This window comes from Silene latifolia, chromosome 4 (genome assembly GCF_048544455.1).
Source record: "Silene latifolia isolate original U9 population chromosome 4, ASM4854445v1, whole genome shotgun sequence".
Taxonomy (NCBI): Eukaryota; Viridiplantae; Streptophyta; class Magnoliopsida; order Caryophyllales; family Caryophyllaceae; genus Silene; species Silene latifolia.
Genome location: NC_133529.1, coordinates 19,281,126 through 19,569,483, shown reverse-complemented (window position 1 = coordinate 19,569,483; position 288,358 = coordinate 19,281,126). Strand labels below are relative to the sequence as shown.

Genomic DNA, 288,358 nt, shown 5'->3' with positions numbered 1-288,358 from the left:
AAGCTCGGATCCTTCTGAGTACCAGCCTCGTTTGCATGACCGACCAATTTGACCAACTCCACCATAATCAACTTAACTAATCTTAATCGTTTTTCTCTTACGAGGGCACTTTCGTTACATTCGAGTCGAGCATCACTAAAACGTTAACTTAGTTCATCTCGTTTCGTCAAACATGTATGCCTGAGGGTGTAAATCCCTATTTTATTATTGTTATTTACTTTTTGTATCATTAATGTAAGATTTATGTCGAAAGTACTTCTAAAACCGATTTGTAAAACCATGCTTAAAACCCTTTTTACGGATTATCAGAAGACAGACGTCAAGAAAGGACGCAGCAACTGCTGCGCCTCTTCGGAGGGACGCAGCACCTGCTACGCCTCTTCGTAAGGCTGCCGCAGTTCCTGCTTCCTTTGTTCTTCCTCCGTCTTCTGTCAATTCGTTCGTTTTGTTATTTTCTTTCGTTTATTGTTCTTTGTTCATATGACGATTTAAACACAATTTAACATATTATTTATCATTGTTAGTATATAATTCATCATTAATTCCCGACTTAAATCCCTTATAACCAATATTTGCGGGTTTTCGTCATTAAAATCAATCCGGGTTGTAGAGATTCGATTCATTTATATTGAGTCTCTGGAATTCGATCTTTGGTATATTTCCATCTGTCTATTGTCGTATCCGTCATTAATTCGTCATTAATTCGTTATATTTCCCCTATTTAGTTCACCGATGTCACTAATGAATCTTTCAATCATGTAATTAATTCGTTCACACTCGTTTCATCCATGTTTTATCGCTTTTATGACTCATTCACATGTAATTAATGTATTAAATCACTTTCATCCGAGTTGAATATCATAATCACTCATTAAATTCGCCCAAGAATATTAACGATTTGCAGTTCCGACTTCACAGCCAGAACTCACCCTTGGAACAGACGCAGCAACTGTTGCGCCTCTTCCAGAGGGCGCAGCTCTGCTGCGCCTGTTCCAGGTTGACTTCTGTCTCTGAAATTCTATTCTGCCTTGACTTTGTTTAATTAGTTTACGTATTTAATTAACTATTATTCGTACTATCGCCTAATTCCTGTTCGTTTATTCCTTTATTCTTTTTTTTTCTCAAATTATCCGTTTTGAAAGTATTTTCGACATAAATCATTGAATCCGATGTAATTATTGTAACTTTCATTATTGTATTTATTGTATTTCTTTTATTGTCCCATTTGTATGCCTTCACATGTAATTGAACTTAAATTCCTACTTTAACATTTATTGTTTGCTAAATTAATTGTCCACCGACTTAGTTAATTTCTCACATGCTAGGATTAAAACTTGGATGTTGCATTGCATGCATATAATCGACGATATATCAAGTACGAATAATTTCTCTAATCATTAGGAGAGGCCGCTATCGAGGCGGGCGGGATTAGGTGTTCGATCAAAAGAGCTTCCTAATACGTACCCTCACCCCTTACTCCAGATCTCTGTGAACATCCGTGTTCATTGGCATCCACGAGAATCATTTTAGACATAGAATGCTAAGGGTAACGAGTTCTTGGTGTTCATGTCACTACTTTGTGTCTTGACATGACACAAGGTATTCGAACGGTTTCCAATTTTCCACAATAAATTGGTGGCGACTCCACAAATGCAAACGCTTGTTCTCCTCCCAAGCGCCCCCGTGGGCCCGCGTCCATAGTTTGGCGACTCTGCTGGGGATAATACACTTACGTGTAGCCAAGGGTGAAACTTGAACAAGGTTAGGAAATAGTTTGTACAAGACAATTGTCGGTTTTTCATAACTCGGTCTTCCTAGATCGTTTCATTCGGCCTTCCTAGGCCCAACCTAACCCATTCGACCAATCGTCCCGTCTAAACGGTCCTAATTCTTATTTGGGCGTAAGGATGGATAGCGATTGACGTCATCCATACCATGGTACTTACTCTTGTTTGTATCAAGGACTTTCACTACTTGAGGAAATGGACTAGGAATCGGCCTTACTCTTGTTTGGTACGAGCCTCTCCGCAGACTTCGGGTTTGATTGTTCGGTATGGCAACCCACCCTTTAAACCAAAACCTTTTAAATGCACTCAGCATCCCGTTATAATGCTTGTATGAATGTTTGTACCTTACGTGATCACCATTTCTAAACGAAACCATGACGATTTTTGTAAAATCAAAATCCCTTTAAAATTTAAATTTCGAAAAGGCCAATGATTAGCGCAAAACCGAGTCAAAACTTTGCCCATTTGTCGAGTCAAAATTTCGGGCCCAACCCCATTTCAAAACCTCAGTTCGAGTCCACTCCTACAACTACACCAAAGTTGACTAGGACCAACATTTTTCAAATCTTGTCATTTCTTCAAAAGCTCACTGACACAAGTGGCACACACCCACTTCACGAGTCAAAACATTTCTTTCTTAGTAAGTGTGTTAGAATGGTCGATCGTGTTTTGATTCGTCGTCGATCTCTTATCCAGTTTCCAAGATGCCTGAAACAAGCGACGTAAACTTCAATAAACTCCAAGATAGTAATGATCGAATCCTAACCGCGCTAGCTCAACTCCAAGTTACTCAAGACCAAGTGTATGATCGCCTTGACACCATCGAGGGCCGGATCTATACCGTAGAAACGAGGTCGCCTCCTCGGGAAAGTGAAGTCGTTGATGACTTTGTGAATGAGTTCAGGGACGAAAACCCTCCCATGGGTATGACTGCAGCTGAGAAACGACTTGAATACTTAGAGGAGCAATTGATGTTTCTTAAAGGGGATGACATTTATAGGGAGAATAATCGCAAGTATGAGGCCGTGAGTTCCAAGTTTCCAACCAACTTCAACATGACGGATATCCCTAAGTTCAAGGGGCATGAAAACCCTTTGAACCATATCCGTGCCTTCAAGGATTACATCTCTATCAAAGGCATCAAACCCGAGATGTTCTTAAGGATCTTTCCTTCATCTTTTGACACCATCCTAAAGCAATGGTTCTACTCTCTAGAACACAAGAAAATCGCTACTTGGGAAGATGCCGCGATCGAGTTTGCTAAGCAATATGCAGATAATGCTGAGATCCAAGTTAACATGCGCACTTTGGAGGTTATTACCCAAAATGACAAAGAAGGTTTTGCCGACTTCCTAAGTAGGTGGAGGAAGACTAGTACACAACTAGTTGAACGCCCGGATGAGGCTACCCTCGTGGAGAAATTCGTGGACAACCTAAAGCCCATCTATCCAAAACATTTGAGATACCAAAACATCAAAACTTTCAAAGAGTTAACCGTACTAGGAACGAGGATCGAAGATGACATCCGTAAAGGGCTCTAGTCCAAAACGGTAGGCCGAGGATATCAAGGCTCAACAAGTAGTTCTTATGGCTCCACTAGCAAGACCTAGTAAGTTAACCTCCTCAAGCCATCCAAGAAGAGTACCCCACCAAGGAAATTTACAAATATTGGGGACACTTACTCCAATGCTCTAAAAAGGTTAATGAAACAAGGCAAACTCAAACCCATAGGCCCTACACCCGAACCTGAAAAGAAATCCAAGTTCTGGGACGAGAACGCATACTGCGAATATCATAGGGGTAAGGGGCATTACACAGAAAAATGCTACAAATTGAAAAATGTGCTTCAAGACATGATTGAGGATGGTCGACTACCAATACCGCCGGGAGGTAAGCCCAAAAACACTCAGAATCCTCTTGGGAATTCTAGTGATCACGAGTGAAGAATCTACCTTAGATTTTTCACACCTCATTTCTCCAGTCGAAGATGACATCCACGCGATCGAGAATGAAGGGTTCTACTCTACCATTTCCCCTACCATGGCCGACTTCATCGCATGGGCAAGGAGTGTGGATAGGCAAGTCTCGGAATTGGAAAATGTGGTGATAACTTTACATGACCCCAATGCAACACCTAAAGAACATGCGCCACTAATCTTTTCCCAAAATGCTACTATGCAAAAAATAGTCGCCGTGGTTGATAAACTAGTCGACCAAATTACACAATTAGAGGACGAGATCATGAGAATGAGGGAACTAGCTACAGTCAATAGAGTATAGGCCGATGACGATGAGGACGAGTATCTCATTGAACACTCCCTAATCAAGAAAATAGTCCAAAATGGTGAAGACCAAGATGTGGACCACCTAACTCGTTCGGGACGTCCATATCAAAGTACTACTCAAAATGGTCCAACCAACGTTATCACACCAAATGATAACGAAGATGACTCTACTGATCATTTGCTCAAGCAATTACAGAAGACAAAGGCTGATCTTTCAGTCTGGCAACTAATAACAAGCTCATTCCCACATTGCCAAGCTTTACTGCAAGCTTTGGCCAAACTAAATGTAGCACATAACTCCACGCCCGACGATGTAGTCAACTTGGTCTTCCAAGAATCACCGAAGCTAAGTACTCCTATTACTTTCTCAGATGAAGATTTGCCACCCTTTGGCGGTAGTCACAACTTGGCTCTTTACATCACTGTCATTTGCATAAAGAAGAATGTGCCAATGACCTTAGTAGATGATGGCTCCGCGGTCAACGTCATACCCCTGAAAACGGCATACAAACTAAGCATGAAAGAGTCGGATTAGACCCCTACCAATCAAGGTGTTCGCGCATATGATGGTACACGACGAAAGGTATGTCGGACTCGTTAACCTAACCATAGCCACAGGGCCAATTGAGCGAAAGGTTAACTTCCAAATAGTGGACATTAAAGCCTCCTTCAAAAGACCTTGGATTCACGCTTCCAAAGCGGTAACATCCACCCTTCACCAAAAGATCAAAATCCCACTAAATGACAAAGTGGTGACGATCACTTCGTCGCCCATTAAGGCAATAATCGAAAAGAAGTCAAATAATCAAGTCCTTGCGGATCCAGTACATGAACTTGGGGGCTTTCAAAGCATAAGTGTCGTAGAAAGCGAGTTGGCACCCCTATACTACGATCCCTACTCCAACTTGGTGGTCAACCACATTTTCAAATCCCAGGGATACTTCCCTGGAATGCCTTTGAACCCTGTCCGAAGAAACACCTTCGCACCCTACAAGGAAGGCAACTAAAAAAGGATACCACTTGGCCTAAGATACAAACCCACTAAAGAGGAAGTTCTCGAGATGCTCGCTCAAGTTCAAAGCCGTAAGCACGTAGGAGTCCAAATGCGACCCTATCTCCCTACCCTAAATGGATACTTCGTTAGGGAAGGAAGTCAAGAACTCTTTCACGGATTTCCCGAACCTTGGCACTATCTTGGAAGGAAGCTAGCCGGAATCGAGATCTTTCACGATTGCTACTTCATTCCTCCAGAAACGATTCCTACCGTCAAAGCTCGTCAAGCACCTTGGTTGGACGAATAAGCTGTTAGTCTACTATTAGGAGACGATCGATTTGTTAGAGCCGCGCAGGATGAGATCATTACTATGATACTTCAAGACAACCACTTCAACCCTACCGCGTTAATCACAGAAACAAACGCGGACCAGCAGAAAGGATGGAGAAAATCAATCAAGTGGACCAACAATCAAGGAAGACTCTTCAAGCTCACCACTGGAGAAGGAGAGATGTTCGGGGGAGAACCAGAAGACGATGAATTCGAGTCAGAGTCAGTGTCGGAGTCAGAGTCGGAGTCTAGAGAAGTCACTAAGGAGTCTCCTCCTGTCGTCGTCCCCACTCCCTTTATTTCTCCTAGCTTAGCCTCAAATAGTAACAGTAGTTCGGGAAATGTCCCAACAACTGTCCCTTTACCGCCGCTAACCACAGATCAGATGGCTTCCTTGTTTTAACTTTTCTCAAACTTTAATATGAATAAATCAGGTTCTTCTTACTCTTTGTGTTATCTTGAATGCAATTCTGTTTACGATGATACTGAGGATGACCCAGATCCGGACTCAATTGAGATACCTCCCTACATAGCCAAGGAAATACTACAAGAGGGTGAAGGGAGACTCGTAATAGAGAACACCGAACCCATCAATGTAGGAACCGAACTAGAACCCCAAGAACTTCGGATAGGGAGTACCTTAAGCTCTGCCGAAAGGGCCAGCTTCATAGAACTCCTACACGAGTTCAAAGATGTTTTCGCTTGGTTCTACAAAGATATGCCAGGGATCGACAGGGACATCGCCGAACATAGAAGCCCAATTAAGCCAGGTTTCAAGCCCGTGAAACAGAAGCTTCGTCGAATGAGGACAGAATGGGCTCTCAAGATTAAGGAAGAAGTCGATAAACAATTCAAAGCCGGGTTCATCAAAGTTTCCGAGTACTCTGAATGGGTAGCCAACATAGTACCCGTACCCAAAAAGGATGGGAGAATCCGTGTTTGTGTTGATTTTAGAGATTTAAACAAAGCAAGATGACTTTCCTCTACCACATATCGACATATTGGTGGACAATACCGCAGATCACGCGTTACTATCCTTCATGGATGGGTACGCAGGTTATAACCAAATCAAGATGGCCATAAAAGACATGCATAAGACCGCCTTTGTCACTCAATGGGGAACCTATTGCTATACGGTCCTGCCGTTTGGGTTAATCAACGCCGGAGCTACATATCAACGCACCGCAGCTACACTCCTACATGACATGATGCACAAAGAAGTTGAGGTATACGTAGACGACATGATTATCAAGTCCAAGGATAGAGAGGGGCATATTGCGAAGCTTCGCAAATTCTTCTCAAGGCTACGAAAGTACAACATGAGGCTCAATCCTCAGAAATGCGCATTCGGAGTAACATCTGGCAAACTCCTGGGATACGTCGTTAGCCAACGAGGTATAGAAATAGACCCTTCCAAGATCAAAGCCTTGATCGAAATGCCACAACCTCAAACGGAAAAAGAAGTCAGAGGATTCCTGGGAAAGATGCAATATATAAGTCGATCCATATCGAAACTCACCATGATCTGTGAACCTATCTTCAAAAAGCTCAAGAAAACAGACCACACCATGTGGGATAATTACTGTCAGAAGGCATTCGACCGAATCAAGGAGATATTAGCTAAACCACCCGTACTCATGCCACCTCAACGAGATCAACCTCTTGGTTTATATCTCACAGTAACCGAAATAGCCATGGGCGCCATGCTAGCTCAAACCGTAGGAAAGGAAGAAAGGGCTATCTACTACCTTAGTAAGAAGTTCTTGGAGTACGAGTGTAAATACTCACAACTCGAAAAGACATGCCTCGCTCTTGTGTGGGCAACGAAGAAGCTACGTCATTACATGCTTAGCTACTCCGTCAAAATATACTCCAAAATGGATCCAGTCAAATACCTCTTCGAGAAACCCGTCCTCAACGGACGACTAGCAAGATGAACTTTGATGCTCTCAGAGTTCGATCTCAAATACGTACCTCTGAAAGTTATAAAAGGGCGCGCCGTTGCCGAATTCTTTGCAGAAAATCCCATCAATGATGCGTAAACAATAGATACTTGGTCATTTCTAGACGAGGATATACTCCAAACCGATGTAGACTCCTGGGAGTGTTGCTCATTTCTCCTGAAGGCGAGCATACACCGATCTCTGTCAAACTCGACTTCGAGGTGACAAATAACGCTGCAGAATACGAAGCCTGTCTCATTGGACTACAGGCGGCAGTGAGCTTAGGCATTAAAAACCTCCGAGTGCATAGGGATTTGTCCCTGATCATCAATCAAGTTACGGGATCTTGGAAAATCCGAAGCGAAAGCCTAGCACCTTACCAAGCCAGAATAGACCAAGTTGCTCAATTCTTTGATCACGTGACCTATCTACACCTACCTCGGGAAGAAAATCAATTTGCAGATGCTCTTGCAAAACTTGCATCTTTGATTAATATGCCAGATGACGTGGCGGAAATGCCTTTATGTAGCGAACGACGATCAAAGCCAGCTTATGTCCACCAAATCACCGATGAAGAGGAAGTCACAGAGGAACCTTGGTTCCAAGCAATCCTAAATTTCTAACTCAACGGTACCTATCCACCGGATATGGACAAAAGGGGACAACGTTCTATACGCTTACTAGCTTCCCAATACGTTCTCATACAAGGAGAGCTATATAAAATAACACCTCTTGGTGTAGTCCTACGTTGCCTTGATCATTCACAGGCACGGAAAGTCATGGAAGAAGTTCATGATGGAGAATGCGGTCCTCACATGAGTGGGCCCATGATGGCAAAGAAAATCACACGTTTGGGGTATTATTGGACCATAATAGAATCCGATTGCATCAAATACGTAAGACATTGCCACAACTGCCAAATCTTCGGGAATGTACAACATGTACCTCCTTCATTACTCTATACGATGACATCTCCTTGGCCATTTTATGCCTGGGGAATTGATATAATCGGGAAGATAACTCCAGCCGGAACAGGAGGTCACTGTTTCATCCTCGTGGAAATTGACTATTTCACCAAATGGGTAGAAGCGGCTTCTTACACTAGTCTCACGGCTAAAAATGTGGCAAAGCTCATACAAAACAACATCATCTGTCGATACGGTTGCCCACATGAGATCATTAGTGATAATGGATCGCATTTCCAAGCTGAGACTGAGCAATTGCTAGCCAAGTACAAAATTAGGCATCACCACTCTTCGCCATATAGACCACAGACTAATGGCGCGGTAGAGGCGGCAAACAAGAACGTTGTCACAATTCTCAAGAAAATGATTGACAACTATCGAGATTGGCCAAGAAAAATACCCTTTGCTTTGTGGGGATATCGTACATCTGTAAGGACGCCCACTGGCGCCACCCCTTTCTATTTGACCTATGGCATGGAAGCTGTACAGCCAGTCTAGTTAGAAATACCATCATTGCGTATCTTACTCGAAAGTCAAATCCCGGAAGCCGATTGGAAGAGAGATAGATATGAAGAACTCATCCTCCTGGATGAATATAGGCTACGCGGATTAGATAATGTCCAAACATATCAAGCACGTATCAAACGGGCCTTCAACAAAAGGGTCAAGCCAAGGAACATCAAGGAAGGAGACTTAGTACTCAAGTCGGTTAGAGCTCTTTTACCTGTCGATCCACGGGGAAAAGTCAAACCTAATTGGGCCGGGCCATTTCTAGCCAAGTCGGCCTCCCTCTCAGCCTTAGAAGGCTCCCTAAACATCATCCTAGGAGGATCGATGGGAACCGTCAAGACATCCCGAGAGCACTGACGAGCCAAGCGCTCGCCCAAGTACCACACAGGACCCATCGACGTCCTCAGCAGCAACCGGCTCGAGCTCCTAGGTCGAAGGACCTCAGCCACGAAAGGAGGAGCGCCAGCGTACTCCACCCAAGGCCTGGGCACCCACTGGGAAAAGACAAACAAGAAATCATTCTTATGATCGGTAAAAAGTAATGAAGAAGTAAAACGAATATAAGTGAGATGCTCACGCTGTCCAGCTGAAGAGTGTTCACGTCCCGCCGGTAGACACCGTGAGAGGAACGCTTGCTCCTCGTGCGACACATCACCCAATCCCTCACGACGGGATAGACTCTCTCTAGCGACTCTGTCCTCTTGGGCGAGAGCCTCGGAAAGTAGGAGTACACCCACGCCTGTGAAGCAAGATAGTCAATAACGATCTTTCGTAATTCGATAAAGAAAAGAAGTGATTATTAGTCCAAATGAAGGTTCATACCTCCAACAGTAGTCCAGGGCCGACAGCACCAGAAGAAGTCCCCTTCTCCATCAACTCCGGACGAACCATGGCCCTCATGAAGCGGATGAGGACCGCAAAACCAGCAGTGACCCAGTCCCAACGCCCTAGGGAGCTCAGGTCAGAAAGAAAGGGAAGAAGCTTCGTCGACAGCCTCTCTCCCTTGTCTCCGAGGTAGATCGAAAACAGAAACCACCAAAGCCACAAACGGACCCTCTAATCAGCTGTACAGGGAGGAGGGGCCCTCTCTCTCCCGTCAATCACCACCCGCGCCGGGGTCTTCCCCGCAAAGTAGTCTCGGACATAAGAACTAGGCACCAAACCAGGCACTGTAACAGCCTTCGGCGCCACGTTCCAGCCGATCAACCTCCTAGCCTCGGCTGAGTCCACCCTTATGGCAGTCTCCGGCCACTCCACCTCCTCGGTCCCACACGGTAGACCATAGATCATGCCGTAGTCCTCCAACGTGACTGAAGCAAAAATATTCACATTGGGCATGTTTGTACTCGGTTTTGGTCCCTTGACCGAAATAGGGTCTAATTAGCAATCCGTCTAAGAATAATGGAGCTTTTTCGGCTTAGAAGTCTTCCATGAAGAGTCAAGAGCATTTTTGTCTAAGGGTTGGTGTCTTGGGAAGGTGATTGTCATAGGGTAAGGCTAAGAAACAAACCGGGTGGTCCCTTTTACACGGTTTGCAACACCAAGGACAAGGGTCGCTTTTAAGTTTCCCAATTCGTCCAAGACAACCTCTTAAGCCTCTCTTACATGTTCTAGCTCTTATACCCTTTGATGGATGGACCATTTGAAGCTTCGAAGGAGTCCTAATTATCATTGTCTTCATTAGTTTACTTTCTTGCTTTCTTTTAAGATTTTTAACTTGTGTAAGAACTTTATGTAAGGCTTAGGGCCACCTTTTGAAACCGGTTTTCTAGGGTCTTTTGGACCGTTAGATGCTAGGTTGGATGGATGGATAGGATTGCTTGGCTTGGCCGATAAAAGCAAGGCATTCCTTAGTGTAAAAATCAGATTTTGATGAATGAACAAACACAAGTTAGAAACATTGATTTCTACTAAACTCCTTTGCTTAGTGCTGGGAAATCCTCTTTTGCTTAGTGCTTAGAGTCGGGTATTTTCTTTTCTTAGTGCTTGAAATTATCCTTAGGCTTAGTCTAGTGGCTTAGTGCTTGGATTAAGTCATATCCCAATCACATCCCCTACTCTATTCGATTGTAGAGTTCTGGAACCGTGGTTATAATTAGTTCTGTCGACTGTTCAATTGCAGTCCTCGGAGTTTCTGTTAAGTTTTTAGTCATTTTTATCACAATTAAACAGTCCATATCACTGTCCAAATCGAGTTCTTTTCAGTCAAAATCCGAGTCTTGAGAGTTTTACTTCAAATTGGTTATCAGAGCAAAGGTTTAACACAATTCCATTGTTGTGTTAGTCTTGGGAAGAAGCTTTTCTTGTGAGTTCACTAAACCTTAACCACATCCAAAAATACAAAAAACAACCATGAGTGAAGAAAGACTACTTGGAATTGAGACTCAAGTAACATAACTCTCCGAGAAATGCGACCTAATGATAGACTCCTTCAATGCTATCATGGCTAACATTCCAACACCGCCAAGGGACCAAGGAATACATCCACCTCGCCGTGGTAGAGGACGTGGCCGAGGGTTTAGAGCAAGAAACCACGAAGCCGGCCATGAAGAGGAGGACTTGCACTCGGAGGAAGAGGGTTCTTTTATGGAGGCCGAGCATGAAGAGCATCCTAAAGACCTAAAGGTAGAAATTCCGGACTTTCATGGTAGTTTAAATCCCGATGACTTACTAGATTGGTTTAGGTCAATTGAAAGAGTCTTTGAATTTAAATCATACTCGGATGCCAAGTCTTTCAAGGTTGCTATTTTAAAGTTTAAAGGTTATGCATCTCTTTGGTATGAAAACATGAAAAACCAAAGGAAGAGGGATGGTAAAGAACCCATAAAATCTTGGTCAAAATTGAAAAAGAAGCTTAGTGACAAGTTTATTCCCAAAGAGTATACTCAAGACATGTTCATTAAACTTACTCAACTAAAACAAGATCAACAACCACTTGAGTCTTACATTAGGGATTTTGAACAACTCACTTTGCAATGTGAAATCAATGAGAAACCGGAATAAAAAATTGCTAGATTTGTTGAAGGGTTGGATGATAGAATTGCTACTTTAGTCCGAATGCAACCATTGTGGTCTTTTAATGAAGCCGTGAACTTGGCTTTAAGGGTGGAAAAATTGGGCAAGGGGAAACCTTCAAACTCAAAATTGCCGACCAAAACAACCACCAAGACTACCTATGCCGAGACCAAACCCAAAGAAACCCACACCCCAACCGTGAACCCCACACTTGACAAAGGAAAAGGCATTGAATCCTCACAAAGAAAGACCTTACCCCTAAAGAAATGTTTCAAATGTCAAGGTTATGGTCACTTTGCCAAAGAGTGTCCAACTCAAAGAGCCCTTAGTAGCTTTGAAGTGGTTCATTGGGGAGAGGATGAAATTATTGTGTGTGATGAGGATGAGGAAACCGAGGGGGCTAAGGATGAGGAGTTATTATTGCCGGATTCCAGAATGAGTCTAGTCACTTGGAGAGTGTTAAGTGCTTAACCATCGGAAATGGGTCAAAGACAACAACTTTTTAGGTCTAGGTGTACCATTGGAGGGAAAGTTTGCAACCTAATCATTGATGGAGGTAGTTGTACTAATGTGGCCTCTAGTGTCCTTGTTGAGAAGCTTTCCTTGACCACCCAAAACCATCCATGTCCTTACAAATTGAGGTGGCTTGACAAGGGGGCCGAATTGAAGGTTGAAAAACAATGCCTAGTATCCTTCTCCATTGACAAAAATTATGTTGATAAGGCCCTTTGTGATGTTCTACCTATGGATGCTTGCCATCTCCTACTTGGTAGACCTTGGGAGTTTGATAAGAGTGTGGTGCATCATGGAAAGGATAACACTTATTCCTTTGAGTTTGACAAGAGGAAAATCACTCTAGCACCTCTTCCCCTATCCTCCATGCTTGAACCTTACAAAGAAGTGATGCTAATCAAGGAGGCCGAAATGGTCCCCAAAAAGAGTAATGAGAAAGGTGTTCATGTTCACTTTGCTGAGGGTGTATCCAAGGAACAAGACGAAACATTCCCTAGCATGGTTCAAAATTTGAACAAGTTCTTTCAAGATGATCCACCTAATATCAAGCATGTGTCCAAGGAACAAGATGAGCCGTTCACTAACACGGTTCGAACAAGGGTCGAGGACCATGAAAATGTTCCTCCAATTGCTAATCCAAGAATGAAAGCCGAGGTCCCTAAAAATCCTTGGTTCGACTATGATGTCCATAATTTCAAAGACAAACTAGGGGAATGTTCAAATGTGAAGGAAGAATCCAAGTGGAGTAATACCAATGATCAAGTCCAAGATGAGCTCTTTGTCAAGATTGGAGCCGAAAGTGCCATTGGTAGGGTGCAAGTTCATCATCCCATCTCTCCCACCACTAATCCAATTGGGGATGAAAGCAAGGACATGTCAAGTTCCTACTTGAGCAATCAAGGAACTAGGGTCAAGAAGCGGGTTCAAGAGGGGATCCTTAACAATGTCCAAACCGTAGGTGCCCATATTGGTGTGCATTGTGACAACTCCGTACACTCTACTCCAAGCTTAAATGAAGATGAGCACAAGACCAATGGCACGGGTGGTATGATCAGAACAGTCAATGAGAGTGTTCACCCGAGTAAGCAAGGAAATGGTGTCAGGAAACGGGTTGAACAAGGGCTCATTCGTCATGTTCAAGTCATCGCCAATGAGGAAGGGTCCATAAACTCCAAGCAAGGGCCGAAACTCAGAATTGGGGATCAAGTTTGGTTTCATTTACACAAGTTAGGAGTCCTTACAAAAGGGGATAAACTCATGCCAAGAGAAGAAGGTCCGTTCAAGGTCACTAGTCAAGTTGGGCGTGACAAGTATAAGGTCGATCTATTGGGAACCCATGCCACAATCCATGTTAGTAATTTAAGTCTTTGTGATGAAGAGCCTAGTGATGAAAATGCCGAGGATTTGAGGACAAATCCTTTTCAAGAGAAGGAGTTTGAAGCAAAAATATTCACATTGGGCATGTTTGTACCCGGTTTTGGTCCCTTGACCGAAATAGGGTCCAATTAGCAATCCGTCTAAGAATAATGGAGCTTTTCGGCTTAGAAGTCTTCCATGAAGAGTCAAGAGAATTTTTGTCTAAGGGTTGGTGTCTTGGGAAGGTGATTGTCATAGGGTAAGGCTAAGGAACAAACCGGGTGGTCCCTTTTACACGGTTTGCAACACCAAGGACAAGGGTCGCTTTCAAGTTTCCCAATTCGTCCAAGACAGCCTCTTAAGCCTCTCTTACATGCTCTAGCTCTTATACCCTTTGATGGCCGGACCATTTGAAGCTTCCAAGGAGTCCTAATTATCATTGTCTTCATTAGTTTACTTTCTTGCTTTCTTTTAAGATTTTTAACAAGTGTAAGAACTTTATTTAAGGCTTAGGGCCACCTTTTGAAACCGGTTTTCTAGGGTCTTTTCGACCGTTAGATGCTAGGTTAGATGGATGGATAGGATTGCTTGGCTTGGCCTATAAAGGCAAGGCATTCCTTAGTGTAAAAATCAGATTTTGATGAATGAACAAACACAAGTTAGAAACATTGATTTCTACTAATCTCCTTTGCTTAGTACTGGGAAATCCTCTTTTGCTTAGTGCTTAGAGTCGGGTATTTTCTTTGCTTAGTGCTTGAAATTATCCTTAGTCTTAGTCTAGTGGCTTAGTGCTTGGATTAAGTCATATCCCAATCACATCCCCTACTCTATTCGATTGTAAAGTTCTGGAACCGTGGTTATAAACAGTTTTGTCGACTGTTCGATTGCAGTCCTCGGAGTTTCTGTTAAGTTTTTAGTCGTTTTTATCACAATTAAACAGACCATATCACTGTCCAAATCGAGTCCTTTTCAGTCAAAATCCGAGTCTTGAGAGTTTTACTTCAGTGACTCCCACCTCACCAAAAGGCATGTAAAAAGTGGAAGTCGTATCCCAGAATCGGTCCAAGAAAGCGCGGACCAGGCTGAGGTTAGCCCGCAGCTTCCTCCTCGCGATATCCCTCCAAGCCTGCACCAAGGCGCCGAATGCCCCCCGCTCGATCATGGCTCGCTCTTCCGCCGACAGCCTCTTGTAGCACTTCATCGCCGTCGTGTAGCCCGAGAACGATCTGATGTTCCCGGCCTCCTATTGTGATTTAAAACAAAAGCTATCTTTAGTTTGAATGAAATTGGAAAAGATATGAGGAAATGAAATGAAAGAAGGTGAGTGATGGGTAATGAATTCAAGATTACCAAGCTCTTCACCATCCTATAGGACAGGTGACCCTCCACAGTCCAAAGCAAGTGCCTGCTGTCCCAGGTCTCAGCCCACGCAGGTGCTCCCCTCAGGTGACGACTGCCTCGCCCAACGTTGGCCCGCCTCGGGGCCTCCTCCTCCTTCTCCTCGAGGATCTCGTCCTCAGCAACCTCACCAGCTGCCCTAGCCGCAGCAAAAGCCTTCTCGAGAGCACGAGAAGCGTCAACGGCTGTGTCTATGTCCATGGGAGTTCTCCCAGAAGTAGAAGCCTCGTCATCTGCAACGTTAAAGTAATTTTAGGCCGCGTCAAGTGACGACGAACCTTGATTAGGGGATTTTCGAGTTTTAGAAGCCCCGAAGACGCTCTTTTCTCGCCATCTTTGGCCATATTCCCACAAACCCGATCACACATGTGGTAATTTGGGTTATGTCAAACCTAAGTTGAAGCCTAGTCATGGGTTCGAGTCGAAATTTCGGCAGCATTTCGTTATAACGGCGATTATGCCCTAGAAAAGTGTCCTGAAAAAGCCGTCACAAACCAAAATTCCGAGATGGTAGGAAGTTTACGCATCATTCTAGGATTCCAAATATCAAGTTTCATCGCAAATGGGCAATCCTAAGGCCATTTTCGAAGCAATTTACAGTTTAGCTGTGAAACCGTCTCAATTTCACTCAAATGCCCAAAACTCAACGAAAATTCGAAACAAACATGGTTATGATCCTTATACTACCAATTAGCTACTTACAAGGTCAATTTTACAAGGCAAGATCATTTGGGGGAAAAGCCCCAAATTTTCGACATTTTAGAGTTGAAAACCCTAAGTTTTGTCGATCCAATTCGTCCATTATAGAAGATTAATGCAAGATAGATATACATACCTCGATTAGTCATGGCGAATACAAGCTTTTGGATCAAATTTTGGCGGAAATGGTTGAAATTTGAGAGAGAAATTGAGGAATTGTGTTTCGAAACAAATGAAATGAATCCCTGTTTCATCGCGCTTTTACGCAGGAAAGACACCCTCAGGAACAGACGCAGCAGGTGTTGCGCCTCTTCTAAGAGACGCAGCACTTGCTGCGCCTCTTCCTAAGCTTCCCTTCATACGAATTTTCAAAAATTAGTTATGAGTTAGTTATTTGTGGGCCCATATTTGGTGCGCCTCTTCCCCGATGCCATTTATCTTTTTTGGTCCGTTTGACGATTATTCTTCACTCAGACCCGCGTTTCTAAGCCAACTGCAGACTATCATACATTATTTATCGCTTCCAAGACCTTGCTTGTCATAACGAGCAAGTATTCTCTAACAGGTGTTTTGACACGCCTTCATTATATTCCCCAGCGAGATTAAGCGGATAGACAATCCCTCTCGAGACATGGAGATAAGTTCCTGATAAGGTTTCCCCAATGAGAGTTCACGACATACAATCGTCCTTCTCGAGTTCTTCTGAAGTTTGTTTGAAGAAGACCCAAGCAGATTTCTCCCAGCAGTTCCCGCCTGTGTTCTGCTACTCACAATATTTCTTGTTTCCCCGCGGAGTGCGATAAAGGTGTCGTTCTTCAGAGGTTCCTAGACCGGTAGAGTTCTTACACTCAAGCCTTAGTTGCCCCTCAGGTTGAAATTATATTTGGGCCTCCTTCCCATTGATGCTTTCCTTTGGGATCCCACACCCTAGCACAATCCTTACTTATCTTTTAGGTCTTATCCTTTAGCTCTTACGCTTATCCCTTAGCTCCTACGCTTACCCTTAGCTCCTATGCACCTCCGAAAGCGTCTCGAGAAAGAAGTCTCAGGTATGATTTCTTCTTATGGCTGGCGAGCCTCCTTACGTAGTCTAATGGACTTTAAACGACCCTCCCCGATAGTCGACAGACTCTAAAATGTTCCCGACGACAGGTCCTTGGTTCAGACCCCTTGAGCCGCCTCGCATCGCCGTAGTCGTCAGGTTGTAATCTTTGATTGACCTGATGGCTAAACTTTGACTTTCGCCTTGTCCAAGCCTCGGTCAAAGTGGGGGCTCTGTAGATACCTCATTTCTACACTTCCCGCAAACCACCCGGTGATGATTGGGCCGCATGTTTGGTACGCGGAACGATTTGTGACAGTTCGTAAGTTTATCGTCAAGTGATTGCTCAAACATTTATTTCTACCTCTTAATTGTCATCTACGTGCCGATACAGTCGTTTTGACAGTAATTAGAGTACATTTGGAGTCCGGGCCTAAAACCGTCTTCATTTTCTGATAACCGCTAAAACCCGAGTCAGAATGTTCTGGAATGTTCCGGATATTTCTATTCCATATTTCACAATCTTTTAATCTTTGGTAAAGAATTTCCCGTAATATTCACACAAAATATTAAGGAAAATAGGATTAATCCATTATTCCATAAACTAAACACGGAAATCTTTCTTCCGCAGGAGCAAACCACCTGGGAACAGACGCAGCAGGTTCTGCGCCTCTTCCAAGAGACGCGTGCCTGCTGCGCCTCTTCCCAGGTCCTTTTCTGCGTATTTTTCGTATCTTTTCATATCTTTTCGAGATTCACTTCCAAAGTCTCTCCGAAAACCCTAATTCCTCCACGTGATTATTATAAATAAGAGCCTTCGCTCCTCATATTTCTCACGCGAGTGTCCGCCCTTCTCTTCTCCCTTTGCATTCTAGACCACGTTCTTACTTTTTGGCGTCTACGTGCTTGAACATTCGACCACGTAAGCTCGGATCCTTCTGAGTACCAGCCTCGTTTGCATGACCGACCAATTTGGCCAACTCCACCATAATCAACTTAACTAATCTTAATCGTTTTCTTCTTACGAGGGCACTTTCGTTACATTCGAGTCGAGCATCACTAAAACGTTAACTTGGTTAATCTCATTTCATCAAACATGTAAGTCTGAGGGTGTAAATCCCTATTTTATTATTGTTATTTACTTTTCGTATCATTAATGTAAGATTTATGTCGAAAGTACTTCTAAAACCGATTTGTAAAACCATGTTTAAAACCCTTTTTACGGATTATCAGAAGACAGACGTCGAGAAAGGACAAAGCAACTGCTGCGCCTCTTCGAAGGGACGCAGCACCTGCTGCGCCTCTTCGTAAGGATGCCGCAGTTGCTGCCTCCTTTCTTCTTCCTTCGTCTTCTGTCAATTCGTTCGTTTTGTTATTTTCTTTCGTTTATTGTTCTTTGTTCATATGATGAGTTAAACACAATTTAACATATTATTTATCATTGTTAGTATATAATTCATCATTAATTCCCGACTTAAATCCCTTATAACCAATATTTGCGGGTTTTCGTCATTAAAATCAATCCGGGTTGTACAGATTCAATTCAGTCATATTGAGTCTCTGGAATTCGATCTTTGGTATATTTCCATCTTTCTGTTGTCGTATCCGTCATTAATTCGTCATTAATTCGTTATATTTCCCCTATTTAGTTCACCGATGTCACTAATCAATCTTTCATTCATGTAATTAATACATTCACACTCGTTTCATCCATCTTTTATCGCTTTTATGACTCATTCACATGTAATTAATGTATTAAATCACTTTCATCCTAGTCGAATATCATAATCACTCATTAAATTCGCCCAAGAATATTAATGATTTGCGATTCGCTTTACGAGAGAACTCGATCCTTGCTTTGAACAGACGCAAAGAATCGCTGCGCCTCTTCCAGAGGGCGCAGCTCTGCTGCGCCTGTTCCAGATTGACTTCTGTCTCTGAACTTCCGTTCTGCCTTGACTTAGTTTAATTATTTTACGTATTTAATTAACTATTATTCGTACTATCGCCTAATTCCTGTTCGTTTATTCCTTTATTCTTTTCTTTCTCAAATTATCCGTTTTGAAAGTACTTTCGACATAAATCATTGAATCCGATGTAATTATTGTAACTTTCATTATTGTATTTATTGTATTTCTTTTATTGTCCCATTTGTATGCCTTCACATGTAATTGAACTTAAATTCCTACTTTGACATTTATTGTTTGCTAAATTAATTGTTCACCGACCTAGTTAATTTCTCACATGCTAGGATTAAAACTTGGATGTTGCATTGCATGCATATAATCGACGATATATCAAGTACGAATAACTTCCCTAATCATTAGGAGAGGCCGCTATCGAGGCGGGCGGGATTAGGTGTTCGATCAAAAGAGCTTCCTAATACGTACCCTCACCCCTTACTCCAGATCTCTGTGAACATCCGTGTTCATTGGCATCCACGAGAGTCATTCTAGACATAGAATGCTAAGGGTAACGAGTTCTTGGTGTTCATGTCACTACTTTGTGTCTTGACATGACACGAGGTATTCGAACGGTTTCCAATTTCCCACAACAAATTGGTGGCGACTCCACAAATGCAAACGCTTATTCTTCTCCCAAGCGCACCCGTGGGCCCGCGTCCACATAAGGGCGAGACCCGGTTGAGGTGGATCCCTGGTAGCCTCTGCCAGTAGTCTTGGCGAAGACACCCTTCCGGAGGTCATCTTCAATGTGTGTCCCCAGAATTTGCAGATCTTGGAAGGTCTTAATATTTTGATACCTCAGTAAGTTGGCATACACTGGGCGGAGATTGTTGACGAACTTTTTCAACAAAGTTTATTCACTCGGCTTACTGACCAGTTGAGTACTCACCCTCCTCCAACGGGTTAAGAACTCGGTGAACCCTTCCTTATCGTTCTGGGTTAGAACCTCCAGAGTACGGGTATTGGCTTGGATTTCAACATTGTCGGCACATTGTTTGGCAAATTAAACTGCGACCTCATCCCAAGTAGTAAGGTTTATCGGATCTAGGGAGTAGTACCACTGGCGAGGGATCGGTTCCAAAGAGGACGGAAAGATCCGGATGAAAAGTTCCTGTTTGACCCCTTTAATGGCCATGTAGTCTTTGAAGGCACGGATATGATTGAGCGGGTCCTCCACTCCTTTGAACTTAGGTACATCAGTTAGGGTAAAGTTGTCAGGTAATTGATCCCCAACAGGTTCGAACCTTCGGTTGTTCTCAAGATGGATATTGTTACCCCGGGCTAGGAGCTGTTCTTCCAAGAGCTTTAGCCTCTTCTCAGTTTCAGCCAGAGGTGGAGTATTATGTTCTCCAATTTCCTTGTTCTCCAGGGCGTCGATACGGGTCTCGACGCGATCCAGGGTGACCTTAAGAGCGGTAAGCAGGCTGGCTAGCTGATCAGTCGTGACATCTCTGTTGTTATCATTGTTGTTGTGGTTGACAGACGAACTTGAAGACGGGGCCATGGCTCTAACGCAGAAAAACGGCTCACATTACAACTTAATCCGACACGGTTCAGAGACTGAACACAGACAACACAAAGGGCGAGATAAAGATCAGACTCAACAAGACGAGGGTGACCGTGTGTGGTTCCTCGGTGTTGACTCGATTTATGACGTGACGGTGTTAACCGAACTTTTGACACGAATCCAACATAACGGCGCGACGCAATTGGACGGGTCTCGTGGTGAGACGACTCATAAGTAAAGACCCATAAGTACGTTTGCTTTGACTCGATAGACACGAGGCGGAATTGGAATGGTGGACTGAAATTTTCGAAAATAGAAATTTTCAAAAAAGATTCATTTGTCGCTTTATGGACGGCTTCCGAAGATAGAGATCTCCGAAAGTCGGTCAGTTGAAAGGGTTGTCTTGAGTTTATTTGCAAAAGACGGTTTTGTGTTTGAATCGGCTCGGAAAACAGTGTATTGTCTCCCAAGACGGTTTTGAAATTCAAAATTGTATGTTTTGAAAATCGGGTTTGAAATGTTTGAAGAGGTCTCGGGGACGGTGTAGGGTCCTCGGGATCTTGGAAGTGTCTCGAGAAAAGGGTGTGTGCTTTTCTCGGGTTTTGAAAGAGCCATTGTCGGCGCGAAACGGGTTAAAATCCGTGTCTAGACGCGGCGATTATAACGGCGTGAAAAGGTGATTTGAAATGGTTGTGGAAAACCGAGTTTGAAAATCGTCATTACGACGGCCTAGAAAGGCGTGTTGAAATGGTTATAAAACCGGATTTGAAAATCGTCATTACAACGGCCTAGAAAGGCGTGTTGAAATGGTTATAAAAAACCGGGTTTTAAAATCGTCATTACGACGGCCTAGAAAGGCGTGTTGAAATGGTTGTAAAGAACTGAGTTTGAAAATCGTCATTACGACGGCCTAGAAAGGCGTGTTGAAATGGTTGTAAAAACCGGGTTTGAAAAAATCGTCATTACGACGGCCTAGAAAGGCGTGTTGAAATGGTTATAAAAAACCGGGTTTGAAAATCGTCATTACGATAGCCTAGAAAGGCGTGTTGAAATGGTTATAAAAAACCGGGTTTGAAAATCGTCATTACGACGGCCTAGAAAGGCGTGTAACGGTCGGCGAAAGACCGAGTTTTGAAACGGCCATTATAACGGCGCAAAAAGGTGTTTTTGAAAGTTTGAAAATGACACGGAAGGACTTATGATCAAGTAGCACATAAGCACTCACAGTCCATTATATTATGCATTATGCTGACACGGGTTTTGGCTTAGAAGGGTGGGTTACACACCAAGCAATCAAACCCCGATTTGCGAGAGGGATACCAATCCAAACAAAATGTGTAAGGAGGGTGCCCTAGCCTCGTGCTCAAAAGTAATGAAAGCTCTTTGACGAAACAGAAATGTATAACGTCAATGGTGTGCTTGACTCAATCGGGATTCGAAACGCGGGGATGAGAAAACTCACGCCGACGAGACGAGCCAATTGGTCGAAAAGGGTTAGGTTGTGGGCCCGGATAAGGAACCCGACCGTGACCGTAATATCAATTAATGCATTCCAACCAAGACCTCGTTCGAGTCTCACCATCTAAGGATCACAAAGACGTAAGTGTCCTAGTTTTCCCCAGCGGAGTCGCCAATCTGTGGACACAGCCACCTACACACCAAGCCGATATGTTGGACGTATAGCGGTCTTTTGAAAGCCACGCTCGGCGGCGTAAAAATGCTTTCGACCGGATCGTTTTAGATTAGTCGGTTTCGTCTCGGTAAGGGTCTCGAAACGATAAGAGATGTTCGGAGTCGCCACCAAGCATTTGTGGGATGCTTAGAACCCGTTCGAATCCACTTTATACCTCGGTCAAACGAAGCATAAAGCAGGGTTTGACATAGGTACTAAAGATAAGGAATCGTCCCTCTTTAGCATCATATCTCTAGAATGACTCTCGTACGCCCTGGATAAGGTCGTCCACTATCCAAAGTTTCTGAGTAAGAGATGAAGGTACGTATTGGGAAGCCCTTTAATCAGACACCCAATCCCGCCCGCGGTAGCGGCCTCTACTGATCGATCTTGGTTGGTTGAATGCAAAAGTTAAGAAAACGGTTTAAATGCATGAATGCACATCCAATAATTTAAACCTAACATGTGAGAGCTTTCTAAGTCTGTTGATTTAATCCAAGTATCAAGTACAAAATGTCGAGTTGGATTTATGGTTGATTTGCATGCAAGACGGAAATTAAACATCCATTTACCGTATTAGGTTTATGGTGCATAACGTGATCCATTTGTCTTAGTAAAGCATTTTACAAATGTGATTTTGAATAAGCAAATAGTCATCTGATCCGTCTTATATCCGGGCTAGTCGGAGTCGGGATCGTACCAGACGGCTACATGAGGCGCGAGCCAGCCGGCGGTACAAGGGGACCCTCCCTGGTTTTTGGAAATGAGAAATAAAGGGCATGTTTAGGCGCGAGTCACCCAACGGTCATATGCCGTATTCTGACTATTTGAAAAACGTTATAAAACGTATAAAAAACTGGGTGTTTGAACCCGATTTGATTTGAAAGGGTCGTTTAGACCGCATTTGTTTATTTGAAGAACTAGACTCGATTAATCATCATTATTTTGATAATATTCGATGCCGGTTTCAACTTGACAAGCTTGACATGAATAGTTTTGAAAATAATTATGAACTAATTGTTTTATGTTCACTTGAATATCATTAGTCGATACTCATCATCGTACCCGGGTTGAAATCCGACATGGCATGTAGAACCAAGGATGACTTTGTGTTGGTGACTAATATGTTTATTTGAAAATGTAAAGAAATGATGAAAGTCTTTAAAATACCTCCCAAAATGTAAAGAAATGAAATAAAAGGTTTTAAAATACCTTTTAAATGTCATTAACCAAATATTATCACCGAAACACAGATTTAACCGCCATGGTATGAGAAACCAAGGGTGAAAAATGTTTTATGGTTAAAACAAATAAAATAAAATAAAAAAAGGTTCGAAAATATTTGAAATGGTAAAAACCGATTACAAATATGAAAATGAACTAAAGGGGAAAAACGAGAACAAACACGGTTGATCTTTGGCCTGAACACCCCATTTAGGCGCGGGTAAGCCTGCAACCTAAGGGGCTTCTGTCTCAGGCCAAAAATCAGTTGTGGCTCGTTTATCCCATGTTTTGGTTCATGTTATGCACGTTTTAGCATGTTATAGTCATGAAACAAATGAAAACATGATAGAAGGAGGATTTTTACACCCTCATACTTACATGTTTGGTTATGGCGAGGTACTGACGTAAGTGTTACAACTCGTTTGGTCGGAAAAAACTCGGTTTAAAACCGTTTCGGTAAGTAAAAAGAGTGTTTTAAGATTAGTGACGGTGTAGTGGTCGAAGTGGTCGGTCAAGTGATTTAATGCACGATGACGGTACCAAACAATGTGTAAGGCTTGTATTTATGATCGGTAGATCGTAAATACGCGTCGGATTGTGACTTAAGAAGTCGAGTCGAGAATTTTAAGGGAGAAAAGAGGGGGCGGACACTCGCGTAACTCTCAAATGGGGGCATTTGAGGGGTATTTATAGGGAAATGAATGGTTGTGTGAATTTTGAGCGACGTGGCCACTTGGGCTGCTCAAAGAGGCGCGAGCCACGTCGCGGTTCTTCGAGGTGTCTTGTCGCTTTCACACAAGTGCAATCATGATTTGTTCTATCCTAGGTTTTGTAGTCACATGTTTGGTACTTGACCATTCATGAATCCGGGAAAACTTAAGGTAGAAGGTTTGAAATATTTTGTTTTTGGTGGTTGACTTGGTTTGACTCGTTGTTGGAGTCGGGATTTGAATTTTTGAGTCGGTTTTTGGTCCGGTGTCGATTTTGACTCTAGTTAGTGTCATTGCGACCCCGTCGTCGTGCATTAAACACTCTAGGTATTTTTGAAATGTTTTGAAATGTTTTATTTTCGAAATCGTTTTAAGTCTTCCGACGTAAAGTTGTACACAAACTGTCGATCAAACGCCGCGATTCCAAAGCATGTTATAGTCCGATAATCATCGGGTGTTTGTTGGAGTCTAAGTAGATATTGGGTATCTACAATAAGAAGTTGAAGGAGGAATTTAAGGATAGGTTTTTTTAGTATTGCGTCTCATTGTTACTAGGTACAATAAAATGTACGCTAGATACACGAAAATATATTCTAAGTACACGTTTAGTCATATCGTGTTTTCTATGGATTCTAAGTCTTGTTTTTCCTAGCTAAAATGTACTCTAGGTACACGTTTAGTCATATCGTGTTTTCTATGGATTCTAAGTCGTGTTTTTCCTAGTTAAAATGAATTCTAGGTACACGTTTAGACGTATTGGGTTTTTTATAAGTTTCGTGTTTTGTACTTCCTAGTTTAAGTTTTAATTGCATCAAGTTTTAGTACTGCGTAAGTATTGTTTTGTCCGTCCTTATTTAAGTCTTACTACTGTTAATTTTTTCGGAGCAACTTATACAAGGGTATAAATACAAGCAATATTTAAATCCTTGTGTTTATACGTACATAATGAACAAATGAGAATTCCTACCAAATAATATTGAAAACTATGAAAACATTAATGAGTAAAATTGCTTTTAATGACCAAGTAGCATAGCATTAATCTTATACGTATAACTTTGTAACTAATGAGTTGGTAATAACAAAATTTAGTCAGTAGTATTGAAAGCTCTCTGAAAGTCATTTATTTTAACACATTTTTGTAAAGTAGCATTGAAAGCCCTCCAAAATAAATGAGCAATATAATTCAGTTAAGTTTGGTAAAAGTTACATTTAATTTTGTACAATAACATATTGCTTATAAATTGTGAAGTTTACTCCAGGAAAAAACACTTCACTCTTTTTCTTTAATCTGTCACTCAATATTAAGTGTGATAAATTAATCAATCACAAAATGAATATTAGTTATGATTCAAATTCTTCTAATTCAAGTGAAGAATTATATGATTATATGTTAATGGATTATGTCGAGGAAAGTCGGAGTATGCAAGTGATGGAAGAAGTCCTTCTATCTGATATTGCAACAATCGCTCAAGAAGATGAGAGTTCACGTAAGAAGCATCGTAGGGCAGTAATAACGAGGGATCGCGAAGGAGCAAATGATCGGTTGATTATGGACTACTTTAGTAGTCAACCAATATATAATGAACACATGTTTAGACGGAGGTTTCGCATGCGACGACGTGTTTTCATGTGTATTGTGAGTGTCTTAAGTGCAAATTACAGATACTTCCAACAAAACCCGAATGCACCGGGACGACTAGGTGCTTCAAGTGTGCAAAAATACACAGCGGCAATAAGAATGTTAGCTTATGGCACCGCGGCTGATCAAACTGACGAATATCTTAAGTTGGGCATTACTACCGTACGAGATTCTCTTTCACATTTTGTCGAAGGAATTATATCTCAATTTTCTAGTGAGTACTTAAGAACACTACAAGAAAAACGCGGCATAGCGACGGACAAACCGACGGAAAAAACAAGCCGTCAGAAAACTCGGGATACTGACGGATTTTTGACGGAATTTCCGTCGGTATCAATTACTGACGAATTTCCCGTCACGAGTAATTGGCGCGTTGACAAAGTCAATGGCGCTAAAAAACATGTGACGGAAATTCCGTCAGTTTTTGTGTTTTACTGACGGAAATTCCGTCATTGGCTGCCACACCCAACAGTGCATAACAGCTGTATGGCAATTGGGAAAACTGACGGAAATTCCATCAGTAAAACACAAAAACTAACGGAATTTCCATCACATGTTTTATTTTTTTGAAAACCAATGCATTACAGGTTGTCACAATAATTGAGGCAGTGACGGATATTCCGTCAGGAATTAGAAAAAACTGACGGAATTTCCGTCAGTTTTCCATATTATGTGACGTGTCCACTTTATGTATTATTGGTCTGATAAAGTTGTTCAGTGACGGAATATCCGTCGGTTTTTTGAAATATTGACGGAATTTCCGTCAAGATTCCTATTTAACTGACGGGATTTCCGTCAGTCCTTCCTTTTTATCTCAAACACGGGGTTCATTCATATCACTTTACCAATTTTCCCCCAAAATCAAAATCGCCAAACCCTCCTCCACCACCTTAAAACCCGACACCACCACCACCCACCTCCACTTCCGGCGCCGCCACCACCACCAACAACACCACCACGCCGTCGCCATCACTATAAGGTAATTTTATTTGTTTTTCTTCTTTTCTCCTTTCTCTTTTTCCTTTTCCTTTAATTGTTTTTTTTTTCTCCATAGCCTCCCGCCGCCACCTTTTACTGCCGCCTCCTGTCGCCGTCACCTTTCCTCTTTCTCATCCTTCTTTTTCATTTTTTTTCTTTGTGGAGCTAATTAGGTATTTCTCTTATAATTTTTTTTTTGTTTAATTATCTTAATTGAATTAGAATATTAGTTATTGTTTTAATTATTGTTGAATTATTGTTGATGTTGATGCATGTTGACTTAGGATAGAAGCCAATTTTGTTTAAATGTATGTTGTGACGGTTTTAATGTATGCATCTAATTTTTTTGTTAATTAGATTGTTGTTAAATTTTGTGAAATGTTAATGTTTTTAAAATGATAATTAGACTAGATATGTAAATTGAAAAATTATTCATGTTAGTTTTTAAAATGATAATTAGACTAGATATGTAAAATGAAAAATAAATCATGTTAGTTTATGTTAATTGAAAAAGTAGTCATTGTTGTATGTTTTGTTTTTAATATTGTTAAAATTATTATTCATATTGACCTAGTACCCGTTCAAAAATTACTCACTAGGAGTAATTTTTGAATAGTCCCTGTTTTGGGACTGTCTTTGTACGTTTTAAGTCACTTAGGTAGTAAACATGTGCTTGTGATTTGTTAATGAGAAAAGAGTTTGGTGACAATTCCTTTAATGTTCTCTAAATGCATATGGAGAGTAATTATTTATTCTACATTGTGTATTTGGAGAACGGATGGGAATTGCTGCCGAATTTTTTTTCCTCATTAATAAATCACAAGTACATGTTTGCTAGTGACTTGAAACGTACATTGATGGGTTTAGGTTGGAGTGATAAGGACCCAATTCAAAGAAATACAATATTTATATTGGTTAAAATGTTAAATTATTGTGTATTGTTCTAGGTTGCTTTTTTCAGAGGATGAACCTGTTTTGATTTATAGTGACAGTGATAGTGAGGAGGACTAGTTGTAATTGTAGAATTATTAATACATTTGTAAAAAAGTTTAAAGTTTAAACATTCAATAAAATTTGCCCTCCATTTTTTATTACTTGTCGTTCTAGCCTATTTGGTTTTTTGTTTTATACATGTCGTTTTAGCTTAACATCAATAGTGTGTTTCAATTTCCAAGGTTTGGTTATAAGAAACCTCTCAATTCAACCAATAAAATGCACTAAAGAAGAGGCAAGTGGTAATTAGTTCACAGTTTTCCATTGGACACATGAACACCAAATAAAACAATAATGGGAAAAAGTAGTATAGTTGCAAATCTTAATTTGTCAGAATCAAGTTAAAACGACATATACCCTGTTTTCCATAGTTAGTGTTTGTTTCAATTGTTTATATATACCCTGCAGAAATGGTTGATTTGAACTAACGATTTTTTCTTTGAACTAACAATTTGAATTGTTTTCATGCAGTGATTATGCCGAACATTTTTCGCCGTTATTTTGGGAGCAATAGTAATGCAACTCAACATGATCGGGAGGACGAGGAGGTTGAGGATGAGGAAGATCCTAAGTCTCCAACAACAAGATAGGAGAAAATGCAGGTGACTCTGTCATCGGCCCGTGCTCGGCCAGATCATTTTTGGTAAGTTTATATTAATTTTTTTATTTTTAAAACTTAACATTTACGTTTTAATTTCAAATATTTATGTGTTTTTCAGGTGGGATGACGAACCAATCAAGAAATATGTTACTTGGTCGTTCACCCATAACACTGGAGATGAGTACTTCACTAGGTGGCGTGAAGCGAGTAACGCACAGCGTCAGAAGATGTGGAATTACTCTGTGGTAATTATGTTTTTCAATAATAATTTTCTTACGTTTATAATAATTTTCTTAAATTTATAAGAATTTTCATAAGTTTTATATAACTAATTTCACAATTGTTTTTGAAACAGGCTCATGTAAGATCCATCGATCCTGGCTATGATCCTGTGCCTGAGTGGCAGGTGAGGGTAACGAGGCGGATTACCACTCTTATTAATGGACTAAAATATAATAAGAAAAAGCCAAAGTGGGTGCCTATTACTTGGTTGGAGAACCTTACGAATAGGCCAAATGATCCTACTTTTGCCAAACATTCGAAAATCAACACGACAAATAGGAAGTCGGGTGGTAAAGATGGGAAAGCATTGGGCACCGACACTCTTGGTCGGAAGAGTTGCTCCGATGCTTTCAAGGAATTGGTAAGTATTGTTTATATTGCTTTTAAAAAGTGGTTAATATATATGATTGACAAATATATACTTGATTTTACTTGTTTCCATACTAATTTCAGGGTCAAGAGGCCACCCCCCCCTCCACAAGTTGTTCACAAAGACGAAGAAAAATAAGAAGGGCGAGTGGGTTAACCCTCGAGCGTCTAATATTGACGTAAGTTTTTGTATTCAATTTAATAGTTATTTTTATTACAAAGAACGATAATATCTTTCTTATAAAGATAGGTATATATATATCATTTCTGACGATTTTCTCTTTTTTCAGCGTGATTTCCATGCGGAGATGAGTCAACCATTGCCACCTGGACAGTCTCCCGACGAGATTCGGGCGTACTACAAGGCTGTAGGATGCTTTGACGTGAAGAACCGGATGTTTGGGATCGGAGATAAAGGGGCCGAAATATGGTATGATCTTCCTCCTAACAAAGCTTGCCGACGGTCTTTCTCTTATGCTCCTAGCATGATTTCACAGCTTTCCAACCAAATGAATGATGAGCGAGCTGCTCGAATTGCTCTTGAAAGACAGGTTCGTGAACAGGCTGAACAAATGGCGGCAATGCAAAAGGCTTGGGCTGATATGCAAGCATCTCAACCCCCAAACACGTGTTCACAATTTCCTCCACATAGGCGGGATGACTTTGGAGGTGGTGATGACGGGTTTGGAGGTAGTGGTAGTTTTATTGAGCCTGTAAGTTTGAGCCTTTAGGTTAAAACCTTTAGTTTGGTTAGTATTGTCGTCTAGTAGGGAGTATGAAAAACATGGTAAGACAATTCTCTTTCGTGTTTAATTAGTAAGACAATGTACGAATTTGACTATCTTTTTATGTAAAACATTTTGCGTTCAATTCTCTTTTGTTGTCTATTGATTCCCACATTAGCGTTCGACGTGAAAATTGATTCCCGCTTGGCGGTCGACGATTGTATGTGTTTTGCAGGTTTTAGTTATATTGGAAATGATGCAAATAGGCATCGTGGTTGTATTTGAAACGATGCAAAAAACGCATCGTGGCTGGGCAGCAGGCTGCTGTTTCCAGGCCTAGTTTTTATTAAAACCGACGGAATTTCCGTCAGTATTTTGTAAAAACTGACGGATTTTCCGTCACTACCTGTTTTCCCCATTTTTTCCAGAATTAACATGAAAAAGCCACGTGTCAACAAAAACCGAAGGAATTTCCGTCAGCAACGCAAAAAAACTGACGGACATTCCGTCAATTCCATTCTTTTATTATGATTTCAGAAAAATCAAGTAAATGCCACGTGTCAGGGAATACCGACGGAATTTCCGTCAGTAATAATAAAAAACTAACGGGAAATCCGTCACTTTTAAGCTAGAAATAAAGACGAAATTCCTGTCAGTGATCCGTCAGTGTTTTCCAATACCGACGGAAATTCCGTCAGGATAGGTTTTTTACTGACGAAATAAGCTGAACCTGTTTCCTGACCGAATTTTCGTCAGAAAATGGAAATACCGACGGAAAAGCCGTTAGTATGGCCTTAATTTTTCCGTCGGTATCCCGCGTTTCCGTTGTAGTGGAAGGCCAACAACTGAAGACATTAATCGTCTCCTTCGTGACGGAGAACGTCGTGGTTTTCCCGGCTTAATGGGCAGTATTGATTGTATGCATTGGGAGTGGAAAAATTGTCCACGTGCATGGTAAGGGATGTATCAAGGAAGATCACGAACCGCCACTATAATCTTAGAAGCTGTTACTTCTAGGGACCTATGGATCTGGCATACATTTTTCGGGACACCCGGGTCAAATAATGATATCAACGTACTTCAGCGGTCCCCTGTATTTGATGATGTGTTAAATGGTCAAGCTCTAAAAGTTACCAACGCGGTGAATGGAAATACGTACCATACAGGGTATTATTTAACAGATGAAATATATCCAAAATGGGCAACATTTATCGATGCGATAACTGCTCCCCAAACCCCTGAACAAAAATTGTTCACTAAATTTCAAAAGAGTGCTAGAAAAGACGTTGAGCGCACCTTCGGGGTACTACAAGCTCGATGGGAAATTATACATCATCCAGCTTTAGCACGGAGTGTTGATTTATTGTGGAAAATAATGATGGCATGTATTATTATGCACAACATGATCGTGGAAGATGAACGAGATGAGTATCTAAATTATATAGACCCACGAGAATATGTTCAAGAGTTACCTGAAAATGATGTTGACTCATCTACCACTGTTTCCGAGTCATTTGTTGTTACTCCTGGAATGTACGCGGAGAGAAATTTACACAACTTTATGGCTAGGAGGGAAGAATTACATGACAAACAAATACATATGTCTTTAAAGAACGATTTGGTCGAGCATATATGGACTAAGTTTCAAGGCTCGAACATAGATTAAAAATATGTATCTCAATTTAATTTTAAGTTTCATGTATTTTCCTTTAATGTATTTTGTTATGAATTTTATATGTTACTTGTTTTAATTTTATTAGCACCGTTTTTATTTTTAAGTTAACTTTAGTTAATTGTAAATTATGAAAATAATATAAAGGTGAGTCAATATTAATTATACAATAATGAAAATAATAAGAAAAGTAATGTAAGAGGATCCTCTTTATTGTGGGAGAAAAATAGAAGAAGGGAAGAGGAAGAGGATGTAGTGGAAGAAAGAGAGGATGAGGTGTCAAAAAATTAGAGAGAGATAAGAAATAAGAGGATGCAACTCTCCTCTCTATAGCACATACTCTAAGAGCATGTACAATAGAGAGGATTTACCTTCCTCTTAGCACACTCTTTCATCTAAGAGGGGGTCCTCTCTATTGTGGAGTATCCATAAAGGATCCTCTTAGAAGGAGGATGTTCTCCACTTCCTCTAGTTTTAGAGAAAGTGGAACATTGGCCCTTGTGCCAACTATCCAATTATATTTGTACATATTTAGTATTTGCTTTTTATTTATTTTCTTTTAGTATAAGTTGAAATGGAATTAAAATGTTAGAGGATAAAAAAGAGGATCCTCTCTATTGTAGGGCAAAATAAATAAGAAGAGGATGAAAATAGTGGGGATGGAAGTGGATGATAGAGAAAGTGAGGTGTCCAAAAAAGAGAGGGAGAAAGAAAAAATAAGAGGATGACCCCTTAATTGCGGCATAAATTTCGGCCTATATTAACAGGCTAATAAAAAATTAATCAGTTTATTATTATAAAAAAAGAATTTTAATTCTCTCTCTAGTTTTCTCTTCCCCTTCTCTCTAAAAAAAACCAAACCCTAAATCCTCCCCCTTTGATGCCGCCGTTCTTCTCCTTCCTCCCACCGCCACCCATCAACCCCCTACCATGTCGCCGGGGATGGCATCTCTCAAGACTTTTCTCCGGCGACCCGTCTCCTCTCTTCTGATTAACCTTCATCCCCTTTCTTACCCACACCCGGTTCTGGATCGTACGGGTCTGCCCGTTCCTCTCGGTCTGCGTGGTGTATGTGGGTTGTTCGGGTCTTATCAGATGAGTTTGTTGAGGTGGTGTGGCAGGGTGGTGCTTGGATCTGGCAGTGTTGTGGGTTGGTAGGGAGGCGGTGGCTTCCGTTTTTTTCCTGTGTTCCGCTTTATTTCCTTTATGTTTTTGTTTAATTTCCGCTTTCGTTTTTGTTTCGTCTCTCTTTCTGAGGACTCTGTCCCCGTCTATCGGTGGTGTCCTTCTCTCAGTTTGAGAGCTTTCGTTTTCTGGTTCGTTTGTAGTTTTCTAATAAGTCAGCAGAAGATCAGCGTTGTTATAGATCGTTATATGGTTTTACATATTTTGTCCGATTCATGGCTACAATCAATCACGTCAGAAGAAATGGATACTCGTCAAGGAAGATTCGGAGACCCTCTTATGGATGAAAGCCTTTTGCGGCGAATCGATGATAGAGACTCTGTTGCAGTGTTTCATTCTTTGAACAAGAATTTATTTCCTATGGTTGTAATCGATTTGTATTCGATTGAGCTTGGCATATGTTGTAGATGTCGTATGACTTTTTATTAATGATAATGATCTTTTCTCAAAAAAAAAAAAATTAATCAGTTTAACTCGGCTCCATAAATTTCAGTTCCTCCTGTTCTTCTTTTTTTAATGACATAAACTAATAATTAACCTATTGACTTTAATTTAGGTCGGGTTATATTTCGGCCTATATTAACCGGCTAATCATATCGCAGGCTAAGATTAATGAGTTTTGACCATGGAAAAATGGCTCGGTTGTATGAAACAGGTCGGGTTATGATATATGCGTCTAACCGAAATAAAGTAATGCTAGAGCCTAGAAGACACGACCCCTTAATTGCGGCAAATTTTAGTCTATTATTAACGTATGTAGTATGTACCATATTAGGAAAGTAATAATAAAAAATAATTTTGGAAAATAACAATAGAAAATAATTTTGTTTTATAAGATATTAGGAAAGTAATATTAATATGACTAAATTAGATAATACTACGTATGTATTTGATAAAATTGCGTTTTCTAGTCTGTAATTGTAGGACTCTACCTTAGAATTTAGATTATTATATGTTGGACCATATAGCTTATATGTTTATGTTTTGATGATGTCAAGGTGTTTTACATTTTATATACTTGTTGCGTGTAATCGTTTGTTAAGTGTTTTAACATTAACCTGTTACGAGCAACAAAGGGGATTGTGACGATTACATGAGAAGTTCAAGTCCTTGTTCAAGATCACACAATTCAAAGATTCATTCAAGTATTATGTGAAGACGAAGTTCGTCTAGAAGATTAATCAAGCTTGGATGATGATGTAGCCTATACTCGAAGATCTCCTTGAAGATTAGAATAGTATAGGTGATTATCTCATAATGGTAATCAAAGAATGAGTTTCTTAATTAGTAAAGTTATAGCTTTGCAGCTATAACATTACTAGTAAAAGAGCTCAATGTTATAGCTCTTCTACTATAACATTGAAATGCTGAGTTTTTATACACGACTTTTAAATGGTTCGAAAATTGTTTTGCAATTTCTTAAAGTTTGTTTTATATGTTTTAATGAAAGTATTTATTTTATAAAGCCCGATTTAGTGAGGAGTCCGGTTATATTGTTAGCGTTAATTGATGGTTATTGGGTCAACTTATGAGTTGGACTTTACTATCAATTAGGGTTTTCATCTAGCCTCTCCTAAAACCTAAATTCTAATTATATACTAAGATTAGCGTTTGCATGGTTCACGAGCCTATGAGCCGTGTTGTGCCGTGTTGCCTATGAGATATTAGGTAAAGATTTTATTCTATAATAATATCTTTACATATCTTATATCTTAGTTAATATATTTGTTTATGGTAAAAGATATTCTTGTTTTAGGAAATCTTATCATAATCTTAGAATTTATAGTAAAGATAATATTTGGAAAGATTATATTCTATCTTTTAGAATATTCTTTATTATCTTTCATGGCTTTTAGGTAAGATATAATAAGAAGATATAATTTGTAATTATATCTTATTATTTCGGCTATTAGGGTTCTTATAGAAACCGTGTAGCCTTCCTCTTCCTTGCCTATAAATACTTTGTTATTTACAACATCTAAAATAGAGACCTTAAGCATAAAAAATTGTTTTCATATTTTAAAGAGCAAACCGTGTGTTTTTAACGAAAACCGATTTGCTAATTTTGAAAGGTCGTGTGTTTACAAAACTCGCATACTTGTTCTTCATTTATCGTTATAAGATAATAGTGCTATAATTGATTTCTTACTTGTTCATTAATGTGAACTATTAGAAGAATCATTAGTGTTTTCTTATTAGCGTAAGTTAGTCACTCGAGTATTTAACGGTACTCATTGAGTTACAGCTAGAGTTAGTTGTACGAGTTGGGTTAGTAAATTTGTAATCCGTAGAAAGGTACTAAATTTATTAATCGAGAATAGTGGACGTAGGTTTCGACTTGTGAAACTGAACCACTTCAAAAATCCGTGTGTCTCTTCTTGTTTCGTTCTTTCATTTACTTTGCTTACAATCGTTAGTTGATTAGTTAAAGTTTAATCAATAAACTTTAAATAATCAATTGCACACACACAATCGAAAAAGTTTTAAAAAGTTTTAAATCCTCAATTCACCCCCCCCCCCCCCCCTCTTGAGTATTTTGGATCAATAGACTCTTCATTATATATATATATATATATATATATATATATATATATATATATATATGGATTATAAATAGGGATTTAATCGTATAACTCCGTATATTACTTCCATCTCAATTTGGCAGAGGTAGGTAGTATACGAGCTATGGGAAAGAGGAAACAAAGGTCGATCATGGCGGCGGAGATGAGAGAAGATTGACTGAGTTCCCTCCCCGACGCTCTTCTTCTCGAAATGCTCTCCCTCGTTCCTCTCAAATCCGCCATTATAACCGACGCTCTATCGCAAAGATGGCGTCATCTCTGGACTCACATAAACTCCATCTGCGTCGACAATTTTATCATTGGTTCGTTAACTAGTTTTGATGAAATCATGGACAAACTTGACTCACCATTCATTCATACTTTCACTCGGTCGCTGGATTCGCCAAATTTGTGTACGAAAGGTTCATCACCTTAATTTAGCATTTCCCTATAGGTTTAGTCTCCACGCATACAGGGCGGTGGCTTGTATTTTTCAAACGACTTCGTTGGTGTCGATCAAATTGAGGGACGAGTTTTATAATGTTGGAGATCCAATTGAGCTTCCAAATTTGAAGAAGTTGGACATATATATAGTTCCATCGCAATGCGAATGGTTTAGTAAATTGATTAAGGTTTGTCCGTTGCTCGAGGAATTGTCTTTCATGGTTAGGCTTGCTGAGTATGAAACCATTTTTGTGAATTGTTCGAGCCCTAATTTGAAACAATTGTCAATGAATTTAAACTCATATAATCCTAGTAAAATGGTTATTAGTGCCCCCAAGTTAGAGTACTTGTTTGCTCGCGTACCAATCTCATCGACAATTTCCTTTTGTGATAAATCGGTTAGCTTACAAGAAGCGGATATTGAATTTCAGGGTGAACGTCTTAGTTCAAATTATGAGAACAGGTTAAGCTCAGAATTCTCTGAAGGAATATCCAATGTTTTTGTCGATTCATGGATTCGACAAATTTGTGAACGAAACGTCCGTCACCTTAATTTAAAATATCCCAACAGTTTTAGTAAGCATGCATTCAGGGGGTTTGCTTGTATTTTTGAAACGACTTCGTTGGTGTCGATCAAATTGAGGTGCGGGTTTTGTACCAATAACCTTCAATTAATTCCACTACCTCATTTGAACAAGTTAGACATACATATCCTTCCATGGCAATGCGAATGGTTGAGTAAATTAATTGAGGTTTGTCCTTTGCTCGAGGAATTGTCTTTCATGGTTAAGTTTACTACGAATGATACCGTTATTGTTCATTGTTCGAGCCCTAATTTGAAACGATTGTCCATGGATTTTTTTAATGCACATAATCCTAGTAATAAAGTGGTTATTGATACCCCAAATTTAGAGTACTTGTTTGCTCGTGTTCCAAAGTCATCGACATTTTCCCTCTGTGATAAACCGGTTAGCTTACAAGAAGCGAATATTGAATTTCAGAGTGAACGTGTTATTTCAAATAACGGAGACATGTTAAACTCAAAATTGTATGAAGAAATATCCAATGTTATGATTCTGACGGATCTCAACCTACGATTTAATGTACTCGACACATTCAATGCCTTTCCGAATTTGAGTCGTCTTATATTGAAGATGAAACCGTTTGATAATTGTAATAGTCTTTTGGAATTCTTGGCACTCTGTCCAGTATTAGATGCTCTGATCTTAGACTTTGGGTATATGAATATGATGGGTACTATACATGATGATGAGAGGTGGGTCCTTCCAAAGCGTGCATCGGGCACCACGTTGAGACAAGTCAAGAGGGTTGAAATAGACACAAGTGACATCCTCTATAGTCTTGAAGGTCATTATAAAACGTACCAGTATTTTTCGAAACTCGTAGAGTACATGTTAGGAAGTGCCTCAAGTTTGGAGCATTTTCATTTTACTTTAAATGGTGGAAAGAAGTGGAGAAAGGGGAATGACGCAGGTGGTAAAATGGAATATATGTTGTGTGATTCGATCTATACATGTCGGGCTTTAAGAAAGTGCGAGGTTCTATTTACAGGGAACTATATTGCAATGTCTCGAAAGGCCGGTGCCAGGCGTGCCTTTATACGTCACTGTTGGGTTCTTATGATTGATGATAAGTTGCCCATTTGATGTGTGCTTTCTTAGTTTACCTTTTCACGATTTATGATCAAATCAAGCATAGATTAAGAAGTGTTGAGTTGTTGATCATCCCTTTGTATTGAGTCTTAGGTGTCATCTAATGTACTAGTTAGAAAGTTAAGTATTTTAGAGTAATAGAAACAGTCAAGACGACTGTTACTTTTACAAGTAACAGCTGCCTGGACTGTTGCCTTAATTCGTAACACTTGAATTCTTTTTATCTTTTTATCTTTCGAAAGTCTTCTTCGTGTCTCTTATTTTTGAAAGATAAACTTCATATTTTTATAAGGATTTGGCCTTCAATAAAAAGTGGTTTGAATAATTATCATTTTCAAAATGTTTCCTCTTTGTGCAAATTTGACCCTTTGTTCTTTTATAAAACAAGAAATGTTTTTTGCCATATTTGTGTAAACTTGTCATCATGTGACTTGTTTTTCCTTCTTTGTTTTCTGAATTTGCATGAGCTTTTATGGATAACTTTCAAACACTCTTTCTCTCTTTTTGCCTTTGCATAAGAACCTTCTTTGGTGCAAGTTTGGAAGGTTGTTGAGACTCATCACATGTGAGGTCTTTGACCCTTCAAAACCCTAGCAACTCCCGTACTCATCCCCTCTATAAAAGGCGTGTCATTCCCTCTAAAAAATCCCAAGACTTTTTCTGAAATTTATTTCAGGTTTGCAAATTGTTTTTCAAAGCTCAAAACCGTGTTTCCTTTGCAAAATTTTTAAGAGTCTTCAAGTTGTTACAATCTTGGCTACTGTTACTTTAACTTACTAAACTCTCTCACTAAAGATTGTGGAAGCTTGATCCTTAAAACATTCTTAGTGTGTGTGTATAGTTAGGACGGGGTAGTCTTCAACTCTTTGGCAACCGGAGTAAGTTGCGAGTTGGCTTGTCATAAGAACGGAGTAGTTCTTGGACTCACATTACAACCGGAGTAGGTTGGTGTTTTTATTGTACGGGTCTTTTAGTTGTCGGAGTAGATCACTAAAAGAAATCAATAAAAAGTATATTGGACGTAGGCACTTGAGTTTTTTGCCGAACCAATTCAAAAATCTCGTGTTTAATCTTCTTACTTTATTCCGCTGCTATTTATCTTGCTTGTTTGTTTTGCTTTGCTTAACCTTCGAAGTAGCTGATGCGTGTCTTTTATATGATGTTTTACATCCCATTTTACACGCATTTCAGAGCTCATTCTTGTAGTTTATGCTACATTTCTCCCTATTTCCGTCTACTTCCGTATTTTGTACATTATTGCAGAAATGTGAAGAATTCAACGGGAAATCAAGCCAAATCCGTTCCCGAGTAATCTGCATTGCAAATGACGTAAAGGAACTGCTTAAGGAACGAGCTTGGTGCGCAATCCAAGGCCCAAAAGACAAGTCCACGTGTTTTGAGAAGTCAAATAGCAGCTCAGCCAGTCGATCGACTACCACCTTGATCGATCGACCAACTATCGGGATCCGAAGCTCTTGTTTCTTTGAGGAAGCGATCGATCGAAAGCATTATCGATCGATCGACGATTTCTATTCCAGACGTGAATTGAAAGACCGTGAATCTTGAAGCCCGTGAAGTTTAGGTTTAGGAAATAAGATGTTGCGTTGATTGCTATATAACGTAACATAAAACCATCAGTTTAGCATTCAAGTTGGGATCGAAGTTTGTACCTAAGTTTCTATCACAAACACAGTACTTTAAGTTTTATTCATTCGGGTAGTTAGGGTTTGGAACATCGATTGGCATTGGATTTTCCTGTTCTTATTCTTAATCGTTCCGCTGAATCTCGGTATTCCTTCTGCCCTAATTCCAATTTTATTGTTTTACTTTCATTATTAGTATAGAATTGATAGCTAGTGTCCCGAAAGCCAATTATCGTTTGTCATTGTTGTTATTTACTTTAAGCATGAATTCAGTAATCGTTATGAGTTTTATTGTTGTTTTCATCTTTAGCATGAGTAGCTAATTCTTTAGTGCTAGGATGTAGGCGATTTATGGCATAGGCGGCATTAGATTAGGGAGAACTGTCTCGCGTGTTGGTCGATCGACTGACATACCCAGTCGATCGACTGGCCTCGTAGGGTTCATATTCGTTTTGATTGAATTTAATCTTGTATTTAACGAATCGAATGCATGCGACCAGTTAGATACCTATTTCGTGACTGACCCATTAGATCGAAAGATAGGGAAGGTTATTTGACCATCAATTAAATCGACTAAACTGTGCTAAGATCGAAAGATAGGTATAGTTTGGACCATTAGTCACTTTTCAGGACGAAAGTTAGTATTAGTGACATTAGGGACCTATAGCGAGATCGAGAGATGCTATTTGTTAAGAGTGGACCGAGAGGACCTCTTTATTTCCCGCCTTACCTGAGTTTGATTCAGACCGACTTAGTTTGCTGCCGCCGAAGCTATAATGACCCGACCATCCTAGTACCCTTCTTTTATCTGTTTAAATCATTCATTTAGTTTACTGTTTTTATTTACTATTAGCTGTAGACCGATTCAACCCAACCCCCACATTTGTTACCTTAGACTAAATATAGAGCAACTAGAATTTACAACTGCCTCCTTGTGGTTCGACCCTGTTACCACTAGCCTAGGTTAGTCTTAATAGGAGATTATAAATTTTATCTTTGGTACTCACAACGACGGGTATCAAATTTTGGCGCCGTTGCCGGGGAGGCAATAGTCCTAATTTTAGTTGTTTTTATTTTTAGTCTTTCTTAGTTTAAGGGACATCCGTTCCTTAAACTTGTCTTATATTCTTTTGTAGTTTCTTCTTATGCGCAGGTCACAGGGTGGAGAATTAGTACCGTTGAACCCTGAGCTTGAGAGATCCTTGCGCGAGTTGAGGCGAACACAAAGAGTATTACCGACAGAGGAAGAGCTGAGTACTCTGTCAAGCTATCACGAGAACAATCTGTTCGAAGAAGACCCACAGTCTTCACCCGTTTCCACCTCTTCAGCCGAGACAGTTACTTCTCCGGAAATTCCAGTCATGGCCGAGGAAGCAAGTATAGCTAGTTATTCCGAGCCGACAGCCGACAATTTATACAAGGGGTTCGAGTTACCGGGAGATGCCAGGAAATTCGAACCAAAGCCTGCCTACATCACTATGGTTGAGAGAAACCAGTTTGGGGGAGCTGCAAATGAAGATGCAGCTAAACATATGGAGACCTTTATTGACTCATGTTGCTCCATTCCCCCACCGGTGGCGTGACCAGGATCAAATCAAAGAGACCATGTTCATCTTCTCCTTCGTGATCTTTGCAAGGGAGTGGTATAGAGATTTGGACCGGACCGCTCAGGAGATCACTGATTGGAATACATTGGCATTGGCGTTCTACAAGAAGTACTTTTCTGCTTCAAGGACGATCGCTATTAGAGCTCAAATCACGGGCTTTAAACAAGGGCCAGATGAGAATTTCCACGAGGCATGGGTCCGATTCAAGAAGTTAGTGCGAACCATACCGCATCATGGGTTCGAAAAGTGGAGTTTGTGCAATCATTTCTACAATGGGTTGTACGACGATCAGAGGGCCATTTTGGATCTGCCGTGACCAACGGGAGATTTCTTGAAAATTTGGGAGCAACCAAGGGGTGGAAGATCATTGACGATCTAGCTACCCACAAGGCCGAGTATGGGAATTCGAGGGGAAACCAGAGAAGAGTCGCTTGAATCCTCTTCTGTTCTTTGCACTTGAGGCTCTCACCGCGAGATTTGACAAGTATGAGCTAGGAGGAGCCTCTAAGGGTGGGATGTACCAAGTCAACGCTGTGTCGGACGGTCCCTTCGTCTGTGAAAGGTGTGGAGTTGAGGGCCATGTCTCGAAAAACTGCCCTAGTCCCTTTGAATCTTGTCTTTGCCTTTCAACACTATGGCGGACAAACACCTACTACGAGCCAAGCCACCCAAACTTGAGTTGGAGGAGCCAAAATGTCCAAAATCCAACCCAACATCCGCCGCAGCAACAACCCTATGTGCCTCCTCATCAAAAGCAACAGCAATATCAAAAGCCTCCTTATATGCCGCAACAACAATCACAGAATTCTGAATTCTCCGAGCTCAAGAATATGTTGCTAAAGGAGTCCCAAGCAAGAGAGGCAGGGATGAAGCTACTAGAGAGCCAAATTGCTCAATTGGCTAGCAAAAATAACACTCGAGCTCCCGGACACTTACCCACTCAACCCGAACAAAAGGAGACCCTAAATGCCATCACTTTGAGGAGCGGGTCCACCCTTGATGGTCCTGCCATGGTTGAGGATCTTTGTTGGAAAAGGTGAGCGGAAACGAGTCAAGAGAAAGCTTCAACGAGCAAATCAAAGAAAAAGACGTCGCCAGGTATTTGGTCGATCGATCGATATACCCGATCGATCGATCAAACAAGTTACAGGAGCTTAGGAATCAGACATCTCGGTCGATCGACCGAGGAGAGTGGTCGATCGACCGAGATCGCTGTTGATCTTGAAGAATTTCGTCCTTTAATGCCAAATAACCTACGAGACCACTTGTTTCGGGGTACCACGATCCGAAGACTTTAGGGGCACCGAGTCTTTGATGGGTCGATCCGGCTCGAAGTTCGATCCAATGACGGTCAATGGTTCTCATTTGAGACGGTCCGAGGAGGGGTCTAGCTTCAACAAAGAGAAGGTGACGGACTTTCAGCCTAAGTCCAAGGATACCAAGACACGCGACTTAGAAGAGAGGGCTAAGGTGCTCCTTCATGACCCCATATCCGGAGAGACTCGTGCCGACCAAAGAACAGGTATCTTTCAGTAAGTTTGAGAAAGTTATCCGTAGTCTAAATGTGCAAGTCCCCTTCCTTGAGTTAGTTAACCAAGTACCCGCTTACACTAAATTTATGAAACAACTGTTGTCCAAAAAGCGGTCACTTGAAACAAAGTGCACTTATCGTCGCACTTACTAAGGAGTCTTGTTCTTATCTATCTCACACTGCGCCCCATAAGTTAGAGGATCCGGGTAGTTTTTCCGTTCCTTGCAAAATAGGTACCTTCTCAATTAAGAAGGCATTGTGTGACTTAGGGGCCAGTATAAGTGTCATGCCCTTGAGTTTAGCTAGGAAACTCAAGTTGGCCCGATTTGCTATCCCAGACATGACAGTTCAGATGGCTGACCGATCTGCGGTCGAGCCTATAGGAGTCGTAGAGGACATACCCGTCCAAATAGGGAAGTTTTTCTTCCCTGTTGACTTTGTTGTCCTTGACATGCCTGAGGATGCCCATATACCGATCATCTTAGGTAGGCCGTTTCTACACACTGCTGGTGCGGTTATTGACGTCGGTTTAGGAACCTTGACCTTCAAGGTTGGGAAACATTCTATCATTTTTGCCCAACCTGCCAAAAAGAAGGACGCCATGTGGCCTGTTACTTGTAATACGGTCTCTGAAAAGAGATCGTACTTTGTGCTTCCCGAATCGTTGTCCCTATTACTCTTTGTGTTAACCCCTCCGCCCGGATTGGGAGCAAGAAGGAGGAAGAATCTGTTATTTTAGATAATGCAGAATTTGGTTTGGGGAAGGAAGAGCCGTTGGATGCTCCGATTGCGACAAAGCCTATCATTCAAAGAGGAGGTCTTGGATGCCTAAGCTATGGGACCGATGAGGAAGTGGAAGCCGAGCCAGCCCAAGGTGAGATGGGCGATCTGGATTCCGACGATTCCGAGGGAGTCCTTGATTGGGGAGATGACGAAGTTGATTCATTGAGCTCTCCGACCGTCGACGCTAAGAAGGGTGCAACCGATAAGATGAGCACCATTGAGGCTACCTCTAGTAGCCAGAAGCCGACGAAGTGGGCCATACAGTGGTCCTTCTTGATCAACTATTAGTTGATCAAGCTCGTTATAAACTTCTCTTTATTTGCTTTTTTTTAAGACAATTTTATTGCTTTTGTGTGCGCGAAAACTTCGCTTTTATTTTATTTTGCTTAGGATTTTTAAGTACTTTAGACTTCGTTCTGGGTTTTGCGCAATTTTGGCGCGTACTATTGTGCATTTGCAGGTATTTAGAGCTTGTTAGCTCAAATCATTAAGCAATTACGAAGAGATAAGACGCCATGCTTGGCGGTGATGTTTTGATCGATCGATGGCACCATTGGTCGATCGTCTGAATTGCGGTTTTCGGGAGCTCATTCACGCCCACCTGGTCGATCGACTGGTATTCTTAGTCGATCGACCACGGCTGCTGCTATATTCGTTCACGACCTCTCCCCTGCTGTGTTTGGTCGATATGCGGAACTAAGGGAGTCTTCTACTCCACTTTATTTTCCGTCGAATTATCTATTTCTTCTATTGTCTCATTTGTGCACAATTTTTACGCTTCAAAATTATTTTCTTCGGTCTTATGCGTGGTTTTTCATTGTCTTTTCAGGTCCTTATTGGTAGCATGCTGCTCTTGAAACCTCCTAGCTCATTTGGTTTGGGAGGTTTCCTTTCTTTGCGCTTCTGTCTTGTGAGTTCCATATTTTTCCTTTGTGTCTTGCTTATTTATTTCTCGTAAATTCCCATTTCTCTTTTCTTTCACTATATGATTTTGCACAATGGGGACATTGTGTGATTTGGTTTGGGGAAGGGTTTTGCGTCGCATAACATTTGCTTGCATTCACGTTTACTTTCTCGCCTTGCATTGTTTATTTCATTGCCTTGCATTGTTTATTTCATTTCTCATATACACAGAAAATTCCAAAAAAATTGATAAAATTTCAAAAATTTCCATAAAATGCACGTTTATTTTAGCATATAGGTCGAGTCGGAACGGTAGTATTTCTATGATGATTTTGCATTTGCAACTGTTTTGCCTGAGCCTTGCTAAGATTAACATGTTATTAGTAGAATCGTATAAGTGTATACCTACGAGTTTTCGTTACATTCCTGCTGAACTTGAGACTTGACTTTGAAAATTGGCAACCTACATCATATTTCTGAGTATTAGAGCCTATAACTGGTGACATTCATGACCAGTGCATTTAGGAATGTGAGTAGTACTCCTTATGAGACATGTTTCCTTAATTTGCATGAATATGAATTTGATCTACTTAATACCTGTATGCATTCGGTCTGTGGTTTGTTGACACATGTGGAAGAGGTTTCCTTTTCTCATTTTACCCATAAGCTTCACACTGCCAAAAATACCCCTTTTTGTCCCATTACTACATCCTACATTTAGCCTGTCCCTTGTCAAGCTAGTAGACTGTGTTTTCGGGATTGTTACTCATTTTTGGTGGCGTTTGCTCTGTTGAGACGATGGTTGGGAAATGAAAAGAAAGAAATAGAAACAAAAGAAAAAGAAAAAAATTGAAAAAGAAACGAAAAAGAAAAAAAAAAGAGGTTCTGTACTGTTCAAATGGGTCGATCGACTGAGATTCGAGAAAAGAGATCAATCGCATAGTTTAATCCTTATCTTTTGGCGATTTTTGCTCCCACGTTTCATTTACATCTTATGGGGAGTTTTATTGATTTGATAGTTTGGATATTGTGAGTTTTGTGCTTGCTATAGCACCTTTTCATTTGTTTATGAGAAAGAAGTTGGATGTTGTCCTTTGGTTCCGTTTTGGTACTAGCTTGATCACCTGTACCTCCACTTTACCATAAAATGTTTTGCCTCTTCTTACCCATACCTCACATATCCCATATATATCTCGGCATGTGTCATTGGTAATCTGTTCGGTTGGAATGCGTATGTACGGTCGTAGAGGTCACTTTTATATTTTATTGCTGGCATGTTTTCATAGGTCGTAGTTAGGTGAGAGTCACTACAAAATTACTTCTTTCTATCTTACATATATATCACCTGTGCTTATTGAGTGATTTGAGCGACCCGCGAGAGTCCAATTTGATAAGTCTCCATAGTCAAAGGTGCAGCAGTTTTTGACGACTTTATAATTCGTTTGCGTGATTCACATTACTAATTGATTGTTGGTTGTGCATTAATTCGGTTTAGGCTTAACAGTTTGCATTTCGCTCTGAGATCGAACTCGTTCCATTAGGTCATTAGATCGAGTCTAGTTCTTGCTTGGGGACAAGCAAGGGTTTGGTTTGGGGAAGTTTGATGCGTGTCTTTTATATGATGTTTTACATCCCATTTTACACGCATTTCAGAGCTCATTCTTGTAGTTTATGCTACATTTCTCCCTATTTCCGTCTACTTCCATATTTTGTACATTATTGCAGAAATGTGAAGAATTCAACGGGAAATCAAGCCAAATCTGTTCCCGAGTAATCTGCATTGCAAATGACGTAAAGGAACTGCTTAAGGAACGAGCTTGGTGCGCAATCCAAGGCCCAAAAGACAAGTCCACGTGTTTTGAGAAGTCAAATAGCAGCTCAGCCAGTCGATCGACTACCACTTCAGTCGATCGACCAACTATCGAGATCCAGAAGCTACTGTTTGCTGAGGAGCAGTCGATCGACCAGCATTATCAGTCGATCGACCAGATTTCTATTCCAGACGTGAATTGAAAGACCGTGAATCTTGAAGCCCGTGAAGTTTAGGTTTAGGAAATAAGATGTTGCGTTGATTGCTATATAACGTAACATAAAACCATCAGTTTAGCATTCAAGTTGGGATCGAAGTTTGTACCTAAGTTTCTATCACAAACACAGTACTTTAAGTTTTATTCATTCGGGTAGTTAGGGTTTGGAACATCGATTGGCATTGGATTTTCCTGTTCTTATTCTTAATCGTTCCGCTGAATCTCGGTATTCTTCCGCCTAATTCCAATTTTATTGTTTTACATTCATTATTAGTATAGAATTGATAGCTAGTGTCCCGAAAGCCAATTATCGTTTGTCATTGTTGTTATTTACTTTAAGCATGAATTCAGTAATCGTTATGAGTTTTATTGTTGTTTTCATCTTTAGCATGAGTAGCTAATTCTTTAGTGCTAGGATGTAGGCGATTTATGGCATAGGCGGCATTAGATTAGGGAGAACTGTCTCGCGTGTTGGTCGATCGACGTGACATACCGGTCGATCGATCGGCCTCGTAGGGTTCATATTCGTTTTGATTGAATTTAATCTTGTATTTAACGAATCGAATGCATGCGACGATTAGATACCTATTTTCGTGGATGACCCATTAGATCGAAAGATAGGGAAGGTTATTTGACCATCAATTAAATCGACTAAACTGTGCTAAGATCGAAAGATAGGTATAGTTTGGACCATTAGTCACTTTTCAGGACGAAAGTTAGTATTAGTGACATTAGGGACCTATAGCGAGATCGAGAGATGCTATTTGTTAAGAGTGGACCGAGAGGACCTCTTTATTTCCGCCTTACCCGAGTTTGATTGACCGACTTAGTTTCTTTGCGCCGAAGCTATAATGACCCGACCATCCTAGTACCCTTCTTTTATCTGTTTAAATCATTCATTTAGTTTACTGTTTTTATTTACTATTAGCTGTAGACTGATTCAACCCAACCCCCACATTTGTTACCTTAGACTAAATATAGAGCAACTAGAATTTACAACTGCCTCCTTGTGGTTCGACCCTGTTACCACTAGCCTAGGTTAGTCTTAATAGGAGATTATAAATTTTATCTTTGGTACTCACAACGACGGGTATCAGTAGCAGTTCATCATACTGTCACATTTTGTCTGCAGTTCGTAGTCAGAACAGTTGTTACTTTCATACTTCAGCAAACATTCATCTTAATACTCGTTTAGTCTTTCAATATTATTCGAAGTATTCTCTCATTTCTTTTGTTCTTATAACTCACTTTAAATCAATAAAGTTGAAGTTAAATTTTTAAATAGTACCTAATTCACCCCCTCCCCCTCTTAGGTACTTGAATCCATAAACTCAACAATTGGTATCAGAGCCTCGTGCTCTTGATCGAGGCTAATCGCCTTAGAGTTTGATTCGTGGGTAATGGATTCCGAGAAACACTCCAAGATCCCGGTCTTTACCGGTTCAAATTTTGGATGGTGGAAACTCAAAATGGAACATTACATCAAAAGTATCGATTATCAATGTTGGAACATCATGTAAAATGGACCTCTTGCCATTGAGGAAACCGATATCCTAAACGGTTTCACCAAGACAAAAGAGGAAAGAAATTACAATGAAAATGACTTTAAACTTGCCGAAAAGAATTCCAAAGCAATGTCGATTCTTCAACGTTGTGTTGGTGAGGGGGAAGTTAGTCGAATCTCCGGATGTCCTATGGCAAAATCTTTTTGGGATTCCCTTGTACTTGCCTATGAAGAGACATCCCAAGTAAGAAAACACCGTGTTGACCTTCTCATGCAACAATATGAGATGTTTAGAATGTCAAAGGACGAGTCCATAAATAGTTTATCTTCACGTTTTTCTTGTATTATTAATGAGCTTAAGAGTCTAGGAAGGAACTTCGAGTCCGAGGACATCATTCGAAAAATCCTTCGTAGTCTAACCTCTAAGTGGCAACCCATGGTCACCGCCATAGAAGAAGCTAAAGACTTGTCAACCCTATCTCTTCATGAACTAATGGGATCACTAATGGCTCACGAGTTTAATCTCGACAAGCATTCTAGTGAGTCCTCAAAGGGAAAGAGTCTCGCCCTCACATCCTCTCCAAGTGATGGAGAAGATGACGAGGAAGACGAGTTTGCTATGTTTTCAAGAAACCTAGCCGGGTTAGTCAATGGTCAAGGAAACAAGAGGTTCACTAATAATTACTCGAAAAAATGCTTTCCTAAGAGACGACCTAACTCCACCGTGGGATGCTTTAAATGTGGTGATAAAACTCACCAAATTAAAGAATGTCCCAAGTGGGATGATATCAAGTCAAAGGAAAGAAGAGAAAAGGTTAAAAAGGACTATAAACATAGAGTCATGAGTGCCATTTGGGGAATGTCTGACTCCGAGGAAAATGAGGAACTCATCGAGGAGGAACTAGAGGCTAATATGTGTCTTACAAATCATTTTAAAGAAAAAGTCTCAAAAACCGAAAAAATTGAACATTTAAGATGTCTCATGGCTAATCCCGACGATTCCGAATCCGATTCCGACAACGAGGTAAATCATCTAAAGGCCAAGGCTAGAACTTACTCCAAGGAGAAAGTATGTAAGCTTCTTGATCAAATTTTTGATAAGTGTCGGTTTCAAAATGACAAGCTTGAGGTAATGCAAAATGAAATTGAGGAAATTGCTCAAGATAACTTTAACCTTAAAAATGAGCTGAAAGCAACAGACGGCGTCACTGTCATCTCTGAGGCTTATGATGAAGTTAAAAGAGTCAACAAGTTAAACAAACATTTGACTAAAGACCTAGAGTGTCTTAAGATGACCCCCACGGACGTCTCTGACCTTGAAAATGTCAACACTGCCTTGGTAATGCAAGTTTCCTCACTAACCAAGGAACGTGATGATCTTTTGAGGGACAAAGATGCTCTTGAAAATGAAGTCAATGACTTTGTAGTTGAGGTTGTAGACCTAAGAGAAACAGTGTCTAAGACTGTTGCTTCTGACAAAGATTAGACAAGTCAAATGAAAATATTGAATGTTTGGTAAATGAAAACAAGTGTCTAAAAGGTGAGGTTGTTTGTCTCAAGAATGAAATAGAAGTCCTTCATGATAGGCTTACTTTTTTTCAAAAAGGTATGCCCGAATGTAGCACTTCTCCTCATCATAGATCCGATGAAATCGTTGATCTAAACAAAAGTCTTGACGAGATGACGTCTAAATATGAAGAGTCCAAAGAACGAATCATGTATCTCGTGTCTAAACTCAACAACCACACCCATGACTTCATAGTTGAGAAAAGGTTGTCTATTGAAAGTGTTAACAATGATGAACTCAAGAGAGAAAAAGAAAAGAATTTGCATCTCCTCTCTAGAGTCAATGACTTGACCAATGAACTTGTGAGTGCCAAAAACATCACTGAAAAATGGGAAGGAAGTCAAACCGTGTTAAACTTCCTCACGAATCAAACCGAGAGATGTAACAAAGTTACTGGTTTGGGCTTCAAATGGAACAGTCAGACTGACTGTTGCATCCAGAAGCCTAAAACTGATTTTAGAAGAAGGAAATACGTGGGTCTTCCCGAGTACATTATTTGCAATTATTGTGGTAATAATGGTCATGTATTCAATGGGTGTACAAAAAGATTTGATGACATTAAAAAGAATATCAAAATAATAAAGCAAATATGGATTAGGAAAGACACCATAAGATATGTTGATCACAAAAGGGGATCCAAATTCGTTTGGGTTCCTAAACTCAAAGTCTAATTTTATGTAGGGCTTGATGAGAGGCGGCCGCAATTGGTACTTGGATAGTGGATTCTCTCGTCACATGACGGGTGATAGAAGCCAATTCCTCTCACTTAAAGCATACAATGGTGGCACGGTAAGGTTTGGTGACAACAAGAAAGGTGAAGTAATTGGCATTGGAAAGGTTGGTAAGTCACCATTACTTTGTGTCGACAACGTGCGGCTTGTCAAAGGTTTGAAGCATAATCTCCTTAGCATTTCTCAACTTTGTGATAAGGGTAATATTGTAGAATTTAGTGCTAATATGTGTCGAATAATTGATGCCACTACTAATGAACTAATACTCGAAGGAAGACGTGTCAAAGACGTATACTTAACTAATTTGAACACTCTATCCGGTCACACCATGTCTTGCATGAGTGTAATGAACAATGATCCTTGGTTATGGCATAAAAGGTTTGGTCATGTTAGTACAAAAACTCTTAATACTCTTGAAAGACTTAACTTAGTTGAAGGTATTCCCAACATGAAGTTTGATTTTGATAAAGTATGTGATGAATGTGCTAGAGGAAAACATGTTAGAAGTTCCTTTAAATCCAAAAGAATTGTGAGTACATCTCAACCTTTGCAACTTTTACATATCGACTTGTGTGGACCAATGAGAACTAGAAGTAGAGGTGGTAGTCGTAATGTGTGTGTCATTGTTGATGATTACTCTAGGTTTGTTTGGGCACTCTTCTTAAGCTCTAAGGATGAGACATTTGATGAGTTTCTAATTTGGTTAAGAAAGATTCAAAATAAACTTGATTTAAAACTTGTTTCAATGAGAACCAATCACGGAACCGAATTCGAAAACTCATCATTTGGTGCTTATTGTGATGACAATGGTGTAGACCATAACTTCTCGGCTCCTAGAACACCACAACAAAATGGTGTGGTTGAAAGGATGAATAGAACCCTTGAAGGAATGGCTAGAACAATGTTATTATCTAGTAAGTTGCCTAAGAACTTTTGGGCCGAAGCGGTAAATACCGCTTGCTACATTCATAATCGTGTCATGATAAGGAGTATATTGAATAAAACTCCCTATGAATTGCTACGTGGAAGAAAACCCCAACATTTCATATTTTAGATGTTTTGGAAGCAAATGTTTTGTTCATAACAATGGTAAAAACAACTTGGGTAAGTTCGATCGACGTAGTGATGAAGGAGTATTTATTGGGTACTCCGATCATAGCAAGGCCTATAAAGTTTACAATAAACGAACCTTGTTAATTTAAGAAAGCATCCATGTCATTTTTGATGAATCTAGCGTGCTTGGACAGGTACAAACCGTGGATGATGATGACGATGATGACGATGATGACGATGAGTTTGAGATTGGTCTTGTTCTAAAGGACTTCGTGTTCGAGGATGAAGAAGCTCCCAACGCTGACTTGCAACAGACACAGGGACTGTCACCTTCAAAGGAAATCAGCAGCTTAGGGGGAACACGTAGCACATCTGCTACTGTTTCTTCTCTGAAAGCAACAGACCCAACGACTGTTGCCTCCACCTCCAGAACTGAAACAACCCAAAACAGTGATGATGAAGACCACTCCAGGCCAAAAGAAACAGTCACTGTGACTGATGCTGCTGAGGGGGAACAAGAAACCATTGTTCCAAAGAAGTGGAAACATCAAAGCTCTCATCCACTCTCTAATCTCACAAGCGATCTCAACTCGGGAATTCGAACAAGATCATCCCTCAACAATCTCGCTCATCTCAATGAATTTTGTGCCCACAATGCCTTCCTTTCTCAAATTGAACCTTCAAATGTAACAGTCGCCTTGACTAATGCAGACTGGTTGCTTGCTATGCAAGAAGAACTCAATCAATTTAAAAGAAACGAGGTATGTCACTTAGTCTCTAGGCCGCCTAATTGTACCTTCATTGGTACTAGGTGGGTCTTTCACAATAAGCTTGATGACTCGGGAGAAATTGTAAGGAACAAGGCTAGGCTAGTGGTGCAAGGTTATAACCAACAAGAGGGTATTGACTACGATGAAACCTATGCACCGGTAGCTAGACTTGAGGCCATACGATTGCTCATAGCTTTTGCGGCTCACAAAGGTATTAAACTCTTCCAAATGGATGTTAAAACCGCTTTCTTAAATGGATATTTGGAAGAAGATGTCTTTGTAGAGCAACCACCGGGTTTTGAGAACAATGACTTGCGTAACCATGTTTTCAAACTAGACAAAGCTCTTTATGGTTTAAAACAAGCACCTAGGTGTTGGTATGATAGATTGTCTAAGTTTCTTATTGAAAATGGTTTTAAAAGAGGCTCCGTTGACAAAACATTGTTCTTAAAGTCACAGTCAGACGAACTATTGGTTGTGCAAGTATATGTTGATGACATTATATTTGGTGCAACAAATGAACTCCTTTATTTATACTTTTTGGAACTAATGAAATCGGAGTTTGAAATGAGCATGATGGGTGAGCTAGGATTCTTCCTTGGGCTCCAAATTAAACAATCAAAGGAAGGAATCATGATCCATCAACAAAAGTACATTAAGGAAATGCTTAAGAAATTTGGAATGACAAATGGTAAGTCACACGATACACCCATGGTAGCCGGGTCCAAATTGGACAAAGATGAACTCGGTAAGAATGTTAGTGATAAGGTGTATAGAGGTATGATAGGCACACTTCTCTACTTGACAGTAAGTCGTCCCGACATTCTCTTTAGTGTTTGTTTATGTGCTAGGTTCCAAGCAAATCCGAAAAAAGCACATTTTAAAGTCGTTAAACGAATTCTTCGGTATTTGATTGGAACACAAAATCTATACTTATGGTATCCCTTACATTGTCCTTTTGATCTCATAGGCTTTTCTGATGCGGACTATGCGGGGTGCACGGTTGATAGAAAGAGCACCTCCGAAATTGCAACATTCTTGGGTCCTTGCTTGATCTCTTGGGGCTCAAAGAAACAAAACACGGTAGCTCTTTCAACGGCCGAAAGTGAGTACGTTAGTGCCGCACATTGTTGTTCTCAATTACTTTGGGTAAGACAACAACTCTTGGATTTTGGTATTATTTTTGACTCCGTTCCCATAATGTGTGATAATACGAGTGCAATAAATATTTCCAAAAATCCCATTCAACACTCTAAAACCAAACATATTGATATCCGTCACCATTTTATTCGTGATCATGTGAAAAAAGGACATGTTAAGCTTATCTTTTGCAAAACCGAAAATCAAATTGCCGATATTTTCACTAAGCCACTTGCAAGAGAACATTTTGAGAAATTTAGACTAGAAATGGGGTTAATTAATTGCTTGTGATTTTTAGTGTGAGTTTTACAAATTTCCTTAATTGATTAAATTAAAATGGACATATGTTATTAAGTATTCTAAGTGCATTCATATCATTTTTAGACCAAAAATTGACACCGTATTCGTGAGTCGGTAATCACTCAACCTCATATCTAAATTTACGTTTATAATATACTACCTTGCGTTTTTATTTCGAGCTTTAAAATTGATTAGTTGGGCCAACTACCTCACCTCCCTCATTTATTGGGCCATTTACTTCCTCAACCCACCTTCTATCCCTAACCTACCGTCCAAACTCCATAACCCAAAAATCCTTCACCTCCTAACCTCCTAAACTTCCCTCATCTCACCTACCCTTTAAACCCCCTTTTTACCTACCATGGTCAAAACATCGTTTAACACCCCTATACCCATCAAACCCGTGAAAATGACCTCTCCACCTGTCACATCTGACCCACCAACGACATCTCAAACCATGCCTTCTCAAAAAATCTCCCATGCCTTTCCTCCACAAAACACAGCCACGACTCCTTCACCATCACCTAACCCAGAACCACCAAACCCTCATCCAACACCTCTCTCCACTGTCCCACCAACCTCGGTCCCATCTGACGACATCCCCATCTCCACCATGGTCGGGCGTCGTACTCGAGGAGGTCGGAAAAAGAGTGCTACTGTCCCAAGCTCCTCCTCCGAGACTGTGACTGTGAATGTCGATGAAATTGAAGAAACTCCAATTGATTTGAATGAGGATCCGACTAAGTCTACTGAGTCAGATCCGGCTCCGGCAAAGAATGGTAACAAAAGAAAGGATAAAGCCTCTTCATCCCAATTACCCCCTATCTCTGAAAGTGTCGAGCAAAGTGACATTGAAACCCCCACAATCAATCCCCCTGTTGAAACACCCAGTGAACCTCCCTCGAAAAAATCAAAACCATCAAAGAAAAAATTAGTGTACCTTTCACCCTCTGATTCGGTATCCCTAATATCTAAATGGGATGTGGCTCATGTTTGGGAACAACTTGAAAGTTTAGACCTTCCCACCTCCATCTACAAAAATTGTGAGCGGTTGATGAACCCCAAAGCCATCCATTCTCCTCGGGTATACAAACAGTCTTGGTTCGAGTCTCCCGCCTTTCACAATGTCCGTGATATGATTTTGGCTCAAGGTTGGGAAAAGTTGTTGGAATTGCGTGAACCGGTATTTGTAAGTGAAGTGATTCAATTCTTTGCATCCGTCCGAGTGGATAAATCGGGTGATTTCCTCACGGCTAAGGTGAATGGTAAGCCCCTTAAACTGACTCAATCTGATTTTGCTACCGCCCTTAATATCCCAACCGGAGGTTATGATAATCTCCCCTCTGAAACTTGGGTTGCCTTACCTTACGCCTCACCCCCAGGTGTCGCTCAAGTTGTGTGTCCTAAAATAGTCACTTGTGGTCCAGTTAACAACACCCAAATACCCCCTCCTCTTCGAATTATCTTTAACATGCTTTGTCGTTCCATTTACCCTTCGGGTGACCGGGGCAAGCTATGCATAGCCAACAATACCTAATTTATCACATTGCAACTCATAAAAAGGTTAATTTGATTGGGTTAATGTTTAAGCGATTTCATCTCATTTCGACCAAACTCCGTAAACCCTCCTCTAGAATGCTACACTTACCCTATGGAATGTGGTTGTCAATTGTGCTCAAGGCACACGGGGTATTAGTGAGTTCTAGTTTGGGTTCGTTGGACATGTGCGACATTATGAGTGATGGTCAAATAGGGAAAATGCTTATCAAAGTGGATAATGATGAATTGATTTCTGTGAAAATTAAGACGGATCCTGAGGGTGGGTCGTCTAGTCAAGCTGGTACGGGTAATTGGCGGGAAGTTCTTCAAGCTGTGGCTGATTTGAGTGCTTGGATTAAGCACGATGCTAGCCAAAAGGACATGGCCATCTCGGCTCTTGCCTCCACCGTGGACCTGTTTCGTGGTGAAGTGGACATCATCTCCACTCTCGTCTCAACAAAGGAACATGGTGATGATGCTCATGTTAATCAATTGGATGATGATCCTTTGGGTAGTGACTCCGATGGTGACCAAGCTTCCTCTCCTTAGCCTATCCTACCCATTTCAATCTCTTGCCTTCATCCTTGCCTACTTATTTTGTCCCACCTTGTTGTGCCTTTCTAAGACTATTTTTTACACTCGTTGTTTTTATGCTTGGTGGTGTATGATAAACTCCTTTTAGCTATAGTGAACTATGTTATCTTGTCACGGTTATATGTGTCTTTTTGTGTTTTCTTATGGTTATTTGCACTAGAATGCCGTTGACATCCGTACCCTTTTTGATGATGTCAAGAGGGGGAAAAGGTAAAATCATGCTCTTAATCTCTTTGCATATTGATTAAATAATGTCTAGGCCTAACCTTCTTAGCTTTTACTCTTGTTTTCGGGCAATGTAAAATTGTCATGGTAAGTATGATCTAAGTTCTTGCTCTATAAGGTAATATAGTCCCTCTCTCTTATGATCTTGCTTGATTAAAATCTTGAATTAAGGTGTTTACATTGCTTATACATTCGTTTGGGGCTTGTCATCATCAAAGGGGGAATTTGTTGGGTTCCTATGATTGATGATAACATGCCCATTTGATGTGTGCTTTCTTAGTTTACCTTTTCAGGATTTATGATCAAATCAAGCATGGATTAAGAAGTGTTGAGTTGTTGATCATCCCTTTGTATTGAGTCTTAGGTGTCATCTAATGTACTAGTTAGAAAGTTAAGTATTTTAGAGTAATAGAAACAGTCAAGACGACTGTTACTTTTACAAGTAACAGCTGCCTGGACTGTTGCCTTAATTCGTAACACTTGAATTCTTTTTATCTTTTTATCTTTCGAAAGTCTTCTTTGTGTCTCTTATTTTTGAAAGATAAACTTCAGATTTTTATAAGGATTTGGCCTTCAATAAAAAGTGGTTTGAATAATTATCATTTTCAAAATGTTTCCTCTTTGTGCAAATTTGAACCTTTGGTCTTTTATAAAACAAGAAATGCTTTTTGCCATATTTGTGTAAACTTGTCATCATGTGACTTGTTTTTCCTTCTTTGTTTTCTGAATTTGCATGAGCTTTTATGGATAATTTTCAAACACTCTTTCTCTCTTTTTGCCTTTGCATAAGAACCTTCTTTGGTGCAAGTTTGGGAGGTTGTTGAGACTCATCACATGTGAGGTCTTTGACCCTTCAAAACCCTAGCAACTCCCTTACTCATCCCCTCTATAAAAGGCGTGCCATTCCCTCTAAAAAATCCCAAGACTTTTTCTGAAATTTATTTTAAGTTTGCAAATTGTTTTTCAAAGCTCAAAACCGTGTTTCCTTTGCAAAACTTTTAAGAGTCTTCAAGTTGTTACAATCTTGGCTACTGTTACTTTAACTTACTAAACTCTCTCACTAAAGATTGTTGATCTTGTAAAAGTTGTCCACCTCAATTCTTTGTTAAGAATAAGATAGTGGAAGCTTGATCCTTAAAACATTCTTAGTGTGTGTGTAGAGTTAGGACAGAGTAGTCTTCGACTCTTTGGCAACCGGAGTAGGTTGCGAGTTGGCTTGTCATAAGAACGGAGTAGTTCTTGAACTCGCATTACAACCGGAGTAGGTTGGTGTTTTTATTGTACGGGTCTTTTAGTTGTCGGAGTAGATCACTAAAAGAAATCAATAAAAAGTAGATTGGACGTAGGCACTTGAGTTTCTTGCCGAACCAATTCAAAAATCTCGTGTTTAATCTTCTTACTTTATTCCGCTGCTATTTATCTTGCTTGTTTGTTTTGCTTTTCTTAACCTTCAAAGTAACAATTCATCATACTGTCACATTTGGTCTGCAGTCCGTATTCCATAAACTGAGACAAATAGCTACAGTCAAAACAGTTGTTACTTTCATACTTCAGCAAACATTTATCTTAATACTCGTTTAGTCTTTCAATATTATTCGAAGTATTCTCTCATTTCTTTTGTTCTTATAACTCACTTTAAATCAATAAAGTTGAAGTTAAATTTTTAAATAGTACCTAATTCACCCCCTCCCCCTCTTAGGTACTTGAATCCATAAACTCAACAGTCACGATTAGCCTTCTTTGGTATTCAAAGTAGTAATAACTAATAGTCTGCTGGGTCCTGTAGCAACGTAAATGGTCTCGACTCTTGCGAGTGTTATACGCAACTGAAATCTACATAAAACTGAAATAGTCTAGCAATTTCAGTATCCGTTTATGTTTCGCGTAGGGTGATATAATTATTGTCCGTTATACGGCAGCTTATTGGCAAAACTTGAATGCGCTTGGGTTCGAACTGTCAGAACATACTCCAATAGGCAAGATGTGAATATACTACCGCCTTATCGTTTTAATTTGATAATTTTCTGAATTAATTTAAAAACTCAAGGCTTTGAGAAGGAAATTTGTGTTTTATGTGGATCGATAGTGGTGTAGAATTGGCGTTTATTTAACGTGTTATTTTATTTTTACTAACTATGGAATTATATCAATTACATACTTTATATGTTTTAAAATGATTACTGAATAGTGTATTAATCGTTGACAATATACAAATTAATACTAAAATTTACTTAAAATTCATGTATACCAATTCTCCAAGTGGTTTGGTGGTTATATTACAATGTGAGCCCCGCAATAACAGTAAGAAAAATACAATAATAAAATGCCGAATTTTGAGAAATATTTGAAACTTTTAAGATTTAAAGCACGAGTTCATTAAAATCTAAAATATAAATAAAGAATGCGGAAATAAAGTTAAATTTATACAAACGTGTGATAGTCAAAGCTGAGAGAAAATATATCCCTCGAATGACAAAATGATAAATGGTGAGTCTAAGCAATCCTAATAAACCGACTACTAGTCCAAGGCTTAGTTCTCGCTAGCCCACACGTCTTCCCCACGTAAGCATCATCGCAACCTGTCATTCATGTAAACATGAACGCCACAGTCAGTGGGGAGTAACTCAAGTTTCTCCCAGTCAGAAAATGTCAAAACACAGATAAACAGGAACATATTAGAACATGATAAATATAACTATTTGATGCAAGCACTGAGACATGAGACTAACATTCAAAACATGCGTAGTCAATCAAAGATAAGGCATATGATACATACATGAGACAATACAACCAAACCGTCATAACTGATGATACAACAATAAACATGTTAGAATATCACATGTCAAGGATAAACAAGATTAACATCATAATACATGTGAATGGAAACCTTAGCCATGAACTTTGAAAGCCAATAACATACAATACACAAAATGGGATTACTAACATCACACATAAAGTAAAGCATCCGACTCAGAGGCTACATTTAAAGCATGTCCGAGACACAAATCTTTAAGTACCTTGGCTCAGCGGTTACATTTAAAACATGTCCAAGGCACGACCTCTAAAGTATATGGCTCAGTGGTTACCTTTAAAACATGTCCAAAGACTACAAACAAGTTTCCGACTCAAAGGTTACCTTTAAAACATGTCCGAGGCACAACAAATAAAGTATCTGGCTCGGCGGTTACCTTTAAAACATGTCCAAATACTACAAACAAGTGCCCGACTCAGAGGTTACCTTTAAAACATGTCTAAGGCACAACAAATAAAGTATATGGCTCAGCGGTTACCTTTAAAACATGGTCAATTACTACAAACCGACTCAGAGGCTACCTTTAAAGCATGTCCAAGACACGACACACAAGTATCCGGGACGTGATTACTAATGTCACATTCATACTTATGGCTTGCATCTCACCATAAGTACGGATGGGAACATCAATCGCGACGATCATATCGCAACTAGAGGGCTTATAACTCACCCCTAGTATCCGATAGGACCAAGACTCTCACAACCGAACAATACTAGACCTTATCCAGAATATGACTCACTACAAGTAAATATTTGTAATACGATTCATATCGCAACGATAATGAATAATTTACGTTAGGCGAAATTTACGGAATAAAATGTGACTAACAACAATGGGTCATTCGTAATTCTATACCATGATGATGGGTTGGCCAAAAAAACATGAAGCATCCAAGCCCAACTAACAAAATAAGACAAATCCAATTTATCAAACATATATAACTATCTAGCCCCCATTTACCAAGTATAACTAGCATAATTCATCAAACCTAACTAGCCCAATTTATCAAACATGACTAGCCCAATTTATCAAGTATAACTAGCCCAATTACCAAAACATAACAAACATGAACCAGGGAGAATGAAACAAGGGGGTGCGACCTTACACCCAAACCCGTGACCACCTAACCACGGCCAAGCCGTGGCCAAGCCGCCAACCCACGACCAGCCACCAGCCGTGTCCACTGCCAGCCCATAACAGTCCTACACGACCCTCTTATCAACCACGCGAATCAGCAAAACATGTGAACATAAAACGGATATACACATGCTAACTTTACCTAACATATTAACCATGAGATGAAATTACGAGCAAGCTTAAGACGGATATTTACATGAAGGAAATAAGCAAGAAACAGGTTCGAGGGACTGTTTTACCCGTCCCAAAACAGCGAGCAAAACAGTACCAGTCATGGTACCCAAACAAATCCTATCAGGCCGTATAACCCAGTTTTAGACGGAAATGAAAAGGGGAAGTTGAGACGGACCAAGCATGACACAAACGAGACTAGTTACCACAATATCCACTCTAATCATGCTCAATAAAAATCAGAAAGAGTAGGCATAGCAGTTGACGTTTTCAAACGAAAACAAAAGGGGCAGAGTTGAGACGGAAATGGTACGGCCACAACATGGAAAAACAACCACAACTTTTACCATAACCAAGCTCAGAAAACCAGCAAGAAAGACACCTATTTACTCGTAAAACAAAAGAAACCAACATATTCACATTACTAGATTGTGAAATATGAATCATGCTCAATCTACTGTTTTTCAATATGCTGCTCTACTATTTTAAGTGCTTGGTAAAAGGCATATTGAAAGGGTCAATCTACTGTTTTTCAATATACTGCTCTACCCAACATATTCACATTAGTAGATTGTGAAATATGAATCCGTCAACAATCTATATATAAATACAACAATCTATTAACCAAAATCTGTTAATTACCAAACACTTCTACTAAATTTGTTAATTGAAATATACTAGTAAAACATGTTAATCCAATCTGTCATTTATAATCTGCCTGACCAATCTGTTTTGGTTAATATCAATCTGCTGACCTGATCCGAAATCGAACCAAATGACTTATTGTCGGGTCTAGACCGATCATTATCTTTGGAAAATAACAATATAATATAATTTTATACGGAGTACAAGATATTTGGAAAGGAATATTAACTAATTTGACTAAATTAGATATACTCCTATGTACTCCGTATTTGATAAGATTGCGTTTTCTAGTTTGTTAAATGTAGGACTGTACCTTGGATTATTAAAGAAAGATTATATATAAGGATTATAAATCGTATAACTCCATATATTATTTATTAATTACACCCTTCCTTCCTTCCTTCATCTCAATCGTTTGTTGGCGGAGGTAGTATATCAATACAAGAATTATGAGAAAAAAGAAACAAAGGTTGATTATGGCAAACACGAGAGAACAAGAAACAAGAAACAAAGACAGACTGAGTTCCCTCCCCGACGCCATTCTCATCGAAATCCTCTCCCTCCCTCCTTTCAAATCCACCATTAAAACAGGCACTTTATCGCGAAGATGGCGTCATATCTAGACCCACTTAAACTCCATCTGCGTCGACAATCTTACCATTGGTTCGTTAACTACTTTTGATCAAATTATGCACAAACTTGCCTCACCCTTCATTCATACTTTCACTCTCCAATTCCATGATGATTTTAAATCTTCATTACTTGCACGCTGGATTCGCCTAAGAGCATCTCCAATAGTTTCCTTTAGGGACTTGCTTGCAATATTTATAAAATTGCAAGCAAGTAGCTTACCATTGGAGTATGAAATAATTGATGTAGCTTATGAGAATTGTAGCTCTACCAAGCATGTAGCTTGGTTTAAAAAAAATAAAAAGTAAAATTTTTCATTGGTGGAAATTTTATTGTGGGACCCATAAAGTTAGAAAATGTTGTAGTAAACCATTGGAGCGGTATGTAGTTGAAGAGCAAAATAGCTTAAAAACCCGACTTGCAAAATCAAGCTACAATGCGTTGTAGCTGTCCACTGAAGATGCTCTAATTTGTGAACGAAACGTTCGTCACCTTAATTTAGCATTTCCTAATTACTTTAGGCCCCTCCCATATCGGGTGGTGGTTTGTATTTTTCAAACGACATCCTTGGTGTCGATCAAATTGAGGCGCGGGTTTTGTACCAATAACCTTAAATTAATTGCGCTACCTCATTTGAACAAGTTGGACATATATATCGATCCTTCGCAATGCGGATGGTTAAGTAGATTAATTGAGGTTTGTCCGTTGCTCGAGGACTTGTCTTTCACGGTTAGGTTTACTACGGATTATGATACCATTTTTGTTAATTGTTCTAGCTCTAATTTGAAACAATTGTCGATGGATTTAACATCATATAATTCTAGTAAAGTGGTTATTGATGCCCCGAAATTAGAGTACTTGTTTGCTCGCGCTCAAAAGTCATCCACATTTTCCTTTTGTGATAAACCGGTTAGCCTACAAGAAGCAAATATTGAATTTCAGAGTGATCGTGTTATTTCAAATAACGGAGACATTTTAAACTCAAAATTGTACGAAGAAATATCCAATGTTAGGATTCTGACGGATCTCAACCTACGATTTAATGTACTCGACACTTTCAATGCCTTTCCGAATTTGACTCGTCTTACATTGAAGATGAAACCGTTTGATAATTGTAACAACCTTTTGCAATTCTTGGCAATCTGTCCTGTATTAGATGCTCTGATCTTAGACTTTGTGTATATGGGCTATATGTGTCAAATACATGATGATGAGAGGTGGATCCTTCCAAAGCGTGCATCCAGCACCATGTTGAGACGAGTCAAGAGGATCGAGATAAACGCGCGTCTTGAAGATGATTATAAAAGTTACCAGTTTTTTCAAAACTGGTGGAGTACATGTTAGGAAGAGCCTCAAGTTTGGAGCATTTTTATTTTACTTTAAATGACCTATACGGTGATCTGGAATATTTGTTATGTGATTCGATCTATAAATGTCGGGCTTCAAGAAAGTGTGAGGTTCTATTTACAGGGAAACATCTCGTAAAGTCTCGAAAGGTCGGTGCCAGGCGCGCCTTCTTTATATGTCACGGTTAGTTTTCTTTGTTATTCAAGGTAGTAACAAATATGGAGTTATCTGTTGGGCCCTATACGCAACCTAAATGATCTAGCGAGTATTACACGCAACTTCAATTTCCTAAGAACCGGTTAAAATATGTTTTACGTCAAGCAATACGTGGAGTAACTGCGAATAGGTTTTGCACGAAACGGGAAAGGTGAAAAGAACCCTATTTAGGGAGTGGCAACAGTCACATTAGCTCTTTGACTTCTGTATTTTTTTTCTCTCTTTTTTTTAATTGACTTGCTTGCTTTTTTTTATACGAAGTCACATTTTATTTACGCTGCTTATTTTTATTAGTTTGCAACCAAGTACCTTATCTTTCTAGGAAAATAAAATAATGGAATACAGTTTATTACTTATCCCTTTGTCTGGTTAATTGTTATCATTTGCCTTTTATTTGTTTGTTATAATTATTGTCCGTTATAGGGCAGCTTATTGGCAAAACTTGAATGCGCTTGGGTTCGAACTGTCAGAACATAATCCAATAGGCAATATATGAATATACTACAACATTATCGTTTTAATTTAACAACTTACTGAATTAGGCCTTATTTGATTGCCACTCTAAATGTAGGGGAATTGGAAAATCCCATGAATTGGTAAATATAGTGTTGTTTGGTTGCCCAAATTCCCATGATTTCTTTTTTCCTAGGAGTTGTCAACTCCTCCATTATGGGGGAGTTTAATTACCTAGCCTCCCCTAGGTAGTTGGAAACTCCTGTGTCCATTTAATTCCGCCATATCAACCAAATGAGTTTTAAGCAATTCACATGAATTCTTCAATTCACGTGTTTTTAAAACTAACGGGAGATTAATTCCCATGGCAACCAAACGACACCTTAATTTAAAAAATCAGGACTTTGAGAAGGAAATTTGTATTTTATGTGGATCGATAGTCGTGTAAGATCGGCGTTTGTAGGCGAGCTAGATGGAAGGATCATCATCATCAATGTATAGTTGAGTTTTTTACTAAAGTAACAATATTATCAACGAGATTAGTGAAAGAGGTAGAAACAACGGGAGTAGTGAAATAATCAATATTAATGCGGCAATAGTGAAAGTAACGATAATTACGGCGGGAGTAGTGAAATTATAAATATTAATGCAGCAGTAGTGATAGTAACAATAATTACGGCGGGAGTAGTGAAACAATTATTATGGGCAAGTAGTGAAATTTTATTACTATTATTTCATTAATAAGAGTAAAATATTAATAGAGGGAGTAATGAATTTCTCTCAAAATTTATTTCACCATAATTTTTGGATATTAATGATAAATTTATGGTTTATGCAACTTTAAGTAATTTTATTTAATGAAAAAAAAAATTAATGCTAAGTAGAGGTAGTCCGGGCGAAGCCGGGCACCAGTACTGGTTAATTTAGAAACTCAAGGCTTTGAGAAGGAAATTTGTATTTTATGTGGATCGATAGTGGTGTAAGATCGGCGTTTGTAGGCGAGCTATACGGCAGGATCATCATCGTCAATGGATAGTCGAGTTTTGACTCAAGTAACGCGTTAATTAGAGTGTGGGTCAAGATTATAGAGTTTTGACCTTGGAAAAATGTGTCGAACTTATAAATCAGGTCAAGTTTTAATGCGTCTAACTCAACTTTAAATAATGTCGGGAGGCATGAGGATGCCTTAATTATTGCATCTAATATACTCCCTCTGCCCCTGTCATTTGTTGTCCTATTTCATTTGGGGATGTCTGAATTATATGTTGTCCTTTTTATTTTAAGAATGAATTTGAAGATCAATTTGATCATTCACACTCAATTTAGTCCAATTCTCATTTAGTAATTGGTCTACCCCTCTTTTCTTGATCTTTGTGCCTACACAAAAGGACAATAATTGACCGGGACGGAGGGAGTATATAATAATGAGTATTGGCGCCTAACCCTATCCGGGCTACCTCTGTTTAACATTAAAATTTATTATTTTATATTAAATAAAACTATTTTAAAGTTGCATAGCTCATGAATTTATCAATCGCATCTTAAAATTACGATGAAATAAATTAGGAGACAAATTCACTACTCCCGCTATTAATATTTTACTTAAATCGATTGGTTAACTAATTGTTCATATATACTTTCGTTATTTTGTTGTTAGTATTGTTAATTTTATTACATTCGTTATTACTATTGTAACTTTCATGACTCCCGCCGTAATTATTGTTACGTTCACTACTGCCTTATTATTATTCATAATTTCACTACTCCTCCTGTTGTTACTTCCATTGTTTTCACTACTCCGCTCGCTGCTAATATTATTAGTCTTTGAAGAAACCCAATTTGATTAAGCTAGTGTTGATGATGCCTTAAGACAAATTAATCTCATTGTTATTTAATTGTGTGCCTCTTAAGTTTAACCATGTAGCATGAAGCTCCAATTGTCAATTCAAGGTTATCAAGAATGTCATCATGAAGATCAAAGATGAAGATTGTCATTAGTGCTAAAGTCATGTGTTGTAAGGAGATCGTTTAACACGAATTTACGTTTAGGTGCAAAAACAACAGTTGAGTCAACAGTTAATTAAGGCTCGTCTTTGAAAGAAATATTTCGAAAATATTTGAATCTTTCTTAAAGTGCTTTCAATGTTCACAAATGTTTTCTGGAAATATTTTGAAGTCTTTTAAAGAAAATTGAGCTTTCAATGACTTGCTAAGGAGTTTGCTTGCACAATAAGACACTTACTATAAATGAGTTGTTTGCTTTTACATTTATGGAAATGTTTATGGTTCCCAGAAACACAACCATTTATGCTTGTTTCTTGTGAAAAACCCAGCCTATTTTTGTGTGTGTGCCCAATTTGATTTCTTGCAATCTTAGGCACCGATTTCTTGAGGAAGAATACTCGATTGCTTGTAGAGGAATTCGGATGGTTTGTGCATGTTGCCCAAGCAAACTACTTACATTATTTTAATCACTTGTGCTTATGAGTGTAAAATATTTTAATGTAAAGTATACTACTTGAACATTATAAATAGCTTGATTAATTCATTTTTACAAGTGTGCAACAAACAAGTTTTAAACTGAAAAAGACTTAAGCTTTCAATCGAGTAAATTAACTTTGCAAAACCGTTTATCATTTCAAAATCTTTGAATCTTTTGCAAGTTTGTTTATTTATCTTTTGAGTCTTTTACTTGAGTTTGTTGTTGCATCTAGTCGTTTTAGTCGTGTTCAAGGATCCCGTGTTTTGTACTTAAACTTTATCTCCTCCGTTCAATTGAGTGAACAACATTGAGATAAGTGGTCTTGTAACAAATGGGTAGAACCAAAAAGTCATAGGATAGAGTTATCCTTAAGCATGAAGTCTTCGAAACGGAGTAGCTTTTGAACATGAAGTCTTTCGGCGGAGTAGCCCAAAGCAAAAGTCTTATTGCGGAGTAGCTTTAAGCAAGGAGTCTTTCGGCGGAGTCTCCCAAAGCAAAAGTCTTGGAAGCGGAGTAGCTTTTAAGCACTAGCTGTAATACCCGCCCTTTTAGAGACCCTTTGACCAGCGTTGACTGACCTTGGGACCGGTAATAGTCCTTAGAAGTGCGTGCCAAAGTTATCTTGGGTTGTGAGTTTCGGGTGGTACTCGATAGAGTAGAGGCTACTCGATCGAGTAGCTTGGATACTCGATCGAGTAGGGTGTCACTCGATCGAGTATGTGGGATACTCGATCGAATATCGGGTTTTCAGCGAGGGTTTTTAATCGCGTTTTGTTAAATCCGCAAATCATTTCCGCCTCATTTCTTCAATCCTTTAGTCGCCTCTTTCCCTTACCTTCACCATAAAACCTCCATGGAAGCCTTTGAAGGTTCTTGTGCCTTAGGAGAGCGTAACTCGAGTCGGGTAGCGGTCTTTTGCCGGGTTTCTCCTTGTAGGTATGTCGTCATCATCATCCGTATCCTTGTCTTTGCAGTTAGGGTTTGCTTGGTAGTAATAGATGATTGTGTTGTGGTTATAGGCATTGCTTGATTGCTGGATATGTCGTATGTTGGCATGGATGGGTTGCAGTTGCTTAAAGGTAGGTTCGCCTACTCAGTTTCTGTAGATGGTCTAGTGTGTCGGTTGTTGTGTCGTGTGGGTGTATTGTGGTTGTTGTACATTATCGTATTTGTGATTTGACGGTTGTTGATTGTGATTGTTTGTCTCTGGTTCTCGAGATGCGTTCTCGGCTGAGTGGAGTCACTTGCGGGAGTGGCTTCACGCCCTAGTTTCGCCCTCAGTAGAACCCGCCACGGGAGGGGATGTGCAAATTAATGGGACAGGGTTATCGCTCGGTATGATGAGCGGGGCTTAGGTGGGAACGGATGCGGTCCCCCACTGGCAGGGCTGGTCCAGTGGACAGTCGATGACGGAGATTGATTGGAGTGGGTGTGATTGTGTGTGTGACTGATCGTGTTGTGTTGTATTGCTAGATGTCGTTGGTTTTGCCATGTCTTATCTCAGTACTGACCTTGTGTGGTTGTCTTGTTGTTTTATGTGTCTATCGTGATCCCTTATGGTGAGTAGTCTGTCCTAGCAGGTGTGGATGCCGTTGATAGTTGGAGTCCGGGCAGGGATGAGTCTTCACGAGATTTGATAGTAGTAGCGAGTAGCCTTTGAGTTGTAACTTTTATAATGTCAGTTGGTTTTAAATCACTTGTAATATAACATAATCGTTCTTTTATCGACATTTGATTATTACTGTCCTCGGGTAACCGAGATGGTAACGCCTTTATATACTAAGGAAGGCCTAGTTAAGGCTCCTCTGGATATGGGGGTGTTACAAAGTGGTATCAGAGAGATGATTTTGGAACCTGTAACCAACGAAAATAATGAACGTAGTGAGTCTAATAAAATGAACCTGGTGTATGTATAATGGGAGCCCCGCTGATGCTAGATTTTGGGTGAGTAGGCGCCCTCATTTCAAAATCTTGGCCCCATAGTACTTAAGCCAGTCACAGGGTATGGGAATGTGGAGTCCGTGTGTATATAAGTGATGTATATGTTAATTGTGTCGGGGTTATTTGTGGTTGAGTCTTTGCTAACGTAGAGATGGGTATAGTAGTTGCGTTTGGATGGTATATAGTGAAGTTTTGGCATGATTAGTGAGCTTGTACGATGATTATGAGAAACATGACAAGAGTTTATTTGATATAAATGCATGAAAATGTGAAAGTGTATGCCGTGATATGAAGGTGATCATGCTAGTGTTTGCTTCAGGTTGTTAATAACGGTAATCATATATGAGTTTATAATTCCTACTGTAGCTATAAAGATGATAGTTAAAGAAGTGTTGAGTTATAATATGAGACATAGCATATAGTAATGTGTATATGCCTTGTTTATTGGTCGAAACTTTCCGCTGCGTGACGATCGATTTATGTGGAATAATTTGCTTATAATTGAATTTGGAACATGATAGGCATTAATTTGCTATGTAGAGTATGCATTTATATGACATATGAAAGAATGAATTATCGTTAATTATATGTTTCATGTTGATGTGAACACGAGTTTGGTAGTAGTGTGGTAAGATAAGTTTAAGTATGGTAGGATGACGTGATTATGCTTATGAATGACTTGGTAGCAGGTAAACCGAGTTGAGTAATTTGTTGTAGCGTATTATGACATAAAACTTATTTTTTGAGACGATATGGTATGCTTGAGTAATAATGGTAATGCGTGAACGAGCATGATAACTAGTGACGAATCCGAACTTAGTTTGGAATCGACACGCGATATTGTTTTTGCAGGAATCTTCAATTTACTTCGTATTTCTGACCGTGTACCTAACTTTACTTGACCGAGTTCGAGTGCTTACTAGACCGAGTAGACCTCACTCGATCTCGTTAGGAAGCTATGGCGTCGGGATGTGGAAATTTTCTGCAGATACTCGACGAAATAGCGCCTACTCGATCGAGTAGAGGGCACTCGATCGAGTACCCTAGACACTCGATCGAGTTGGTTACTGTACAGTGATTCTGCGGGTTTCTTAAAACCCTTATTTCCTCTTATTCTTCTCATTCTTTCTTCTTGATTTCGAAACCTAAAGCTCTTGGAACCCTCAAAAGCTCTCATAATTTTGTAGTATGGTGACTGATTTGGGTTGTTTCTTCTTATTTGTTTGCATTCTTCTACTTTCCTACTTAATCAAGGTATGATTTCTTCCCTATTTACATGTTTTTATCACTTTGAACTTGTTAGAATGGTAGGATTGACTGAAATTTCGATTCATATGGACAAATTATTGCTTTTAATTGTTGTAATATGATTCACATGCTTCCCTTTCATGAATGTTGGTGATTAATTGCTGTAAAATAGGCTAGAAATTGCCGATTTAGGGGCCGAAATTTTCTAGGGTTACAAAATCAAAATTTGGTTTGATTGTTTTCTACATGTTGGATGATGAAATTGAGTACTACATGTTGTATATACCTTGTTGAAAGTTGGATTTTGGTGATTTTCGTCTTAAAACTTGCCTTAAAACTCCGTCTTAAAAGTGCCCCAAATTGAAATTCGTTTTCTATATCTGAAATTTGGTGTTGAATATGATTGTTTAAGCAAGGGTTAAACTTCAATATGGTAATGGTGATGTTAGTTGATGGTGAATATGTCCAAATAGTTACAGCTGTAGAGACCGTCTGACAAGTCTAATTGAGTTGTTTTGTTTCTAATATTGAAGGTTGATGATTATATGTTTTAAATTACTTTTCTATGAACATGTACAAATACCTCACATGTTATTAGGTGTGTGTATAGAGTAGCATTTGAATCATGCTAGGATGTTAGAATTGGTTGGGTATGTTGTGTTTACCATGCTCAACTTTTCACAACTAAAGAATATGAGTCGCTACAAACTGAATTTGCATATCAAAATTGGGAACTTGTTGGTGACGTGTGTACCTAGCTTCGCATTCAAAGTCCAATTATATGAATTATGTGCTTTACATGTCTATACAAGTTTGGTTTAAGTTATATCTTGAAAAACAGATCCGAGACCGAACATAGGGACTCGACAAAGCAAAAGGGGAGGGCTTCACCGAGACCGGGGAAGGGAGTGGACCCGTGGTACCCACGATACCGGAGTACCCTTCGGTAGTGTTTGTAGATTTTAAACAGAGAGAGCGTTTTGTGGTTTTGCAAAAACGCAAAATGAGGCCAACTCGGTGTGTGGATACCACACTTTTGGAGGATTTGGGAATAGAGACGGATGTCCGTCACATATTTGAGACCTTGGGCTTTACGGGGTTGTATCGGCTGAGGAAACATTCCTACCCTTTCCTTACTTTGGAGTTTATGAGCTCCTTTAGTTATGACCCAGCTGCCCAAACCGTTGAGTTTCGGTTGATGAACACAAGTTTCTTGCTTACCATGGACCTTTTCGCGTCTCACCTTGGGTTGGCCAAGCCTCCCAAGGATTCCATCACTGATATTCCTGCTGAGTGCGGTGTCTGCCGCCTAATGCCTTGTCTTACTGGAAAGCCAACTCCCACCTTAAGCAACATGTTGATTAATGATGTTCAGCATGTTACCTTGAGGATCTTTCTTCGTTCTCTTTCGAACCTCCTTTATGATAGACCGGATATCAGTAAACTGAACAATCATGAGGTGTTGCTTCTGATGTCTTACCTCAACCCGGAGCGGACCGAGAGGGTGGTCTTTAATGCTCCTGCCATCGTCTGCGCTAGCCTTGCTTTGATGGCTACGGCCACTTCCCGGTACTTGAGTTGTGGCGCTATCGCCACTCGGTTAGCTGAGAAGCTAACCACCTTTGAGGCTTCTTCCGAGTATGTTCCTCTGGCCACACCGGTGCCTAGTATGGACCGTGACTACTACCTCGACCTGAAATGGTTGAGAACTTTAGCTGATGGCAGCCTAGCTTGGAGGGTGTTGGGCATGAGCTGGATGAAGATTCCGGCTCCTGAGCACCTCCCACCGACAGAGCCGTTAGACCCGGCGGTTATAGCAGTGAACTCCGATGAAGAGGAGGCGGAGGGTGATGGTGAACCTCGACAGTTGCGGACGTACCTCATCGATGATACGATCCTCCAGGTGATGCCCGAGCCGAAGAAGGGAGAGAATGCAGCAGTAGTGGAGGAGAGGCCCAGGTTGGGGAGAGGACCCCGTCGAGTGAGGGAGAGGACCGCTGAGACTAGACCACGGCCGGTAGCACCACCGCAACAGCACCCTTTTCCGTGCTACCCCTACCTCGACACCCCGGAGACGCGATCGAGTTACTTGGCAGAGAGAGTGTCATCTACTTTGACACTCAGGAATATGCACGAGATGGCGTACACTCAGGGGATTGGGACAGAGGGACCGCATCCGGTACGGTGGAGTGGAGTTGGGGACTATAGTGGGGTTTTCCACTCTTACGGGGTGGATCAGTCAGCTTGGGGGACACCGCAGTCCTTTGCCTTTGGCGGCTTGACCCCATGGTACGTGAGTCCTGGAGCTGGAGCGGGAGTTGATGCGGGTATTGGGTCATCGGGGGTGGGCACATCGGGAGGTGATGGCGGTGGAGATGAGGTGATGAAGGAGGAGGAGCAGCAGCAGCAGGAGTGATACTCCTATTCTTTACCTTTGTGTTTGGTTGACGGTAGTCGTCGTTAGTTTATGGTAGTTGTTGGTTGTTAGAACCTTTATTTTCGGATTTGTATGCTTGGCCATATGGCCGGATTTGCTAGTTTGACTTTGTTGCAGGATTTTGTGAGTCGGGAAGTCACCCCGACTCAAGTTATGGGACGATTATATATATATACATGTGGGTTATGACAGGTTTTCCAAGGTATTTGACCTATAGGTACTCGACATAGTACCCCATACTCGGTCGAGTAGCTGCATGTATGACAGAATTGAGGCATTCTGATCTCAGAGCTACTCGATCGAGTAGCCAAGACACTCGATCGAGTAGCACTGTTACAGGAACTTTTCAAAAATTAAATTCGTTTAATGGTTACATAATTACATGTGTGATGATTAGCATGGGTATTGATGCCTAATAACACCTTTGAACCGTTAATTTCATATGTTCGAAGTCGCGCTTGGGTTTTATATGCATATTTGTAACAAATAGTGAAGTAGTGATTGTTTCTTGTTGCTTTAATCTTACATCCGCCATATTTACTATCTATTCATCGGAGTTACATCTTTTCATACACTTGTACATATGCTATTAACATGCTTTCTCGACGGCGGCTAGTTATTCGGGTGGGTTGTGTATGTTTTCTAGTTTAATGAGTATATGATTAGTGAGTAATGTCCATAATAAATAATATGGTTTCGATTTATGTTACGATGCAAGTAATAGGTAATATGTGTGGTAATTTGGTGGTGAACTTCGGGGACGAAGTTCCTTTTAGAGGGGAAGAGTAATGTCGCAAAATAAAAAGGCTGATTTTGAGATTATGTTGTTGTTCGTTTAAAATGTTTTGTTGTTTATTTATAAAGTTTTCTACTACTTTGATCACATTGCTTGTATGAAGTTGTAATTGGTTACTTTAGTTCGTTGAGTAATTCATGCGTCGAAGTGAAAGTTGATAGTATGTTTTACAAGACGGCCATAAAGAGATAGTTGTGGTGTCATGTGTCGTAATAGAATCGCGTTGTTGAGTAACATGGTGGTATAGTCATGCGGCATGTTGATATGAGATATGTTTCGTGTTGATAGCTGTTACTAGTGAGTGGGGTAATCTCATATATGACGGGTGATCGTTGATGGTGCTGGTTCGTATTGCGAGATTGGTGTTTTATATGATAGTTGTAAGAGCTTTATATATATATATATATATATATATATATATATATATATATATATATATATATATATATATATATATATATATATATATATATATATATATATATAGAGAGAGAGAGAGAGAGAGAGAGAGAGAGAGTGTTAGACAGTGATGATGATGACATAGGGGATGGCATTTCAGGGGAATAGTGACCTGTGTCGAAAGAGTAGTGATGTCGTTGTGTTCCCGTGTCTTGTGCTTTGAGTTAGGTGAGTTGAACTTCGGGGACGAAGTTCTTTTTAAGGGGGGAAGACTGTAATACCCGCCCTTTAAGAGACCCTTTGACCAGCGTTGACTGACCTTGGGAGCGGTAATAGTCCTTAGAAGTGCGTGCCAAAGTTATCTTGGGTTGTAAGTTTCGGGTGGTACTCGATAGAGTAGAGGCTACTCGATCGAGTAGCTTGGATACTCGATCGAGTATGTGGGATACACGATCGAGTATCGGGTTTTCAGCGAGTGTTTTTAATCGCGTTTTGTTAAATCCGCAAATCATTTCCGCCTCATTTCTTCAATCCTTTAGTCGCTTCTTTCCCTTCCCTTCACCATAAAACCTTCATGGAAGCCTTTGAAGGTTCTTGTGCCTTAGGAGAGCGTAACTCGAGTCGGGTAGCGGTCTTTTGTCGGGTTTCTCCTTGTAGGTATGTCGTCATCATCATCCGTATCCTTGTCTTTGCAGTTAAGGTTTGCTTGGTAATAATAGATTATTGTGTTGTGGTTATAGGCATTGCTTGATTGTTGGATATGTCGTATGTTGGCATGGATGGGTTGCAGTTGCTTAAAGGTAGGTTCGCCTACTCAGTTTCTGTAGATGGTCTAGTGTGTCGGTTGTTGTGTCGTGTGGGTGTATTGTGGTTATTGTACATTATCGTATTTTTGATGTGACGGTTGTTGATTGTGATTGTTTGTCTCTGGTTCTCGAGATGCGTTCTCGGCTGAGTGGATTCACTTGCGGGCGTGGCTTCACGCCCTAGTTTCGCCCTACGTGGAACCCGCCACGGGAGGGGATGTGCACATTAATGGGACAGGGTTATCGCTCGGTATGATGAGCGGGGCTTAGGTGGGAACGGCTGCGGTCCCCCACTGGCAGGGCTGGTCCAGTGGACAATCGGTGACGAAGATTGATTGGAGTGGGTGTGATTGTGTGTGTGACTGATCGTGTTGTGTTGTATTGCTAGATGTCGTTGGTTTTGCCATGTCTTATCTCAGTACTGACCTTGTATGGTTGTCTTGTTGTTTTATGTGTCTGCCGTGATCCCTTATGGTGAGCAGTCTGTCCTAGCAGGTGTGGATGTCGTTGATAGTTAGAGTCCGGGCATGGATGAGTTTTCACGAGATTTGATAGTAGTAGCAAGTAGCCTTTGAGTTGTAACTTTTATAATGTCAGTTGGTTTTAAATCACTTGTAATATAACATAATCGTTCTTTTATCGACATTTGATTATTACTGTCCTCGGGTAACCGAGATGGTAACGCCTTTATATACTAAGGAAGGCCTAGTTAAGGCTCCTCTGGATATGGGGGTGTTACACTAGCAACCGGAGAAGGTTGGGGAGTTGTTTTATTATTCGGGGTGGTCTTAGTTTGTATGAGTTTACTTCTGAGACGTTTAATAAAATAGCGTTGGACGTAGGTCGCGGAGTAGTGACCGAACCAGTTTTTAAAAACCTTGTTTGTCGTGTCTATTTCGTTTTATTTCCGCTGCACACTCTACTCACGTTTTTATCTACAGAATCAACTGTTGAGTACACTGTAACTTCTGATTGCTGAATCGTTGTTGAATACTTCTAACTCTCTAGTTCTAAGTATCGACTTCTCCTTTCATCTAAGCATTGTTTAAAGTGTTTAAGAGTTTTTTAAAGAAGCTTTCATTAAGCTTAAATTTTAAATAGACACCTACTTCACCTCCTCCCCCTCTTAGGTGCCCTCGTCCGTGACTCTTCAGTCTTACAATACCAAAGTTGAGAACTTTGAATGAAATTACACTAAGAGGAGAAGGATTTAGTCTTCCATAATCTTGTTCAAACCAACAAATTGAGGAATGATTAACATAAACTAAGGAAGATTTAGTCTTAAATTATTACAAGATTAAGAGCAAAGCCTAAGATATTTTGGATCTAAGATGGTAAGGAGGTTGTCTCTAAGATCTCATAATGTGGGTATTTATACCCTTGGCTCTTGGCTTTAGGTTAAGGCAAAATTGGGTTTTCAAATTAGAGAATCACGAGGCTTGAAACAGTACAAAGTGCAGGCTCCGGTTTTGAGCGCAGAATGCACATTTCAGCCTTGCAGCGCGTTTTTGCAAGAGCCATATCTCCCTCATTTCTTGGACAAATAAGACGTGTGAAAGCTAAGATCACAAGCTTTTACCTCCATTTGGTCTTGAATCAATACGAGGTCTAGAACTCGAGATATATCCATTTGAAGTTGACCCTTGTGAAACCGAGTTTTCAATTCTTCATTTGGCTCTTGTTTGTGCATGTCAAGGTTTTAAGTCTTCCTCTTACTTGCTTCTCTTGACTTTGCACTTATTCCCTTGGCTTACCGTTAGCTCTTCTTCTTCACCCTGGCTGACCATGGCTCGAGTGTGACCTCTTCTTGCCTTTGACTTGTCTATATCTCGATCTCTTTAACTTGGCTTTGTCAAAATGATTTCTTCTCCTCAAGTCACCGACATAATACACTTACACAAACCTCAAGACATATAAGTCAATGACAATTATACTTAACCAAAGTTACAATCAAAATGTATCAACCGGCATATACAACATTTCATATTCAAAACCCAAAATTTGATAACAAAAATTAAACTCCCTCCAATTCGCTATAATGTTCCCACTTTCCCGAAACGAATTATTCAAGTAATGTTCCCCTTTCCTTTTTTGGTAACTTTTACTCTTATTTTATTCATCCATCTCTCCTATTACCAAACCCACACAACTCTTTTACTCTTATTTTATTACTTTCCTTAATGTTTTGGTCTCACAACTCCTTATTTAACTCCTAATAATTCATCTCTCTCTCTTATCAACAAACCCCATATTTGTCCTTTATTCATTTTTCTTAAGTATTGTGCCCATGTCAAAGGGGATCATTATGATGAATTGGAGGGAGTACTAAACACACATAATTCAACATTATTTGACTCTATCAGCATGCAATAATTTAAAGGGCCCAATATGACGGGAAAACGCCATATTCCAAACATTGCTCAAAACTTCATGTAGCCACATTATATAACATTTTGTCAGTATTGTGAAAGCAAAATCTTGTCAGATTTAGTGGGACAATTTTAGTTATTAAAACTTATTATAGCTAGCAAATGAAATAACCACTCTCAGCCAAGAGAAAACATAAAAAGTTGCGAAAAAAAAAAAAAAAGTTTTCAATTATTTAGTTAGAGACAATATCTTATACCTATATAAGTATATATGGAGTTAACCATAAAACAAGGACCTATACTATAGTATTTCTTGGACAAATAAGACGTGTGAAAGCTAAGATCACAAGCTTTCACCTCCATTTGGCCTTGAATCAATACGAGGTCTAGAACTCGAGATATATCCATTTGAAGTTGACCCTTGTGAAACCGAGTTTTCAATTCTTCATTTGGCTCTTGTTTGTGCATGTCAAGGTTTCAAGTCTTCCTCTTACTTGCTTCTCTTGACTTTGCACTTATTCCCTTGGCTTACCTTTAGCTCTCCTTCTTCACCCTGGCTGACCATGGCTTTGGTTAAGTATAATTTTGTTGGTTTGTGACTTACATTTATGGTGAGGGTATTTATAATACCTCTCAGATTAACCCTAATTTGGCTATCCCTAATGGTAGCCGGACCTAGTATAGGCTCAATCTCCTAATATCCTCCCGCAATCGTAAAGGTAGTACGTAATACGAACTTTACGATTGGAAAAAATACAGAGAAAAAATATAAAAATGAAAAATAAAATCTTCAATCTTCATCATCTTCATTAATCTTCTTCGTCTTCAAAGGTAGATAAGAAACGAGTATAAGACTCGTTAAAATTTATTCGAACAAGAACGTTAAGTTTTTCAGACTTGTCGAAAATGAGTTAATTTGTAGGGACCCTAATCGAACCTGACAAATATCAATAAAACGGAAAATTATCCGTCAATTTCAAGATCTGGAGAACGTTAATTTTTTCGGACTCCAAATAAACAAGTACCACCTTAAACGACATTGAATGATTTTAATCGGATTTCGAAGAAAAGAGGATTTTTTTTTCTTTTTTTTGTTTTCTCTCGGCTAAAAGGGTGATTTATATTATTAATTATCAAATCCCACGCCATATCCGATAGCCAAAGTATTGATTTTCATGAAACAGAAACTTTAGGAAGTGTCTTAAATCAACACTTTTGTGAATTCATGAAAAAACAACCCATCACGTATAACACGATTAAAATTATTTTGCTAAAAGGGTAAAAAGAAATTTTGACTAAATTGTTTAAGTAGTTTCGTCAAAAAGATCCCACCGGTGGGTGTGTTACATTATCGAATATTGACACCCACCTACGTGAGGCAAATGAAAATTTGTATTTAGGCCTCAAGCGTGAGGCTACGATACCATGGTAAGATTATAGAGGAGAGATTGCATAAGAAGGGAATTGTATTATTGAATTGTGACTTATATTTATGGTGAGGGTATTTATAATACCTCTCAGATTAACCCTAATTAGGCTAACCCTAATGGTAGCCGGGACTAGTATAGGCCCAATCTCCTAATAATATCTCGATCTCTTTAACTTGGCTTTGTCAAAATGATTTCTTCTCCTCAAGTCACCGACATAATACACTTACACAAACCTCAAGACATATAAGTCAATGACAATTATACTTAACCAAAATTACAATCAAAATGTATCAACCGGCATATACAACATTTCATATTCAAAACCCAAAATTTGATAACAAAAATTATACTAAACACACCTAATTCAACATTATTTCACTCTATCAGTATGCAATAATTTAAAGGGTCCAATATGACGGGAAAACGCCACATTTCAAACATTGCTCAAAACTTCATGTAGCCACATTATATAACATTTTGTCAGTATTGTGAAAGCAAAATCTTGTCAGATTTAGTGGGACAATTTTAGTTATTAAAACTTATTATAGCTAGCAAATGAAATAACCACTTTCAGCCAAGAGAAAACATAAAAAGTTGCGGAAAAAAAAAAAAAAAGTTTTCAATTATTTAGTTAGAGACAATATCTTATACCTATATAAGTATATATGGAGTTAAGCATAAAACAAGGACCTATACTATAGTATTTTGTTCGAACAAGGACCTGAACTTCCTAAGATTACAGTTAAGGACCTAATACCCCAACTCCGTTACTTTTACTGTCAATTTGGTGGTTTACCAAAATAAACAATTATTTTTAATTTGCTGTTTATCAAAATGAAACTACTTTTCCTAGAGGAAGAGACTTGGCCACATGTCTTCCATAATAGAAAATCAAAGGATTATGCTTGTGGGAATTGGCAACGTAATAAACTGTAAAAGTAATGGTTGTATAGAGATCGTTAGCCATAATAGAAAAATTTGAAATCTTTTTTTTTTTTTTTTTTTTTTTTTTTTTTTTTTTCATTTTAGGAAAATAAACTCTTTTTAATTGAATCCAGTATGTGTACTCTCACAATAAAGTTAACGGAAAAGTCACACTGAGTCATTAAGTGTATAATTTAGAATTTTAGATCCTTAACCGAAAAAAAATTGATAGTTTAGCCCTTTATCTTACCTTACTCTCTGTATATATGTCATTATTAGGCTTATAGCCACATTATTGGATTGCATTTTACCAACAAAGTTTGTAATAAATTAGTTGGGTTGATATGTAATGTTCTGATTTCATTTAAGAAAAATAATTTTTACTCCTATATAAAACGGTGTTATGAGATCGACTTATCTTAGAATAGTTAGTTGTTTTTTATGTTTTACTTTTTTTTTAATTAGTTTTTAGTCATGCGAATATTACAAGTTAGGTTTTACATTAAGTTTATTTATACCGTCTCTTGAAAAACTTGCTCTGACAAACTTTCCAATGCTAAGGCCTCGTTTGGTTCATGCAGGTGTTGAATTTCCATGTTCATTTACAACTCACTGGAATCCAACTCCCTATAAAATTCACATGAATTGACAAAAACATGTTTGGTTGCCTTGAGGGAATTTGTTTTTCCTATGAATTAAACTCTCATGTATTGTTTGTTGAACTATGTCAATTCACCTTATTTTAATTTCTAATTACCTAATTTCTCTTTTTAAAAGGGCAAATGAAATTTTATTAGGAAATGATGCAAGACTTTTCAATGACCAGGAGGGGGTGGGTAATTAAAGTTCCCCATTATGTAGGAGTTGTAAATTCTAAGGAATTGTAAACTCCTCTATTTTACAAGAAAATTGGTAACCAAACAAGTTTTAAAAAAACACAATACATGGGATTATGAAATTCCCATGAATTAGCAAGGTAACCAATTGGTTAATTACAAATAGAGATGCAATATGTGAAGTAGCTACTTTTGCGACAATAATAGAGACCAAAGTTCAAGTACCTACATTAGAGTCCACAAATTGTATAGTAGCTAAACTAGTGACCAATTTAGTTGTAACTCACATTCTAACCATTGAGACAAAGGAGGATTAATGACTATTTCGATGATGAATCATTACTTAAAGTAAAAGTCATTATTACGTATGTGAGTTATAAGTTACTTTTTTTCAAAATAGTTATAATAGTATAAATAGATTATAATAATAATAATTTAAAAGTATATTTCACATTGGCATGAATTTTATATGAAATATAAAAAATACATGATAATGAAAATTAACTTAAGCTACCAACGTATTTTTGTAGCTGAAAACTTAAATTAGATACTAAATTTGCTACTCACTTAGTTTTGTCTCTATAACTTTAGCTACCAACGTAATTCCGTAACTGCAAACTTAAATTAGATACTAAATTTGCTACTCGCATTGTTTTGTCTCTATAATAACTACGAATTTAGCTACTGGCAAATTTCCGTATTTAAAAACTTCAATCCCACTTATACTAAAAGAATAAGAGATCTCCCAAATTTTCCCGCCTAAATGAATTTGGCTATAATTGGGCTTTTCTTATATCATATCTGTAATTGTACTTTCATTATATCATATTTGTAATTGGACTTTCATTATATTATGTCTACAATTGGATTATAGTGAACTTTTCTTTTTCCACCGATTAATACATAACACTAATAATAATAAATTTTACAATTAAATTTTAAATTGAGTTAAATGTAAGTTGTATAATTGTTATTTTCTTTGATATTTCTATCTAAAAAACCGCGTATTTGCGCGGGATCTATACTAGTTAGATACTAAATTTGCTACCTACTTTATTTAGTCTATACAATAGAGACATAATTAGCTACCATTTTAGTTTGCTTTCTAAAGTAGAGACTAATATATTTTTTATCTCAACATTATTCGCTAAATTATATATTTAGAAACTGAGGTTTGGTCTGTTACTAAGTTAGTAACTAAATCATCATACTCTTGTAGTTTGTAAACGAGGCCTAAATATAATAACCAGAACAATTTCCATTTATGGCTCCATGTCTACCAATCAATCAACAATGGATTCAACTTTTAGAATGAAATAATAATATGGCACCACATCAATAAGACCATATCCATGAGTATCTTCATATGCTCCAATTTGAACCCCACAGAAACCACAAGTGGGCAATGTGATACAAAAATTATAAAATACTCTTTTCATATCACACCAATGGTAACATTGACTTTTTCACACTTGTCGAGACACATTTTGTAACGTGAATATCTTTAGTTACACATTATTAAAAATTATAATAATTTGATATTCTTATAACATTCATGACGATAAATCAAACAAGATCTCACAAGACTATATTTTGTCTTATAAATTAAGAATAATATCGAAGATTCCCTACGATCATAAATAGTGCCAAGATTCTCAATGTTAATACGCACAAACAAATGCGTTGTTGCTGGCCCTACATCCAAAGTGTAGGCCACACTCACTCAGATAGTCAGATGTTTTGGACTTTAGCCAATTCGCACGAAGACAACATCGAACTTAAACTGCCCAGTTCCTCCATCCTAGTCTAACCTTATTGGTTGTACAGTGTACACTGCCTAGGAAATCCCTATTTAACATGAAGATGGAAAGTAGAGAAATGTGGGAAATTAAATAGAAAATGTAAGACGAAATTAGATAAGATACATTAATATATCAGTTTTTCTAACCTGTGTTTTTAAAGCACACATTAGAAAAATCGTTATTATACATTCCCTCCTATTTTATATGTTCTCTATTTTTCTTATCCGATTATTCGGGTTTTGTTCTCTATTTTCCTTTTTAGGTTAATTTGTGTAGTCGAAATTTAATGGCATGCGATAGTATGTTTTGTGTGGTTCAAATTCACTTTCTTATTTCTTGTACAAAAAGAAAAAGAGGAGTATATATAAAATAAGAGGAGTATATAGATATATAAAAATAGATATAGAATAAATATAGACATAGATGATTATTTAAAAGATTATTGCTCTTTTATATAAACATTTTAATATTTTATGCACATATTTTTTTCAATCCATCTTCCCTCCTCACTCTTTTATCTCGCAATTCATTAATTAAAAACAAAACTACAATCTTAGGTGAGCCAAATTAAACAAAGTATTCTGGAAAATCTAATGCCTATTTTAATGGGATGACATCCCCTGATAAGAATGAGACTCTAAGTGTTTCAGGTTTCATTGAGAAGCAATTACTTCAGATATTTGGGGGTTCCAATTCAAACCACAAGGTTGAATAAACATGATTACAGATGCCTCATATAAAAGATTATGAACAAGATTAAAAGCATTCGTGCTAGGAAGTTGTCCTCTGCAAGCAGGCTTATCTTGATTCAGTCTGTACTAATTACTCTTTATAAATTATTGGTGTAATACCACGGTTTTTTGAGTCAGTTTACTCGGCCGAATAGGGGGAACTCGGCCGAGTAGTGTGTCGCGTGTTTTCTGGTCAGGTTACTGCCCAAGAACATTCGGCCGAGTAGTGTGATACTCCGCCGAGTAAGGCGTATACTCGGCCGAGTAACCGGTCTGGCGGGTTATTTCCGCGGTTTTGATTAAAATATGATTAGAGAAGTATAAATACTGGGTTGAGCAGTTTCTAATAAGTTTCTAAATCATTATTTAAAAAATCTAACGGCGCTCTAAACTTCTCTAATCATCTTCATCATTTCCTAAGCCAAGGTTGATCGATTGTGAGCTTTTGGATCTCGTTTTCCGTATCGTTCGTGTTAGTAAGTCTCTAGTATTCCTAATCAGTTTATCATTGTTGTTGTTAGAATTTGCGCAAACCCTAATTTGGGTTAATTTGGGATAATTTTTTATAATGATGGTATGTGATTATTGTCTGTAGGTGACGGTGTCATGGAGAATTGCTATTGACTGCTTGTGTGTGCTTGGATTGGAAAAGGTAGGGTTTCCCTACTCAGTTGTCTATTTAATTTATTTAAGACGGATTGATTGTTGTATTGGCATGATTAGTATCATTGTTGGAATTGTCTTTCTTGGTTGTTGTTTGTCTATGTTTGCGAGGTGCGTCCTCGGCTGAGTGAAGTCATCATTCGGGAATGGCTTCACGCCCTTGATTCGCCCCTTGTGGTTCCAATCACGAAGGGGATGTGCACATTAATGGACACGGGTTATTGATCGTTGCGATGAGTGGGGTTTAGGTGGGCAAGGCTGCGGTCCCCCTTTGGCGGTGCGGATTACTTGTTGCGATGGGTAATCGCGGGGCTACACACTTAGGTGTGTAGTCGGATCTCGGATGCTAATGGAGTTGGGAGAATGGTTATACGGTTGAATTGGATTGCTTTGGTTGTTTCCTTGTGATTGTATTATCTTGATTATTGATGAACTGACCCCATTTATGTTTTATAAAACCGTGGTGATCCATTCGCAATGGTGAGCGGTGTGACGGGTGATGAATTCATATTAGCTACGGGCATGTGGATGGGATGTCATCACTTAGAGTCTTAGCTTCCGTTGTCACGAGTTTTAGATACTTGATTTTGTTGTACTCGGATTTATATTCTTCTTACTTTGGTTTTCAGTTTTGAGACGATGTATTCGGTTAACATTATACTTTAATATTTGTTCTTGGATGGTCACTATTGATATACTTACCTCAGGCAATCGAGATGGTAGCATCGTTATATGTTGGGGTGGTCCTTGGTAAGGCCCCTTGGTACATGGGGGTATTACAAAGTGGTATCAGAGCGACAATTTTGGAACTTAAAACAAATGAACCAAATGAATATAGGGTGTCTAAATAAAACGAACATGGGTAGGAATTGTTTGGAGCTACCGCAAAGGTTTGGGGAGACGTCCTAAAACCGCAAATTCCTCTTACAATTTTGAGCCGGTCACTATGGGGATGTCTTGGGATTCGTTATGTGTGATGCGTTGTTGTTGTGTGATTGATGTGATTTTTGGCTTGAAAAGTTTATATGATATGGAAAGGATGAAGGATATGATGTGATAGGGCGCAAAGGCGAACATGACTTATAGCATGCATGTATATTGTGTGTCTTTTTTGATTTACATGTTGGTATGATAAGATCTCATCTAGTATACTTGTTTTAGAGGTATTGAGTTGTTATTGGCTGCGTTGTTGTTGTTTAAGGTGTTTTGTTAAGAAAAAAAATTGATTTGTATGAAGACCGATTATGGAAGGGTTGTCTTAAAACTGTCATAAGTCGAGTTCTAGGAATGATATTGCTTTTATTCCAATTTGAGGTGATAGCTTGTCTTCTTAGGATTCTAACGATAGGTCAACGTCCAAAACGACAAAGTAACGAGTGAGATATGGTTGTTTTACGAACACTGGACGTTGCTGAGAACTGTGAAGGAACTCGGCCGAGTAGGGCCTACTCGGCCGAGAACTTGCGTATTCGGCCGAGTATGTAACACCCACGAATTTTCCGTGTTGGAATTTATAATTTAATTAGCCATTTTATTATTTTATTTATATTTTAAAACCGTTTTTATAAAAATGCGGCTTTACATGTAAAATAATATTAATGTTGATAAGAAAAAATATATCCGTCTTAAGTTTGTAGTAGGTCCGGGTTGTATTTTAGGGCAAAATCGACTTAAAATGATAGTTTGAGCTTAAGATAACTTTGAGCCTTCATCCTACTCTTTTCCCTCCACCCATATAAGAGCTTAAACCCTATCTTCTCCCTCCACCATTAATTTTTCAGCAACAAACACATAACTACAACACCATTGTTACACAACTTCCACCTCTTTCACTAAAATGGCCATAAAACCTTCGTTTCTTATCGGTTTTCAACGATTTTCGCGCCTATATCTTCCTCTTCTCGCCCTCCATCTTCCTAGGTAAGAAAGATCTTGACTTTCCTTCATCCTTGCTTCTGGCCGTGACTTTTATGGCACGATTTTCGAGGTCTTACTTGGGAACTCGGATCTTGAGCTTCCTTTTGGGCAACCGGCATGGTTTTGAGTCGGAATCTTGCATTTTGAAGAAATAATGAGGTAACGGTGATGGGTTACTCGGTATTATGTCATTTGTATGTTTATATGTTATGTTTTGTTGTTATAAGCTAGTAATTGTGATTCTTATGAGATTATATGTGTAGTTGTTTAAGATGGATTTATACAAGGTTTTACTTGCTTAAATTGAGTAAAGATAGTATCTTTGGCTTTCTTATGAGACGGGTAATTAGATGTGGTTGTTGTTATATGTCACTAGTATCATTACTTGTTTAAAGTTTTAGTTTTGAGACGGTCCCATTTAGCTTGCTAAAGTTGCATTTTTTAGACTATTTTGGGTGACCCGTGTTGGCCTGGAACCCGTTGTATCTGATTGGTGCGACTTCCAATGCCACTGAAAATATGACACATGGACCGGCGTCAAAAAATTAGGTGGTTTAGCCACTTGAATCACTCGATTCGGAGTCCGTATGAGTAAATGGCGCCCGTTTTACCGTTTCAAGTTCTATAAATATATATATCCTTTGTGTATGATGGTTGTTTATGCTTTTTATTCGTAACATGACCAAAGTTTTCCCTTGTTGACTCGTATATGCTTATGGGTGGTTTGGATTTTGGTTTGTTTACGTTTTGTCTCGTGTTCCGTATTAATTAATTCATTTGTTATCGGTTATTTATACTTTGTTCAAGTAACATGTAAATGAGAAATGAAACGTTTATTCATTACCGCTCATTATATTTTATAGATTGGGTTCACTATAATTTATATGGGGAATTTACATACTTCCTTCTTTTGAGCTTGTTATGTTTTAAATGTTGGACTTCACATGATTACATGGTTGGACTTTGCATGACTAACTTGATGGATTTCCTGTGACTTCAAGTATTGGGTTTTTATGACTTGTTTGATGGGCTCATAAATGAGTCGCTTGAGTTGGTCACATTTATCCTGTAGATTTCACATAACGTAAATTAGTCATTATCGCTTATTATATTGTATTTAACCGGCATGTTAAATTATAAAATGGAATATTTATTAACATAATGCAAGTATGAGATATTTATTATAAATAGTTACTTGTAGTGAGTTGTATTCTTAATAATGTCTAGTATTGTTCGGTTGTGTGAGTCTTGGTCCTATCGGACACTAGGGGTGAGCCATAGGCCCTCTAGTTGCGATATGATCATCGTCCTACCAGGAGGTTGGAGTCTAGGATGTAGTCTTGTGTGTGGTATCTCGAACATGCTTTCAAGGTAGCCTCTGAGTTGGATACTTCGTCTACACTTTGTGTTGGTCTTAAACTTGTGAGTCGTATTCTTGTAGAAATGCCATAATACCATCGTATGTACTTGACATGCATTTACGCCCTACTTGTGCTGTTCTGGCAAGTACGGGTTTGGCCTACTTGTGCTGTTCTGGCAAGTGTGGTTTTGGGCCACTTGTGCTGTGTTGGCAAGTGAGTCTTATCTTAGTCTTTCCACCACTTTCGTCTTTGTTACGCGATTGGGGTACTCGGTCTCCATGAGTAGCCGAGTCTTGGGTGCGTGCTGTGCTGGCGCACGTCGAATCGGGATGTACACCCGAGAATCTGCAAATTTAGTCTAGGACCGTATCATTATCGTAGTCCTACCCGGTGAAATTATAGACTAAGAGTAGTAAATGTCTTGCATTATTTGGATGGTTACTTTGGTCATATCTCCTTGAAATACGTGCTCGTGGCTAAGTGGTCGTGTCTGTTTCCTTGTCTTTCTTCTCCATTTATTTTATTGTTGCTTATGCCTTACTTACTTGTTTATTCCATCATTTATTTTATCCTTGTTGGTTTAAACACGTATGATCCCATGTTTAGTTATAAGTCGATTCACTCATAACTTATCTAATATGATTATTTGTTCATGTTCTTTATTATGTTCGTTTTGACATAATGTGGCTGGGAGAACCCTGAGTTACTCCCCACTGATTGTGGCTTTCATGTTTACATGAATGACAGGTTTGTGAAGATGCATTTGTGGGGTTTAGACGTGTGAGCTAGCGAGCACCTTGGACTAGTAGTCGGTTTAGTAGAATTGCTTAGACTCACCTTTTATCATTTGTCATTCGAGGGATATATTTTCCCTCACCTTGACTACCATGTTTGTATAATTTAAATATTTATTTCCGCATTCTCTAGTTATGTTTTAGGTTTTAATGAACCCGCGCTTTAAACTTTAAAAGTTTCAAAAAAAATTCCTAATTTTCGCTTAAGTTTATAAGTTATATTTTCCGGGTTATAGCGGGGGTTCACAGAGTAACCCGTATTCGACCGAGTAATCTTTCTGTGACAATTTGGGTCAGCTTCTGGAGTCAAGAACTCGGCCGAGTGGTATAGTTACTCGACCGAGTGTTCTATACTCGATCGAGTGTTCTATACTCGACCGAGTACGCCATGTATTTAACCGAGTACCTCTTAGGGCGGTCGTTTTGAGTCGGTAGCTATGTGCTTACATTTGTTTGGAGTCGTAGGTTATGTGCACACGTATGTTTTGGGTCCTAAAGCATTCTTTTACATATGTGACGGTCTTGATACGAAATTTACCAGATACTATGATGTGGAGAACACCAGCTTATACTGGATATGTGTTTGGTGGGGAGGACATGGGTACACGTGATTGTGATGGATAGTAGAAAGAATAAGCGAAGTTGACGAGCTAATGAGATAAGGAGCTCATTTTGTGAGCTATGGTGTGTGAATTAGTCGTTGGCTTAAGTGGTGGTAATGACTGTATATGGTCGTCTGATGATGAAAGTGGTAATGTAAATTCGAGGAATGTGAGAAATAAAAGTTTCAAATGAGGGATGTGAAAATTATGGTAATTTGGGGTATATAGTGATTTCTGGAAAGATATGATTATGACGATGTTTGGTGAGGAGATGTGTAATGAAAGGTTGTGATTTAAAAAAAAATGGAAAAGATTGGTGTCTAGTAGGCTTAGATCGAGGGATGTCGCAATGAGGGATTTTGTGTAGTAGTCGTTATGGAGATTTGTATTACTAGAAGGTGAGCCTAGTGTATAATCATTTGGGAGGTCACAGAATGAAGTGAATCTTGGTTTTTGTTTGGCCTAAAATTTCACACTACCTACAGGACAAGGTACTACCTTGACCTGGCAGTCAGGGTAGGTCTGGAAGGATAATTCAAGTTTGGCACCAATCATCAAGCCTAGACCCTCACATCATCTTCAGGGTCAAAATCAACCCTGGCCCGACAATCAGGGCAAGATTGTCAGGGTAGCATGAGTCTGGCACCGGGTAGGAGAGGACAGTGGACATATGTAAGGACAACATTTGACTGAGTCAAGGAAACTTATATAATATTATCTGCATATAAAAGCGGTAATTAAGAGGAATATTGCATATTGATGATCAAGCATTAATGTGGGTGATTAAGCATAATAAAGGAGCAATCAAGAGGGTCATTAATGGCAGATATCACGCCTTAATGATCAAGATTATGTAGCCGTTCAGCATGGCTATATAAGAGGCAGCATGAAGAAAAAAGAGGCACAATCAAGCTAATACTTTTTCATACTATACAAAAACTGTTTTGTCTCATCCTTGTGCTAATTACTCGAAATTATAGTGAAATCTCTCCTGGCTTGGTGCCCGTGGTTTTTTCCCATTTAAGGGTTTTCCACGTACACATTCTCTTGTTTTATTATTCACGTTACTTGGATTGCTTTTATATTAATCTACCTTACCCTGCAGTGTATGCATAGATAGAAATCGAGCTAGTTAACCCAACACGAAATATACCCTAAGCCGATTTAGCCTTGTGCAAAATCCATACAAAACAATTGGCGCTCACCATGGAAAATCTAACTCATTAAATATCTTTTTTCCTTTTTTTCACAAAAAATCAAAAAAGAAACTAAAAAAAATGGCCCAACCAACCATAGAAGAACAATTGACTGTTGCACTACAAAAAGTGAAAGATCATAGATCCATATTAGACTCTCTAATAAAAATTAAATTATCTCATAATTTATCATTTTGGTGATCTATGTAACATGCATGCAAATATAAAAGCATAAAAATGAAAGTTTAAGGAAAAACAATTTCCTTACATTGATATTATGGTAATATGGGCACAAACTAGATCACCTATCTAGTTTGTTCTTGAGCTAAAAGGAATGGATGATCCTCCTTGAAAAACCTTCAAAAACAAAGTCTCCTTCAAGTTGCACCCAAGAACAAAACACCCAAAATTTTTACAAGTATTAACTAGATACTAGTAAAATTTAACCCTTGATAATATGTGAATAATACTAACAATCTTAGTTATTATTTTTAGTTTACTAACAACTTAGTAAAAATGATGTTTATTATTTTTAGAGAGAAGATGGATACACACATGCAAAATGTTCAAAGTGTTGTGTGTAAAAATGAACAAATGATGGAGTGTATATGGGGGATGAGGCCGGGTAGGTGGAGGTGGAGTGAGGGAGTGATTTTCTTATTTTTTGTAAATCTTACATCACATGCAAAAATTATTATAAGATAACTTATGGAAGTATATAAAGTAAGGTGAAATGATTATATTCCTAATCATCCACAACACTCTATTTTACACGGTCCAATTGCCCATTTACGGGTCCATATCGGTTCTTATATTTGTCGCACAAATACGTGTAATTTAATTTTAAACATCGTTTCATGTTTAAATACTTCCATAATTAATTCGTTCAAATCACTCCGTAAATATACGTGTACTGCTACACATATTATTTACGTACTAATATTAATCACATTAATCAATTAGTACAACTTTAGTGAATTAACAATTAATTAACTAAAACCCGTCTCCCAAAATTTATTATTCAATTATCGCATAATTAAATAATAACTGCCGTGCCTCGTGTCACAACTCGAAATCTCTCTAAAAATAATCGACTAACCTTTTAGTCTATAAATCAAGGGACTAAATAAATTGTATCTCATACAATTAATTAGTTGTCAATTGGGGTTCGTTCCTTTAGGTGTGACCGAAAGGGGTCAGTTGATCACCGCCGTCTCACGACAATAACGTCAAACTCTAGTCAGCCAACCGTTATCGATTTACGTTAATCAACTGACGAGGATCAAATAATTAAATATCTGATGATATTCCTTTAATGAGATTTATTATGTAAACGCACTATTGTGGAGGACACTAATTCCAACAATCTCTCACTTGTCCGACACAATGTGTGCGCTACCAATTCTCTTGGCCGTTTTAATCTCCCACTCAATGCAAGGTGTCTTTCAGGTCGCACTTGCACATGAACATATCGCGAGTGGTTTTATCAATCGGGAGTGTGACTACCTGACCGTAAAAATGTCTCACAGATTACTTCCGAGCGTGGCCACGCATTTATAGTCATTAACTCCTCGAGTGGCCTTGAGATATAGTTTACCCAACGTGGGTGGACAATTCCTGTATGCCCTATCTATCCTATTGCACAATACAGATCACCATGACCTAGTAAATGCCCTTTTGGCCTCCTTTCACGGCACGACCTAGGACAAAAACCAAAGTCACTCGAAAACTGCACTTGCTCAGATAATAGTCTCCAGTCAAAAGAATCGACTCATTAGAACATCTTAGAGATCTCCGCCACGACCAGGCGTCTATAATAGAACTTAGGGACTCTCTAAATGATCACTGTCCGGTAAAGTGTCATACACTCTGCCTTTGTAATCGACTAGTCATCACGTATGACCGTATGGTGTTGAACAACCATCAATCGACTTACAATCTAGTTACTCCGAGACATCACCTCATTAAGTGACCAGGGACAAAATACAATGTTCATCTTATTCACTTGAATAGTGTTCAACATTGTCTCCACAACTTATTCAGATAAACAAGGTATTTAAAATTTAGTCACACTAAATAAAAGATTCATAAAAGAATAAATGCGAAAACAATGAATGTGATTATCATATATATAATAAGAGATACACTATCCAATTATTACATATCCATAATCTAAAGAAAATCTGGTACTCGTCTCAATCCCATTGCGACGACATGACCATCATGCTTAGCCTTTGATAAAGGCTTGGTTAAAGGATCAGCAATATTATCATCTGTCCCAACCTTACAAATGTCAATTTCCTTTCTTTTCACATAATCTCTAATTACATGGTATTTCCTTTCAATGTGTCTAGATTTGTTACTAGACTTCGGCTCTTTGGCTTGAAAAATAGCTCCACTGTTATCACAATATAGAGTGATCGGATCTTTGGCGGAATGGACTACTCCTAGTCCCTCCATGAATTGCCTAATCCAAACAGCTTCTTTCGTGACCTCGAATCTTTGCAATGTACTAAACACTGTTGTAGAATCCGCGGTAACGCTTTGCTTGAAGCTCTTCCAGCAAACAGCTCCTCCATTTAGCATAAACACATAGTCGGATTGGGATTTCATGTCATCCCGATCGGTTTGGAAACTTGCGTTCGTGTAACCTCTTACACGCAACTCAGTTTCTCCTCCAAACACTAAGAACAAATCCTTAGTCCTTATCAAGTACTTAAGGATATTCTTTACGGCTATCCAGTGACTCTCACCAGGCTTGGCTTGATAACGACTTGTCATGCTCAAGGCATACGCAACGTCAGGACGAGTGCAAATCATAGCATACATGATAGACCCAACAGCGGAAGCATGAAGCACGGTCTTCATGTGTTCAATTTCCTTAGGGGTGGAGGGAGACTGTGACTTGCTCAAAGTGATCCCTTGGCCCATAGGTAGAAATCCTCTATTGGAGTCTTTCATATTGAACCGGTCAAGAATTTTGTCAATATAAGCCTCTTGACTCAATGCTAGTATCCTCTTGGACCTATTCCTATAGATCCGGATACCAAAGATTCGTTGTGCCTCTCCCAAGTCCTTCATTTGGAAGTGTTTCCCTAGCCACTCCTTAACGGAAGTGAGCGATGGAACATCATTCCCAATGAGCAATATGTCATCCACATATAGGACAAGGAATGCAACCTTACTCCCACTAAACTTCATGTATAAACACGTTTCTTCCACACTTCTAGTGAAACCATATTGTTTAATGACATGATCAAAGCGATGATTCCAACTCCTAGATGCTTGCTTAAGACCATAGATGTACTTCTTAAGCTTACACACCTTCTTAGGGTTAGATGTATCCACAAAACCTTCAGGTTGTAACATGTACACCTCTTCTTCTAGAATCCCATTCAAGAAGGCGGTTTTGACATCCATTTGCCAAATCTCATAATCATGAAATGCGGCAACCGCTAAGATTATCCTAATGGACCAAAGCATAGCGACTGGAGCGAAGGTTTCGTCATAGTGTAAACCATGAACGTGGGTGAAACCTCTTGCCACCAATCTAGCTTTGTAAACATCCACATGTTTATCCACGCCAAGCTTAATTTTATATATCCATTTATACTGAAGGGGTCGCACTCCCTCAGGTAAATCCACCAAGTCCCATACTTGGTTCTCGTACATGGAATCCATTTCGGATCGCATGGCTTCTAGCCAAAGCGAGGAGTCGGGACTAGACATGTCCAATTTGTAGGTAGTGGGTTCATCACTTTCCAAAAGTAATAAAACACCATCCTCTTCGATGTTACCAAGGTAGCGATCAGGTGGATTAGAAATCCTACTTGACTTTCTAGGAAAAATTACCGTTTGAGAGGAAGAGGTAATGCTATCCTCCACGTTCTCCTCTACCTCATTCTCGGTTTGTGGCTCTCGAAATTCTTCAAGTTCAAATTTTATTCCACTCTGTCTCCTAGAAATAAACTCCTTTTCTAGGAAGACAGCATCACGAGCCACAAACACTTTGTTCTCGTGTTTATTGTAGAAGTAATTGCCACGTGTTTCCCTTGGATATCCTACAAAAAGACATTTGTCAGACCTGGGTGCAATCTTATTGTCAGACTTAATCTTGACGTACGCCTCACAACCCCAAATACACATGAATGACAAATGAGGGACTTTTCCTGTCCATATCTCATATGGAGTCTTATCAGCCGCTTTAGTCGGGCTTCGATTTAGTGAAAATGTTGCAGACAAGAGGGCAAAACCCCAAAATGAACTAGGAAGCTCAGTTAGACTCATCATAGACCGAACCATGTCTAATAAAGTTCGGTTTCTTCTTTCGGCTACACTATTTAATTGCGGTGTGCCAGGAGGAGTCCATTGTGATACTATACCACAATCTTTTAGGTGTGAATCAAATTCATAATTTAGATATTCACCACCACGATCGGATCGCAGGGTCTTAATCTTTTTATCCAATTGGTTCTCTACTTCATTTTGAAACTCTTTAAACTTGTCAAAAGCTTCACTCTTGTTCTTCATTAATTAGACATACCCATATCTACTTAAGTCATCAGTAAAAGTAATGAAGTAGTGAAAACCTTCTCTAGCGGTGATGGTTAATGGTCCACACACATCCGTATGTATGAGAGCCAAAACCTCACTAGCTCGTGTCCCTTTTCCCGCAAAAGGTGCACGAGTCATCTTGCCTAGAAGGCAAGACTCGCATGTACCATAAGATTCAAAACCAAATGGTTTGAGAACTTTTGATGAAGCAAGTCTCTTTATGCGTCTTTCGTTTATGTGGCCTAAACGATAATGCCAAAGGTAGGATTCGTTTGGATCACCCGTTTTGAGCTTTTTTGTTTCCACATGATAAATATCATTAACATCATTTAAAACATAAATGTCTCCAATTGAAATGGCCTTGCCATAAACCACATCATTTAAAGAAAAAGTACAACACTTGTCCTTAATCATAAAACAAAAGCCTTCCGCGTCTAACGCGGAAATGGAGATGATGTTCTTGGTTAAAGTTGGTACAAAATAACACTTATTTAAATTCAACTCTAGACCACTAGCTAAAGTGAGCACATAGGTCCCCACGGAAACGACGGCTACTCTAGCTCCATTTCCCATGCGGAGATCCACATCACCTTTTGCTAGTGCTCGCACGTCCCTTAAACCCTGCAAATGATTACAAAGGTGAGAGCCACATCCGATATCAAGTACCCAAGTGGAAGTGCAAGCATAATTAACGTCTATCACATAGAGAGAGGAAATCATACCAATAAGCGTCACACGCCCTTCCTTGAGATCCTCCAAGTATTTGGGACAACTCCTCCTATAATGCCCCTTCCCATTACAATGGAAACATTCGGCCTCGGAGAGTTTGACACTTTTTGCCTTAGGATTGCCATTCACAACGGCCTTCCCCTTTCCCTTATCGTGTTTCTTTGACGATTTCTTGAATTGGGACTTTTCCTTCCATTTTCCTTTCTTAACTCCAAGGGACATGTTCTTTAACTTCATGGTTAAAACATCCCCTTTGCTACTCCCACTAGCTTCCATATCCCTCTCCGCTTGGGTGAGGAGTGCATGAATTTCATGATAACTCTTATCCATGCCATTCATGTTGTAGTTTACCCTAAAGTGGGCAAACTTGGTGGGAAGTGAGTGGAGGATTCGATCCACCACAAGAGGCTTAGGAATGTTACACCCTAGACGCTCTAGGATGTCGACATATTCGACCATTTTGAGTACATGGGGACCAACCTTTTGGCCCCTCTTAAGCTTAGCTTCAAAGAAGCGTGCCGCCGCATTGTATTGACGGACTTTAGATGTTTGTGAAAACATAGTGATCATACGAGTGAATATCTCGTACGCATTTAAAGAAATGCATGATAGCTTGAGCTTTGGGGACATCAACCATATCAACACATTCTTTATATCATTCGACATCCTCACATGGTCATCATAGGCGGTCCGCACCGCCGATGAAGCCCTTGGACCGGGCTCGATGGGAGGAGTTTCGGTCAAGTAAGTGAGCACATTGTCGGACAACGCGACACTTTTGATGTTGGATTCCCATTCAATAAAGTTACTACCATCATCTTTCAAGATACATTTGTCCATTAAGGACCTTAGCCATGAATCTTTGCCTAGTGAAGTAGTCGATGAAGTTGATGAAGTTGCCATTGCGAATTAAAATGCTACAACAAAAAGGAAATATTAGCATTCATTGTTTTAAAACACTTGTGAAGCAAGCTCAGCAGCCTTTGTCACAAGAGAAGACAAGATAGAAACCACTTTAGTAGAAAACTCAAGGGTATTAGCAGATAAAAGCTGGCCGCTCATACTAGCAGAAAATTCATTTATCTGTGCCCGGGCAGCATCCATATCGTCCATCCTAGCAGACACTTGCCTGACACTCCTGATTGGTTGAGCTTGAATAGGCTCTTTCTCTCTCCCTTCCTCTTCAGGGATAACATCTTCCCTCCTCCTTTTGGAAGCCTGAACAACCTTCGGTGATACTAGCCTGGGTGGATCCTGGGGAGGCTGGACATCAGAAACTAAAATGTCAAGCGTCTTATCACTCCCACTAGCCTCCTGGCTCTTGGACTGTTCAGCAATCCTAGCCACTCCAGCCTTTAAATCTTTTGCAGTAAAGCTGGCCAACCTAGCAGAAGACCTGAATACTGAATATATAAAGAATATACATAAATATCAGAAGAGAAGCGATAAGAAGACAACAATTGACATAAAGACATATAGAAGACATACAGGATAGAGCAGTGGAGCTAGGGTTGCCTTTGGGTACTTTGACCACACTCAGCTTGGTCTTCATATACCGGGGCAATAAATCCCAGCCTAGACTGGCAGGCCAAGCCCTCTCTTCCTCAGGAATAGAAAGAAAAGCCTCTATCCTTGAAACACCATCCCTCAAGAGGGTCAAGTTCCAATCGAAGCTACAAATATTACCAAAAATGTACGGGTAAAAATTAAATATCCTAATTTCGTTTAATATAAATTGCAAATTAAGAGTACAGGAAACCTACCACTCTCCAAAGGAGGATATCTCAAATAATCAAAGCCCGACCCCGGGCTCTCGGTCAGGATAACAGAAAGTCTTCACCCAGCTTTTATCATCTCCAGAGTCCAGGTTAGTAATTAATGGAGACATTTTTGACTTAATTCTCAAACTAAAACGACCAGTAGAAGGATTTTTCATATGATATACTGCCTTGATATCATTAATAGTAATTACAATATTATGCTTAGCACATAAATTTTCAATAGAGTGAACAAGTTTCTAAACCATTGGCATGATTTGGAAAGGTGATACTTCCATAGCACGAATAGTATCAATCATTAAAGGAGTAAAAGGTAACTTACAACCTGCTTTGAACGCCCATTCATAAATACAAAACCAACCAGGTGACACCCAATTGGCTCTGACTGGACAAGACTCAGGGATCCAAACCTCGGCCGAATCAGGAATTAATTTTTTCTCCCTTAAAACCCTATCATAGTTCGTTTTCAATAAGTTTTCTTCAGGGAAATAAGGATCCAGAGATTGAAGAGTAGAAAAAATAGAGTCTTGATATTTAAAGGCTATAGCACGAGCAGGAGGATCAATTTCAAGCACCTCTTCCTCATGGATATCTTTGGGTTCAGGCTCAGCAGCAGCTTTCTGGGAAGCAGGACGCTTTTTGGCTCCCATATCCTTCGATGTTTTGTTTATAATGATGAATTTTATGAGAAATTATAAGTTAGCAAACTGGAATTCCTGGGAAATAGGGAAGAATTCTAGAGAAAATTTAGCAAGGAAAGAGGAAGAAATTTGGTGAAAGATAAACTCATCACAAATACCGTATTTATAGAAGAGGAGTAACGGTGCAAAAACCCTAGAAAACGCAAAACTGTCAGCATGACATCATACACTTAGCCGTTGCAGTGTTTAACGGTCACTAGAATTCTAAGAGTCCTTGAATAAATCTGATTCTTTTTATTTTTTTAGCTCGGTAAATTGACATCTCACCCCTGGCCTGATCCAGCACAGGTAAAATGTCAAGGGGCAATTGTTAGGCCCAATTTAGCCTGGTCTGATTATAACCTAGCCTGGCCTTATTAGGCTGATTGGGGCAACCAGAGTCCGGATAAGTATAGTTATTGTTTGACAGGAGAAGAACACCAGAGGATAAATAAGCTGTTAAGGTCAAGGAAGAAAAGCCTGATAATGATACTAGGATAGCTTGATGAAACTTTCCAGTAAGACGGCTGATCAGCAAGCAAGCAAGACAGTTGTACACATGCCTTATTATCACGGAAGACCAAGTCCAACTCTAAGAATAGTATATTTCCACGTACCAGATCGTGCAAAGGAATATAAAGCCAAAGTTTCTTGAAGAAGACTAGGTCAAGCGGATAAATAGGAAATGTGCCCTACTTTCTAGCCAACAACTGAGAACGGTCAAGAAGAACGTTGGGTGGTATCCAACGTTAATTTTTGAAGAATATAAATAGCACTATTTAGCATTTGTGAAAGAGATATGTTTTTTCTCTCATTATTCACTACTGAATACCCGTACTTACATACAAGATTTGTAATCAGCTTATCAAAGAAATACAAGAACACTATCTATATTCAATCTCCATCTATAATTCTTCTATAGTTTTATCCCCAATTTGCAGAACTAGATACCCTAATTACTTTATAATCAAGCTGGATCCGATCAGGGAAAATCCTGCTAAAACATCGGTCAATATAATCATGTTGAAAACCATAGAAAACATGGGATTCAGCGAGAAGGACTTGCAGAAGTAAACCATCCCGCTGGTAGGGTTCAGTGGAGAGACAACTAACTCATTGGGAGAAATCGTGATCCCAACCTATGCAGGAGGAGTCCATAAACAAGTAAGGTACTTGTTCATAGATGGACCATCTACCTACAATGTTATTCTTGGAAGACCATGGTTGCATCTGATGAAAGCATTCCCCTCAACATATCATCAATGTGTAAAGTTCCCCACACCATGGGGAGTATAGACAATACGAGGGGACTAGAAGGAAGCTAAAGGCTGCTACAAGAAGGCGTTAAAGTGAACCGCCAGCCCCCCAGCATAGCAATTACAGAAGCAACATGTCCAGGATAAATACATTGAACCTCCAGCCGAGGAGTTGGACCAGATCAACATGGACAAGCTGCACGCAGAGAGAACCATGCAAATAGGGGCATGATGCACAAGAGACCTCAGACAACACCTAATCAAGTTCCTGCAAGCCAATATGGATTATTTTGCGTGGTCCCATGATGACATGATAGGAATAGACCCATCCATCATAACACACAAACTTAGCGTATATCCAGGATGCAAGCCCATCCAGCAAAGAAGAAGAAAGTTCGCAGTTGAAAGGAATAAAGTGATCAACCAGGAGGTAGATAGCCTGCTAGCGACAAACAAGATAACAGAGGTAAAATATCCAGAGTGGTTATCAAACGTGGTAGTGGTGCCGAAAAAGAATGGAAAATGGAGAGTGTTTTAGCAGGATTTTCCCCAGAAGAATCCGGCTTACTTATTATGTGATCAGGGACATGATCATTCCTCTTTATATAACCGTTATGTTGCTTGACAATTCGATCCGACTTGCTTAATAGCTTTGCCTAACTGTTCTGTGCTTTCCTTCCTTGGCAGCAGACTTTTCTTCAAAGGTTTAACAAGTTACCTGCCCTGGAATATGCTTTCCCTGTCAAACTATAGTCATATTTTCCCAAGCATTGGATGCCCCAATCAGGTTAATTTGGCCAGCCTAGACTAAAGTCTGTCCAGGCTAAATTGGGCTCAACAATTGCCCCTTGACATTTCATCCATGCTGGATCTGGCCACGGGTGAGATGTCAATTTACCGGGCTAAAAAATAAAAAGGATCATGGTTATTTGATGACTCTTGGACTTCTAGTGACCGTTAAACACGGTAACGGCTAGTTTAGTGATGTCATGCTGACAGTTTTGTAATTTCTAGAGTTTTTAAACCGTTGAAACACTTCTTCTTTCCTATAAATACGCAGTTGAGGATGAGTTCAACAATTACTAAAATTCTTCTTCCTTGTTTGCTATATTCTCTCTAAAATTCTTCTCAATTTCTCAGAAACGAACCCTAGTTTATTTCTTGCAATACTTCGTAGAACTTTTATATTTTCACAGGAACATTTATTTAAGAACTTAGAAGAATATGGGATCCAAAAACCATCCTGCTTCTCAGAGGGCTATAGCCACTCCTGAACCGACAGAAGCCCATGAAGATGAGGTAGTTGAGGTAGATCCTTCTGCCCGCGCTATAGCTTTTAGGTACCAAGATTCTTCCTTTACTGCTCTCCGATCACTTGAGTCTTCTTTTTCTGAGGAGAATCAATTAAAGATAAACTATGATGGGATTTTAAGAGAGGAAAAATTGATCCCTGATTCGGCTGAAGTCTGGATTCCTGAATCCTGTCATGTCAGAGCCAACTGGACGTCACCAGGCTGGTTTTGTATCTATGAATGGGCCTTCAAGGCTGGTTGTAAGTTGCCTTTTACCCCTTTAATGATTGACACCATTCGGGCCATGGAAGTATCTCCTTTCCAGATTATGCCAATGGTTTGGAAGATGGTTCACTCTATTTAGAATTTATGTACCAAACATAATCTTATAATCACTATCAATGATATCAAGGCAGTGTATCATCTCAAAAATCATTCTACTGGTCGTTTCAATATACGGATTAGATCTAAGATGTCTCAGTTGATTACCAACCTGGATTCGGGTGATGATAAAGGCTGGGCGAAAACTTACATGTTTGTCCGGACCGAGAGTCTGGGGTCTACCCTGGACTATTTATGATATCCTCCCTTGGAGAGTGGTTAGTTTCCTGCACTTCTTTATTTATGCATATTTTATTTTGTGTAAATATAAAGTATGTAAATTTTACCTGAGTAATTTGGGGGTATTTGCAGCTCTTGATTGGAATTTTGATCCTCTTGATGAGGAGTCTACTGCGAGGATAGAGGCTTTCCTGGCTCTTCCTGAGAAAGAGGGAACTTGGCCTGGTAGTTTGGGTAGGGAATTGCTGCCCCGGTATATGAGGCCTAAGCTAAGTGGTATTAAGGCGCCTAAAGGCAAGCTTACCTCTTCTGCTCTTTCATGTATGTCTTCTTTATTCTCTCATGCTGATGGTTTCCTTTCTCTTGTTGGTTCCCTGAAATTTTTACGTGTTTCTTTTGTTTATCTAGTATATAGATCTTCTGCTAGGCTGGCTAGCTTTAGTGCTGCTGATTTGAAGGCTGAGGTTGCCAAAATTTCCGAGCAGTCTAGGAGTCAGGAGGCTACTGCTAGTGGGAGTGATAAAACTCTCAATATTCTGGTCTCTGATGTTCAGGTTCAAAGAGAGCCGACTCAACTTGTGTCTCCTGAGGTCGTTCAGGCGGCCAAAAGGATAAGAGAGGCTATTTTGGTCTAAAAGGTAGGGGGAGAGGAGGAGCCTATTCAGTCCCAATTAATTAGGAGCGTCAGGGGAGTGTCTACCCAGTTCAGTGACATAGAAGCTGCTCGGGCACGGATAAATGATGTTTCTGCTAACATTGACAACCAGCTGTTACCAGGTGATGCTGTTGAGTCTTCTACCAAGGTTGTGGCTCTCCTGACCTCTCTTATGGCGAGTGCTACTGCCATCGCCTCCCAGGCCAAAGAGGTTGGTTATAACTATATCTCTCTTTGCATTGACTTTTACTCTGGATTTAGTAAATAAGTTTTCCTTCTTTTCAGGGTTCGGATGCTGGGTTGATTTGTGCTTGCCAGCTGAGAGACGCCCGGGCCAAGATTAGCAGCCTGGAAGAAAGGTTGGATATGGTCAACCATGAGTTACATTTGTCCAGGGGTAATGAAACGGTACTTCAGTCCCAGTTTGGGTCAATTAGGGAGGCGTGCAAGGCTGCACAAGTTTGTGAGGTGGCAGCCAAAAAAGCTGAAAAAGCGGCCATGAAAGAGCTCGAAGCAATGAGAGGGGAGCTCGAAGCTGTAAAAGGGGAGTTGGTTGTTGAAAGACAGGCTAGGCAGGATCAGTTGAAGAAAAATGAAGAACTTGGTGCTAAAAAGAAGTTGGTTGAGGCGCGGTTTGCTGATGCTGCCCAATATTTTTTTGGCAAAGGTCGTGTTGATGCCATGAGAGATCTTGAGTCTGATAGGGCTAGGTGGGATCCAGATCGGGACGAGACAACTCTGGACGCCAAATATCCTGATTTTGCTAACTTGGGACAAGAAGGGGAAGTGGACTCTCCTCCTTCCAAGGAGAGGTCTCCTGATCAGGAAATGGTGGAGGGATGTGGGTCAGTTTCTGACTCGAAACCAGTTTAGATTTTTGCTTTTGTTTTGACCCATCCAAGGGGGATGTCCTTGGAATGAATATTTATTTTTTCTTTTTAATGTAGTTTGGTAAGTAGATCTTGTCTAGGGGGAAGTCCATGGTTTGAATATTTTGTTGATTGGTTTTGAATAATTAATGTGTTTGGGTGAGGTCATAATTTTTGTGATGTTTGCATTCATACTGGATTAGGCCAGTTAGTCTACAGGATCGGGCCAGTTTCTACGCGCTGGATCTGGCCAGGCTTTCATGCTGGATCTAGCCAGGCTTTTGTGTTATGGGTAAGGTTTTTGCCTGTCTGGAGGGCTTACAAACCATGCCTGTCTGGAGGGCTTATGACCCATTTATGACAAGCGAGTCAGGGAGAGTATCCCCTAGCCTGTTTATTCGGACTGAGCTCAGTATTTTTAAAGCCTTTTTTGAGAATTTTGCAACTGAGAGTTGGATAATTTTCACATATGTGTAGTGTGAATGCTAGTGGAGTGGCCCTCAATCTTAAAAATTTGTTTAAGTAAAGTGTGTACTAAATGAATGCACTGTGTAAGTGAACAAGTATTTGAGATTCAATAAAAGTTAAAGCGTAAAGAGAATAATCAGGTATATAACAAGAAAAAAGATATGTAGGATGTATTTATTCACGTAACACCAAGTATCATACACGTAGTTGCATGTCCGGCCAGGCAGAAAAGGTAAAATGGAGATTTTTACCTAGGCTGAAGAGTGCATTTTATATGTGAAATAATTTTAAGTGTGCAACGTTCCAGGCTTGGGGAATCATTTCACCATCCAGGGTCTGTAGCCTGTAGGCGCCCTGACCGACAATTGAGTCAATCAGGTAAGAACCTTCCCAGGTTGGAGCTAGTTTGCCTGCGCTTTCCTCTTTAGTGTTTGGGAAAACTGTTCTGAGAAAAAGGTCTCTTATTCTGAATACTATGGCCTTGACACTTTTATTGTAACTTTTGGCCACTATTTGCTGGTAGGCTGCTAATCTGATGTTGGCTGCATCTCTTAATTCTTCAGTTAAATCCAGACTATCCTCCATCAGGGGAGTGTTGTCTGCTACTGTATTCAGGCTACATCTGGCTGATGGAATGTCAATTTCTAATGGGATCATTACTTCACACCTATAGACCAGGGAAAAAGGAGTATGTCCAGTTGCAGTCTTGGGTGTTGTTCTATCAACTTATAGCACATAGGGTAGCTCTTCGGCCAACCTGCCTTTTCTCTGGGTCAGCTTCTTTTTGAGGCAATTTATGATCACTTTGTTGCTTGATTTGGCTTGACCATTTGCTTTGGGATAGCCTGGGGTTGATGTGACAAGTTTGATGTTTGAGGCTTCACAAAATGCTATCGTTCTCCTGCCTATGAATTGGCTTCCGTTGTCACACACTATTTCGGCTGGGATCCCATATCTACAGATGATGTTTCGCCTGATGAATGAAATAACATCTTTCTCTTTGATTTGTCTGAATGAATCTGCCTCAATCCATTTTGAGAAGTAGTTAGTCATTGCGAGCATGAACACGTTTTGGCCTGGAGCCTGGGCTAATTTGCCTACAATATCCATTCCCCATTTCATGAATGGCCAGGGAGCAGAGATTGAATGTAGTTCTTCGGAAGGCTGATGGATGTATGGTGCATGAATTTGACAGGCTTTACATTTAGAGCTGAATTCCAGGCAGTCGGCCCTCAGTGTAGGCCAAAAGTAGCCTGTCCTAAGTACCTTGCTTGCTAGGCTTCTGCCACCTTTATGATTGCCACAATGTCCTTCATGAATTTCTGACAGTATTTCTTCAGCTTCCTGAGGTTCCAGGCATCTGAGGTATGGCCCAACCTGTGATTTATTAAAAAGCACATTATTAATAATGGTGTATGAAGCAGCCTTGATTTTAAGTGCCTTGGCATCCTGCTTGTTCAGAGGTAAAATTCCTTGCTGGAGGCAATCGTAATAAGGTTTTGTCCATGAATTAGCAATATATATTGGAAAGGTTTCATCTTGTTTATTTATTGCATGTTCCAATAAATGTATGATGGGGATCTTATCAAAATTAGGGGGACTGAAATTTGATCCTAGGCCGGCTAGGGCGTTGGCCTGGGTATTCAAGTCCCTGGGTATTTGATCAATATTACAGTTTTGAAATTTACATTTCAAATTTTGCACAACTTCTAGGTAGAGCATCATTTTTGAGTCTTTTGCAGTATAAACTCCATTCACTTGATTTGAGATAAGGAGGGAATCAGTACGTACCTTTAGATTTTATACGCCAAGGTCAATACATACCTTTAATCCGGCTATTAGGGCTTCGTATTCAGCTTCATTATTGCTAGATTCGAATGCACAACTTATAGCCTGTACTATCTTATCCCCCTGTGGCGATTTTAATACTACGCCCAGGCCAGTGCCCCTCATATTAGCTGCACCGTCGACAAACAAGGTCCATTCTAGGCTTGTCTGGTTGTTGGTCAGTCTATTTACTTATTTAATTAGGTGAGGCTCAAGGGTAGGACTAAAATCAGCCACAAAGTCTGCTAATGCCTGTGACTTAATTGATGTCCTGGTTCAAAAGGTATGTTATAGTTTCTAAGCTGAACTGACCATTTTCACATCCGTCCGACAATTCAGGTTTTCTAAGGACAGACTTAATAGGTAGGTTGGTCCTAATTATTATAGGATGGCTTTCAAAATAAGGTCTTAATTTAGTGCAACTCATAATTAAAGCCAGAACATATTTTTCAAGTAAAACATACCTCATTTCTGCATCCATGAGACTTTTACTTACGTAGTAAATGGGATGTTGTTGTCCGTCTATTTCTTTGACCAGGACTGCACTGACCGCAGTCTCAGTGACGGATAGATATATCGTCAGGGGTTCATCCTTGCTAGCTTGGCTAGCAAAGGAGGTGAGGATATATGCTTTCAGGTCTTCAAAGGCTGATTGGTGGTCAGGAGTCCATTGGAAGCCTTTGTTCTTCCGGAGCAGATTATAAAATGACTTTCACCTCTCCGATGATCTAGAAATGAATCTGTTCAGGGCAGCTACACTCCCTGTCAGCTTCTGTATATCTTTGACACTTTTTGGTGGTTCCAGCTCTAGGATTGCTTTGATCTGTTCAGGACTGGCTTCAATTCCTCTTTTTGTCACCATATAGCCTGAGAATTTACCTACTGAGACTCCGAAGTGGCATTTGGACGGATTTAACTTCATGTTGAATTTTCCAGTATTTGGAATGCTACTTCAAGGTCTTTAACATGATCTTCCCCTTTCTTTGATTTAACCACCATGTCATCAATGTAGACTTCCATAGTGTCTCCAATTTTATCTTTAAACATCATGTTGACTAGTCTTTGGTACGTTGCCCCTGCATTTTTCAATCCAAAAGGCATGGCAGTATAGCAATATACCCCTCTTTCAGTAATGAAGGTTGTACTTTTCTGGTCCGGAGGATACATTTTAATTAATTTGATTGAATCCACTGGAGGCATCCATGAATGTTAGCATCTCGTGGCCTGCGGTGGTATCTACCATTGCATCAATATGGGGTAGAGGGAATGGGTCCTTTGGACAAGCTTTGTTCAGGTCGGTGTAGTCCACACATACTCTCCACTTGCCATTCTTCTTCTGGACTACCACATTGGCTAGCCAGTCAGGATACATCACTTCTCTGATCATTCACATGTCTAGTAGCTTGTCAACTTCTTGGTTGATCATTTCATTTCTGAAGCATAGGCTTAAATGATTTGTCATATTTAATTTATGAGTTATAATATCAGCATCTATACTAGTCATGTCAAAATGTGACCAAGCAAAACAAGACATCTTAGTTTTAAGAAAGCTGACCAAATTGGGTCTGACTGAGTCAGGTGCATCGGGCCCCACGAGTACCTTCCTGTCAGGGTATTCTTGGTCTGAGTGACCTCTCCCGTCTCCATCTGTGATTGGGCTATGTATTCACTCATAACAGGGGACTTTAATTGTTATGCAAGGGACTTACCTGATTTTGAAGGTTTCAAAGCCTGAGTGTAACATTCCTGAGCTGCCTTCTGTTCTCCTCTGATGGTGGTTATCCCCCATTCAGTTAGTATTTTTTCGCAGTGGTGATATGTTGATGGGATGGCTTTGACGTTGTGGATCCATGGTCTGCCCAGGATTACGTTGTACGAGGACATGCAATCCATAACTCCAAATTTTTTATAGGAGGCTACCCCTTCTGCATAGGTTGGCAAGTTGATTTCTCCCAGGGTATTCTTTGTTTCTCCACTGAACCCAACCAGACACTGGACTTCTTGATGATTTTCTCTTCATCTATTTTCATGGCTTTAAGGACGTCTAGTATCACTAAGTCAATTTAGCTGCCTCCGTCTATTAGGATTCTTGACACCTTAGCTATACCAATTTGCATGGTGATCACCAGGCTGTCATGGTGCAGATCTGTTACTCCCTGCAAGTTCGAATCATCAAAGGTAACAGCGGGTAATAATTTAGATCTAGACGAAGATTGAAGTTTGGACTCCTTGGCAATTCTCTTAGGGGCTGAACTGGTCAGGCCACAGATTCCTGAGTCTCCGTTTATGAATTTGACTTCATAGATGGGAGGAGGAGGAGGGGGATCCCTACCGTTCACTGGGTCAATTTTTCTTGATCCTTCATCTTTGCCTCTGGGCTGTTGGATCAATTCTTTCAGATATCCTTTCTTTAGGTGGTAAGCCACCTGTTTCCTGAGCTGAATGCATTCTTCTGTGGTGTGTCCAATATTCTGGTGAAAATCACACCATCTTGAAGGATCTTTCCTGGGGTTGTCTGACTTCTTGGGCCATCATTTGTGTCTCCCGGGTTTTCCGGGCGTTTGATCAACCCTGCAGTATTTATAGAGAAGTTATATTCAGGAATAGTTGGTAGGCTAGAAAGGTTACCTTTGGATTCCTGTGCCGTGTTGACTTCAGACCGGTCAGGTCTAGAATAAGGTGATGATCTGGAGTTGTTTCCTTTTTGGTAGGAACTTCTCCTGTTGGTGTGGCCATAGCTCTGCTTTCCTCCGAATGAGTTCATTCTAAAATTGAGGTCTTCTTCCAGTCTGACATGCTCTAGGGCAATGGACTGAACGGTAGGAAGGCTGGACAAGCCTTCTTGGTTAGATCTGCATAGATGTCACTGTCAAGCAATACTCCTTGCTTGAAAGCTTCCACTGCTGTTTCCTCGTCGCATCTGGGGATGGCCACTTTCTCTTTGACGAATCTGGCCAGGAATTCTTTGAGGGGCTCGTCTGGAAGCTGCTTTACTCTGACCAGGTTGCTAGGTCTCTTAGCCATGTCCCTGCTACTTGCAAACTGCTGGTTGAAGGTATTGACGAAGTCTGCGGAGTTCTTGATACTTCCATTTGGGAGTTTGATGAACCACTGCAATGCTGCTCCGGTCAAGGTAGTGCCAAAGCCTTTAAACATGCAAACTTGCCTGAGTTCACTGGGTATCGAGGCTGCTAACATTTTATGTTTGAATATGGCACCATGGTTTTGTGAGTCAGAGGTCCCATCATAAGTTCTCATAGATGGAACGGTGAATTTTTTTGGGGAGATCAATCTTTGCAATTTCATCCGCAAAGGGTGAATCAGCAAAGCTATCAATTTCCACTTTAGCTACAGGATCTGGCACTCCTGATATATTCTCTATCTTGTTGTGTAGTTTATAGATTTCTTGAAGTATGGCCATCATTATTGCTACCTCAGTTTTGCCTTATCCATTGTCAAGGGTGGTGTGTGGATTAGAGGAGGCATCTTTCTCCGAGGTTCCAAAACTAGAGAAATCTATCTATCTGATGATGGATGCAAATGGAGTGCCTGGCTCAAATCTGGTTTTGGAGCCTGAAGCCTGATTCTCCAATTTCTTCTTCAGGCTGGACTCTGATTCTTTGAGCCTAGTGATCTCGGCCTCTGACTGGGCTCTTTTTCTTGTATTGTTTCCAGTTCCTTGATTTTAGCCAAGGCAGCGGCTAATTGTTGTTCTGGGGTGAGTTCCACCATTTTCTTGTGTGAATATTGAATGGAAGATGATAAAGAGTTTTTTGAGGATTAATGAACTAGATGCCCCACGGTGGGCGCCAATTGTTTTAGCAGGATTTTCCCTGGAAGGATCCGGCTTACTTATTATGTGATCAGGATATCTAATTCTATGAATTAGGAGTAAAAATATAGACGAAAAATAGATGGAAATGGAATATAAATAATGTTCTTGTATTTCTTTTGTAGGCTGAGTACAAGTATTGTGTATAAACTTAAATGCTAGAGAGAAAAGTAGAAAGTAATCTGTAAAAGAATAATGAATCATTCGTCCCCCCTTACAATTGTTTGATGATGCTATTTATATTTCTCCAATGCTAACGTTGGATGTGCTCAACGTTTTTTTGGCCGTTGGTACCTGCTTGCTGAAAAATAGGGCACATTCCCTATTAATCCGCTTGACTTAGTCTTCTTCAAAAAACATTCGCTTGTTATCTTTTACATGATCTTTTGTGTGAGAATTATGTGCTTTTAGAGTTGGGCTAGGTCTTCCATGAAAGTAGGACATGATCATTCCCCTTTATATAACCGTTATGTTGCTTGACAATTCGATCCGGCTTGCTTAATAACTTTGCCTGACTGTTCTACGCTTTCCTTCCTTGGCAGCAGACTTTTCTTCCAAGATTTAACAAGTTACCTGCCCTGGAATATGCTTTCCCTGTAAAACTATAGTCAGATTTGCCCGGGCTTTGGATGCCCCAGTCAGCCTAATTTGGCCAGGCTAGACTAAGGTCTGTCCAGGCTAAATTGGGCTCAACAGAGAGTATATGTGGAGTTCACCGATCTTAACAAAGCATGTCCATAGGACCCCTTCCCTCTGCCACACATTGAGGCAATGGTGGATGTAACAACTGGACATGAAATGTTAACGTTCTTAGATGCCTGGAGCGGTTCCAATCAAATTAAATAGATCCAGCAGATTAGGAGAAGACAACATTCATGTCTGAGAGAGGAATATACTGCTACAACATCACGCCCTTCGGCCTGAAAAATGCAGGGTCCATATATCAAAGGCTGGTCAACCGGATATTTAAATAGCAAATAGGAAGAACCATGGAAGTAAACATTGACGACATGGTGGTGAAGTCAGGGAAAGCCGAGGATCACATGCGGCATCTGGCAGAAATATTCAACACCCTCAGAGAATACAAAATGAAGCTGAACCCGTCCAAATGCACCTTTGAAGTTTCGTCCGACAAATTCTTGTGCTACATCGTGGCTCAAAGGGAAATAGAGGCCAGTACGGAGCAGATTAAGGTCGTACTGCAGCTAGAGTCACCAGAAAAACCGAAGGATGTGCAGAGGTTAGCTGGAAAAGTAGTGGCTTTGAGCAGATTCATCTCGAGATTGTCAGACAAGTGCGGGCTATTCTACGATATGTTGAGGAAAAGCCAGAAGTTCGAGTGGATGGTAGACCATGAGCAAGCATTCAGGGAGTTGAAGCACTACCTCAGCACCCCGCCGCTACTATCAAAACCGGAGCATGGAGAACCACTGTTTCTCTATCTAGCTATCACACAGGTAGCAGTGAGTGTGGTCCTAGTCAGAGAGCAGGACAAGGAGAAAAAGCCAGTCTATAATGTAAGCAAGTCTTTGCTACCAACGGAGACCAGGTACACATCTCTTGAAAAATTGGTACTAGCACTTGTTATTGCATCTTACAAACTGCGCCTCTACTTTGAGTCCCACACCATAAATGTCGTGACCAATTATCTATTAAAATCTGTAATGAGCAAGCCTGAGCTGTCAGGCAGAATGTCAAATTGGTCCGTACATCTTAGTATATACGACATCAGGTATGATGCACGAACGACAATAAAGTCGCTTGCGCTATTAGCAGATTTTGTGACAGATTTCAGCCTAGCTATCCAGAATCTGGAAGACGAGGAGATCCTAACCCTCAAAGGAAACAAGTAAGTAGAAGTCTAGTAGATGCACATTGATATAGCCTCCAACCAAAGGGGGGCATGCGTAGGACTAATCGTGCGGCCTCCACATGGAGATATGATAGCACAAGCAGTACGATGTAAATTTAAGGCAACTAACAATGAAACAAAGTATAAAGCCCTAATACTAGGAATGAAGCTAGCTCTGGAGTTAGGAGTCATGACCCTACAGATATTCAGTGACTCCTTACTGATAGTTGACCATGTGAATGACGACTATATAGCCAGAGACTCAAAGATGGTAGCCTATCTAAAAATGGCAAAGAGCTGGAACAAAAATTCAGAGGTTGCTAGCTCAAGTAGATCCCCAGAGACCAGAATGTCGAGGCAGATGCCCTAGCAACTCTGGACAACCTTCAAACCAACCGAGTTGGCTAACATCCCCATCGCGCACATGCTGGAACCGTCTATCCAAAAATTAGAAGAGGCAGATAGAGGTGAACTAGAAGATCAGCAAGAGGGGGCAGCAGTTCTACCAACCATAGATGGCCAGTCAGCTTTCCAGCCAGACGATCAGCCAGCTGGCCAGGCAGATGACTGGGACTGGCAGGTGCCATACCTAGATTGGTTGAGGCACGATAAGCTATCATATAACAAGAAGGAGGTAAGGGGTTTTAAAATGAAAGCCTCCAGATTCATACTAATTGACAATGTGCTTTTTAGAAAGTCGCTGGTAGGACTCTACTTACGGTGCCTGGATAAGCAAAAGGCACAGACTGTGTTGCATGCCCTCCACTGTGGCGAATGTGGAAACCATACAGGGGGCAGGAGTCTGTCAAACAAAACCCTAAGATAAGGCTACTTCTGGCCCACAATGAGGGTAGACTCGGTAGAATATTCCCGAAAGTGTGACGGCTGCCAGCGCTCAGCGCCAATAATCCATCAGCCATTAGAGCCCCTTCATCCTATCATTTTTCCCTGGCCATTCATGACATGGGGAATGGACATAGTGGGCCCTCTCCCTAGAGCCACAGGAAATAGAATATAGATGCTAGCAATGACAGACTATTTTTCCAAATTGATAGAAGCAGAAGCGTTCACATAGGTAAAAGACAAACAGGTCATCTCTTTTATCAAACCTAATATCATCTGCAGGTTTGTTATCCTTTCAGAAATTGTATGTGACAATGGATCACAATTCATCTGAAACGACATGGAAGGATACTGTGCCAGATAGAACATCTCTCTGAAAAAATCAGCACCCAGGACTCCAAAGTCTAATGGGCAAGCTGAATCCAGCAATAAGATCATCATAGATAACTTAAGAAGGAGATTACATGAGTAAGGAGGAAAGTGGGCATATGAGTTGGCACTAGTGCTATGGTCAGACAGAACGACGCCAATGACGGCAACAGGCCAGACACCCTTCAGCTTGGTGTTTGGCGCGAAAGCAGTTATTCCATCAGAGGTTCTAGTTCCAGCTCACAGGTATGGATGTATGACAGGGAAACTAAATAGTGCAGAGATTATCAGGAGCCTGGACATTATAGACGAGCCGCGAGCAAGCGCAAAGATACGGCTGGCTGCTTACAAGCAGTCATCGCTAGAAGTTTTAACAATAACGTAAAAATTAGGCTCCTGGAGGTAAGAGACCTGGTTCTTTGTGAAGTGTTCCAAAACACCAAGAATCGTAAGGCAGGTAAATTCACCTACAAATGGAAATGACCATACAAGGTAGATGGCGTTGTTGGCCATGGGGCGTACAGATTAATGACCATGGACGGTCAAATCGTACAAAAACTAGGGAACATACTTCACCTGAAGAGGTATTAGTTTTGATAATAAATAGAGTTTGGTGTACAAAGTAGTGTATCCAAAAAGCCAAAAAAAAAAAAAACCGGAGTAGGCATACTACCAATTTTGTTCTATTTTCTTTTATTTTATTTTATTTCTTTAAAATTTAAAACTACTGTTGGAGTTGTGTGATCTGTAAGATTTCTGGGACCACAAATGCTCTGGCACCCCATTAGATAGCATCAGGTACTTCACATTGCTCTGGTAGAATTTTATGTTTTTAGGCTTCTTTAAATGCATTACTCTGGACTCTAATATCTATGGTACATTGAAAGTGTTGCTAGCAGGACTGTCAACTGCAAACGCGGGGTGAAAAGGCACATGACACTCCAACATACCTAACCTAAATTCTCTAGTAGGAGCACCCTCATTAGGCGGCTTGTGGAACATACGAAAGGGAGCCTGGCTGACAGCTTAAAGCTCATCCAGTTACCATAATCCTGCAACGTTCCACTGGTCCTAAAATGACGATAAACTTGCGTAAGGTACGCCCCTGTTGGCTTTAAACATGATAAACACACCTTGCGTCACGAACAAGGTTAAGTAGTCAAAATGCAGCATATGCCTAAATCAGTCATTGGACTGACACGACAGCTAGCTAAGTCTAAATCAGCCTCTTCAGGCTGACGCGACTGGTCTAAATCAGCCTCATAGGTTGACACGGCCACTTTACCTAAAATGCGGCATATGCCTAAATCAGTCATTGGACTGACACGACAGCTAGATGAGTTTAAATCAGCCTGTTCAGGCTGACACAACTAGCCTAAATAACCAGTAGGCTGACACGACAGCTCTCTAAGCTAAGTGCATAAAAGAGAAAAACAAAAACACAAGTTATGAAATAAATAAAACTTGCCACTAGGCAAGGGGCATTTCAAAATATGGCCAAGCACGTCACTAAGGCAGGCATGGCCATGAGGTCAGTCAACTGTCACCACGACGGAAAGCAAAAAACAAAATGTTCAAAAATTCTTACAAGTCTGCCCATACAGGGCCAGACCACCATTCAAAGAAAGTTTGAAAATAAAAAACTTTTAACTAGAAGACAAATCAATGACTTCCCTTTCTGGCGCCTCTTCTGCCATCTCCTTCTGACCCCCCGTTTCAGGTACATGACCAGTTTGCACGAACTCAGTACCAGCAGCCTCTTGAGCTCCCACAACAACAACAACTTCTTGGAACGAGCCAGCCTCCTCAGCAGCTGTCTGCTACATTAACGCAGGAGAGTTCACCTCGCCAACCTCAGGCATCAGCACGCTCAAGTCAGGCTGAATAGGGTAAAAGGTCTCCAACTACCTCTCTTCCTCCTCTAAAACCTGCAGGGTTGGAAGCTAGGCAAGCATAAGACGTATCCCGCTGATCTTTCCCCGCCAGGTAGCATAAACAACAATGTTGGTGGCAAGGGAGATCAGCTCACTGGTCTTCTCATCAGAGCGCTTAAGGGAGTCAGAGAAAGTACTACATACTTCTTGAGTACATGCCAACTGATCAGCTCCCTCCTTCAATTTATTCTTGGCAATAGCAAGATCAGCCTTTAGCTCCACCACACGTCTCCTCAAGTCAGAATGTTGCTGCTCCAAGTCAGCAATAGTCATAGAAAGCTCCTGGTTCTTGGCACTAGTAGCCCTGATGGTGGTCTGGACTATATTGATCATCTTCCTGTTCTAGAGGGCTGACTGGAAAGCCTATTGAAAAGCAAGGGGAGTTAGCAGATTTGGCATAAAAGATTCAGAACAGGTAGCAGAAGAGGGGTACTTACCATAAAAGCATTGTACACATCATTCTCCGCCATCTCTTCTGGGGAGAATTCCGAGAAAGCTTCCACCAAGGAAGGGAAGAGGATATGGTCGATCCCAGGCCAGTAAGACACCTTTTCTATATTCCGAAAACCAGCAGTGAAGTGGGCTATGATACCATCACGAGCGACAGCAGTATGACTAGCAGGCGGGGTAGGAGGATGGCGGGACAATGGGGTAACTTCCAGAAGCTCAGGGCGAAAAGTGCTGGAGCGGGCAAGGGGAGACTGAAAGGAGGCATCAGGGGCACTTCTTTTAGACGCAGAAGGTATGTCGGGGATTGCAGCGGCCCTCTTTCTCTTAGCACTCTAAAATATATCCTCTAGAGGATCAACTTTGGAACCTGCAATCAGCTAGACACCAGGTGTTAGGAGTACCAGGTAAAACAAGATGACAAGCATCGGAGATAGTTAGCCGGACAATATAAAGTGACATACCAGAAGACATGCTGTGAGCTGATTGTTGAGGATTGGAAGAGAAGGCAGGTGAGAAACCAGGTAGTAGGTCATGAAACTTCCTGTCAGACTGGGAGATGCAGAACAATTTGTTGCGGGCAGATGCTGAATCACCCAGACGGATCAGATTGCAGGGGCTTGCACAAAAGCAAAAAGTAAGCCGGTAAGCATTGGAGAAGTAAAGCAGGCGCCAGGAAAGCCACTTACTTGAGGTTATGACCTAGTCTTCGAAAATATAGTCGACAGGTGGCTGATCGGAGGCCTTCCTCAGGTAGAAGAAATCCTCAAACCATTTCTCATCCCTCGAATTTTACACGTGCCTGAAGGGAGTCTCACCACGGTCGCGAAAGAAAAATTGGCCTCTTACCAAAGACCAGATCTCATACATATGAGCCAAATCACCCAGGGAGATGGTGCTGCTGGTATTCTGGCTGGCTGATAGAGAGCAAAGGAGAATCTCCAGATGTTGGCCAAAATTTGGGCCATGGCGAAATTGTTGGTTTGAAGGAAATCTTGCATGAGTTTGGGTAAGAGTAAACAATGACCATATCTGAAGGGGTAGAAGTAAAGGCAAACCCACCCTGCACGGAGGGCGTCCGCCTTTTGGCCCGGCTCAGGGATAGCGATATCGACCCCGTCGCCAAGACCAAGCAACTCCTTGATTAAAGGAATATCGGCGGTGGTCAGAGAGGAGTTACAGTTGTGAGGGTGGACAAAAAGGTTGCGGGAAGGAAAAGCGGGATCTGGGTTTTGGTCGGTCGGAGTAGAGGTCGAGGTGGAGTGGCGAGCTTTCCCCATGATCGATGAAAAGAAGGAAAAAGGATTAAAGAAAGATTGCAAGAAAGGAAAAGTGCAATGTAAACCCTATGGATAGGCAACAATGCACTAGATCTTGCAGGACACCTTAAAAATATCAAATGACTTTGAAAAATTCTGAAACTTTGTGATAATTTAAATTGAATATCAATCTGAAACTGAGCCAAATTTCATGAATTTTGAAGGACCTTAAGGCTATGTTTGGCAAGGCATTTTAGGTACCTGATTTGACCAAGCAACCTGATTTGACAAATATTTCAGGTAGTTGTTTTATCTAGTGCTGTTTGGTATTGTAATTTCAGGTACCTGAAATGACTTTTCAGGTACCTGAAATGAAAAGCTACTCCAGGTAGCTTTTTAAAGTTTCAGGTAGCTGAAATATTCTAGTTTACACATTTACCCTTTATTTAAATTAATTTATCATAATTATTAATGTCCTTTTATGTCATTTTACAAAAAATCAGTTACCTTTTCAGTTAGTTTAACCAAACACTTTATAATTAATCAACTGCCTTATCAGTTTCCAATTTTCAGCTAGCTTTTCAGGTACCTTTTTAATTTCAGTCACCTTATCAGGTTTCAGTCACCTTATCAGGTTTCAGGTATCTTTTTAGTCAGTTTTACCAAACAGAGCCTAAGTATTTTTAATGCCAACTGAAACAGCTTGGAATCCTGAGATTGCAGACAGACTGACTCAACTATTTGGGTGACTTGTTTAAGTGACAAAAGGATATAGCTATGACCCTAAATTTCCACAGAAAGCACACAGGAAATACAAGACTTGTTGGGCCTGGAAATCCGCAGATATCCCTGATCAATATCATGCCTTGGCCTGACTGTCAGGGTGTGAGGATGTTAAGGTGTCAGGACACAAGATAGGCGCTAGGCCATTGAGAGGACAACGGTCAAAATATCAGGACGATATTAGACCAGGAAATCATATTATAAGAAGAATACGCGCACAACATTAAATGGAGAAGATTCTGTAATTAAGGCAGTAATTAAGGACATAATAATGAATATAATTGCGGGTAATTAAGGCAGAATATTTTGCATTTATCAAGATAGCTACCAGCCGTTCAGCACATCATTATATAAAAAGCATTTGGAAATCATTTGAAGGGGGCGACATACACAAGACATATACAAACATACGATATTCTCTTACAACACGTATGCTAATTACGATCAATTGTGCTAAATATTCAATATCATAGTGAAATCCTCTCCTGGCTTAGTGCCCGTGATTTTTTCCCATTCAAGGGTTTTCCACATACAAAATTATTTGTTTTATTGTTATTCTTTTATCGTACTTTATTTCTTGCATTATAGCCTGTCAACCTGACTAACAGATTAATCAGAGCTAGTTAACCCTGCCCGGACTTACCCTGACCTGATTTCGCTTTGCACAAAATCCATACAAAACAATTGGCGCCCACCGTGGGGCATCTAGCTCTTTAAATCTTTTTTCCTCATCTTACAAAAATTCAAATATCCTACAAAAATGGCCCAGCCTACCATTGAAGAACAATTGAATGCAGCCCTCCAACAAGTAGCTGAGTTGGAAAGCTTGAAAGAAAAAGTAGCCCAAACTGAGGCTAAAATCCTACAATTAAGAGAATCTGAGTCAGCTCTGAAAAAAATTTGGAAAAAACCCAAGGAGCAGGCTCTAGATTCCAGCCAGGAACTCCATTTGCATCAATTATAAAAAAACATTGATTTTTCCAGCTTTGGGAGCCCAAGTGGTTCCAAATTTTTCAATGCTGATGACGATGGTGAGGCAAAAAATGACGATGAAAAGCCTGATGAATCTGCAGCAGCCATCATGATGGCAATAGTCCATGACATCAAGAAGCTCAATGAAAAATTCGACAAGATACCTGGAGTACCTGCCAGTCTAGAAGAAGCTCCCCCTGACAGCTATGTTGATTCGTCTTTTATAGAAGAAATAATAAAGGTGGACTTGCCCAAAAAGTTTGTGGTCCCATCTATGAAAATCTATGATAGAACTACAGATCTACAAAATCATGTGGCCCTCTAGAAACAGAAAAAGTTAGCAGCATCCATTCCCAGTGAGTTCAGACAAGTTTGCATGTGTAAGGCATTTGGAACAACCCTGAACGGACCTGCTTTACAATGGTACATCAACCTGCCAACTGGGAGCATCCATTCTTTTGCAAACCTGATCAACAACCCCAACCAACAGTTTGCGAGTAGCAGGGAGTTGGAGAAACGATTCAATGATCTTTACAGGATAACACAGAAGCCTGATGAAACTCTTAGGACATTCCTCGCAAGATTTAACAGAGAGAAAGTGTCTATTCCCAAGTATGACGTTAAAATAGCAGTGGAGGCATTTAGGCAGGGGTTGGTACCTCATAGTGACTTATACAATGAGCTCACTAAGTATCCCTACCATACCTTTCGAAGATGCCGAGGCCAAGACCCTTGCTTTTATTAGGCTGGAAGAAGACAAGAGCTACAAACTCGGATCGTCTAGTGGACTAAAGGACTATGAAAAAAGCAATAGGAAAATCAACAAAGGGAACAATTACAAACCTACTCCATATTCCAGGCCAGATCATTCAGAAGTCAACCTGGCACATGAATATCAAGGTAAGGCTAAAATTTTCCCGCCTATTTCTGAACATAACTTCAGTATTGATATTACAGGGTTAATCCAGAGGCTTGACAATATGAGACCAGTAGTCAGATGGCCCAGAAAGGTGGAAAATCCTAACCCTATGAGAGATAACTCCAAATGGTGCGAATTCCACATGGACATTGGACACACAATGGATGATTGCTTCACCCTGAGGAAAGAAGTGGCTTATCTACTGAAATCTGGATAGCTGAAAGACCTGATCAAGATGAAAGGAAGGAATGCAGACCAAGGCAAAGAGAACTAGGAACATAAGAAGGATCGCAGCCTTCCTCCACCACCCCCAATCTATGAAGTAAAATTCATATCTGGTGGGTCAGAAATCTGCGGCCTGACTAGTTCAGCAGCAAAAACGATAGCCAGGACGCCAAGGATTGCATCGCCTTGTAAACCAGATCATCTCCCAACAATCATTTTCAGTGATTGTGACTTGGTAGGTATCCCTGATGTTCATCATGATGGCCTGGTGATTTCTATGCAGATTGGAACATCCACAGTAAGAAGGATCCTAGTAGATGGAGGCAGCTCAGTAAACTTGATCATGCTTGATGTGCTGAAAGCTATAAAAATCAATGAGGATCAAATCACCAAAAAGTCCAGCGTTTTGGTAGGGTTCAGTGGAGAAACAAGAAGCACATTAGGAGAAATCCACCTTCCAACCTACGTTGAAGGAGTCTCATCCTATGAGAAATTTGGAGTCCTAGATTGCTTATCATCCTACAACACAATTCTAGGCAGACCCTGGATTCACAATACCAAGGCCGTACCATCGACCTATCACCAGTGTATCAAGATACCGACGGATTGGGGCATAGCCAAAATCAAAGGGGATCACAAGACAGCCCAAGAATGCTATAGAACAACTTTGAAACCGTCCAAGGCAGGTAAGTCCCTTGCATAGCAATTACAGTACCCTGTCAGGAGCACATATGTAGCACCTCCCAGAATGGAATCATATCAGGTAATCCTAGACCCTGAGTACCCTGATAGGTATGTTAGAGTAGGATCTAACGCCCTAGATAGTGTCAGGCCCGAACTGGTAAAATTCCTTAAAAATAAATCATCTTGGTTTGCTTGGTCTCATTTTAATATGACTGGAATTAGTGCTGATATAATTTCACACAAACATAATATTGACCCATCTTTTAAGCCTGTACAACAGAAAAGACCAAAAATTGCAGCTGAGAGAAATGCCATAATCAACGAAGAAGTGGAAAAACTCCTGGATATGGGAATGATCAGGGAAGTAATGTATCATGACTGGCTGGCTAACGTGGTTGTTGTGCAGAAAAAGAATGGAAAATGGAGAGTCGTGTAGATTACACGATCTCGAACAAAGCTGTCCCCAAGGACCCATTTCCTTTGCCACATATTGATGCCATGGTAGACGCCACAGCAGGGCATGAGATGCTGACATTCATGGATACCTCCAAGGGATTCAATCAAATAAAAATACACCATGCTGACCAGGAAAGTACTGCATTCATTACTGACCGAGGCATATATCACACCGCCATGTCTTTCGCCTGAAGAATGCAGGGGCAACGTACCAGCGCCTAGTCAACATGATGTTCAAAGATCAAATAGGTGATACCATGAAAGTCTACATAGACGACATGGTGGTGAAGTCCAAAAATGCAAAACATCATGTAAAGCATTTGGAAGTAGCATTCAAAATATTGGAAAAATACAACATGAAGCTCAACCCTGCAAAATGCCACTTTGGAGTTTCTGCAGGTAAGTTCCTTGGATACATGCACTACTACAAATCCAGGCAACTACAACGCCCCTTTAACAACGTTTATGCACGAAAATCACAATAGACGTTGTAGAATGTATGGCGCGATTTTTCCTAAACTTAATTACAACGGGTATGGTTATATAACCGTTGTTATAAGTTTTAACAACGGGTCAAATTTGCACAACCGTTGTTAATAATTTGGCGTAAAATTGGCGCAAAGTTAGTGAAAAGTAATCACAACGGGTATTTTTAAACCCGTTGTTAAAACTTATTTGACAACGGTTGTTGATTTACAACCGTTGTTAAAACTTATTTAACAACGGTTGTTGTTTAACAACCGTTGTCAATACTTTCCATACTATAAACCACACAAACACAGATCAACTACAGCCACAAAACACATACATAACCTAACACAAACACAAACACAGACAAACACAAACACAAACACAAACACAAACACAGCAAACACACTTTCTCATCGTCTCTTTCTCTCTTTCTCATCATCGCTTTATCATCGCCATATCTTGTTGGTTTCATCGTCTCTTACTTTCTCTAATTATCAGGTAAATCTCGCCGCATCACTTTCGTTGGTTTCATCGTCTTTCATCGTCATTGTTTTCTTTTTTAAATTATTTCATTTGCATGTATATATGATGGGTTTTTATCGATCATTATTATGTTATTATTCGCTTAATTAGCTCGTAAAACAAATTAAATAAAATAAAACAAAGAAGAAGCAAGATGATAGAGAGGAATGTATGATAAACTTAATTAATAATTCATTAATATATATATATATATATATATATATATATATATATATATATATATATACATAAATTAAAAAAAGAATTACATTTCTAAAAATGCAATTCTTATATTTTCATAGAGAGTCTTATTCTCTTCTATGATATCCCTCCTCTCCTCCTTAGCTATTTGAAGGTTTCGTTCAGCAGTTGCTATATCATCATATAGCTGCAACAACTGCTGCTCTGTCAAGCCATTTCATTTGGTGTCCTTGAGTGCGGCTTGAGCATCCACAAGATAGCTCCTAAAACTGTCCTCGATGTGGAGCAACCGGCGGATGAAGTTGTTGTTGTTCTCGGTCATAGTAAGAGTTTTAAGGATGTAATCGTTCATTTTATTGATGAACTTTGGAGTTGTTTAAAAGATTAATTAGGGTTTGGAGATTGTTTTAGCAGTTAGGGTTTGAAGATAGTGAGATAATGGAATGGTGGTTGAGATAATGTATGTATTTATACTAAGTAATGTGTCCTTTGAGTTGTTTTTTAATTAATAAAATATATGCATGTTTAGGAAGTTGTGCCATAATCATCATATCTCCATGCTTCAAATCTTATGTAAACCCTTCTCATTCCATATATTGTCCATTCATATGCACAGTACAGGGATGGCAGTAATAATGCATGCATCGGAATTATAACGGGCCCCGTAATTATGCATGCATCTAGTAATATTTAATTTAATTTTTTTTATTTTATAAAAACAAACAACAACGGTTATGTAGAAACAACCCGTTGTCTTTAGTTATAACAACGGTTCCTTGTAAAGTAACCGTTGTTATAACTTTCCCACCAAAATTGAGTCACACTTTCCACAACGGGTTTTGATACTTAAAACCGTTGTTAATAGTTTTAACAACGGGTTGCTTAAGAAAACCAACCGTTGTTAAAACCTTTTACAACAGACGCTTTAACAACGTCCGCTATTTTATATAACAACGGTTTTTAGCCGTTGTTATAGCCTGTATCTGTAGTAGTGATGGTTACGAAGAGAGGCATAGAAGCTAGCCCAGAACAGATAAAAGTTATCCTGGAACTTCAGTCACCCAAGTCTGTCAAAGATATTCAGAAATTGGTAGGCAGGGCAGCTGCCCTGAACCGGTTTATATCAAGATCCTCTGAAAGGTGTAAAACATTTTACAACCTGATCAGAAAAAATAAACAGTTTCATTGGACGGATGAACATGAGGCAGCCTTTCAAGACTTAAAATCTTATTTGTCATCTCCACCCTTACTGGCCAAACCAGAGAAGAGAGAACCCCTGTCAGTATACTTATCTTTCACTAACACAACAGTCAGTGCGGTCCTTGTAAAAGAACAGGAAGGCCAACAACATCCGATCTATTATGTAAGTAAGAGCCTGCTGGATGCTGAGATGAGGTATGGATTACTTGAAAAATATGTTTTAGCTTTAATTACACTACAAGAAATCCTGTTTCGGGCGACTATGTTTGGCGACTGAAATCAGTCGCTAAAACGAAAATGGCGACTGAAATTGGTCGCCAGGGCACTGTAGCAACAATTAGTCACCATTTGGAAATCGGGCGACTGAAGTCAGTCGCTAAAATTGGCGACTGACAAAGTAGTCGCCAAATAGCCTGTTTTGTGTGGATTTTACGCAAGGTGAAATCAGGTCAGGGTGATATCGTGCATGGTTAACTAGCTCTAATTAGATTTCTGGTCAGGCTGACAGGGTACGATATTAAGCTGTAAATGAGATAACAAAAATAACAAGACAAACAATTTTGTACGTGGAAAACCCTTGAATGGGAAAAAACCACGGGCACCAAGCCAGGAGAGGATTTCACTATATGATTTGAGAGAATATTCTTATGATAGCAACAATGCTTGTATTTCTATGTAATATGTGTGTATCTTCTTGCGTATGAATGATGTCCTCCTTCAGATCTCTCAAGTGTTCTTTATATAGCTTCCTATCTTGAACGGCTGCATGATCAAGCATTGAAGGCTGAATATTCTCCATAATTGCTGGTAGTAATTGCTGAATATTTCCCTCTTAATTACCGTATTTACTGCACAATCTTCATACTTAATGTTGCGTATTTATTTCCATTAATATACGCGGATATGGTCAAATATTGTCCTGATATTTGGACCATTGTCCTCTCCATGGCCTGGCGCCTAACTTCATGTGCCCTGAGAGCCTGGCACCCTGAGAGCCTGGCAGTCAGGTTTAGATGAGATGCTGATCAGGGTGGTCTGCGGATTTCCAGGCCTAACAATTGCCCCTTATCTCCTCATTGGTAGTGCCAGGACGAAAAAATGAGGAGATAACTTTAATTTTGATAAGATCACCCAACGGTTAATTTTCCCTGATCAGTTTCCTGTAACGGCTCTTTTCACTGCAACTGCTGACGCATGGTCTATTTACTGCAACTTCCTTAATTATTTTGCGGCTGAAACCCTAATCTTCTTTGCTATAAATACTTGGGTGCTTCATTGATTTGAACTCATCAACATAATTTCTTCGTCTTCTTTCTCTTAACTTCCTTTCTCTTCAGTTTTCTTAATTCTCAACTTCCCAAATCTCTTAATCAATCTTTCATAATTCTTCAATCAATGGCTGCAAAGAAAAAATCTACCAGGGCAGCGGTTCCTGCGACTCTTCCTCCTCAGAATCCTGAGGAAGTTTCTTCTGAAACTCTACCTGCTTCTTCCACTGCTCCATCTCCCGTAGTAGATAAGTCAAGTGATCCTCCATTGGAGATGATTTCAATATCTCACGGCGCTTTTCAATTCAAGCCTACCAAGGCTTTTAATGAGGATCATTCTCCTGCAAATCGTTTGAAGCCAGAGTTCGAGAAGATTTTGAAGGATAAGGGGATTATCCCTGCTGATGCTGAAGTCTGGATCCCTGAGAATTCTCCTATCAGGGCTGACTGGGCTTGTCCTGGTTGGTTTTGCATCCACGACTGGGCGTTCAGGGCAGGTTGTAAGGTTCCTTTTTCTCCTCTTTTGGTTGAGGTTATTAAGGAGATTGGTGTTCCTTCTTATCAATTAATGCCGATGGTGTGGAAAGTTGTATGTTCTATTGAGAACCTCTATAAAAAACACAATGTCTCTTTTTCTCTTGATGATTTGAAGACCTGTTATGCTATCAAAACAAACAGTCCTGGCCGTATAAGTTTTAAGGTCAGGCCGTCAACTACTCCTCTTCTGAGCAATTTAGACAGTGGCCACGATAAGGGCCGGGCTCTTGGCTATATGTTTGTCGGACCATTCTGTGGGTCCCTGACCAGCGTATTTGAATCATGAGGCCTGTGTGGCTGGTGAGTCTTTTGATTTCTTTCTTTGACCTGTATGTTTTTCCTATTAGTGAGAAAATGAAATAAAAATAATAAATCATACCTCTTATGTGTGCAGTTGATGACTGGGTTACTGAGACTGAGTACCCTACTCCCAATGTCTCTGCTTTCCTTGCTATTCCTCCTTTGGAGAGATCCTGGCCTCTTTGTTGTGGGGTTGGTCACCTTCCTCGCTGTTTGAAGGCTGACGGGGCTCCCAGGGTGGCTAAAGTGTCGTGGGTCTCTTTGGTGCCGATACCTCAGTCGTAAGTCTATTTTAATTCTTCCTTTCTTTTTACCCGGGCTTCGATAATGTTTTGTTTGTATTCTTTGATATAGTATTTCGTGTTGCAGCTACCTGTGTCGTCTGTTCGTCTTGCCGGGTTTGGTATGATGACCTCTCGGCCAGTGGCTAAGATTAAGGAGGAAGGTCCTTAGGAAGCGGGGTCTTGAACTGTCATTGACTTTGACCGAGTCCGATCGCCAAAGTCACTCGCACTCTTTGTCCTGGCCGGAACAAGTTCAGTTGACCTAGAAAAGGAGAATTGAGGATGTTGATGTTTCGCCCCTGGTCGGGAGGTGAGAGACAGGTTGGATAATATGGAGGTCGCTAGGGTGAAAATCGGGGACTATGCGACTTCTAAATCGATGTCATGTTCACCCTTGACCTGTTGAGGCTACTCGGCGATTGCTTCAGAGGATCATTCATCGACCTCTTGGCGGTGCCCTGTCTCTTTGTGAGGGAGGTATGTTGGAATCATTTCCATGTGTTTTGTTTTTGGTAGTCTCCTATTGTTGATATAAGTTACTCATACTTTTCTTGTCTTTGGTCAGGGTGCCACGACCTGTCTCCATAATGCCTATCAGGCTACTTCTTTGGTAGCCAGGATTGATCGATGAGATCAGATTATGATAGGTTCAAGTCCGAGCTGGAATTTGCAAGGGCTGATTTGGCTGCCAAGACTGCTGATTTGACAAGAGTGCAGGCTGAGAGGGATGCTGCTAAGACTGAGGCAGCTTCAAGCACGCGACTGTTGTGGGAGGCCCTGGATAGGAATGAAGAGCTTACCCAGGAGAGGGATGACTTGGAGTTCAAGTTAGATGATGCCTCCCTCTATTTCTACATCAAGGGAAGGGCGGCTGCCATGTCGGAGACTGTCGAGGCCAGGGCAAAATGGGACCCTGCAGCTGAGATGGCCTTTGCTGCTTCGAAGTATCCTGAACTGCATAATTTGGAGAATGAACAGGAGGTCGACTCTCCAGGGGAGCAGGACGTTACGGGTGAGCCGGCTAAGAGTGGGGAGCAAGTTGTTGGTGCTGCTGCTTATGGGGAGAAGCAGTAATATTTTTTAATTCTCAGTTGGGATTTTGGCCCATCCAGGGGGGATGTCCCTGGACAAACATTATTTTCATTTTCCTGTTTTGGGTCAGGGGGGCTCTCCCTGGCCTTTATGAATATTTTGGCACCTTTGCCCCAGGGGGTAAGGGTTTATTAATATAGACATGATGGCCTTCTTTTGGCTGATTTCACTTTTGTCTTTACTTGATTTGTGAGTTTCATCCTGTTGGACCTGTCAAATATTTTGTTTGCATGATTTGCACATTATTCTGGTTAAATAACCTGCACTTTTTTGTTTCAGTCTTTGTCATGAGTATTTCAACCAAGTATAGTTTTTTGCTATCATGGTTGAAAGGGTGGGAAATCCGGCCTGTCAGGAGGGCTTATATCCCCTGCCTGGCTGGAGGGCTTGGTATTCGGCCTGTCGAGAGGGCATTTTAGACTGATGGTCGGGATAAAACACCCTTGCACCATCTTGATGCGTCCAACCGGTTGTTATCCGTGGCAGTAAACCTAGTCAGTCAGGCAATTATTTCATGCACGATTGGTCGACTTTTTTATCGTATCCGGTGGTGGTTACCAACTCGTCAGCACGATTAAGTGCAAAATTTTTGTTTCAGGAATATATAGTAGAGTAGCCCTCAATCCTGAATATTTATGCGTATAATCTTTTATTATGTATAATTGTTCAGGATTCAAAAAGTAAATAGATGGGTTAGTTGAGCAGGTATAAAATACAGACAAGTCATATAAAGCATGTAGTTTATCACATAGCACATCGGGAGTAGTGATTGAATTTGTACTGATCGTAGCTGATCGATCGATCTTTACATATGGAATAGTTTTAAATGAGTTACATTCCAGGATCTTGGGATCATTTCCCCTTCTAGTGTTTGGAGCCTGTATGCTCCTTGTCCAACAATTGAATCAATTAAGTAAGGGCCTTCCCATGTGGGAGCTAGCTTGCCCGCTGATTTTTCCTTTTTATTTGGAAATACTTTGCGTAGGACAAGGTCTCCTTCTTTGAAGACCCTGACCCTGACGTTTTTATTGTAAGTCCTGGCAACTGCTTGTTGATATGATGCCATCCTGATTTTGGCAGCGTCTCTTAGTTCTTCTGTCAGGACTAAGTTATCTTGCATCAGGTCTTTGTTTGTTTCAACGTTGTTCAGGCTGGATCTAGATGTTGGTACTCGTACTTCTGCAGGATGAGCGACTTTGCGGCTATACACCCGGGAGTAAGGTGTTTGGCCTGCCGCAGATTTTTGGAGTAGTCCTGTCACGCCCATAGTACTAATGGAAGTTCTTCACCCATCTTCCTCGTCTTCTTTTCGACTTCTTTTTTAGGCGACTTATGACTACCTTGTTGCTTGACTCTGCCTGGCCATTAGCTTTTGGGTATCCAGGGGTTGATGTTACCAGGTTGATATTCCATTCTTGGCAGAATGCTTGGATCCTCTTCCCCACGAACTGAGTTCCGTTGTCACATACTATTTCTGATGGGACTCCATATCTGCAAATAATGTTTTTCCTGATGAAGGATATTACTTCTTTTTCGGTTACTTGCCTGTAAGAGTCAGCCTCGATCCACTTAGAGAAGTAATCAGTCATGGCTAACATGAAGACTTTTTGTCCTGGAGCTACAGGCAGTTTTCCCACAATGTCCATGCCTTACTTTATAAATGGCCAGGGCGCGGAAATTGAATGAAGGAGTTCAAATGGCTGATGTATGATTGGTGCATGGATTTGGCAAGCTTCGCATTTCGAAGAGTATTCCAGGCAGTCAGCCCTCAGCGTAGGCCAGTAGTAGCCTGTCCTGAGAACTTTGCTTGCCAGGCTCTTTCCTCCTTTATGATTGCCACAGTGTCCATCATGTATTTTTTGAAGTACTAGCTTGGCTTCGTCAGGTTCCAAGCATCTCAGGTAGGGTCCAGCCTGCGATCTCTTGAACAAGGTGTTATTGATGATAGCATAAGATGAAGCTCTAATTCTAAAGGCCCTTGCCTCATGTCTTCTCTGAGGTAGTATTCCTCGGAGAAACCAATCATAATAAGGTTTAGTCCAAGAGTTACTGTCCTGATTGACAGGGTTGACCTGCTCAGGTTTGCTGATGGTTGGCTCTAATAAGTGCACAATTGGTATTTTATCAAAAATAGCGGGGGTAAAGTTTGAACCTAGGCTGGCCAGAGCATCAGCCTGGGTATTCAGGTCTCTAGGTATTTGATCGATATCAAATGAAGGAATTTTAGCGGTAAGGTTTTTTGCACATTCTAAATACGAAATCATTTTTGCATCCTTAGCCGTATAAATTCCCTTTATTTGATTGGCAATTAAGAGTGAATCAGTTTTTACCTTTAGGTTTTGAACACCGAGGTCTAGACATACCATTAAGCCTGCTATCAGGGCTTCATATTCTGCTTCGTTGTTGGTAGCTTTGAACTCACAGCTTACAGCCTGAGCTATTACATCTCCCTGGGGTGATTTAAGTACTAATCCTAACCCTGTCCCCCTGGCATTGGATGCCCCATCTATGAACAAAGTCCATTCTTGGTCTAGGGTTTTATTTTCTAGTTGGTTGACCTCTTTTATTAGGTCTGGTTCAGTTAAAGTTAGGGTCAAGTCACCACAAAGTCTCGCTAGGCCTGCGACTTGATCGCCTTGGGTTCAAAGGAGATGTCATATGTGCTAATCAGACCGACCATTTGGCCATCCCGCACGAAAGTTCAGGTTTACGAGGGATGATTTTATTGGTAAATTGGTCCCGACTATAATTGGGTGACTTTCAAAATAAGGTCTCAGCTTAGTACATGACATTATCAATGCTAAAACATATTTTTCAAGTAGTCCATACCTCAACTCAAAGATCTAGCGAGGCTTTTACTTACATAGTAGATGGATGTTGCCGCCGTCCCTGTTTTTTCACCAGGATCGCATCGATTGTCTTGTGTCGGTGATGATAGGTATATCGACAAAGGTTCTCCCTTTTCGGTTTAGCCAAGAAGAGTGGAGATGATAAATAGGATTTTAGATCTGGAAAGCCGCCTCATGCTCGTCCGTCCACTTTGGAATTGTTTATTTTTCCTGAGTAAGTTATAGAATGTTTTACATCTTTCAGAAGATCTTGATATAAAGCGGTTCAGTGGCGCTACCCCTGTCTACCAATTTTTGGATATCCTGACAGACTTGGGTGACTGTAGTTCCAGGATGGCCTTTATCTGCATTGTGGCTTGCTTCTATGCCTCTCTTTGTGACCATATATCCAAGAAATTTACTCGCAGAGACCCCAAAGTGGCACTTTGCGGTGGTTCACTTCATGTTATATTTTTCTAATATCTCAAATGCTATTTCTAGGTGCTTGGGATGATCTTCTCGCATTCTTGGATTTCACCGCCATGTCATCTATGTATACTTCCATGATGTCACCTATCTGGTCTTTAAAAATCATGTTGACCGGGCTGATGCGTTGCCCCCGCATTCTTCAGCCGAAAGGCATGGCGGTAAAAGATATGCCTCGATGCGTAATGAATGCAGACTCTCTGGTCGGCGTGGTGCATCTTTATTTGATTGAATCAATTTGGAAGCATCCATGAATGTCAACATTTCGTGACTGTTTATTGCGTCTACCATGGCATCAATATGAGGCGGGGGAATGGATCTTTAGGGCAAGCTTTGTTCAGTCGAGGTGTAGTCTACACAGACTCTCCACTTTCCATTCTTTTTCTGCACAACAACTACGTTAGCCAACCACTCAGGGTACATTACTTCCCTGATCATCCCCATATCCAAGAGTTTTTCTACTTCTTCATTTATTATGGTGTTTCTTTCAGCTGCAAATTTGCGCCTTTTCTGCTGCACGGGCTTAAAAGATGGGTCAACATTGAGCTTATGAGTAATAATATCAGCACTAATTCCAGTCATATCAAAATGTGACCAAGCAAACCAAGATGATTTATTTTTAAGGAATTTTACCAGTTCAGGCCTGACATTATCTGGCGCGTCAGATCCTATTAAAACATACCTGTCAAGGTACTCAGGGTCTAAAATTACCTGATCTGTTTCCATTCTGGGAGGTGCTACATACGTGCTCCTGACAGGGTACTGTAATTGCTATGCCAGGGACTTACCTGCCTTAAAAGGCTTCAAGGCTGCTGTGTAGCACTCCTGGGCTGTCTTGTGATCCCCTTTGATTGTGGCTATGCCCCAGTCTGTTGGTATCTTGATGCACTGGTGATAGGTTGATGTTACGGCTTTGGCATTGTGAATCCAGGGTCTGCCTAGGATGGCGTTGTAGGATGACAACCAGTCAAGGACCCCAAACTTTTCATAGGATGAGACTCCCTCCACATAGGTTGGGAGGTGGATCTCTCCTAGAGTGCTCCTGGTTTCACCACTAAAACCTACTAGGACGCTGAATTTTTTGGTGATTTGATCCTCGTTTATCTTCATGGCTTTCAGTACGTCAAGCATAATCAGGTTTACTGAGCTGCCTCCATCTACCAGGATTCTTCTTACTGTGGCTGTTCCAATCTGCATAGAAATGACCAGGCCATCGTGATGAACATCAGGGATGCCCACCAGGTCGCAATCATTGAAAGTGATTGTTGGAACTGGATCCAGCTTGCAGGGTGACACGGTCCTCGGTGTCCTGGCTATCTTTTTTTTGCGCCGAGCTTGTCGTGCCACAAATCTCTCGAGTCGCCTGATATGAATTTTACTTCATAGAGTGGTGGTGGTGGAGGGAGGTCTGCGATCGCTTGTGCTCTCGATTTTCTTTATCCTGGTTTGCATTCCTGCCTTTTGACTTGATCAGGTCTTTTAAGTATCCTGATTTCAGCAGGTACGCCACTTCTTTCCTCAGAGTGAAACAATCATCTGTGGTGTGTTCAATATCCATGTGGAATTCGCACCATTTTGAATTGTCTCTTATGGGATTTGGATTCTCTACCTTTCTGGGCCATCTAACAGCTGTTCCCATGCTGTCAAGCCTCTGGATCAATCCTGCAGTATCAACACAAAAGTTATGTTCGGAGATAGGTGGATAAACCTTAGCCTTACCTTGATACTCATGAGTCAGGTTGACTTCTGACTGATCTGGCCTGGAATATGGAGTAGGTCTGTAATTGTTCCCTTTGTTGCTTTTCCAATTGCTTTTTTCATGATCCCTTGGTCCACTGGGTGATCCAAGCTTATAACATTTATCTTCTTCCAGCCTGATGAAGGCAATGGTCTTGGCCTGAACATCTTCGAAGGTGTGGCAGGGATACTTAGTGAGTTCACTGTATAAGTCACTATGTGGTAGTAACCTCTGTCTAAATGCCTCCACGGCTGTTCCAATGTCACATCTGGGTATAGATACTTTTTCTTTGTTGAACCTTGCAAGGAATGTCCTGAGAGTTTCATCAGGCTTCTGTGTAACTCGGTAAAGGTCACTGGATCGTTTCTCTAACTCCCTGCTACTTGCGAACTGCTGGTTGAAACTGTTAATCAGGTTGGCAAAGAAGTGGATACTGCCAGTAGGTAGGTTGATGTACCATTGCAGGGCAGGGCCAGTCAGGGTCATTCCAAACCCCTTGCACATGCAAACTTGTCTGAACTCGCTAGGAATGGATGCAGCCAACATCATCTGCTTGTAAAGAGCCACGTGATTTTGTGGATCCGTGGTTCCATCAAAGACCCTCATGGATGGAATTGTGAACTTCTTTGGTAGATCTACTTTGGCTATTTCGTCTATGAAGGGTGAATCAAAGATAGCTGTCGGGCGACTTCTTCCATCTTGGCGGTACTCCGGTATCTTGTCAAATTTTTCATTGAGTTTCTTGATCTCCCGAACTCATCGCCATCATGATAGCCGCTGCAGATTCATCGGGTTTATCATCATTTTTGGCTCTTCATCACCATCTACGTTAGTGATTTTAGGACTATTTGGGCTCCCAAAACTGGAAAAATCAATGTTTTTGATGATTGATGAAAATGGGGTTCCTGGATGGAATCTAGAGCCTGCCCCTTGGGTTTTTTCCAATCTTTGCTTCAGGGCTGACTCAGAATCTTTCAGTTGCAGGATTTTTGCTTCAGTTTGGGCCACTTTTTCTTTCAGGCTTTCCAACTCAGCGATTTTTTGGAGAGCTGCATTCAATTGATCTTCAACGGTGGGTTGGGCCATTTTTGTAGGTTTTTAAGTTTTTGTAAGATAAGAATAAAGGATTAAAGAGCTTGATGCCCCACGGTGGCGCAATTGTTTTGTGTGGATTTTGCAAGGCGAAATCGGGTCGTGGTGATATCGTGCGGGGTTAACTAGCTCTAATTAGATTTCAGTGGGCCGAGTGGTACGATATTAAGCTGTAAATGAGATAACAAAAATAACAAGACAAACAATTTTGTACGTGGAAAACCCTTGAATGGGAAAAAACCACGGGCACCAAGCCAGGAGAAGATTTCACTATATGATTTGAGAGAATATTCTTATGATAGCAACAATGCTTGTATTTCTATGTAATATGTGTGTATCTTCTTGCGTATGAATGATGTCCTCCTTCAGATCTCTCAAGTGTTCTTTATATAGCTTCCTATCTTGAACGGCTGCATGATCAAGCATTGAAGGCTGAATATTCTCCATAATTGCTGGTAGTAATTGCTGAATATTTCCCTCTTAATTACCGTATTTACTGCACAATCTTCATACTTAATGCTGCGTATTTATTTCCATTAATATACGCGGATATGGTCAAATATTGTCCTGATATTTGGACCGTTGTCCTCTCCATGGCCTGGCGCCTAACTTCCTGTGCCCTGAGAGCCTGGCACCCTGATAGCCTGGCAGTCAGGTTTAGATGAGATGCTGATCAGGGTGGTCTGCGGATTTCCAGGCCTAACATAGCCACATTGGCGACTTAAAGTAGTCGCCAAATTGGCGACTGAGAGGCAAAGTAGTCGCCAAATTGGCGACTGAAATCAGTCGCCATTCTTGATAATCAGTCGCCAATTTGGCGACTACTTTGTACTCAGTCGCCAAGTAGTCGCCTTTGGCACTGGCATATCAGGAGGTTTTACTCGGGGTGCTCTGTTTTGGCGACTGAAAGTAGTCGCCAAAACTACATTTCAGTCGCCATTTCCACTGTAATTTTGGTATGAAAATTCGGTTTTTCTTACTACCCAATCCTTTTCATTGCTCGTACCTGCATTTCTATTACTACAACACCAACTTGAGCAAACCAAACTCACAACACAACACAAATGGAACACCAATAACCAAATCTCATATATACAATGAGAATAAACCAAGTTAACAAGTTACCAACAAATCCTCATCAAACCAAACCCGTCACAAGTCTAACTAACACTACCATGTTTTTAAGTTTTGGGAAAGGGGCACATAAGTCAAGCAACAGGAAAAAAGGCACCCGCGCCAAAACCACCTCCTCCGGATGGATCATTAGGATCTTGCCAATGGGGACGGGGACCGGAGTTTCACGAATTGAAGAAGGCTTGCATCTGGTCGAACTTTGCTTTCATTTCCCGCATTTGTTGATCCCTTTCGGCGTTTAGGCGCCTTTCTTCGGCATTTTGGCGCCTTTCTTCATCAAGTTGTGCTTGTAAGACACTTACAATTCCCGGCTCATAAGTTTGTTTGGACTTTGAATAAGTCCTTGCTTTTGGCGCCTTGAAGAAAACTCCATGAGCTTCTCCGGTTCCATACACCGAGCCCTTTTTGTACCCCTCAACCAAGTCAAACCAAATATCATTATCGGGCCTATTGGGGGTGTTCTCTTTTTCATGCAAATAAGCATCCTACAAGTCAAACCGAATATCATTAAAGGTTATTTTTTCATGAAAAATTTACCTATAATATATAATGTTATTAAGGGAAATTGACTAATTAATGAAACTTACATGTAATTCCTTGTCTCTCGCCTTAGCCTAATGCCTAATACCCTTATCATCAACCTTGCTATGCGTGTCTGCAAAGAGCTCGGGAGCCGTCACCTCTACCTTACCTTTTCTCTTCCCCTTCTAAAAACAAACAAAGCATAAATTCATGGTTTTCACGGTTAATTTTTTTTAATAATAATCTAAGGTGTTGTTATGTATACTTACTCCCAAAACACTATCCAAGAAAGAACGAGATCCCCCGTAGTGAGTAGCCTCAACAATGCCTTCTTTCTTTCCTCCTCTTTTGTTGAGTGAACCTCGCTCCGACTTGATCTTATATTCCGGGGTTTCACGTTTCTTCATTAGACCTTCATATGCGTCACCTAAAATTCAAAATAGTGTTAAAAAAAATAAAATTGTCACGTAAATTTGTTATAACTAAATACAAAATAGTGTTAGAAAAAATAAAATGGTCACGTAAATTTATTATAACTAAATACAAGTAATCAAACTAATAAAATAATACACACCTTTCAAATGCTCGGGCTCCTTTTTCCTCCTCACGGTCTTATATATGATATCTCTATATCTTTTAGTACAAATATGATTGTACCTTTCACGTACAATATGCTCCAATCCCGCCGGCCAATCAAAGGATTTCTATAAAAAGTTTTTATTAGTATAAATTACTAATTGAAACTTAGATATAAATTAACAAATTAAATATATACAAAAATATACCCGAAAGATGTTGAACCATTCTTCTTTTTGTTGGGGCGTAGCGTCAGACCAACAAGTAGGAACATCCCCTGTCATCTTCTGTTTCGTACTTGCCGAACAACCACAAACAACCGTTCTGCAGTTAAACCTGAAATACAATATGTTCAATACAAGTACGAGTTTATATTAAACAAAGACTGAATATTGTAACTTTAATGGAGTATATGAAATGAACATATGAGTAACATATATCTTACCAAAGACCAAATTTAGGATCAAGTATCATCTTCCCATCATTAGTCCACTGAATCTCGGGTCCCTGATCTGATGAGTCATCATTGGTCGATTCCTCGACCGACGGCTGCTCAATCTCTGTCTCCTCTTCCTCTAAAGAAGACGTACTACGACGCTGACTACCCCCGCCTCGCTGTCTACCTCGTCCTGCGCGACCTCCTACCATCTACAATTGCAAAAAAAAAATTATTAAACAATGTTGTTAGTAAAATAAAAACATAATTGCAATAAAATATAAAATAAAATTAAACAATGTTGTTAGTAAATTTACCAATATAAGTAACACTAATCCTCATCATCTTCTTCATCAGTTTTATCCTCATCCTCATTTTCATCCTCCTCCTCATCATCATCATCATCAACATCATCATCATCAACTTCATCATCATCATCATTATCATTATCTATTTCCTCCTCCCACTCCTCCCACTCCTCCAACTCTACATCTTCTCCATTCTCTTCCTCCTATTCCTCATCTTCCAACTCTTCACCCTCTTCATTCCCATTCTCGTAACTGATTTCTTCAATTGGAGACAAAATGGTGCTACTTGATACTACTTCTTCTTGGAAAAAAGAGGTATCTATTTTTGATCTTGCCTTTCTCTTAAAGACTGCCCACCATTGCTTTTGATTTCTATCATTCCTCGTGCATGGATAAGAAGAGAAATACACTTGATGAGCTTGATGTGCGAGTATAAAAGGGTCATACTTAGAATATGTTCTAGTATGATTCACTTCTACGAGTTTGTAACGTTCATGTACTCTTGTTCCGGCCATAGAATTGTCCTTTCATTCAACCTTGAATAAGACAGTCTTATAAGCACGGTCACGCCCATTATAGCACATCTCAAATATTTCCTCTACTATACCATAATAGTCATTGCCATCAAGAGAAGAAATAGTGACACCATAATTGCATCTAGCCTTATTTTTACCATAGTTGAATGTATGAAAATTGAATCCATTAACTAGGTATCGATTCCAAGTTCTAACCATTCGTGAAGGACCAGAGGCTAAACTCCTTATCAAATCATCTTCGATATTCAACTCAATAACATGCTTCTTAAACCATGATGGAAATTTCTCCTCGTGTTTATTCCAAACATCATCCCTCCTCACATTAGGATGCTCTTTCATGAAATCAGTCACAAACTGCATTTCATATGGTTCTAAGATTTCACAATTAGATTGAACGTAAAGGTGAGCACGATTATATTCTTTGTCATCCAAATATCTTGTTCCCCCAATTGTTGAGCAACCTTCATCATCATGAGTTTGAAAAACCTCGGGTTTATTGATATTGGTTTCTTACTCTTTCCACCTCTCTTACAACCCTTGTTGCCTTTTTTCCCCTCAAAACAATATCTCCCTCCCTTGTCTCATATCTATCTCTTTGACATTTCTTGCACTTGTCAAGGAAAGCATCATCTTTCCAAAAGAGCATACATCCTTCGGGACATGCATCAATCTTTTGATGCGGAAGTTGAAGACCTTTAACTATTTTTTTGGTATTGTAGAAACTTCGGGTCATGACATTATTTTCGTGGAGAGCATCCTCAAGCAAAGAAGCAATGACATCAACGGCATTAAATGGCATATTAAACTCACATTTCACCGTTACTATCCTAGAGGCGGCTTGTAACAATGACATTTTGCTACCCTTCATATAATGGTTGTTCAGAAGCTTTTAACATGTCAAAAAAGACCTTTGCTTGTGGATTTGGTGGTTCTTCTTCATTCATTGCAAGATGATCGTCATTATTGAAAATATTAGACTCCAAGGCATCAACAACCATATCTCTATATGGGTTTTCATTTTGTTAGATTTGAGGTTGTTCGGGAGAATATGCTTCTCCATGAGAAATCCAATTGTAATAGTTTGGACAAAACCCATTTGTATAAAGATGTTCTTCTACCTCCATGTCATGTAGATATTTCACTTTTTTGCATTTACTACAAGGACATCTAAGTTTATTTTCTACCAAATCATATTCATCATTTTGTTTAGCAAATTCAATAAATCCACGAACCCCCTTTATAAATCTAGCGGTAGGACGTCTCTTCTTATCTACTCTTTCTTCGTACATCCATCCACGTTCCAATCTCTTCATTTTAATCTAAATAATATATAAACCTTAATTTTAATAATAAAACATAGAACCATCTTCAACAATAATCCATACAAACTAATTAACTATGCTAATTAACTAAAATTATACTAATTAACTAATATTATACCAAAATTATACTAATCAACTAAAATTATACTAATTTATACTAATTATACTAAAATTATACTAATTATCTAAAATTATACTAATTAAATAAAATTATACTAACTATATTAATTTATTACTACTTTTAAGAATACTCCTTATCAAACTAATTAAAATAATTTACTACCTTTAAAAAACCAAACTTTATACTAACTTACTACCTTCAACATTACTAACATATAATAATTTCCACCTTACTAACATTATACTAATTCACTAAACAATATAACCAATAAACAAAATCAACAACACTAACAAAACAAATATTAAACAAAATCAACAACACTACTATAACTACAATCATCACAAATTAATCCCAATTTCACCAAAACCTAATTAAATTACATTTAAAAACCTAATAATCAACACAAATGTTTATATAAATATATCAAATCATCCTAATACTAATTACAATAACAAAATAATCTAAAATTAAACAAAAAGTAATTGAAATTTAAAACAAAGAAAGAAATTATACCTTCAAATAGCTTAGGATGAACCGAAATAAGGCACCAACTCTTATTCCCGGTGTCGAGGTGGTCGGTGTGATGGTGGTCGGAGTAGTGGTCGGAGTGGTGGTCGGCTTAGGTGGTCGGAATAGGTGTTGCGGTTGGGACGAATTTTATGTGTTTATGTTTTAGTAAAGTAAGAGAGAGGGGAGAAAGAGTCCCGTGTTGTTGCGTATAATAAGTGACTGGGCGACTGATTGGCGACTGACAAAGGGGTAGTCGCCAATTTGGCGACTGATTTTAGTCGCCCGTTCTGAAAATCAGTCGCCAGGTCCAATTATTTGGAGGAATTTGGTAGTCGCCAAATTAGCGACAGCTAGTAGTCGCCCGAATTTTATTTCAGTCGCCAATTTGGGGACTATTTTTGTCTGTCGCCATTTTTAGTCGCCCGAAACAGGATTTCTTGTAGTGTTATGTCGTGTACTAAACTACGACCTTACTTTAAAAGCCACCCCATTATAGTCAGGACCAACTTAACCATAAAATCTATTCTGCGCAAGCCTGAATTATCAGGTAGGATGGCCAAATGGTCAGTTCAAATTAGCACATATGATATCTTTTTTGAACCCAGGGCAGCGATCAAATCGCAGGCCCTGGCAGACTTTGTGGCTGATTTCCGCCCTAACCTAGAACCTGACCTGAAAAAAGAGGTCAACCAATTAGAAAATAAAACCCCAGACCAAGAATGGATTTTGTTCATAGATAGGGCATCCAATCCCAGGGGGACAGGGTTAGGATTAGTGCTTAAATCACCACAGGGAGATATGATAGCACAGGCTATAAGCCGTGAATTCAAAGCTACTAACAATGAAGCGGAATATGAAGCTCCGATAGCAGGCTTAAAATTATGTCTAGACCTCGGTGTTCAAAATCTAAAGGTAAAAAATGATTCACTTCTAATTGCTAATTAAATAAAGGGAATCTATACGGCTAAGGATGCAAAAATGATTTCGTATTTAGAATATGCAAAAAACTTTACCGCTAAATTTGTCTTATTTGATATAGATCAAATATCAAGAGACCTGAACGCACAGGCTGATGCTTTGGCCAGCCTAGGTTCAAATTTTACCCCCAAAGTTTTCGATAAAATGCCAATTCTTCATTTACTAGAGTCAGCCATCAGCAAGCCTGAACAAGTCAACCCTATCAATCAAGATAGTAATTCTTGGACTAAACCCTATTATGATTAGTTTCTCCGAGGAATACTACCTCAGGGGAGACATGAAGCAAGGGCTTTTAAAATTAGAGATTCAACCTATGCTATTATTAATAACACTTTATTTAAGAGATCGCAGGCTGGACCATACCTGAGATGCTTGGAGCCTGACGAAGCCAAATTAGTACTTCAAGAAATACACGATGGACATTGTGGTAACCATAAAAGGAGGAAAAAGCCTGGCAAGTAAAGTACTCAGGACTGGCTACTACTGACCAACACTGAGGGCTGATTGCCTAGAATACTCTTCAAAGTGTGAAGCCTGTCAAGTTCATGCACCAATCATACATCAGCCATCTGAGCTCCTTCACTCAATTTCTACACCCTAGCCATTCATGAAGTGGGGCATGGATATTGTAGGAAAGCTGCCTGTAGCTCCAGGACAAAAAGTATTCATGTTGGCTATGACTGATTACTTCTCAAAATGGATCGAGGCTGACTCTTTCAGGCAAGTAACTGAAAAAGAAGTAATATCCTTCATTAGAATGAACATTATTTGCAGACATGGAGTCCCATCAGAAATAGTATATGACAATGGAACCCAATTTGTGGGGAAAAAGACCCAAGCATTTTGCCAAGAATGGAATATCAGCCTGGTAACATCCACCTTTGGATATCCAACAGCCAATGGCCAGGCTGAATCCAGTAACAAGGTAGTCATAAGCTGCCTAAAGAACAAACTAAAAAGAAGACGAGGTAGATGGGCTGAAGAACTTCCATTAGTACTATGGGCAGACAGGACAACTCCAAAGCCATCAACAAGCCAAACACCTTATTCTTTGGTGTATGGCTGTGAAGCTGTCATTCCTGCAGAAGTCCGGGTACCGACATCAAGATATAGCCTGAACAATGTTTAAGCAAATAGAGACCAAATGCAAGATAACCTGGTCCTGGCAGAAAAGCTAAGAGACGCTGCCAAAATCAGGATGGCATCATACCAACAAGCAGTAGCTAGGACTTACAATAAAAATGTTAGAATTAGAGTCTTTAGGGAAGGAGACCTCGTCCTATGAAACGTTTTTCCAAACAAAAAAGAAAAATCAGCAGGCAAGCTTGCCCCCACATGGGAAGGCCCCTACTTAATTGATTCAATCGGTTGACAAGGAGTATACAGGCTCCAAACATTAGAAGGAAAAATGATCCCAATATCTTGGAATGTAACTCATTTAAAATTATTCTATGTATAAAAACGACATCATGCCATAATCAGGTACAAAATCATATCTTTACTATCAGTAATTCAACCTGATGTGCTATCTGAAAAATTACGTGTTTTATATGCTCTATATGCAATCCATGTCTATATATTTAACTAACTCAACTTCTCTTATTTTTTGAATCCTAAACAATTATACATGATAAATGTTTATATGCATAAATATTCAGGATTGAGGGCTACTCTACTATACATCAAAATCTAAAACAAAACTTTGCACTTAATCGTGCCTAACGAGTTGGTAACTATCACCGGATACAGTAAATGTCAGGACCAATCAGGCATGAAATAGATGTCTGACCTGACTAGGTTTACTGCACGTGTTTACAAACAACTGGACACAGCAAGACGGTGGAAGGGTGTGCCATCCCAACCGTTAGTCGAAAAAGCCCTCCAGTCAGGCCGAGTACCAAGCCCTCCAGTCAGGCAGGGGACATAAGCCCTCATGTCAGGCCGGTTTTCCCAACCCTTCAACCACTATGGCCTAAACCATACTTGGTTGAATTACTCACGACAGTTCAAATGAAAGGACAAGTTCAAAAAATCTCACAAGTTAACAAAATAGAAATTTTGACAGGTCCACAGGATTGGAAAAACAAAGTTCACAGGTTCAAAGAAATTCAAAAGCAAACTGAATGTCAAGGAAATAAGCAAAATCAGCCAAGGAAGGCCATTACGATCATATTAATAAAGCCCTTACCCCTGGGGCAAAGGCACCAAAATATTCATAAAGGTCAGGGATAGTCTCCCTGACCTGAGCAGAGACAGAGAAAATAAAATTGTTTGTCCAGGGACATCCCCTCTGGATGGGCCAAGTACCAACAAAGAAAAAAATCAAACTACTTGTTGGGCCCAAAATCATCCTGCCTGACCTAACATAGGCCAGGCAACATCCAAAGACAAGATCCAGGCAAAAGACATATGAAACCAGGCATTTATTCAACACGGATAGGCACCAAGCAGGAGTTGATAAAAGACAGGCGAAAGATAACCAGCAGCCTGAAAAGGAAAAGCACCAGGCTACTGCAGGCGACAAACAGGCAGTTTATATATGTTCTCTACAAAAAAGGAAGACCAATTCCAGAAAGCAAAGATATAGGAAGCAGTCAAAGCAACGGCTAATCAAAAGGCAACCACCTCCTGGTAAATAGGGCACATTCCCTGTGTACCAGGAAACCCTAAACGACATAAGAAGGAAGGGGAAATCAACTATAAATAGGAAAGAAGACAAAATCAGAAGGATTATCAGAGAGATACCCTCATTTTTACTTATACTTTTGTATTCTTAAAGCAATACATTCGCCTGTCACACCTGATATAACAATACTCTGTCAGGCTACCTAAAATCATAGTAACAATCACTCCTGGCTTGGTGCCCGTGGTTTTTTTCCCTTATTCCCAGGGTTTTTCCACGTATAAAATCTTTGTGTAATTATTTATTAGTTCATTTTGCACTTAACTATACTAATCAGGCGAGTTGTTTGAGTTAGATCACCCTACATATAAATCCCTAGCAGGACATTCTAGATCAGTGAAAACCCTGTCAAAACAATTGGCGCCCACCGTGGGGCATCTAGCTCAAAAATAATCAAAGCCCATAACAAAACACCACAAAAAACTAAGGAAAAATGGCAGGAGATAGCGTTGAGCAACAACTGGCTGCTGCCAAACAACAGTTGTTGGAAATGGAACAGCTGAAACAAAAAATTGTCCAGGCTAAAGCAGAAGTTGCAAAATTGAAAGAATCAGAATCCATCCTAAAAATACAGCTGGGAGAAAGAGCTTCGGGATCAAAGATGAAAGTCCAGCCTGGCACACCATTCTCCTCAATCATAAGGAATATTGATTTCTCCAATATTGGTACTCCTACTCCATCAAAGTCCAAGGCAGGAGAAGAGACAGACTCAAGAGAACTTCAAAATGAAGAGACCTCATCAGATCAGACTAACACGGCCATTATGATGGCTATGCTCCAGGAAATCCAAAAACGTCATGAAAGATTTGAAAAGATTCCAGGAGTTCCTACCCCAATTGAAGAAGCAAATCCAGAGAGCTATGCTGATTCACCCTTTGTGGTTGAAATAGCAAAAATAGACCTGCCAAAGAAATTTGTGATTCCCTCAATGAGAATCTATGACGGAACCACAGATCCACAAAACCATGTTGCCTATTACAAGCAAAGGATGCTGGCAGCATCAATTCCCAGTGAACTACGTCAAGTCTGCATGTGTAAGGGATTTGGAACAACTCTGAACGGACCTGCCCTGCAATGGTATATAAACCTGCCAAATGGAAGCATCAAATCCTTTGCTGACCTGGTCAATTCTTTCAATCATCAGTTTGCCAGCAACAGGGAACTAGAAAAGAGATCCAGTGACCTATACAGGGTTATACAAAAGCCTGGATAATCAATCAGATCTTACATGACAAGAAAAGAAAAGGTTTCAATCCCCAGATGTGATGTTAGAACAGCCGTTGAGGTTTTCAGGCAAGGGCTACCCCTGGACAGTGATTTCTACGATGCAATGACCATGAAGCCCTGTCATACCTTTGAAGACGTCCAAGCATTAACCATAGGCTATATCAGGCTGGAAGAAGACAAAAGCTACAAGGCAGACAATGTTGACAGCAACTCAGGATATGACAAAGTCAACAGAAAGAGTTCTAACCACAGAGGAAGCAGTTCCAGACCATCTCCTTACACAAGACCTCACAGATCAGAAGTCAACTATACATATTGTTTTGTGTGGATTTTGCGCAAGGAAAAATTAGGTCAGGGTGATATTGTGCAGGGTTAACTAGCTCTAATTAGATTTCCGGTCAGGTCGACAGGGTACGATATTAAGCTGTAAATAAGATAATAAAAATAACAAGACAAACAATTTTGTACGTGGAAAACCCTTGAATGGGAAAAAACCACGGGCACCAAGCCAGGAGAGGATTTCACTATATGAATTGAGAGAATATTCTTATGATAACAACAATGTTTGTATTTCTATGTAATATGTGTATGTCTTCTTGCGTATGAATGATGTTCTTCTTCAGATCCCTGAAGTGTTCTTTATATAGCTTCCTATCTTGAACGGCTGCATGATCAAGCATTGAAGGCTGAATATTCTCCATAATTGCTGGTAATAATTGCTGAATATTTCCCTCTTAATTACCGTATTTACTGCACAATCTTCATACTTAATGTTGCGTATTTATTTCCATTAATATACGCGGATATGGTCAAATATTGTCCTGATATTTGGACCGTTGTCCTCTCCATGGCCTGGCGCCTAACTTCATGTGCCCTGAGAGCCTGGCACCCTGAGAGCCTGGCAGTCAGGTTTAGATGAGATGCTGATCAGGGTGGTCTGCGGATTTCCAGGCCTAACAATTGCCCCTTATCTCCTCATTGGTAGTGCCAGGACGAAAAAATGAGGAGATAACTTTAATTTTGATAAGATCACCCAACGGTTAATTTTCCCTGATCAGTTTCCTGTAACGGCTCTTTTTACTGCAACTGCTGACGCGTGGTCTATTTACTGCAACTTCCTTAATTATTTTGCGGCTGAAACCCTAATCTTCTTTGCTATAAATACTTGGGTGCTTCATTGATTTGAACTCATCAACATAATTTCTTCGTCTTCTTTCTCTTAACTTTCTTCAGTTTTCTTAATTCTCAACTTCTCAAATCTCTTAATCAATCTTTCATAATTCTTCAATCAATGGCTGCAAAGAAAAAATCTACCAGGGCAGCGGTTCCTGCTACTCCTCCTCCTCAGAATCCTGAGGAAGTTTCTTCTGAAACTCTTCCTGCTTCTTCTGCTGGTCCATCTCCCGTAGTGGATAAGTCAAGTGATCCTCCATTGGAGATGATTTCAATATCTCATGGCGCTTTTCAATTCAAGCCTACCAAGGCTTTAAATGAGGATCAGTCTCCTGCAAACCGCTTGAGGCCTGAGTTCGAGAAGATTTTGAAGGATAAGGGAATTATCCTGCGATGTCTTTGAAGTCCGGATTCCTGAGAATTCTCCTATCAGGGCCGACTGGGCTTGTCCTGGTTGGTTTTGTATCCATGACTGGGCCTTCAGGGCAGGTTGTAAGCTTCCTTTTTCCCCTCTTATGGTTAAGGTTATTAAGGAGATTGGTGTTCCCTCTTATCAATTAATGCCGATGGTGTGGAAAGTTGTATGTTCTATTGAGAAACTCTGTAAAAAACACAATGTCTCTTTTTCTCTTGATGATTTGAAGACCTGTTATGCTATTAAAACAAACAGTCCTGGCCGTATAAGTTTTAAGGTCAGACCGTCAACTACTCCCCTCCTTAGCAATTTAGACAGTGGCCATGATAAGGGCTGGGCTGCTGGCTATATGTTTGTCAGGACCAATTCTGTGGGTCCTGACCTGGCGTATTTGAATCATGAGGCATGTGTGGCTGGTGAGTCTTTTGGTTTCTTTCTTTGACCTGCATGTCTTTCTTGTTAGTGAGAAAATGAAATGAAAATAATAAATCATACCTCTTATGTGTGCAGTTGATGACTGGGTTACTGAAACTGAGTACCCTACTCCCAATGTCTCTACTTTCCTTGCTATTCCTCCTTTGGAGAGGTCCTGGCCTCTTTGTTGTGGGGTTGGTCACCTTCCTCGTTGTTTGAAGGCTGACGGTGCTCCCAGGGCTAAAGCGTCAGGGGCTGTTGGTGCCAGTACCTCAGGCTGTAAGTCTATTTTCATTTTTCCCTTCTTTTTACCTGGGCTTCCTGATAATGTTTGGTTTGTGTTGCTGATACAGTATTTCGTGTTGCAGCTACCAGGTCGTCTATTCGTCTTGCCAGGTTTGGTATGGCTGACCTCTCAGCCAGGCTGGCTAAGATTAAGGAGGAAGGTCCTCAGGGAAGCGGGGATCTGAACTGTCATCGATTTGACCGAGCGTGACGATCCGCCAAGGTCACTATCGCACTCTGCTTGTCCCTCTTTGGAACAAGTTTGACCCGACTTTAAAAGGAGGATTGAGGATGTTGATGTTTTCGCCCGGTCGGAGGTGAGAGCCAGGTTGGATTATATGGAGGCGCTAGGGTGAAAATCGGGGACTATGCAGCTTCTAAATCGATGTCATGCTCACCCTTGACCCTGTTGAGACCGCTTACTCAGGCAGTTGCTTGATGGATCATTCGATCGACCTCTTGGCTGGTGCCCTGGTCTGGCCATGAGGGAGGTATGTTGGAATCATTTCCATGTATTTTGTTTTTGGTAGTCTTCTATTGTTGGTACAAGTTACTCATACTTTTCTTGTTTTTGGTCAGGGTGCCGCGACCTGTCTCCATAATGCCTATCAGGCTACTTCTTTGGTAGCCAGGATCGATCCGATGAGATCAGTTATGATAGGTTCAAGTCCGAGCTGGAATTTGCAAGGGCCGACTTGGCCGCCAAGATCTGCTGATTTGACAAGAGTGCAGGTGAGAGGGATCTTGCTAAGACCGAGGCGGCTTCAAGCACGCGGTCATTGCAGGAGGCTCTGGACAGGAATGAAGAGCTTACCCAGGAGAGGGATGACTTGGAGTTCAAGTTAGATGATGCCTCCCTCTATTTCTACATGAAAGGAAGGGCGGCTGCCATGTCGGAGCCTGTCGAGGCCAGGGCAAAATAGGACCCTGCAGCTGAGATGGCTTTTTTTTTCGAAATATCCCGACCGCATAATTTGGAAGTGAACAGGAGGTCGACTCTCCGGGGAGCGAACGTTGAGGCCGGCTAAGAGTGGGGAGCAGGTTGTTGATCTGCGCACACACGAGAGAAGCGAGTACTTTTTAATTCTTGATTGGTATTTTGGCCCATCCAGGGGATGTCCTGGATGAGACATTATTTTTATTTTCTGTTTTGGGTCCTGGGGGCTCTCCTGGCCTTTATGAATATTTTGGCACCTTTGCCCCAGGGGTAAGGGTTTATTAATATAGAGATGATGGCCTTCTTTTGGCTGATTTCACTTTTGTCTTGATTTGTGAATTTCATCTGTTGGTCTGTCAAATATTTTGTTTGCATGATTTGCACATTATTCTGGTTAAATAACCTGCACATTTTTGTTTCAATTTTTGTCATAAGTATTTCAACCAAGTATAGTTTTTTGCTATAATGGTTGAAAGGGTGGGAAATCCGGCCTGTCAGGAGGGCTTATGTCCCCTGCCTGGCTGGAGGGCTTGGTATTCGGCCTGTCGAGAGGGCATTTTAGACTGATGGTCGGGATAAAACACCCTTGCACCGTCTCTTCTCGTCAGTAGGTTGTTATCCGTGGCGAGTAAACCTAGTCGTCGTGCAATTATTTCATGCCGATTGGTCCCGACTTTTTACCGTATCCGGTGATGGTTACCAACTCGTTAGGCACAATTAAGTGCAAAAATTTTGTTTCAGGGAATATATAGTAGAGTAGCCCTCAATCCGAATATTTATGCGTACAATCATTTATCATGTATAATTGTTCAGGATTCAAAAATTAAATAGATGGGTTAGTTGAGCGGGTATAAAATACGGATAAGTCATATAAAGCATGTAGTTCATCATATAGCACATCTGGTTGAGTAGTGATTGAATTTGTACTGATCGTAGCCTCGATCTCGATCTTTACATATGGAATAGTTTTAAATGAGTTACATTCCAGGATCTTGGGATCATTTCCCCTTCTAGTGTTTGGAGCCTGTATGCTCCTTGTCCAACAATTGAATCAATTAAGTAAGGGCCTTCCCATGTGGGAGCTAGCTTGCCCGCTGACTTTTCCTTTTTATTTGGAAATACTTTGCGTAGGACAAGGTCTCCTTCTTTGAAGACCCTGACCCTGACGTTTTTATTGTAAGTATCAAAAATCGCTTGTTGATATGATGCCATTCTCGATTTTGGCGTCTCTTAGTTCTTCTGTCAGGACTAAGTTATCTTGCATCAGGTCTTTGTTTGTTTCAACGTTGTTCAGGCTGGATCTGGATGTTGGTACTCGTACTTCTGCAGGGATGACAGCTTCGCAGCCATACACCAGGGAGTAAGGTGTTTGGCCTGTCGCATTTTTTGGAGTAGTCATGTCTGCCCATAGTACTAATGGAAGTTCTTCAGTCCATCTGCCTCATCTTCTTTTCAGCTTCTTTTTTAGGCAGCTTATGACTACCTTGTTGCTTGACTCTGCCTGGCCATTAGCTTTTGGGTATCCAGGGGTTGATGTTACCAGGTTGATATTCCATTCTTGGCAGAATGCTTGGGTCCTCTTCCCCACGAACTGAGTTCCGTTGTCACATACTATTTCTGATGGGACTCCATATCTGAAAATAATGTTTGTCCTGATGAAGGATATTACTTCTTTTTCGGTTACTTGCCTGTAGGAGTCAGCCTCGATCCACTTAGAGAAGTAATCAGTCATGGCTAACATGAAGACTTTTTGCCCTGGAGCTACAGGTAGTTTTCCCACAATATTCATGCCCCACTTTATAAATGGCCAGGGCACGGAAATTGAATGAAGGAGTTCAGATGGCTGATGTATGATTGGTGCATGGATTTGGCAAGCTTCGCATTTTGAAGAGTATTCCAGCGTGATCGACCCCAACAGAGCGTAGGCAGAGTAGCTGTCCCGAGAACTTTGCTTGCCAGGCTCTTTCCTCCTTTATGATTGCCACAGTGTCCATCATGTATTTCTTGAAGTACTAGCTTGGCCCGTCGGGCTCCAAGCATCTCGGGTAGGGTCCAACTGTGATCTCTTGAACAAGGTGTTATTGATGATAGCATAAGATGAAGCTCTAATTCTAAAGGCCCTTGCCTCATGTCTTCCCTGAGGTAGTATTCCTCGGAGAAACCAATCATAATAAGGTTTAGTCCAAGAGTTCATCTCCGATTGACAGTTGGTTGACTGTTGAGTTTGTTGATGGTCGGCTCTAATAAGTGCACAATTGGTATTTTATCAAAAACAGAGGGGGTAAAGTTTGAACCTAGGCTGGCCAGAGCATCAGCCTGGGTATTCAGGTCTCTAGGTATTTGATCGATATTAAATGAAGGAAATTTAGCGGTAAGGTTTTTTGCATATTCTAAATACGAAATCATTTTTGCATCCTTAGCCGTATAAATTCCCTTTATTTGATTGGCAATTAAGAGTGAATCAGTTTTTACCTTTAGGTTTTGAACACCGAGGTCTAGACATACCTTTAAGCTTGCTATCAGGGCTTCATATTCTCCTTCGTTGTTGGTAGCTTTGAACTCACAGCTTACAGCCAGAGCTATTACATCTCCCTGGGGTGATTTAAGTACTAATCCTAATCCTGTCCCCCTGGCATTGGATGCCCCATCTATGAACAAGGTCTATTCTTGGTCTAGGGTTTTATTTTCTAGTTGGTTGACCTCTTTTATTAGGTCTGGTTCCAGTTAAAAAAGTCACCACAAAAGTCTGCTAGGGCCTGCGATTTGATCGCCGCCGGGTTCAAAGGAGATGTCATATGTGCTAATCTGACCGACCATTTGGCCATCCCGCCCTGAAAGTTCGGGTTTACGCAGATGATTTTATTGGTAAATTGGTCCGACTATAATTGGGTGACTTTCAAAATAAGGTCTCACTTGGTACATGACATTATCAATGCTAAAACATATTTTTCAAGTAGTCCATACCTCAACTCAAAGCATCTAGCGAGGCTTTTACTTACATAGTAGATCGAATGTTTGCTTTGCCGTCTGTTCTTTCACCAGGATCGCACGATTTTTGTGTTGGTGACATGATAGGTATATCGACAAAGGTTCTCCTTTTCTGGTTTATCCCGATAAGGGTGGAGATGATAAATAGGATTTTAGATCCTGGAAAGCTGCCTCATGCTCGTCCGTCCACTGGAATTGTTTATTTTTCCTGAGTAAGTTATAGAATGTTTTGCATCTTTCAGAAGATCTTGATATAAAGCGGTTCAGGGCAGCTACCCGGCCTGTCAATTTTTGGATATCCTTGACAGACTTGGGTGATTGTAGTTCCAAGATGGCCTTTATCTGTTCAGGGCTTGCTTCTATGCCTCTTTTTGTGACCATATATCCAAGAAATTTGCCTGCAGAGACCCCAAAGTGGCACTTTGCGGTGGTTCACTTCATGTTATATTTTCTAATATCTCAAATGCTATTTCTAGGTGCTTCACATGATCTTCTGCATTCTTGGATTTCACCACCATGTCATCTATGTATACTTCCATGATGTCACCTATCTGGTCTTTAAACATCATGTTGACCAGGCGCTGGTACGTTGCCCCTGCATTCTTCAGGCCGAAAGGCATGGCGTAATAACGAAGATATGCCTCGGTCTGTAATGAATGCAGATACTCTCTGGTCGGCGGGGTGCATCTTTATTTGATTGAATCCGCTGAAACATCCATGAATGTCAACATTTCGTGACTGCTCTTTGTTGCATCTACCATGGCATCAATATGAGGGAGGGGAATGGATCTTTAGGGCAAGCTTTGTTGGTCGGTGTAGTCTACACGGACTCTCCACTTTTCATTCTTTTCTGCACAACAACTACGTTGCTTGCCACTCGGGGTACATTACTTCCCCGATCATCCTCATATCCAAGAGTTTTTCTACTTCTTCATTTATTATGGTGTTTCTTTCGTTTGCAAATTTGCGCCTTTTCTGCTGACAGGCTTAAAAGATGGGTCAACATTGAGCTTATGAGTAATAATATCAGCACTAATTCCAGTCATATCAAAATGTGACCAAGCAAACCAAGATGATTTATTTTTTAGGAATTTTACCGATTCGGGCGACATTATATCAAAAGGTGCGTCGATCCTATTAAAACATACCTGTCAGGGTACTCAGGGTCTAGAATTACCTGATCTGTTTCCATTCTGGGAGGTGCTATATATGTGCTCCTAACAGGGTACTGTAATTGATATGCCAGTGACTTACCTGCCTTAGAAGGCTTCAAGGCTGCTGTGTAGCACTCCTGGGCTGTCTTGTGGTCCCCTTTGATTGTGGCTATGCCCCAGTCTGTTGGTATCTTGATGCACTGGTGATAGGTTGATGGTACGGCCTTGATATTGTGAATCCAGGGTCTGCCCAGGATGGCGTTGTAGGATGACAAGCAGTCAAGGACCCCAAACTTTTCATAGGATGAGACTCCCTCCACATAGGTTGGGAGGTGGATCTCTCCTAGAGTGCTCTTGGTTTCACCACTGAAACCTACTAGGACGCTGGATTTTTTGGTGATTTGATCCTCGTTTATCTTCATGGCTTTCAGTACGTCAAGCATGATCAGGTTTACTGAGCTGCCTCCATCTACCAGGATCCTTCTTACTGTGGCTGTTCCAATCTGCATAGAAATGACCAAGCCATCGTGATGAATATCAGGGATGCCCACCAGGTCGCAATCATTGAAAGTGATTGTTGGAACAGGATCCAACTTGCAGGGTGACACGGTCCTTGGTGTCCTGGCTATCTTTTTTGCCGCTGAGCTTGTCAGGCCACAAATCTCTGAACCGCCTGATATGAATTTGACTTCATAGAGTGGTGGTGGTGGAGGGAGGCTGCGATCCTGCTTGTGCTCCTGATTTTCTTTATCCTGGTTTGCATTCCTGCCTTTTGACTTAATCAGGTCTTTTAAGTATCCTGATTTCAGCAGGTAGGCCAATTCCTTCGTTAGAGTGAAACAATTATCCGTGGTGTGTCCAATATCCATGTGGAATTCGCACCATTTTGAATTGTCTCTTCTAGGATTTGGATTTTCTACCTTCCTGGGCCATCTAATAGCTGTTCCCATGTTGTCAAGCCTCTGGATCAATCCTGCAGTATCAACACAAAAGTTATGTTCGGAGATAGGTGGATAAACCTTAGCCTTACCTTGATACTCATGAGTCGAGGTTGACTTCACCGATCCGGCCCGGAATATGGAGTAGGTCTGTAATTGTTCCCTCTGTTGCTTTTCCTATTGCTTTTTTCATGATCCCTTGGTCCACTGGGTGATCCAAGCTTGTAGCTTTTATCTTCTTCTAGTCTGATGAAGGCAAGGGTCTTGGCTTGAACATCTTCGAAGGTGTGGCAGGGATACTTAGTGAGTTCATTGTATAAGTCACTATGTGGTAGTAACCCCTGTCTAAATGCCTCCACTGCTGTTCCAACGTCACATCTGGGTATATATACTTTTTCTTTGTTGAACCTCGCAAGGAATGTCCTGATAGTTTCATCAGGCTTCTGTGTAACTCGGTAAAGGTCACTGGATCGTTTCTCCAACTCCCTGCTACTTGCGAATTGCTGGTTGAAACTGTTAATCAGGTTGGCAAAGGAATGGATATCTTTGCCAAGAGGCGGAGTTGATGTACCATTGCGGGGGGGGCGGTCAGGGTCGTTCCAAACCCCTTGCACATGCAAACTTGTCTGAACTAATTAGGAATGGATGCAGCCAACATCTTCTGCTTGTAAAGAGCCACGTGATTTTGTGGATCCGTGGTTCCATCATAGACCCTCATGGATGAAATTGTGAACTTCTTTGGTAGGTCTACTTTGGCTATTTCGTCTATGAAGGGTGAATCAAAGATATTTATCGGGCGACTTCTTCCATCTTTGGCAGTACTCCTGGTATCTTGTCAAATTTTTCATTGAGTTTCTTTATCTCCTGAACTACTGCCATCATGATAGCTGCTGCAGATTCATCAGGTTTATCATCATTTTTCGGCTCTTCATCACCATCTACGTTAGTGATTTTAGGAGTATTTGGGCTCCCAAAACTGGAAAAATCAATGTTTTTGATGATTGATGAAAATGGGGTTCCTGGTTGGAATCTAGAGCCTGCTCCTTGGGTTTTTTCCAATCTTTGCTTCAGGGCTGACTCAGATTCTTTCAGTTGCAGGATTTCTGCTTCAGTTTGGGCCACTTTTTCTTTCAGGCTTTCCAACTCAGCGATTTTTTGGAGAGCTGCATTCAATTGATCTTCAACGGTGGGTTGGGCCATTTTTGTAGGTTTTTAAGTTTTTGTAAGATAAGAAAAAAGGATTAAAGAGCTAGATGCCCCACGGTGGGCGCCAATTGTTTTGTGTGGATTTTGCGCAAGGCGAAATCAGGTCAGGGTGATATCGTGCAGGGTTAACTAGCTCTAATTAGATTTCTGGTCAGGTCGACAGGGTACGATATTAAGCTGTAAATAAGATAATAAAAATAACAAGACAAACAATTTTGTACGTGGAAAACCCTTGAATGGGAAAAAACCACGGGCACCAAGCCAGGAGAGGATTTCACTATATGAATTGAGAGAATATTCTTATGATAACAACAATGTTTATATTTCTATGTAATATGTGTATGTCTTCTTGCGTATGAATGATGTGCTTCTTCAGATCCCTGAAGTGTTCTTTATATAGCTTCCTATCTTGAACGGCTGCATGATCAAGCATTGAAGGCTGAATATTCTCCATAATTGCTGGTAATAATTGCTGAATATTTCCCTCTTAATTACCGTATTTACTGCACAATCTTCATACTTAATGTTGCGTATTTATTTCCATTAATATACGCGGATATGGTCAAATAATGTCCTGATATTTGGACCGTTGTCCTCTCCATGGCCTGGCGCCTAACTTCATGTGCCCTGAGAGCCTAGCACCCTGAGAGCCTGGCAGTCAGGTTTAGATGAGATGCTGATCAGGGTGGTCTGCGGATTTCCAGGCCTAACACATATAAACAACGAGGTAACTCCTATACTCATCCTTCTATTCAAGAATATAACTTCTCCGTTGACATTGCAGGATTGATCAAAAGACTTGACCATATGGGAGACATTGTCAAGTGGCCAAAGAAGTCAAACAACCCCAACCCAAGGAAGGATACCACCAAATGGTGTGAATTTCACATGGATATAGGGCACACAACAGAAGAATGCCTGGGATTACGCAGACAAGTTGCTTACCTGCTAAAGAAAGGATACCTGAAAGACCTAATGCCAACAAAAAGCAGAGAAGATGATGGAACAAGAAGAAACACAGAAAGGCAACAACGTGATTTGCCCCCTGCGCCACCCATCTATGAAGTCAAATTCATCAATGGAGGATCAGAAATTTGTGGCCTGACCAGCTCAGCTGCAAAGAAAATTGTCAGGGAGTCAAAAATGAAATCTCCTTTTAAACCTAGCAATTTACCTCAAATTACTTTTGACGACACTGATATGCAGGGCATTCTAGACATCCACCATGACAGCCTGGTCATCACCATGCAAATAGGGACTGCACGTGTCATGAGAATCCTGGTAGATGGAGGCGATTCGTTCAAGAAACCTGATCATGCTTGATGTCCTTAAAGCAATGAAGATTGATGAAAGCCAAATCATAAAGAAGTCTAATGTCCTATTAGGATTCAGTGGAGAAACAAGGAACACACTGGGAGAAATACACCTGCCCACATACGTGGAAGGAGTATCTTCATATGAAAGATTCGGAGTCCTAGACAGCCTGTCATCCTACAATGCCATATTGGGAAGACCATGGATCCACAACGTAAGGGCCATACCCTCCACCTATCACCAATGCATCAAAATACCAACAGAATGGGGAGTAGCAACCATAAAAGGTGAACATAAACCGCACACGGGAATGCTATATCTTGAGTCATTGAAGCCTTCAAGGCAGGTAAGTCTCTCGCCTAGCAATTACTGACCCTGTCGGGACAACTCATGTGGCGAAAACCAAAATGGAAATCGATCAAGTAATTTTAGACCCCGAGTACCCAGACGGCACGTCTTTGGTAGGATCTCGATGTCCCGATAACATCAGGCCAGAATTAGTAAGTTTTCTTAAAAGTAAATCTTCATGTTTTGCCTGGTCACATTTTGACATGACCGGTATAGATGCCAATATTATTACGCACAAACTAAATGTAGATGAGTCTTATAAACCCGTCCAGCAGAAAAGAAGAAAGTTTGCCGCTGAAATAAATGCTATCATTAATGAAGAAGTGGACAAACTATTGGACATGAGGATGATAAGAGAAGTCATGTACCCTGACTGGCTAGCCAACGTAGTGGTGGTACAAAAGAAGAATGGCAAGTGGAAGGTTTGTGTAGATTACACGGACCTCAACAAAGCCTGCCCAAAAGACCCATTTCCACTACCACACATAGACGCAATGGTGGATGCCACAGCAGGGCATGAACTCCTGACATTCATGAACGCCTCAAGTGGATTCAACCAAATCAAAATGCACCCATCTGATCAGGAACACACTGCATTCATCACAGAAAGAGGCAGATACTGCTACACAACAACGCCCTTTGGCCTGAAAAATGCAGGGGCAACATATCAATGCCTGGTCAATACAATGTTTAAAGACCAAATAGGAGACACAATGGAAGTCTATATTGATGACATGGTAGTCAAATCAAAGAAGGCTGAAGATCACGTCAGGGACTTGGAGATAGCCTTTAAGATCCTGGAAGAATTTAATATGAAGCTTAACCCATCCAAATGCCACTTTGGAGTCTCTTCAGGCAAATTCCTAGGTTACATGGTGACTAAAAGAGGAATAGAAGCCATCCCAGAACAGATAAAAGCCATACTAGAATTAGAATCTCCCAAGTCAGTCAAAGATATTCAAAAACTGACAGGACGAGTTGCAGCCCTGAATAGATTCATTTCCAGATCATCAGTAAGGTGCAAGGCATTCTATGACCTACTCAGGAACAACAAGGCATTCAAATGGTTGCCTGAACACGAGACAGCCTTCCAGGAGCTCAAAACATACCTGACTACACCTCCACTACTTGCCAAACCAGACAGAGGAGAACCCGTGACGGTCTACCTATCTGTCACAGAAACAGCAGTAAGTGGAGTCCTGACCAAAGAAATTGATGGTCAACAGCATCCAGTTTACTATGTAAGTAAAAGTCTCCCAGACGCAGAAACCAGGTTTGGCTTACTTGAAAAATATGTACTTGCTTTAGTAATGTCCTGCACTAAACTTCGACCTTATTTTAAGAGTCACCCAATTATTGTAAGAACCAACCTACCTATCAAATCTGTCCTGAGAAAGCCTGAGTTGTCAGGCAGAATAGCAAAATGGTCAGTACAAATTAGCACCTATGATATAACCTTTAAACCCAGGACGGTAATTAAATCTCAGGCATTAGCAGACTTCGTGGCTGAATTCAGTCCTACCCTAGAACTAGACCTCATAAAAGAGGTCAATCTCCTTGACACCCAAAAGACAGACCAGGAATGGACTCTCCATGTAGTTGGGGCAACAAATATGAAAGGCACTGGCCTAGGACTAGTCCTAAAGTCACCACAGGGAGACCTAATTGCACAGGCTATTAGTTGTGAATTCAAAGCCACAAATAATGAGGCTGAATATGAAGCCCTGATTGCTGGACTAAAGGTATGTATAGAACTCGGTGTAGCAAACCTCAAGGTAAAAACTGACTCTCTCTTAATTTCCAATCAAGTCAAAGGAGTATATGCTGCAAAAGATTCAAAAATGATACTCTTTGGAATATGTCAAAAACCTTTGCAAAAATAACAAAACCTTTGACATTGACCAAATACCAAGGGATTTAAATACCCAGGCGGATGCCCTACCCAGCCTGGGATCAAACTTCAGCTCTGTTGTGTTTGACGAAATACCCATTGTCCACCTGTTGGAACCAACCATAGAAAGGCCTGAACAAATTTGCCCTATCCAGGAAGACACAACCTCCTGGACTAAACCCTACTATGATTGGTTCTTACAGGGAATACTCCCTACAAATAAAAACGAAGCAAGGGCCCTGAAAATCAAAGCCTCCACTTATACCATTATAAATAACACCCTGTTTAAAAAGTCTCAGGCTGGACCTTACTTACGTTGCCTGGAACCAAATGAAGCCACCCAGGTCATAGAAGACATACATGATGGATACTGCAGAAATCATAAAGGTGGAAGAAGCCTGGCAAGCAAAATTCTCAGGACAGGCTACTTCTGGCCAACCCTGAGAGCTGACTGCATAGCATATAGCTCAAAATGTGAAGCCAGCCAAATCCACTCCCCTTATATCCATCAACCATCAAAGCTACTACATTCCATCTCAGCTCCCTGGCCATTCATGAAATGGGGCATGAACATAGTAGGCAAGCTATCTCAGGCACCAGGACAAAAAGTCTTCATGCTAGTAATGACTGACTACTTTTCCAAATGGATAGAGGCAGACTCTTACAGGCAAGTCAAAGAAAAGGATGTCATATCATTCATCAAAAGGAATATCATATGCAGATATGGAATACTTTCAGAAATAGTCTGTGACAATGGTACACAATTTGTGGGAAAAAGAACAGCAAACTTCTGTGCACAATGGAATATCAACCTAGTCACATCTACACCAGGCTACCCTAAAGCCAACGGCCAAGCAGAATCAAGTAACAAAGTAGTAATCAGCTGCCTGAAGAAAAAACTGAAAAGGAGAAAAGGAAGATGGGTAGAAGAGCTCCCATTAGTCCTGTGGGCTGACAGGACCACACCTAAAACAGCCACAGGCCAGACACCATATTCCCTGGTCTATGGCTGTGAAGCAGTGATACCAGCAGAAATTCATGTGCCAACTACCAGAAGCAGCTTGAACACCATAGAAGAAAACAGGCCCCTATTGCAGGATAATCTGCTCTTCACAGAAGAACTAAGGGATGCAGCCAAAGTCAGGATAGCCGCCTACCAATAGGCAGTAGCCAGAAGTTACAACAAAAATTTCAACATCAGAGTATTCAAAGAAGGAGACCTAGTCCTAAGGAAAGTCTTTCCCAACACTAAAGAAAAGAACGCAAGCAAATTAGCCCCTATATGGGAAGGCCCGTACCTAATCGATTCAATAGTAGGACAAGGAGCTTACAGGCTACAAACTTTGGAAGGAGAAATGATCCCCAGATCCTGGAACATTTCCCACTTGAAACTATTTCGTATTTGAGAAGCAGGTAAAACCACCTACTCTATATACATGTCAATAGAACTTTCTGCTACGTGCTAAACTGCTTGCCTGTTATTCTTAGCTTTATCTGAAACTTTATTCCAATCCTGAAAACTTGTTTTACACCTTCTTTTCACTGGTAATATGCTACATCTTAGGCTCAAACAAATGTTCAGGATTGGGGGCCACTCCACCAAACCTGAATAGCATTTCTAAAATGCTCTAATTTGGCACCTACCTGCCCGCCCTAAAAACTAAACTGAGCTTAGTACATAAAAAGGCAAATACAATGGTGGAATAGACCAGAGTACTTGTCAAAATAAGCCCTCCTGACAGGCTGAGGGCCATAAGCCCTCCTGGCCGACAACCACCCTCATTTTAAAGCCCTCCTAACAGGCAAATAGAACCACCATTCCCTATAAACACAGGAATGAGGGCCATAAGCCCTCCTGACAGGCATTACTCTAACAGAAAAATACCACATAAATGTACAGGTACAAATTTTAGTCAAGCACAACAAGAAAACCAAGAGAAGAAAGGACATTTATATTAATACCTACCCAGGAATATACCCTTCCCAATCAGGAAGAACAACTGTTTATTCAGGAAAAACCAACAAAAACCTAAACAAGTTCTAAACTGTTTGTTCAGGGAACATCCCCCCCCCCCCCCCTGAATAGGCCAAAACAACACAAAATCCCACAAAATAAATAAAAAATAAACTAGCCCGCCTTGGAAACAGTAGCAGAGCCAATTCCCTCATCAGCAGCCTTCTCTTCTTCATCTCCCTCCCCTTCAGCATCACTATTCTTCCCTTTGGATGGTGGAGAATCCACTTCTTCATCAGCATGTAGTTTACAAAGCTCAGGGTAGGTGGTATTGAGATCAGCCAACTCCTGATCAGGATTCAAAAAAGGCCTGACTTCAACAGGCTCCTTCACAGCATCCACACGACCCTTGCCAAAGAAATACAGTGCAACATTTTTATACCTAGCCTGAACCTCATCCCTCTCCACAACCAACTCTTCATTTACCATTAACTGCTCTTGCATAGCCTGCTTTTCAGCCTTCAATTCTTCCTGGGCAATGTCAAATTTGGCTTGAAGAGCTTTCAGAGCATCCTGAGCAGATTTCAGCTTAGAAGACTCCACCAGCAACCGAGCCTTCCCTGCTTCATTATCCTTCTTTAAAGAGTGATTCTCAGCCTTAGACACCTCCAACTCAGCTTTAAACTTGTCAGCATTTTTTTTCAAGATTTGTACCTCCCAATCCAAGGTATTTTTAGGCCGTGGACTGATTCCAGTTGACTGGCGCTCCTCAGCATATCATTAACATTCTAACAAAAGAAAAATGCCTATCTAAGCCACAAAAAAGAAAACACACACAAATACCCATAATAAACAAGCCAAAAACAAAAATATATACCTCCTGAAGCATGGTAATCAGGTTGGCAGCATAGTCCCTGGAACGGTACATAGCAGCCAAAGCACGGGCAGAAGCATCCTCTGCCTGGTACTTGAAATAGGGATCATCAACCATAAAAGCCTGAGCCTGAATTTGTTCCTTGGCAAACTGGACCTCATCCATACGAGCCCTGACCCCCCTGACCTCACGAATTCCTCCTGAAGACTCATCCACTCTCTTCCTCTTCTCAGGACGGTCACTATCATCCACAATCTTTTCAGGCGACGCCAACTGAACCCCCTGCACAGGTTGCTGAATTTGAACAACACTATCACTTCCCGTTGCCTCACTGCTCTTTGACTTCTCCCCTGTAATTTGAGAGACCCCTGCCTTCACCAGAGACAGACCAAAGCTAGCAATCCTGGCAGAAGCCCTAGTGGTTGCACGACGAGTTTCTAAATCAGCAATATAAGCATGAGCCCAATACAGGAAACAGAGTGACAAAAGTAAGCAAAAGAACTTACTCCCTGACGAAGATGCCCCTGGAACCTTAGTGCTCTTCACAGGCTTATATGTACTTAACTTGGCCTTCTTGAAACGAGGCATAGAAGCTTGCCCCAGACAGGCAGGCCACGCTCTCTCCTCTTCAGGCAACGCCATAAATGCTGCTATCCGGTCAGCCGACCCCTCAGCATCAGGATCATTCACCCAATCATTTACTACAAGAAGGCATAGTAAGTAAACTCTCCAAAACATATTATTGCCAAACTAAAAATAATGCAGGAAAGAAAAGTACCTCCTTCAACAGCTGGGTAATTGACATAGTCCAGGTCAGGGGCAATTGAATCACCCTTGATAAACATATAGGTTTGAGCCCATCCTTTGTCATCCCCTGAATAAAAGTTGGTAATCAGGTGAGCCATCTTCGACTTGACTCGAAAATTGAACCTTCCAGTGGAATGACTCTTCAGGTGATAGACATTCTTGAAATCATCCAGGGTAATAACCAACTTATGCTTAGAACATAAATGCTCAACAGAATGGACAATTTTCCAGACCATTGGCATGAGTTGAAATGGAGGAACCCTAATAGCCCTAATCACCTCAGTCATGAAAGGAGAAAGGGGAAGCTGACCGCCACCCCTGAACGCCCACTCAAAAAAACAAAACCAACCTGGGCTACTCCAATTAGCCCTGACCGGACCATTCTCAGGAATCCAAACCTCAGCCCCATGAGGAATAAGACCCCTGCCCTTTATATAATGCTCAAAGGCTGGTCTTAATTGATTGGCTTCATGAAAAGAAGCCGCCAAAGCCCTATTAGGAGAATATTCAACCCCCTTATAAGACATGGACAGAATTTCTGGGGCAGCAACAACCTCCACCACATCATCCTCATGATGATATCAGGGACCTTCTCAACCTCGGCAGAAACCATTTCAACTTCAACTTCTTCAGCTTCAGCAGGAGCTTTGGAGGCTGCTGTCCTTCTCCTACCGCCAGCCATATATTATTTTTCTGGGAAATAAATTTTTGCAAAGGGAGAATTTTTTAGAAAGAGAAAGAAGAGATTTGGAGATGGGAATGTGAAGGAAGACACGGCAGAAGCAGGATATTTATAGCCGCAGACCTATAACGGCTAGGAAAGCAAGTGGTTAAGATCAATCATGACTCTCCTAGGGTTTTGTGAACCTACCCTATTTATGGCGAATAACCGTTACAAGAAGTTGTATCAAATACTAATTTTAAATCCGATAAAAAGTCCCTGCACAAATTACTTGCCTGGCCCAAATTTTTATCTCCTTATTCCTGGCCAGACCCAATATTGGAATAAGAAGATAAGGGGCAATTGTTGGGCCCAAAATCATCCTGCCTGACCTAACATAGGCCAGGCAACATCCAAAGACAAGATCCAGGCAAAAGACATATGAAACCAGGCATTTATTCAACACGGATAGGCACCAAGCAGGAGTTGATAAAAGACAGGCGAAAGATAACCAGCAGCCTGAAAAGGAAAAGCACCAGGCTACTACAGGCGACAAACAGGCAGTTTATATATGTTCTCTACAAAAAAGGAAGACCAATTCCAGAAAGCAAAGATATAGGAAGCAGTCAAAGCAACGGCTAATCAAAAGGCAACCACCTCCGGGTAAATAGGGCACATTCCCTATTTACCAGGAAACCCTAAACGGCATAAGAAGGAAGGGGAAATCAACTATAAATAGGAAAGAAGACAAAATCAGAAGGATTATCAGAGAGATACCCTCATTTTTACTTATACTTTTGTATTCTTAAAGCAATACATTCGCCTGTCACACCTGATATAACAATACTCTGTCAGGCTACCTAAAATCATAGTAACAATCACTCCTGGCTTGGTGCCCGTGGTTTTTTTCCCTTATTCCCAGGGTTTTTCCACGTATAAAATCTTTGTGTCATTATTTATTAGTTCATTTTGCACTTAACTATACTAATCAGGCGAGTTGTTTGAGTTAGATCACCCTACATATAAATCCCTGGCAGGACATTCTAGATCAGTGAAAACCCTGTCAAAACACTACTGTATCTCCTTAGAAACAGCATCAGCACTCCCACTCTTAGCCTAATCAGCCTCAGCATCAACATCCTGCTCCCCTGGAGAATCGACCTCCTATTCATTTCCCATGTTATGCAGGTCAGGATACTTTGAAGCATCAAAAGCCATCTCAGCTTCAGGGTTCCAATTTGCCCTGGCCTCAACAGGCTCCGACATAGTAGCTACCTTCCCCTTAATATAAAAATAAAGGGAGGCATCATCAAGCTTAAACTCCAAATCATCCCTCTCCTGGGTAAGCTCTTCATTTCTGTCCAACGCCTTTTGCAAGAGCTATTTATTTGAATCTGCCTCAGCCTTAGCAACATCCTTCTCAGCCTGCGCCCTCGCCAAGTCAGCAGCTTTAGCTGCCAGGTCAGCCCGTGCAAAGTCCAGTTCAGACGTCAGATTATTATAATATGATCTCATCAAGTCAATCCTAGATACCAGAGAAGTAGCCTGATAAGCATTGTGGAGACAGACCGCGGCACCCTGACCAAAAGCAAAAAGAATAATATGAATATTATGTCATAATAATAAAAACATCCAAATAAAATACACATATTACGAAATACACATAATAATAAAAATGGTGTACCTCCCTTACAGCAGCCAAGGCGCTTGCCAAAAGGCTGACAGAGTGATCCACTGCCTGGGTAGCAGTCTCAACAGGGTCAAGGGTGAGCACGACATCTGACTTGGAAGCAGCATAATCCCTAATCTTCACCTTGGTAGCCTCCACATTATCCACCCTGGCTTTCACCTCCCTGACTGGGGCAGATATATCAACATCTTCAATTTTTCTCTTCTGGACTGCTGAACTTGTTTCAGCAGAGGCAGTAGGAGCGGTAGAAACCTTGGAAGCATCAGGCAATTCAGCTAAATCAATAGCAGGCTCAGCATCTCCGCTTCCCTGGGAGCCTTCCTCCTTGATCTTAGTTAACCTGTATGAGAGGTCAACCATACCAAATCTAACAAGGGGAGTAGATGACCTGGTGGCTATAACACGAAACATTACATTAGCAATATAAACTAAATATCACAGAAGAGCCAAAATAGGGAGAAATGAGAAAACAAAATAGACTTACTGCCTGAAGTGGAAGCACTAACAGCCTTTGAAGGTTTAGACACCCTGGCAGTACCATCAGCCTTTAAGCAGCGAGGAAGATGGCCAGCCTCGCAACAGAGAGGCCAAGACCTCTCCAAAGGAGGAATAGCAAGGAAAGTAGAAATGTTTGCAGTAGGGTACTCAGCTTCAATAACCCAGTCATCAACTGCGCACACAAGAGGTATGATTCAATATAATTTTATATTTTACTAACGAATAAAACATGCAGGATAAGAGAAAAGTTAAAATACTCACCAGCAACACAAGCTTCATGGTTCAAATATGCCAGATCAGGACCCGCAGAATTGGTCCTGATAAATATGTACCCAGCAGCCCAATTCTTGTCATGGCCACTGTCCAGGTTGCTGACAAGGGGAGTAGTGGAAGGCCTGACCTTAAAGCTTATACGGCCAGGACTTTTTGTCTTGACAGCATAACAAGTCTTCAAGTCATCAAGGGAAAACGAAATATTGTGCTTTTTGTAGAGATATTCAAGAGAGCAGACCACTTTCCATACCATAGGCATTAACTGATAAGAAGGGACACCGATTTCTTTAATAACCTCCACCATGAGAGGAGAGAAAGGAAGCTTGAAACCTGCTCTGAAGGCCCAATCATGAATACAGAACCAACCAGGCCAGGACATGCCCAGTCAGCCTTGATTGAAGAATCTTCAGGGATCCAAACTTCGGAATCAGCAGGAATGATTCCCTTATCTTTCAGCACCTTTTCAAATTCAGGCTTCAAGGAATTTGAGAGAGACTGATCATCTTTCAAAGCTTTTGTGGGTTTGAATTGGAAATCACCATGGGAAATTGAAATCATATCAAGAGGAAAATTATTCGTTTTACCAACCACAGAAGGTTGAACAACAGAAGATGAAGGAATGTTTTCAGAAGTAGTTTCTTCAGGGTTTTGAGCAGGTGGAGTTCCAGGAGGCATTACTCTGGTAGATTTCTTTTTTGCGACCATTTTTGAGGGATTATTAAAAACTAGACAAAGATTAAAAACTGGGAATTAAGGAAGTTGAAGAAGAAAATTATAAGAAGAGGGCAAAGCAGATTTTTTGGTGAAGATTAACTTAATGAAGTGAAGGGGTATTTATAGTGGGTGAAACTAGGGTTTCTACCGCAATTTGGATGGATAATCATTGAAGAAGTTGCCGTGATTATAACACGCGGCATAAAGCTGAACAACTAGCCGTTAAATAAGCCAGTTAGTCACAAATCGACCGTTAACCAATTTTCCATCATTAGAAGTTATCTCCTTATTTTTTGTCCTGACACATCGAAAATAAGGAGATAAGGGGCAATTGTTGGGCCTGGAAATCTGCAGATATCCATCATCAATATCTTGCCTTGGCCTGACTGTCAGGGTGTCAGGATGTCAAGGTGTCAGGACACATGAAGATAGGCGCCACGCCATGGAGAGGACAACGGTCAAAATATCAGGACGATATTAGACCAGGAAATTATATTATAAGAAGAATACGGGCACATCATTAAATGGAGAAGATTCTGCAATTACGACAGTAATTAAGGACATAATAATGAATATAATTGTGGGTAATTAAGGCAGAATATTTGGCATTTATGAAGATATCTACCAGCCGTTCAGCACATCGTTATATAAGAAGCATTTGGAAATCATTTGACGGGGGCGACATACACAAGACATATACAAACATACGATATTCTCTTACAACACTTATGCTAATTACGATCAATTTTGCTAAATATTCAATATCATAGTGAAATCCTCTCCTGGCTTGGTGCCCGTGGTTTTTTCCCATTCAAGGGTTTTCCACGTACAAAATTCTTTGTTTTATTGTTATTCTTTTATCGTACTTTAATTCTTGCATTATAGCCTGTCAACCTGACTAACAGATTAATCGGAGCTAGTTAACCCTGCCCAGACTTATCCTGACCTGATTTCACTTTGCGCAAAATCCATACAAAACAAGACTATAACTTAACAAATTTCAAGCTCAAATCCATAGCTGAACACAGGATTCAAGTTGAACTTTGCTCAACACAATTAAACTGAGCCACAGATGAACACAAGTTCAAATTAATGATGCCAAACTGACTTTGATCAATTAACCACAGAGATCACAGGTTAATTATCAGGCCAGGTTTCCAAACTACAGTTTAAACACAAGTTTGAAAGAAATAAGAGAAGTCTCTGTTGGAGTTAGTGTCCTCCACAATAGTGTGTTTACATAATAAATCTCATTAAAGGAATATCATCAGATATTTAATTATTTGATCCTCGTCTGTTGATTAACTTAAATCGATAACGGTTGGCTGACTAGAGTTTGACGTTATTGTCGTGAGACGGCGGCGATCAACTGACCCCTTTCGGTCACACCTAAAGGAACGAACCCCAATTGACAACTAATTAATTGTATGAGATACAATTTATTTAGTCCCTTGATTTATAGACTAAAAGGTTAGTCGATTATTTTAGAGAGATTTTGAGTCGTGAACTCGAGGCGCGATAATTATTATTTAATTATGCGATAATTGAATAATAAATTTTTGAGATGGGAATTAATAATTAAGCAGTTAATTTTTAGAGATATTCTACATGGTACCCCTCAATTTTCCGACTTTCTACATGGTACCCCTACACTTTTTAAAACATACATGGTACCCCTAATTGTTGTCATTATCACTAAGTGTGCCCCTAAACTTTATTTTCCATCAATTAAACTCAGTTTTAGACATTAGGTAATGACTTGGACGCGTAACCAAACTTGTCATTTATTATCCCATGACATAAGGACTCTATTTTGCTCAATATCCATCTCGATCCTAATATTTATTGATATATATGGGCTAAAATGTTTTTGACGGAAAATTTATTGAATACTTGCCAAATTATCACGTCCAAAGATGGATATTGAGCCTAATAGAGTCCTTATGTCATGGGATGATAAATGCCAAGCTTGGTTACGCGTCCAAATAATCACTTAACGCTTAAAACTGAGTTTAATTGACGGAAAATAAAGTTTAGGGGTACACTTAGTGATAATGACAACAATTAGGGGTACCATGTATGTTTTAATAAGTATAGGGGTACCATGTAGAAAGTCAAAAAATTAAGGGGTACCATGTAGAATATATGTGTAGCTGTACACATATATTTACGGAGTGTTTTAGACAATATTAATCGGGAAGCATTTAAACATAAAACGATGTTTAAATAAAATTTACACATATTTGTGCGACAAATATAAGAACCGATATGGACCCGTAAATGGGTCATTTGGACCGTGTAAATAGTAGTGTGATTGTGTGTTGTTAGACACAATTATTATGCACCAACAAATTCTATTGGGTGCTCTTCCCATTACACCATTTGTCTAATCTATGCCTAATCCTATTGGGCACATATAACACAACTTAACTTCCTCTCATATTACTCCCTTCATCCGTCCTCTATACTCTACTAACATAACATTTGTGTTGTCTTAGTTTTCCATTCAATAACTTGAATATTTTTGCATGTGGAAAGCTCTCTCTCTAAAATAATAAAAAACCATTTTATTAAGATTGTTAGTAAACAAAAATAATTACTAAGAGTGTAAGTAATATTTACATATTATCAAGGGAATAATTTTACAAGTATCTAGTTAATATTTGTTAAATTATTGGGTATTTGTTCTTGGGTGCTTCTTGAAGGAGATCTTCTAATTTGGAGATTTGGTAAAGGAGGATCTTCCTTTTTTCTTTAGCACAAGAACAATCAAGGTAGGAGATCTTGATTGTGCTCATATTCATCATATAAATCAATGTAAGGAAATTGTTTTTCCTTAACTTTCATTTTTATGCTTTTATATTTGCATGCATGTTACATAGATCACTAAAATGATAAATTATGAGATAATTTATTTTTATTAGAGAGTCTAATATGGATCTATGATCCTTCAAGTTGTATCAGAGCATAGGCTTGTAATTTCATGTTGATTTTAAGCATATTAATGAATTATGAGATAATTTATAAAAACTCAAAAATTGTGTTAGAAGAGGTTTTAGCACGAAATTTTTGGGGTATGCATACCTACTGATCTTAAAATGTTTGTGGTTAAGTTTGGTGATTTTTGAAGTTATTTTGCTATTTTTAATGATTTTTGGTAGAAAACCGAGTCAAAATGCCGTATTTTAGTTAAAAAATTGACCAAAAATAGTTAAAAGTTGATTCGGGCATGGATGTTTTATGGTATTTCATGCATGGTTTTTACTGATTGTATGCAAAAGGTTGAAGGTTGGTTCGAATTTTTTGCATGTTTATTGATTTTATGAGATAAAAGTCGATAAAAGTGAAATAATATAATCATAATTTCGAAACATTTGATTATGCCCATGATAAATTTATATACATTTAAAAATATTATTTAAATGTTAAAAGTGAATTTTAAAATGTGTTTTCACCTTGTTTTGATGTTTATTGGTTTTAGTGGTTAAAAACCCATAAATATCGATTTTTTTCTTCATAAAATTTATCCGGAATTTTTGGGCAATTTTTCTGAATTTTTGGTGTTCTTGGGAGTGTTCTAGAATACTAAAAAAATTTTGTTTCAATTTTTGGGTAATTTTTCAATTATTTTGGATTTTTACTTAAATATTATGATTTTACCGATTAAATTAGAAAAATATCACCAAATCAAACTAATTATTCATTATAAAATTAGTGAGGACTAATTTTGAGGTTAAAAACAGTTTGGACAATTAGTTTGGACTTAAACAAGATTTAAGAGTTGATTATTGATTTTTACATGTTAAAAATCGATTAAATCCACAAAAACCGAGATGGATACCAACGATTGATAGATAGGGCAATTTTGGCATCATTTTATAGCATTTTAAGCATATTTATTTAAGTTTAATGAATGATTGTCATTTATTTAAAGTATTTATCTTGTTGTACCTAGTATGGCCTAGTTTATTTTAATCGTTATTATCCGAAATGAATGGAAATATCGATTTGTTTGTAATTAAATACGATCTCGTATCGTCGGTTTGTAATTAATTAATAGTTTTATTTATTTTATTAATTAATGTATAATAGGAATAGCTATGTAATTCAATTGTAATAGTTATTCTTACCAGCGTTTCCAAAAGACGGATTACATAGAGACGGAGTCTATTTTTGGAAGGTGTTCCAAATCCCACAAGAAGGAGCCACTTATGGAATGAAGAGGAAAAGGACCAAGGAGTTGGTTTCCGAAATGTAATAGACTAGTTTTTATTAACTAGGTGGCCATACTAGGATTTATTCATATGCTTACTTGTTTCCTTGTTTTATTTTTCGCGCATGCCAAAATCGCCATTCACATGCATTTTATTTTCGCGGTTGTCAATTCACGTCATTTACATTCACCGACTTAGTTCACTTATAGGGAATTTATGACTAAATTGACAAGATCTCTCACATAACTAAAATTGAGATTAGCCTTACCAATTACTAACACCTATGAATCTCTTGTTCATTAGAGCCACGCTCGCCCAAGCGGGGTGTTCTCTTTTTACCTTGAGTAAGTAGGGTGGTAAGCGGTTATCACATGCCAAAATTGGTTGGACTCAACGGGATATAAGACGGTCTTGTGTTCCGGGGCTAGTAGATGGATTTGAGGAAATTCGTCGACCAAGAGTTCTAGAGGTAGAATTAGTCAACGTGACTTATCGAATTTACAAAATTATGGGATGTTTCGCCCAAGCGATGCTCATTTTTGTTTAATATTTGGGTCTTGGAATCATTTATATAATTTAATGGGAGATCATTATATAAATGTTAAAACTTGTTAAAGATGTTTCACAAGTAAAATTAAAACATTGAATGTTAATTTTTCCTATTTTTCGTTCATTCTCATAAATGTATGACATCGCGCACTTCATCCTCTTTTCTCTATTTATTGTTATAACTTGTTTCATTCTTTCATAGAAAGCGGTTTCTTTGAAGGAATTAATGATTGGTAACATAATTTACCAATTCACCTACATAAACTTACAACAATTATTGTGATTATTATACAACTTAACATCCATAAATATTTAAAAGGGGGTTTCATGTTGCAAACTCATATTATGAGTTTAAAAGGAAGTCACATTTTATCAAGAGAGTCTTGATTTCGGAAGTGACACCTTCGTCATAAAGATGACGTATTAGTTTTAATTTCTCAAGAGTAATTCAAAAGTTTAAGAAAAGAGTTTTCAAAAACGCAAAAATACTCCAATATGATACTGTCAAATGGCTCACTTCGAGAAAGGCCAAATCGATTGTTTATGCGCTAAAGAGTTTAGACATATGATGACAATTGAATGGTTAGGTAGTCCAATTTCGCAAGAAGTTGAGATTTTACCACATGTTGCACTCACTTTATAGTAATTCACTCTTACTAAGTGTATAAAATATCACGAATGACTTGAAGAACGGTCTTCATGAGATTCATTTTTGCTTGATTGAAGCAAAAAGGAATGTGAAAGTGAGTGGGAGTTAAGAAGAATCAACCCTAGATGTATGTGATAGAACAAAGTTGAAAGAGACATATACTCAATGGATAGGCTAGTTCCACTATCTTGGTATGAGATACTAAGTATGGGTCATTTCCTTGTAAAGAAGTTTACATGAATTGATAAAACGTAAGACGTCTAGCATAAGACATTTTTGTATCGAAATGGTGCTAGAGTAGAAATGATTTCGATAGGGACAAATGTACCTAAATTTGGTTTTAAAATAATGTAATCATCTATGTTTAAACATAGAAGGCATCACTCATGTGATTTAAAACAAAAGGTTGTACCTACTCCTATGATAACTTGGTGGTTGGTTTAGACCACTCAAGTTAGAGGAATTTTACATTCTTCACGAAAACTAAATATTATACTATCTTGTAGATTTTAATTCGGTGAACCCAAATTGATCAAATCTCAAGTAAATTCGTTTAAACGAATAAACGATAAGCACATTGAACAACCATTTGATTGTGAGTCTTATGGTATGTGTGCATGTATTATGTTTTTCTTATTCAGAAAAGAAACACAATAGTGAGGTGATTGACCATATACATACGGATGTGTAAGGCCGATAGTTGGTTATAAATATACTTCGTTACTTTTACCGTAATATTAAGTAGATATGAAAACCTCGTATCTATTTAATAAGACATAAAAGTGATTTTTGAATCGTGTTATATTTTCAAAATGAAGTATTAAACCAAAAGCACGTCAAGATCAAGATGTTGATCGGATGTTTCAAAGTAATGACTTTGAAGATCAAATGGGTAATATCAAGTAATGACCTTGATAATCACTAAGAAGATTGTGAATCAGTTCACATAATACCTTCTCCTTGGGACACCATAGAGTATGGTGTAGTCAAGTATATAAACCGAACTTTATGAGATATAGTTTGAGGGTTTTCGCAATTTTTGTATGCTATTTTCTCACTAAAAGTTTAAAACCCGACTATAATAGCCTAAATGACTCCATATGAGATATGGATAGGGAGAGTCCCTAATTTGTCATTATTATACATTTGGGACCATAAATGTTTATGTTCAGAACCAATTTATGTATTTGTGAGGGTTATCCAAAATTGAACCACTTGGTTTTTACTCCTCCAAAACGAGAACAAAGAGTTTGTGGCTCATAATACTGTCTTTCCAGAAAGATTTTCATTTTCAGGAAGACAGAGTGGGAGAAATTTTGAACTTGCGGAAGTCCAAGACCCACAAACTGAGTACAATGCAAAAAGACGTTATTTATTGAGGCTCAGTGGTGAGTACAATGCAAGAATATGTTCTTTATTGTGGCTCAGTGGTTATAAGGAGATAATTTTGCGATAATATTGCGTTACTTTTCAAAAGTGACGAATCTTAAACCCATATCAAAGGCTTTTCTATAGTATGAACTCTATGTAATGGCATGTCACCATGCAATTCGAATTGATCTCCTTGCACACAATGTGATAAGGAAGGAAGCACGAGATGTTTTCGAGACTTGATTTAAGGTTAATACTTTGGTTGGTTACCTTGATCTTGTCGTTAAGGTTACATAAGATGTTTAAAATTTGGGCTTGTTATAGAGAGTTTGTGACAACCCAAATGCCTTTATCAATTCGTATGGTCTTAGCAATATAGCCTCTCTTGAGGATGAGTTTAGGCAAAAGGATAACGAAACTTTCTCCTTGAATGTATCTTATGAAGGGAGAAGTTTTGCTGATGTTGTCAATGCTGAGAAGCCTAACATGCTTGGAAGATCCCTTTTGAGATCTATATACGTCAAAGAGTTGGAACCTTGGGTTCAATGATGTAGTCTATTAAAACAGTATTACTCGAATGTCGAGATAAAATGATGATACATGGAGTTTAGTGGGAGCTAAAGTGAGTTTCTTAGTCTAAAATATGTGCTTGACATATTATTGACTAGAAATGTAGCTAAGGTGATATTTCTTAGTCTAAAATATGTGTTTGACATATTAGTGACTAGAAATATTCTAGGGTAAATACTTGAGAGTATTATGGCGCATCTTAAATATCCAGATCTAATGAGATATATCTCCATGGATACTGATACGTGCATTTTATATAGTCTTTTTAGCCTATTTTATGCACGTATTTCTACGCTTTTATCGTAGTTTATCCTACGAAATGCCCCGAATATGCTACTTTGGTTTGTTTTGTCTTATTTGCAGGAATGAACCATAAAGTAGTGAAATCAAGCCTTTTACCGTCCTTTTAGCATGCATTTGGAGGAAGAGTGAATTTGGAGCGGGAATGTAGTTATTTTGAGATGCGCAAAGAAGAAAGGTAGCTAGGCGAGCAAAGGAAGAACTTCAAATTGCTAGTGCCTACTTTGGAGAGAAATATCTCGAGTTATACAACTGATATTCAGGTTATTCTAATTGCAGATGAAAGTTTGTCCTCTTAGCTTTCCAATGCCACCGGAATCACCCTGTTTGACCAAGTAACGAAGAAATGGCAGCCGTTTGAAGTTCAGTGCGCAAAGCAGGAAATTGTTGCTGGAAAGTACTCGATCGAGTACAATTTTGCTTGATCGAGTCCTTTTTCTACTCGATCGAGTGGTTGCATTTTAGGATTTACTCGATCGAGTAGATTTTCTACTCGATCGAGTGGTTTAAGCTTTAGTTTACTCGATCGAGTGGTTTTAAACAACTCGATCGAGTGGTTTCTCTTACGGGCTTGGGCTTTTAGTTTAAATCCGTCATTAGGTTGAATAAAATCCTATTTTTCTTATAAATAGGAAGGGGAGACGTCGATTGTAACTCCTCCACACACATCATACGTTACTTTTACTGCTGCTACTTTATTCTTCTATTAATTAGGATCTATTTTCTCCGTGAACTTCTTTCCTTCTTTTCCCTCTTTATTTTATGTTAATGTTTATTATTATTCTCCTTGTTCTTATTCTTTATTCAATTATGTCTAGCTAAATTCCTCTGCTAGGATTAGGTGATTCAATAGACCAATGTTAATTGCTAATTAGGTTATTAGATCTGTCGTTGTAGTTGTAGTCTATGTTGTTAATCGCTGCTTTAACTGTATCATGCTGGTTGAGTCGACACAATTAGCCTTTTAATTTAGGTAAACCTTGACCTGGACCGAAAGGTTGGAAGGGGTGAGACCTGTAGTGATCAATAGGATGCTTTAGTGAGGGCGAAAGTTAAGCTAATAGCATTTTAGGGCGAATTGAGACCAAAAGGAGATATTCGTTGCCCTTTAGACCGACACATCGACTGATCTGTGACCTTAGCTGTGACTGACTGACGTTTATTGTTGATCCGAAATCCTAGTTCCCTTCTCTTTATTGTTAATTTCCTCTATTTTTATCTCTCTTTCCTTAGTCTCTTAATAGTTTTAGTAAAACAATTTAAACCCCCAATTCTGTGACATCCTGACAGACTGAGTTAAACAGATAATGAGCAAAATAGCCTCCCTGTGGAGATCGACCCTACTTACCGCTGACTTCTGTTAGTAGTACTTAGGTATTTTATTTTTGGTAAATAACGACCGTATCAAATTTTGGAGCCGTTGCCGGGAAGGCGACGCTTTTTATCCGTTTTATTTTGTTTGTCTTTCGCCTCAAGGGTAGGCTAAGTACCTTGAGGCTGTTCTTATCTTTTTCTTTAGTGCTGTTTTGATAGGCCTACAGGTTTATTAGACAGGCTACCGAGGGAGATTATCGAAGGGAAGGCTTTAGTACCTTCGATCCCTTTTGCCAAGATGACATCTGTCTCCCGACTAATCGCTCAGTTTGAAGCCCAATCTGAAAAACCTGCTAGTTGGGAAAGGAAGAAATCTTGGGGATGTGGTAATTACTGCACTTCTCCTACGCCACATCCACCCTATCAATGGCCACCGCAACAAGATCCTCCTGATATACAAGAAGAAGAGATTGCGGAGCTGAAATCTTTGTTAGAGATACTTGCCTCCAAAAGGCAAGAGCATGATAGACGGTTTTTCGCGCACATTGATGAGCTCGAGTCTATAATAGCTCGATTAGCGGTGAGTCGATAGTTGGCAAACGAGAAGAGGTATACTTTACCGAGAGCGGTTTTTCCCATGAAGAACCCGTGTTGCCCAATGCCGAGGATGATCTTTATGACTCGGATGACGAATTTCTATCATATTTCAATAGCATACACGAAGATTTCAGCGCTACCAGACAGAAGAATCACTCGATCGAGTGACTTATATTAGTCGATCGAGTGAATTTCCAGAAGAAAGTTCTCGATCGAGTGAAAATCAGGAAGGAAATGGTCGATCGAGCAACAATTCTACTTGATCGACTGAACTGGCCAGCGAGAGCATTGATTCGTCATGTGGATTTGTTTTGGATGACGATTTTGACGATGATAAAGGATACGGTGAATCTCCCCTATTCAAAGCCGAGTCGGATGCACAAGAGGCTGCGATTTACGGGACGATATCCACCGAGGAGGGTGACGAAGAGGCGGTGAGTCGGTGATTGCTCTAGCGGAAGAGGTAATATCTTCCTTTGTTAATGATTCCGTCAATGAGAGCGACCAACCCGAGGTAGTAAACGATAATTTATTTATTGTTTGTTTAAATAGTAAATTGCCTCGTTTAACTTACGCTGCACATTCTAATGCTTTGTCCCTTCCCAGTAGGTCGAATAATTTAACGATTTTCCGCCGTCCTTATCATTTCAATATTGTTAATCTGAAACGGGACCTTATTTTATCGTCTATTGCTCCCGCGCTCCTATATTTTGTGGATAAATTTAGGAGCTCTCATAGGAAATTTGTTAGACTTAAAACAGTTTAACATTTTTATTTCCTATATTTTTATTCCACTATGGTGTTACTTATGCTTTTTTGTAGCACATGCGCAGATGTATGATTTAATGCTGCGCGCTTTGAGCTGTTTTGATTATAAATGATTAGAGAGGCTCGAAGAAAAGAAGGTCGAGCTGGGACCTGACTGAAGCTAGCGCTACCCGGGAGGCAACCCGGAGATTTATTTTTCATTTTATTTCATTTCAGTTGTAATAAATGGTTTTCATACCATGGACTATATCAGTATGCTTGCTTTGTTAGTTTTGCGGGCTGTTTTTATTGCGTCTTTTGCAGGAATATACTAAGGATCACTCGATCGAGTACTTTTTGTACTCGATCGAGAGCTTTTGCTGCTGAATTCACTCGATCGAGTACTTATTCTACTCGATCGAGTACCTGCAAAAAAAAAAAAAAAAAAAAAAAAAAATTAACTCGATCGACCACAATTTTACTCGATCGACCACTATTCCTCTCGATCGAGCTGTTTTGGACGCCCTTTGCTTGGATTCGCTTCCTATGACCTCCCACGTTGCTGGCTGGTTTGGGGAGGTCCCTTATTTGCGTAATCTTGTGAGCTTTCCGCATTTACTCTCTTTCTCTTTTAGTTTGCGTTTCCTTTCCATGTTTTGGTACAATGGGGGCATTGTACGGTTTGGTTTGGGGAGGTTGTGCATCCATATCTGTGTCTGCATGCTGTTTTTATTGCATTTCTGTTGTCACGTTTAATTTTTGTATGCATTGTTGTTTATTTTCATAAAAATCAAAAATCTCATAAAAATAGAAAAATTACCGAAAAATCAAAAAAAAATTCACGTTTATTTTAGCATATAGGTCGAGTCGGAACGGTCGATTTCCATGATGAAATTGCACTATTATTTGTCTTTTTGCTTAAGCCTTGCAATAAACTAATATATTTAGCCTTGTCTTATTGCATATCTACGAGTTTATGTTGAATTTAGCTGAACGAATAGACTTGACCTGAAATTTTGGCAACCTACTTATAATTTCTAAGATTTAGAGCCTTATAAACTGGTGTCATTTGTGACCAGTTTCATGTAGGATTGTGAGTAGTTACTCCTTGCATATCATGTTCATCAATTTGCACATATTGAAATTCAATTGCTTTTTGCCTACATACATTCGGGTTAGTGGTTGGTGTCACATGCAGGGAGGTGCTTACATTCCCTTTTCTTTCTGTTTTACCCATTTAACTCCACATTAGTCAAATTTGCCTGTTGACCCTTCGCTACATCCAAATTTAGCCTGCCTTGTCAAGCTAGTTTAGATTATCGTTGCGGTACATAATTTATTGTGCCAAGTTTGGTTTGTATTGCATTATTTGGAGTTGGTAGAAATAAAGAAGAAGGAGGATGAATTGAAAAAAGTTAAAAGAAAAGAAAAAAACGTGATGAAAAATGAAAAAAGAAGAAGAAGAAAGAGAAACCGAGAATAGAAAAAGAAAAAAAAAGATGTTGTTTGATGAGACGGTTTCGTTCCTATGCTTTATCTGTATCTTTTGAGGAGTATCTTCAGTTCGGTTTGGTGAGTTTTGTGCCAAATGAAGGTCACATGTGCTTAATTCATAATTGAGTTGGAAATGGATGTTGTCATATGGTTTTGTTTAGGTACTAGCTTGATCACCTATACCTCCACATTCCCATAAATGTTTTGCCTTTTCTTACCCATTGCCTCACTTTACCATATTTTTCTAAGCCCTCTACGTGATGTGAGGACCTTGTTTGGTTGGAATGTGTGTACGGTAGCTAGAATTGTTTATCATATTAGGTGCATGCATGTTTATGTGGGTCGTAGTCTAGGTGAGCGACTATTTTTCTTTCTCTCTTATACATATATTCCTACCCTTTGCTTCATGAGAGAAGAGTGACCCGTGAGAGTCCGATTTTAAAGGTCTTGCAAGGTCGATGGTTCAGCTTTATTATAAACATCTTACAACTTGTTTGCATTTGACTATTTGCTATAAGAGTTAGTTTGCTTGCATTAAATCGGTTTAAGTGGGCATTTGTAGCTAGCTCTGAGTTATCTTTTTCCATTCCATTAGTTTGCATTTGGTTTACTCGAGGACGAGTAAAGGTTTGGTTGATACGTGCATTTTATATAGTCTTTTTAGCCTATTTTATGCACGTATTTCGACGCTTTTATCGTAGTTTATGCTACGAAATGCCCCGAATATGCTACTTTGGTTTGTTTTGTCTTATTTGCAGGAATGAACCATAAAGTGTTGAAATCAAGCCTTTTACCGTCCTTTTAGCATGCATTTAGAGGAAGAGTGAATTTGGAGCGGGAATGTAGCTATTTTGAGATGCGCAAAGAAGAAAGGTAGCTAGGCGAGCAAAGGAAGAACTTCAAATTGCTAGTGCCTACTTTGGAGAGCCATATCTCGCGTTTTACAACTGATATTCAGGTGATTCCAATTGGAGATAAATTTTTTTCCTCTTAGCTTTCCAATGCCACCGGAATCACCCTGTTTGACCAAGTAACGAAGAAATGGCAGCCGTTTGAAGTTCAGTGCGCAAAGCAGGAAATTGTTGCTGGAAAGTACTCGATCGAGTACAATTTTGCTTGATCGAGTCCTTTTTCTACTCAATCGAGTAGTTGCATTTTAGGATTTACTCGATCGAGTAGATTTTCTACTCGATCGAGTGGTTTAAGCTTTAGTTTACTCGATCGAGTGGTTTTAAACAACTCGATCGAGTGGTTTCTCTTACGGGCTTGGGCTTTTAGCTTAAATCCGTCATTAGGTTGAATAAAATCCTATTTTTCTTATAAATAGGAAGGGGAGACGTCGATTGTAACTCCTCCACACACATAATACGTTACTTTTTACTTTGCTACTTTATTCTTCTATTAATTAGGATCTATTTCTCGTAACTTCTTTCCCTTCTTTTCCCTCTTTATTTTATGTTAATGTTTATTATTATTCTCCTTGTTCTTATTCTTTATTCAATTATGTCTAGCTAAATTCCTCTGCTAGGATTAGGTGATTCAATAGACCAATGTTAATTGCTAATTAGGTTATTAGATCTGTCGTTGTAGTTGTAGTCTATGTTGTTAATCGCTGCTTTAATTGTATCTTGCTGGTTGAGTCGACACAATTAGCCTTTTAATTTAGGTAAACCTTGACCTGGACCGAAAGGTTGGATGGGGTGAGACCTGCAGTGATCAATAGGATGCTTTAGTGAGGGCGAAAGTTAAGCTAATAGCATTTTAGGGCGAATTGAGACCGAAAGGAGATATTCGTTGCCCCTTAGACCGACACATCGACTGATCTGTGACCTTAGCTGTGACTGACTGACGTTTATTGTTGACCCGAAATCCAAGTTCCCTTCTCTTTATTGTTAATTTCCTCTATTTTTATCTCTTTCCTTAGTCTCTTAATAGTTTTAGTAAAACAATTTAAACCCCCAATTCTGTGACATCCTGACAGACTGAGTTAAACAGATAATTAGCAAAATAGCCTCGCTGTGGAGATCGACCCTACTTACCGCTGACTTCTGTTAGTAGTACTTAGGTATTTTATTTTTGGTACATAACGACCGTATCAGATACTAGCATCTTAGTCAAGAGACTTATGTGATAAGATTCTTGACCCGTTCAAGTTGTTGAACAATTTAATATGATCTTCTTGCTTCCGCTGCAAGATCTATTAAATATGCTAAAAGCTGCTCTCGTCGGGACTTATCATATTGAGAATATGAGAAGTCATTACCAATCATTTCCTAGAGAGTGTCACTAGATAATTATCAAGAGCAACCTTGAGTACTTGAGAAGCACTGAGGATTTACTCTTGTAGTTTGGAGAAATCTATGAATTTCATGTACAAGGATTACACGGAAACATTCCTATGCTTATAAGATGTTATGGGCCTTGTTAAGGAATGGTTAGCATGTAAGAGTGCTATGTGCATAAAGAATAATATGTATAAGAAGTTATACATACATGTATAATAAGTTATACATGTATAAAACAAACATGCATGAGGAGTCATACATAAAAGATGTCATATGAAGGATATGTATAAGTGTTATACGTACAACTCATGAACGAAAGCTAAGTACATTACAACATCCGATGTTGTAAGAGAGATAGTTGATAACCAGAATTTAATGGGACTAGAGTAGTTCTGTTAGCCGAATATCGTATCCCAAGAGACTTTGAAAACAGTTGGAGTGTTTGACTGGCTTTAGAACCAGAGTCTAAAAACTTGTTTAGACATGTACTTAGAAAGGCTCTATGTGATGAAAAGATTGCATAGAACAAAGGAAAATAGCAATGGAAATTAGAGTGATGCAACTGTTGCTAATCCTCTAACCAAAGTTGTTGGCATAAGGTAGACATGATGGTTATGTCATCTCAATGTGATTGAGTAGTATACCTTAATTGCTGAAGATCGTTATGTAAATATTGGATAGAGTATTGATATTTACATAAGTGATGATCGGATTCATTGTTTGAGTCTCTTAAGAACTCAATTATTCAGTTTGACTGAAAACATGAATACCTTGTTTATCTGAATAAGTTGTGGAGACAATGTTGAACAATATTCAAGTGAAGAAGATGAACATTGTATTTTGTCCCTAGTCACTTAATGAGGTGACGTCTTGGAGTGACTAGATTGTAAGTCGATTGATGGTTGTTCAACACCATAAGGTCATATATGATGACTGGTCGATTACATAGGCAGAGTGTGTGACACTTTGCCGGACAGTGACAATTTAGAGAGTCCCTAAGTTCTATTATAGACGCCTGGTCGTGGCGGGGATCTCTAAGATGTTCTAATGAGTCGATTCTTTTGACTGGAGACTATTATCTGAGCAAGTGCAGTTTCCAAGTGACTTTGGTTTTTGTCCTAGGTCGTGTCGTGTCGTGCCGTGCCGTGACTAGAGTTTGACGTTATTGTCATGAGACGGCGGTGATCAACTGACCCCTTTCGGTCACACCTAAAGGAACGAACCCCAATTGACAACTAATTAATTGTATGAGATACAACTTATTTAGTCCCTTGATTTATAGACTAAAAGGTTAGTCGATTATTTTAGAGAGATTTTGAGTCGTGAACTCGAGGCGCGATAATTATTATTTAATTATGCGATAATTGAATAATAAATTTTCGAGATGGGAATTAATAATTAAGCAGTTAATTTTTAAGATAGGTACTAATTGACTAATGTGATTAGTATTGCTACGTAAAAATATATGTGTAGCTGCACACGTATATTTACGGAGTGTTTTAGAAAATATTAATCGGGAAGCATTTAAACATAAAACGATGTTTAAATAAAATTTACACATATTTGTGCTACAAATATAAGAACCGATATGGACCCGTAAATGGGTCATTTGGACCGTGTAAATGGTAGTGTGATTGTGTGTTGTTAGACACAATTATTATGCACCAACAAATTCTATTGGGTGCTCTTCCCATTACACCATTTGTCTAATCTATGCCTAATCCTATTGGGCACATATAACACAACTCAGCTCCCTCTCATATTACTCCCTCCATCCGTCCTCTACACTCCACTAACACAACATTTGTGTTGTCTAATTTTTCCATTCAATAACTTGAATATTTTTGCATGTGGAAAGCTCTCTCTCTAAAATAATAAAAACCCATTTTACTAAGATTTTTAGTAGACAAAAATAATTACTAAGAGTGTTGGTAATATTTACATATTATCAAGGGAATAATTTAACAAGTATCTAGTTAATATTTGTTAGATTATTGGGTATTTGTTCTTGGGTGCTTCTTGAAGGAGATCTTCTAATTTGGAGATTTGGTAAAGGAGGATCTTCCTTTTTTTATTTAGCACAAGAACAATCAAGGTAGGAGATCTTGATTGTGCCCATATTCATCATATAAATCAATGTAAGGAAATTGTTTTTCCTTAACTTTCATTTTTATGCTTTTATATTTGCATGCATGTTACATGGATCACTAAAATGATAAATTATGAGATAATTTATTTTTATTAGAGAGTCTAATATGGATCTATGATCCTTCAGTCTCAAGGCTAATTTTCATTCAAAACAATCTGCCTCAAACAGATGAGACACAGGTCCTTATATAGGCCTTGTGTTTGCATTACAATTCAAAACCCTAGCATTCAAAGGTCCAGAATTAATCTAAGATGAGTACAAAAAACATAAATTATCTTACAAACTGATAAATAAAGTAAACGAGTGAAAACAAAAGCAAATGGGTAAAACAGACTGAAATAAAGCATGGTTGCAGGATGTCACTGTCAGTTGTCCTCTTGTGCACAGTTTGATGTTCATTTGGTGGCTAGTTGAAGTCAAGGATTCTTGTTGTTATCTATGGTAGGCTTTGTGGAAAAATTTGCAGCAACTCTTTTTAAGGAGCCTCACAAATGCCTCACCAAATAAGGAAATGTTGCTTTATGCTTTAATTTCAACATGTGACTGCCTTGCTTTCCTTTTGCTGGAATTTCTACTGAATTACATTGCATTTTAGGATGCCTGGTAGGATTCTTAGGGAGTTAGCTTGGACTTTTAGTTGAGACCTGCCCCAGCTGGCCATATAGGCAGCTGATAACTGGACCTGGTGAACCTCTTGACTGGTTGAGTTTGGGATGGTTCCATGGGTGTTACTGGGACTTGGACTGTGGCCTGGTCAGGATTGGAAGCCCTTGATTTAGCTCCTGCAGCAGCTTCCCCTTCTTAAAAAGGGCTTGACCTCAAGCCTGGCCCCTCTTCATCATCAGACTCACCATAGTAAGGACTCAAGTCTCCTATATTGAATGTTCCATGTACCCAATACTCACCAGGAAGGTCTATCTTATAAGCATTTTGACCAAATGTCTCAATGACCTCGAAAGGACCCTCAGCTCTAGGCATTAGCTTGTTCTTTCTCTTGGCAGGGAACCTTTCCTTTCTCAAGTGGATCGATACAAGGTCACCTGGCATGAATTCTTTCTTCTGTTTTGGACTCTTGGCCTGTTTCTTGTATCTGTCATTGGCTTTCTCAATTTGTTTCTTGACAGTTTTATGGAGCTTCATCATTTGTTCTACCCTCTTCTTATCATCATAGTTCATCTCTTCCTTGGGTACACTTGAAAGATCTAAGGGCATCAGAGGATTGATCCCATAACCACTTTAAATGGATTGTGACCAGTTGTAGAGGATGGAGCTCTTTTGAAAGCAAACTCAGCTTGTGACAGTTTCAAATCCCAGTCCTTCAAGGACTTGCTAACAATACATCTCAATATTCTTCCCAGGCTTTTGTTAGTGACCTCAGTTTGGCCACCTGTTTGTGGGTGGTGTGATATACTGAATAACAACCTGGTATTGAGCAGCTTCCACAAAGTCTTCCAGAAATAACTCATGAACTTGACATCTCTGTCTGAAACTATGGTCTTACGGACCCCATGTATCTTGACAATATTACTGAAATAAAGTTCAGCAACACTCACAACATCCCCAGTTTTCATACAGACTATGAAATGAGCCATTTTACTGAACCTGTCAACAATAACCATCACTGAATCATTTCCCCTTGAAGTCCTTGGTAAGGCTATGATAAAATCCATGCTCACATCCTCCCATGGTTTGTTTGGCACTGGCAATGGTGTATAAGGGCCTCCCTGAAAGGAGCTCTTAGCTTTCTGGAAGATGGAGCATCTCTTGAGTATCACCTGGAAATCTCCCATCATTCTAGGCTAATAGAACATTTCTGTAAGATATCCAGAGACTTTTGGACCACAAAATGACCTCCTAAACCACTCGAGTGGACTTCTTTGATCAGTAGTTCCATGTATGAGCCTCTTGAAACACACAACTTGTTTCCATGGAACAAGAATCCCTTCTGTAGCTAGAATTTAGTTCCCTGAACCTTAGTTCCTTCTGTTTGAGCCAACCACTCTTCACAGAAATCAGGATTGACTTTATATAGCTCTTTCATGAACTCAAACCCAAGAACTTCTGTTCTATGACTGTCAGCATTAAATACCTCCTAGATAATGCATCAGCAACAATGTTTTTCTTTCCCTCCTTATACTTTCTTGAGAATGTGAAGGATTGTAAGAACTCAACCCATTTAGCATGTATGTGATTTAGCTTGTGCTGGCCATTGATGTACTTTAAAGCTTCATGATATTAATGTAGCATAAAAGGTTTTGGTTTCAGGTAATGGCTCCAATGCATAAGAGCCCTGACAATTGCATAAAACTCTTTGTCATAAGTGGAGTAGCTCAACTTGGCTCCACTCAGCTTCTCACTAAAGTAAGCCACAGGATTTCTTTCCCGAATCAATACAGCTCTTATGCCAACTCCACTGGCATCACATTCTACCTTAAACAAATAGTTGAAATCAGGTAGCCTGAGAACAAGTGCCTCACACAGCATTCTCTTGATCAGGTTGAATGCTTGTTGAGCATTCTCAGTCCATTTGTACTCTCCTTTCTTCATACACTCTGTGATTGGGGCATCAACAACACTGAAGTTCTTAATGAATCTTCTATAAAAGGAAGCAAGACCATGGAAGCCTCTCGCTTCAGTGATGCTCTTAGGGATTGCCCAAGACTTTATAGCATCAATTTTATCTTGATCCACAGAAATTCCCCTCCCAGAGATGATGTATCCTAGGAACTTGATCTCAGAAGCCAAGAAGGTACACTTTTCTAACTTTCCAAATAGTTTGCTGCCTCTCAGGATTTGGAACACTTCCTCAAGGTGGCTCAATCGTTCTCCTGTGGATTTGCTGTAGATTAGGATATCATCATTGTACACCACATCAAATCTTCCCAAACAACGCCTCAACACTTCTGTCATTAACCTCATAAAAGTGCTGGGGGCATTTGATAACCCAAATGGCATAACCAACCATATATAGAGCCCTTGCTTAGTCTTGAAGGAAGTCTTCTACTCATCACCCTCCCTAATTCTCACTTGGTGATATCCTTGGCGAAGATCAATTTTAGAAAAGATCCTGGCACCACTTAACTCATCTACCATGTCATCTAGCCTAGGTATAGGGAACCTATACTTGACTGTGATGTTGTTATTAGCTCTGCTGTCAATACACATCCTCCAAGTGCTATCCTTCTTAGGTACCAACAGTGTTGGGACAGCACAGGGACTCTCTCATAAACCCCTTGTTCGTCAACTCATCAATTTGCTTCTACAATTCCTTAAGTAGCATCAGGGTCGCACCTATATGAAGGACTGTTAGGGAGTACAGATCCTGGCACAAGGTCAATCTGGTGCTCAATACCTCTTAGTGGGGGCAATCCACTAGGTAATTCAGCAGGAAAAACATCCTGGTATTGTTCTAGTAATGGTCTAATCTCTACTGGCAGCTGATGCTCCACATCCTCATGAATCTCTTTGGATAACAAGATAAGAACAAGTTGCTCTTGCTGCATTTCCTTGACCATTTATTCTTCAGGTAGAAATAAAACTCCATTGAATCCATCAGTCACACTTGTAGTCCTATAGTTCTTCTGATTAGGTGGCAGAGGGGTCAATGTGATCTTCTTGCTACCTTGCTTGAAGGAATAAGTATTTCTCCTTCCCTGGTGGATATAATTCTTATCAAATTTCCATGGTCTACCCAACAGTAGGTGGCAGGTATCCATATGGACCACATCACACAAGATCTCATCTTTATAAACATTGCCAATTGAAAATGGAACAAGGCACAGTTTATCCACCTTGACTTCTGCTCCCTTGTTCTACCATCTGAGCTTGTAAGGGTTTGGGTCCTCCTGGGTGCTGAGATTGAGCTTATTAACCATGGTTACATATGCCACATTAGTAAAGCTCCCCCCATCAATGATCAAATTGCATACCCTTCCCTAAATGGTACATCTACTCCTGAAAATTAGAGATCTCTGATCCTTCTCCAATGGTGCTTGTTGAGAGTGCATCACCCTCCACAAAACAAAACTATGGCCTGTATCAGGGTGAGCCAAGACTTGTTCCTGGTTTGGTTCCTCCTCAAGAGTTGCCTCCTCATTCACTGGCTCCTCCTCATACTCAGCTGAACCTTCTCTTTCCTACTAATCTACTTCCATTGCTGTCAATGCTCTCTTGGAAGTACAGTCCTTCCTGAAGTGACCATACCCTTAACATTGAAAGCATTTAATTCTTTCTTTGGTAAGAGGTGGGTTAGACTTAGGGAACATGGGTGCCTTCCCCTTGTCTCCTCCAGTTTGGGATACTGGTTTAGGTGTCTCAGCAATTTTAACTCCAGTGTAGGGTCTAAAGACAGGCTTGGGTTTAAGTGTGGCAGGTTTAGACTTCCCCATTTTTTCCACTCTGAGTGCCAAATTTACAACATCATCATAAGACCAAAGTGGTTGCATTCTAACCTTAGTAGAAATGTTCTTGTTAAGCCCTTCTAAGAACCTAGCAATCCTTTGTTCAAGTTTCTCATTTATCTCACTTTGTAAGGTTAGCTGTTCAAACTCTCTCAAATAGATCTCAAGTGGTCTCTCATCTTGCCTAAGCTTTGACAACTTAATGAACAGATCCTGGGTAACAAATTTATCCAGCATTTTCTTTTTAAGCATAGACCAAGATCTAATAGGTTCTTTCCCTTCCCTTAACCTCTTATGTTTAAGGTTGTCATACCATAGTGATGCATAACCCTTTAATTTTAACACAACAACTTTACAAGCCTTAGCATCATTATACTTTTTGAACTCAAATATTTTTTCAACATCCTTAATCCATTCTAGTAAGTCATCAGGGTTAAGACTACCAGAAAAATCAGGAATTTCTACCTTTAGATGCTTGTCTTCTTGCTCAAGAACCTCCTCTTGTGTTTGATGCTTTCCTCAGAATCTGACTCATAACCAGGTGCTGTTTATCCTCTCCCTGCTCCCATAAAGAATGCTATACCTCTGCCTCTTCCTCCTGGAGGTGGTTGTCTCCTGGAATCATGGTTTGGAAACCTCTCCATCACCACATGAACAACATTGAGTAGTGTGTCTACATTTCCTGCAAGTGTTTCTATTCTGGTTTCAATACCAGTAAGTCTCTCTTCACTCATGGTTCTTTTTGTGTTTTTAATGTAGGTATGGATAATGATCTCACAGCTTCTCTCAACCAAAAACTAACACAAAGGTGGAATTGTGTTAAACCTGAGCTCTGATAACCAAAATGCAATGTAAACCCTATGGATAGGCAACAATGCACTGGGTCTTGCAGGACACCTTAAAAATATGAAATAACTTTGAAAAATTCTGAAACTTTGAGATAATTTAAATTGGATATCAATCTGAAACTGAGCCAAATTTCATGAATTTTGAAGGACCCTAAGTATTTTTAATGCCAACTGAAACAACCTGGAATCCTGAGATTACAGACTGACTGACACAACTGTTCGAGTGACTTGTTTAAGTGACAAAAGGATATAGCTATGATCCTAAATTTCCACAGAAAGCTAACAGGAAATATAAGACTATAACTTAACAAATTTCAAGCTCAAATCCACAACTGAACACAGGATTCAAGTTGAACTTTGCTCAACACAATTAAACTGAACCACAGATGAACACATGTTCAACTTAATGATGCCAAATTGACTTTGATCAATTAACCACAGAGATCACAGGTTAATTATCAGGCTACGTTTCCAAACTATAGTTTAAACACAAGTTTGAAAGAAATGAGAGAAGTCTCAAGGCTAATTTTCATTCAAAAAAAATCTGCCTCAAACTGATAAGACACAGTGATGCGTGCATTTTATATAGGTATTTTGTACTTCATTTGCATGCATTTCTATGCATTTTGTGTAGTGTTTAGCTACAAATGTCCCCCGAATTGTCTACTTTGGTTTCTTTTATATTATTTGCAGGTATGAACCGGAAAGGAGCATAATCAAGCCTAAAACATGTCCCTATGCATGCATTTAGGAGATGAGTTAAGTCGGAGCTTGGAAACTACTATTTTGAGATGCGCAAAGAAGTAAGATAGCTAGGCGAGCAAAGGAAGAACTTCAAATTACTAGTGCCTACATTGAAGAGCCATATCTTGGGTTCTACAACTGATTTTAAGGTTACTCCAATTGGAGATGAAAGCTTGTCCTCTTAGCTTTCCAACGCCACTGGAAAGGCTCTGTTTGCACAAGTAACAAAGTAATGGCAGCCGTTTAAAGTTCAGTGCACGAAGCAGGAATTCTGCGCTGGAAACCACTCGATCGAGTAGATAATGTTCGATCGAGTAGTTTAAAGTTCTCGATCGAAATGATTAGTTTAGATAGTGCTCGATCGAGAAGTTTTTCTACTTGATCGAGAGGTTTTGCTGTAATTTACACGATCGAGAGGTTTTAACCACTCGATCGAGTACTTTTCTATTGGCCGCAAGGTTTTAATGTCGTGGTTAATAATTGTCTTTCCTATAAATAGGAAAGGCGTTATTAGGTCTAAACTCTCTTATTCTCTCTTATTTTCTCCATTTTTGCATCCGGATACTGTTGAATGTTACATTGCTCTTCTTTCCAGATCTGAACTTTTGTAATCTCTCTTTCCCTTTATTTTAAGTAATATTTTTCTTCCTTTAATCTTTATATTATGTTTACCATTTCTTTATCTCTCTTTATAGTTTTAATTACTATTATGCATAGCTAATTCTTTAATGCTAGGATTAGGGGAGTCATGGTAGTATAACAATGATGTGATAGTTGGTTAGTAGATTTATTATGAGAGCTTCATTAACAATTTAATTATAATCGTTTAGCTGAATGCATGCAACTGAACTAGTTAATTTGGTTAAGTTCAATCCTAGATCGGAAGATTGGAATGAATAGACCTGTTATGAGCAATAGACTACACTAGTGAGGGCGGAAGCTAAGCTAGTTGTACTTTAGGGCGGATAGCAGACCGGAAGGATCTTTCCTTTACTCTTCTCACATTAGATCGACTGACCTAGCTTTAGCTAACTTATGAATCTATCATGATAACCCGACATCCAGGCATCTCTCTCTCTTTATTTTCTCTCTACCCTTGCTTTTTCTAGTTTAGTTCAAATATTCAAACACCCATCTTGTGACCCCATACAGACTAGAATTAACAAGTAGATAGTGACCGCCTCCCTGCGGAGATCGACCCTACTTACCACTGACTTCTGTTAGTAGTACTTAGGTATTTACTTTTGGTACAGAAAAAACAGTATCAAATTTTGGCGCCGTTGCCGGGAAGGCAACTATTTTATTTACTTGATTAATTTTGTCTGTTTTTAGCCTCAAGGGATTTATTCCTTGAGGCAGTTCTCATCTTTTTCTTTAGTGTTTTGATAGGTCCTACAAGTCCTAACTAGACAATTCTGGGTAAAAGATCATCAAAGAGAAGACTTGAGTACCTTTATTCTTCCACCTATGTTCCATTTTATGGCGCATCAGGTGGTTTACTGTGAGAGATGTGGTACTGCTGGGCACGATGCCGCTATTTGCTTGGCGGGAAACGATGAGGTATATGCATACAACCAGCGTAGACAAGCTAGTCCTCCCACTGCAATTGTGCCGCCACATCCACCTTATCAACGAGGCTATCAAAACCCTCCACTTTTTTGTCCACCGCAACAACAAGCTACTCCTCCCCTTGATAACAAGAAAGACCAGATTGCAGAGTTGAAAACTTGAAATCTTTGATTAATACACTTGCACTACGATTGCAAGAAGACGATAGACATAAGGAGGCTCAATTCAATTAGCTGAAGTCTCAAATAGCTCAGTTAGCTGCCGAGTCGAATTTATATGACTCGGAATACGAAGATCTATCTGAAGACGACGCAATACTCGAAGATTTCTCCACTGGACAGCAACAAATGCTCGATCGAACTGATTATAGTGTTCAATCGAGTGAAGAATCTGAGGAAGTGTTTGATCGAACAGAAAATACCACTTGATTGAACAACTGTTATGAGGGAGTTCTCGATCGAGCAGATTCTTTTGTTCGATCGAGTGATATTCAAGAGGAAAGATTTCGTTCGAGTACAACCTTTACACGATCGACCACTTTGGCGACAGAGAGCATTGCTTTGTTACTAGGGTCCGTTTTGGATGACGACATGGACGAAGACAATGGATATGGTGAATCTTCCCTTTTCAAAGCCGAGTTGGATGCTTTAGAAGCTGCGATTTACGGGATAAAACCCACAAAGGAGGGTACTGAGAAGATAGATTAGTGAGTGCTTGTTCCTAGCACGGAAGAGGTAATGCATTCTTTTATCAATGATTCCGACGTTAGGAGCAACCGACCTGAGGTAATTAAATATGATATCATGATTTTTGCTATGACTAAAAGTAAACTACCTCGTATGACTTATGCTATATATTTCAATACTCTACCCCCTCCCAGTTGGATAAATTATCTTATAAAGTTTCACCATATTTGTCATCGAAAATTTGTTAGGCTGAGACGGTACTTCATATTTCTTTCATATGCTCTTTCTTTATTATGGTGCTACTTACAGTTTTGTGTAGCACATGCGCAGTTATTTGATCGGCTGCTGCGTGCGTTGAGCTGTTTAGACTGGGGTCAATTAAAATGATTATTGAAGAAAAGAGAAGGTCGAGTTGGGACCTGTCTGAAACTAGAGCTACCCGGGAGGCAACCCGGAGTTTTAATTTTTAGTTGTTTTTCGAACATTTTAGTTTTTGTTGCGTGTTTAATAATTGGTCTTCTCGATCGAGTGCTTTACTTCCTTCGTTCGAACATTTTTTGTAGCTCATTCTACTCCATCGAGTACTTTACCCTCTCGATCGTGTAGATTCGTCTCTAATGACGCTATTCTGGAGTTGTTTGTGACTTCCCATATTGCTGGCTGGTTTGGGGAGGTCCCTTCTTCGCGTGTTCTTGTGAGTTCTCCACAGTCTCTCTCTCCTTTTTTTTATGCATTTCATTTCCCTTTTTTGGATACAATAAGGGCATTGTACGGTTTGGTTTGGAGAGGTTATGCATCCATATCTGTGTCTGCATGTTGTTTTTATTGCATTTCAGTTATCACGTTTAATTTATGTATGCATTGTCGTTTATTTCTATATAAAAAGAAAAAAATCCCATAAAAATTAAAAAATCTATAACATCAAAAATTTCACGTTTATTTCTGCATTTAGGTCGAGTCGGAACGGTGGATTTCAATGATGATATTGCACTGCAATTGTCTTTTTGCTTAAGCCTTGCATAAAATATTATTCCTTTAGCATTGTCTTATTGCATAATCTACGAGTTTATGTTAAATTTAGCTAAACGAATAGACTTGACCTAAAATTTTGGCAACATACTTATAAATTATATGATTTAGAGTCTTATAACTGGTGTCATTTATGACCAGTTTCATGTAGGATTGTGAGTCGTTACTCCTTGCATAACATGTAACATTAATTTGTACAAGTATGAAATTCAATTGCTTTTTGCCTACATACATTCGGGTTAGTGGTTGGTGTCACATGCAAGGAGGTGCTTACATTTCCTTTTCTTCCATTTTTACCCAATTAGCTCCACGTTCGCCAAATTTGCCTGTTGACCCTTAACTACATCCCAAATAATTTAGCATGGCTTGTCAAGCTAGTTTAGTATATGTTTTTGCGGTATATATTTTATTGGTCCGAATTTGGTTTGTATTATATTGATTTGGAGTTGGTAGAAAAGAAAGAAGGAGGATGAGAAGAAAAAAAAAAGAATAGAAAATGAAAAAAGAACGTGAAGAAGAAAAAAACAGAAAAAAAATGAAAAAAAAAGATATTTGTTTGTTGACGGTTGCACTCCTATGCTTTATTTATATCTATTAAGGAATATGTTCGGTTCGTTTCGGTGAGTTTGAATGCCAAATATGGGCGTTGTGCTTAATTTTGATGGATTAGAAATGGATATATTCCATTTGGTTCTGTTTAGGTACTAGCTTCGCCACCTATACCTCCACATTCTCAAAAATGTTTTGCCTTTTCTTACCCATTGCCTCACTTTACCATATTTTTGTAAGTCCTCGGCTATGACAGGACCTTGTTTGGGTTGAATGTATGTTCGGTAGTTAGAATTGTTTATCATGTTAGTTGCATGCATGTTTATGTGGGTCGTAGTTTAGGTGAGCGACTATTTTATTTCTCTCTTACATTCATATGCTTACCCTTTGCTTCATGAGAGAAGAGTGACCCGTGAGATTTCATCATTAAAGGTCTTGCAAGGACGACGGTTCAACTTTCTTATAAATATCTTACAACTCGTTTGCATCTGACTGTTTCGCAATGAGTGTTAGTTTGCTGCATTAAATTGGTTTAAGTGGACAATTTGTAACTAGCTCTGAGTTTTCTTTTCTGTTCCATTAGTTTTTCATTTAGTTTGCTTGAGGACAAGCAAAGGTTTGTTTTGGGAAGATTTGATGCGTGCAATTTATATAGGTATTTCGTACTTCATTTGCACGCATTTCTATGCATTTTGGGTAGTGTTTAGCTACAAATGTCCCCCGAATTGTCTACTTTGGTTTCTCTTGTATTATTTGCAGGTATGAAACGGAAAGGAGCATAATCAAGCCTAAAACATGTCCCTATGCATGCATTTAGGAGATGAGTTGAGTCGGAGCTTGGAAACTACTATTTTGAGATGCTGAAAGAAGTAAGATAGCTAGGCGAGCAAAGGAAGAACTTCAAAATTACTAGTGCCTATATTGAAGAGCCATATCTAGGGTTTTACAACATATTTTCATGTGATTCCAATTGGATATGAAAGGTTGTCCTCTTAGCTTTACAACGCCACTGGAAATGCTCTCTTTTCCCAAGTAACGAAGCAATGGCAGCCGTTTGAAGTTCAGTGCGCGAAGCAGGAATTCTGCGCTGGAAACCACTCGATCGAGTAGATAATGTTCGATCGAGTAGTTTAATTCCTCGATCGAAATGCTTATTTTAGATAGTGCTCGATCGAGTAGTTTTTCTACTCGATCGAGAGGTTTTGCTATAATTTACTCGATCGAGAGGTTTTTAACCACTCGATCGAGTATTTTTCTATTGGCCGCAAGGTTTTAATGTCGTTTAGGTTAATAATTGTCTTTCCTATAAATAGGAGAGGCATCATTAGGTCTAAACTCTCTTCTTCTCTCTCTTTTTATCCCTTTTTCAACCGGATACTGTTGAATGTTACTTTGCTCTTCTTTCCAGATCTGAACTTTTGTAATCTCTCTTTCCCTTTATTTTAAGTAATTTCTCTTCCTTTAATCTTTATATTATGTTTACCATTTCTTTATCTCTCTTTATAGTTTTAATTACTATTATGCATAGCTAATTCTCTACTGCTAGGATTAGGGGAGTCATGGTAGTATAGCAATGATGCGATAGTTGGTTAGTAAATTTATTGTGAGAATTGCTTCATTAACAATTTAATTATAATCTTTTAGCTGAATGCATGTAACTGAACTAGTTAATTTGGTTAAGTTCAATCCTAGATCGGAAGATTGGAATGAATAGACCTATTATGAGCAATAGACTACACTAGTGAGGGCGGAAGCTAAGCTAGTTGTACTTTAGGGCGGATAGCGGACCGGAAGGATCTTTCCTTTACTCTTCTCACATTAGATCGACTGACCTAGCTTTAGCTAACTTATGAATCTATCATGATAACCCGACATCCTGGCATCTCTCTCTCTCTTTATTTTCTCTCTACCCTTGCTTTTTCTAATTTAGTTCAAATATTCAAACACCCATCTTGTGACCCCAGACGGACTAGAATTAACAAGTAGATAGTGACCGCCTCCCTGTGGAGATCGACCCTACTTACCACTGACTTCTGTTAGTAGTACTTAGGTATTTACTTTTGGTACAAAAACAACAGTATCAAATTTTGGCGCCGTTGCCGGGAAGGCAACTATTTTATTTACTTGATTAATTTTGTCTGTTTTTAGCCTCAAGGGATTTATTCCTTGAGGCAGTTCTCATCTTTTTCTTTAGTGTTTTGATAGGTCCTACAGGTCCTAACTAGACAATTCCGGGTAAAAGATCATCAAAGGGAAGACTTGAGTACCTTTATTCTTCCACCTATGTTCCATTCTATGGCGCATCAGGTGGTTTACTGTGAGAGATGTGGTACTGCTGGGCCCGATGTCGCTATTTGCTTGGCGGGAAACAATGAGGTCTATGCGTACAAGCAGCGTAGACAAGCTAGTCCTCCCACTGCAATTGTGCCGCCACATCCACCTTATCAACGAGGCTATCAAAACCCTCCACTTTTTTGGCCACCGCAACGACAAGCTACTCCTCCCCTTGATAACACAAAAGACCATATTGCAGAGTTGAAATCTTTGATTAATACACTTGCACTCCGACTGCAAGAAGACGATAGACATAAGGAGGCTCAATTCAATGAGCTGAAGTCTCAAATAGCTCAGTTAGCTGCCGAGTCGAATTTATATGACTCGGAATACGAAGATCTATCTGAAGACGGTGCAATACTCGAAGATTTTTCCACTGGTTAGCAACAAATGCTCGATCGAACTGATTATAGTGTTCAATCGAGTGAATAATCTGAGAAAGTGTTCGATCGAACAGAAAATACCACTCGATCGAACAGCTGTTATGAGGGAGTTCTCGATCTAGCAGATTCTTTTGTTCGATCGAGTGATATTCAAGAGGAAAGCTTTCAATCGAGTACAACCTTTACTCGATCGACGAGTTTGGCGATGGAGAGCATTGCTTTGTTACTAGGGTCCGTTTTGGATGACGACATGGACGAAGACAATGGATATAGTGAATCTTCCCTTTTCAAAGCCGAGTTGGATGCTTTAGAGGCTGCGATTTACCGGAGAGAACCCACAAAGGAGGGTACTGAGAAGATAGATGAGTCAGTGCTTGTTCCTAGCACGGAAGAGGTAATACATTCTTTTATCAATGATTCCGACGTTAGGAGCAACCGACCTGAGGTAATTAAATATGAATTCATGATTTTTGCTATGACTAAAAGTAAACTACCTCGTATGACGTATGCTATATATTTCAATACTCCACCACCTCCCAGTTGGATAAATAAGTTTATAAATTTCACCATATTTGTCATCGACACAAGGGTCACAACGGCGTAAAGAACAAGATGATCCGACACTCCTAGCCTTGGGGATTTGCTAATTATGCGATGAATCAACTTACGTAACTTCTTTCTCTCAATTTAGGTTTTTACAATGATAAAAAGGTTTAAGAAAGTGACGGAACTCCGTATATATTAATCCCGCATCATTAACAAAACCCGTTAAAACTCAGCCCGTAAACTCACTTACTCGATCGAGTAAGGCACTTACTCGGTCGAGTGCCTCCTACTCGATCGAGTACCCAACTTACTCGATCGAGTACCCTATAGGCAGACTACTGTTTTGCATCAAAAACTACTTACTCGACAGAGTAAGCCCCACTCGATAGAGTACCCATAGACTCATAAAACCGTAGTATTACATTCTTCCCTCCTTAAAAAAAACTTCGTCCCCGAAGTTCAACCCATACATAAAAACAAACATACCAACCCGATAAAAACACAACTACGCAACTAAGAACTTAAAACAAAACCCCAGCCTATAAAACATGAACTCCTAACCCCAACTCCACCAATTGTGTCTATCTCCACAACATGACTCACGATATCGTATCCACCACATTATATCTCTCTCGACAGTAACTCCATGCATACCAACTACCGTCCACAACGCTGTTAACCCTTCTAGCTCCGTAACATATCATCCACTAGAAAATCCAATATCAAGATACTCGTAACATTAAACGGAATGTTACATTCTACCACCCTTAAAAGGTACTTCGTCCTCGAATTTTACTCACACTCATAACCTCATCATCCAACTGTCAACACTATCGAACTCATAAACATCACACTACTACAAGTACGGCCATGACTTTTAGTAATATCAATCACAACAAATATCCATCCTTTATGCTACACCAACACTCTACTTCCAATTATACTACGACATGCACAACCCTCAAACACTCTTTGCCGCATCCTACTCCTCTTAAGATACATGTTACGTCCTCATAACTCACTAATACTAAATCCTTAGTTATATCCTCTCATTATCTTCATTAGCACCACATGTCAAAGATAATCGCCTATACCCTCACACCTATAACCATTCCTATTTCCAAGGCTCTCTTACTTAAACAGTTCTCATACCTCAACTCATTCTATACTCCGTCTAACCAATACTACAGAATCCTTAGCATAACCAACACGCCAACTTCCTCATTACTGCAATACCACATACCTCTCTATATAAAACACCTATCGCCAAAAACATAACTTACGATCCACACTTGATACGTACACTCACATTAGATCCTCAAGTTCTTTTCCTTCATTACCGCAAAACTCATACATAACTTAACATGACCCTAATTCCCCAACACCCTACACTCACTGTCTCAACAAAGGATTATGAACTACCTGCATCTTTCAGATCATTACCACACATGTTCTACGAATCACTTGCCATTACCATGTCTACCAAAGCCTCATCTAGAAAAAGATCAAAATTACTGTAACAACCTCTCACAACTGTGTCCCATCAACAGAATATCACTATACCATGACAACATCAAAAACATATACAACTCTCTTTCATATCATACTCTACCCTCATTCCCAAACTTAAACTGGTAAAGAAAACATCAATAAACAAAACAACTGTCTATCTGCACAAACTGAAACTCACAGGAAGCAACATCAAACAAAACAACAATGTATGTATAACTGGTATGTACTTTCGAAAATCGAATCATAATCATCTCGCCTACTCCACCACAACCGGTGACGGCATCGCAACACCGCCACCAACAGCCGCACCACAGTGCGAAAATACCCGTATCACAACACGAAGTACCATGCCCGGATTACCACCCGCGGCACAACAACCACATCGATAAACATCACAACCACATACAATTCCTATGAACACTGACTCAGAATGATATTCCGGACAAGAAAACGTACTCAAAACCGCTTTACTAGATCACAACGCAATATATTATACATAATAAAAAAATAAGAACCTCATGAACATCATCCTTACCATTTCACGGAATAAACATGTATCATCAATACACATACCATTTTAACTATCCATGCCAGATCAATCAAATTATTACCTTTTGAACCTCATTCCATTAGTTTACCGTACTCAACATAAATCACAAAACATTCATGTAACAACTTTACAACCAGCACACCCTACTATTTCTCGTGAGGTCAGAACCTCACACAAACATTTATACACATCATAGACACGTAATCACATCCAAGTAGTCAGTCCTGATCACGTAAGTTACCACTTGATAAAGGTTACCTGTTGCCCGAGCTTAACTCATATGCCCCTCATAACATTTCCCCCATTCGCATAACCATCACCTCATGCCAAGAATAACCATACCATTACTATTCAACTATTAGCATCCGCTCATATAATCAAATCTTATACTTCCTTACAACCATACATTTCAATCCGGCCTCTACAAAATCAACCTCTTTAGAATTGTTATCTTTCTTATCTATCATCACCCTTAACCACTAGTGACAACACCTCAACACTACCATCGTTCGGACATCAAGCCTCTTACACTCATCTCTAAACATCACGGTTTCTTTCCTATCTTCTGTTAATTTCCCAAATAACGAACATCAACCTATCAACAAAAATTTACCTCAACATTCTTCCCAATACTATCCTTACCTGTATCGTCATCTAGCTCTCCACCAAAATCTCATATCGTGCAGATACTCTAGAAACCTCTTACTCCCTTAATTCCTCAAAACTCATGACTAATCACGTTGTCCTGAAACTCCTATATAACTATTAACTAACATCCTCATGATAGCATCACACATCTCGACGACTCCTTACCTCTGTATCACATAACTCTGGTCAACATATTCTCAGCTTACTTTTATCCTTCTTTTCTCTTTAAACTCAACCATACCAATTAATAATTCAACTCTTTATTACTTCTATCTAATTCTTTAGTGCTCCGGTTACCTTCTCATTGCTCCAAAACTCAAATCCCATTATTTCATGTCGATATCATCTCACTCTTTCTTACCATGGATCTTCTCTTATTATGCTATCACTCACACTTGCCACTAATCTATCCATAAAATCAAAGTTCACTGTTCAAACAATTTCATTTCATGCCGTTAATTGCCCAAGGAAATCACACATTAGTTTCACCTCTTAATGAACTAAATATCCCAAACTCACTCACTGTCTACAAATCCACCTCGCGGCATGTCTCCATCTCAGTTCACTATAGACCACTCTTCTCCATCCCTCTACAACGACCTTTCATTACAGATATTCTTAACCAACACAATCTAACCATCTCCCTCCATAATTCTTACACATCTCAAGTTGCTATTATCTACATCCTTCCTGTCAACCCTTTATTCTCACATTCCTTACACTTACATCACTCCTTGCTCATATACACTTGCCTTTACATCGCTTAAATTCGCAAATATATCACTCACCACGTCTCATAAAAGTTGTACCATGCCTCAATCAACTCATCAATGTTCCTCTTCTTTTTCCACTACCCATCACAGCCACATATAGCTCATGTCCTCCCACCAAACTCATACCCACCATAAGGTGCCCCTCACCACACCATAAGATTGGGTAACTTACGCATCAAGACCAACATTCATGTAAAACAATGTATAAAGAAGCAAAATAACACCTTTGAATTAAACATAATATGCAACGAAGTCAAAAGATAAGCATATGACCCAAAACATGGTTTACTAGATCGAGTACTGGCCACTCGATCGAGTAGGTGAAGGTCAGAAGCAAGTAAAACAAATTACCAGGGCTACTCGATCGAGTAAGGGCTACTCGATCGAGTAACAAGAGGTGAACTCGATCGAGTAAGGGCCACTCGATCGAGTACCTTACGCATTTCTCAGCACTGTCCAATTTTCGTAAAACGGTCATAACTCACTCGTTTCTAGGTCGTTTTGGGAGTGTGACCTATCTTTAGAATCTTAAAAGAACAAGCTATCACCTCCAATTAGAATTACATTAAATTCATTTATGCATCTCAAGTTATAACAGTTTAAAGACAACTTTGCTGTAATCGGACAAAATAACTATTTGATTTTTACTTCCAAGCAACTTAAACAATAACAAGGTAAACAAAAACAACTCAATACTCATAAAACTAGTATCCCTAACCACATATTACTATCTACAAAAGCCAAGCAACAACATCCATCATGCACTACTCACATGCTTTTATTCTATAACCTTTCGTAAGACAAAACATACTTATACATTACAAATCCTATTTACATGTTACTAATACAACAATATTACAAATACACTTCGTCACCTAAACATATTCATAATCACGAAATCCATATTATCATGCAATTATCACTCCATCTTTTCTAATCAATTCATCCATTTCAACCACATTCTTCATACAACATATACATATGAACAATAGTGGACAAGTACATAAGTATACGACACAACATTCCTATTCACATGTTACTATTATGCCACATCATAAATCATCCATCCTGCAACATCATTATTCATCACATATTCTTATATATGAACTACTCCCCTTTTTGCACCACATCATTCTCATATACCTTTCCAACAATTCCAAACAACATTGTAAACCAACTATCATGCAACATGTCTATTCACAACACTTTATCATTTACCACATTCCTCATTCCACCACAATCATTTTGCAACATTTCTTTTTTTTTTTTGATGACGAGGGGTTGAGTCCCCCCCGGGCCCATGCATTCCCGACCACATGGACCATGTAAGCCACCCCCTTCGGGGGCTGCAGTGACCAAGTGATCATCGCCCCAGCTGGTAGTCGAACCTGGGACCTCTCAACTCCTACATTTCTGTAAGCTTCAAGGTTTAACCCAGCTACCACTGGACTAACACCACTTGGTTATGTTTTGCAACATTTCTATACAACACATCATTCAACATACGCAATAGAACATTAGCAAACACATAGCGGTCCCATGACACCCCATAGTGACCGGTTCAAAATTATAGGGCGAGTTCGCGACTTTAGGACGTCTCCCAAGTCTTTGCATTAGCTTATACAACTTCTACCCTGGTTCATTTTAGTTTGACTACCTATGTTCATTAGGTTCATTGGTTACAGGTTTCAAGATCGTCTCTCTGATACCACTTTGTAACACCCCCATACTCCAAGTGCCTTACCAGGACCACTTAAGGCATGGAAGTGCTACCATCTCGGTTACCCGAGGCAATGATAATCATAAGACAATAAAGAAATGTACTTTAAATGTGAATAAAACTTAAGTGATTACATGTCTCAAACCAAAACTGTCAAATGAGATACAACCAATCCAAACTCTCTACTAACAAAACTGAAAAACTAAAGGACATCGTCTGACATAGCGGAAGACTCTTCTAACTGCAAGTGATGACTCATCCCAGCTAGCCCATATGCATCATATCAAACTTGCTCAATAACTGCTCACCATCCCCGAAAGGATCACCACAGTTTTTAAAACATTTAAACGGAGTCATTACTAATTACACAACAACAAATCACAATAAAACAAATGCCAAACAGCTCAAACGTCACATCCAACCCCAGTCACCATAATCAATCTCCACACAACTGACTACACACTAAAGTGTGTAGTCCTGCCAGAGTACCCATCGCAACAGGCACTCCACACTGCCAGTAGGGGACCGCAGCCGTACCCACCAAATCCCCGCTCATCTCCATCGAGCGATAAACCCAAGTCCATTAATGTGCACATCCCTTCTGTGGCGGGTTCTACTAAAGGCGAATCATAGGCGTGAAGCCACTCCCACAAGTGACTCCACTCAGCCAGGGACGCGCCCCGAAGAACACATATAGATAAACAGTAACCATAACACCAAAATCAACAACCGTCTGAACCAATCAACAATATATGATCACAACCGTCTGAATCAATCAACAATCACTTACTACAGCACAATAACCACACATATCATGTAACTAATACTGAGTAGGGAAAACCCTACCAGGAAAGCAATCACCAAGATCATCACAATCAGCTAATCAACATCGTCCTTCACTGAAATTACTTCCTGTCAAACATAAAATCATACAATTACCACCACATACATACTAAATAATTAGGGTTTCAACCAACTTTAACAAAACATTATAAAAACTACATAAAAAGCTTACCCTCGACACAAGGGTCGCAACGGCGTAAAGAACAAGATGATCCGACACTCCTAACCTTGGGGATTTGCTAATGATGCGATGAATCAACTTACGTAACTTCTTTCTCTCAATTTAGGTTTTTAAAATTATAAAAAGGTTTAAGAAAGTGACGGAACTCATTATATATTAATCCCGCATCATTAACAAAACCCGTTAAAACTCAGCCCGTAAACTCACTTACTCGATCGAGTAAGGCACTTACTCGATCGAGTGCCCCCTACTCGATCGAGTACCCAACTTACTCGATCGAGTACCCTACAGGCAGACTACTGTTTTGCGTCAAAAACTACTTACTCGACAGAGTAAGCCCCACTCGATAAAGTATCCATAGACTCATAAATCCGTAGTATTACAACCACCCACAACAATCACAAATAAACGAGATCTACAACCAACGACCACCGCCCTACACCAACGACGCCTGGCCACCATTTCTTTTTTTTTCCAGATCTGTCGCTGCCCCACCACCCCTACACAACCTCCATGTACCGCCGCACATCACCACGCAACACCCGGCCCACATGTGGTGGTTCCGTCAACCAGATCTGCAACAACAATGTCGGGCTTTTGGGTTTTTTGTTTTGTTTTTGTTTGTGTTTGTGTGTCTTTCAAGTTTTTGTGTTTTTGTGTCGTCTGTTTTTGTGTCTTTTAAATTTTTTTTTTTATTTTTTTTTAAGTAAATTAGTGTTGTTAGTGATATAGGCGATGGGGTGGATCCTCAAATATCGTTTCATCATTTTTATTTTATTTTAATTTTTTTTTAACTTAGATCTGTTTCTTTTTTTAAAAAGGATGGGGTGGTTGTTAATTTGTTATTGGTGTTGAGTTATTGTTTTTTTTATATTTGCACTCGTATTATTTTACATTTACACTCAGTATTATTTTACATTGTGTATTATTTTACATTTACTCTCGTATTATTTTACATTTACACTCGTATTATTTTACATTATCACTCATATTTTTTTTACAGTTAGACTCGTATTGCTTTACAGTTACACTCGTACTTCTTTACATTTACACTCGTCAAATACCTCCTTTTTTTTGTTTCTTTTCCAGACTACTATAGATCTTTTTGTGGATATGAGTTGGTGGTGGAGGACGACGGTGGTGGTGTTTGTTGGTAGTTGGACTAAAGTTTTACTCATAAAAGACCAAAATTACACTTCTAATGGACAAAAAAAATCAAATTTACATTCTTAAAGTACTACATTGCCAAAAAAAATCAAATTTACACTCTTAAATTACTACATTTACACTCGTAAATCATCAAAGTTACACGCGTAAAATTTTAAATTATAGAAATTCAAAATTTCCGTCATAAAAAAATCAAAATTACACTCATAAAATATTACATTTACACTCGTAAAACATCAAAGTTACACTCGTAAAATGTTAAAATTATATAAATTCAAAATTTCCGTCACAAAATAAAAAATCAAATTTACACTCATAAAATATTAAATTTACACTCATAAAACATCAAAATTACACTCGTAAAATGTTAAAATTAAATAAATTCAAAATTTCCGTCACAAAATAACAAATTCACACTCTTGAAATATTACATTTACACTCGTAAAACCTCAAAGTTACACTCGTAAAATGTTAAAATTATATAAATTCAAATTTTCCGTCACAAAAAAATCAAATTTACACTCTTAAAATATTACATTTACACTAGTAAAACATCAAATTTACACTCGTTAAATGTTAAAAATATAAAAATTCAAAATTTCCGTCACAAAAAATCAAATTTACACTCATACAACATTACATTTACACTCATAAAATCTGAATCTCAAAAACTGATTAATTAGGGGCTAGAGAGAGAAAGCAAAATTAATTAGTGTATAGAAATTTCATTAGTGATAATTTTTTTTTTTGTTATTTTCAATCTCAATCCAACCATGCACATTTTTTTCCTTTTCTTTTTAATAGCCCTTAATCAATTTAATCTCAACCATCCATTGAGTCCATCCAAAGGCCCTTAGAGGGACTTATGGAATCAATGGGAGAGGATGACTCATTATATCCCTCTCTCTCTCTCTCTCTCTCTCTCTCTCTCTCTCTCTATATATATATATATATATATATATATATATATATATATATGAACAACACAGCCGAACATTTCATCATCAACGATCAGACAGGTCATGAATTAATCCCTTATATGTCCATACCAAAATGCAACAAGAATTACAACCGTTGGACATTACGTTACCTGAAGCAATTTGATTTAGCATTTTAATTTATATACATAGCATCGCAAACTGTAGATATCGTACGACTATGCGCAACAATATGACCACCGTTGAGACTGAACAATGATATAAGACACCCACAATAAAACATGATATAACATCAATTGACAACATGATGATGCAAACAAGTGATACGTGCATTTTATATAGTCTTTTTAGCCTATTTTATGGACGTATTTCCATGCTTTTATCGTAGTTTTATGCTACGAAATGCCCCGAATAGGCTACATTGTGTTATTTTGTCTTATTTGCAGGAATGAACCCAAAAGTAATGAAATCGAGCCATTTATCGTCCGTTTTGCATGCATTTGGAGGAAGAGTGGATTTGGAGCGGAAATTATAGCTTTCTTGGGATGCGTGAAGCTATTTTGGGAGCTAAAAGGACAAGTCAAAGTCAAACTAACGAGATTAATGAGCTGCTGAAGTCAAGATTCACTCGATCGAGTACTTAACTGGTCGATCGAGTGGTTTTAGGTCAAATAATCAGTCGATCGAGTACTTTAGTTGGTCGATCGAACTGTTTCATATATGGGTTTAGTCGATCGAGTGCTTCTTTTGGTCGATCGAATGGTCTGAGCTTTGAATTGCTCGATCGAGTAGTTTAAAACCACTCGATCGAGTGGTTTATCCTACGGGGTTGGGCTTTTTAGGTTTATTTCCGTCATTAGGTTAAATAACTCCTAGTTTCTTATAAATAGGAAGGTAGGACGTCAGTTGTACTGCTCTCCCTTTCTTTAGGATCATCGATTAATCGTCGGACGTTACCTTTGCTCTAATACATTGTTCCTGCTACTTTGTTCTTCCTTAATTCCGGATTATTTCAGTAACATTTCTCTCCCTTTTTCCTCTTTAATTTAATGTTGATTTCTCTTCCTCTCTTTATTATTTATGTTCTTTATTTAATTATGTCTAGCTAATTCCTTTAATATGTTAGGACTAGGGAAACCATGGTAGCAATATGTTAGGATCGACATGATTAGATTAGTTTTGCGACAAGAATTGTATTAAGCAATATAATTGTGATTAGGTTGAATGAATGCATGCAGGAGACCGATTTATTTAGTTACCCCCGACCTGGATCGAAAGATTGGAAGGGAAGGCTTGCTTAATTACAATAGGTGATACCTAATTAGGGCGAAAGCTAAGTTAGGGAGACCCTAGGGCGATTAGAGACCGAAAGGGTATAATCGTAGCTTTAAGGACCGAAAGGTGACGACCTCGCTCTTCTTATCAATAATTTAATCGACTCAGTTGACCCGATAGTGTAGCTGCCACGGTAGACCGATTCCTAGCCTATTTCTCTCTTTTATCTGATTTACCCCTGTATTTCATCATTATTTTCTCTTGTTTTGATTTCTCTTGCCTTAGTCTCTTTAGTTTAGTTAAAACAATTAAAACTCCCACTGTGACCTTAGACAGACCGAATAGACAAGTAGATAGTGACCGCCTCCCTGTGGAGATTGACCCTACTTACTGCTAGCTTCTGTTAGTGTAACTAGGTATTTATTTTTGGTACAGAAACGACCGTATCAACAAGTTTTTAAACAGAATGAAGCTGTAACAGTGTTACTCGATCGAGTTCGTACGGCACTCGATCGAGCTGGACTTACTCGATTGAGTTCATCAGTTACTCGATCAAGTGGGCTTAGATAAGAATAATTCCCAGATGTCACCCATGCAGTTACTCCATCGAGTGAGGGGCACTCGATCGAGTCTCCACATGTCAAAAATCCCCTCAGACGCCACTGCAAGTCCCAAGCAATATATATACGCGGGTCGGAAATGCTTTCCCAACCCAAAATCCTGCATAAACAGCCTAAAAATTATATAAAATACGGTTTTATGGCTAATATACACACCAAAGTCTTATAAAGTACCAAACAAAACAAGTACCATTAACTACAAGTCCATGAAACAAGATATAAACAAAAGGAGTATCATCATTCCATAGCCTGCTCATCCATCACCTCGTCTCCACCATCACCTCCAGACGTGCCTGCTCCAGCTGCATCCTGACCTACGACCCCACCAATGCCGGAATCCGCTCCTACACGCCATTGGGCCAAGCAACCGTAGGGATACGATAGAGGCTATCACCAAGTAGACCACTGCACACCTATGAAATGGAAGACTCTGCTGTCATCCCCAACGCCTCTCTACCACACCGGCTGCGCTGCCTCAGTCCCGATGCCCTACACGTACGCCATCTCATGGAGGTTCCGGAGTGTCAAGGTAGCAGATACCCTCTCTGTGAGCTCGCTCACTCTCATCGCAAGGCTGAAGAAGGGAGGATAACCGGGAAACTGGTACCGTGGAGGGACAGGTTGCTCCGGCTGGGTCTCAGCCACCCTCTTCCTCACTCGTCGTGGTTCTATTCCCACTCTGGGCTGCCTGTCCTCAGGTCTAGACTGATCCCCCTTGTTTGGCTCAAGCATCACCTCCAAGATATACGGGTCAATGAGGTACAACTGCCTCTCAAGACCCTCATCCTCCTCATCATCGGAATCGGCAGCCACCACTATCGCTGGTAAAGGCTCGGTCGCTGGAAGGTGCTCGGGAGCAGGTATCCGCATCCAACTCATCCCCCAAACTCTCCATGCTAATCCACAACCCTCCAAAGTCCTAAATCACTTGTTGTAAAGAAAGTATTCCCGGTCTAAGGTAGGCACCGCCGGGGTCAAGGGTGTATAGGCCGAGAAGGCCTCAAACGTGGTCAGCCTCTCCGCCAACCGAGTGGAAATAGCACCACAGCTCAGGAAACGAGTGTTGGAAGAGGCTATCAAGGCTAAGCTAGCACACACTATAACCGGGGCAGTGAAGGTGACTCTCGGAGCACGGGTAGGGTTAAGGTACGCCGCCAGCAACATCACCTCGCGTGAGTTAAGCTTACTCACATCTCTCCTCTCATAGAGCAAACAGGTCGTAGCACGAAGAAAGATCTTTAGGGTGACATGTTGAACATGATTAATCAACATGTTGCTAGAGGTGGGGGTGGGTTTGCCGGTAAAGCAAGACATAAGACTACTAGCTCCATACTCAGTCGGGATGTTCCTAAGAGCTACATTCGCAGGTCAAGCAAAGCCGAGGTGGGTGACAAACATGTCCATGGTCAGAAAGAAACTGGTGTTCATAAGGCGGAACTCAACGGTTTGTTCCACTGCATCATACTTGAAAGAACTCATGAACTCTAGAGTCAGAAAAGCATAAGAGTGTTTCCGGAGACGGTATAACCCAGTCATACCCAAGGTCTCAAAGATGTGTCTCGGATCAGTCTCAATCCCCATGTCAGTCAAGAGAGTGGTATCAATGTAACGGGTAGGTCTCATGCGACATCTCTGTAAAGTAGTAAAAGCATCTCTTTGTGTAAAGTCCGCAAAGACAACAGAAGGGTACTCAGGCACCGTAGGTCCCCCGCTCCCTTCACCTACCTCGGGCTCAGAAGCCCTCCCCTCTTACTCTGACGGGTTCCGACATTTGGTCTCGGCATCTGTTTTGTAACACACATCTTAGATACACAAACCACATTTACATGAAAACATATAAACATTCATGTCTGATCATGGAAAAGAGTTACTATGTACACACTGTCACCAAACAATCCAGAAATTGTAAGTATAAACTCCCAAATTATCATCAGATGGTCTCTACAGCTGTCATATTATAGCAAGTATAACATCTATTAACAACCCAACTACAATGTTTTAAAGATTAGACTCTCAAAAATAGCTTCACAAACACACAAATTTCATAAGAATGTGGGACGAATTTCAGTTTGGGGCACATTTAAGACGGAGTTTTAAGGCAAAATTTTGAGCCAGAACCATCAAAATCAACACTAAACATGGTACCCATAACATACATCACCCAATTTTCCCCCTTTCATATGCAAATGACAACCAAAATCAATTTAAAATCCCAACCCGATTTTTGTATATCTAACATTAATACTCAACAAATTCAAGCAAATAGATCATGTGACAACAATTATAAGCAAGATTTTACACGTATAAATCAAATTTTCAGAATACTCCAACAACGTACATGCTCCTAATTAATTAAAAACATAGAAATAGGATAAACATTCTTACCTTGAATGATTAGCATGCAAAAAGATGGATTAAGCAAGGAAAACACAAGATTCAAGCACCTAGCACAAGGACGCAAGCACAAGAGAGAGATATGGAGGATTTAGGGTTTAGATAAACTAGGAAATCAGAAGAAAAGAAGATGGGAAAGGGTATAAGAATCCCGCAAATCCCCGAGTACTGTTCACTTACTCGATCGAGTAAGTAGGTTACTCGATCGAGTGGCCTCTACTCGATTGAGTTGGAGCTACTCGGTCGAGTTTCCGCTGGCATATCAAACTTTTTCGATGTTATAGCTTCCTAACTAGATCGAATAAGGTCTACTCGATGGAGTAAATACTCGTACTCAGTCGGGTAAGATTAAGAACAAGGTTGAAAGTTACAATTTTGAGTAACGATTCCTGCAAACCAACAGCTCGTGACGATTCCAAACTGAATTCAGAAATCCTCACAGATTATTATATTCATTCACAACGCTCTATTACTACTCAAATGTAACACAATGGTTTCATTCAACCAAGATACATGTTACTTCATTCTATAACGAGCATCACGCAAAACGATTTATTACACCATTAACTTATTCATACATACATTCAACACATTATTTTACTTCCAATCACGCATTTGCAACTTCAACAATACAACTTATACTTATACTATCGTAGTGATTCATCTAACATTAAACCATCATTTCTCATCCAAGTTTGCTAACGATCTAACCATGTCACCACAAATTATCAACTAAATTACTCAACTTATATTAACTATGACATAACATAAAAGTACTCAACCATATTGTAATTCTAATTATCACTTGACAAACTCTACCATCCAACATGAAACTTACCATCCCTTGATGTGATACGTGCATTTTATATAGTCCTTTTAGGCCTTTTTATGCACGTATTTCTATGCTATTTTCGTAGTTTTATGCTACGAAATGCCCCGAATATGCTACTTTGGTTTGTTTTATTCTATTTGCAGGAATGGACCATAAAGTAGTGAAATCAAGCCTTTTACTGTCCGTTTTGCATGCATTTGAAGGAAGAGTGATTTTGGAGCGGAAATGTAGCTGTCTTGGAATGCGTGAAGCCATTTCGGGAGCTAAATAATCAAGTCAAAGCTGAAACTAACGAACAAGCAGCTGTTGGAGTCATATTTCACTCGATCGAGTGGTTTTCTAGTCGATCGAGTGTTTTTGGATGGAATAATAAGTCGATCGAGTGTTTTCCTTATTCGATCGAATAGATTCAATTTAGGGTTTACTCGATCGAGTAGATTTTCTACTCGATCGAGTGGTTTGAGCTCAGTTCTGCTCGATCGAGTAGTTTTAAATCACTCGATCGAGTGGTTTCTTTAATGGGCTCATGCTTTTGTTTTATTTCGTCTTTAGGTTTAATAAAATTGTCTTTCCTATAAATAGGAAGACTACAGAACAGTTTAGGGGACGGGATCGAACGCTGCTTTTCTCCTGTTACTTTGCTTTTCTCTTTATTTCCGGATCTACTGTAACTAATTCTTTTTCCCTTTTCTCTCATTTTATTTAATGCTTAATTCTTTCCTTTATTTTTGTTCTTTCTTTATTTATGTCTAGCTAATTTCTCCTGATAGGATTAGGTGATTCGATGGACTGTTGTTAATTGCTAATTAGGTTTATAGGTTGTCATTGTGGTTATGTTTATGCTGTTAATCACTACAATTAATTGTCTCTCTCTAATTGAGTCGACGCAATTAGTCATTTTATCGTAGTAAACCTTGACCTGGACCGGAATGTTGGAAAGGGTGAGACTCATAGCGAACATTAGGGCACCGTAGTGAGGGCGGAAGCTAAGCTATTTGTGCTTTAGGGCGAATTGAGACCGGAAGGAGATATTCACTGCCCCTTAGACCGACACATTGACCAGTCTGTGACCTTAACTACGATTGACTGACGTTCATTGATGACCCGACATCCTAGTTTTCTTCCCTCTTTCTTGTTAATTCCTCTTACCCTTTTTCTCTTGCCTTAATCTCATTAGGTTTGTTAAATCAACTCAAACCCCTACACTGTGACATTAGACAGACCGAGTAGACAAGTGAATAGTGACCGCCTCCCTGTGGAGATCGACCCTACTTACCGCTGACTTCTGTTAGTAGTACTTAGGTATTTATTTTTGGTACATGACAGTATTAAAATTTGGCGCCGTTGCCGGGGAGGCAACTATTTTATTTTATTGTTTATTTTTGTCTATCTTTAGCCTCAAGGGATTAATTCCTTGAGGCAGTTCTCATCTTTTTCTTTAGTGTTGTTTTGATAGGTCCTACAGGTCCTACCTAGACAATTCTAGGTAAAAGATCGTCAAAGGGAAGGCTTGAGTACCTTTGATCTTGGCCATGGAGAGCAATGCAATGTCACTTGGGTTCATTCTAGATGACGATTTTGCTTAAGATAATGGTTACAGTATATCTCCCCTTTTCAAGGCCGAGCTGGATGCGCTTGAGGCTGAGATTTACGGGACGGATTCCACTAAGGAGGGTGATGAGAAGACAGTTAAGTCGGTGATTGCTCCTAGCACGGAAGAGGTAATATCTTCCTCTGTCAATGATTCCATCATTGAGAGCGACCACACCGAGGTAGTTGACGATAATTATATTATTGTTTGTTTAAATAGTACATTGCCTCATTTGACTCATGCTTCGTATTTTAATGCTATACCCCTTCCTAGCTGGACGATTAATTTAATAGTTTTTCACCGTACTTGTCGTCAGAAATTTGTCAACCTAAATCAGCACCCTAGATTATTGATAATTGCTCCCGCGCTCCTTTATTTTGTTGACAAATTTAGGAGCTCTCATAGGAAATTCGTTAGACTTAAACATTCATGCATGTTATTTTCCTATGTTGTTAGTATACTTTGGTGCTACTTATGCTCTTGTGTAGCACATTCGCAGTTATATTATCTACTGTTAAGAGCTTTGAGTTGCCTTGATTCTGACTGACTGGAGCAGCTGTTGAAGAAAAGAAGGTCGAGCTGGGACCTGACTGAAACTAGCGCTACCCGGGAGGCAACCCGGAGATTTTATCTTTAGTTATTTTACAAACATTGCATTTTATTTCAGTTTTAGTTGTAATAATTGGTCTTTGTACCATAGTCTATATCAGTTAAGCTTGCTTTGTTAGTTTTGTGGGCTATTATGTTGCGTCTTTGCAGGAACATACTGAGGATGACTCGATCGAGTACTTTTTGTACTCGATCGAGAACTTTTGGTGCTGTTCTTACTCGATCGAGCACAAATTATACTCGATCGAGTACCAGCTAAAAGATGACCACTCGGTTGAGTCTAATTTCCTCTCGATCGATCATTATTCCCTTTCCATCGAGTGGTTTTGACTTGGATTCGCTTCCTGTGATGCTGCTAGAGCTATTTAGCGACCTCCCACATTGCCGGCTGGTTTGGGGAGGTCCCTACTTAACATTATCTTGTAAGTTTTCCACATCTCCACTCTTTCTCTTTTAGTTTGCATTTCCTTTCCCTGTTTTAGGTACAATGAGGGCATTGTACGGTTTGGTTTGAGGAGGTTATGCATCCATATCTATGTCTGCATATTGTTTTTATTGCATTTCTGTAATCACGTTTAATTTTTCCGCTTACATTGTTATTTTCATAAAATTCCAAGAAATTCAAAAAAAAAAATTCAAAAATTCAAAAAAAAAAATTCACGTTTATTTTTGCATATAGGTTGAGTCGGAACGGTAGATTTTAATGATGAAATTGCACTGCAATTGTTCTTTGCTTAAGCCTTGGATTTAACTAATTATCTTTTAGCTTTGTCTTTTGCATATCTACGAGTTAATGTTAAAATTTAGCTGAACGAATAGACTTGAACTGAAATTTTGGCAACTTACTTATAATTTCTAAGGATTTAGAGCCTTATAAACTGGAGTCATTTATGACCAGTTTCATGTAGGATTGTGAGTAGTTTACTCCTTGCATAGCATGTTCATTAATTTGCACATATATGAAATTCAATTGCTTTCTGCCTTCATACATTCGGGTTAGTGGTTGGTGTCGCATGCAGGGAGGTGCTTACATTTTCCCTTTCTTTCATTTTTACCCATAAACTCCACATTAGCCAAATTTGCCTGTTGACCCTTAACTACATTCCAAATTTAGTCTGCCTTGTCAAGCAAGTTACTGTATGTTTTTGCGGTATATATTTCATTGTGCCAAGTTTGGTTTGTATCCATTAATTTGGAGTTGGTATTTAAGAAAGAAGGAGGATGAAAAAAAAAAAGAATTGAAAAAAAAAACGTGAAGTTGAAGAAAAAAAAGAATTCAAAAAAAAAATCAGAAAAAGAACAAGAAACCGTGGAAAAGAAATAGAAAAAGAAAAATATGTTGTTTGATGAGACGGTTTCGCTCCTATGCTTTATTTACATTTATTGAGGAGTATGTTCGGTTCGGTTTGGTGAGTTTTGTACCAAATGAAGGGCATTGTGCTTAATTCTATAATTGAGTTGGAAATGGATGTTGTTATATGGTTTTGTTTAGGTACTAGCTTGATCACCTATACCTCCACATTCCCATAAATTTTTTGCCTTTTCTTACCCATTGCCTCACTTTACCATATTTTTCTAAGCCCTCGGCTGTGACAGGACCTTGTTTGGTTGGAATGTGTGTACGGTAGCTAGAATTGTCTATCATATTAGTTGCATGCATGTTTATGTGGGTCGCAGTTTAGGTGAGCGACTATTTTTCTTTCTCTCTTACATATATATATGTTCACCCTTTGCTTCATGAGAGAAGAGTGACCCGTTAGAGTCCATAATTAAAGGTCTTGCAAGATCGACGGTTCAGCTTTATTATAAACATCTTATAACTCGTTTGCATTTGACTGTTTTGCTATAAGTGTTAGTTTTCTTGCATTAAATTGGTTTAAGTGGGCATTTATGGCTAGCTCTGAGTTATCTTTTCCGTTCCATTAGTTTGCATTTAGTTTACTCGATGACGAGTAATGGTTTGGTTTTGGGAGATTTGATACGTGCATTTTATATAGTCCTTTTAGGCCTTTTTATGCACGTATTTCTATGCTATTTTCGTAGTTTTATGCTACGAAATGCCCCGAATATGCTACTTTGGTTTGTTTTGTTCTGTTTGCAGGAATGGACCAGAAAGTAGTGAAATCAAGCCTTTTACCGTCCGTTTTGCATACATTTGAAGGAAGAGTGATTTTGGAGCGGAAATGTAGCTGTCTTGGAATGCGTGAAGCCATTTCGGGAGCTAAATAATCAAGTCAAAGCTGAAAATAACGAACAAGTAGCTGCCGGAGTCATATTTCACTCGATCGAGTGGTTTTCTAGTCGATCGAGTGTTTTTGGATGGAATAAGAAGTCGATCGAGTGTTTTCCTTATTCGATCGAATAGATTCAATTTAGGGTTTACTCGATTGAGTAGATTTTCTACTCGATCGAGTGGTTTGAGCTCAGTTCTGCTCGATCGAGTAGTTTTAAATCACTCGATCGAGTGGTTTCTTTAATGGGCTCGGGCTTTTTGTTTTATTTCGTCTTTAGGTTTAATAAAATTGTCTTTCCTATAAATAGGAAGACGATAGACCAGTTTAGGGGATGGGATCGAACGCGGCTTTTCTCCTGTTACTTTGCTTTTCTCTTTATTTCCGGATCTACTGTAACTAATTCTTTTTCCCTTTTCTCTCATTTTATTTAATGCTTAATTCTTTCCTTTATTTCTGTTCTTTCTTTATTTATGTCTAGCTAATTTCTCCTGATAGGATTAGGTGATTCGATGGACTGTTGTTAATTGCTAATTAGGTTTATAGGTTGTCATTGTGGTTATGTCTATGCTGTTAATCACTACAATTAATTGTTTCTGTCTAATTGAGTCGACGCAATTAGTCATTTTATCGTAGTAAACCTTGACCTGGACCGAAAGGTTGGAAAAGGTGAGACTCGTAGCGAACATTAGGGCATCGTAGTGAGGGCGGAAGCTAAGCTATTTGTGCTTTAGGGCGAATTGAGACCGGAAGGAGATATTCACTGCCCCTTAGACCGACACATTGACCAATCTGTGACCTTAACTGCGATTGACTGACGTTCATTGATGACCCGACATCCTAGTTTTCTTCTCTCTTTCTTGTTAATTCCTCTTAGCCTTTTTCTCTTGCCTTAATCTCATTAGTTTAGTTAAATCAACTCAAACCCCTACACTGTGATATTAGACAGACCGAGTAGACAAGTGAATAGTGACTTTCTCCCTGTGAAGATCGACCCTACTTACCGCTGACTTCTGTTAGTAGTACTTAGGTATTTATTTTTGGTACATAACGACAGTATCATGATGTACTCACATGCAAACTTACAACTCCTTATTATCACACATTCAAGACTCGCAATACCTTTATAAACCAACACGCATAGAAAGTTGTAGAAAACGTTATTATCACCACATCACACCACACTGTCACCTACTATAAACATTTCACCACTTCCACTAATTCCATACACACTTCTACTCAATCACAAAACTACACACTATCACAATTGCACATACTAACATCAACAGAGACTCCATCACAGATGTTTCTAACATAACCATTATACACACTAGGCACTTAATTCCCGACTCGACATTCCCATAACCGGTGACTAGCTTAAGCATAATGGGGCCATGGTTTTAAAATGAGGGCGCCCACTCACCCAAAATCTAGCATCAGCTGGGGCTCCCAATATACATACACCAGGTTCATTTAATTAGACTCTCTACATTCAGCAGGCTCATTTGTTACAGGTTCCAAAATCGTCTCTCTGATACCACTTTGTAACACCCCTATATACCGAGGAGCCATAACAAGACCTTCCCTAGCATATAAGGGCATTACCATCTCGGTTGCCCGAGGACAGTAATAACCAAATGTCGATAAAAGAACGTTTAAGTTATATTACAAGTGATTAACAAAGCTAATGATATATAAAATATACAACTCAAAACCATTATCAGCTACTTGAACTACTTCTGTCGTGACTCGTGATAGACTCATCCCACCAAGCACCCAGCTATGATCCAAACCATAACCTGCTAAGACTGGCTGCTCACCATAGTGGATCACGGCAGACACAATAAAAACAAACAACAAAACAAAACCACACAAGGTGAGCAACTGAGGGAACAAACATACAACCACAGACATAACACAAGCACAATAATACACACACACACACACACACACACCATATCTCCTCCAACCAACCACTATCACTAACTGTCCACTGGACCAGCCCTACCAGTGGGGGACCGCAGCCGTTCCCACCTAAGCCTCGCTCATCAAACCGAGCGATAAACCCATGTTCATTAATGTGCACATCCCCTCCCGTGGCGGATTCCACGGAGGGCGAACTACGGGCGTGAAGCCACTCCCGCAAGTGACTCCACTCAGCCGAGGACGCACCTCGAGAACCATAGATAAACATTCACAATCAGCTGTACCACACAACGATAACCAAAACGACACAAACCAACCAACTACCACAATCAAACAATAATATTGAAAATACATCAATCACACCACATTATCAGACACTCTAGATAATCAACAGTAGTGAGTAAGCGAACCTACCTTTAGTAAACCGCAGCGACTCCGCGTCCGATCACATGATAACAATCAACCAAGAAACACACCTATACAAACAGTACAATCATCTATCACTATCACTACAACCCTAACTGAAAACAACGATGACGATGATGATGATGAAGATAACATACCTATACATAGCAATCCGGCGTCAAGACCGCTACCTTACTCAAGCATCCCATCCCCATGGTGCAAGCATCCTCAAGGACCTCAAAGAAAGGGACTATGGTGAAGGGGAAAGGAGGTGACGACATCTAGGTTTAAGAAAAAGGTGCGGAAATGATTTGAGGTTTCTCGATTATCGATTTATAAATCCCCACTGCAAACTCGTTACTCGATCGAGCTCCCAAGCTACTCGATCGAGTAGCCTAAGCTAGATCGAGTAACACACAACCAAAGCTCTCATAGTCACCAGTCATCACTTGTAAGGTTTCTGAAGGTCAAGATAGATGCCTAAGGTCACTCAACGTCGGTCAACGGGTCCCTAAAAGGACGGGCGTTACATATATGGTGATATTATCTCTGAATTCCAGAGGATGGGGTAACAAAAAACATACTCCCTCCATTCAACTCCACACTACACATTTGCTTTTTCACGTTTGTCAATGCTTGTTTTATGCGATTTTTTTTCTTTAGCTTGATATTTTAATGTACTCCTAAAAACCTAGGTCATTATAATAAAAGTTTAATATTTTTCTGGTGATATTATCTCTGAATTCCAGAGAATAGGGTAACAAAAAACGTAAAAAAAACATAAATAATTAAATTTTAATTTAAACCACCACCATAATCCATATACAACTTACAATGCCAGATAATAATTAAAGACTTAATTATTACAATATGATGAAGTATTAGGATACTCATTATGAATTTTGGTATAGAGCAAGTCGTAGATCAGCCCTTCATTATCACCGGGAAACGCAGGTGGAATGGCCTCTTTCTCCCATGACATAGGCACGGTGGCAAGAATGTGATGCTTCCTGCAATGTTTCAGTAGATGGTGATCAAGATGGGTCGCAACCCATAGATAAGGGCCTTGTTGTTTATCATCCGAATAGAAGTCCTCTTTCCCCGCATCTTCCCCCGCAAATCTAGCCCCTAATTTTCTTGCCTGACGAAAACTATCATGGCAGTTGGCTTCGTCAAACACGATAAAAGTGAAACCTACAAAATCTTGCTTGTTTGTGGACAAACGGTACACTTTTTAACCGCGGTGAAACCGGAGTCATGAAGCATTTGCGTCAACCAACCAAAATTAGGGTTTAAACCCTTTTCATTCACACCATAATGAACCGGGATATTATGGAGAATGCAAGTAAAAGGCTGTGCGTAACGAGAATGTGAATGTAGCTCCGATACACCAGCCATATTTTTTTAGAGAGAAATTTTGAAATAAATTAAAGAGTAAATGTTTGATAATCTAGAATTTGACCTAAAACATTATAAAGAGATATTTATAGAATTATTTTGGTCAAATTGAATATTATTGGTCAAATTGAATATTTATTAAAGTATGATAAAGTTTTAAACGCAGTAGTCAAACTGAAAAATCTAATCAAATATTGACAACGGTTGAACTGAAAAATCGTTATTTCATAATAGAAAATAATAACGGTTACAAAAAATACATAGCTATAACATAAAAACGGGTAACAAAAAATCCGTACGGTTTGTTAAGCAGCCGTTGTCAAATTATAAAAACAACGGTTTTCGAGGGAAACCGTTATTCCTATTAGCGCAGTCTAGGTTTCCGTCAATATTTGGAAAACGGTAATCTAAGTGTCGTTATTAAATGCATTAAACCGTTGTGATACACTCCTTATTGATTGCCAGATTTTGCGTAGTGGTTCCTTGACAAACCCAAATGAAGCAATCATTTTCTCTTTTCTTTTCCCTTTCAATTCTTTTTCATCTCTTTTTTGATTTTCTCTTTCTTTTTTCTTTCTTTTTCTTTTACTTCATATTTTTCTTTTTCCAACACAATTGCTAAATAATTCTACAACACACACAATTGACAATAATAGTTCCAATCCCAACCATAGTAGTAAAATAGACATGATAAACAAGTAAGCAACTGCGACTGTCCCAATAAGGTAGACAAATTTTTGCATTGTAGCTTATAGGATTTAAATTAATATTGACTACAAGGGTTCAAACGGGCTAAACAAAAGACAATGTAAGGCTTATTTGAACGGTAAGAACCGCCTATCCACATGTACTTAGTCAAATGAAAGCAATAAAAGTATCAAGAAATCAATGTCACGCTTATGCAGTTTAATATTACATTGAAGGAAATGTAGATTCATATACATGTTAACATACTCTTATATGTCTAGATAATTTGTCATAAAATTAAAACGGATCTTATGCATGCAAACAATAATATAAATAGAGGAGAAATCATGTCCTTACAAAATGGATTTCGGCTATTAGGGCACAAGAGAGATCACCTATCTCTTCTTGTTCTTGAGCTATTCCAATGGAAGAACAAAGATCTAAGTGTAAGATCTCTCCCTATGCTTTATACCCAAGGCTTCTCTTAATTAAATCAATATTACAAATACTAGTTATAATATTAATCAAGGTAGAAAAATGGAACCAAAATATTTATAAACTCTTATACTATTTCGGTTTTTAGAGAGATAAAAGGGAGGATTTTAATTCTCTCTAAAACTATATTTTGGATGATTAAAATTAGAATGAATACCCACTAAAACATTTTAGTGTTATTAGGTAAAATTATAAGAAAAACAATGATCACATTTTTGCTTCCCAAAACCGTGTAAGAGGAGCTTTAGGGTGAGCCAATGCATGGAGAAATTGTTCTTCACAAGGAACAATAGGCTTGCATAGCTAGGTTGCTTTTTAATCATTGTGTTTTCCACTAATCACAAACAACTTATAATTAGCTAAACACCTTCTAATTTTTCGGCCCTTTACATAATATGGTGTCCATATTATTTTTTGTCAATTGTCTATATGTTACATGTCACATGTCACATATATTTGTTTATGTATTTTTATCATATTAAAAATCAACGTATTAATAAAAATACGTCATATACAAAATCGACTTAGTAATTTCATAATTACTACGTGCCAAAAATTTTACCAATTTATAAATCACAACATATTGTATTTATATCAATTCATTCAATTTAATTGTTACATTAAACAATTATTTCATCCGAGTAATGATACAATTCAATTACTCAGACCGTATCTTATTTAATCACATTTCAATATGATACGTAAATTTTACTTCCAAAATCGTCCGTCAATTTTCAAGTAATTTAATTAACTCGTAACATTATACGATTAATTAAATAATCAATTAAGAGTATTGCCCTTTAGGTATGACCTAGGGGGTCAACTGATCACCACCGTCACACGACAGTAATGTCAAACTCTAGTCAGCCAATCATTACCGATATATGTTGACCAGTTGACAGTAACAAAATTACTTCCCAATTGTATTCATTTTAATGAGACTTAAACATGTGATCATCATGATCAACAGTCGTGATCGCATTATTGTCGGAGGACACATATTCCAACAATCTCCCACTTGTCCTCGACAAGTGTGCGTCACCAATTCTCTTGTCCTATTACTATCTCCCACTCAATGCAAGGTGTCTTTCGGTCGTACTTGCAAGTGATCATATCGAGAGTGGTTTCCTCGATCCGGAGAATAAGCGATTGACCGGATTTATCCACTCGGATGCCATCCGAGCGTGGCCACGCATTTCGATTCATTACTCCTCGAGTGGCCCCGAGATATTGTTATAACCCCGACTAGGGGTGGACAATTCCTATCGCACTCATTCCCTTCGACTAGCCACACCATCATAACCCAAAATATGCCCATTTGACCCCATTTACGAAGGTCGTAGTAACACAAATAAAAGTTAATCTAAACCTGTGCCATCTTAGGCGAATAGTCTTTAGTCAAAAGAATCGACTCATTTGAATACTATAGTAGCTCTCGCCACGACCAGGCTATATAAATTTGCGTAACTCTATAAGCGGTCATAAGGCCCGACGAGAAAGTTCCTAACAATCTGCCTATGTGATCGACTAGTCATCTCACATGACTTTATGGCACTTGAACTTGCCATCAATCGCATCACACTCTAGTCACTTCGAGACGTCACCTCATATAAGTAACTATGGGCAAAAACAATGTTAATCCATGTTCACTTTAACGGGTTTCAATTGTCTCTACAACCCGTTTGGATATAACAATGTTCAAGGTGAGTTAATAATAACTCAAACGACAAGTGTCGACATCACACTCGGGTAGTCAATATCATATTACAACCTTGTGATGTTTATCATAAGTGTAAACACTTATTGATTGCAATAGAAGTTTAACATCCCATGTGTCCACGTGTTCAAACTTCTTACACTTGCAATTTCCTTCACATTCATGTTCTCATACCATGAATTTTACAAGCACACATCAAGGTTCTCGACCTTGGTTTTGGTTCTTTAACTTGAAAGAACTTTCTTATCGATCATCTCATAACGAACGAATTTGCGATGAATAATACAACTTGTACGGATCAAGTATTCCATCCACACACAATGCACTAGGTATATGTTTTGTAGAATCTTGTAACAATTGACAAGATTATTAGCTTAGTACTTCTCACAAGTCCTAGCTTTATTAGGAAAGATTGTTTTGAATAACCTCTTATTTAACCAAGTATCTTTCCAAAACTTCTCATTTCTCTTTCTGGGCTTGAAAGATTTGGGATTCTCATAAATCCTCATATGTGCTCGGATTTTCTACAATATGTGCAAACTCTTGACACACAATAGAACATCCGTCAATCACTGAAATCGCTCATCGGATTCTACTCGAGAATTCATGACGCTTCTATTATGGCTCACCAAGTCAATCATCATGCTCTTATGCATATGATTCATAATTGGACATGTACATGATTATTCTAATGGCGGAAACATTAGTTACTAATAATCATGAGATCAACCGTTCTCAGGTTCAATGAACTACCATGATCGCTAATGGTAATCCCATTTTTCATTCATATGAATAACCTATGTAAATGTTGATACGATGTGTATCTCTTTAATACTAATCCAACATCTCATGATGTAATTGGATTCATCATTGTCCATTTTCATCCAGAATTGAAAACTCAAAAGCTTCTTTATGAAAGAAGGTATTAGCTCGTCATTCTTTAATGAGTAATGAGTTTTATACATTCAAGGATGATAGCTCCCACTAAATTCTATGTCTTCACATGAGAATTTCCTAACTCCCACTCAATTCTACATATTTCGAAATTGACTTCTTAATCGAAATTTGTCAAGAATATAAATATAAATTGCTTTGCCAAGTTACTAGGATAAAACCATATATGTTCCCATCATATCCTTTCAAAATGCCTATTTTGAAGTGGTCTTATCTCAACCTTACGGAAAGAGATTTTAAATCTTTAACACACTCATGTCATAATGATGTGTAGCAATGTCAATATTCAAATACAAATAATATTTAGAATACGTCCTTCGTAAATACCCTTTTGGAAGGAGATTTAACCATTTCATAGGGAGGTTAAGCAATGACATTTGTATGGTTAAAACGTTGGCTATAGGAGATATCGGAATATCAAACTTTGCTACTTTGATTTTGATCATAACTAGTATGTTACTTTGATTCATTTAGGCTCTTAAGTAAAACTCATGATTGAAACTATTAGGTCAAAATTTATCATATAGAACTTAGTCAAAAACTTGTTAAGACTTTGCATTAGTCATTTTTATCCAAAACTTCTTTTGGTCTCCTCGTGTAGTTATCTTGAGAATATACTCTTACGATTACTACACTTGGTCTCTTTAGTCATATAGAACTAACTTGAGACCATAGATCTCATCTATTCGGCATACTATGTAAATAGATATACCTTTATTCAAATCATTTTCTCTTGCGTAGATCTTTATTTACACAAGTACACAATTTGATCTTTGTCTTGTGTGTTGTGTCCTCATTTTTCTCCCACTCTATCTTTAGAATGAATACACTAAACATTCAAAGATAGCATATGAGACACAAATTAATGATGTTGAATTATAAGGAGAACTACCTCATAGGTTGACTAATTGTTATCGATTTCATATGTGTACTTGGTGGTTGACATACCTTTAAGAGAGTTCATAGACTCAAAATCGCTTTATAAATGATCATACACAAGCCTTAAGCATGTGGACATATAATGAAACCCGTCATTATAATTGTCTATGGGATCACTTTTAAGTGAATAATCTTATGTTTCAAAACGCAAGCATTTAAAGATGAAATTTTAGAACATAAAGGATAAATGATAAAACGGGTGACTTGGGTTGCAAACCAAGTCACCATCATCCAAAATACAAACCATTATCCAAAATACCTTTCCATGTCGAACACGGAAACTTAAAGTTCTAAAATTCAAAACATAACTTAAAATAAGACAATGAAAAACAAAGCTCCATAAAAGCTATCCTTAGCTTCTCATTGGTTTCTCATGCTTGTTTTTCTTTTCCCTTGTCTTTGCTTGGTGGAGGCCCTATTTACAATAAAAAGGGAGATACATTATCACAACTTTGCATCATAATACCATAGTTGAATTTAGAAACATAAAAGAAGGTTAGTCATTTACCTACTGGAGTGATCTTTCCAGCTTTGATATCACCAAGGTATTTGGAACAATTCCTCTTCCAATGTCCCATGCCATTACAATAATGGCATTTGTCAAGAGGACCCTTCTTGACTTTGGATGTGCTAGCTTCACAAGACTTAGCTTTGGTGAATGTGGGAGCTTGCTTCTTGCCCTTTCTCCCATTCTTCTTGAACTTCCCCTTACTTTTTGCGCTTATGTTAAGCACATCCTTGGGAGGGTTCACATTTAACCCCATGTCCCTCTCGGCTTGCACAAGTAACTTGTGCAACTCTTCAAGAGACACGTCCTTGTCTTGCATATTGAAATTCACCCGGAATTGCACATATGCCTTGACTTTAGACAAGGAGTGTAGAATCCTATCTACGATGAGTTCTTTGGGGATTTCAACCTTTTGAATCTTCAAGGTCTCGACAAGCTCCATGAGTTTGAGCACATGAGGGCTAACCTTTTGGCCCTCTTTGAAGTCGAGATCAAAGAATGCCGCGGCCGCCTCGTATTGGACAATCCGCGGAGTTTGTGAAAACATAGTCACAAGTTTGGAGTATATCTCATTAGCATTGCCCATTTTAAAGGCTCTCCTTTGGAGTTCCGCCTCCATCGCAAATATTAAGACATTTTTCATTGCGGCGGACTCCTTTTGGTAAGTCTCATAGGCTTCCCTCGTGGCCGCGGTGGACCTAGTGGAGGGTTCGGGTGGAGAGGCCTCGATAAGGTAACGAAGCTTGTCGTCACCTTCGGCGGCTAATTTGAGTTGGGCATCCCATTCGGAGAAATTTGACCCATTCTTTTCAAGTTTACATCGATCCATGAAGGATCGGAGCCAAGACGAAGTAGCGAGTGGTGTAGCATTAGGAGTGGGTGTTGATGTTGCCATTTGTTATGAAAAAGAAGTGGTCTACAAAACAAAATATAAGGAGTAAAACAAATGTCGTTTTAATTATACTCGTAAAAATGTATGATTTAAACAAGTTTTACGCATTTTTCTAGTGACCTCTACCCAACTAGATAAATGATTCCAAGACCCAAATTCATATCGACTTAGGCACGGTGGGGCCGATACATCCTTTATCAATATAACTCGGTGGATTAACGTTTAATCGATTCTACTTTTAGAACTCTTGGTCGATAATATTACATTAACTATTATCTATAGCCCAAAACACATCGACAAGGGCACGGTGGGGCCGATACATCCCTTATCAAATACTTTTGTTGAGTTCAATCCAAATTTCGAATAAATGTGTCCATGATCCAAACCCACATTAACTTGGGCACGGTGGGGCCGATACATCCCTCATCAACATGAATTCGGTGGATTAACATTCATCACCCACTTCCCCTACGTAACAAGGTTTGTACCCCGGTGGGGCCGAGCGTACTCCCTCGCGAAATAGGTTTTCATGGTTTCTACTATTTGGTAAGGCTATGTCTCAATTAATTGTTTTAGCGAGAGGTCATGTCAATTTATTATCTATCACGTTTTAAGTGAACTAAAGCGGTGAACTACGATAATTCGAATTGACACGGTCGATAAACTCGATAAATAGACAATGCATGTTTAGTTATGGCGATTTAGCGATGCATGTGACATAAAATAAAATGCAAGCATAAAATAAATAAATCCTAGTATGGCCTTCCTAAAATAGAAAAACTATTAATCTATTACATATTCGGAAACCAACTCCATTGGTCCCTTGAACTTCGGTTGTGGCACGCATCTCGAGGTAACACCGTCTTTATGTATCGCCATTCTTGAAGTAATCCGTCTTTTGGAACTCCGGAATGAATAAAATTACATAATAAATTACATAATTTCCTATTATACATTTGTAACTAAAATAAAATAAATCTATTAAATTACAAAACGGTGATACGAGATCACAATAAAAATTACAACCGAATCGATATTCCCATACATTTCGGGAAATACCAATTAAAACTAAGGCCATACTAAGTAAAATACATAATTCAAAATTACATAAATTAAAATTATGACAATCATAAAGAAAAATGCAGCATTATAATATGTAATAACATGCTCAATTTTTATGCTAAATCGCCTTTTAAATAGCCAATATCGTATATTACTCGGTTTTTACGGATTTGCGTGATTTCAACATTTTATAATCACAAAAATGCATAAACTCATATTTATGCATCAGTTAATTACCCTAACCTCTTAGGACTCAAAATATAGTCTCCACTAGTAATTTGACCATAATTAACTTTTATTTACAAAATTGTTCATAAAAGGACCAAAATTACAAAAATAAGCTATTAAACTTCAAATAAATCCAAAAATTTCAAATAAATTCAAAATTTAAAATTTAAATTCATGAACATTCTGGAAAAATTCCATGACACTCATAATGTTCAAAATCTTAGGTTAAAAATTTCGAAATTTTTCCGGAAAAACAATGTTGCGGTTTATCGATATTTAATAAAATAATCATAAAAAACATGGAAAAATTATTATCATTAACTTTTCAATTTCAGATCTTAAAAATATAATAAAATGCAACATTAGACGTTTTTCCTAGGTCATAGATTATGTTTTATTAATTTTCAACTAATAATGTCACTATTTATGCTATTTTTCTTCAAAAATTCATAAATCATGCTAAAAGACTTCTTTATAGCCAATTATTTTACACACATCTTGTAAAATTGCATGTGACAACATATTAATTTTCTATGACCAGATTCGAAATTTAACTCATATTAACCTATTTTTCTCTTAAATCCGAATTTAATGATGAAAAATTCATTTTTCGAGCATAACAAGTCCAAAAATTATGAAAATTTGCAGGTTATCTCAAAATAATATATGTAACAACATATCCAAAAACCAAGTGAAAATTCGAAGTATAGCTATTTTTAGACCAAAAATGACATTTTTACTCATAAAATCACATTTAAATGCCATTATTGTAAATTATGAACAATAAAAATCCGAAAAATTAACCAAAATATCCTAAAACACTTTAGGACCAGAAATATTAACATGCATGTAATAATTTCGTGATATATCATAATAACACAAATTTTACAAGTTTTATTTTGTTATTCATATAACTCGGAAAAACTTTTAACCAATTTGCATGCAAACAACCGTGGCTCTGATACCGATTTAAGGAAATGTAGATTCATATACATGTTAACATACTCTTATATGTCTAGATAATTTGTCATAAAATTAAAACGGATCTTATGCATGCAAACAATAATATAAATAGAGGAGAAATCATGTCCTTACAAAATGGATTTCGGCTATTAGGGCACAAGAGAGATCACCTATCTCTTCTTGTTCTTGAGCTATTCCAATGGAAGAACAAAGATCTAAGTGTAAGATCTCTCCCTATGCTTTATACCCAAGGCTTCTCTTAATTAAATCAATATTACAAATACTAGTTATAATATTAATCAAGGTAGAAAAATGGAACCAAAATATTTATAAACTCTTATACTATTTCGGTTTTTAGAGAGATAAAAGGGAGGATTTTAATTCTCTCTAAAACTATATTTTGGATGATTAAAATTAGAATGAATACCCACTAAAACATTTTAGTGTTATTAGGTAAAATTATAAGAAAAACAATGATCACATTTTTGCTTCCCAAAACCGTGTAAGAGGAGCTTTAGGGTGAGCCAATGCATGGAGAAATTGTTCTTCACAAGGAACAATAGGCTTGCATGGCTAGGTTGCTTTTTAATCATTGTGTTTTCCACTAATCACAAACAACTTATAATTAGCTAAACACCTTCTAATTTTTCGGCCCTTTACATAATATGGTGTCCATATTATTTTTGTCAATTGTCTATATGTTACATGTCACATGTCACATATATTTGTTTATGTATTTTTATCATATTAAAAATCAACGTATTAATAAAAATACGTCATATACAAAATCGACTTAGTAATTTCATAATTACCTGTGCCAAAAATTTTACCAATTTATAAATCACAACATATTGTATTTATATCAATTCATTCAATTTAATTGTTACATTAAACAATTATTTCATCCGAGTAATGATACAATTCAATTACTCAGACCGTACCTTATTTAATCACATTTCAATATGATACGTAAATTTTACTTCCAAAATCGTCCGTCAATTTTCAAGTAATTTAATTAACTCGTAACATTATACGATTAATTAAATAATCAATTAAGAGTATTGCCCTTTAGGTATGACCTAGGGGGTCAACTGATCACCACCGTCACACGACAGTAATGTCAAACTCTAGTCAGCCAATCATTACCGATATATGTTGACCAGTTGACAGAACAAAATTACTTCCCAATTGTATTCATTTTAATGAGACTTAAACATGTGATCATCATGATCAACAGTCGTGATCGCATTATTGTCGGAGGACACATATTCCAACATACATATTCCACAAGGAGAAACCACACTCTAACCTAATTGACAATGAGACTAGTTTATTGATATTCCTGGCCTAAGAGGCTCTATAGACTTCAGAATTTAAGTAGTTTACCAACATAATTGTGTCAAATCTAATTAGTATAAGGCATGTCAAATACAATCAAGACTTGAATTACGAGCTTTGTTTCCATGGATAAAGGTCAAAAAAATGTACACGAACAACTATATTGGGATTCAAATGCAAAAAAATGCAATTTAACATCATTGTTATTTAATTCATCAAGACTCGACTTAAAACAAAGGAAAAACATGTTTTTGTATTTTGAAATTTTTTAATTTTTATGGATTTTTGATATAAAAGTATACAACAATAAGTAAATCACACAACATAATTAAATATCTTCCCCCAAACCTAAATGCCACAGTGTCCTCATTGTGACGCCTACAGTATAACAATCACACAAAATTCCAGCAATCTAAAGGACACAACTAACAAAGGCAATATGGAAATAACTAGAGATAATACAATAAAAGAAGGTACAAGGGAAGGGAATACCGGGTAAGAGCGTAGAAATTCCCCCAAACCAGTTGCAAAAATAGGGAAAATAATCAACCGCGCAATTCTTATTATCGTCTGGCACGTTTCTGACCCAAAAACACTTGTTTGATAAGGTTATTTTCAGTCGTTTGGCCTTAATTAAAATAAACCTAAATTACTACTAACTAATAGCTAGCGGTAAGAAGGGTCGAATCCACAGAGAGGTGAGGTAATTATTCTAGTTTGTTAATATTTAAGTCTGTCTTAAAGTAACCAATTTTTGGGAGTTTTGAAAGTTTGATTTCTAACAACTAATAAAAGTGAAATAAAGATGAATAAAAATAATATTAAAGAGTCTAGGAATCGGGTTCACTAGGTAGTCATCCAAGGGTAAGGTTTAATCCATTGATTGAACAATTTATAATGTTGAAAGTCATATGATCGAGTGATTCTAATATGTCTTTTTAGATCTAAACTTAACATACAATCGCTATCATTAAGCCGGTCTAATTCAATTATCGTGACCTATGATAGTCTTAACCCTGTTGGTGATAATCCTAGTTTATGCAAGACTAATTAATCAATTCTGATCAGTAATTAATCCACTAGATTTAAGGCGATAATTAAACAACAATCAAAAGCAATTTAACAATCAATTCATAAGTAACCCCTTTTTAACAACCTAGATCCCCTTTCACCCTAGATAAAAGGGTTAGCTACTCATATTAAATTGATTAACAATAATAGCAATTATAAGAAACATGATGAACAATAATTAAAGATGAATAACGATTGAAAAGTAATAATTGAGGAAAGATTAATAGCAATACCGTAATAATGGAGAACAAGCTTTCAAGATCCGAACAATAAACTAAACTAAACTAAACTAAACTAAAATAAGAGTTTTAGGGTTTTCGAAGTAAAGATAAAGCGTATATAAGGTGTAAAATAAACTAGGGTACGGTTTAGGTATTTATAGCAAAACATAACTGACTTAAGGAAAATTGCGGAAAATATGGCAATAAGGGGTTCCTCGATCGAGCCTGGTCTTACTCGATCGAGTCACCAACATCCTCGATCGAGCCTAGCTCCAGTTGGCCGAGGCACCATTCATCTTCAGCTCCTTCATCGTGTTGTCTTCTTAACTTCTCTTCCTTTATTTTCATGGATTCCTGTGTCATGCTTCGTGTATTCCTTCATGCCTACTCCGCGATGCCCCATTTTGTTCTTTTGCTCCTCAAACGCATCATTCCTGCATTAAACATTAAATAGCAGAAGTATCAACGTTCTAACATAAAAGGCATATAAATGATATAATCTAGCACGAAAACCATATCAATTAAGGGGAGGTATAAATATGTATATAATTATGACTTATCAAGTGGGGTGGTGGGGGTTATCTTATTATGAAAGTGATGACATATTTGACCCGTCTACCTCTTTAAACGGATATATCCATCTACAATGAGACTAATTGTTAAGAGATACCTAAGATAATCATTTACATTATTTTGATTCATTTGTCATTGATAACATAAACTTTAAATAATGCTTACCTCTTTTTTTTAAAAAAAAAATAAAGATAAAAAAATAATGAAAATAATATTTTAACTAATTAAAGATAAGCAGAAAATTAGAACCGTGGGAATATTTTATCGGAATTACTTTTTTCACATACGAACTTTACTCTTTCACATACATTTTTTTCATTAACTTTCCATAATATACCATTTTTTACAAAATCTAAAGAAATGAACCCTAAAATTTAAATTTTTCCCTAAAATGGAATCTAATTACTCCAAAAATTTCAAAAATGAATCATAATTTTTCAATTAGTGAAACATCTCATCTCTTATCAACTATTAATAGATCGAGAGGTTGCCTGTGACTTTGTGAGTCAATTGTAACTAGTTTCTACTACTCCAATAGTTTGACCTTTTATTTCTAGTGTTCCACGTGAAAATCAATTACAATAATTCTCAATGAAAAAGTGTTGGATTAATCTCCCAAAAAAAACTCTAAAAGTAAATGTTGAATAAAGTGTGTTGATGTTTCAAATGCATAAACGTAAATTGTTTACGTTTTGGAGAAGAAATATACAATGCACAAAAATGTTATAGATTGTTTTAATTAAAAATATCAATGACTTGTTGGAAGTTTTGAGATTATATTTAGTATAAATAGCTATTGGGTGGTAATAGTTTTATATACACAAAATATAGAAAGATAAATTACATTATATTGGTGAGAATACTTCTTGTTCTAAAGAGAGAAAAGAGAGTGTTCAACATCCATTAGAAATAATAAGAGTGAGGCAAAGTTTGAGAGAAAGTGACAATACTAGTGTGAGTGATTGTACTCTATGAACTTTCAAATATTTTATTAATGAATTAATTTGTCAAGAGAGCCGTGGTATTTCCCTTAGTTGAGAAGGGTTTCCATGTGAGAAATTGTGGTGTCACTTTATATGCTCTTACTTACGTTTGTTGTGTGCGTTCCTTCGTAGTATCGTTGTTAGGTGAGACTATTCCTACACAAGGTTTACATGATGCTTCCCCAATAGTGGTATCACAGCCAAAGGTTCTGTATACTGTGAGGTGTGGGAGACTTCGATTTAGGGAGGAACTTATTTATCCTTAGTAAGATGGCGGAGAAATTTCATGTTCCACTGTTTGATGGGAAGATGAATTTTATGGTGTGGAAAAGCACAGTTAAAGACTTGCCAGTCTAGTCGAGTCTTGATGAGGCTTTGGGATTGACGAAGACATTAGAGATGAGTGAGTCTAATTGGGAGTCAAAGAAAAAGAAAGTTGTGAGTATGATAAGGTTGGCGGTAGCAGTGGAGATTAAGTATAATCTTTTGGGCGAAAAAGAGCCGAGGGCCTTGTTAGAAAAGTTATAAGGCATGTATGCGTCAAAGTCTCTCACCAACCGATTATGTTTGTGATGGGAGTTTTATCAACTCAAGATGGAGGAGGGTGATACAAACTTGCAAGACCACATAAATAAATTTAACCAGCTAGTGTGTCAACTCTTGAACGCCGATGAGAAGATAACGGATCAAGAGCAAGCTCTCTTGTTATTGGCTTCATTGCCAAAGACTTTTTGATCTATTGTGATGACGATGCTCGTGGGTAAAGAGAAGATCTCGTTGGATGAAGCAATAACAGTGGTGAGAGAAAATGAGAGGATGATGGCGAAAATAGATGGAGATGCATCATCAAGTAATGGGGCACTAGTGGCAGATTGTTGTGGAAGAGGGAGAGGATCACAAAGACATGGAAATGGCCAAAGAAGTAGAGCGAAGTCGCGAGCGAGAGACGTGGATAATGTGGAGTGTTATTATTGTCATGAGAAGGGCCATATTCAACGAAATTGTCCAATAATGGAGGAAAACTTGAAAAGTGTGTAGTCATTAAGAAAAAAGTTGGACAAAGTTAAGGTTGATGATGTAAGTGATTCTTCCAATATGGTATGTGGTAATAGTAGGGATGAAGATATATTCTTGACTACTCAAGATGAGGTGGAATGTCAGGAAAAATGGGTGATGGATTCGGGTGCCTCTGTGCATGTGTGTAAAGACCAAGGATGATTTTTTTTTTCGTTAAAATGTAAGTATATTAAAGAAAAAAAATTGTCACCATACATCAAGGGGTAGACGGTCATGAGACCAATCCCTACCACTCAACCCAAACAATTCAGCACCAGCCCAACGAACTTAAGTTGAGTCCAAAAGCAACGGACAAGCATAAACCTAAAAAACAGATAAAAAAAGCAGATAACAACAAAATCAGAGGTCGTCACTTCCACCCAACCTCAGATAAACTATACATATCTTCGGCTTCTCCTTTTAAGAACCCAATCATCGTCCTTTTCGCCTTTGTTGAAGCCGATCTATGAGAGCTCTGTTCTGGGTCCCAATCTGAAGTAAAGGCAAGCTTAGAATCCTCCGAGCAGTGTCAGAAACAATCTGTTCTGTCAGATTCTCCGGTCGAAGGATAAACCCTTCATTTTTACTCAAATTGCGCTGTCGCCAAATCCAGTAAATGGAAGCATTGTAGATCGAGTTGATCACGCCCCTCCTCAGATCCGTACCCATCACACGAAGCCTCCAGGTAACACTATCGATATACGGGATTGAGAGCCCTAGCTGTGTTCCCATAAGGGAGATGATCCGTCGACTTTAATAGCTATCAAAGAATAAGTGATGGGAGCTTTCTGTACCATTACCACACAAACAACATGTATCACTCTCACTAATTGTGGACATGGGCTACGGGGGCGCTTGGGAAACAAGCGTTTGTATTTGTGGAGTCGCCACCAATTTATTGTGGAAAATTAGAAACCGTTCGAATACCTCGTGCCATGTCAAGACACAAAATAGTGACATGAACACCAAGAACTCGTTACCCTTAGCATTCTATGTCTAGAATGACTCTCGTGGATGCCAATGAACACGGATGTTCACAGAGATCTGGAGTAAGGGGTGAGGGTACGTATTAGGAAGCTCTTTTGATCAAACACCTAATCCCGCCCGCCTCGATAGCGGCCTCTACTAATGATTAGGGAAAATCGTCTATACTCGATATGTTGTCGATTATATGCATGCAATGCAACATCCATTAGATTAATCATAGCATATGAGAATTAATACTAAGTCGGTTATCACGTATTTTAATCATACAATTGATGTTGAAGTGGGATTTAATGTTAATTACATGTGAAAGCATACAAGCAATAATACGATGAAGAAATACAATAACGAAAATTACAGTAAAGGAAAATTACAATAATTACATTGGATTAATTGATTTATGTCGAAAATACATTTAAAACGGATAATTTGAGAAAAGAATAAATAAATAAATTAACGAACAGGAATTAGGTGATATACGATTAATAGTTAATTAATACGTAAACTAATAAACTAGGTCAAGGCAAAACGGGAGTTCAGAGACAGAAATCAACCAGAAACAAGCGCAGCAGAGCTGCGTCCCTTGGAAGAGGCGCAGCAGTTGCTGCGTCCATTCCTTGGTCCAGTTCTGGCTGTGAAGCCGGAATTGCAAACCGTTAATATTCGTTGGTGATTTTAATGATCAATTATGAATGATTGACTCGGATGAAAGTGATTAGCAGATTATTTACATATGATTAAGGGTCATAAAAACAATAAACATGGATGAAACGAATTATACAAGGTTGAAAGATTAATTAATGAATATAAACTAAACAAATTAATTAGATTAAACAAGTTACTAATGACGAATTAATGATGGTGACGAATGAATAATAGATACGAATATATCAAAGATCGAATTCCAGAGACTCAATATGGGTAAATCGAATCTCTAAAACCCGGATTGACTTTAATGACGAAAACCCGCAAATATTGGATTATAAGGGATTTAAGTCGGGATTTAAAAGACGAATTAAATACTAATGATGATGAATAATATATTACATGTTAGAATTATTATGCTTAAATCGTTATATCAAACACTCGAAGAACAAACGAAAGAAAATAAGAGAAACGAATTGACAAAAGACGAAGGAAGAAGAAAGGAAGCAGGAACTGCGGCAGCTTCACGAAGAGGCGCAGCAGGTACTGCGTCCCTTCGAAGAGGCGCAGCAGTTGCTACGTCCTTTCTCGACGGTTGTCCTCTGATAATCCGTAAAAAGGGTTTTAAAACATGGTTTTACAAATCGGTTTTATACATATTTTCGACATAAATCTTACAAGATGATTACAAAAAATAAAGAACATTAAATAAAATTGGGATTTTACACCCTCAAACTTACATGTTACCGTCGCGAGATTTAACTAAATCGGTTTTTAGTGGTAACTCGACTCGATCTATAATGCAAATATGAAAGTGCCCTTGAAAAAGGATTTAAAAGCAAATTGAATTGATTAATTGATTATGGTGAAGTGGAGTTGGTCAAATTGGTCGGTCATGCAAAACGAGGCTGGTACTCGGAAGGATCCGAGCTTACGTGGTCGAAAGTTCAAGCACGTAGGCGCCAAAAAGCAAGAGCGTGGTCTTAGAATGCAAAGGGAGAAGAGAAGGGCGGACACTCGCGTGAGAAATATGAGAGACCGAAGGTCCCTATTTATACTAATCACACGGAGGGAATTAGGGAAGGAGAGAAAGAACCGGAAATAACCGACTTAGGTTAAACACGGAAACTTGGACAAAAATAAAACCTTGAGGAAAAGGCGCAGCAGGTGCTGCGTCCCTTGGAAGAGGCGCATCACTTGCTGCGTCCTTTCCCCAACGGGTTCCTCCTGCGAAAGAAGCGCGTTTGACAGCCTATCGTATTTTTAGGCATAACTTCCTCTACATGACTCGGAATAAGGTGATTTTGATAGCGATGGAAAGCTAAGAAAGAGATCTAGAACTTTCTGTGAAATAGGCCTGACCCAAAAAAGTCTTTATCGCCTTGTAAAACGGGCCTAAAGTTCGGGTTGTCATTTTAACTAAATGAAATGCACATTTTGTAATGTAAACTTTTAGTTTAGCCTAAAGAAGGGACATGGGACTCAAAATGAGATATACCCGTAACATTTTATGACATCCTAACCTTAGGTAGACAAGCACATTGCTTTGACTCAGGATTTGACGGTTTTAGGAAATGAAGACGGTTTTTTGACCCAGACTCCAAATGTACTCTAATTACTGCCAAAACGACCGTAATGACACCTAGATGACGACCATGAGGTAGACACAAGTGTTTAAGTTACCTTTTATTAACCGATTTACGAAACGTCATAAAATCGCGACATATGCTAGACATGCGGCCCAATCATCACTGGGTGTTTGGCGGGAGGTGCAGAAACGAGGTGTCTACAGAGCCCCCACTTTGACTGAGGCTTGGACAAGGCGAAAGTTAAAGTATAGCCCCCAGGTCAATCGAAGATTACAACCTGGCGACTATGGCGACGCAAGGCGGCTCAAAGGGGTCTGAGCCAAGGACCTGTCGTCGGGAACATTTTAGAGTCTGTCGACTATCGGGGAGGGTCGTTTAAAGTCCATTAGACTACATAAAGAAGCTCGCCAGCCATAAGAAGAGACCATACGTGAGACTTCCTTCTCGAGATGTTTCCGGAGGTGCGTAGGAGCTGAGGTTAAGCGTAGGAGCTACGGTTAAGACCTAAAAGATATATAAGGATTGTGCTAGGGTGTGGGACCCTAAAGGAAAACATCGGCGAGAAGGCAGCCTAAGGATAAGCAAGGTTTGGGTGTAGGAACTCTAAGGAAGTGTGATCCTAAAGGAGAAAAGGTGATCCTAAAGGAATATAATCCTAAAGGGTATAAGGTGATCCTAAAGGAATATCATCCTAAAGGGTATAAGGTGATCCTAAAGGAATATGATCCCAAAAGGAAAAGGTGATCCTAAAGGAATATGATCCTAAAGGGTATAAGTGTATGAACTCTAGGGAGTTTGGGAACCTAAAAGAAGCTAGGTGTATGAACGTGGGTATACGAACTTAAAAGGACGGCTGGTATGAGAACTTAAAGGCTTGTGAACCTAAGAGGAATTGGGATCCTAAGTTTAAGTTTAGGAACTACTGGGTTACTAATTCTTGTTTTAAACGCTTGCGTTTAAGCTTTATAAGGTATGAGAACTCCAAAAGGATTTATGGGTTTATGAACCTAAGGACGTTCGTGTGGGAGCTTAAAGGTTTATGAACCTAAGAGAAGCCATTTTGGGATCTAAGAATATAGGGGTAAGAATCCTAACTTTGGGTTTACGAACCTAAGGAAGGAGGCTCTGGTTTGGGAACTTTTGGAGAACGACACCTTTGCCGAACTCTATAAGGAAACAAAAATGTCAAGGGTAGCAGGACGTAAGCGGGAACTGCTGGGGAAGCTGCTTGGGTCGTCTTCAAACAAACTTCGATAAGTCTTGGGGTTGATGTTGATCTCCACGTATTGAGAGGGATGATTGTCTGTCCGTGTACTCTCGTTGGGGGAACATAATCGGGAACTGATCTTCATGTCTCGAGAGAGAATGTCTATCCGTGTACTCTAACAGGGGGGACATAATCGGGAACTGATCTCCATGTCTCGAGAGGGAATGTCTATCCGTGTACTCTCGCTGGGGGAACATAATCGGGAACTGATCTCCATGTCTCGAGAGGGGCGATTGGCTGTCCATGTACTCTCGCTGGGGGAACAGAATAGAGATGTGTCAAAACACCTGTCAAAGAATATTCGCTCATTGTGGCAAGCGAGGAATTGATAAAGTACTGCTTCTAATACTTGTGGACAAGGCCCTCGGGAACTGCGTCCGCGGGATCCACACTAGGCATAATCGACTCGAGGTTCTTTCGCATCGAATTAAGACAAATTAGAGTCGCCACCAAGTTTTATGGGAACTTGGAACCGTTCAAGTCAACTTTACACCTTTCATCGAAAAGCATAAAGCCAATCGACTACGAGTGATTAAAGATAAAGACTTGTACCCTATATCACTCGATTTGAATGACTCTCGTAATCCAATGGTATTTAGACGGATCCACAAACCATAGATCTTGAGTAAGGGGTGAGGGTACGTGTTAGGAAGCCCATAAGGACACCTAACCCCGCCCGTCAATAACGGCCTCTACTAAGTCAAGTGTCGGAGTTCAAACAAGGTCATAGCTACTACGATATATGATATGCAAACATCGTTTTAAACCCTAACATGTGACAACAATTTCTATGTCGTTTTAGATGCAACTAAACTAACTTTGTCAAAGTTGTAATTTAGCATGTGGGTTGATTGATCTAACAACATATAAACGAAACAAACAAGGCTTGATGGGAATGGGGGAGCCGTTGGGATCTACCCTATTACAACCCAGGCATTTCATGCCGACATAACGAGAAATTAAAGATACAACTCGATCTAAATACAATTGCTATATACGACACCATACACGACACATGGCCATTCGGCCTAGGAAAACGTGCACAAAGGGGTGGCCCACGGCTTACATGACTCACGGCCTTGGGTCACTCCTCGTAATGCGTGCTTTCACTTAATCTTATCGAATTAGACATTGGGTCACACACCAAAGCATGCATTAGCATAAATCGGGCCATGTTGCTTTAAACAACATGCGATTTACTACGCTCCTACATGCATTGGGGCACAACCATCTAACCAAACAAGACTAAGGTTTTGAAAGAGGTTTTGACTCGATAAAAGAAAGCTAACTCGAAAATTACAACTCGATAACAAACGATAAATTACAAGCGACAAAACAAATAAAGAACGAACGTTGCAAAACAAACGAAACAAGAAAAAACCAAAGGACACGGCCAAGCCTCACGGCCTAAAGCCACGTCCAACCCTAAGTCCTAGGTCGGGTTCATTAGTTAGATCGATTGATTGCGAAACAAGTTCGAAAGCGGGCTAGAAAACAAGTTAGAAACGACGTTGATCGATTTGAAAAGATACCTTGCAAACGCGCATTTTACACGGCCTAAAGGGGTCCAATTAGGTCAAGTTTGCTAATTAATTTAACTCATCGAGTGTTAATAAGAAGGTGCTAATCACGCACTCTTATACTAGCGAGAAATTAGGTGAAAAGAGAGATGCATTCAATTAAGTTACGTAATTGTTAGTTGATTTTTAAAGCTACGTCGATGTACCCTAATGTGTCTAATTAGGTTATCAAATTGATCTAATGTCATCTAAATGAGTTATATGTTAACAATCAGAGGTCATACTAACATGTGACGGGTCCTAAGGTGGGTCGAATCACACGAGAGAAGAGAGGGGTCAAAAGCGAAGAGCGAAGTCAGAATTTGTTTTATTAATGCCCTACCTTGAACACGAGGATATGTAAATGAGACGGGGGTGTACGACCGACTGATGTAGCGGTTTCTTTCCCATCTCAAGTCAACGCGGGTGTTCATGGTGGTACTTTAACTCATACTCGGACTAAACTAGTTTCGTAGTTAATTAGAACAATCGATAAACAAAAAAACGATAAACAGACAAAAACAAACTATAAAAAAACAAACATAAAAAACGAAATAAAAGGGAGAAAGAGGAGGATTTGATGCACCCTCAACCTACATGTATCGTTGACACCGTCTTGGGTCGTAATCGATGGTAGATTTTATCTCGACAGGCCGTCGTCGACGAAGAAACAAAGCAAACAACACGTTTTTATCGAATCTGGACAGCAACTTTCAAACAGCGATTTCTCTCTCGTTTCACGATGAAAATTCGATTTAAAAGATGTTTTGAAAACTAGAAAGAGAGGAGAACAGAGATCTTAAAACAATCCCTGCTCGTTTTGAGTTATTGGGCACGAAAAACGAGCACAAACAGAACGGACAGACAAAAAGTCGCAAAAACAGAGTGTATAACACTCTGTTTTTCGAGGGAATTCGTGTACTCTCAAGGGCAATTTGGCTCGTAAATCTTTTTCTAATGTGTAGATGGATGTTGTATGGTTAATTTGGAACAAGAAACTCGAATTTTGATGGATGTTTGAAGGAGGAACGAATTGTATTTCGAAGAGGACGCACAAACTGTTCCAGTTTGCAAGTCGGTTTTGTGGAGGGTTTTTGAGAGGCAATTAGGGTTTGTTTCTGGAGTTTAAAGCTTGTAAGTGACGGTTGTATGTATGGAGAACTTAGAGAAATGAATGTATGGTGAAGGGGTGGTATTTATAAGGAGTTAAAGTAGGTTAAAAGGGGGGAGAGGCAGACGGGCTCGGCTGAGCATAGCTGCTGTCCAGCAGCTTTTGGGGGGTTTTCTAGGGTTCGTATGGGGGGTTTTCTTGGTGGTTAAGGTAAGGTAATATAGGTAGGATATTAGGGTATGGTTTAGGGTTAATGGGCACGGGTTTTGGTGGTATTTGGAGCGGGTTTTGGGCTCGGGATTGAGCTGCAAAACAGGGGGGCTGCTTTGTGTATGCGGGCTGGTTGGGGGTGATTTGGGGCATGATTTGGGCCGTGGTTATGGGGTTCGAACTGGGGTTGGATGGGTAGTGGTCTAGGTTGGTTAGTGTACTCGATATTCGTGCCAACTCGTAAAGAAAACGGGCTCAAAAACCGAGCTAAAATCGCGCTCCAAAACGCGTGTTCAAAACGAGTTTTTCCCGATTTTTAAATCGATTTTTCAAATCGATTAACACATTAAAATAAATGACTTTTCAAATCAAATATACTCATAAAATGATTTTTCAAATCAAATATTTATTTTATTTTCAATAAAATAAACTTGAGAAAATAAATTCAAGATAAAATGAATTCACCTTAAAAAAAGCTTTAATTTAAATATCATTTAAATTAAAATACTCCGTCGACAACGCTCATTCTACATCGTAAAACGAACCCAAATAATGACAATGACAACTAAAGAATACATGTGTCCTATCATCATCGGGTGTTTGTCGGGTTCTCTATAAATTCCAATATCGACGGATACGGGTATCTCTGAGCCCCACTTTGACCGAGGCTTGGACAAGGCGAAAGTCAAAGTATACCCCAGGTCCCTCTCGACCTGAGGATTCTTCGGGTCGTTTATAGTCCATTAGACTTGCGTATATAAGCTCGCCAGCCATAAGAAGAGATCATACCTGAAACTTCGTTGGGGATTGACTCTTGCTTCTGTTGTGTCAAATTATCGTCATTGGTCGTCGACCAACAAATTGCATATATGGTGGGTTGAGCCTTATCCTTGGGCGCCTACGTATCCGTTTCTGACGGAATCAAACCCGCGTCGTAGTTCGGCAACTGCTGACACATGCCCAAAGTTTATCATCTCGTTTGGCGTATGTCCAAAATTCATCATCTGCGACATTTGCCCAAAATTTATCATCTCGCCGGGCGCTTGTCCGAATGGGACGGGACTTTCCAAGGAGGTTGCCGCCGCTTTCATCATTTGCTTTCAGCCACGGAATTCTTCCATTTCATACTCTTGTATTGAATTGAATTCTTGGTGGATGTCATCCTTTACATCCTGATAATGGTCTCGAAGCCAACGGCCAGAGCCCCGATTTGCAATGGCTCTAAAGTCGAAGACTTTAGAGCCCCCAGTTGAAGCATATCCTGCTATATTTGAAACACAAAAACGTACTAGCGATAATCATCACATAAGCACATTTGGATCATCGATCTTGGAATTGGATCATTTGAAATACTGGGTCATCGACCCGAAAATTGAATTTGAAAATTTTGAATGATTGGGTCATCGACCCGAAAATTGAATTTGAAAATTTCGAATGATTGGGTCATCGACCCGAAAATTGAATTTGACATCACTTGGAATGTTGGGCCATCGGTCCTTCAAAAATTGAATTTTGAAATTTTAAATTTCGAAGGATTGGATCATCGACCCACAAAGATTCCACTACTTGGATCATCTATCCATAATTCGCAAAAAGTTTTTGGAATTTTGAAATTTTGAAATTTTTTGAAATCGAACCTTGATGGGTGAGCATGAAATATGACTCAGACACTCTGTATGACCCGTAAACAAACGTGGGCGTAGCCCGCTACCGTAAAACAAAAAAGGAAAATAAAACCGTAAGTGTGCACGAGTTTAAATTCAATTATTGACTTGTTAGGGGTAGAAATGTAAATTGGCCATTCTGGCGCCAAAAGATGGCAAATGGGAATCACAAGGTCGTCGAACTTGGGACGAAGATATCGTATGGCATGGACGTGCTCCCGAGGGCACATGGGAATCAAGATCACTTGGCATTGACAAGGTGGATTAAACTCACGGAGCAACAACGTTGGCTTCGCCCAGACACTAAACACGGACTGAGTTTATGAAAGCACTTAGACATCACACATCACTCTTGTTGGGAACATTTTGTCACTCTTCTCCTCGCCTCCTTTCTTTTCAGCGAGTTTTCATCATTTCTTGCCACCGCCTTCTTTCTTTTCAGCGGGCTTTTACTATTTTTCTTCCACGCCTTCTTTCTTTTCAGCGGGTTTTTTCATATTTTCTGTTCCCAATATAAACCCACATCTATGTGACTCAGCATCTTTGCCTAAACCGTTAGAAAAAGCTCATTTCGAGACTTGACACTACTCATCTGAACCTATATCCTTATCCTAGCCTACATCGAGTGCTAAGACCGACTCAAACAAAGGTGGCTTCATTTGGACTTGGCTAAGACCCGTAAGAAACCGACAAGACGACAACTTGGTTGATGAGTGGATTGAATCCCTTATTCTGAAGGACTGCCTACGTATTCGCGTGGAGCGAAATCAAATCCGACGTAGTTCGATCCTGGTGCATAAACATGGCATTTTAATTGTGTGTACACACTCGAAGGTTTCACCTATGATATCATGTCGTATCCCATTCTAGCCTGTAAGGTACTATTAAATCCTGTGTCTAGGGTTGGTACAAAAGGCTTTGGTTCTTTGGGATGTGGAGCTTGGTAAAAACAAGTTTGAATGGTTAACCATCATTCTGAAGGTTTGTTTTGTGGTGCTAAGGCCAAGGGCTATGGCTTATAACGTGGTTGGAAATGGGTGTCTCGGGTTTGATGAACCACGAGTGCAAATGGGTTGAAAAATGATGTGGGTTCAAATTTCCATGTCTGGACCCTAAAGGCTGGGTGTAACAACACAAGCGGAATAATTCTCAAAATTCCCGACTATCCCTTTGTAACTGTCTCAGGAAGGACTTAGAGGGTAAAGAGGTTACTACTTAAGCTTTTGGGCTTCGCCCATTGAACCTCAACTATGGGTACTTGACTTGAATTCTGGCTTCCGTAACTTCGACATTCAACCAAGAAGCATTCCGCAATAACTTCAACATCTTTTTTCTTTTTTCTTTTTTCTTTCATTTTTTTCATTTTTTTTCTTTTGCTTTTTTTTCTTTTGCTTTTTTTTTTCTCATCTTTTCATTCTTTTTCATCTTTTTTTTTCTTCTCTTCTTGAAAATGGTCTTCTATTCATTCCCTTAGTCACAAACGGATACACCTTAAAACCTGGGCTTCGCCAACTAAATTGGGTAAGAACTAACAATTCCTTGTTAGAACGGGTTGATATCTTCTCTCTTCGAGATGGGATGATTTTGTGGGAAAAGGTTTGCCTTCCGTCATCGATAGGGGAAACCAGGAGCTAGTCCGGGTTCGTCATAGAATCATCTAAAGGCTTGTGTTAAGCATTGGTTTTGATGGAGGTTTTCTACCGCCAGACATGGAATAGGTAAAGGAATCAAACACGGGATCCTATTGTACCTTACGTTTTGAAACGGGACATATTTCTACCCCAGGGATGCCTTTGAGTGTGTTGTGCATTTTATCATGTTTCCGGAATGATTGAGGATTGAAAACAAGACATATTTGGAAACGAAACTGCAAGTTTTATTGGAAAGACAATTGCTTAACAGACTCAAAGGAACGATTCCTAGGACACACCCTAGGTCATCGCGGGACAAACGACTCAACTTCAAGAAAAGAAAGTCCTAGACTCGACTCGACTAAGAAAAGAAAACTGATCCCGACTCATAATTTTTCAAATCTGGTCTTGAGCTTTCCCTTGTTCAAATTGTCGCCTTAGATGCTCGATTCTAGTCCTTGATCCCTTTGATGGTCTGCCTCCATCCTGAGGTAGTCCTCTGAGGATCTACGCCAGTGATGAAGGTTGGTGAATCGAATTGTCCTTTATTAACTTCGTTAATGAGAGGAGTACATTCTAGAGCAAGACTCCCGACTTGAATTTCATTCTTCGGGTTTGGCAAGAATTCAAAGTAATCTACAAATATTTTCCTGATAAACACCCCTTTCAAGTGACATTGGCGGATAAGATGGGAATAATCGACATTGTCATCGACAGAAACAAAGTTAGTGTGGTCGCCAAATGGATTGGTGATGTTGTTGGGCTTTATGGCTGGGATTGGGAGCGTTCCGTTCTCAATCATATCCTGGATTTCGTGCTTCAGACGATAGCACTTTTCAGTATCGTGTCCCTTCCCTTGATGAAAGGCACAGTAGGCATTCGGTTTGTACCATTTGCCTTGTTGTTCAGCAGGTGGATCCGGAGTTGGACCAATGGGCTTCAACTTTCCTTGGGCCATGAGCCTTTGGAGAGCGTAGGCGTAAGTGCACCCGATATCGGTGAATACCCTCGGAGCTTGGCGCGGAGGCCTTTTTGACTGTCCATCTAAGAGATTGACGGTTTCAACAAAGTGGGGGTCTTTGGTGCTTTTGCTTTAGATGACGAGGCCCCTTGGTATCCTTTTGGCTTCTCGCTTGACCATTCGGACATCGTCCTCTACCTTTATCCCGATTCTTATCAATTCTTTGAAAGAACCAAAATTCTGGTATTTCAGAGCATTACGGTAAACAGGTCGTAAATTCTTCACGAACTTATCTACCATTTCGACTTCATCAGGCTTCTTAGCTAGTTTCACGCTTTCAGCGCGCCATCTTGCGAGGAATTCAAGAAAGCCCTCTTTTTCCTTTCGTGTCATTACTTCCAAAGTCCTTATGTTGGTTTGAATCTCAACATTGTCAGCATAGTGCTTACAGAACTCCACCGTAATATCTTCGAAAGTGGGGAAGTTCTTAAGGTCAAGATTATAGAACCACGCCTTCGGGTGTTCACCCAGAGATTGGGCAAAAATTTCAGAGAGCATGTCAGCAGGTACTCCCTTCAGTGCTAAGTACCCTTTATAGGCCTTAACATGGTGGATGGATCTTGGTGCCCTTGAACTTTGGGATGTCGTGAGTACCATGTTCGTGGGCAACTTATCCGAATGGGGCATAGGCCCTAGCATTCTCATAGTGAATGTTCTTCCCCTGGGAGAGTTTCAAACGGTCCTCAATGAACTTGAACCGTTTCTCCAGATCAGTCAGAGGTGGGGTAGATGAAGCGGAATCTTCACCCAGCTTAGATTCGATTGCATCCATTCGGGTCATCATGAGGTTCACGGCCTCGGTGAGCTTGTTGACAGCATCTTCCATTGCTTGACGTCGGGTTTTTGGCGGCCTTTCTACAAGAAAACCCCGTACTGAGTCAATATTTAAAGTAAGAGCCCCTGCACACTTAAGGACACGACACCAACTTGACTCAAGCAAAGACTCGACTTGAGACTGACTAACCAAAAGGTTCGACTCACGGTTGGATTTAGACCTTGATTTATTTTAGACCCGACAAGACGACATGACTCAAGCTGTCATAGCTCGATTCTAAACTGGACTCGGTGTGACTAAACCCGTGATTGGACTAACATAGCCCATGGGTTCGAGTGAAACGCCCTAAATGGCCTAGCTTGGGCGTTTCTGTGGACTATCCTAGACCGATTGGTCGACCAACATGACTCAAAGCCCAAGAGGTGAGCTTGGGTGACCCAACAGGGTCGTGTTCTAGACTCTTGGAACGAAAAACGCCGGGCCTAACACGGCCAGGACCCGGACACGACTCGACGCATTTCATGCTTGGTTGAGGTTCGAGAGGCATTTTGGATTGATTTTGAAAAACGAATGATCGATTTGAAAAATGAGATTTGAAATGGGCAGCATGCCGGCTATAAAAGCTTGTTTTGGCCGAAATTTCTAGTCCTATTTGGGCAGCATTCCGCGTTTTTAAAACCATGCTAATTTTGAAAGTAAGTTGTTCAAAAGTTCGGTTTTGAAATGGACATGGAAAATTTTGAAAAGACTCGGGAAAAAACACCTTGCACATTGTCATTCTCATGTTATAAGGATGTATGCTCCTAGACATCTCTAAGTCTCGGCAAGTCTTCTACAAGAAGGTCTATGCCCTCCATCCTTTTGCGGTCTTATAGAGCAAGGGCCTTAAGGTAAAGTACCTAGAAGAGCGTCCCTACCATCAAGAACCACGCGAGGTGAAGTGGAAGCGAGCAATGTGCAGCTTCCTAGCATAGTGGGACGTCGCCCCCCACGCATCACAAAGAAACGCTGGGACGGCCCGGGAAAATCCTTAAGGGTTTATGCATGAATCGTAGCACTATGAGTAATGTTTTACTTTCCAACACTTTCTTTTCAAGTTTCACCTCGGAGGAAAAGACCCTAGAAACAGAGTGTAACTAGTCCTCTTTTCCCCAGCGGAGTCGCCAAACTGTGGACAAGGCCCTCGGGAACTGCGTCCGCGGGATCCACACTAGGCATAATCGACTCGAGGTTCTTTCGAATCGAATTAAGGCAAATTAGAGTCGCCACCAAGTTTTATGGGAACTTGGAACCGTTCAAGTCAACTTTACACCTTTCATCGAAAAGCATAAAGCCAATCGACTACGAGTGATTAAAGATAAAGACTTGTACCCTATATCACTCGATTTGAATGACTCTCGTAATCCAATGGTATTTAGACGGATCCACAAACCATAGATCTTGAGTAAGGGGTGAGGGTACGTGTTAGGAAGCCCGTAAGGACACCTAACCCCGCCCGTCAATAACGGCCTCTACTAAGTCAAGTGTCGGAGTTCAAACAAGGTCATAGCTACTACGATATATGATATGCAAACATCGTTTTAAACCCTAACATGTGACAACAATTTCTATGTCGTTTTAGATGCAACTAAACTAACTTTGTCAAAGTTGTAATTTAGCATGTGGGTTGATTGATCTAACAACATATAAACGAAACAAACAAGGCTTGATGGGAATGGGGGAGCCGTTGGGATCTACCCTATTACAACCCAGGCATTTCATGCCGACATAACGAGAAATTAAAGATACAACTCGATCTAAATACAATTGCTATATACGACACCATACACGACACATGGCCATTCGGCCTAGGAAAACGTGCACAAAGGGGTGGCCCATGGCTTACATGACTCACGGCCTTGGGTCACTCCTCGTAATGCGTGCTTTCACTTAATCTTATCGAATTAGACATTGGGTCACACACCAAAGCATGCATTAGCATAAATCGGGCCATGTTGCTTTAAACAACATGCGATTTACTACGCTCCTACATGCATTGGGGCACAACCATCTAACCAAACAAGACTAAGGTTTTGAAAGAGGTTTTGACTCGATAAAAGAAAGCTAACTCGAAAATTACAACTCGATAACAAACGATAAATTACAAGCGACAAAACAAATAAAGAACGAACGTTGCAAAACAAACGAAACAAGAAAAAACCAAAGGACACGGCCAAGCCTCACGGCCTAAAGCCACGTCCAACCCTAAGTCCTAGGTCGGGTTCATTAGTTAGATCGATTGATTGCGAAACAAGTTCGAAAGCGGGCTAGAAAACAAGTTAGAAACGACGTTGATCGATTTGAAAAGATACCTTGCAAACGCGCATTTTACACGGCCTAAAGGGGTCCAATTAGGTCAAGTTTGCTAATTAATTTAACTTATCGAGTGTTAATAAGAAGGTGCTAATCACGCACTCTTATACTAGCGAGAAATTAGGTGAAAGAGAGAGAGAGATGCATTCAATTAAGTTACAGAATTGTTAGTTGATTTTTAAAGCTACGTCGATGTACCCTAATGTGTCTAATTAGGTTATCAAATTGATCTAATGTCATCTAAATGAGTTATATGTTAACAATCAGAGGTCATGTTAACATCTGACGGGTCCTAAGGTGGGTCGAATCACACGAGAGAAGAGAGGGGTCAAAAGCGAAGAGCGAAGTCAGAATTTGTTTTATTAATGCCCTACCTTGAACACGAGGATATGTAAATGAGACGGGGGTGTACGACCGACTGATGTAGCGGTTTCTTTCCCATCTCAAGTCAACGCGGGTGTTCATGGTGGTAATTTAACTCATACTCGGACTAAACTAGTTTCGTAGTTAATTAGAACAATCGATAAACAAAAAAACGATAAACAAACAAAAACAAACTATAAAAAAACAAACATAAAAAACGAAATAAAAGGGAGAAAGAGGAGGATTTGATGCACCCTCAACCTACATGTATCGTTGACACCGTCTTGGGTTGTAATCGATGGTAGATTTTATCTCGAGAGGCCGTCGTCGACGAAGAAACAAAGCAAACAACACGTTTTTATCGAATCTGGACAGCAACTTTCAAACAGCGATTTCTCTCTCGTTTCACGATGAAAATTCGATTTAAAAGATGTTTTGAAAACTAGAAAGAGAGGAGAACAGAGATCTTAAAACAATCCCTGCTCATTTTGAGTTATTGGGCACGAAAAACGAGCACAAACAGAACTGGACAGACAGGAAAAAGCCGCGAAAACAGAGTGTATAACACTCTGTTTTTCGAGGGAATTCGTGTACTCTCAAGGGCAATTTGGCTCGTAAATCTTTGTCTAATGTGTAGATGGATGTTGTATGGTTAATTTGGAACAAGAAACTCGAATTTTGATGGATGTTTGAAGGAGGAACGAATTGTATTTCGAAGAGGACGCACAAACTGTTCCAGTTTGCAAGTCGGTTTTGTGGAGGGTTTTTGAGAGGCAATTAGGGTTTGTTTCTGGAGTTTAAAGCTTGTAAGTGACGGTTGTATGTATGGAGAACTTAGAGGAATGAATGTATGGTGAAGGGGTGGTATTTATAAGAAGTTAAAGTAGGTTAAAAGGGGGGAGAGGCAGACGGGCTCGGCTGAGCATAGCTGCTGTCCAGCAGCTTTTGGGGGGTTTTCTAGGGTTCGTATGGGGGGTTTTCTTGGTGGTTAAGGTAAGGTAATATGGGTAGGATATTAGGGTATGGGTTAGGGTTAATGGGCACGGGTTTTGGTGGTATTTGGAGCGGGTTTTGGGCTCGGGATTGAGCTGCAAAACAGGGGGGCTGCTTTGTGTATGCGGGCTGGTTGGGGGTGATTTGGGGCATGATTTGGGCCGTGGTTATGGGGTTCGAACTGGGGTTGGATGGGTAGTGGTCTAGGTTGGTTAGTGTACTCGATATTCGTGCCAACTCGTAAAGAAAACGGGCTCAAAAACCGAGCTAAAATCGCGCTCCAAAACGCGTGTTCAAAACGAGTTTTTCTCGATTTTTAAATCGATTTTTCAAATCGATTAACACATTAAAATAAATGACTTTTCAAATCAAATATACTCATAAAATGATTTTTCAAATCAAATATTTATTTTATTTTCAATAAAATAAACTTGAGAAAATAAATTCAAGATAAAATGAATTCACCTTTAAAAAAGCTTTAATTTAAATATCATTTAAATTAAAATACTCCGTCGACAACGCTCATTCTACATCGTAAAACGAACCCAAATAATAACAATGACAACTAAAGAATACATGTGTCCTATCATCATCTGGTGTTTGTCGGGTTCTCTATAAATTCCAATATCGACGGATACGGGTATCTACAATACTTACCTGCATGGTTAGTAGCCACACAAGAATGCAATCTAATATATGCACGTAAGCGATTATCACATGGACCTCGAATGAGGAAACACATAGGTTTTCAAAAGTTGTTTCTTTATAGAAGTTATTTAAAACTTGCTCGAAGAAATTTGTCGTTTGTAATGCGCTATGCATATTCAATGGGCTTTAGACATAGGACTTGACATGACACAGACCTACTAGGACACGACGCAAAATGTAGACTTAGGTTTGACTGACGCGACACTAACTTAGATTTGACGCGACACAAGGATGACTTTGACAGACTTTGTTTAAGCATGCGCAACCCCTAGCCAAGTGTGGGTGACAATGCGTATCAGTTCCAAAGGTATAAGAATTGCAAGAATGATGAAGGCGTATAAAGGCAAGGCATGAGCCATGGATCATCTGTCTACTAGGACTTCTTTCACCACCGTTTGCTGTAAAAGAGACCCCTTTTGAGGCACGATGACTTGGAGAATTGATCTAAGATCTTTGTCATTGTTCGGACCGAGTACTAGCTAGACTTAGAGGAATAAAAGAAGGGTGGCATCTTGGAAGAGAAGCCCCCAGGATGAGAAGATGACTCTGGACTTTTGGTAAAAAAGAGGCTGGGCGACAATAAGGATCCCCCAGTATAGAGGTGTTGGTTGTGGAAGGGATGTTAATTGAGGCTGGAAGGTTGAAATAGAGGTTGAAAGTTGATGGTTGATAATTGAGGTGGTTGAAAGTTGGGAGTGGGGATGGTTGTGTCCTTGAGGACTGCCTACGTATTCACGTGAAGTGAAATCAAACCAGATCGTAGTTCTGAGGTTTGGTTAATTATGTTTGGGTGTTGTGGTTGTATCCTTCTTGTGTAAGAAAGGACTGCCTACGTATCCACCTGAAAAGGTGAAATCAAACCATGCTCGTAGTTCTAGTGTGTGTGCCTAAGCTTATGTTGTCAGGACCTTAAAGTGCATGGGTCAGGAGAGTAATATTCCTTTGATGACTCGAAGAATCGATTTGAGATAATTCCCTCTGATCATAGACCAAAGTGATATAATTAAGTTTGTAAAAAATTTTCGTGTCGCGTGAGCACACCGAAAAGTGGACCCTAAGGATGAATATGGGTATGTCCCGTTCTGGGTAGCAAAGTATTTGAAGACTCCGTGTTTGGGTCAAGGTAAAACTGGATTGGATATTTGGAATGTGGAGCTCGGAAATAAGAGGCTTTGATGAACAAATCTCCGGAGCTTGATTTTGTGGAGTTAAGGCTCTATGGTATCATAGCTTGTAATATGGCTTGGAAATGGAGTCTCTTGGCTTGATGTATCCTGAGCACATATAGGTAGGTTAAAATGATGTGGCATCAAGTTTCCATGTCTTGGCCCTAAACGATGGGTATATTTGACAAGCTTGAGAGGATTCTCAAAATTCCGAACTATCTCCCTATAACGGTCTCGAGAAGGACTTAGGGTGTGATGTGTGAAAGGCTAAGTGAGGGTGCTAGCTAACCATCATTATTGATGTCTTGATTCTATATAGATTTCAGCAGTATTCCGTTTAGCATTTGATTTCAGGCTTGTTCTTGATTCAGATTTGGATTCTTGGTCTAGAATATATCTCGGATTTTTGCTCAGATACTTGATTCGGTTTTTTGAGGATAACATTGACTTTAACTTTGGATATTGACTTGCTTGATTGAGCCTTCGTATTTTGACTCTTTCGTCTTGGATTACGGGCATAACCGCGGCCTTGGATATTGATCTTGGTCATTTCTCTTGATTGAGCCTTTGTCTTTGATCATGGCTCGTATCGATTAGATTTGCTTGCTACCATGGATTTTGGCCAGACTAGCACCTTTGGTGTGAAACGGGTTGGTCTTTAGTAACAGGTTGTTTATTGTGGGGAATGGGCTTGCCTTTCGTCATGGATCGTTAATAAGGGAGACGGTCTGGATTTGTCCTAGAATTTCTTGAGATATGCTCGTCCTAAACTGGGGTATAGAGAGGTTTCTATTGCCAGACACGGAATAGGAAAGGAAAATGAACACGGAGTTTCAGGTCCTTTACAGCTTAGAATGGAACATCAACTAAGTGCACTCACATTGACTAACATGCGTTATCGTTATTTGTTTTAAAATGTCTCAAATCAATTATTGTTGTCACAGGAAAAGGATAAAGGAAGAGATAGGATAGAATATGTGGATTGAATATTGTACTTTTAATGAAATGGATAATGAATGTTTTTAACATAGACTCGAAAAGACATGTGACTCGTGGGACAGCCCCCAGGTTGTCACTAGAAACGGAAATAGACACGAAGAAATACACTATGACAAAATTATGAGATAGAAAGCCTAAGACTCGGACTCGGACTTTGACTCGATTTCAGATCGAGACTCGTAATCATCGGCCCACGCTTGAACATTTTCTTTTCCAGAAACTGGCTTCGACATCTGACTTTGAGCATTCACCCATTTGAGCACCCCGTCCTCATTATTGGGAACATTGGAAGGATAACAGTCAAGAAGAGTTTCTTGATAAGTGGCATATCCATGAGGATTGCCTACGTTGCCTTGTGGGTTAAAGGTTGAGAGAGACAATTTCCCGCTTTCAATCAAATCTTGGATCACATCCTTGGGCTTATAGCACATCTCAGTATCGTGTCCTTTATCCCTGTGATACCGGCAATAGACGTTCTCATCCCAGAATTTAGCCTTCTTTTCTGGATCAGGTGTAGGACCGATAGGTTTCAACATTCGTCGTTCTATGAGTCTATGAAGGGCATTGGTGTATGTAATACCAATGTTGGTAAATTTCCTAGGAGGTGTGCCCTTATTTTCGGAAGCCTTTGTAAATGACCTTGGAGGGTTGTTAGGTTTCTTTGACGAAGGATCCATGAGGTTGCCTTTGTTGATTTTGATTCTTGGATGAGAAGAACTAGGAATGGATTGTCCACTTGTTGCTTTCTCCATAGGACTGTCAAGTTGAGGGTTTGTCTGGACACTTTTTATTTTGAGAAGTTAGGCATCAAGCTTCTTATCCATTTTAGAAAACTGGTTCTCCATCTTGGAAAGTCGAGAGTTTAGATTATCAATAGCTCCCTCTATTTTGGAAAATTTGTTGATTCTTCGTGCAATGGAAAGCATGAGCATTCCACTTTGGATATCATCGTCTTCAAGGACATTGATCTCTCCGTCGTCATAAGGATCAAGGAGATGAGAACAGTCTGGAGATGATTCTTCGTCATGTTTAATGATATTAGACCCAAGAGGGTCGATTTTCTTGGATTTCCCGACAGAAGGTGGCTTAGGAAGCTTGCCTTCTTCGATCATATCTTGGATGGTGTGTTTCAAGAGAAAACACTCTTCAATATCATGGCCTCTACCTTGGTGATATAAGCAATATTTGTTGCCCTTCCAGAGGTTCACCTGTTTCTCTAAAGGTGGATTCGGAGTTGGCCCTATTGGATGTAGCTTGCCTTGGGCAGAGAGTCTCTTCAAAGCATCGGCATAAGACATGCCTAAATCGGTAAGCACCCTTTGATGCCTCCCAGGTTTCCTTTCAGCTGTTTTCGGCTTTCTAGGACGATGGTTATTGCAAGAGGTAAGCTTTGGACGACCTAGACTAGAGGTTTCTCTAGGTGGCGTGTTCTTTTTCACCATTCTATTCTCGAGGGTGAGGACGCGAATGCTTAAATTTTCCACTGTAGCTTGAACTCCTAAGACCATGGCATAAACGTCTTGGAGAGACACGGTGATTGTGGCTTGATCTGCCTCGTGACTTTGCTGACTGACAGAACTTGCTGGATTCCTACTCGACGGAAATGACGCGCATTACAACTCGATTCGACATGGGATCACGCATACTAAGGCAACAAACAAAGGAAGGGATAAGATGACAAATCTAGACTTGACTTGTGAATTCATGAAATGTCTTGAGCGACTTCTCGTGTTTGAATTCACGATGCTTAACTATAATTTTAGACTCGAGTGTTAACTTTGACGGAATGACCTTCATATGATTGACCTTATTGACGAGATTGATGACATGTGTTGATTCTAAGACTCGAGGTTTGCTTATAGGTGTTAAGAAGACTACTGTAGTTTAGACTCAAATATGAGGCCCATTGAGACTCGTGTGTTGAGGCTCCGAACGTGTGACTCGAGGTGTCGGAAATGTTTGGATCCTAACTGAATTGGGGTAGGGGGTCCGAAATGACGGCGTGACGCCTGAGGACTTGACTTGAATTTGAAAAGACCCAAAATGTAAAGGAAGGCGGGTTTATAACTCGACAGAGTTCCGACTAGGACATAGTCGGTTTGAATTCTGACTCTAACTTAGCCCAATTGAATTTACATATTTACATTTACATGGTTCGAAAATTTTTTGAATAAAACGTTTATTTTTTGTTTTTTTTTTTGTTTTTTTTGTATTTAGCTTTGAAATGGGTTTTAGGCCCGAAGTTTGACTTGACATTTGGACAGAGTTTCGGCTTTGTTTTGCGCTGTTTTTAAAATGATTACATTTTGAAAAGGATTTTATTTTACAAAATTTCGTCATGGTTTTGTTTAGAAAATGGTGATCACATATGATACAAACATACAAGCATTATAACGGGATGCTGAGTGCATTTAAAAGGGTTTTGGTTTAAAGGGTGGGTTGACATACCGAACAATCAAACCCGGGGTCTGTGAAGAGGCTCGTGCCAAACAAAAGTAAGGTCGATTCCTAGTCTATTTCCTCGAGTAGTGAAAGCCCTTGATACAAACAGGAGTAAGCATCATGGTATGGTTGACGTCAATCGTTAAGAATTTGGACCGTCTAGACGGGACGATTGGTCGAATGGGTTGGGTTGGGCCTAGGAATGCCGAATAAACGATCTAGGAAGACCGAGTTATGAAAACCGACAATTGTCTTGTACAAACTATTCCCTAACCTTGTTCAAGTTTCACCCTTTTGGCTACACGTAAGTGTATTATCCTTAGCGGAGTCGCCAAACTGTGGACATGGGCCACGGGGGCGCTTGGGAAACAAGCGTTTGCATTTGTGGAGTCGCCACCAATTTATTGTGGAAAATTGGAAACCATTCGAATACCTCGTGCCATGTCCAGACACAAAGTAGTGACATGAACACCAAGAACTCGTTACCCTTAGCATTCTATGTCTAGAATGACTCTCGTGGATGCCAATGAACACGGATGGTCACAGAGATCTGGAGTAAGGGGTGAGGGTACGTATTAAGAAGCTCTTTTGATCGAACACCTAATCCCGCCCGCCTCGATAGCGGCCTCTACTAATGATTAAGGAAAATCGTCTATACTCGATATGTTGTCGATTATATGCATGCAATGCAACATCCATTAGATTAATCCTAGCATATGAGAATTAATACTAAGTCGGTTATCACGTAATTTAATCATACAATTGATGTCGAAGTGGGATTTAATGTTAATTACATGTGAAAGCATACAAGCAATAATACGATGAAGAAATACAATAACGAAAATTACACTAAAGGAAAATTACAATAATTACATTGGATTAATTGATTTATGTCGAAAATACATTTAAAACGGATAATTTGAGAAAGGAATAAATAAATAAATTAACGAACAGGAATTAGGTGATAATACGATTAATAGTTAATTAATACGTAAACTAATAAACTAAGTCAAGGCAAAACGGGAGTTCAGAGACAGAAATCAACCAGGAACAGGCGCAGCAGAGCGTCCCTTGGAAGAGGCGCAACAGTTGCTGCGTCCGTACCTTGGTCCAGTTCTGGCTGTGAAGCCGGAATTGCAAACCGTTAATATTCGTTGGTGATTTTAATGATCAATTATGAATGATTGACTCGGATGAAAGTGATTAGCAGATTATTTACATATGATTAAGGGTCATAAAAACAATAAACGTGGATGAAACGAATTATACAAGGTTGAAAGATTAATTAATGAATATAAACTAAACAAATTAATTAGGTTAAACAAGTTATTAATGATGAATTAATGATAGTGACGAATGAATAACAGATACGAATATATCAAAGATCGAATTCCAGAGACTCAATATGGGTAAATCGAATCTCTAAAACCCGGATTGACTTTAATGACGAAAACCCGCAAATATTGGATTATAAGGGATTTAAGTCGGGATTTAAAAGACGAATTAAATACTAATGATGATGAATAATATATTACATGTTAGAATTATTATGCTTAAATCGTTATATCAAAGACTCGAAGAACAAACGAAAGAAAATAAGAGAAACGAATTGACAAAAGACGAAGGAAGAAGAAAGGAACCAGAAACTGCGGCAGCCTTACGAAGAGGCGCAGCAGGTACTGCGTCCCTTCGAAAAGGCGCAGCAGTTGCTGCGTCCTTTCTCGACGGTTGTCCTCTGATAATCCGTAAAAAGGATTTTAAAACATGGTTTTACAAATCGGTTTTATACATATTTTCGACATAAATCTTACAAGATGATTACAAAAAATAAAGAACATTAAATAAAATTCGGATTTTACACCCTCAGACTTACATGTTAGCGTCGCGAGATTTAACTAAATCGGTTTTTTAGTGGTAACTCGACTCGATCTATAATGCAAATTTGAAAGTGCCCTTGAAAAAGGATTTAAAAGCAAATTGAATTGATTAATTGATTATGGTGTAGTGGAGTTGGTCAAATTGGTCGGTCATGCAAAACGAGGCTGGTACTCAGAAGGATCCGAGCTTACGTGGTCGAAAGTTCAAGCACGTAGGCGCCAAAAAGCAAGAGCGTGGTCTTAGAATGCAAAGGGAGAAGAGAAGGGCGGACACTCGCGTGAGAAATATGAGAGACCGAAGGTCCCTATTTATACTAATCACACGGAGGGAATTAGGGAAGGAGAGAAAGATCCGGAAATAACCGACTTAGGTTAAACACGGAAACTTGGACAAAAATAAAACCTTGAGGAAAAGGCGCATCGGGTGCTGCGTCCCTTGGAAGAGGCGCATCACTTGCTGCGTCCTTTCCCCAGCGGTTTCCTCCTGCGCAAGAAAGCGCGTTTGACAGTCTGTCGTATTTTAGGCATTACTTTCTCTACAAGACTCGGAATAAGGTGATTTCGGTGGCGCTGGAAAGCTAAGAAAGAGATATAGAACTTCCTATGAAATAGGCCTGACCCAAAAAAAGTCTTTATCGCCTCGTAAAACGGGCCTAAAGTTCGGGCTGTCATTTTAACTAAATGAAATGCACATTTTGTAATGTAAACTTTTAGTTTAGCCTAAAGAAGTGACATGGGACTCAAAATGAGATATACCCGTAACATTTTATGACATCCTAACCTTAGGTAGACAAGCACATTGCTTTGAGTCGGGATTTGACGGTTTTAGGAAATGAAGACGGTTTTTTGACCCAGACTCCAAATGTACTCTAATTACTGCCAAAACGACCATAATGACACCTAGATGACGACCATGAGGTAGACACAAGTGTTTGAGTTACCTTTTATTAACCGATTTACGAAACGTCATAAAATCGCGACATATGCTAGACATGCGGCCCAATCATCACTGGGTGTTTGGCGGGAGGTGCAGAAACGAGGTGTCTACACTAATACCCAGTTTATGCAGTTTTTCGTGAGTATTAAGGCTGTTGTGATGATATAACCAAGGATTATTTGATACTTTGCAAACTAATGGAGATTTTGGGCAAGTCAAAGTGGGTGACGGTCTCAAATTAAAAGTTGGGGGTGTGGGGAGTGTGAGAATGAAATTCCATAATGGCACCATAAGAACTTTAAAAAACGTGAGGTATGTCCCCAAAGCTTGTTCCAACATTATTTCTTTGGGTGTATTGACGACTCATGGGAACCGATATGTTGGTAGTGGTAAGTGGTGCAAAGTATATCGTGGACGAAGCTTGGTAGTGCAAGGGGTGAAAACGAAAAACAATATTTGCTATGTGGATGGACATAGCGTGAAAAGAAAGGCTGGCGTAAAGAAGAAAGTCCGCTTTTCCGAGATAGTTGAGGTGTTTGGAGTTTTTGGTCGAGGGAGAAAATTGTTGGATTAATCTCCCAAAAAAACTCTAAATGTAAATGTTGAATAAAGTGTGTTGATGTTTCAAATGCATATACGTAAATTGTTTACGTTTTGGAGAAGAAATATACAATGCACAAAAATGTTATAGATTGTTTTAATTAAAACAATCAATGACTTGTTGGAAGTTTTGAGATTATATTTAGTATAAATAGCTATCGGGTGGTAATAGTTTTATACACACAAAATATAGAGAGACAAATTACATTATATTGGTGACAATACTTCTTGTTCTAAAGAGAGAAAGGAGAGTGTTCAACATCCATTAGAGAGACAAAGTTTGAGAGAAAGTGACAATACTAGTGTGAGTGATTGTACTCTATGAACTTTGTAATATCTTATTATTAGTGAATTAATTTGTCGAGAGAGCCGTGGTTTTTTTTTTAGTTGAGAAGGGTTTCCACGTGAGAAATTGTGGTGTCACTTTATTTTCTCTTACTTACGTTTGTTGTGTGCGTTCCTTCGTAATATCGTTGTTGGGTGAGATTTTTCCCGCACCGGGTTTACAGGACGCTTCTCCAACAAAAAGCACCAACTGCAGTAATGGCATACGTGAACTATTGGCATTTTGATCCGTCTTTCGATCTATTTCTTGTTAAACTATTGAGAAGCACTTATGATTTCTGACTAAAATGGTGTAAACTGGAAGTGGAATGGTAGCCGGAGAAGGGGAAAGGTTGGCCGGAGCAAGGGACGACTAGGTGTCAGAGGGTGGGTTACCGGAGGTTGGGTTGTCGGAGGTTAAGGGGAGGGAGATGAAAAAAATTAATTGAGTGAGGAAGGAAAAAAATGACAAGAGTAATATTGTAAAAGGAGTATTTAAAAGAGTAAAATCGGTATCTGAAAAAATACTCATATTTTATCTACGGCCTAATTTACTTTTCTTCTTTTGAAAAGTAAGTTATAGTAGTGGTGCAAAATCAAATAATCAAATCCGCAGTATGCATGTCAAATACCAATAGGTCTTGGTATAGACGGGTGGGGCGAACAGACGGGTAAAGACCTCTAATAAAATGGGTAGGGAGACAAGGTGGGGCACCACCCATGTGCTTCCCACTTTATAGTAAATGGGTATTTTGTGAGGAGAAATGATATCCGTCTATACGTATAGACGGATAGTGTCCGTCTATAATGAGAATTTGTGGTCAAACACATATGTCCATGCAAACTTTTAATTTCCCATTTGACATATACGAAGACACGGCCCACCACTAATAAACTAACGCATACACCACATATAGATAGTATTTACTAAATTTAATAACTAGGGTTAAATACTTAAATCATTGTATTATTTACCTTTTATAGGCAAACTTATATGTGTCTCCCTCATGTCCAACAATTGTACTTTAATCACTATATACCAATACCATCACTTGCCCTTATCTCTTAACTTAAGGTGTCACTTGAAAAATAGTTGAAAATGTGTTTACAACATTATTAGATAATAGTGAGTTCTTAATTTATTTAATTCATTACTGTCGATTTCAAATCTGTATCTAAAACATAAAAAATATATGCTTTAATAACGAACGAAAATTATTCAAAATTGTTCAATTGATCACAAAATTATGGGATTTTAAATAAGGAGAAACTTAACTAGTAGCAAAGAGTAGCTCTTGCAACCCCAAATTCTAAAAAATGGATGAGATTATCGATTTTTACTATCCAAAATTCTTAAATATAGATCTTAACATAAGTATAAAACAATATGAAGAAAAGGGTGGAGTCTAGTGGTTAAAATTTGGGTGAAATTCTCAGGAGATCCAGGTTCAAGCCCCCCCAAGAGCAAAATCTTGTGGAGCATTCTTGGCCAGAGTCCATGCCTAATAGACTTCGAGCATGTCACCCTCGGGTGGTTTACCTGGTATACTCGTTACCAAAAAAACAAAAAAAAATGAAGAAAATGCACTATCCAAAATCCAAAATTTTATTTATAGGTTCACCCTTGATTTTAAAGCAAAAAAATAACAAAATTTCTATATTTACCTTTTATATTTATTGTAAGAGCTATTTAATCAAAGATAAACAAATGATTTAGACAGAATAAGTATTTATTTTGGACAATGGTAAAATACTAGTTAACCATAAATAAAATATCAAGGATTAATGGAGGGTACCAGTGTTTGAACCTTGTTCATTAGTGTTAGATAACCATAAATAAAATATGGGAGGAGGTGATACAAATTACTAACATTGCTATACATAATATCAAAGTTGGCTGCTGTGAGTGGTAAGGGCTTTCATCTCTTAAACAAGTGGTCAGGGGTTCGATTCCTGACTCTTGCGAATAAAAAAAACCAAACTTGGGAGGGGTCAATCCATTGCCTTCAGTATCCCGAAGGAGATTTCCCCAACTGCCGGTAGGGGATACTCCTGATTAACACCAAAAAAAAAAACATTGCTATACATAATTGAACAGCACATTCTCATGTTCTTATTTATCTATAGGAGAATGTTATTGTTCATACCTTAAACTGCTGGGGATCACTTAGGCACTAGCTTACACAAGCACACAAAATAATTAATTAAAAATAAGGATTATAATTAAATGATCACTTGGCCACTACAGCCCCCAAAGGGGTGGCTTACATGGTCCATGTGGTGGTGCGGGAATGTATGGGCCCGGGGGACTTAACCCTCTCGTCAAAAAAAAAAAGAAAAAAAAAAGATTATAATTAAAGATGGAGATCCAAGTTAAGGTCAGGCAACTCCAACGCAAATGCTCTTTGCTCATTGTCAACCTGTTGCTCTTCTTCTTCTTCTTCTTGTTCAACATCGAACAGTGTAGAAGAAGGTGCTGCATAAGAAATATATGGACCGTCACCCATCCGATCACTACCGGGCCAATTCCCATGATTATTGCCACTTGAACTGGGCCATGCCAGGGGCTGGTGTTGCACTACCCCATATGGCTCGCTCATGGAATGGGCATGGATCAATGTCGGTCCAAAATCCGCCATGATTGTTGACATTTCGTGCTTGTAATGTTTCGCTTCTTCTCTTTCCTTTTTATGAGCGTTTTGATGGCCGCCTAAAGCTTGCGAGTTTAAAAATTTCCTTCCACAATATTTGCATGGGAAAACTTTGAAGGGAACTTGTTTTTGTTGCTTATTAGGAGTAATAATAATGTTTTTATTATTATTATTATTATTATTATTATTATTATTATTATTATTATAACCTTGAAAACCATCCATTTATTATAAACCGTACAAAATAAAATGAGAAAATTGTTGATGAAAAAGTATAATGAAAGGTCATTATATATATACAATAGGTCTTGGTATAGACGGGTGGGGCGAACAGACGAGTAAAGACCTGTAATAAAATGGGTAGGGGGGACAATGTGGGACACCTCACGTGTCTTTCCCACTTTATGGCGAATGGGTATTTTGTGAGGAGAAATGGTATCCGTTTATACATATGTATAGCGGATAGTGTCGTCTATAATGAGAATTTGTGATATACATAATACGCAAACTGACCTTCCATTGGCAGGATAATGAGTGATGAAGCCATGAAACTCATTCTCCACCGTGTAAATAAGATATAATAAGTTGCAAGTCTATAAAGTACTCCCGGGCTCTTTTCCAATCATTTGTTTATCTGTATTATATTTTGGTGTTTCAGTTAATTATTTACTTTTTATTTTGGGCATATTTTTGATAAACACTTTTATTCTTTGCACCCAATTTAATCCATTTTTCATAAAATAATTAGTTATTTTTTCTTTCTTTGATATTTGTGTTAAAATCAAAGATACAAAACTAACGGGGACGGAAGAGTACTTAATAACAATAATGACGACAAAATATGGTTGCCTGGTACTATCTGCCGTGGGGTCTGAAAATATTTGTGGGAGTGTAGTAGTGTTTAAAGTTGATAAATAAGACGATCATAGTTATATAATGATCTAATTGTATTTGCAGTCCATCTTGCTTAAGACTGCCGTATTTCAGACCGCAATAAGACCTTTCACAAGTGAGAAGCACATGGGTGGTGGGACACCCCTATGTGCTTTCCCACTCACACCCTAAATGGGTTTTTTGTGAGAGAAAATGGTATCCGTCTGACCATTTTAGACGGATATGACAGTCTGAAATAAGAATTTGTGTTGTATTTGTGGTAATTTTTATTCTTCATGTGGCAACTACAAAGAAACGCCGGGACGGCCCGGGAAAGTCCTTAAGGGTTTATGCATGAATCGTAGCACTATGAGTAATGTTTTACTTTCCAATACTTTCTTTTCAAGTTTCACCTCGGAGGAAAAGACCCTAGAAACAAAGTGTAACTAGTCCTCTTTTCCCAAAGAAGTCGTCAAACTGTGGACAAGGCCCTCGGGAACTGCGTCCGCGGGATCCACACTAGGCATAATCGACTCGAGGTTCCTTCGAATCGAATTAAGACAAATTTGAGTCGCCACCAAGTTTTTTGGGAACTTGGAACCGTTCAAGTCAACTTTACACCTTTCATCGAAAAGCATAAAGCCAATCGACTACGAGTGATTAAAGATAAAGACTTGTACCCTATATCACTCGATTTGAATGACTCTCGTAATCCAATGGTATTTAGACGGATCCACAAACCATAGATTTTGAGTAAGGGGTGAGGGTACGTGTTAGGAAGCCCATAAGGACACCTAACCCCGCCCGTCGATAACGGTCTCTACTAAGTCAAGTATCGGATTTCAAACAAGGTCATAGCTACTACGATATATGATATGCAAACATCGTTTTCAAAACCCTAACATGTGAAGTTTCTATGTCGATTTAGATGCAACTAAACTAACTTTGTCAAAGTTGTAATTTAGCATGTGGGTTGATTGATCTAACAACATATAAAACAAAGCAAACAAGGCTTAGGGGGAATGGGGGAGCCGTTGGGATCTATCCTATTACAACCCAGGCATTTCATGCCGACACAACGATAAATTAAAGATACAACTCGATCTAAAATACAACGCTATACACAAAACCGTACATGACGCATTACACGGCCATTCGGCCTAGGAAAACGTGCACAAAAGGGTGGCCCACGGCTTACATGACTCACGGCCTTGGGTCACTCCTTGTAATGTGTGCTTTCACTTAATCTCATCGAATTAGACATTGGGTCACACACCAAAGCATGCATTAGCATAAATCGGGCCATGTTGCTTTGAACAACATGCGATTTACTACGCTCTTACTTGCATTGGGGCACAACCATCTAACCAAACAAGACTAAGGTTTTTGAAAGAGGTTTTGACTCGATAAAAGAAAGCTAACTTGAAAATTACAACTCGACGAACAAACGATAAATTACAAGCGACAAAACAATAAAGAACAAGCGATTCATAAGAAACGAAACAAGAAAGGCCAAAGGACACGGCCAAGCCACGGCCACTCTAGACAAGGCTACCCTAGGTCCTAGGTCAGGTTCATTAGTTATATCGATTGATTGCGAAACAAGTTCGAAAGCGGGCTAGAAAACAAGTTAGAAACGACGTTGATCGATTGAAAAGATGTCTTGCAAACGTGTATTCTACGCGGCCTAAAGGGGTCCAATTAGGTCAAGTTCGCTAATTAATTTAACTCATCGAGTGTTAATAAGACGGTGCTAATCACGCACTCTTATACTAGCGAGAAATTATGTGAAAGAGAGAGATGTATTCAATTAAGTTACAGAATTGTTAATTGGTTTTAAAAGCTATGTCGATGTACCCTAAAGTGTCTAATTAGGTTATTAAACTGATCTAATATCATCTAAACGAGTTATATGTTAACAATCAGAAGTCATATTAACATGTAAATGGTCCAGGGGTAGGTCGAGTCACACGAGAGAAGAGAGGGGTCAAAAGCGAAGAACGAAGTCAGAAATCGTTTTATTAATGCCCTACCTTGAACACGAGGATATGTAAATGAGACGGGGGTGTACGACCGACTGATGTAGCGGTTTCTTTCCCATCTCAAGTCAACGCGGGTGTTCATGGTGGTACTTTAACTCATACTCGGACTAAACTAGTTTCATAGTTAATAAGAACAAACGATAAACAAAAACGATAAACAAACAAAAACGAACTATAAAAAAAACAAACATAAAAAACGAGATAAAAGGAAGAAAGAGGAGGATTTGATGCACCCTCAACCTACATGTATCGTTGACACCGTCTTGGGTCGTAATCGATCGTAGATTTTATCTCGAGAGGCCGTCGTCGACGAAGAAACAAAGCAAACAACACGTTTTTCGCAAATCTGGACAGCAACTTTCAAACTGCGATTTCTCTCTCGTTTCACGGTGAAAATTCGATTTAAAAGATGTTTTGAAAACTAGAAAGAGAGGAGAACAGAGATCTTAAAACAATCCCTGCTCGTTTTGAGTTATTGGGCACAAAAAATGAGCACAAATAGAACTGGACAGACAGGAAAAGCCGCGAAAACAGAGTGTATAACACTCTGTTTTTCGAGGGAATTCGTGTACTCTCAAGGGCAATTTGGCTCGTAAATCTTTGTCTAATGTGTAGATGGATGTTGTATGGTTAATTAGGAACAAGAAACTCGAATTTTGATGGAGGTTTGAAGGGAGAACGAATGGTTTCAAAGAGGACACACAAACTGATTCTCTGTTTGTATGTCGGTTTTGTCGAGGGTTTTTGAGAGGCAATTAGGGTTTTTTTCTGGAGTTTAAAGCTTGTGAATGACGGTAGGACTTATGGAGAACTTAGAGGAATGAAAGTATGGCAGAAGGGAGGTATTTATAGGGAGTTAAAGTAGGGTAAAAGAGAGCAACAAGCAGTCGGGCTGCTCTGTTTCGCTGCTGCTGTCCAGCAGCTATTGTGAGCTCGTGTAGGGTTTTGGAGGGGTGTTTCTTGGTGGTTAAGCTAGGGTAATATGGGTAGGATACTAGGGTATGGATTAGGGTTAATGGGCACGGGTTTAAGTGGTGTTTGGAGCGGGTTTGGGGCTGTTTAGTGGACTCGGGTTGAAGGGTGACGGACTGGTTTGTGCTGCTGTTTGGGGCTCGAAAATAAGGAGGTATGGACGTGGGTTTGCATGGTATTAGGGCCTGGTTATGATGGTGAGTGATGGGTTGGGTTATGGGTCAGGAATTGGTTCGAGTTTGCTTCGAAAATCGTGCCCAAATCAAGTTGAAAACGAGCTCAAAATCGCGTATAAAATCGTCGTAAAAAACGAGTTCATACGATTTATAAAACGATTTAAATTGATTTTTCAAATCAAGTAACTTAAGAATGATTTTTCAAATCAAAAAAAATATATTTTATTTTCAATAAAATAAATTTAAGAAAATAAATTCAAGTTAAAACAATAAAATGAATTCACTTTAAAAAACATTAATTTAAATATCATTTAAATTGATAAAATATTTCATCGACGACGCCCATTCTACATCGTAAAACGAGCTCCAAATAATGACAATGACAACTAAAGAATACATGTGTCCTATCATCATCGGGTGTTTGTCGGGTTCTCTATAAATTCCAATATCGACGGATACGGGTATCTACAGAGCCCCCACTTTGACTGAGGCTTGGACAAGGCGAAAGTCAAAGTATACCCCAGGTCCCTCTCGACCTGAGGATTCTGCGGGTCGTTTATAGTCCATTAGACTTGCGTATGTAAGCTCGCCAGCCATAAGAAGAGATCATACCTGAAACTTCGTCGGGGATTAACTCTTGCTTCTGTTGCGTCAAATTGTCATCATTGGTCGTCGACCCATAAATTGCATATATGGTGGATTGAGCCTTATCCTTAGGCGCCTACCTATCCATTTCTGACGGAATCAAACCCGCGTCGTAGTTCGGCAACTGCTGACACATGCCCAAAGTTTATCATCTGCTGGCGTATGTCCAAAATTCATCATCTGCTGACATTTGCCCAAAATTTATCATCTGCTGGCGCTTGTCCGAATGGGACGGGACTTTCCAAGGAGGTTGTCGCCGCTTTCATCATTTGCTTTCAACTACGGAATTCTTCCATTTCATACTCTTGTATTGAATTGAATTCTTGGTGGATGTCATCCTTTACATCCTGATAATGGTCTCTGAAGCCAACGGCTTCAGAGCCCCCAGTTTGCAATGGCTCTAAAGTCGAAGACTTTAGAGCCCCCAGTTGAAACATATCCTGCTATATTTGAAACATAGAAAATGTACAAGCAATAATCATCACATATGCACATTTGGATCATCGATCTTGAAATTGGATCATTTGTGTTAGGGTGCAAACCCTTGTCCCACATCGGTAGAATAAAGATGGAAGATCATCTTTATAAGTGTCCCGAAAATATAATAGTACGAGGCCTTTTGGGAAGGAGCCCAAGAGTAAATTCGTGAGGGCTTGGCCCAAAGCGGACAATATCGTACTATTATGGGTTGTGGACACAGGTACAACAGAGGCCCAACATGGGATATTTCACGCTTCCGCACAACAAGTGGTATCAGAGCCCAAGGTTCGACTTGGGCTAGACACGAGGATGCATCAGCAGACCCAAGACTTGAAGTTGTACACTGTAAGGCATGGAACTCCTAGCTCGGGGTGAGTCCTTGAGCAGACCCGGTCCAGGGTTAAATGGATGAAAGGCGTCATAGGTCTTGTGGGACAAAAGACCATTTGTGTACTAGAATCGTTGATCGGTGGACCCTTATCGACCGGGTGCCACAGTCCGGGTGGGTCCTTTCCAGGTTGGATGCCAGAGACCGTTTGTGTTCTAGGACTTCTGAAGTGACGGACCCGGTCCAGGGTATATTGGATGCAGAGGATGTTCGATATGCATGTGTAGTAAATCCCCAAGAATGGCACATGGACGGCTCGTGGTAGCATGGTGTCGGCTAAGGGGAGGTTATCAAGACTTGTGATGTTTCGGGTGTCTAGAAGTTGGGGCTGTAGAGTGGGAGAGTCCTCCATGGAGGTCAAGGTCCGAGTCAAGATGATGGTCCTTGGTTTGAGGGGAGGATTGTTAGGGTGCAAACCCTTGTCCCACATCGGTAGAATAAAGATGGAAGATCATCTTTATAAGTGTCCCGAAAATATAATAGTACGAGGCCTTTTGGGAAGGAGCCCAAGAGTAAATCTGTGAGGGCTTGGCCCAAAGCGGACAATATCGTACTATTATGGGTTGTGGACACAGGTACAGCAGAGGCCCAACACGGGATATTTCACGCTTCCGCACAACAATTTGAAAGGTTGGGTCATCGACCCGAAAATTGAATTTGAAAATTTTGAAAAACTGGGCCATCGACTCGAAGTTTGAATTTGACATCACTTGGAATGTTGGGTCATCGACCCGAAATTTGAGTTTGAAAGACTGGGTCATCGACCCGAAATTTGAACATGTTGAAAATTTTGAATAATTGGGCTATCGACCCAAATTTTGAATTTGAAATGAATCACTTGGATGTTGGGTCGTCGACCCAAAATTTGATTTTGAACTTTGAGATTTGAACCTTGACTTGAAATGTACCACTACTTGGATCATCTATCCCATAATTCGCAAAAAGTTTTTGATTGGATCATCTATCCCATAATTCGCAAAAAGTTTTTGAAATTTCGGAATTCTGAAATCGTTGGCATTTTGAAATCGAACCTTGACGGGTGAGCAGAAAATACGACTCAGACACTCTGTATGACCCGTAAACAAACGTGGGCGTAACCCGCTACCGTAAAACAAAAAAGGAAAATAAAACCGTAAGTGTGCACGAGTTTAAATTCAATTATTGACTTGTTGGGGGTAGAAATGTAAATTGGCCATTCTGGCGCCCAAAAAACGGCAAATGGGAATCACAAGGTCGTCGGACGTGGAATGAGGATATCGTATGGCATGGGCGTGCTCTCGAGGGCACATGGGAATCAAGATCACTTGGCATTGACAAGGTGGATTAAACTCACGGAGCAACAACGTTGGCTTCGCCCAGACACTAAACACAGACTGATTTTATGAGAACACTTAGACATCACACATGACTTTTGTTGGGAACATTCTGTCACTCTTCTCCTCGCCTCCTTTCTTTTCAGCAAGTCTCATCATTTCTTACCACCGCCTTCTTTCTTTTCAGCGGGCTTTTACTATTTTTTCTTCCACGCCTTCTTTCTTTTCAGCGGGTTTTTTCATATTTTCTGTTCCCAACACAAACCCACGTCTATGTGACTCAGCATCTTTGCCTACACCGTTAGATAAAGCTCATTCTGAGACTTGACACTACTCATCTGAACCTATATCCTTATCCTAGCCTACATCGAGTGCTAAGACCGACTCAAACAAAGGTGGCTTCATTTGGACTTGGTTAAGACCCGTAAGAAAACGACAAGATGACAACTTGGTTGATGAGTGGATTGAATCCCTTGTTCAGAAGGACTGCCTACATATTCGCGTGGAGCGAAATCAAATCCGACGTAGTTCGATCATGGTGCATAAACATGGCATTTTGATTGTGTGTACACACTCGAAGGTTTCACCTAAGGTATCATGTCATATCCCATTCTAGCCTGTAAAGTACCGTTAAATCTCGTGTTTGGGGTTAGGTGTAAAAGGCTTGGATCTTTTGGGATGTGGAGCTTGGTAATAACAAGTTGGAATGGTTAACCATCATTCTGAAGGTTTGTTTTGTGGTGCTAAGGCCAAGGGCTATGGTTGCTGATGTGGTTGGAATGGGTGTCTCGGGTTTGATGAACCACGAGTGCAAATGGGTTGAAAAATGATGTGGGTTCAAATTTCCATGTCTGGACCCTAAAGGCTGGGTGTAACAGCACAAGCGGAATGATTCTCAAAATTCCCGACTATCCCTTTGTAACTGTCTCAGGAAGGACTAAGGGGTAAAGAGGTTACTACTTAAGCTTTTGGGCTTTGCTCATTGAACTTCAACTATGGGTACTTGACTTGACTTCTGGCTTCCGTAACTTCGACATTCAACCAAAAGCGTTCTGCAATGACTTCAACATCTTTTTTCTTTTTTCCTTTTCTTTCATCTTTTTTTCATTTTTCTTTTTTTTTTTCATTTTTTTTTCATTTTTTTTTCATTTTTCTCTTTTTCTCATTTTTTCATTCTTTTTCATTTTTTTCTCTCTCTGAAAATGATCTTCTATTCATTCTCTTAGTCATAAATGGATACACCTTGAAAACTGGGCTTCGCCAACTAATTTGGGTAGGAACTAACAATTCCTTGTTAGAACGGGTTGATATCTTCTCTCTTCGAGATGGGATGATTTTGTTGGGGAAAAGGCTTGCATTCCATCATCGATAGGGGAAACAAGGAGCTAGTCCGGGTTTGTCATAGAATAATCTAAAAGCTTGTCACAAACATTGGTTCAGATGGAGGTTTTCTACCACCAGACATGGAATAGGTAAAGGAATCAAACACGGGATCCTAATGTACCTAAAATTTTGAAATGGGACATATTTCTACCCCAGGGATGCCTTTGAGCGTGTTGTGCATTTTATCATATTTCGGAATGATTGAGGATGGGAAACAAGACATATTTGGAAACGAAACTGCAACTTTTTATTGGAAAGGTAATTGCTTAACAGACTCAAAGGAACGATTCCTAGGACACACCCTAGGTCATCGTGGAACAAACGACTCAACTTCAAGAAAAGAAAGTCCTAGACTCGACTCGACTAAGAAAATAAAACAAATCCCGACTCATAATTTTTCAAATCTGGTCTTGAGTTTTCCCTTGTTCAGCTGTCAGCTTAGATGCTCGGTTCTAGTCCTTGATCCCTTTGATGGTCTGCCTTCATCCTGAGGTAGTCCTCTGAGGATCTACGCCAGTGATGAAGGTTGGTGAATCGAATTGTCTTTTATTAACTTCGTTAATGAGAGGAGTACCTTCTAGGGCAAGACTCCCGACTCGAATTTCATTCTTCGGGTTTGGCAAGAATTCAGAGCAATCCACAAATATTTTCCCGATAAGCACCCCTTTCAAGTGACATGGGTGGATAAGATGGGAATAATCGACATTGTCTTCGACAGAAACAAAGTTGGCGTGATCACCAAATGGATTAGTGATGTTATTGGGTTTAACAGTTGGGATCGGGAGTGTTCCACTCTCAATCATGTCTTAAATTTCGTGCTTCAGTCGATAGCACCTTTCAGTATCATGGCCTTTCCCTTGATGAAAGGCACAATAGGCATTCGGTTTGTACCATTTGCCTTGTTGTTCAGCAGGTGGATCCGGAGTTGGACCAATGGGCTTCAACTTTCCTTGGGCCATGAGCCTTTGGAGAGCATAGGCGTAAGTGCACCCAATGTCGGTGAATACCCTTGGAGCTTGGCGCAGAGGCCTTTTTTACTGTCCATCTAAGAGATTGACAGTTTCAACAAAGTGGGCCGCTGCTGGTGCTTTTGCTTTAGATGACGAGGCCCCTTGGTATCCTTTTGGCTTCTCAGCTTCAGCCATTCGGACATCATCCTCTACCTTTATCCCGATTCTTATCAATTCCTTGAAAGAACCAAAATTCTGGTATTTAAGAGCATTACGGTAAACAGGTCGTAAATTCTTCACGAACTTATCTACCATTTCAACTTCATCAGGCTTCTTAGCTAGTTTCACGCTTTCAGCGCGCCATCTTGCGAGGAATTCGGTAAAACCCTCTTTTTCCTTTTGTGTCATTACTTCCAAAGTCCTTATGTTGGTTTGAATCTCAACATTGTCAGCATAGTGCTTACAGAACTCCACCGTAATATCTTCGAAAGTGGGGAAGTTCTTAAGGTCAAGATTATAGAACCACGCCTTCGGGTGTTAATCCAGAGATTGGGCAAAAATTTCAGAGAGCATGTCAGCAGGTACTCCCTTCAGTGCTAAGTACCCTTTATAGGCCTTAACATGGTGGACTGGATCTTCGGTGCCCTTGAACTTTGGGATGTCAGTGAGTACCATGTTCGTGGGCAACTTATCCTGAACTGGGGCATAGGCCCTAGCATTCTCATAGTGGATGTTCTTCCCCTGGGAGAGTTTCAGACGGTCTTCAATGAACTTGAACCGTTTCTCCAGATCAGTCAGAGGTGGGGTAGATAGAGGGGAATCTTCACCCAGCTTAGATTCGATTGCATCCATTCGGGTCATCATGAGGTTCACGGCCTCAGTGAGCTTGTTGACAACATCTTCCATTGCTTGATGTCGGGTTTTGGGCGGCCTTTCAACAAGAAAACCCCGAACCGAGTCAATATTTAAAGTAAGAGCCCTTGCGCACTTAAGGACACGACACCAACTTGACTCAAACAAAGACTCGACTTGAGACGGATTAACCAAAGGTTCGACTCACGGTTGGATTTAGACCTCGATTCATTTTAGACTCGACAAAACGACATGACTCGAGCTGTCATAGCTCGATTCTAAACTGGACTCGGTGTGACTAAACCCGTGATTGGACCAACATAGTCCTTAGGTTCGAGTGAAATGTCCTAAAGGGCCTAGCTTGGGCGTTTCTGTGGACTATCCTAGACCAATTGATCGACCAACATGACTCAAAGCCCAAGAGGTGAGCTTGGGCGACCCAACAGGGTCGTGTTCTAGACTCTTGGAACGAAAAAAAACGCCTGGCCTAACACGGCCATGACCCGGACACGACTCGACGCATTTCATGCTTGGTTAAGGTTCGAGAAATATTTTGGATTGAATTTGAAAAAAACGAAGGATCGATTTGAAAATGAGATTTGAAATGGGCAAAGACATCCGGCTATAAAAGCTTATTTTGGCCGAAAATTCTAGTCCTATTTGGGCAGCATTCCGCGTTTTGAAAATCACGCTATTTGAAAGTAAGTTGTTCAAAAGTTCGGTTTTGAAATTGACATGGAAAATTTTGAAAAGTCTCGGGAAAACACCTTGCACATTGTCATTCTCATGTTATAAGGATGTATGCTCCTAGACATCTCTAAGTCTCGGCAAGTCTTCTACTAGAAGGTCTATGCCCTCCATCCTTTTGCGGTCTTATAGAGCAAGGGCCTTTAGGTAGAGTACCTAGAAGAGCATCCCCACCATCAAGAACCACGCGAGGCGGAGCGGAAGCAAGCAATGTGCGAGTTCCTGTCATAGTGGGACGTCGCCCCCCACGCATCACAAAGAAACGCTGGGACGGCCCGGGAAAGTCCTTAAGGGTTTATGCATGAATCGTAGCACTATGAGTAATGTTTTACTTTCCAATACTTTCTTTTCAAGTTTCACCTCGGAGGAAAAGACCCTAGAAACAAAGTGTAACTAGTCCTCTTTTCCCCAATAGAGTCGCCAAATCGTGGACAAGGCCCTCGGGAAGCTGCGTCCGCGGGATCCACACTAGGCATAATCGACTCGAGGTTCCTTCGAATCGAATTAAGACAAATTAGAGTCGCCACCAAGTTTTTTGGGAACTTGGAACCGTTCAAGTCAACTTTACACCTTTCATCGAAAAGCATAAAGCCAATCGACTACGAGTGATTAAAGATAAAGACTTGTACCCTATATCACTCGATTTGAATGACTCTCGTAATCCAATGGTATTTAGACGGATCCACAAACCATAGATCTTGAGTAAGGGGTGAGGGTACGTGTTAGGAAGCCCATAAGGACACCTAACCCCGCCCGTCGATAACGGCCTCTACTAAGTCAAGTATCGGATTTCAAACAAGGTCATAGCTACTACGATATATGATATGCAAACATCGTTTTCAAAACCCTAACATGTGAAGTTTCTATGTCGATTTAGATGCAACCAAACTAACTTTGTCAAAGTTATAATTTAGCATGTGGGTTGATTGATCTAACAACATATAAAACAAAGCAAACAAGGCTTAGGGGGAATGGGGGAGCCGTTGGGATATATCCTATTACAACCCAGGCATTTCATGCCGACACAACGATAAATTAAAGATACAACTCGATCTAAAATACAACGCTATACACAAAACCGTACATGACGCATTACACGGCCATTCGGCCTAGGAAAACGTGCACAAAGGGGTGGCCCACGGCTTACATGACTCACGGCCTTGGGTCACTCCTCGTAATGTGTGCTTTCACTTAATCTCATCGAATTAGACATTGGGTCACACACCAAAGCATGCATTAGCATAAATCGGGCCATGTTGCTTTGAACAACATGCGATTTACTACGCTCTTACTTGCATTGGGGCACAACCATCTAACCAAACAAGACTAAGGTTTTTGAAAGAGGTTTTGACTCGATAAAAGAAAGCTAACTTGAAAATTACAACTCGACGAACAAACGATAAGTTACAAGCGACAAAACAATAAAGAACAAGCGATTCATAAGAAACGAAACAAGAAAGGCCAAAGGACACGGCCAAGCCACGGCCACTCTAGACACGGCTACCCTAGGTCCTAAGTCAGGTTCATTAGTTAGATCGATTGATTGCGAAACAAGTTCGAAAGCGGGCTAGAAAACAAGTTAGAAACGACGTTGATCGATTGAAAAGATGTCTTGCAAACGTGTATTCTACGCGGCCTAAAGGGGTCCAATTAGGTCAAGTTCGCTAATTAATTTAACTCATCGAGTGTTAATAAGACGGTGCTAATCACGCACTCTTATACTAGCGAGAAATTATGTGAAAGAGAGAGATGTATTCAATTAAGTTACAGAATTGTTAATTGGTTTTAAAAGCTATGTCGATGTACCCTAAAGTGTCTAATTAGGTTATTAAACTGATCTAATATCATCTAAACGAGTTATATGTTAACAATCAGAAGTCATATTAACATGTAAATGGTCCAGGGGTAGGTCGAGTCACACGAGAGAAGAGAGGGGTCAAAAGCGAAGAACGAAGTCAGAAATCGTTTTATTAATGCCCTACCTTGAACACGAGGATATGTAAATGAGACGGGGGTGTACGACCGACTGATGTAGCGGTTTCTTTCCCATCTCAAGTCAACGCGGGTGTTCATGGTGGTACTTTAACTCATACTCGGACTAAACTAGTTTCATAGTTAATAAGAACAAACGATAAACAAAAACGATAAACAAACAAAAACGAACTATAAAAAAAACAAACATAAAAAACGAGATAAAAGGAAGAAAGAGGAGGATTTGATGCACCCTTAACCTACATGTATCGTTGACACCGTCTTGGGTCGTAATCGATCGTAGATTTTATCTCGAGAGGCCGTCGTCGACGAAGAAACAAAGCAAACAACACGTTTTTTGCAAATCTGGACAGCAACTTTCAAAATGCGATTTCTCTCTCGTTTCACGGTGAAAATTCGATTTAAAAGATGTTTTGAAAACTAGAAAGAGAGGAGAACAGAGATCTTAAAACAATCCCTGCTCGTTTTGAGTTATTGGGTACGAAAAACGAGCACAAACAGAACTGTACAGACAGGAAAAGCCGCGAAAACAGAATATATAACACTCTGTTTTTCGAGGGAATTCGTGTACTCTCAAGGGCAATTTGGCTCGTAAATCTTTGTCTAATGTGTAGATGGATGTTGTATGGTTAATTAGGAACAAGAAACTCGAATTTTGATGGAGGTTTGAAGGGAGAACGAATGGTTTCAAAGAGGACACACAAACTGATTCTCTGTTTGTATGTCGGTTTTGTCGAGGGTTTTTGAGAGGCAATTAGGGTTTGTTTCTGGAGTTTAAATCTTGTGAATGACGGTAGGATGTATGGAGAACTTAGAGGAATGAAAGTATGGCAGAGGGGAGGTATTTATAGGGAGTTAAAGTAGGGTAAAAGAGAGCAACAAGCAGTCGGGCTGCTCTGTTTCGCTGCTGCTGTCCAGCAGCTATTGTGAGCTCGTGTAGGGTTTTGGAGGGGTTTTTCTTGGTGGTTAAGCTAGGGTAATATGGGTAGGATACTAGGGTATGGATTAGGGTTAATGGGCACGGGTTTAAGTGGTGTTTAGAGCGGGTTTGGGGCTGTTTAGTGGACTCGGGTTGAAGGGTGACGGACTGGTTTGTGCTGCTGTTTGGGGCTCGAAAATAAGGAGGTATGGACGTGGGTTTGCATGGTATTAGGGCCTGGTTATGATGGTGAGTGATGGGTTGGGTTATGGGTTAGGAATTGGTTCGAGTTTGCTTCGAAAATCGTGCCCAAATCAAGTTGAAAACGAGCTCAAAATCGCGTATAAAATCGTCGTAAAAAACGAGTTCTTCAAATACGATTTATAAAACGATTTAAATTGATTTTTCAAATCAAGTAACTTAAGAATGATTTTTCAAATCAAAAAAAATATATTTTATTTTCAATAAAATAAATTTAAGAAAATAAATTCAAGTTAAAACAATAAAATGAATTCACTTTAAAAAACATTAATTTAAATATCATTTAAATTGATAAAATATTTCATCGACGACGCCCATTCTACATCGTAAAACGAGCTCCAAATAATGACAATGACAACTAAAGAATACATGTGTCCTATCATCATCGGGTGTTTGTCGGGTTCTCTATAAATTCCAATATCGATGGATACGGGTATCTACAGACGGATATATTTATTTATAGCTAAAGACGGGTCAAATAGCTTAAAAGTGGTGACACTTTTGGCCCCACCACCCCACTTGTTGCTTGTCCTATAAGGAATGTGATATTGTATTTGACCCATCTTTAATTATAGACGGATATGTGCCGTCTATAATGAGATTTTGTGCTACTTTTGTACTCTCAGTTATTTATAGTCTTATTATATTTTTGGTGTTTTAACTAATTATTATCCTTTGTATTTTAAAAATAAATTTAATGAGCAATTTGATCATCAATCAATCAATATTATATACTAAATCCAGAAATTAAGAGACTTTAATGTAATTAAAAAAAGTTATACAAATTAATTATACTATGTAGTTTTAAATTAAGAGCACCGTGTGATGGACCCCAATTAAGGAATCTTAATGTAAATATTATATAGTTTAGGTTAAAATTAAATTATATAGAAGCTTAGTAATTTTCCTAAACATGGTCTATTTCCTTAAAATAAAATAATTAATTTCAAGGAGACTAAAAGAAAGAAGATATCTAGTAATTTTCCTAAATATTTATAGAATACCAGAAAATAGTCAATTTTTTTAAAATAAAATAATTAATTAGTATAAACAAGCACAATTATGGTATTAATTATTATCATTATAAAATTATATATTAAATTTAAAATCTATGCAATTTTATTAAACTTTATATTTTATTAGATGTATAGAGATGTTAATTATTTAACATATAAAAATCTAGTAAAAGTAGGTTATAAATAATTCAAGTTAGATTCCATAATATATAATACATTGGATATAACTTAAAAGTAGGTTATAAATAATTCAAGTTAGATTCCATAATATATAACACATTGGATATATTATATGATATTAATCACTCATTTGAATAGTAAAAATAACAATATTATCAACGGGATTAGCGAGAGTGGTAGAAACAACAACGAGAGTAGTGAAATAATCAATATTGATGCGGCAATAGTGAAAGTAACAATAATTACGGTGGGAGTAGTGAAATTGTCAATAATAATGCGGCAGTGGTGACAGTGACAATAATTACGGCGGGAGTCGTGAAAGTAACAATGATTACGGGCAAGTAGTGAAATGTTATTACTATTGTTTCATTAATAAGAGAAAAATATTAATAGCGAGAGTAGTGAATTTGTCTCAAAATTTATTTCATTGTAATTTTAAGATATTTTGTAAAAAAATATATTAATGATAAATTTATGGGTTATGCAACTTGAAGTAATTTTATTTAATGAAAAAAAAATTAATGGTAAGTAAAGGTAGCCCGGGCGAAGCCGGGCACCAATACTACTTTACACACAATTTGATTCACATTGGTCCCCTCCTCTTTCCTTAATCTTTGTGTTAAAACCAAAGAATAATAAGTGACCGGAACGAAAGAAGTAGTTTTAGATTGCAACTATGTATGGAAGCTTGTCTTTATGTTTGTACAATCAAAATTATTGAAATATCTATATACTATCAGTGCGTCTTGCTTCAGACCACTATTTTTTGTCGGAAATAAGACGGACAACATGTTGTCATTTGATAATAAATGTTTGTATTTTCTGATAACATGTTACCATTATTTTTTCCATTATTTTCAGGGTAAAAAATGACCCCTCTAGTAATAACATTTTGTAGATTAAATGGTTACATACTTACATTCTCTTAAAAAATGGCAACATTTTGTCGATCTTATTTCAAACGGGAAAACTGCCCGTCTGAAATAAGATTTTGCGATATACTATAGTAAACTTAATTATTCCGTATTTAGATCCATGCTAGTTTACATTCCTACATTTGTGTTCGTTTTCAAACTCCGATGAAATGTAAGAATATAATCTCTCAATTCCGGTCAATTGTTGTCTTTTGGTTTTGGCACAAAGATAAAGGAAAGGAAAGAAGGCCAATTATAAAATGACAAGTGAACAAATTGAGGGTGAATGATCAAATTGCTCATCAAATTCATTTTTAAAATAGAAAAGAAAACAATTGATTAAGACACCCAAAAATGAAATAAGACAACAAGAAGATTGAGGTCAATCTAATTTAGTACGGAGTACCATATATATAAACAGGAAATTAGGGTATTCGATCTTGATTTCTTGAATATGGCAATTGATTCACATAAGAAAAATGTTGATCATCATAGTTCTATACTATCTACTACATCCCAAGCAATCAGATATGAAAAATCAAGGAAGATACAGGGCCCAAAAGGTGGATGAAGGACAGAAAACAAAAAGCATCAATAAGATTAATGGTATTCTAGTACTTCAGGATGAGGACTTAATGGTGGAAACTGTTGAGGAGACAGATGTGTCTGATGAGGAAGAGGACTCTGATGACGTGTGGTATTAACGGCATGGGAGGAAGATGTTGCAGCTAATAGATGATGAACCCTTTGATTTACTCCAACTAACTGTTGATGACGTCCAAGATGAATTAGAATATTGGCAAAATATAGTATATGGCTTCATTGTGGGTGCCAATCTTCCATGGCAAGCTTTTGAGGGGTTCCTGGAAAACGTATGGAGTAAGTATACAATTGATAAAATTTTCTTTTCGCCAAATGGTGTATTTTTAGTTCGTTTCCAAACTAAGGAAATGAAGGAAGCAGTGTTGGGGAGTGGGCACTTTCTTTTTCACAATAACCCTGTTCTTTCTGGCTTATTTTCAACCCATTTCGATTCGATTGAAATTCTATTGATTCGATTCATTTCGATTGATTGATTCATTATAATTCCATTCGATTCGATTGATTGATTCAGCTCCATTCGATTCGATTCACTCGATTCAATTTCACTCTCATTTATTCGATAAATTACTCCATTAAATTCAGCTCATTTCAGCTTTACTAATTTAAATATTAGTTATTATTAATTTTGTTAACAATAATACTGTTTTTTTAATATTAATATTATTTATTATTTATTATTATTATAATTATAATTAATAATATTGTTAATAATTTATTTATTTATTATTATTACTATTATTATTATGATGATGATGATGATGATGATGATGATGATGATGATGATGATGATGATGATGATGATGATGATGATGATGATGATGAATATTATTATTAAAATGAATAATAATGTTATTAATTTTAATGTTAATGTTATTGTTGTTGTTGTTGTTGATATTATTATTATTTTTATTTTTATTATTATTATTATTATTATTATTATTATTATTATTATTATTATTATTATTATTATTATTATTGTCGTTGTTATTATAATTATTATTGGTATTATTATTAAAATTCATAACATTTTTTGGTATTATTATTAAAATTCATAACATTTATTATTAATATTATTAATGAGGCACACCGAACCGACTTGACTCGCTTGGTACCCTACGAATCACAAATCGTTAAAGCGAATTCTATCAAGTTGATTACTGAAAATACATGTAACACATTTTCTATAAGCGAATCACGAATCGGTAAGGCGTATTCATAGCGAATACGGTAACCGTGCTTGCCAAACCATCATTTGAGGTACACATAAAACCTATAAATATCTCACTTTTCACCAATCAATGGTAAAAACTTCTCACCAACAACTTCCTCTCTCTAGAAGTAAGACTACTCGAGCTACTACAAGAGGGCACATAGACCTTAGCTTCAAGCAAGGTCCCGACTATCCACCATTACCGTAAGGCATCAGAGAAGGACCTTTTGCATACCCTCTGGGGCCTTTGTTACGCGTGAAAGATCCATCCGAAGAGAGCAAGCATAGGCTCGAGATGCCATATGAGAGTAGGGCGTTGACTCGACCTGAATTCGAGCAACGCTTACTTGAGTGTTTTTATTCTAAACAATTATTTTACTAATATCATTATTAATATGACCTTATTATTTATTATTGTTATTAAAAATATTATTAGTAGAAAAATACTATTTTTTCATTATTATAATTTATGATTATTCATATATAATATTATAATTTTTTTCTTATAAATATTAATTTTAGTATTACTATTATACTATGAATATAAATATATTATAGTTGATAATAACAATAATATTGAATACTATTATTATTATTAATATGATTATTTGATTCAATTGATTCAATTGATTTTATTATTTCAGTTGATTCGGCTCAGCTCTATTGATTCGATTCAGCTCCATTGATTGATTCGATTCGATTCCATTGATTCCGATTCAGTTCGATTCGATTTGCTCGGCTCCATTTGATTGATTGATTTAGCTCTAAAAAGCCGAAAAGAACATGCCCTAAACCTATGATAATCAGGCCTTGGTTTGGGATGTGGAATTAACTAAGGAAGAGGTCAAGAGTGCCCCGACTTGGATAAGAATTCATAAGTTACCCCTAAACTTTTGGGGTAAAAGTCTAAGCAAGATTGCTAATCTAGTTGGTCAGTATGTGAAAAGTGATAAGGTCACAGAACAGATTGGGTTTTGCTAGGGTTATGGTGGAGTTGAAATTAGGTCAGAAATTCCCTAACTCTATAAAGTTCTTGGATGAGAAGCAACAATTACAGGAAATGAAAATAGAGTATGAATGGAAGCCTAGTGTATGCACTAAATGTAAACTTCTTGGACATGAGAAAGAAAATTGCAGGAAGGGCAAACTTGTTCAGTTCAAGCAGGCTCCTCAAAAAGTCTTGAGACCAGTCTAGAGACAGTCCCTAGTGTCACCTCAGCTCCACAATCTACAAAAACAAAAGAACAAACAACATCAAAGGATCTAGAGCATAACCAGACACAAGAAATGGATAATGTGAAAAGCCCTGAAACTAGACCTAAAATGCAAGATTGGGGGGGGGGGGGGTGTGACATTGTGTCCTGTCAGACAAATTAGGGCTACCAGACAAGGGATTGATTATATGCATTGACCAACAACATTCTCCAACTTATAAGGAGGTGTTCAGTGGCCATGGCTTCCCTAGGGCAGACAATGGCAAAAATGGTATTGAACCTTTCCATCTTTCTCCATGATAAGGTTTAGTTTTTGGAATGTGAGGGGGACAATGAATAGGGAGGAGAAGCATAAGTTTGTAAATAAGTTTCTTATTAGTAATAATGTGGGCTTTTTTGGTCTCCTTGAAACCAAAATAAAGCCTCAGAAACTTAATAAAACTGTGAATAATGTATTCAGGGATTGGTGTGTGACCACCAATTTAGCTTATCATCATGGGGGCAGGATCTGGGTTCTGTGGAATCCCACTTTAGTGGATGTTATGATTTTAAAATATAATGCCAATACATGCATTTTTTGGTCATTGATAAAAATACTCAAAAATCAATTTTATAATACTATAGTGTATGCTTTTAATGGTGAAAATGATAGAGAAGAGTTGTGGATTAATCTTAATTGTATTTTCAGGCTCATGAGAGATTGGGAGGCATACTCACCGCTTCTGAAGCAGAGCCATTTCAGCAATGCATTGAGGACTCTAAGTGATATGCACTCTACTAGAGCTTTTTACACTTGGAATAACAAGCAACCTCCTGAAACAAGGGTTTACAACAGACTGGATAGAATATTCATGAATCATGAGTGGTCAATTCAACTACTTGAATACTTTGCCAATTATCTACCAGAGGGTCACTTTGATCATACTCCTTGCTTAGTGAGTATTACAACTGCTAATCAGACTCACAATAGACCTTTTAAGTACTATCATATGTGGAGTAAGGACACTGGGTTTAAGGACTGTGTCACTAAGGTTTGGACTCAGACTGTAAGAGGGACAAAGATGTGTGGAGTGGTTAGGAAGTTAAAAATGGTGAAACCTATTTTAAAGCAGATCAATAGGAATCATCTTTCCGATGTCGAAAACAAGTCAGATATAGCTCATTCAAATTCAGAAGCAGCTGGTACAACTTCCAGGGGAAGAGGAACTAATAAGGCAAGAATATAAGGCACATAACAAGTTCCTTTTTTTTATATCAAGCCAAGATGCAATTCTTACATCAAAAGGCAAAAGCCCACTGGATGACTGAGGGGGATTCTAACTCTTCTTATTTTCATGGTATAATCAAGGTCGGGAGATGTAAGAACTCTATCTACCAAATTAAAGACCACAATAATAAGCTATATACTGTTGAAGCTGGTAGCCAGAAGTCCTTTCTGGAGTATTATCATTTGTTATTGGGTTCCAAAACTCAAGTTATCAATGTTAAGAAGACTGTGGTTCAAAACAGACAGATTTGTTATGAGGCTCATTTTCAGAAGCTCCTAAATCATATTAGTCACATAGAGATTACAGAGATGATGTTTAATATACCTAGTGACAAAGCCCCAGGCCCTGATGGATATTCTAGTCAATTTTTTAAAGATTCTTGGGATATTGTTGGTGATGAGGTTTGTCATGTTATTTCTGATTTTTTCTATTATGGCAAACTCCTTAAACAGATTAATGCCACTATTATTACTCTCATTCCTAAAGTGGCAAAACTCACTACTATTCTAGAGTACAGACTTATTGCCTGTTGCAATGTAGTATACAAATGCATTTCTAAACTACTTTGTAATAGACTAGCCCTTGTTCTTCCAGACCAAATTTCTCAGAATCAATGTGGTTTTATCCAAGGAAGAACTATCATGGAGAATATTCTCATATGACAAGATCTTATTAAAATGTATGAGAAACATGCAGCATCTCCTAGATGTATGATTAAGATGGATCTTCAGAAGGCCTATGGCACTATAGAATGAGATTTTTTTGATAAAATGTTGAAGACTCTTAATTTCCCAGATATATATATATAGAGGATGGATAATGCAGTGTGTCACTACTACTAGTTATTCTCTCAATCTTAATGGGAACATGTTTGGTTTTTTAAGGGACAAAGAGGGCTGAGACAGGGAGATCCCTTATCTCCGCTTCTTTTTACCATTTGTATGAAATACCTCACTAGGCTGCTCAATTGCTCCACTACTAACCTGATTTTCAGGTTTTGTCCCCTCTGTAAACCTATGAAGCTTTCACACTTAATTTTTGCATATGACCTGCTTCTCTTTACTAAAGGAGATGCCTCTTCTATGATGATCATTCTAAGGACTTTCTCTACCTTTTCAACTACTTCAGGCCTCAATATGAGTAAAGGTAAGTCTAATGTGTAATTTAACGGGGTGAATGAAGTCCTAAGGTCTGATTTTTTTGCAAGTCTCTAGTCTGGTTGAAGGCAAATTGTCATTCAGATATCTAGGGGTATCCATCAAGACTTCAAGGGTCAATACTGAGGACTGCAAGCCTCTAACTGACAAGATCATTACTAGAATCCGAACCATAGGGACCAAAAAATTGTCTTATGCCGGGAGATTATTCTTGGTCAGGTCTGTGCTTAAGACTCTTCATAGATATTGGGCTCTAATGTTCTTTTACCTAGTGGGATCATTACCAGAATAGAGCAAATTTGTACAAACTTTTTATGAGATGTGGGTGTAGATTTCATGAGAGCTCCTCTTGTTTCCCGGGAAAAACTTTGTAGACCAAACAAAGAGAGAGAGGCTTAGGCCTAAAAAATGATTTACTTTGGAACAAAGCAGATGTTGGTAAGTTAGTATGGTGGATTGCTTCAAAAACTAATCTATTGTGGGTCAATTGGGTTAACCATATTTATATCAAGGTTTCAGATTGGCAGGATTATCTCCCAAGCACCAACTCTGCATGGTACTGGAGGAAAGTTTGCCAAGTTAAGGTGGACTTTTATCAAGCATGCCAACAATGGATATGGACGAATAATGTTCACAGTGGTTATACCACTACGCCAAATATGAACATCAATAAGGAGAGTATCACAAAGGTTTAATGCATTTAATAACGACAATTAGATTATCGTTTTCAAAATATTAGCGGAAACCTAGACCGCGCTAATAAGAATAACGGTTTCCGTCGAAAACCGTTCTTATTATAATGTGACAACGGTTGTTTAAGAAACCGTTATTAAAACGTTAACGGTTTCCAATAACTTGTTATAGAATCACCCTTATCAACAATTGTTACACAACCGTTAACGGCGTTTCGAAAACCGTTACTAAATTAACACCAGCAACGGTTTTTGGTACCCGTTGTTATGTTATAGCTACGAGTTTCTTGTAACCGTTATCATTTTCTATTATGAATGGACGGTTCCTCTGTACCTGATGTTATTTATCATTTACGGGTTAAAAATAATTGTTATATACTTTTTTCAATGTTTCATATTCAACCAATGCATGTATGATAAATAATGAAACGTTGCATGCATTATTTTGTTTGACTATTATTACTATCCGTCCATTATTATATTCACACATGCATACATATTTTCCTATAAATATCACTTATAATGTGATCAATTAATCATATTCACCAATTCAAAGTTCAATTAATCATAGCTTATAATTTAATTAAAAATATTACACTTCGATCACCATGCCGTCGTCGTATTCTACACCCGCCGAATCACAATTAAATACCCGCTATGTCCATCCTATTACCTGTATTATACACAACCTTCTAATAAAATATGATGACAATGATAAGGCTTTTTCGAGAAGTTTTACTTGGATGAGAGGTATGCTTCGTCAAGGTGGTTATACGAACGTTAAAAAGGTTCACCCAACTTGGACTAAAGTTCATGGTTTTCTTTGTTATGCAATGATCGAGTTTGAATGTTTTGGGAAGAAGCTGAAATCTTTTTGTCAAGCGAGAAAACTCCAGTCAAGATACGAGGATCGATCATGATGTTGGGAAGAAAAATTATTATACGGATGATGTGTTACAAGTGCAATATTTATGGATTGCAACCGATTTTGACATTAATCTATTAAGAACATATCGGCACTATATTGACATTGTGCCTCGTTCATGGGAGGCGGAACAAGTGCCTCCTAAGAATCCACATCTTGAATTCCCAATATTTATCTCAATCGCAGGGGAACTACACGATGATTATGTTGATTAATTATTATTATTATTCTAATTAATGTTGTTAGAATCGCGTGTCTTTTAATTTCTTGTTATTTATGTGTTTTTCTTGAATATATGCGTGGTAGTGTATTTTATTTTCTAATTATTTATTGCAAGTTATGTTGGTTTAAAGTATTTGTTAATAAGTAAACTTTTTCATTAAATTATTTAGGTAATTAATGTTTAGGAATTAATTACAGCTGTTTTGAAAAAATTAATAAATGTGACTATAAATGTTAAAGCATCCTTTACTAACATCCATTAATCAAATCACAATATTTCATCGCCATTACACAAATTTGAAACAACAAGGCAATGAACCCTAATTTTATCAACAACGAAGAATGGTTTACACAAACGATTGCAGATGATGGGAAGGTTCTCGCCGGGCTTCCCGCCGATCAACACCCATTAATCAAAGCATCCCCTGAACATCAACGGAATTATTGGATTAAAAGGCGTGAAGCAGTCCGGCTTGTCAACCAAGCCGTATCATCATCATCATCTTCATACCTTCGTTGACCTATTACTCGCAACTTGGCTGCAGCCAGAGATATGTTGAGTTGTACTCTTCCAACCTTATCTTCACATGCAAGTCGTGTCCTTGCATATATTCAATCTATATTGCAATATATGAAGCCAATGACCCGGAAGTTAGCGGTATACCAGAGTGGCGTAATTGGTGGCAGGTTGAGAAGCGCTTTTTACTCTTAACCGGGGTTGTTTCGGCTTATTATACATCTTTTGATTTCTGATAAATGTTGTAATGTATTTGGTTTAAAATTAAATGAAATGATCATTTTGAAAGTGTTGAGTTATGCTTGTTTATTTTACTTCTATTTTTGAACTCCATAGATCAGTCAGATATCAAGATTGCTGCTACATAATACTCATCAACAACGGTTCACCTAGAACCGTTGTCAATTGGTTCATCAATAACGGTTCACCTACAACTGATACTGTCGTTTCGTACCAAAAATAAAATACCTAAGTACAACTAACAGAAGTCAGCGGTAAGTAGGGTCGATCTCCACAGGGAGGCGGTTTTTTATCTACTTGTCTATTTATCTGTCTAATGTCACTAATGGGGGGTTGAAAGGTTTTGACTAGACTAATGAAATTAAAGCAAAAGAGAAATGAGTGCGAGAAATTAACAATAAGGGAAGGGAAATATGCTAGGAGTCGGTCCACCGTGGTAGCTATACTATCGGGAATACTGAGGCGATTAGACTATTGATAAGAAGAGCTATGGTCGTCACCTTTCGGTCCTTAAACCGCCCTAGAGCGTAAATAGCTTAGCTTTCGCCCTCGCTACAATACCCTATTGTAATTAAGCAAGCCTTCCCTTCCAATCTTTCGATCCAGGTCGGGGTTAACTAGATTTATTGGTCTCCTGCATGCATTCATTCGACCTGATAACAATTAAATTGCCTAATACAATTCTTATCGCAGGACTAATCTATTCAAGTCAATTAAAACATGCTACCACGGCTTCCCTAATCCTAACATACTAAGGAATTAGCTACGCATGGCTCGGGATACTACACTAGCAATTGCTAATCTAATAACATAAGACATGATGACTAAATAAATAAGAAACAATAAAAGCAATAAAGGAACAAGGAAGAATAAAAGGGAAGAGAAATGTTACTGAAATAAATCCGGAAATAGGGAAGAACAAAAGTAACAGTGTTTAGGAGATAATTAGAGAGGAGAAGCCCCGGATACCTAACAATTGACATCCTAACTCCTATTTATAAGAAAATAGGAGTATAGTTAAACCTAATGACGGAATTAGAACAAAAAGCCCAACCCGTAGCAAAATCCACTCGATCGAGTGGAATAAAACCACTCGATCGAGTAAAGTGAACCAAAAACAGTTCGATCGACTAACTAATCTGCTCGATCGAGCAAGTGCATAAAAGGAACTGGTCGATCGAGTAAATTAACCACTCGATCGACTGATTATTGAATCCTAAACCACTCGATCGACTAGGAAAGCACTCGATCGAGTGGATCTTGACTTCAGCAGCTCATAATTCACGTTAGTTTGACTTTGACTTGTCCTTTTAGCTCCCGAAACACCTTCACGCATCCCAAGACAGCAATATTTCTCGCTCCAAATCATCTCTTCCTCCAAATGCATGCTAAACGGACGGTAAATGGCATGAATCTACTACTTTATGGCTCATTCCTGCAAATAAGACAAAATAACCCAAAGTAGCATATTCGGGGCATTTCGTAGCATAAAACCACGATAAAAGCATAGAAATACGTGCATAAAATAGGCTAAAAAGACTATACAAAATGCACGTATCAAATCTCCCCAAACCAAACCTTTACTCGTCCCCGAGTAAACTAAAATGCAACTAAAGGAACGGGAAATATAACTCAGAGCTAGCTACAAATGCCCACTTAAGCCAATTTAGTGCAAGCAAACTAACACTTATAGCTAAACAGAGTCAAATGCAAACGAGTTATAGGATGTTTATAATAAAGCTGAACCGTCGACCTTGCAAGACCTTTAATAATGGACTCTCACGGGTCACTCTTCTCTCATGAAGCAAAGGGTGAACATATATATGTAAGAGAGAAAGAAGAATAGTCGCTCACCTAGACTACGACCCACATAAACATGCATGCAACTAATATGATAGACAATTCTACCTACCGTACACACATTCCAACCAAACGAGGTCCTGTCACAGCCGAGGGCTTACAAAAATATGGTAAAGTGAGGCAATGGGTAAGAAAAGGCAAAACATTTACGGGAATGTGGAGGTATAGGCGGCCAAGCTAGTACCTAAACAAAACCATATGACAACATCCATTTCCAACTCAATTATGAAATAAGCACATGTGCCCTTCATTTGGCACAAAACTCACCAAACCGAACTGAAGATACTCCTCAAAAGATACAGATAAAGCATAGGAGCGAAACCGTCTCATCAAACAACATCTTTTTTTTTCCTTTTTCTATTCTCGGTTTCTCTTTCTTCTTCTTTTTTCATTTTTCATCACGTTTTTTTCTTTTCTTTTAACTTTTTTCAATTCATCCTACTTCTTCTTTATTTCTACCAACTCCAAATAATGCAATACAAACCAAACTTGGCACAATAAATTATGTACCGCAAAGATAATCTAAACTAGCTTGACAAGGCAGGCTAAATTTGGATGTAGCTAAGGGTCAACAGGCAAATTTGGCTAATGTGGAGTTAAATGGGTAAAACTGAAAGAAAAGGGAATGTAAGCACCTCCCTGCATGTGACACCAACCACTAACCCGAATGTATGTAGGCAAAAAGCAATTGAATTTCATATATGTGCAAATTGATGAACATGATATGCAAAGAGTAACTACTCACAATCCTACATGAAACTGGTCACAAATGACACCAGTTTATAAGGCTCTAAATCTTAGAAATTATAAGTAGGTTGCCAAAATTTCAGGTCAAGTCTATTCGTTCAGCTAAATTCAACATAAACTCGTAGATATGCAATAAGACAAGGCTAAAGATATTAGTTTATTGCAAGGCTTAAGCAAAAAGACAAATAATAGTGCAATTTCATCATGGAAATCGACCGTTCCGACTCAACCTATATGCTAAAATAAAAGTGAATTTTTTTTTGATTTTTCGGTAATTTTTCTATTTTTATGAGATTTTTGATTTTTATGAAAATAAACAACAATGCATACAAAAATTAAACGTGACAACAGAAATGCAATAAAAAACAAAGATGCGGAGACACGTATATGGATGCACAACCTCCCCAAACCAAACCGTACAATGCCCCCATTGTACCAAAACATGGAAAGGAAACGCAAACTAAAAGAGAAAGAGAGTAAATGCGGAAAGCTCACAAGATTACGCAAATAAGGGACCTCCCCAAACCAGCCAGCAACGTGGGAGGTCGCTAAACAGCTCAAATATCATCACAGAAAGCGAATCCAAGCAAAGGGCGTCCAAAACAGCTCGGTCGAGAGGAATAGTGGTCGATCGAGTAAAATTGTGGTGGATCGAGTAGATTTTTTTTTTTTTTTTTTTTTTTTTTTGCAGGTACTCGATCGAGTAGAATAAGTACTCGATCGAGTGAATTCAGCAGCAAAAGCTCTCGATCGAGTACAAAAAGTACTCGATCGAGTGATCCTTAGTATATTCCTGCAAAAGACGCAATAAAAACAGCCCGCAAAACTAACAAAGCAAGCATACTGATATAGTCCATGGTATGAAAACCATTTATTACAACTGAAATGAAATAAAATGAAAAATAAATCTTCGGGTTGCCTCCCGGGTAGCGCTAGCTTCAGTCAGGTCCCAGCTCGACCTTCTTTTCTTCGAGCCTCTCTAATCAGTTATAATCAAAACAGCTCAAAGCGCGCAGCATTAAATCATACATCTGCGCATGTGCTACAAAAAAGCATAAGTAGCACCATAGTGGAATAAAAAGATATAGATAAAGCATAGGAGTGAAACCGACTAACAAACAACATCTTTTTTTTTCTTTCCTTTCTTCTAATTTTCTTTTTCGGTTTCTCTTTCTTCTTCTTTTTTTCAACTTTCTTTCTTTTTCACGTTTTTTCAACTCTTTTTTTTTTCTATTTTCCTCCTTTTCTTCATAAATACCAACTCCAAAACAATAGATATAAGCCAAACTTGATACAATAGATAATATACCGCAGAACAATCTAAACTAGCTTGACAAGGCAGGCTAAATTTGGAATGTAGCTAAGGGTCAACAGGCAAATTTGGCTAATGTGGAGTTAAATGGGTAAAAATGAAAGAAAGGGAAATTGTAAGCACCTCCCTGCATGTGACACCAACCACTAACCCGAATGTATGACGGCAAAAAGCAATTGAATTTCATATACGTGCAAATTAATGAACATGCTATGCAAGGAGTAACTACTCACAATCCTACATGAAACTGGTCACAAATGACACCAGTTTATACGGCTCTAATTCCTTAGAATTTATAAGTAGGTTGCCAAAATTTCAGGTCAAGTCTATTCGTTCAGCTAAATTAATCATTAACTCGTAGATTATGCAAAAGACAAAGCTAATAAGATAATTAATTCAATGCAAGGCTTAAGCAAAAAGACAATTGTAGTGCAATTTCATCACTGAAATCTACCGTTCCGACTCAACCTATATGCAAAAATAAACGTGATTTTTTTGAATTTTAACAATTTTTCAATTTTTATGGAATTTTTGAATTTTTAAGAATAAAAGACAATGCATACATAAATTGAATGTGATAACAGAAATGCAATAAACAACAAAATGCAGACACAGATATGGATGCATAACCTCCCCAAACCAAACCGTACAATGCCCCCATTGTACCAAAACAAGGAAAGGAAATGCAAACCGAAAGAGAAAGAGAGTGAATGCGGAAAACTTACAAGATACGCGAATAAAGGGACCTCCCCAAACCGACCATGAAATGGGAGGTTGCTAAAGGTCCGGAAAACCGTCTCAGGAAGCTAATCCAAGTCAAATACACTCGATAGCAGAAGAAAATCAGTCGATCGAGTGAATGGGCATTCAAAAACTGCTCGATCGAGAGGAATTCAGGTCGATCGAGTAGATTGTCTTTTTGCAGTGGTCGATCGAGTGGATTGTCTTTTTGCAGTGGTCGATCGAGTGGATCCATCAGCGAAAGTGCTCGATCGAGTGGAAAAACCACTCGATCGAGTGATTCTCAACGTGATTCCTGCAAAACGCAATGAAAACAGCCCGTAAACTAACAAGACAAGCATACTGAGATAGTCTATGGTATAAAAACCATTTATTACAACTGAAATAAAATAAAAAACGCAAAATAAAATCGCCGGGTTGCCTCCCGGGTAGCGCTAGCTTCAGTCAGGTCCCAGCTCGACCTTCTTTTCTTCGAGCTTCTATAATCAATCACGATCAAAACAGCTCAAAGCGCGCAGCATTAGATCGTACATCTGCGCATGTGCTACAAAGAAGCATAAGTAGCACCAAAGTGGAATAATAGAGAAATAGGAAATGAAGGTATGTAAACATTTAAGTCTAACAAATTTCCTATGCGAGCTCCTAAATTTATCCACAAAATAAAGGAGCTCGGGAGCAATAGACGATAAATTAAGGTCCCGATTCAGATTAGCAATTTTGACATGACAAGTACGGTGAAAATTCGTCAAATTATACATCCACATGGGAGGGGGTATATCATTATAAGAATTAGCACGAGTCAAACGAGGTAGCATACTTTGAATATTAACAATAATAAAATTACCGCTAATTACCTCAGGTAGGTTGCTCTCAACATCGGAATCACTGACAGAGGAATTTATTACCTCATCCGCGCTAGGAGCATATACCGACTTAGCTATCCTTCCGTCGCCCTCAGTGGAATTCGCCCCGTAAATCTCAGCCTCAAGCGCATCTAACTCGGCTTTGAATAGGGGAGACTCACCGTATCCATTGTCATCGTCAAAATCGTCATCTAAATCAAACCCACATGACGAATCATAGCTCCCAATGGCCAACTCAGTCGATCGAGTAGAATAATCACTCGATCGACCAACTTCCTCCTGAATTCCACTCGATCGAGTGGAAATATCACTCGATCGAGCACTTTCTTCTGGAAAATCACTCGATCGACCAATATAAGTCCCTCGATCGAGTGATTCCTCCTGTACAGGGCTGAAATCTTCGCATAAACTCTGGAAATACGATAGGAATTCGTCATCCGAGATATAGAAATCATTCTCAGCATTGGGCAACACGGGTTCTTCATGGGAAAAACCGCTCTTAGTCAAGTACACCTCTTCTGGTTGCCTACCATCCGACTCAGTTGTTAACTGAGCTATTCCAGACTTGATTTCATCAACGTGCGCGAAAAATCGTCTATTATGTTCCTGCACTAAAGATTTCAGCTCCGCAATTTCCTTTTTCTGTATATCACGAGGATCTTGTTGCGGTGGCCATTGATAGGGTGGATGTGGCGGCACAACTACAGCTGCTTGACTAACTTGACTACGCTGCCTGAACGCGTAAACTTCGTCATTCTCGCCAAACAAAGAGGCGCATTATGCCCAGCAGCACCACATCTCCCGCAGTAAATCACCTGCTGTTCCATATAATAGGACATTGGTGATAGGTCAAAGGTACTCAAGCCTTCCCTTTAACGGTCTTTCACCTAGAACTGTCTAGGTAGTACCTGTAAGGCCTATCAAAACAGCACTAAACAAAAGATTAGAATGGCCTCAAGGGAAAGAATCCCCTGAGACTAAAAACAGATAAAATAAAACAATTAAACAAATAGCTGCCTCCCCGGCAACGGCGCCAAAATTTGATACTGTCGTTTCGTACCAAAAATAAAATACCTAAGTACAACTAACAGAAGTCAGCGGTAAGTAGGGTCGATCTCCACAGGGAGGCGGTTTTTTATCTACTTGTCTATTTATCTGTCTAATGTCACTAATGGGGGGTTGAAAGGTTTTGACTAGACTAATGAAATTAAAGCAAAAGAGAAATGAGTGCGAGAAATTAACAATAAAGGAAGGGAAATATGCTAGGAGTCGGTCCACCGTGGCAGCTATACTATCGGGAATACTGAGGCGATTAGACTATTGATAAGAAGAGCTATGGTCGTCACCTTTCGGTCCTTAAACCGCCCTAGAGCGTAAATAGCTTAGCTTTCGCCCTCGCTACAATACCCTATTGTAATTAAGCAAGCCTTCCCTTCCAATCTTTCGATCCAGGTCGGGGTTAACTAGATTTATTGGTCTCCTGCATGCATTCATTCGACCTGATAACAATTAAATTGTCTAATACAATTCTTATCGCAGGACTAATCTATTCAAGTCAATTAAAACATGCTACCACGGCTTCCCTAATCCTAACATACTAAGGAATTAGCTACGCATGGCTCGGGATACTACACTAGCAATTGCTAATCTAATAACATAAGACATGATGACTAAATAAATAAGAAACAATAAAAGCAATAAAGGAACAAGGAAGAATAAAAGGGAAGAGAAATGTTCTTTGAAATAAATCCGGAAATAGGGAAGAACAAAAGTAACAGTGTTTAGGAGATAATTAGAGAGGAGAAGCCCCGGATACCTAACAATTGACATCCTAACTCCTATTTATAAGAAAATAGGAGTATAGTTAAACCTAATGATGGAATTAGAGCAAAAAGCCCAACCCGTAGCAAAATGCACTCGATCGAGTGGAATAAAACCACTCGATCGAGTAAAGTGAACCAAAAACAGTTCGATCGACTAACTAATCTGCTCGATCGAGCAAGTGCATAAAAGGAACTGGTCGATCGAGTAAATTAACCACTCGATCGACTGATTATTGAATCCTAAACCACTCGATCGACTAGGAAAGCACTCAATCGAGTGGATCTTGACTTCAGCAGCTCATAATTCACGTTAGTTTGACTTTGACTTGTCCTTTTAGCTCCCGAAACACCTTCACGCATCCCAAGACAGCAATATTTCTCGCTCCAAATCATCTCTTCCTCCAAATGCATGCTAAATGGACGGTAAATGGCATGAATCTACTACTTTATGGCTCATTCCTGCAAATAAGACAAAATAACCCAAAGTAGCATATTCGGGGCATTTCGTAGCATAAAACCACGATAAAAGCATAGAAATACGTGCATAAAATAGGCTAAAAAGACTATACAAAATGCACGTATCAACAACCGTTGTAAATATTTTCATTAACGACGGTTCACCTACAACCGTTGTCAATCGTGACGTTCTAACTTCAATGTGGACCGTTTATTAATTGTTTGACCATACGACTCAATATAATAAAAAAAATAAATACATGTAATATATGACCATACGACTCAATATATTTAAAAAAAATTAATTGTTTGACCATACGGGATTTTCTAAGCTGTGGCTAATATTTCTCATTATTTTTGATTTGAACAATGCACGAACTGTTCAGTTATTTTTTATTGAATCAACGTTGCATTATTGGTGTGTTTGAATCAACGTTGCATTATTGGTGGGTGATTCTATAATTTTAATTTTGTTCCAAACTTATGGTCGTTAACCAAGGTACAAATATTGTGAGCCATGGGTGCAGAGGGATCTTAAGTTGTCAGAAGAAGCAAAAAATATAAGAATAAGGGAATTACGTCGTCAATCGAGCTATATTGAAAGCGAGATGAAAATGGATGTGTTACGAGAAAGGTTAAAGGAACAATGTCCTTTCCATTTCATTAAGTCCCCCCCCCCCCCTCCTAAACATATAATTCTTGAAGGTACATAAGAGAATTCATCGGCTTTCGAAGTAGGTTCTTCTGAGGATTAGATGGTGGGGTTTATATTACCCAAATGCGATTGGTATGTATCTACCGTGAGTGAAGCAACAAAAGCTTGGCGTCTGTAACATCCCCATACTCCAAGTGTCTTACCAGGACCACTTAAGGCATGAGAATGCTACCATCTCGGTTACTCGCGGCAATGATAATCAAATAGACAATAACGAAACATACTTTAATAATAATAAAGTTTAAAGCGATACAACCAAAACCGAAACTGATAAAAGAAAATGCAAAGGTTCTCAAATGTTAAACCAACTAGCTAAGAACAAAGTTCGACACTGCGGAAGACTTTTAAAGCAGCTCGTGATGACTCAACCCAGCTATCCCATGCACATCAATCATACCTGCTCAATAACTGCTCACCACCCCCTAATGGATCACCACAGTTTTTAAAACATTTAAACGAGTTCAGTAATAAATACACAAAAATAATAGCCATGATGAAACAGAAACACAAACATCTCAAACAGTTCAAACCAATCTTCAGTCTCCATCTCTAATCTCCACACAACTGACTACACACTAAAGTGTGTAGCCCTGCCAGAGTATCCATCGTAACAAGTACTCCACGCCGCTAGTGAGGGATTGCAGCCGTACCCACCAAATCCCCGCTCATCAACACTGAGCGATAAACCCAAGTTTCCTTAATGTGCACATCCTCTCTTGTGGCGGGTTCAACAGAGGGTGAACCAAGGGCGTGAAGCCACTCCCGCAAGTGACTCCACTCAGCCAGGGACGCGCCCCGAAGATCACATACAGTTATACAACAACAATTATACTACACTACCAACAATCACCAAATCAGAATCCAATGCCAATACGATATACAACAACAACAGTAATCACCAACCACACTTATGTAATTAATACTGAGTAAGGAAAACCCTACCTAGAACAACAATCACCACAGACGGTCACAATCAGCTAATCAACATTGCCCTTCACTGAAATTACTTCCTATCAAACATACAATCATACAATCATAATCTAACATCAACAATACTCCCCAAAACCCCCAAATTACCCAATTAGGGTTTCAACCAAATTTAACAAAACATTATAAAAACTATATAAAAAGCTTACCCTTGACACAAGGATCATTACGACATAAAGAACAAGATGATACGACACTCCTAGCCTTGGGGATTTGTTAACAATGCGAGGAACACACTTACATAACTTCTTTTCTTCTCAAAAGGGGTTTTTAGAATGATAAAAGAGATTAATAAAGATGACGGAGGCTTTATTTCCTACCCGCATTATTAACAAAACCCATCAAAATCACCTGTAAAACACACTTACTCGATCGAGTAAGGCACTTACTCGATCGAGTGCCCCCTACTCGATCGAGTACCCAACTTACTCGATTGATTACCCTACAGGCAGACTATTATTTTGCGTCAAAAAATATTTACTCGATAGAGTAAGCCCCACTCGATAGAGTACCCATAGACTCATAAAACCGTAGTATTACAGTCTTTCATCCTTAAAAAGAACTTCGTCCCCGAAGTCAACCCATACATAAAAACAAACATAATAACCCGATCAAAACACAACAACGCAACTAAGAACTTAAAACAAAACCCCAACCTATAAAACATGAACTCCCAACACCAACTCCACCAACTGTGTCTACCTCCACAACATAACTCACGATATCGTATCCACCACATTATATCTCTCTCGACACTAACTCCATACATTACCAACTACCGTCCACAAACGTTGCTAGCTCCGTAACATATCATCCACTAGAAAATCTAATATCAAGACACTCATAAACATCAAACGGAATGTTACATTCTACCACCCTTAAAAGAAACTCCGTCCACGAAGTTTACTCACACTTATAAACATCCTCATCCCATTGTCAACACTCTCGAACTCCCTAAACATCATCATCCAGTTGTCAACACTATCGAAGTATTCTCCCTTTTTTAAACATCGAACTACTACAAGCACGACCATGGCCTTTTAACAACATCAACTACAAAATATACAAATCCATTCTTTATGTTACACCAACACTCTACTTCGAATTATACTATGACATGCACAATCATCAAACTCTCTTTTATCGCATCCTACTCCTCGTAAGATAGATGTTACGTCCTCGTAACTCACTAATACTAGATCCTTAGCTATATCTTCTCATTATCTTCATCACCACCACATGTCAAAGATAACCGCCTATACACTACTACAAAACATAGGAAAGAAGACGGTTGAAAACCGTTCTCATATGATGAACGGAACCGTGCTCCATTGGCGTTCTCTTTTCCTAAGAGAACGATTTCTGATATTCGAACCGTGCTCTTTAGCCAACTTAAATAGGACGGTTTTGTAACACCCGCGAATTTTTCCCTTTTTGACATTTAAAATTTATTGAACCGTTTGATTACTTTATTTTATATTTTTGAATTATTCAATTTAATTAATTTTAAGTCAAAAACGATTTTTATAAACGTATTATATAAAAGCTCATTTTTATAAAATTACGTATTAATAAATTATATCTTTGAGTCATAATTTATACAATAATATATGTACACGTATCTTTGGTCGGATAATAAAAATGACGAGTCTAATAATAATTTTGTCTCCACATCCGTCTAGCTATAGACCGTCGCATTTCACTTTGTACATGCTTTAATCCGGACCAACCAAAAACCAACAACACATTCACCTACCTATACTCTACCTTTAAAATATCTTATTATTATTATTATTATTATTATTATTATTATTATTATTATTATTATTATTATTATTATTATTGTTATTATTATTATTATTATTATTATTATTATTATTATTATTATTATTCTTATTCTTATTATTATTATTATTATTATTATTATTATTATTATTATTATTATTATTATTATTATTATTATTATTAATCTTTGTAGTTGTTGAAACCGTGACCCACATACCCTCCCTCATTTTACTTCTTCCGTCTTCTTCTTCCTTTCAAAGCAACAGCAGCCACAACAATGAACAACAACAACAAACACCCATTTTCGTCTCCTCCAAACCCGGTTTTCTCCCTCATTCCTCAACCAAATTCCATGAATTTTGCACTAATAGCTTCCCCATCTCGTTCTCCTTCATTATATGCAAGAAAGAATCCAGCTTTCGTCCTGTTTCTTTTGGGTCGTCTTTCTGGGATGCGTTTTCTGAGCTAACTTCTTCCCTTTTTGGGTTTAGAATCACCCTTGGACGGTTCCTTGGACGTTTAAGAGATCAAAAACAGGTAACGGTGATAGGTTACTCGACAATGAGTCGATATTTTTGCCCTTTCTTACTCGGCTTTTCCTTATTCATCGTAAAGTTTATTTCTTTACTGTGTTACTAGTCGATTTTGTAATGCTTGTGGTTAGTTTACATGGTTAATGGGTGTTTCCATGGCTAGTTTTCTTGATGAAGCCGGTTATGGTGATTTCAAGTGAAGATTGTTGCTTTTGTTTTACGAGTAAATGGGTATCTTTCTTGCTAGTTTTCTGAGCTTGGCTATGGTAAAAGCTCTGGTTGGTTTTCCATGTGTGGTCGTACCATTTCCGTCTCAACTATGCCTCTTTGGTTTCCGCCTGAAAAAGTCAATTACTGTGGCTACTCTTTCTGATTTTTATGGAGCATGATTAGGGTGGATATTAGGGTAGCTAGTCTCGTTTGTGTCACGCTTGTTCCGTCTAAACTTCCCCTTTTTATTTCCGTCTCGAAATCGGGTATGTACGGCTGATAGGATTCGTTTTGGTACCATGAGTGCATGATTTTCTTCTTTGTTTTGAGACGGAAAATATGACGTTTATAGGTGATGAACACGGCTTGCACTTTGGCTGTTTTTGACACGGGTTTTGGGGTAGGAACTCGGGCTGTTTGACACGGCTTTG

At 39.3% G+C, this 288,358-nt stretch overlaps 1 protein-coding gene across 1 annotated transcript; it reads right to left on the bottom strand.

Moving 5' to 3' along the window:
• Positions 1 to 100,211: 100,211 nt before the first annotated feature.
• LOC141651192 (uncharacterized) lies at positions 100,212 to 102,630 on the bottom strand. Its single transcript, XM_074458913.1, has 4 exons — positions 102,485 to 102,630; positions 101,766 to 101,808; positions 100,699 to 101,417; positions 100,212 to 100,608 (listed from the first exon to the last, which is right to left on the bottom strand). The coding sequence occupies exons 1-4, from the start codon at positions 102,628 to 102,630 to the stop codon at positions 100,212 to 100,214; spliced, it is 1,305 nt and encodes a 434-aa protein (XP_074315014.1).
• Positions 102,631 to 288,358: the final 185,728 nt, after the last annotated feature.

What these genes read in the sequence shown, in the direction of transcription:
- LOC141651192 (XM_074458913.1), bottom strand. Translation starts at nt 102,630, where the DNA reads ATGGTGACAAAAAGAGGAATTGAAGCCAGTCCTGAACAGATCAAAGCA. An exon ending in CCCTAATAGCCGGATTAAAG is followed by an intron (nt 101,418 to 101,765) that starts GTATGTATTGAC and finishes GATTGCCTCCAG; the next exon opens with CAAGGAATTTTACCTCTGAA. An exon ending in CTGACCCAGAGAAAAGGCAG is followed by an intron (nt 100,609 to 100,698) that starts GTTGGCCGAAGA and finishes CCTGGTCTATAG; the next exon opens with GTGTGAAGTAATGATCCCAT.